Source organism: Coregonus lavaretus, assembly GCF_964263955.1.
Source record: "Coregonus lavaretus genome assembly, contig: SUPER_35_unloc_1, whole genome shotgun sequence".
Taxonomy (NCBI): domain Eukaryota; kingdom Metazoa; phylum Chordata; class Actinopteri; order Salmoniformes; family Salmonidae; genus Coregonus; species Coregonus lavaretus.
Genome location: NW_028167181.1, coordinates 6,406,909 through 6,640,547, shown reverse-complemented (window position 1 = coordinate 6,640,547; position 233,639 = coordinate 6,406,909). Strand labels below are relative to the sequence as shown.

The 233,639-nt window shown below is 44.5% G+C and overlaps 8 protein-coding genes across 14 annotated transcripts in view; 4 read left to right on the top strand and 4 right to left on the bottom strand.

Annotated features, from left to right (window-relative positions):
* Positions 1-469, top strand: part of LOC311109976 (glutathione S-transferase C-terminal domain-containing protein-like) — a gene marked incomplete at its 3' end in the record, with an annotated part of 52,060 nt that extends 51,591 nt beyond the window's left edge. Inside the window, exon 11 of the mRNA XM_084188488.1 lies at positions 428-469. Within this exon, the coding sequence (XP_084044614.1) occupies positions 428-469 (42 nt within the window). The remainder of the gene's footprint in view (positions 1-427) is intronic.
* A 2,395-nt stretch (positions 470-2,864) lies between these two features.
* Positions 2,865-23,139, bottom strand: LOC311109975 (nephronectin-like; the record flags this gene model as incomplete). Its single annotated transcript, XM_084188487.1, has 4 exons — positions 22,906-23,139; positions 15,033-15,133; positions 10,010-10,063; positions 2,865-3,001 (listed from the first exon to the last, which is right to left on the bottom strand). Exons 1-4 carry the CDS (start codon positions 23,112-23,114, stop codon positions 2,865-2,867), a joined length of 501 nt encoding a protein of 166 aa, XP_084044613.1. The 5' UTR covers positions 23,115-23,139.
* A 10,329-nt stretch (positions 23,140-33,468) lies between these two features.
* On the bottom strand, positions 33,469-90,376 carry gstcd (glutathione S-transferase, C-terminal domain containing). 2 transcript variants are annotated; one of them, XM_084188639.1, is made up of 13 exons: positions 90,293-90,376; positions 89,717-89,963; positions 89,328-89,555; positions 88,520-88,987; positions 84,762-85,025; positions 80,813-80,906; positions 51,497-51,612; positions 51,036-51,080; positions 50,352-50,480; positions 41,208-41,341; positions 39,637-39,667; positions 36,979-37,048; positions 33,469-35,795 (listed from the first exon to the last, which is right to left on the bottom strand). In XM_084188639.1, exons 2-13 carry the CDS (start codon positions 89,915-89,917, stop codon positions 35,614-35,616), a joined length of 1,962 nt encoding a protein of 653 aa, XP_084044765.1. In that variant the 5' UTR covers positions 89,918-89,963; positions 90,293-90,376; the 3' UTR covers positions 33,469-35,613. The 2 variants fall into 2 exon arrangements, with proteins under 2 accessions (XP_084044765.1, XP_084044766.1); XM_084188640.1 differs by having other exon boundaries at positions 89,717-89,931; positions 90,293-90,356.
* Positions 90,377-90,571: 195 nt separating this feature from the next.
* Positions 90,572-94,892, top strand: LOC311110082 (integrator complex subunit 12-like). Of its 2 annotated transcripts, none has more exons than XM_084188642.1 (7): positions 90,572-90,729; positions 91,145-91,315; positions 91,788-91,940; positions 92,443-92,639; positions 92,907-93,066; positions 93,431-93,583; positions 93,912-94,892. In XM_084188642.1, exons 2-7 carry the CDS (start codon positions 91,157-91,159, stop codon positions 94,515-94,517), a joined length of 1,428 nt encoding a protein of 475 aa, XP_084044768.1. In that variant the 5' UTR covers positions 90,572-90,729; positions 91,145-91,156; the 3' UTR covers positions 94,518-94,892. The 2 variants fall into 2 exon arrangements, with proteins under 2 accessions (XP_084044768.1, XP_084044769.1); XM_084188643.1 differs by having other exon boundaries at positions 90,575-90,729; positions 93,431-93,577; positions 93,912-94,825.
* Positions 94,893-94,921: 29 nt separating this feature from the next.
* Positions 94,922-115,429, bottom strand: LOC311110078 (rho guanine nucleotide exchange factor 38-like). 3 transcript variants are annotated; one of them, XM_084188636.1, is made up of 18 exons: positions 115,334-115,429; positions 114,917-114,979; positions 114,490-114,591; positions 113,834-114,118; positions 106,788-106,978; positions 106,299-106,416; positions 105,832-105,979; positions 105,694-105,711; positions 104,976-105,175; positions 104,142-104,278; positions 103,433-103,537; positions 102,809-102,931; positions 101,292-101,504; positions 100,787-100,966; positions 100,382-100,516; positions 99,525-99,726; positions 97,436-97,773; positions 94,922-95,767 (listed from the first exon to the last, which is right to left on the bottom strand). In XM_084188636.1, exons 4-18 carry the CDS (start codon positions 114,075-114,077, stop codon positions 95,585-95,587), a joined length of 2,535 nt encoding a protein of 844 aa, XP_084044762.1. In that variant the 5' UTR covers positions 114,078-114,118; positions 114,490-114,591; positions 114,917-114,979; positions 115,334-115,429; the 3' UTR covers positions 94,922-95,584. The 3 variants fall into 3 exon arrangements, with proteins under 3 accessions (XP_084044762.1, XP_084044763.1, XP_084044764.1); XM_084188637.1 differs by having other exon boundaries at positions 114,490-114,585; XM_084188638.1 differs by lacking the exons at positions 114,490-114,591; positions 114,917-114,979; positions 115,334-115,429 and adding an exon at positions 114,266-114,462.
* Positions 115,430-119,668: 4,239 nt separating this feature from the next.
* Positions 119,669-130,256, top strand: ppa2 (inorganic pyrophosphatase 2). 3 transcript variants are annotated; one of them, XM_084188646.1, is made up of 13 exons: positions 119,669-119,924; positions 120,156-120,388; positions 123,995-124,059; positions 124,717-124,761; positions 124,875-124,928; positions 125,515-125,634; positions 126,416-126,502; positions 126,730-126,856; positions 127,371-127,498; positions 127,717-127,802; positions 129,027-129,096; positions 129,237-129,276; positions 129,426-130,256. In XM_084188646.1, the coding sequence occupies exons 5-13, from the start codon at positions 124,887-124,889 to the stop codon at positions 129,452-129,454; spliced, it is 729 nt and encodes a 242-aa protein (XP_084044772.1). In that variant the 5' UTR covers positions 119,669-119,924; positions 120,156-120,388; positions 123,995-124,059; positions 124,717-124,761; positions 124,875-124,886; the 3' UTR covers positions 129,455-130,256. The 3 variants fall into 3 exon arrangements, with proteins under 3 accessions (XP_084044772.1, XP_084044773.1, XP_084044771.1); XM_084188647.1 differs by lacking the exon at positions 119,669-119,924 and having other exon boundaries at positions 120,121-120,388; XM_084188645.1 differs by lacking the exons at positions 119,669-119,924; positions 120,156-120,388 and adding an exon at positions 120,398-120,649.
* A 2,825-nt stretch (positions 130,257-133,081) lies between these two features.
* tet2 (tet methylcytosine dioxygenase 2) lies at positions 133,082-188,469 on the bottom strand. The gene is made up of 10 exons (XM_084188635.1): positions 188,383-188,469; positions 144,601-147,741; positions 144,413-144,503; positions 143,078-143,171; positions 142,258-142,466; positions 138,523-138,673; positions 138,314-138,403; positions 137,657-137,794; positions 137,083-137,440; positions 133,082-136,550 (listed from the first exon to the last, which is right to left on the bottom strand). Exons 2-10 carry the CDS (start codon positions 147,695-147,697, stop codon positions 135,133-135,135), a joined length of 5,646 nt encoding a protein of 1,881 aa, XP_084044761.1. The 5' UTR covers positions 147,698-147,741; positions 188,383-188,469; the 3' UTR covers positions 133,082-135,132.
* Positions 188,470-227,106: 38,637 nt separating this feature from the next.
* Positions 227,107-233,639, top strand: part of cxxc4 (CXXC finger 4) — a gene marked incomplete at both ends in the record, with an annotated part of 104,338 nt that continues 97,805 nt past the window's right edge. The window contains one exon of the mRNA XM_084188650.1: positions 227,107-227,970. Within this exon, the coding sequence (XP_084044776.1) occupies positions 227,107-227,970 (864 nt within the window). The remainder of the gene's footprint in view (positions 227,971-233,639) is intronic.

Genomic DNA, 233,639 nt, shown 5'->3' with positions numbered 1-233,639 from the left:
AGAGAGAGAGCGAGAGAGAGAGAGAGAGAGAGATGTAGTGAGAGGGGGAGGGAGGGGGAGAAAATAAAGGGAAAGGGAGAAATAAATAAAGAGAGAAATGTAGAGAGAAAGAGAGAGACAGAGAGCGAAATAAATGGAGAGAGGAGGTCGCATAATTGTATAAAGAGGCTTGTCAACTCGATTACAGATATATTTCTTTTGATGTTTGAAACTGTTACATGGCGCTCGCTCCCTCACAGGACCTTTTAATAGCATCTAAACAGCAAGAGACAAGGGGTTAATTGAAACCTCCCGTAGAAAATAATAATCTTATTAAAGGGATTTTGATCTGCGGGGAGTGACGGAGCGAGGGGGAGTGTGTGTCTAGCACACCGTCTCAGTGCTAACTGGATTATCTTGGTAATGAGTTTGATTTGGTGTGATACAGCATCAGTACCCATCTGGCCCCGACACCATGGCCCCACCATGACAAGATGTTATTCTGTTAAAGGGGCAATCTGTGATTGATACTTCTGTAGTTTGAACTGCAGATTCCCCTTTAACACAGAAAGTCACGGCGTTCCTCAAAATAAAATCATTGACATTTCAAAACAAGCTGGACGTGATTTGGATCATTAATTGCGATAGAGCAAAACGCTGTTAACATTTGGTGTTATTGCAGGGACGTTTGTTCCATGACACTGAATTAATAGCAATGTACAATTTATAACTTTAATCATAACACTAAGTTGCTGGAATAATTGCTCTCTAATACTAATAGATCATGGGTAGACATTGGTCTTGCCATTACAGTGGTACAGGGAACAATAGCAACACAATGTTATGTTCCTAACCAAGCTAGATTCTAGACAGAGACTTTAAAGTAAGAGAGAGAGAGAATTCTCCTCAACGATCACCTCTATGGTCCCGCTTGTTGCTGCTACTGTGTAGTGGTGTTTTAACACTGTTGTTAATCACAGTGCCTTGAGGGTCATTCATCTGTTCTCACCACTCAGTTACGGCGGAAGAGGAATGCCTAGCCCCGAGCATGCACCGCACTGCACTGTACTGTGTGTGTGTGTGTGTAGCTACTGCTTGTAAACATGTTTCTGTGTTTACAGCCCCACATCACTATTTAAACCATTACAGTTCATGTCACCATCTAAGTGGGTGTCTAACCGAACATGAATTAAACATAAAATAGATCAAACGAGTATCGGCGAAAAGGAAAATTAATATTCACAGTGTGTCAACGACTGACATTAGAATGGCAAATCAACGGTTAAAAGCAAATCACTACTTTGAATGGAGAAAAAAATCCAATCTATAGGTTTTGAATAATTAATTCTGTTTCTACGACGATGTGAGCCAACTTGGAATGATGCCCCTGAAGGTTATCTCTATTAGACATACATTATCTCTAAATGATCGATCGCTTGAAAAAATCCCCAGATTGCCCCTTTAATGAGCTCTTCAGTCAGTGCTTGTCTAAGGCACTTAATTGCCAAATGAGTTCTATGCACACTTAAGCATTTGATATTATTTAAATGATAGTTTGTCAGACAAGTCTAATTATTATTATTGGTAAAAGAGCAACGTCCATCCTCGTCGAAGTAACGAAGTCAGGGAGGTGTTCATTAGAGCACGAAAATGTTTTAAAACATTTTGCAGTTGAAAACGATTTTTTTTGGACCTGTCTAAGTAGTCCCTCCCAGTTTGAGTCTGTTATCTTCCTTTTGGTTACTAATGAGCATGACCCATGTTTGCTTATTTTTCTAGCGACTACGTTTAGCCGTCTAGCCAATCTGCCATGAGCCACCTTAGCCTGAGACATGTAGAATGACTCATTTCTACATTCCAGAAAGGATTTCAACCCCCCCCCCCCTCTCTCTCTCCTTGTTTTTAATTACATGCTATCCTATTCCTGTCTTAAGGCGTGAATTCCACAAGTAGTTTCGAGCCACTCAGATTTACCAGAAACTAACCCTCCCTGACCGAGGGGGTCATTCAATTCAATATTTTCAATCAAGTTTGATCTTTATCTCTGTTTCCCACACACACACACATGCATACATACACGCACACATACACGCACACATACACACACACACACACACACACACACACACACACACACACACACACACACACACACACACACACACACACACACACACACACGAGTAACACACAAAGGCACACACAGACAGAGACAGAGACAGACAGAGGCACATGCACACTCTCTCACTGTATTGTAACTCTCAGTAGGCTACTCATTGCGCTGCATTTTCAGCCTGCTCTCTGAGTTATCTCAGGACAGTAATTGAGATGTTATCTGCAGAGGGAGGTTGCACTCCAGGCATCACTCACTGTGTGTGTGTGTGTGTGTGTGTGTGTGTGTGTGTGGTCCCGGCACACAGCAGGCATTACCATTTGTGCTGATTCAGGCCTTTTCTACCACCCTCCCCTGTGTGATTATAGAATCTAACTACTATGGAGAGAGCTAGCCTGCATCCTGCATCAGCTATGAATCAATGAATAAAACGGCAACATTAATACGCCTGTTCCTGTTACTATGTATATGTGCATTGTAGACAATAAACAATGATTACCATGCCATCGCTCAGGGCTGGTTGAAGTTTGACTTCCATTAGTTTCCTTTGGAAAATGTTAATGTCAGCAGGTCTGGATGGAGGTGGATGAAGGGGCCCTTGAAGCACTGAGTAAAGGCATGCTGGCTCAGATTAGAACGACCACTAACTCACTATGGCGCTCTCTCTCTCTCTCTCTCTCGGAGTATGAAAGGTACCGTATATTTTCACACAGAAGACACCAAATGGTCTATCCAATCTTAGTGTAGGGTGTAATCACAACGTCGTCAAGCGTCACAATGTCACGATCACAACGTCAACCCAGTTACTGGTCTTACCTTGATTGCAGGTCTTCCCAGTGAAGCCGGGGTGACACTTGCACTTGCTGGGTCCGACGCAGTCTCCATGCTTACACCCGTGCTGGCACAGAGCTGTTTGGGGAGGATTCCCATAGATAGGAAAGAGGCAAGTGAGAAGAGCAATTTCCCGGCACACACTCAGAGCCTGTTTTCATAAAGCATCTCAGAGTAGGAGTGATGATCTAGGATCAGGTGCCCCGTGTCTATGCAATCTTATTCATTATGATCTAAAAGGCAAAACTGATCGTAGATCAGCACTCTCAGACACTTTATGAATACAGGCCCTGGTCTCAGATCAGATATGAGAAAGCGTTTAATCCTGTCTGACTTGTTCAGTTCCTTGGTGTGTATTACTGTTGATCTACTTAAGTTTATTAGATTTTTTATCAAATAATTTAGCAAATATTTTCTTACTTACTTAAAAAAAATGCATTGTTGGTTAAGGGCTTGTAAGTAAGCATTTCACTGTAAGGTATACACCTGTTATATTCAGCGCATGTGACAAATAACATTTTATTTAATTTGATTTGTTGATCTACCAAGTAGCACAATGCAAGCACAATGTGTGTCATACTTGTTGGGATTAGGAGCGATAGGAATCGTAGTTCAACAATGTCCAGAGATAACATTTTAATGTGAAACCATGTTTTCATATAACTTATAAACGGTATTACTGTACAGCACTGGCTCATTGGGAGGGAGAAACCCTTTTCCTTGTTGATTTTTATCCATTTCAAACCGTACAAGCCATAAGCTTGAACTTGGTGAGAGCACTGAAGTCTTGATTTTGGAAAATGGCCAACACAGCTAAACGATACGAATAGCCTAATACCTCACTATTAGCACGGCGTTAAAGCACACAAAAGCAAACGCTTGCCTTGAACATTATGTTCAGTATCAGGCAGTAGAAACAACATAAAACAGTGAATATTTTCTGGCTGCTGGTTGTCCATTGTGTGAAGTGTTGTTTAGGGCAGCTGAAGGCTTTAAGACTTGAGGGAATAGTAAAGCTTTACAGTATCTCTGTGTGTTCTGGTGTTGGAGACGGTTGCGTTCCAAATGCCACCCTATTCTCTACATAATGCACTACTTTTAACCAGAGCTCTATTGTACCCCCTTCCAAAGTAGTGCACTACATAGGGAATAGGGTGCCATTTGGGATGCAGAAACAGAGCTGGTGGCTTGCCCTGCTCTGCTTTCTGTTCTGTCTAACTGTGCTGCTCACTGTGTTCACTGCAGCATACTAACCGTGGCTGATATACAGGGGCCTCAGCCAACTGGTACTAATTTCCATTAAAAGCTTCATTAAGTCTGTCATAATAGGGACCAATCAGGCTCGTTAATTATTCCTACGGTGGGAGTTGGAGACGGGGGTGGGAGGTTATATGTGTTTGTGGCGGGCGGCGGGGTGAGTGTGCGTGTGCGCATCATGATTGGACACGTCTGGGTGAGCTCACTTATCTTGTCACAAGTTTGTTGTGCGCCTGATACCGTCATTATGTGGCTCCAGGTCATCTATAAATCACTGCTAGGCAAATCCCCGCCTTATCTTAGCTCATTGGTCACCATAGCAACACCCAGCCGTAGTATGCACTCCAGCAGGTATATCTCACTGGTCATCCCCAAAGCCAACACCTCCTTTGGCCGCCATTCCTTCCAGTTCTCTGCTGCCAATGACTGGAACAAACTGCAAAAATCTCTGAAGCTGGAGACTCTTATCTCCCTCACTAACTTTAAGCATCAGTTGTCAGAGCAGCTTACCGATCACTGCACCTATACACAGCCCATCTGTAATTAGCCCACCCAACTACCTCATCCCCATATTGTTATTTATTTTGCTCATTTGCACCCCAGTATTTCTATTTGCACATCATCTTCTGCACATCTATCACTCCAGTGTTAATACTAAATTGTAATTATTTTGCACTATGGCCTATTTATTACCTTACCTCCATAACATACTACATTTGCACACACTGTATATAGATTTTCTATTGTGTTATTGACTGTACGTTTTGTTTATTCCATATGTAACTCTGTGTTGTTGTTGTTTTTATCACACTGCTTTGCTTTATCTTGGCCAGGTCGCAGTTGTAAATGAGAACTTGTTCTCAACTGGCCTACCTGGTTAAATAAAGTAAAAAAAATTAATGTGAAGTACAATGTAGAGGTGCAGTGGGAAACAGTGATATGGAGACTCAATATCATGACTGATGCTTAGTGGCAATAGACAATGGAACTGTACAGAGGGCTATGAGCATTACTTAACTATAAAGATATAAGCAAGCATGAAGAGTTTAATTTTGGCACTGAAAGTACACCCTACAGATGTAGGATCTTAATTTGAAAACTCTTTTTTTGCTGAGAATTTCCCTGCACAGCAGGAAATGTAAACTTGTAGTGTATTCAAGGTTTAAAAAGTATTCTAAAGTTAGTAATTTCCACTTTACATCTACATTTACATGTTAGTCATTTAGCAGACGGTGTTATCAAGAGCGACTTACAAGAGCAATTAGGCCTAGCTCAAGGGCACATCGACAGTTTTCACCTTTTACATTTCAGACTTGATTTTCCTTAATAGAAAATGTATCAACCCCTACAAAAAATGTATGTTCATCATAATCCACATCATAATTCACATTTCCTGTTGCTGAAGGATAACTTTCCTGCTGTAGCAAACTGCCTCAAATTAAGATCCTACATCTGTATATAGGTTACACAAAATGCCCATTCACAAAATGTCAATTGAAATCGAATTAGGTAGCTATATGAAGCGTATCATTGCGGCGGTTAAACCTTTGAGCATGGGGCATTGGAGTTGATAGAGGGATAGTGTTCATATTTCGGCTTGGAACATTGTTCATATTGAATTCACAAGCATTAGTGGGGAATCCTTCACCTGGAGGAGATAGCATCGTCTAGTCTCATTCTACTTTATTAGAATGTGTAATCTAATAGAAAAGACAGCGTTAGCCCACTTTCCAAACCTGGGATACACAGTATGAGGTAGGGTGTTAACGCGAGGATGCCGGTGAGCTGTGAAACCGCTAGATTACACCGCTGATTAAAAACAAAAAAGGTGTTGAGTTAATTTGGCGGGGGGAGCTGACTCGGGGAAACGTGTAAAACTTAGTCCGTGGGACATTTGTTAGGTCAAGTACAAGTCCTTATCTGGTCAGCGATTCAGGCCGATTAAAGTCGATGAAATCATTTATTAATACAGCCGACACGGTCACTGTCACGAGCTGTGAGGGGTTTTATTTTACATTTTTCCACAGAGGTATGAGGACAAGCATGCTCAGAAGTAACCCATCCCAAGCTGTTGGGTTCAGAGAAAGGTTGGTATTTTTAAATCTGCGGTGCGGCCCAGGGAAATACCCTGTGTTCATTAGACCACATCAAACGACATGAGGAACTAAAAATGGCCACCGCAACCGTAGAGGAGCAACACATGGCCCATTTCAACGCGCTTCTCGTTCCCCGAATACCTACTGATGACACCCCTTCACACCAGTTTGCATCAGGCATTCCTCTGGCCATCCATCCCTAGGGCCCATCTAAGGATCAGGCCACCAGTGTCCGGTCTGGAGCGTGAAGTCACGAGCTCTGCTGGTCAGCTACTGCGTAGCAACCTAGTGGTGCCAAAAGCCCTGGTCTGCCCTAGAAAGCCAAAAAATGTACGGATGTTTTGGCCTCTAATATTAGTTTATTATGATCAAGTTCAATTCTGACGGTCGAACAAATCAAGATATTTAATTAAATAGTGATCCATTCTGACTACTACATTTGTCATCACACAAGACCAGGTGCTGACACAGACCAATCACGGGCCGGCAGGCTACAAGGAGGCTCGCGCTCGGTTGAGTTGACTCCCTCAGGCAGGATGAAAACGACTACATCGACCATGATCCTTTGCTAGTTACGGCCACTTTCACCATGATCCTTAGCGATTTCTTGGTGCCATTCAACCCCTTTCAGCAATATGGCACGCTTCAAATTCAAATACTTCCGGCTTCATGCGCCATTGGGAGTTTTCCATAGGAATACGTGGATGCCGTCAGCGCTACTACTATCTACTGGTGTCTATGCTGAGGATGTTGGTCTACTTTTGGTCTCTGCGGGTCTTATCAGATGTTTGCGGTCTTCATTGGAATGAGGAAGTATGCCCCAGCTAAATTTCGCTAACTACTGTAACTTGACAGTGTTTGGCAAAGACAATTCAAATGTTAAGATACAGTATATGATATTGTCAAAATCGTTGTATTTGGGTAGAAGAAAAGCTGGATATTTTTATACTGTCCCACTTGAAATACAGTATGGAATCATGTATTAACCTGTTGGCTGTTGGACCTGGACCTACCGAGAACCCGATATGTGTACCGAACCCTGCTATCCTCGACCACGCCTGCGGCCTGGGCGGACCATGACAGAGAAACCAACATACAGTACCAGTCAAAAGTTTGGACACACCTACTCATTCAAGGATTTTTCTTTATTTTTACTATTTTCTACATTGTAGAATAATAGTGAAGACAACACAACTATGAAATAACACATATGGAATCATGTAGTAACCCAAAAAGTGTTAAACGAATCAAAATATATTTATATTTGAGATTCTTCAAAGTAGCCACCCTTTGCCTTGATGACAGCTTTGCACACTCTTGGCATTCTCTCAACCAGCTTCATGTGGTAGAGACCTGGAATGCATTTCAATTAACAGTTGTGCCTTGTTAAAAGTTAATTTGTGGAATTTCTTTCCTTCTTAATACGTTTGAGCCAATCAGTTGTGTTGTGACAAGGTAGGGGTGGTATACAGAAGATAGCCCTATTTGGTAAAATACCAAGTCCATATTATGGCAAGAACAGCTCAAATAAGCAAAGAGAAACGACAGTCCATCATTACTTTAAGACATGAAGGTCAGTCAATACGGAACATTTCAAGAACTTTGAACGTTTCTTCAAGTGCAGTCGCAAAAACCATCAAGTGCTATGATTAAACTGGCTCTTATGAGGACCGCCACAGGAAAGGAAGACCCAGAGTTAGCTCTGCTGCAGAGGATAAGTTCATTAGAGTTACCAGCCTCAGAAATTGCAGCCCAAATAAATGCTTCACAGAGTTCAAGAAACAGACACATCTCAACATCAACTGTTCAAAGGAGACTACGTGAATCAGGCCTTCATGGTCAAATTGCTGCAAAGAAACCACTGCTAAAGGACACCAATAATAAGAAGATTATTATTATTATTATAAGAAGAGACTTGCTTGGGCCAAGAAACACAGGCAATGGACATTAGACCGGTGGAAATCTGTCCTTTGGTCTGATGAGTCCAAATTTGAGAATGTTGGTTCTAACTGCCGTGTCTTTGTGAAACGTAGAGTAGGTGAACGGATGATCTCCGCATGTGTGGTTCCCACCATTAAGCATGGAGGAGGAGGTGTGATGGTGTGGGGGTGCTTTGCTGGTGACAGTGATTTATTTAGAATTCAAGGCACACTTAACCAGCATGGCTACCACATCAATCTGCAGCGATACGCCATCCCATCTGGTTTGGACTTAGTGGGACTATCATTAGTTTTTCAACAGGACAATGACCCAACACACCTCCAGGCTGTGTAAGGGCTATTTGACCAAGAAGGAGAGTGATGGAGTGCTGCATCAGATGACCTGGCCTCCACAATCACCCGACCTCAACCCAATTGAGATGGTTTGGGATGAGTTGGACCACAGAGTGAAGGAAAAGCAGCTAACAAGTGCTCAGCATATGTGGAAACTCCTTCAAGACTGTTGGAAAAGCATTCCAGGTGATGCTGGTTGAGAGAATGCCAAGAGTGTGCAAAGCTGTTATCAAGGCAAAGGGTGGCTATTTGAAGAATCAAAAATATAAAATATATTTTGATTTGTTTAACACTTTTTTGATTACTACATGATTCCATATGTGTCATTTCATAGTTTTGATGTATTCACTATTATTCTACAATGTAGAAAATAGTAAAAATAAAGAAAAACCCTGGAACGAGTAGGTGTGTCCAAACTTTTGACTGGTACTGTACATGTAGCCCCCCCACCCCCCACCCCCCACCACATTGCTAGAAAAACATTTTAACATTCCCCATCTTGACAGCAGAGTTCATTTCGTGCAATTCTAAACATTTTGCCATGGGGCAGAGAGGAAAATTAGCTATTTTACAGCTAATTTCCTGTAATTCTACACATTTTGCCACAGGGTGGAGAGAAATTGCATCAATTTTTAATATGATACAGTATCTGAGTGAGACTGAATAAGAAAATCAATGGGGGCCACCTGGCCGGTAATTCGACCATGATTACTAAGTTTAGATAGCTGGCCGCTAGACTAATTTACCAATCTAAAATACTTTAGCTGACATGGCTAATTGAGTGACTGTCAGTGACTGACGCAACAAGAGGAAAACTGCTGATGCACACCCACATTTTGTAATTGCACCTTGTGAATTCTACTATTTTAACGTGCAACAGTAAATTGCCCCCCCCCCCCCCAAAAAAAATAAATAAAACATAAATAATCCTAACAATATATAATCCCTGATGTAGGCGTACCATTTTGAAGATTGGGAAGTAATCTACATTGAACCACAATTACTTTACATAGGCTCTTGGTTGATGAAGTTTTCATGTACTAACTAGACAGCTGTATATAGTTTCTATAAGGATATCAAACTGACAGGAAATGAATAACTAAACATTTAGCCATCTGAGGGCATCACATAGTTCTCAGTCATGCTGCTGGTGTGAACGCCAAACATCTCAGTCATGCTTCTGGTGTGAACGGCAAACATCTCAGTCATGCTGCTGGTGTGAACGCCAAATGGTGGCTGCGGCACCAGAGAGTGCAAAATGTTCACAGAGTTCTCAAGCCAGAAGGGGAGGAGATATGTCTTTGCCAAGAGGATGAGGGAGGGGGGAGGATGGGGGAGAAGGGGGGAGGTGACTATTAATAAGTCAGTGAAGTCAGGATTCAGACGATGTTTTTGCCTCACTGCCTTCAGGACCACATCTTGCCAATAATTATTTTAAAGAAATATGTGGAGCAGCTAACCTTGTGGCGGACACCTTATTCTCCCGACTACTCTGTGGGTTAGAGCGAAGACACCTGCTGCAAAACAAATGTGCAAACACAAAGAAAAGAACATTCCAGCAGGCGTTTTGTTTTGGTTGGATGAGAGAAAAGAAAGATGGCATGAGAGAGCCGGAGAGCCGAGCTCAGGTCGCTTTTTAACGAGTAGAGCATTCCTGAAATGATGCACACAGCATAGCAAACACCTAGGAGTCTCACACATTGCATGGTTACAACCACAGAGAATGGGCGTCGGATGTCACTTCCCCTTCGCAACATGCAATGTAGCTAGTAGCTACATCTTGAATATACTTCCAAATTTAAGTTTAGATCAATCACATTAAATGTAAGCCCAGGGGTGAATCCCAACTTCCACTTAAGTCTAGTAATGCGTTGATGTCAATGGGAAACTAAGTGAAAATTCAACTTAAATGGAAGTTAGGATGAGCCTCATAGAGAAGGAATGCTTCCCATCACGCAATGTTGCTAGTAGCTAATAGCTATGTTTGAAATATGTTTACAAATTGGAGTTTAGATACTTTAATTTGTTCAATTTATGGTCAAATAGTGCCGTCGTGTCCGCAGAGATTATGCATGGCATCATGCTGGCTAATTGCATATTTGTGGAACGTTCACATCACAAGCCGAGAGAAGAAAGCTAAGGTGTTTTCCACGCTTCTAACACACTGACAGGCAGCAGATTCTGTGGTTCAATTCAATTTCCTCCTCCATTCCTTTGATGGATAAAAATACCACCACCGTCACCACATTTAGAAGGAGGCCGCAGCATATTTTTCTGTGTCTGACAAATAATTGCTACAAGTGCTTAGGTATGAACAGATTGATATTTGACAAAGTATTTGATCCTTCCTATCAAAGATCAGACGGTCTACTTTGAATTGAAACACAATCTATTGATTTCTCCCTTTCAGAATCCATGTATTTCTTTATGACCTTCCCTTCCTTGTCTCTTTTACCTCATTATCACTAACAGATCAAACTACATGATTATGTTTCTATTGAATGGATCAGTGTTTTTTTGCATATCCTAACTCCCCCTGAGACCCCCTCAGAGTGTAGGGTCACGACCAGTGTATCGGTTAAACTGTATCAGCTTACTCATTTTGTCACTTACTCATTGGCTTCCATTACCAATTAAAAGTCCTCTCCTAATCTAAGCTACTTTGTACTTCGAGAGGGAAACCGACTAAACAGTCTCGGGGACAACTGCACTGAAGATCGGAATCCTCTTGGATTTCTTTCCGAAATCTGGGATCAAAGCAGTAAGAGAGTTAATTTGGGACTTTCCAGTTCGACAGAGAGAGAGAAAGGAGAACGAGAGAGTGAGAGAGAGAGAGAGAGAGAGAGAGAGAGAGAGAATGAGAGAGAGAGAGAACGAGAGAGAGAGAGAGAGAGAGAGAGAGAGAGAGAGAGAGAGAGAGAGAGAGAGAGATGGAATAGGATGCAATTGAGACTTTGAGATATTTTATATAATTTATTTTTTAAATCACAGTCCGTCTGTGTAATTTGTCTAGTGTTGGTTTGAATCATTGCAGCTCTTTGTCATAATTTGAGTCTAATCCGAGAGCTTGTTATGACTAAACAACTAGGACGCGAGGGCTAAGAGAAACTTGTAGCTTTGCCAGTGATCTATTCTCATCCTGACAGTGAGTTAAACCTGAGGCACATTCGGATGTGTATGCAATCATCGGAGATATACTACAGATGCTTAACAAGGTAAATGCATCTCTGTTTATGGTGGCACTTGGTTAAAGTAAAGTAACGCCGCCTGTGATTTAAACCACCCAATCACATAACATGTCAGTGTAGTACCAATGGAGCTGGCCTATAATAAATCTCCAAGTCTGCTCTCACTTTCTCTCTCTCCCTCTCAGTTCTCGCTCTCTGTCCCTCTCTCTCTCTCTCTCTCTTTCCCTCTTTCTTTCTCTCCACTCTCTCTTTCCCTTTCTCTCACTCTCTCTCTCTCTGACTCTTTCCACTCACTCCCTCTCCCATCTCTCCTCTCTCTCTCTCAGTTCTGGGGACAGGGAGTTTTAAATTCTGGGCAGACCCATTCCAGTTCTCCATTCTTTGTGAGCAGTCACCCAGACCGATCATTGAACTCTTGCAGGGCTGGAGACAGCCAGAACCCAATAGCACCGCCAATCTAATCTCCGGGGCCGGCCCCAAAACTGCAGTGGTGTAATCTGTAATCCATGACGACTGGCCTCCCTCCGTCTCTCGAAGTTTAAATCAGCCCTGTGGCGGCATGATGGAGTTCTGATTGAGGTCTCGAGTGATTGGACTCATGTGGTACGCTTGGTCGGGGGCATTTGAAGGTGTTAGCGAACACTCTGGTTTTCCTCCTATGGCATTGATTTATCACAACGGCTGAGACGGATGGCTGGTGGAAAACGATATGGTTTCCTTCAAAAACAGTTGGTGGGTAAAAGTAGCTTTTGCCGAGATGGGGGACAACTCTCCGAGGTGAAGTCGACGTTTTCTCGAACTTGACATGGAATGTGTGAGACTCCTGATGGGTATTTTGAAACAGTGTTAGAGAACACCGCCAGATAACACACTGCTGTTTAATGAACAGAAACAAGGTCCTGTCAAAGGTATCTACTCACCCAAAGGACTTTAACATGTCAATCAAACATCAAGCGTAAACAAGGCTTACTCCACTAATCCTTGTCACTGTAGATCTTGTCTATTTCTCAATTGTCTAGTAACTCTGTCCACTCCTCGCCTCGCCTCCTGTCTTCTCCTTCATTGCACTGATCTGAAATAACTGACCAGGTGAAAGACAGCCTTATGATTGGCTTGATTCCACCATATTGTTTTCACCTGTCAATTAATTTCCAATCAATGCAGAGGATGGCGCTAAACCCAAACAGAATAAAAAATATATTTTGTCTGATCAATGATGTCATTTTCTATCTACTCTAGAAACTGAGCTAACTTCCTCTTCCTGTTTGATCCAACATGGACAGCTGGGAGGACCTGAGCCAAGCCCAAAATGACCAGGAAGCAACACTTATTGAGTACAGTGATTCCTGCCAACACGACAGCAGAGCTCTTAGCTATCTAGCCTAGCGACATGTTGGGGCCTTGGCTGTCGCAAATAATAGCAACCGCAAATGCTTCCCATTCTGCTACTTTGTCTTGAGCCTCGTCTCTTGAGGTCCCTCCAAGCACAGTCTTGGTCTGGCTCTCAGTCTGAGTAGCTATGTCATTACCATAACTTGTTTTTCTCAAGCTAGGGTATATGTGAGAATGCAATTACCATATTCTGTTTTTCTTTTCACCTCAAATGAGGAGCGAGGGATAAAGAGGAGAGTCAGCTGGCGGCGAGGCAGAATGTTCATCTGACACGATAAGTGGACCTACAGGCACTAAGGTTACTCAACTCAACACTAACACGCTCACCTAGTGGAGAAGGAAAGGGCACTAGGTCGACCGCTGTAACAGAGCGTCTGAAAGGAGGGCCTGATGCCAAACCTAAACCAAGTGAAGGTTACTGAGCTCAACACCCTCACCTAGGGGAGAAGGAAAGGGCACTAGGCGGGCCACCATTACAGTAGCCTGGTCCCAGGTCAGTATGTACTGTCTTGCTAGCTTCTCTGGTCATTGTAGGACAACACAAACAGATCTGGGACCAGGCTACCATAACAGGGCCCAGTGCCAAACGGAAACAATAGACCTCGAAGTGAAGTAAATACCTTTGGACAGGGACCAGCAGTGTTCCATTTGAGTTTTTGTCTAAAAAAAAATACAACATGAACAAACACCAAAAAATCTAGCATGATTATAGCATGAGTCATGACAAGTGATTAGCAAAAAAAACAACAACAACAAAACAGCTCAACAAAATACATGAGGTGAAAGGTTATGAAGGTGATATGAAGTATTATAACTATGACATGAAGCATTATACCCCCCCACCCCCAAGGCTTCTAGGTTAGTAGATTGACAGAGGCGGAGCCAACATGCAGCCCAGTCTCTCTCACTCTGTCTACTCTCTACATGTTGTGCGTGAGTAAGCCCGTTGTGTCACCCATCACACTTCCGCAGCCGAAGCAACAGCTGTATCATCATGTGTGCACCAAGCCATGCAGTGTATCTCCCATTTGTCAGGCTGCTCGACACGTTCAGCGCTCCCTATTAATATCATTCACACATCTCTGCAGGATATAATTACACAGTATGGCAGAAGCCAATGCTTCTCTGTTTCCATAAGAGTCAATATTTGTCCATAGGGCTAGATATTTTATGAAGGGTCAATATAATATCAGACGGTGGTATAATGTAATACTGTAGCACAAAATGTGGTAATTCTAGTAAAACAAGGTATATTGAGGCTACAGTAGCCTCGTTATAGTAAAACGAGGTATATTGAGGCTAAAGTAGGCTCATTCTAGTAAAACGATATATATTTACAGTAGGGGCATCCTCTGAATCCATGACTGGGTTTACTCAAAATGTCACCAAATTGATTCCCTACACACCTGCATTTACATATAAATGACATTTACTAAATATACTGTACATTCACGGCAATCATTTACAATTATCTGTTTATATGGCTACAGGCTTATAATGGGAATCTGCTCATTAGAGCCTTATTCTCGGCTAGAATATATTTCCCCCAACACAGAAAACTCAACAGCAGCAGTGAAAATGTCAGTGTGTTTTCCAGAACGCGGTACAGAAAGAATCAATATTTCCCCCAAAGAATGTCCTGCTTTCACACTTTGTGTGTGTATGTCCACGTATGTGCCTATGAACGAGTGTGTGTGCCGTGTACTCGTTGGGAGAGTGTGTTCCAGAGCCCTTAGTTACTATATGTCTTCTACACTGGTGTTTAATCCTCTTTCTACACCCCAATTGTGGTTAGACACCAGCAACTACACCCTGGTAACCCACGGCAACCCCTGTCGGTAACCCTGGTTGCCCCCGGTAACCCTAACCCAGCAGCGGGCACGGTAGAGTTGGCACTACTCACGTTGGCAGTGACCCCAGGAGCGCCGGGTCCATCCCCAGCAGCAGTCGATGCGGGCGCCGTAGCGACACAGCCCATTGGATGAGGCCATCTGCCGAGGCCACCTGTCAGGAGACAGCTCTATCAGTTCACAGCCAATTAAAATGGCCGAAGTTAAAAGCCAGCGGGGTCTGTTGGTTCTTGCCCACTCACCATGCCGAGAGAGAGAGAGAGAGAGAGAGAGAGAGAGAGAGAGAGAGAGAGAGAGAGAGAGAGAGAGAGAGAGAGAGAGAGAGAGAGAGAGAGAGAGAGCGGTCTCATTCAAAACAAAGCCCAAGGCACTGACTGACAGACAGACTGAATATGTGTTTGTTCATTCTTTACCCAGCACATAATTAAATGTTACTTGTTTTCCAAATGCTAAGCTACTCCCATGTCCCTCAGAATGTGTAAGGAAGGCAAACAAACTTATCTGTGAGCGAGCTGGCACAAAAAACACAGGGGGTTTATTTTCCATTGTCATCAACAAAACACATTTCCCAATCAGCATGTTGGCATTTATTGCCCAGGGGAGCCATGTTGGTTGGTGTGATGTCAGAGCTGAAGCCTTACGGGTGAGACTACAGAAGAACAGGATCCAATGTAACTAATATGACAAGCTTCTCTCCACATCAGTGATCACTGACACTTTAATTTGTGGGGCCAGGCAAAGACTCCCATAGCACAGAGTGAAGGGGTGTGTGTGTGTGTGTGTGTCAAGACTGTGTGTGTGTGTGTGCGTGTGTGTAGAGATTAAACTGTGGTGAGTTATCATTGTGACGTTTATAATGTGATCACCCATCTTCAGACTGGGGTGTTTTCAGTGATGTGAAATGTTCTGAACATCGCAGGTAGAAATAGAATGAATAGAGCTGACACGACGGCATGACAGACGGTCATATCTGCTCTGCACGACACAGTTCTATCTGAACGTCACAGTTGAACAAGCCCCTGCTCTGAGCGCCAATACCAAATAACGTAGAAGCGTCATGAGCATGGACTGTCTGTGTTCCAACGCCCAAATGAAACATTATCAGAAGCAGAATGTCAGAGCGTCATATGCAATTAAAGAAAGTGGAGAATGGAAATGCCATCTTTCAGATATAGGAAAGAGAAAAAGAGGCTAGTGCCGTTTTCATCCTGGCAATGGGCTTGGCTGTGTTCTGTGACGTTAGCTAAATGAATCAGAGACAGTAGAAATAGAACGAATTGAGCTGGTATAATTATAAATTCTACATGACACAGAATCCTATCTGTTCTAGACAATTCATTTCTATCTGAACGTTTTGTAACGAGAGAGAGAGGGAGGGAGGGAGGGAGGGAGGGAGGGAGGGAGGGAGGGAGGGAATCAGGAGCCCTGAACACAGTCCGATAGGAGACACATTGGGAATGTTAAGGAGAGAAATTGGGAGAGGAGAGGAGAGGAGAGGAGAGGAGAGGAGAGGAGAGGAGAGGAGAGGAGAGGAGAGGAGAGAATAAGAGAAGGAATTGATTGGCAGACATGATTGTGGACTGTGGGCCGAGTGTTACCGCACACACACAGCAGGCCCACTGACCAGATGGATCCACAGGTCACCCACACACACACACACACACACACACACACACACACACACACACACACACACTGAGCACCTGGTCAGATACAGGGTAGAGTCCCATTGCCACACAGCCTGCACTGAAAACACATAAACCCTCTGCCGATGGCTAATAGCATGCCTCGCTAATAAATATCAATATTGAACGTGGATCAAGGGGTGAAAAACATCATTAAAATGGCTACAGCATGATTAGCATGATGAGCAGGCTAATTAACACACATAATAACGAGGAGGAAGATTTGCAGGTCCATCATGGAGTTACTAATTTAAACATAACTCCTTGGCTGTTATTATTCAGGAACATTTTGATCCACTAATAGGGCCTAAAAGTGATATGATATTGCGGACGTAGACTCATCAACTGAGTGGGAGGATGATAATTGGTGCCTGAAGCGTTTTAGCAACACAAAAAAAAGTGGTAGTGCAGTCGACCCTGTGCGGCGGGCGGGCAGGGCGGCACCGCCAACGAACGGGTGATGATGCAAATGAACTTTGAGCGGCACCTCAAAGAGACGTGTGATGCCATGCCAGTGGAACTGGAGGTGAGGTGGGAGGGAGGGAGACACAGAGAGAGAGAGAGAGAGAGAGAGAGAGAGAGAGAGAGAGAGAGAGAGAGGCAGAGAGAGACAGAGAGAGAGAGAGAGAGAGAGAGAGGCAGAGAGAGACAGAGAGAGAGAGAGAGAGAGAGAGAGAGAGAGAGACAGACAGACTGACAGAGAGAGAGAGAGAGAGAGAGAGAGAGACAGCGAGAGAGAGCAAGAGCAAAAGAGAGAGAAACAGAGAGAGAGAGACAGAGAGCAAGAGCGAGAGACAGAGGGAGAGAGAAAGCTGTCTCTCTCTCTCTCTCTCTCTCCCCCTCCATCTCTACCACTCTCTCCCTCCATCTCTTTCTCTCCCTCCCTCCATCTCTACCACTCTCTCCCTCCATCTCTTTTCTCTTCCTCCGTCCGTCCGTCATTAAACTGAGCGTAGCCCTCGGCTGTTGGAACACGGTGGAATCATGCACACAACTGTGCTGTTATAACACGATTTATCAAAGTAGAACTGAATTATGACTAGGTCAGTTATACACTACGGAACGTTGGAGTGATGTCCCATCAAATTCTTCATGTAAAATTCATATTGTGTTATTACTGTAATCATTCTGAACACCATGTGCTGTAGCATAATTGTGTTGATGGCAGATCAGATAGACATAGATAAAAGGATGAAGACATACATATGTATGACCTTCTGCGTATGAATAATGAATAATAATCCTTAATTATAATAATATAATATGCCATTTAGCAGACGCTTTTATCCAAAGTGACTTACAGTCATGTGTGCATACATTTTTACGTATGGGTGGTCCCGGGGTTCGAACCCACTACCCTGGCGTTACAAGCGCCGTGCTCTACCAATTGAGCTACAGAGGTAAGCGGTAAGCTGTGAAGGAACTGAAGCACATAATGACATTCCTTTGGTGCCTTGTCGGGAACACAAACCATTAGACAGGGTCTTCACAACAGATGCTGGGGGAAAGGAAACATGCTAGTCCATCATCTAGCCCAGTGTGTGTGTATGATAGGCCAATCTCTGCCAATCTCTGCTGTTTGAGAATGAATAGGATGACATGTTGCTCATATAGCAGCACCCGGCCCTTAAGTGGCACTAAGAGACACCATTATATTGCATGATTATAATCAGTGTCTTGACAGTGTCCCTCAGAATGATGAGAGTAATAATTATAATCCATCTATGGCGGCAATGTTGCCTGACAGTGACACACTCTCTCTCTCACACACACACACACACAACCTTTGCATACATATTTAATCTACAGTGGGGAAAAAAAGTATTTAGTCAGCCACCAATTGCGCAAGTTCTCCCACTTAAAAAGATGAGAGAGGCCTGTAATTTTCATCATAGGTACACGTCAACTATGACATACAAATTGAGCAAAAAATTTTTTAATGAATTTATTTGCAAATTATGGTGGAAAATAAGTATTTGGTCACCTACAAACAAGCAAGATTTCTGGCTCTCACAGACCTGTAACTTCTTCTTTAAGAGGCTCCTCTGTCCTCCACACGTTACCTGTATTAATGGCACCTGTTTTAACTTGTTATCAGTATAAAAGACACCTGTCCACAACCTCAAACAGTCACACTCCAAACTCCACTATGGCCAAGACCAAAGAGCTGTCAAAGGACACCAGAAACAAAATTGTAGACCTGCACCAGGCTGGGAAGACTGAATCTGCAATAGGTAAGCAGCTTGGTTTGAAGAAATCAACTGTGGGAGCAATTATTAGGAAATGGAAGACATACAAGACCACTGATAATCTCCCTCGATCTGGGGCTCCACGCAAGATCTCACCCCGTGGGGTCAAAATGATCACAAGAACGGTGAGCAAAAATCCCAGAACCACACGGGGGGGACCTAGTGAATGACCTGCAGAGAGCTGGGACCAAAGTAACAAAGCCTACCATCAGTAACACACTATGCCGCCAGGGACTCAAATCCTGCAGTGCCAGACGTGTCCCCCTGCTTAAGCCAGTACATGTCCAGGCCCGTCTGAAGTTTGCTAGAGTGCATTTGGATGATCCAGAAGAGGATTGGGAGAATGTCATATGGTCAGATGAAACCAAAATATAACTTTTTGGTAAAAACTCAACTCGTCGTGTTTGGAGGACAAAGAATGCTGAGTTGCATCCAAAGAACACCATACCTACTGTGAAGCATGGGGGTGGAAACATCATGCTTTGGGGCTGTTTTTCTGCAAAGGGACTAGGACGACTGATCCATGTAAAGGAAAGAATGAATGGGGCCATGTATCGTGAGAATTTGAGTGAAAACCTCCTTCCATCAGCAAGGGCATTGAAGATGAAACGTGGCTGGGTCTTTCAGCATGACAATGATCCCAAACACACCGCCCGGGCAACAAAGGAGTGGCTTCGTAAGAAGCATTTCAAGGTCCTGGAGTGGCCTAGCCAGTCTCCAGATCTCAACACCATAGAAAATCTTTGGAGGGAGTTGAAAGTCTGTGTTGCCCAGTGACAGCCCCAAAACATCACTGCTCTAGAGGAGATCTGCATGGAGGAATGGGCCAAAATACCAGCAACAGTGTGTGAAAACCTTGTGAAGACTTACAGAAAACGTTTGACCTGTGTCATTGCCAACAAAGGGTATATAACAAAGTACTAAAAAACTTTTGTTATTGACCAAATACTTATTTTCCACCATAATTTGCAAATAAATTCATTAAAAATCCTACAATGTGATTTTCTGGATTTTTTTTCTCATTTTGTCTGTCATAGTTGACGTGTACCTATGATGAAAATTACAGGCCTCTCTCATCTTTTTAAGTGGGAGAACTTGCACAATTGGTGGCTGACTAAATACTTTTTTTCCCCACTGTAAATGCCTGTGGACAAGTAACACACTCATGTTAAAGAGAGCATCGCTTCATAAATGTTCATGAAAGTGGATCGCTTTTATTCTGAAAACTACTAGTTCCACACACTTCTATAAGCACCGGTTGACAAGTAGCCTTGTTCACTAGTCCTGCTGAATTACCTCTATCAATGTCCAGGAAAGTGGCTTGCTTTCTCTGTATAGACTTATTCAAGTATATTAACATCAACCCTGGGGGCTAAAATAAGGTCTGTCTATTTTTGAAGGTCTAATGTTACAATATACTAAGGATGTTTGGAAGGAGAGTGAGGACATGGTTTGGAGCAGTAGCTTGGAGAGAGGAGGATTGGAATGTATTGGCTGGAGCAAAGCAATGTAGTGACATCATCATAGAGGCAATAGCCTCCATGAGTAGTGGCTATTTAAAGAGGGAATCTGTATTTTTTCCTACTAGGATAAGATATCTCATCCTAGCTGTTCAATGGTCTGATTAATGGTCTGACATACAAACTCAGGATTGTGGCTTTAAAAAAAAGTTGACTAGTCCTTTAAAGTTTAGCTGATTGTGTAGTCTTTCATCTAGGGAAAGTGTTGTGACCTTACCTCAGATAGGCCACTTCCTGATTACACTACATAATCACTTATAGACCACATCACAAGAAGATTAGCCTAGCGCCATTTTTCATCCTCGGACTAAACATTACTGACAACAATGGTGATGAGTAATGAAAACCCCTCAACAGGGAATTACAGGTATAGTTGATCTGTAATTAATCAGGCTTGTTTTGAGCCAATTTACCACTAGGACAAAACGACCTTGCTGTGGCTGGCCAGTGAGCGGTGACGCCCCCCTCAGGTGCTAGCTTAGCCCATTAGCGCTCTCCTCCAAACAGCTAGTCCAGATAATAAATGACTTTCCTCCACAGTGTTCTCACGGGACCCTCTCCAAATTAATTTAGATTGAAGTCAGCAGGTCAGGTTTATAACCGGGGAAATAGGCCAATAATGACCCGCGTGACAAGCCACGCTCCATCAGCGGGTGACACTAATTACGTATGCTGCTCGGTTAATGTAAATTATCATTATGGGTTGGGCAGGGAAGGGCATCATGGTGAAATATCAGCACAACTCACCAGACTGGGACCGATGCCCTGTCACAACACACTAACATTACCTAATATTAGTCACTGTGACCAAGAACCTGGAGTAAACATCCACAAACACACACTATCACATCTTCACACACACACATGCCCCAACCCGTGTTTAATGACAGAGAGGTAGGAAAGTTCAGCCCTATCAATCCCTAAGAAATATTCTATTGACTCTGAAACCTTATTTGTGTAAGGTATCAGTGAGGTATGGATTGTTCTTAGGGCTCAGTCTGTCTGACAATGATAAATGGGGGTGAAAAAAACAAATTAAAATGCTTGACTGCGTTCACTATTGGAGTAATATCATGTCTTAGAAATACTCTCCAACTCTATTTGTCTCACTCTATTGCTATTTGTAAGGAGTCCAATCCAATTATAGTATGAGACCTGAAACTCCCTCCTATGGAGATACAGAATAAAGGTTGTCGTCAATGCACCATAGGACCAGCACTCAGATTGAGGATCCAATCCAAAATGCCACCCTATTCCCTATATAGTGCACTACTTTCAACCATGGCCCATTGGGAACTCCACAGGGAATAGGATCCCATATAGGATGCACCCTTAGCCTTCAGTTCCTCACTTGTGTGGCCAGTCTACTGTATCACTCTCCCAAAGGAAACAGTCTTTATGATGATGAATACTGCAAGGCAAGTGCATTGGAGCCAGTCCAGTGAAAGTGAACCTGCCTTATTAATAAACAAGCTTGAAAAGGTATCCTGAAGGAATACATATCTGGAATTCCTAGAGGGCTTACTGTGTATATAGGTAGAAAAAAGTATATAAGTCAAATTATATACAATGACCTAAAATGGAATTTATGAGTATATAATGATGTTTTTATTACTGCTTATTAAGAGCTTTATAACATTCATTTTAAAGAAAACATTTCAGATGCACCAGATAAGGTAGATGTAGATTTCAATCTCAGGAACATTCTTTAGATTGGACACGTTTCTCCTCTTCAAATACTAAACCGGATTCGTGTTTGGACATGAACCACCAGGCAAGGTAGGTGCTGTCAGCATGATATCAGCTCATTGAGAGGGAAATCCAAGCAACTGACTTTGCCAAGAAAGTAGGCTACTGGCTACTCGGGTTTTACAAATGTAGGCCTAAACACCGCAACACTGTGTATTACCAAAGATGGTTAAGAAACTCTGTGGTATTCGGCATACGTACTAAGAGACCTAGTAGATCCGCATAAAGAATGCCAAACAAAAAGCAACAGCAAAAACATTACAAATAGTACTGTTATAAAAACAAAAATCTAAAAAAATCTATAAAAGTACACCATTCATTCAAGATAAACAATTCTGTTAATAATTGTAATGAAAATGAGAAGAAGAAAAACAACGGATTACACTGGTATAGGTCTATTCCTTCCACAGTGCGTCAAGTGCGACTACAGCCCGAATAATTTCAGCACATAAGATACGTTTCAGTCTATGCATTGCAAACTCACATTTTCACTATGTGGAGGTCGCGTTCATATAATTAGGAATGAATAGCATCTCTGTGGTCATATTAACCTCTTTAGAAACTCGCTCAGAGTTTATGAGTGCAACACCTTCTCCACAGTCCACAATCACCAACGCGATTTGAACACTTCTAAAAACAACATCATTGATAGAATGGAAAAACTGTACCAAAAAAATATGCATTGTAGCCTATTGAACAAGATGTGTAGATGTGTGCTCTTACCTGCCGTCATTCTCAGCACTTGCCCCTAAACAGCATCCGTACAACACCATCAACTTTATCCATAATTCCATGGTTAGGGGAATGAGCGCACACCGCGCTTCCTCTCCTAAAATCCAAGTAAAACGTCCGACTAGACACCGCAATGTGCAATCGTTTGAACGAAACGAAACACCAGATTTGTTCCCTACCAACGTTAAACGCACTGGCATGAGAGGAGGTTCGCTGTTGTCCTTGAAACAGATCCTTTAAAATGTTTCCGAGGTGCAGCAAAGGCAGTGTGAGAAACCAGCCCCTTGCTTCCTCGCGAAGTGACCCAGCGCGTGTGGAGCGGGGTGCACTCTACTGGTGTTAAATGGACCCCGCAGCTTTCTTCTCTCACGGTCTCTCTATCTCTCCGCACAAGTTCACTGGGCTGCTACCCAATGAAAACGCATCAGGGCAGTCGGAGCGGCCACTGCTCATCTGCATGACCGTTGTGAATACACTGCTGTTAGTCATTTGTCGTGGTATAGTGCTGTGCCACTTCACGCAGAGGTAGGCTGGAAATCCATTTATAAAACATAAAAATAAAAGCCAATTGACGACGGTCCATTTATTTATTTATTATTATTTGGGAGTCCCATTGAGATCAATATCTCTTTCACAAGGGAGGGAGCCTTTCCATGTGTGATACAGGTTGCACTCATGCACTGGCTGTGAATACTTTGAATGCCTTAATTAATTGCATAACCTGCTGAGACACGCAGTAGCATCGCCCACCCAGTAATAAGGAGTTCTAGCCTACCGCCTATACACCCTGTACAGAATTTACAGTACAAAACATACTTTAGGGGAACATAAAGGTATCATATTTTCCCATAAATGCACAGATTGTGCTTTTGAGGATAAACGTTAAAAAGGTCTCGCATAATAAATCAATGCAAATCCATCCTTCAGTGACATCATCCCTGAACAGAACTCCAAGGCTAGATATCAGGCTCAACATTATAAATATATTTAAAGAGACAGTTCAATTCACTTTTTCGCATAATCAATCATAATTAATCACAGAGGTACATACAGTTGAAGTCGGAAGTTTACATACACTTAGGTTGGAGTCATTAAAACTAGTTTGTTGATGACACAAGTAATGTTTCCAACAATTGTTTACAGACAGATTATTTCACTTATAATTCACTGTATCACAATTCCAGTGGGTCAGAAGTTTACATACATTAAGTTGACTGTGCCTTTAAACAGCTTGGAAAATTCCAGAAAATGATGTCATGGCTTTAGAAGCTTCTGATAGGCTAATTGACATCATTTTAGTCAGTTGGTGGTGTAACTGTGGATGTATTTCAAGGCCTACCTTCAAACTCAGTGCCTCTTTGCTTGACATCATGGGGAAATCCAAAGAAATCAGCCAAAAATTGTAGACCTCCACAAGTCTGGTTCATCCTTGGGAGCAATTTCCAAACGTCTGAAGGTACCACATTTATCTGTACAAACAATAGTACGCAAGTATAAACACCATGGGACCACGCAGCCGTCATACTGCTCAGGAAGGAGACGCGTTCTGTCTCCTAAAGATGAACGTACTTTGGTGCCAAAAGAGCAAATAAATCCCAGAACAACAGCAAAGGACCTTGTGAAGATGCTGGAGGAAACAGGTACAAAGGTATCTATATCCACAGTAAAACGAGTCCTATATCGACATAACCTGAAAAGCCGCTCAGCAAGGAAGAAGCCACTGCTCCAAAACCGCCATAAAAAAGCCAGACTACGGTTTGCAACTGCACATGGGGACAAAGATCGTACTTTTTGGAGAAATGTCCTCTGGTCTGATTAAACAAAAATAGAACTGTTTGGCCATAATGACCATCGTTATGTTTGGAGGAAAAAGGGGGTCGCTTGCAAGCCGAACAACACCATCCCAACCCTGAAGCATGGGGGTGGCAGCATCATGCTGTGGGGGTGCTTTGCTGCAGGAAGGACTGGTGCACTTCACAAAATAGATGGCATCATGAGGAAGGAAAATTATGTGGATATATTGAAGCAACATCTCAAGACATCAGTCAGGAAGTTAAAGCTTGGTCGCAAATGGGTCTTCCAAATGGACAATGACCCCAAGCATACTTCCAAAGTTGTGGCAAAATGGCTTAAGGACAACAAAGTCAAGGTATTGGAGTGGCCATCACAAAGCCCTGACCTCAATCCTATAGAATATTTGTGGGCAGAACTGAAAAAGCGTGTGTGAGCAAGGAGGCCTACAAACCTGACTCAGTTATACCAGCTCTGTCAGGAGGAATGAGCCAAAATTCACCCAATTTATTGTGAGAAGCTTCTGGAAGGCTACCTGAAACATTTGACCCAAGTTAAACAATTTAAAGGCAATGCAACCAAATACTAATTGAGTGTATGTAAACTTCTGACCCACTGGGAATGTGATGAAAGAAATAAAAGCTGAAATAAATAATTCCCTCTACTATTATTATGACATTTCACATTTTAAAAATAAAGTGGTGATCCTAACTGACCTAAGACAGGGAATATTTACTAGGATAAATGTCAGGAATTGTGAAAAACTGAGTTTAAATGTATTTGGCTAAGATGTATGTAAACTTCCGACTTCAACTGTATGGTCATAAAGGATTATATACATACAAATCGGGCAGAGTTAAAACCTAAACTCTTAGAAAAAAAGGTTCTGGATAGAACCAAAAGGGTTATATTGCTTGCTTCATATATGGCACCCCTAAAGGTTCTATGTAGAACCCTTTTGTAGAGTATTTTGATCAGAACTCCATGGGGTTCTTCTTCACTGAAACAAAATTGTTTCAATATAGAACCCTTGTGTTCCATATAGGGTTCTATTAGGAACCAATTTCTGCCTACTGGGCAGCCAGGCCCAGCCAATCAGAATAAGTTTTTACCCACAAAAGGGCATTATTACAGACAGAAATACTCCTCAATTTCATCAGCTGTCCGGGTGGCTGGTCTCAGATGATCCCGCAGGTGAAGAAGCCGGATGTGGAAGTCCTTGGCTGGTGTGGTTACACGTGGCCTGCGGTTGTGAGGCCGGTTGGACGTACTGCCAAATTCTCTAAAACAACGTTGGAGGCAGCTTATGGTAGAGAAATTAACATTAAATTCTCTGGCAACAGCTCTGGTGGACATTCCTGAAGTCAGCATTCCAATTGCGTGACAAAACATTTAAGAGTGGCCTTTTATTGTCTCCAGCGCAAGGTGCACCTGTGTAATGATCATGCTTTTTAATCAGCTTCTTGATATGCCACACCTGTCAGGTGGATCTTGGCAAAGGAGAAATGCTCACTAACAGGGATGTAAACAAAGTTGGGCACAACATTTGAGAGAAATAAGCTTTTTGTGTGTATGGAACATTTCTGGGAACATTTATTTCAGCTCATGAAACATGGGACCAACACTTTACATGTTGCGTTTATATTTTTGTTCAGTATATATAGAACCTTTAGGGGTGCCATATATGAAGCAAGCATAGAACCCTTTTTGGTTCTATCCAGAACTTTTTTTTCTAAGAGTCTAGGCAAGAGTAAAAAAAGATTATGTTGGAAAATTGGACCCACTAATATGACCATTATACACAGGACACGCGGTGGCCGTAGATGCAATTACAGTGACCTATTTCAAAAACAACTTTTATACCTCTAATAATTAGGTATTAATGAGATAGAAAATCTAATATATACAGTGCATTCTGAAATTATTCAGACCCATTGACTTTTCCACATTTTGTTACGTTACAGCCTTTTTCTAAAATTGATTAAATCGTTCCCCCCCCCCCCCCCCTCATCATCAATCTATACACAACACCCCATAATGGCAAAGGAAAAACTGGTTTTCAGAAATCTTTGAAAAATTTATTAAACTAAAAAACCTAAATATTACATTTACATAAGTATTCAGACCCTTTACTCAGTACTTTGTTGAAGAACCTTTGGCAGCGATTACAGCCTCGAGTCTTCTTGGGTATGACGCTACAAGCTTGGCACACCTGTATTTGGGGAGTTTCTCCCATTCTTCTCTGCAGATCCTCTCAAGCTCTGTCAGGTTGGATGGGGAGCGTCGCTGCACAGCTATTTTCTGGTCTCTCTAGAGATGTTCGATCGGGTTCAAGTCCGGGCTCTGGCTGGACCACTCAAGGACATTTAGAGACTTGTCCCGAAGCCACTCCTGCGTTGTCTTGGCTGTGTGCTTAGGGACATTGTCCTGTTGGAAGGTGAACCTTCGTCCCAGTTTGAGGTCCCGAGTGCTCTGGAGCAGGTTTTCATCAAGGATCTCTCTGTGCTTTGCTCCGTTAATCTTTTCCTCGATCCTGACAAGTCTCCCATTCACTGCCACTGAAAACATCCCCACAGTATGATGCAGCCACCACCATGCTTCACCGTAGGGATGGTGCCAGGTTTTCTCCAGACGTGACGCTTGGCATTCAGGCCAAAGAGTTCAATCTTGGTTTCATCAGACCAGAGAATCTTGTTTCTCATGGTCTGAGTCCTTTAGGTGCCTTTTGGCAAACTCCAAGCGTGCTGTCACGTGCCTTTTACTGAGGAGTGGCTGCCGTCTGGCCACTCTATCATAAAGGCCTGATTGGTGGAGTACTACAGAGAAGTTTCTCCCATCTCCACAGAGGAACTCTGGGGCTCTGTCAGAGTGACCATCGGGTTCTTGGTCACCTCCCTGACCAAGGCCCTTCTCTACCGTTTGCTCAGTTTGGCCGGGCGGCCAGCTCTAGGAAGAGTCTTTGTGGTTCCAAACTTCTTCCATTTAAGAATGATGGAGGCCACTGTGTTCTAGGGGACATTCAATGCTGCATAATTGTTTTGTTACCCTTCCCCAGATCTGTGCCTCAACACAATCCTGTCTCGGAGCTCTACAGACAATTCCTTCAACCTCATGGCTTGGTTTTGGCTCTGACATGCACTGTCAACGGTGGGACCTTATATAGACAGGTGTTTGCCTTTCCAAATCATGTCCAATCAATTGAATTTACCACCGGTGGACTCCAATCAAGTTGTAGAAACATCTCCAGGATGATCAATGGAAACAGGATGCACCTGAGCTGAATTTCGAGTCTCATAGCAAAGGGTCTGAATACTTATGTAAATAAGGTATTTCAGTTTTTTATTTTGAATACATTTGCAATAAATTCTAAAAACCTGTTTTTGCTTCGTCATTATGGGGTATTGTGTGTAGATTGATGAGTATTTTTTTTCTTTAATCCATTTTTGAATAAGGCTGTAATGTAACATAATGTGGAAAAAGTCAATGGGTCAGAATACTTTCCGAATGCTCTGTACATAAACTCAGCAAAAAAATAACCATCCTCTCACTGTCAACTGCGTTTATTTTAAGCAAACTTAACATGTGTAAATATTTATATGAACATAACAAGATTCAACAACTGAGACATAAACTGAACAAGTTCCACAGACATGTGACTAACAGAAATTGAATAATGTGTCCCTGAACAAAGGGGGGGGGGGGGGGGGGTTCAAAATCAAAAGTAACAGTCAGTATCTGGTGTGGCCACCAGCTGCATTAAGTACTGCAGTGCATTTCCTCCTCATGGACTGCACCAGATTTGCCAGTTCTTGCTGTGAGATGTTAACCCCCTCTTCCACCAAGGCACTTGCAAGTTCTGGGGGGAATGGCCCTAGCCCTCACCCTCCAATCCAACAGGTCCCAGACGTGCTCAATGGGATTGAGATCCGGGCTCTTCGCTGGCCATGGCAGAACACTGACATTCCTGTCTTGCAGTAAATCACGCACAGAACGAGTAGTATGGCTGGTGGGATTGTCATGCTGGAGGGTCATGTCAGGATGAGCCTGCAGGAAGGGTACCACATGAGGGAGGAGGATTACTTCCCTGTAACGCACAGCGTTGAGATTGCCTGCAATGACAACAAGCTCAGTCTGATGATGCTGTGACACACCGCCCCAGACCATGATGGACCCTCCACCTCCAAATCGATCCCGCTCCAGAGTACAGGCCTCGGTGTAACGCTCATTCCTTCGACGATAAACGCAAATCCGACCATCACCCCTGGTGAGACAAAACCGCGACTCGTCAGTGAGGAGCACTTTTTGCCAGTCCTGTCTGGTCCAGCGACGGTGGGTGTATGCCCATAGGCAACATTGTTGCCGGTGATGTCTGGTGAGGACCTGCCTTACAACAGGCCTACATGCCCTCAGTCCAGCCTCTCTCAGCCTATTGCGGACAGTCTGAGCACTGATGGAGGGATTGTGCGTTCCTGGTGTAACTCGGGCAGTTGTTATTGCCATCCTGTACCTGTCCCGCAGGTGTGATGTTCGGATGTACCGATCCTGTGCAGGTGTTGTTACACGTGGTCTGCCACTGTGAGGACGATCAGCTGTCCGTCCTGTCTCCCTGTAGCACTGTCTTAGGCATCTCACAGTACAGACATTGCAATTTATTGCCCTGGCCACATGTGCAGTCCTCATGCCTCCTTGCAGCATGCCTAAGGCACATTCACGCAGATGAGCAGGGACCCTGGACATATTTCTTTTGGTGTTTTTCAGAGTCAGTAGAAAGGCCTCTTTAATGTCCTAAGTTTTCATATTTGTGACCTTAATTGCCTACCGTCTGTAAGCTGTTAGTGTCTTAACGATCGTTCCACAGGTGCATGTTCATTAATTGTTTATGGTTCATTGAACAAGCATGGGAAACAGTGTTTAAACCCTTTACAATGAAGATCTGTGAAGTTATTTGGATTTTTACAAATTATCTTTGAAAGACAGGGTCCTTTTTTTGATGAGTTTATGTACAAAATGACGAAGTGAATGGCAAGACAAATCAACGAAACATATTAATGTCAGAAATGGTCTGATATCCAACTCGTTGCAGACCTTTAGGAGACATGGTGGACAAAGGGTGAATCCTGCTACAAGCTCTCACAGTCTCACGTCAGAATTAGACGTTCATCCATGTTTCTCAAACATACAATTTCGAAGTTGTTCCAAACCTGAACTTTCAAAGTGTTTAAGGTTAAGTTTAGGCATTAAGTCCGAATTTTTAAGGCAATTCTCTTCTCAGTAACATTCCTGTCCATCGGCTTCCTGTATAGGTCCGTGCTAAAGCCAGCCCCTCCCTCTTTATCAAAATGTCCAGAAAACTTGTTACATGCACATCAAATGTGAGTGTGAATTTCAGATGCTCACTGCTTGTATTGATGGAGTGGAATTGATGAAGTTCCTCTGCTGTGCCCTGGAATAGAAAGAATGTGTCATCAAAGAAGCGTTTCAAGAGCTTGATATGGCGCAAGAATGGACTGTTGGGGCTGAAAATCGAATTCTTCTCAAACAACCCACATACAGATTGGCATAATTCGGTGGCATTTTACTACCCATGGCAGTTCCCTTCTGTTGAATGAACATGTCATTTTCAAACATGAAAAAGTTCTTAGTCAGAACAATCTCAGCAAGTTCAACAATACAGTTAGTGCTAGGGAGTGTCCCAGTGGGTCGTTGACTAAGATAGTGTGCCATGGCTTCTAGGCCTCTCTGGTGGGGGATGTTTGCAAGCCATAACCATCTCCCGATCAATATTGTCCATTGTCTTAATGGTGTTAATCATGTCCATAGAATCGCATACATATGCATCTTTTTCCACCAATCTGCAGTATGTTTCTAGGGAGGGATTTCTTTATCTATTGACCAATCAGCGCTTACAAAAGGTTACCATGGTAGTACAATGAAAAAAATACAATGGTACTATCATGGTTGTGCGTTACCATGGTAGAATGTATAATCCAGGTTAAATCCATGGTATTTTCCATGAGCCATTGTATGAATGATGCAATACCATGTCGGTACCATCATACTTCAAGGATAAAACCATGGTACATTTCCATGATTCAGATCTATACCATGGTATTAATGAAAGTACAATTGTTGTACCATGGTACATTTTTGTATCTAGATTAGAGCTTTTGACAATAATTGGGCAAAAGATCAGAATTGGGCTGCCTGTTTAAACGAAGTCTATGCATCCCACTACGTAATTTGTAGTCACAGATGTTTCTCCACTGTTTTTCATATCATCATGGTTGCTTGTTAGTTTAATTATAGCCTAGGCAGCTGTTTTAAGTTATTTAATTATTTAGAGAATAGTTCTGAGGGGAACATGTTTTACCAAGCAATTCTATTTGACATAGCCCATCATCTGGTCCATTATCAATATTGTCGTGATCCTTGCTAAATGAGCCACATTACAATTCCCACAAAGTTGATTATCCCTATTGGTGCAATGCGTAGGGTGTTTGCCTTTCACACCAGCGACTCAGGTTCCCTTCCCCGACGTCCAATATCAATATTGTAGTGATCCTCGCTATATGAGCCATGTTACCATTCCCACCAAGTGGGTTAACCTTATTGGCTTCCCTGCCCCACCATTTGGGACATTGGTGTCAGAAGTGGAATGGCGGCCGTGAGGCCATCAGAACACACGGCCCGGATGTGTGAGGTGGCTGAGTATTTCGAAGCAAGGGACGTGCCTTCCCATTTGGAGGGGGGCATTGTAATCTTCACTTTATGAGACACGTTACAATTCCCACAAAGTGGGTTAAACCTATTGGCACAAGCGTAGGGTGACTCCCTTTCACGCCAGTGACTTGGGTTCGCTTCCATGCCCTGCCGTGTGCTACAATATAATTACAGAACATCTCTTGATTATGACCCAGATAGAAAGTACCGTCAGCTGTTGTAATACCTTGATCTGTTATTCACTGAAACATTGTTGAACATGTAACCAAAACAAATGGTTGAATGTGTCTGGCTGTTCATGTCATTCAAACCCAGAGAGTCTGTGTGGATGGTTCAACCATAGGATCCAATTAATGGATATTATGGCCCAATTTCAAAACAACCACTAGAGTCTAGACCAGGGGAACTCAACTCTCTCCAACAATGTCCGGAGCCTGCTGGTTTTCTGTTCTAACTGATAATTAATTGCACCCACCTGGTGTCCCAGGTCTAAATCAGTCCCTGATTAGAGGGGAACAATGAAAAAATGCAGTGGAACAGGCTTGGAGGTCCAGAGTGTAGTTTCAGGGGTATAGACCATATCTTTTGGAGCTCTGAGAGGTTTTGACAGGTGTATGCAATATATAGACATGATGCACTCTGCTTGCTATCTCCACAATGATTACCAGTCCTCCACTCTCTCCCACATTCACTTGTGACAAGTTATTTTTATATGTCCGCAAAGTGTGCTTCCCTCTGCATTTCGCTGTTCAGTTGAGGGAGTGGTTTGGCTTTTAAATCAGTTCTGCTGCCGTTCTTTGAGAGAACACTCATCCGTCGGTTTCTCATTGAAGAGTTGTCTCGTCTTCTGAGTTGTGATGCAGTAGTAGTACTAGTAGTACTAGTAGCATCTGTTTTTCAGAAGGCATATCAATAAATTCAATGTTACAACGAGAAAATAACCTCGTACTGATAGTAGAAAGGGTGCAGCTACATTCAGCATGAGATCACTAACACATATCACGGTCTCCAAGACTACCTCAGAACTTATTTGTAGCTATTTTTGATACATGGTAGAATTCACCCTCTACTGACCCTGTCCCTGAGTTGGTCATGAATATTCTGCCTTGCTCGAGCATACAGGAAGAAATTGAGGCACTAGGCCTCCTTGAATAAACTCCACAAAAAAACTAGTACGGTGTAGTCTGGTTACATTAAACCCAGTTGGTTCCTTTTAATTAAGCAATCACTAAAATTGCAGAATGTTTTTGATTGTATTAAAAAAATCAACACTCCCACATAGATAGGTTAATTACTGGTGCTGGCCTCCATTCCATAGAATAAAATATATGGACTTGTTACTTTTGAGTTTCATCCTCTAAGATAAAAGCCTCTAAAAATAACTGCAGCTGTATGAAATGGTCAAGGTTGGATTGTAACTACTTTCATGCCCATTTTAAGGGGAGCTTGTATATCAGTGCCTGTCTCTTCTGCGGTCTCTATACGCCTGCCAGCCCAGCAGGGCCAAATAATATAATCAAGGACATCGTAAATAAAGACCTGGTATTTGTCATAGGGGGGAATTCATATCAACAGACCAAATACGGAGCCATAAACTGTTGCCCTCTCTAACATAAACAATGTAGGGTGCAATGAAATAGGGGAACGTTTATAAATCGAAACTAACGGCTTCCATGCGGGGTGAATCATTTTAATTAAAATAATCAGTGGTTAATAAAACAAACAGCTACAACACAGTTTAGTTCTAACTTCTAATCTAAACAGAGCGTTTTCGCAACCAATTACTCAACCTTGTCAGTTATGGTGAACGGTGTGGAATGTTTTTAAACGCCTACAGGACTTTGATGATCCTGAACGAACCCCTGGGTGGCAGGACCTCTGCTGTATTAGAACACATTGATATATGATGATAAATCTACATCCCTCCTGCACCAAGCAGAGAGAGGGCCACAAACAAATAGATTGGAAACGGGAACAAAATCCACCCTGCAGGCTCATTAACTGCGAAATAAGCTCAGGCTTCGCTGTTACCTTTATACACACACACCAGCCAAACCACTCTCTCTGAGCAAACACACGCACGTACACACAGCCATCAGCCAACACTCCCCATTCCCCTATGAGCGTAGTAGTGTATGGCCGGTTGCCTCTACCTGCTCGGCACTTCAATATCCCTCCCTAATGCACGCTTTGCTGGGCCATTCCCCCCAACTCTCTCTTGCTGCCTATATGCATTTCTGTCATGCACACTTGGGCAGAGCTGCAGGCGCTGAAGGTCGGGAAGCAGTTAGGGGAAGGAGCCGTTTCCCTTTGAAATAATCCCATCCCCCTGGATGAGAGCAGTGTCTCTAGCCATTCACCCCGGGATAGATTGGCTCTGCTTGCGGAATTCAGATGAGCTGAAGATTGGAAGCCTTGGAAGTGTCAGAACCCTTAGTGGAACAATGAGGCTGGGTGAGATTCCATTCTAGTCCTTCCATGTTCTCATCTCAAGCCCTTCCAAGGAATTCTGTAATGTATCGCCATGGTGATAAGGCCTCGGCCCAGGTAGCAACGAATGAGGTGCAAGGACCAGAGGAGGATGGTGGGATGAGCTATAGGAAGACGGACTCATTGTAATGGCTGGAATGGAATAAATTGACCGTTTTCAAACATCTGGAAACCACGTTTGACTCCGTTCCATTCATTCCATTCCAGTCATTACAATGAGCCCGTCCTTCTACAGCTCCTCCCACCAGCCTCCTCTGGCATGGACATCACATATAAACTACCAACTGCGAGACTAAACAGCTTTAGGGAGTGTATATATAATATATCATTACAAATAATGGTTTTTGAGGTAGTGTGTATTTTGTGGTCTCTCCCTCTACTAGTTTCTAGAAGCAACACAGTGTACTCCATCGAGCACACTGACCTTTCCAACAGCCAAGCCTTCATAAAATATTCATAGATGCTATCGATGTATTAGGATATGCAAAATACGGCCTTTTTTCACTGGCACTCAGCACAAGGCAAAACAATCCTTGAGGAATCATGGTAAATGCTGCATGAGCCCCATTTGAGAGTTCCGCTTGCTTTGATAAAATTTGGTTTGATAAAATTCGGAACCTTTATATAAACACTAGAATAGAAATAGAAAAGCATTGAATGTCTCACATGGACCGCCTCCAGATTAGAATGAATCATTTAAAAACTAAGCAGGGCAGATAGATTTTTTTGAGCAGGTTTTCTTTTGTTTTTCTTCTTGTAATACCTGATTACTGATTATGGGTTAGGAGAGGAGAGACAGGAGACCGCTGAGCGCTATTACATAATCGCTATTCATACGATTAGCAAAAAACAGCATGTGGAAACATGATCCATTTATTTTCCCGTTTGGGGTAGGAACATTAATTTTACTTAATGTGAATCCTGTTTGAGCAGACAAGAATGGCCGCCACACAACCTTGGCCAAAAATAGAAGAAATTGTAGGTTTTAAGAGTTAAGACACTTTTTCACATCGCAGCCAGCCCTGATATGGCTAAATAATAGAGCAAAGTAAATGGTTAAAAAAAAAGACAAATAAACATTTTCCAAGACTTTTGGAATATACTCAAGTTCCAGTGTGTGTATTAATTCAATATCCACATAATTGCCTCGCTCATTAAAACTCATTTTAGGATAAAATAAAAACATTGCTCAGTTCCAATTCCAATAAAATAATTCCAAGAGAACTAAACACTTGGACACCTGCCTCAGATCATCATTAGGGAGAAGGGTGTAAAGGGCTTTCTCTTGATTGTAGGTCAAATATCATCATCATCAATTCAACCAGGGTGATTCATTCTTCTCTGATCTCAAGACAAATCCCTCAACTCCTCCGAAATGATTGATTTGACTTAGTATCTTGGTCCAGCGACTGATGCTTTTTTTCCCCCTTACAGTACTGTATTCTCAGTTTGGCACTGACTGTATGTTGGGTCCTACTCTATGTTCTTCTTTTTGGACAAGTCCCTCCCTCCCTGATTCACTTGGTTTCAATACATTTTCTCCCGACTGAACACAACCCTGGGTCTTGTTCATTAGGGCAAACCGTAGCAAAACATTTTGCAACAACAAACGGAAATCTTTCTTCTTATTGTACAAGTCCAGGTAGTCCCTTTTGTTTTTCGACCTTCCTTTGGGTGCCAACTGAACATGCCCCTGGTTTACTGTGTGGCGTAGTTGTCACCTCCAGCCCCTCCTCCAGCCCCGCCTCCAGCAACACCCACCAGCATGTTGTTCTTGGGGGAGCAGCTGTCTGGCTCCATGGTCATCACCCTGACAGAGTACCCATGAGTCTCTGCTGCCCAGGAGCGGTCCAGATCCACCAGGCCCATGCACTGTTTACCTGGAGGAGAGGGGTCAAAGAGCACAGTGATGATGTCACTGATACAACAATAATTACGTTTATTTATATTCCACACACTGGCAGCTAAGAGGTGAATTGCATAACCTAAATAAATACAACTGATAGAATGTTCCCCTGTCTCACCGTATAATTAGCTTTGTTCTAATCATTCTTAGAATTTGCATATTAATATGGATATACAAAGTGAGTGCTGCATCCTTTGTGGATAGCACCCTTAGGCCTCTTCTGTACTGTAAAAGTCTTTAAATCAGTGTATTGAGGCGAAATAAGAGATGAAGACGTTCCTCCAGGATCTGTTCATCTTCCATATATGACCCTCATTCTCAACATTCTGCTGCAGACACTTCCTAGAACGGTCTCTTCCTTTCTATTAACACTTTGGGATCACTTCCACTGCCACTCTCCTATCAAAGCTTGCTTTAAAGGCAAAAGCCCACTGTAAATGCATTACGCTGCTCAGTGGCTCTGAAGCAGACCCAGAAAGACAACGAACGCATCTCTACAGCACTCAAGAGTCTCAGACGGACCGACGCTCAGATCTGACAGGCTCAGGGAATAAGCAATAAGATCAAAGACGGTAAGTGTGAGTTGAGGAGAGGTTGAGGAAGGGGTGTCATGGCAGCGGCAGCGCCCCGTTAGTGGAATCTTCTATGACAGGAAGTGTCAGGTATGGAACGTACGAGGGCGGTTCAAAGTGAAAACACAACAGGGAGTACCTTCACTAATTATTCACAAGTATTGAATGTGCTGGTATAGGATACGTTTTGCCTTTAAAATCATGATTAATAAGATCCTATGGACAGGGGGCCCTGATCCTAGATCAGCAAGCCTACTCTGAGACCCTTTTAAAATATTGACCCAGGTACTGAAGGGGTATCAGTTTGATGGAGATAGAGAGGGGTGCATTGTGGATGTGCCTGCAGCGATTACAGGTGCCTTTGCACGGTTCATGATCATGATTGGTGGACCGTGCCTTTGCACGGTCCACCAATCAGTGAGGTTATGATTAGACCATTAGAAGTCCTGCATTCAATATACTGGATATAATCATTCCTCCTTTGACTTTGCGTTCAGCATTATGGAAAAATGACAGTGGCCACTTGTAAGGGATCTGTTTGTGTTAAAAGGTGGTAATTTCACAATGTGTGTGTGTGTGTGTTACCTATTAAGCGTCGTTCTGGAGGCAGCTGGACCGCTGTCTGGTCTGCGAAGCGGCAGAGGATCATGTGCTCCTAAATGGAGGAAGAACAGAGAGAAAGACTGTTAACTCAAACCACACACAGCTACAGCTAAAACTCATCAGCTAACTAATCACTAATGGATGCACGTATGACTGTAAATTGCTTTGGATTAAAGCGTCTGCTAAATGGCATATTTATTAAATGTTTTATTTACACAGACTTCAACCAACCCCAGCAGCAGAATGTTCATTCCAGGCTTTCCTGAAAGTCTCTGTATGAAGCCATATTGTACATCATTAGAGTCACATCTCTGACCTCTGGGAGGATGAGTCTCCTTCCTGCTGTTAAAACTTCCTCCTATTCTTCCCCAGAAGGTAAAAACACCAAAACCCAGGGGACAGTAGCTATCTTCTTATGTCTTTCTTTTTTCACCATCTAGTCATCTTCTACACCCCTTTTCCTATCTACAACCCCACGGTAAAAACACCAACCCCAGGAGGACCCTAGTTAACCTCTAGCTCTAACTGATTCTAACATACACAAAAAAAAAAAATGTATGCACGCATGACTGTAAGTCGCTTTGGATAAAAGCGTCTGCTAAATGGCATATTATATATTATTATATTATTCCATTCGTCACTGTGGAAGGATCAGGAGAGTACCGTCCTAGCCAGGGTTCAACCACTATGACTCGGCACCAAGCACAACACCTCACATCATTAGCGTTCTATTACAGCCATCTGTCATGGAGCTCCGCTGTCAGTCTGTTCAACTAGCTCAGGGGGGGAAAGAGTGCACTGTGATTGGTTGGTTCACTGTGTTACAGTAGCAGTGAAATGCAATATTGGTTTCTGTTCGGTCAGTGGCTGTTGTGGTGAGGTGAAGAGGAAATTCAGCCACTCTGAGGACAATGGAAGTTGATCAACATTGTTCTTCATTTCGGCCTTTAGCCTTCATCAGGGTTTTAGAGTGGAAATAACATAGTCTCAGTAATACAGCCTCTCTCCACTAAGACGAGGAGCAACACCCTAAAGGAATTGCTACAAAATGAAAGAGAACAGAATCGTTAAAATCATATCGCGATGATTCGCCACAGAGGGAGGTTCAGAGAGAGAGAATTTGTATGTTAATTGCCGGAAAATGAATCCGGTTGCTTAAATGGAATATTGATTTCTCTTGTCACATGGTGCAAAGTGTTTGTGTGCATATTTCCAGACTGCCATTACGCAATCAACTATGTGGCTAAGTTTCTTTGTCAAAGTTTCTATCAAACTAGAAAAACACAGAGATAGAAAAAACACAGAGATAGATGGCACACACAACTTTCCACCACCAAATACCCTAAATTCAGTGCAAAATACACAAGCAGTATTTTTCTTTAATCTGTTAATCCAAATCTGTTAAGACATTTATTGTAGAGAATAGACCATTACCAAAATATACTAGTAGTAGTCAGAGAATAGACCATTACCAAAATATACTAGTAGTAGTCAGAGAATAGACCATTACCAAAATATACTAGTAGTAGTCAGAGAATAGACCATTACCAAAATATACTAGTAGTAGTCAGAGAATAGACCATTACCAAAATATACTAGTAGTAGTCAGAGAATAGACCATTACCAAAATATACTAGTAGTAGTCAGTTTTCGGACCCATCAACTGTCATGTTCCAGTTGTCATGGCGAGGCCCTATAGCAGGCCTCAGCTGATTAGAGTAGTGAGTGACTGAGGCCATACATCATTAAGAGATTATGATGTCATCAACTCCTCCCAGTTCAGTGCACTGTCAGTGTCAAGCGATAAGACTTGGGCCCTTTTCTGATACTCTGAAAATGCATTCTGCCTTCCTTTAAGTAATCACTGATCTGACATAGAGCCTTGCGTTCACCTACCCAAAATTGATGACTCCAAGGAACGGAGTGAAGTAAGGATGCATTTGTCCTCCTGTGTGGCTCAGGACAAATACGTCTGCTAAGTGACTAAAATGTACATTTGGAATAGTATTTGAACCTCCGCTGACCTCAATCAAGCCATGAACTTTCTTAACATTCAGTCTCTTGACCGTCGATCTACTCATGATTAATGTTGTTTTGAAAGTGCACGTTTTTTTGTTGCTGTTGCTTTCTTTATGTAATGAATAGCGCTATAAACGTTGAATAAATTATTATTGGAAGAGAGCCTTGGTAGAAGTGGTGTGAGGCTGTAACAATGTGATTCCTGGAAAAGCTGGCTTTAGTTACCAGGATAAATCAACAGGAGAGCTATTTCTGTCTCTCTCTCTCTCTCCCTCTCTCCCCCTCTCTCTCTCTCTCTCTCTCTCTCTCTCTCTCAGAGTCAGAGAAAATGACTTGGACTCCACTTGAAATTAAACAATGCATGTGTTTTGTATAACCTCTTGTAATTCGTGGCAAGGGAGCAACTGCTTTCAGCACGACTGTAAATGATGATGCTTTATAACTGAGGGGTCAAAACTGTTGTAGCCTGTGTAGGAGAACACTGTTCGCAATTACCATAAATAAATAAGACTTTAATTAAATCTGACTTAGTTCAATATTCGCTGCTGATATGATATACATCCAAACAAACAATACATTCAGTGGGGAATCTAACACTCATTTTAAATTAATTAAACCTACCTTGTAACTCAGTGTCTCCAGAAACCTTTTGCTGCAAAAAGAGAGAATGTGAAAGAAGTGAGATATTTTTGGAATAATGCTCAGAGAAAAGACAATTAAATGTGAAAACATTTCAGTAAATCTGCACATTATGCTTTTCTGTGGGAAAACTATTTGTATTGCATTGTATACACTGATATTCACATACTGAGTCAAGTATCCATCTTCTTTTGTCTTGATAAGTCATGATATAACAAACTATCTTCTTATGATAAACTCGATACATGACAAAAACCCTAACAATGCTCATTTTGAGCAAAGTCTTTATCCAATGTTCTGGGAAACTGGCAGTTTGTTTGTGGTGTTAAAGAGTAGTGAGAAAGAGCGCAAAGCTAACTAATAATCACCATGGCACTGAAGACGTCAAAGGTCATGTCACGGGCAGTCAGACCACTGAGGATGAACTAGTCAAGGCTGTGGTGTAGTGTGGAGTAACATGAATACTGACACTGCTACAGGGTTAGCTTGGGCCCACCTCATATCTAGTAATAGCCTTTAGCTATACCACAACCTTCAGTACATTCTCTCTTTAGAAGACCATGTTTTGTGGTCATTGAGGCCTTTGTGTTGTCAACATGTCACGTATCCTTCCTCCTAGTTCTCATACCTGCCACGTCACACACCAGTCAGTCAACAGAGTGCTGTCATGGCAACAGGAACAACAGCACTAAAAAAAACGAGGTCCCACATTTTTCTCCCTCGTTCAAGCCCTCAAGCACAATTCCGACTATTCGGATCTTACCTCAGCCCAGGAAAATATCAAGACATCAAATTCATTAGTTGTTTCGGCTCGGCCCCAGAATGAAATGAGCAAAAGTACTTTTCGGAGTGAGCAGTGATTCATCTTAGCCAACTTATTTGGTTATGGGGTAGGTTTTTACTCTGTCATTTTGTGACAGCAGCCCTGTACTGAAAGATCTGATTGAATGGACTGCGACTGAATGAGAGAGCAGGGTGACACAGAAGTCCTAGACGCTGTGGAAGAGAACATAAGCCAGAGACCAATGCAGATAGAGAAGGAGGCAGAGAGGTACAAGAGCAAGAGAGAGAGAGGCAGAAATGGTGGGAGATACAGTCGATAAAGATAACAGAAGAAGACCGGTAAGGAGACACAAGATACAGACAGTGACAGACAGTGACAGGCAGACAGACAGTGACAGACAGACAGAGACAAACAGTGACAGACAGTGACAGGCAGACAGTGACAAACAGTGACAGGCAGACAGACAGTGACAGACAGACAGACAGTGACAGGCAGACAGTGACAAACAGTGACAGGCAGACAGACAGTGACAGACAGACCGTGACAGGCAGACAGTGACAGGCAGACAGACAGTGACAGACAGACAGTGACAGGCAGACAGTGACAGGCAGACCGTGACAGGCAGAAAGTGACAGGCAGACAGAAAGTGACAGACAGTGACAAAGAGACAGATAGGCAGACAGAGAGACAGAGAGACAGGCAGGCAGGCAGAAAGACAGGCATACATTGAGACAGACAGACAGGCAGACAGACAGACAGACAGACAGACCTCCTGGGGAAGGTGAACTTCAGTGTGTTCTGGACAAAGCCGTAGCAGCAGGGGCTGACCACGAAGGCCGCTCCCGCCTGGACACACTGCTCCACCACCATGTCTGTCGCCACGCCACACGCATGGAGGGCCACCTGCAGACACACACACACACACATTAAAACACAGGCACACACATTCACAGGCGCGTGCGCAGACACACACACATGCGCACACATATTTTAAAAAAATGACCCAATCAGAACACCCTCTTTCTCTGCATCCATCACATTACATCATCACGATATGATACACCTCATTGGAAAACATCTCGGATAGCAAACCAAACCCTGAGTCAATAGGGAAAACAAACTGAACCGTTTGAAATAAACTCATTGATTAACTAGTTAAAGAAGCCTCTTGATGCTGAACGTGTGGAGTAAACAAACTTTGAGTCGTTTAGCAGTGGAGGCACGGAGGAACCGGATTTCCCATTGAGCAGGTAAACCGTGCCTGACGCTCTGCATCTCAACAGACATTACTAGAGGAGTGGTTAGAGGTTGCTGGGTGGAGGGAGGGAGAGAGGGAGGGAGGGAGAGAGGAGACTCTGGGACTCTACTGTAGCAGACTGTTTCCTAATATCCTGGTCCTGGGGACCCACTGTGCATACTGGATCTACTTCAGGTCGATATCCATGAGTACAGTGTTTGTTGATCAGTTGACAAATTCATTCCGGTGTGCTAGTACTGTCTGAAATACATCAGATAAGTGGCATGGTTTGGGGTACTCAAGGAGATGTTTGGTAAACACTGGAGTAGTAGATGTTGATAATTCTGATGCTCTTCGACTGAGAGCTAAGACATTTCCATCAAAATACCAAACATCTATGGTAGCTGGACTACAGCACCTGGAACCACATTTTGTTGGGAGTAAGTTGGACCAGAGCCATGCATTTAGAAAGATGGGCCAATGCGGTTTCTGCATTATGATGCATTTACATGACACTTCAACATTCTATGGCAGTCATGTTAGCTCCCCATTAACATTACATGGGGAATATTTAAACAATGCTATGTAACTAACTGAATGTCTAGAATTGGAACAAAATATATCACATTCTAAAAGTTGTCCTAACTCTCTAAACAGTATGGCTCTGGGGTAGTACTTATCAGCAAACTATTACTACTGGCTATTCTCAATCAGCACTCTAGCACTGGGGCCCAGTCAGAAACACTAGCTAGCTAACGTCATCAGCTTCGAATGGAAGATCCAAAATGAGGTGTTGGGAGAACTTCAAAAGATCCACAAAGACAATGTTAGAGATAAGTCCATGTCCAACGGATTCTGTTCAACGTGTGAGACAGCCTCTTCCAAGATTTAAGATTAGAATCCTAGCAAATCCCCTGCTAAAGAGCTCCCATTCTTTTGGGATGAACGTCCCCTAAAGTTACTTTAAGTCCACATCAAATGCATCATGGCAGGCTGACTACTGTAATCCATCACAGCCCTAATATATACCACCTGCTCCTTCACATCCATATCAGAGCTTGGCTCTTCTCTGTGGATTATGACATTTCTGTAACTATAAAACCGCAGCCAAGTTTTTGTATACACTCCTCTCTCATTCTGTGGTTGCGGCAGAAGGCTTTAGAATAGCTCAGCCAGGCATTTCCAGGGAGATTTGGACGGGCTCCTGAGAAATATACTGCAGCCTAGAGATTTAAGGAACCTTAATTCGACTGTTGTTTGGCCCCCCCCACCACCCCCAGACCACACTGGAGCCCTGCAGTGCCTTGGCCTGGGTTGGCCCGTCTTTGGCATGACTATCTGGAGGCATCATTCCAGTCACGGAGAGGGACTAGAAGACAGGTCCTTATAGGAACAGAGTGCTGGAATGTTAGATGCAACTCTTTAAGCCAGGGTTCTTTCGTCTTTTGTCCTGGGGAAATACTGTAGTTTCAGGTTTTCATTCCAACAACAAACCAACATCTCATTAAACATATTACACCAGTGAAGGCAAATCCCTGTAAAATGGTTTATTGAGGTCAGTATAGGGAAAGTATCAGAAGTAGAATGGCCGACAACAGCAATACTACCAAGACCACCAGCAACTTCAGCACGAGCAGCGCCAGCGGAAAAGAAAAGATTACAAATAGACGGTACTAGCCACATATTGGTAACACATTCCGAGGCCTCCTTTGTCTTTTTATCGTCGGCCATCTTGGAAGCTAGTAATAATGTGTAGTAATGTGATAAAGATGGAGGTCCTTCCTGCCAACCAGACCAAAGGAATGTTGTTAGCTGTTTTGCATTGCTGAGGAGGAAGCTCTGCATTAAAATTCCAAAATGTATTCTTTGTTCTTGAAACACAGAGTGTACTACGTTGTGTTCTAGTATCGGTTACTTAATAAAGAGGGAACGTTGCAAAGGAAAACACAGACAGACCACGTGATAAAACAAGACTAAAGAAACAATTGCAAAACTAGACTAAAGAAAGGGACTGTCCACGTGGGGAGAGCCTGTTTCCATTAAGCCAGAGGCTTCTGTGGAGGCCGGTATAAATTATGGATTAATGCAAACCGATAAAGGATTGAGGAGTGTTCAGAAAAAGCACTCTTTATTAGTCTCATCTGTCTTTTGGGGGGAAGGTGGGAGTAGATCTTATTGAAGATTCTGGTCCATAATGGTTTTTCCCCCTCTCACCTTTGCACAAGTACAACTTTACATCATAATGAATAAGAACAGGCGGTGGGCTGAAATATGAGCTCTGAAACTCTTTATTCACGGCTAATACACCCTGGTCCACACACACACACACACAGAGACACACAGTCTCAGCATGAAAAACACTTCACGGCTAACCACGGCAATACACCCTGGTCCACACACACACACAGAGACACACAGTCTCAGCATGAAAAACACTTCACGGCTAACCACGGCAATACACCCTGGTCCACACACACACACAGAGACACACAGTCTCAGCATGAAAAACACTTCACGGCTAACCACGGCAATACACCCTGGTCCACACACACACACAGAGACACACAGTCTCAGCATGAAAAACACTTCACGGCTAACCACGGCAATACATCACATCCCGTGTGCATCGGTGCTTATTACCTCTGGTACTGAATTAACATTTTTCCCCGGTATTACTTTTAACACTCTATAGTGCAATATGGGAGGCTCTGTCAGTGATGAGGAGAGACAACCTACCTACCTACCTACCGCACAGAGCAGCTTTACTTTGACTCCCACTGTTCTAGTCTACTCAGACCCTAAAGCTCATCTACCCCTGCTGGTTGGAGCGGGCTAGGGAGGGAGAGTGAGTGGGAAGAGAGAGAGAGAGAGAGAGAGAGAGGTGGGGGTGATAGCGAGAGAGAGCGGGAGAAAGCAGAGAGAGTGAAAGAGGAGAGAGAATGAAGGGTGAAAGAGAAATAGATACTGCGATAGAGAGAGGAAGAGAGAGAGAGAGAAAAGAGAAGAGAGAGAGAGAGAAGAGAGAGAGAGAAAAGAGAAGAGAGAGAGAGAGTGAGTGAGTGAGAGAGAGAGAAAAGAGAAAGAGAGAGAGAGAGAGAGAGAGCAAAGATAAAGGGACCACACTGAAGACTCAGATCTTCTCAGCAGTATTCAGATGTTACGCTCCACTACTCTCTGTTCCTCAGAGGACCTGGCTCTCCCCAAGGAGGGGGGGGGGGGGGGTGCAGGCCTCAGCCATCACTCTAATACTAAGAGAGGAGAGATACACTGGTGGATATTCTATGAGAGGAGATCTATGGGGGATAAACTCTCTGACACCAAGCTGATACACACCTGGCCTGGCACACGCGTTGTTCTTCCAACATGAGAGAGCAAGCCTCCATAGCTAAGAATAGGGAACAACCTAATTAGCCTGAGTAAATGACTATCTAGGGCTAGAAATGGAGCCATGTATCATACATACTGCCATTATTCAGCATGATAGGCTGCACCTGGGGGTGAGGGAGTGGGCACTAACTGGCTGCACTAAATAATATGCTGTGCATTCACACCACGGACACCTGGGGGTAAGGGAGTGGACTATTAAAAAACTGGCCTATTAAAAAAGTTTAAACTCCTCTGCACAAAACGAAGGGAATTGTTTCTCAATACATCTTTCTCCTTAATGCATAAACACTTGCTGAAGGTCTCTCCACCTGTGTGTGTGTGTGTGTGGTGTGTGTGTGTGTGTGGTGTGTGTGTGTGTGTGTGTGTGTGTGTGCAGAAAAACATTCCCTGACTACAGTAGATACCAAACACACTCCCCAACCCACACAGTACTGTGGAGAGTACATTGCTGTTATGTTTGTTTTTGGCCAAGTGGAGCGGGTCTCCATGAAGTGGCTGGTCTGCAACAGTAGTCAGGCACTAGCTCTAATAACAGCAGGTATGGTGGAGGAAGCTTTTAGCACAATGTCTAGTCTGAAACTCACTACGGTGACTCACTCTGTCTGAACACATCGTAACATAACGTACCTGGGACAATAGATGGACATAGTATACGTTTTACATGTTGTTTTTTAAAGGTAGCACCGCAGATACTGAGACGAGCGAGATGCAAGACTTCGCTCTCACACAGTATCTGTGCACAGGTTTGCTTCACGCTGTCACAGAGTGGTAGCCAGGGGACCAAAACAGTGGAGAAGTTGAGCTTCGCGCTTCAACGCTCTTAGCTGTCACAGAGTGGTAGCCGGGGGGGGGGGGGGGGGGGTAGAAGGATTACTTTATCCTATCCCAGGTATTCCTTAAAGAGGTGGGGTTTCAAATGTCTCCGGAAGGTGGTGAGTGACTCCGCTGTCCTGGCGTCGTGAGGGAGCTTGTTCCACCATTGGGGTGCCAGAGCAGCGAACAGTTTTGACTGGGCTGAGCAGGAACTATGCTTCCGCAGAGGTAGGGGAGCCAGCAGGCCAGAGGTGGATGAACGCAGTGCCCTCGTTTGGGTGTAGGGACTGATCAGAGCCTGAAGGTACGGAGGTGCCGTTCCCCTCACAGCTCCGTAGGCAAGCACCATGGTCTTGTAGCAGATGCAAGCTTCAACTGGAAGCCAGTGGAGTGTGCGGAGGAGCGGGGTGACGTGAGAGAACTTGGGAAGGTTGAACACCAGACGGGCTGCGGCATTCTGGATGAGTTGTAGGGGTTTAATGGCACAGGCAGGGAGCCCAGCCAACAGCGAGTTGCAGTAATCCAGACGGGAGATGACAAGTGCCTGGATTAGGACCTGTGCCGCTTCCTGTGTAAGGCAGGGTCGTACTCTCCGAATGTTGTAGAGCATGAACCTACAGGATCGGGTCACCGCCTTGATGTTAGCGGAGAACGACAGGGTGTTGTCCAGGGTCACGCCAAGGCTCTTCGCACTCTGGGAGGAGGACACAACGGAGTTGTCAACTGTGATGGCGAGATCATGGAACGGGCAGTCCTTCCCCGGGAGGAAGAGCAGCTCCGTCTTGCCGAGGTTCAGCTTGAGGTGGTGATCCGTCATCCATACTGATATGTCTGCCAGACATGCAGAGATGCGATTCGCCACCCGGTTATCAGAAGGGGGAAAGGAGAAGATTAGTTGTGTGTCGTCAGCGTAGCAATGATAGGAGAGGCCATGTGAGGATATGACAGAGCCAAGTGACTTGGTGTATAGCGAGAATAGGAGAGGGCCTAGAACTGAGCCCTGGGGGACACCAGTGGTGAGAGCACGTGGTGCGGAGACAGCTTCTTGCCACGCCACTTGGTAGGAGCGACCGGTCAGGTAGGACGCAATCCAAGAGTGAGCCGCGCCGGAGATGCCCAGCTCGGAGAGGGTGGAGAGGAGGATCTGATGGTTCACAGTATCAAAGGCAGCAGACAGGTCTAGAAGGACAAGAGCAGAGGAGAGAGAGTTAGCTTTAGCAGTGCGGAGAGCCTCTGTGACACAGAGAAGAGCAGTCTCAGTTGAATGACCAGTCTTGAAACCTGACTGGTTTGGATCAAGAAGGTCATTCTGAGAGAGATAGCAAGAGAGTTGGCTAAAGACGGCACGCTCAATAGTTTTGGAGAGAAAAGAAAGAAGGGATACTGGTCTGTAGTTGTTGACATCAGAGGGATCGAGTGTTGGTTTTTTGAGAAGGGGTGCAACTCTCGCTCTCTTGAAGACGGAAGGGACATAGCCAGCGGTCAAGGATGAGTTGATCAGCGAGGTGAGGTAAGGGAGAAGGTCACCGGAGATGGTCTGGAGAAGAGAGGAGGGGATAGGGTCAAGCGGGCAGGTTGTTGGGCGGCCTGCCGTCACAAGTCGCAAGATTTTATCTGGAGAGAGAGGGGAGAAAGAAGTCAAAGCGTAGGGTAGGGCAGTGTGAGCAGGACCAGCAGTGTCATTTGACTTAACAAACGAGGATCGGATGTCGTCAACCTTCTTTTCAAAATGGTTGACGAAGTCATCCACAGAGAGGGAGGAGGGAGGGGGGGGGGATTCAGCAGGGAGGAGAATGTGGCAAAGAGCTTCCTAGGGTTAGAGGCGGATGCTTGGAATTTAGAGTGGTAGAAAGTGGCCTTAGCAGCAGAAACAGATGAAGAAAATGTAGAGAGGAGGGAGTGAAAAGATGCCAGGTCTGCAGGGAGTCTAGTTTTCTTCCATTTCCGCTCAGCTGCCTGGAGCTCTGTTCTGTGAGCTCGCAATGAGTCATCAAGCCACGGAGCTGGAGGGGAGGACCGAGCTGGCCGGGAGGATAGGGGACATAGAGAGTCAAAGGATGCAGAAAGGGAGGAGAGGAGGGTTGAGGAGGCAGAATCAGGAGATTGGAGGGAGAATGATTGAGCAGAGGGAAGAGATGATAGGATGGAAGAGGAGAGAGTAGCGGGAGAAAGAGAGCGAAGGTTGTGACGGCGCATTACCATCTGTGTAGGGGCAGAGTGAGTAGTGTTGGAGGAGAGGGAGAGAGAAAAGGATACAAAGTAGTGGTCGGAGACTTGGAGGGGAGTTGCAGTGAGATTAGTAGAAGAACAGCATCTAGTAAAGATGAGGTCAAGCGTATTGCCTGCCTTGTGAGTAGGGGGGGACGGTGAGAGGGTGAGGTCAAAAGAGGAGAGGAGTGGAAAGAAGGAGGCAGAGAGAAATGAGTCAAATGTAGACGTAGGGAGGTTGAAATCCCCCAGAACTGTGAGGGGTGAGCCATCCTCAGGAAAGGAACTTATCAAGGTGTCAAGCTCATTGATGAACTGGTGGACTACCATACACCTGCTGGACCTCAGGCTGGGGGAAGCAGGGAGGAGCAGCAAGCCTGAAGTAAAGTCCAGATTCTAGTCTGAATCTCAGCTATGATGACTCACTCTGTCTGAACAGGAGAGATGGGCATAACCTACATGTTTTACATTTAGATTTGAACATTATGTTTGACATATTTTAGAGACGGATGCATGATATACTGTAATATAATATAATATAATATAATATATATTTAGTTGTCCATTAAGTCCAATCAATTATTTATTATTATTATTATCTGACACTTGATAGTTAAACGTGAATGTTTTCATTGTTCCTATCAAATAAATATATTATTAACACCAACACTTGGCATCTAGGTTTAGTACACATACAGGCTTTAGAGTTCATTTGTGGCGTGGGAGATGACTTCCTAGCCTGGTTAACCCCGACTGAACTCCTCACTCACCATGATAAGTGAAGTGACACAATGGTGAAGTTAGCATCCAGACTGGTTTAACCAAGCTAATGAATTCCTAAATCAAACAAGCACCTGTTCTGTGGCCAACAACCAACACAAGCAGATCAAAATAGACGTGACGATACTGTAATTAACGACAACTCTTTTAATTTGGGACTAATTAGGCAGTTCAGGTCGTTAGAGGGCCGCTGATGAACGTGGGCGTTTATTCCATTCTGTCAGGAGAGGAGAGGAATTGAAATACACTGCGGGAGACGCGCACACACACACACACACACAGTGTAAGTGGTAGGTTCTCATCTCATCTGGCCCACAGACTCTGTGTGGAGGAGAGAGAGGAGAGCGCTAGTGAAGTAACTTATAACTGCGGTAGGAGCGGCTCGCTGAGTGAAATAAACCACAATTATCTAGCACAGCAAGTGAGACCTGTGTGTGTTTTTTGTGGCTCGTTCACACACAGGTCTCACGCTGGCTGATACAGATGCAAATGAGTCAACTAGCGGAGTCAGATGATTCATGTGGTCAAAATGAGAGGTCAACGTAATAAACGCTGCAAATAGCTGGGGAGTTGAAACGTTTTGCCTTCATAATAAACACTTACTCTTCCAAACGGTTATTCCTTCTAACCTCTGCCTGAATAGAATATATTGCTCCTACATCTTTTGGCAGGGTGTTTGTTTTCGCTCCACTTCAGTGCTCTGCAAAGTAAGCAATTAAAAGGAAAATGTGTTTTCTTTTCAAAGTATTGGAGGAGGAGGAGGAGGAGGAGGAGGAGGCTTTTTGATTACCCACAATGCTCAGAGAAGGGAAAGGACAAGGTCCCTGTTATAATCAGTTGAGGGTGCAACTGGAGAGCAGAAGTTACCTAAATAAACTGTCAAAAGTTTTCCCTAAAGAAATGTAATCTTTGATTCTTCTCAAACATTCAAACATACTTATATGGGCTAAACTTATCCAAAATAAGTTCCAGTTCTGGGAAATCATTCTAAATCCATAACTGAACAAAAAAGGAATCCTGCATGCTGTTCTACTCTGTGACAACGTAGATAAGACACTTTGAGAGCAGCAAGTCTGTGGACGATTCCTTTCTTGTGCAAACTGAGTCTTCCCTCAAGTGTCACATTGACAACTTGAGAAGATGAGCCATCTAGAAGTACTGGTGAAATCAAACCGTTTGTTAAGCTCTCTTTGACAGTAGTAGCTCTCATGGTGTACAGTAAGCACGACAAGTAAAAGAGATGGAATGAGTTTCTATATTCATGTCTGTGTAGTGAATATGACTGTCTCAGCGGGTTAGACTAGCATGGTTCTGGCAACACCTTATTGTGGGTTGGATTTCCTTATAGGCCACATAAACTGCATGTACGTGCCACTGTCAATGTCAACAGTCCTGTAAGTTCCTTTTGACAAAAGCATCTGCTAAATGACCATATTACATTACATTATATAAAAAATAAGCTATAATATAGTATTCATCTGTACTCACCCCTATGTGGAAGGGTCCAGTGAAGTAGTCCAGGTTGGCCTGGATGAAGCCTATGTTGGTCAGGCCCAGTTCAGCACTCCTCACCTTCCCCCTAACCAGAGACTCCTCCTTGTTCTCTATCAGGATCACCTACAGTTAACCACACAAGATTACCTCTTACTTTTACCGAATCAACTCTGGTCCTCTGTTGCTCAGTTGGTTGAGCATTACTCTTGCAATGCCCCAAGAAAAGTGGGTTTGATTCCCGGGACGGCCCACACGTAAAAAATTTATGCACGCGTGACTGTAATTCACTTTGGATAAAAGCGTCTGCTAAATGGAATATTATTATTTCTATATTATTACCGCTTACACGTAGCTAATCTAACATTACTCTTAGTTGACTCTTACCTCCTAGGTTATGAATAGCTTACTAGACAGCTATAGGCTAAAAGTCTAAGAATTATTTGAAAGAAATACAATTCTACAGTGTAAAATAATTAAATTAATGAAATACTAAGCCTGTTATTTGCAAAGAGAGGAATGCGATACAACATGCTCGAATTTCAAAATTCTCTGGAAAAACACAACACGAATGTGTAACTCAGTATCGAATTATGTCAAGCCACCCTAATGCGAGCTAGCTTCAACTTGGTAGACAAGACAGTTGTATGGAGAAGCACTGAGCTTCAACTTTCAACCTACCTGGCAGTCGGGCAGCATGTGAGCCAGAACGATCCCGACGTGGCCCTGGAAAAACACAACACGGAAAAAGACAAGACATAAATATATACGGAGGAAAAACACGCTTCAAAGCCGAGCCGAGCACATCAAAGGGGCTGTGTGATCAGTAGCGGCCTACCGCTCTGTCTACTCCAATATTGATCCATTATTAGCCACAGTCAGTGCTACTGCTGTGAAGTGTGCACTCCCTTCATGATAGACCACTCACTCTCTTCTCTCTCTCTCCTGTCTGTCTGTGCATGGAATAACAAGAGTTTTCCAAAAGAGAGCGAAAGAAGATAAGAGAAGAAATGTAGCCTTTCATCCTGATTTCTAACAGACAGTCTAATGAGGACAGACAGATAGAGAGTGATTGATGGATGGACAGAGGAGGTGGTGGAAGGATAGAGAGATGGACCGAAGGACTGACGGACGTACTGTACCCCTCCGCTGCAGAAATCCACCACTGTGTCCCCCGGCCGGGCCAGCTCCGTCGCCATGGCGACCAGGTTGTTCAGCTGCTGCCGTTTCCTCGACGCGCGGACGTCAGACATCTTCCCTGCAGACAGAGCTGAAGATTCAGTAAAAAGGAATGTTGTGCTTATGTAATAGAATAATAATATATGCCATTCATCAGATGCTTTTATATTGGTGGCCCCAGCGGGAATCAAACCCACGAACCTGCCGTTGGCTTCACTAACTTATGTAAGTCTTATATAAGGTGAAATAAGAAGGTATTGGATGGAATGGTATGAGCTAACAAATATCAAACATATCTGTACAATACCAGAAGTATCAATGTTTGACTGGAAGATGAATCAACATTATCTAATCACAGTACAGTCAATTCAGATGTAACATATTCTCCTTCAAACACGTTTGAATTGCTTTTTTATTTCTTTAATCCTTTCTGTCTTTTCGTTTCAGGAAGGAACCTTTATAAAAAAGCTTTTGTAACCCAAAAAGATGCTCTCTTTTTTCCATATAAATGCAGAAGTGCCAGACAGCGTTCCTATTTCATGTGTCCCTGTCTTGAAGTGCAGAACATTCTGTCACAGTGTGTTTTACAGGCACAGATCTATGATGATACAGTACATGCTGTAATCCAGCTACAAGGGCCACTCTCATCATCATCATCCCTCACCAACCACACAGTTTCTACCAACCGAGTGCAAAACACCATTCAACAGGGTGAAACAAAACAAAACAAGCGACAGAGCCAAAATGGAGTGGAAACTTTTCTGCTTCAGCAAAGAAACAGAGCCACTTTGGCAGTATGCAGCCGCACAGGGTGTACGTGATTAACTCAATGCACATTTTATCCCCCTCTCCCTCCTCCTCCTGTCTCTCGTTGGCGGCGGCGGTGAGCCATGCGTGGCGTGCGTTTGCGGTACCGTTTCTGGCCCATAAATCCTGAGTGATGAGTGTTTCGTTTACCCCGGTGTCATGCTATGATAACCGCTCGGCTGGAATATCAGAAACACATTATTGGTGCTCTTCCCTTCGCTCCTCAGCTCACTGCCGCCTCCGCAAATTGATATACGGGCGACACACACACAGGCCGGGTGGCGTGCAGAAGAGAAGAGATGACAGTAGCAACGGGGTAGACCAATATTCTCGTCACGCTAATACAAATAAGGAACTTCACAGCCCTCACCATTGTTATTTACCTCACACTGCTTCATATTAAATCAGCTCCCAGAAGTACAAGGAGAGAATGAAAAAAGCAAAGGGAGAAGCACGTCAAAAACAATGGGGTGGTATTGACCAGGTAGCAGCAGCAACTTTTCATTTCGATGGGTTATTCAGATCCACGTCTGTTCTCTCCTAAATAGCCCAGCCTCCTGTGAGGCCTACTATTGAGCGCTTTTATGCCGTCGGATTGGAGGAGCGCTTCGGGGTCTTAATTGACAATTGCCTTGCGCGGTGGGATGACATTCAGCGGCTGACACAAAACGAGCTGAAAGCCGAATGATAAACCTGGGACGTGACGAGTGGTCCAATGCAGAGAGATGAGATGAAGGCAGGGTGAGTGCATGAGATACACGAGGGGCCCAAGCCCAACAATATGGCTGACATGAACGATGCAGTGTTTTATGAGAGACCGAGTACAGAGTAGAGACAACAGAGACGTGGCTCTGGGGCCAGTTCAGGAGGATTCAACACTACATATTCAGATAGAAACGCACTATATAGAAGAGACTTGCCTCTCTGTCATGTAGAACTGGGGAATCACGTCAACTCTACACACGACATTTCTATCGCCACTATTCGGGTAAGGGCCTGTGGGACGGATGAGTGGGATGGTGGGAGAGGTCCTTTCATGGCTCACCAACAACCACTCCACTGTAAGCATGAAAGCCTTGATGAGGGGGCAGCACTAGACTGAAGCAGGGAGGCTATTGTCCAGAGCAGACAGAGAGCTGGACCTGGGTCTCTTATCCTTATTTTATCCCGCTCTCATCTGCAGCAGAGAGGAGTGAGAGTGACCCACACGGCCCTGGCTGAATAGCCGTAATTGTGCACCCAGCAATTTCCCTTCTGCAACACTCAGCAATTTCCACACAGCGAACTGTTCTCACACGAATAGAATGAGAATAGAAATGGAAAAACTTTACAAGTAGGACAAATGTCAAAGGAAATAGCAGTGAGTGTATAATAACATAGTTATAACATAGTTATTATACACTGTAGTTTGGCTTATTAAGTTGCGATTGTGTTTTTGCCTTACTTACTGCTGAATTAGGTAAGGGTCTTGAGGAACCACAGCAAAGTCCAACTCCTAATTGAGAGAGGTAAACACACAGGCTAATCTATTACAGTGTTCTGTGGCTGGTTTCCTACACTGTCAGTATGTATCACCGAGATCATTCACACACACATGCACACAGACAGACAGACACACACGTCATTCAGCAGGAGGAAATTTCCTAACAACTCCTATAAACTTACCCATTAATCTCCCCAATCAAGTGTTAATTAAAAACCTAAAAGGCCATATCCATTTCAAATCCCCAGCTTGTAAGGAAGCACTAATCCTATCATTTTATTCATTAAACTCTCAACTACCGGTACTCCAGTTAGGTTGCATGGTGCACCTGGTAGCCTGAAGTGATTGGCTGAGGACAGAGTGTCTGTCAATCTACACTATTATGTCTATCAGTGCTGGAAAGTTGTGATATCATAACAGCATGATGTCAAGTGCTATCACTCAGCAGCATGTACTCTGTGTTATACCAATGGCATGTCTCCCAGGAACTGTGTGTGTGTGTGTGTGTGTGTGTGTGTGTGTGTGTGTGTGTGTGTGTGTGTGTGCGCTCTCCGTCGTCACCAGCTCAGTTCTAACCCCACAGGGGATTATGCTACTCTGTTACAGGGAGGGGAGACTTCCGATATGGAACACGGAACGCCACAAGATTCCCAGTGCTCCGGATGGAGATTCCGACAACAGGGCAGGGTAAGGCAGGGAAGGGTATGGTAGAGGAAGATCTCCTTAGTTTGTTTTAGGAACAGGAGCGTTGGGAAGGTGGGAAGGGGGTTGTTCCATTTCATTTCAGCAAGCCATGACACCCACCATCTCAGATTGCTCTCAAATGGTTTCTGTAGTTAGAAACAGATAAGACAATTTGATTTATCTTTCAACAAAATAATGTTTCAGGAATGCTAGTCAGAAACAATTTCAGAATAATCTGAGATGGTTGGTGTCGAAATCCTCTTTCTTGTGCTTTTAGAGGTGGAACGACTCAAGGGCAAAGCACACACACACCCTGGGAAGGGCGAAGTGCCAGCCCTATTTATAGCTCTCCAGGACCTCAGGCATTTTTCCTGCTTTCCTTTGTCCCTTTGTTGACAGGGGCTTTGTGGGCATGCGTGAGCACACCTGAAACATTCGGGCTGGAGTTGGAGACTGCAGAGAGAGGGTGTATAATTAACTTTATAAAAGACGGTTGTAACAACATGGCTGCATCCCATTCACGCCCACTGAGAATTTTTAATTGGGAGTTTATATTTTAGGTTTCCGGATTTAATAACCACAAAACAACGGATGCTCACACTAATTGTAGTTGCTTAGATGCCTACTTAAGACTAACAAGTGATAAAATAATAGCCTTATACACCTGTAGTTACAATGCTATTTCTCTTGTAGTTGTGCATCCAAAAAAGTAATTCCTTATCAGTTAATTCACTCACTCTTTGTCTGATATAGCCTACAGTCTTCAGCCATTAATTCAATTAAGTACTGCTTCTAATAAAATAGAAGAAAATATTCCTGGTGCTCTGGTTTAGTGTGCGATAACGGCGTTGTTGTTTTGCTGTCGTTTTCCCAGCAGACAGCAGGTCATGATTAGTGCACATGCTGGACCAGACTGTAGTGCACCCAGCCAGACGTCTCCTTTCCCATGAGATGGGCCAAACCCCATCCCACACACTCCTCCAACTCCCCCCTCTTTCTCATCCCATCATCTCTGAAATTAAAGCTTGACATTTCACTCTGTTTTGTTTTGGCACACACTCAGAGCAAGGTCGGGCCTCTTACGTCTGCTCTGAAAGACGGGGCAGGATTTGGACACCCAGCTTGACTAAAAGCCTCACATAAACTCATTTTCAAAGTCCGGAAAGCTCATAAATAGAAATGGCTGTTTTAAAGGGTGGCCCTGCACCGCATCTCATTAAACCCATCGATTGAGATGATAAATAATATTGGTATAAATCAGCTGTAATAGTAGGCCTCTCTGTCATCTATGACCTGTTTTGTTGCAAAGGATTTACTCATAGCCTGGTCAGAGATTAACATCGCATTGACACAAAATATGACACAATACTAATTACTGCTACTGCCTTGACGGAGAGCTCTGCTAATACTGTGGAAGTATAGGTTTAGTCAGCCAGTACATGTTTAGGGATTTCCCCATGTATAAACCCCCCTAGCAGACAATAGGAATGTATGTAGGCTTTATGTTGACTACAGATACCAGCATGCTGCATAACTATGATGATTCATGCTGCTTAATCTGAATGAGGGCAACCAAAGGTGACGAATACCTGAGGGCTACATCACGTCAGACTATGTTGCCAAATAAGATTGGGTGTGGGTTGCCAGATTGGGTTGACGTTGCCAGGTTGGGTTGGGGTTGCCAGGTTGGGTTTGCCAGGTTGGGTAGGGGTTGCCACGTTGGGTAGGGGTTGCCACGTTGGGTAGGGGTTGGCAGGTTGGGTTGAGGTTGCCAGGTTGGGTTGAGGTTGCCAGGTTGGGTTGAGGTTGCCAGGTTGGGTTGAGGTTGCCAGGTTGGGTTGGGATTGCCAGGTTGGGTTGGGGTTGCCAGGTTGGGTACAGGTTATTAGGTTGAGGGCGACCTCCAAAGTGAAATACTGTATGTCTGGACTGTAAAATACTGTAGTTCTGGATTCCCTGTCTATGCAAATGATCACTTTAATGAAATCTCCACAAGGTGGTTGAGTAGAAGCCCTAATAATATGGTGGATCTTGAAAACAACCGTAGTTTACACAACCATCTTCTATGTAATTCAGAAGGGATGTGGAGTGAAAGGAGGACAATCTACATACTGATTTATGCACTCCCCCCACACTCCCTCCCCATAGCTATATTCCCATTTGGTTTAAAATTCAGAGCCAATTTATAAACCAGTCGCAGTGACAACAGTGAAGTATATCATCAACAGCATGCGACTGTCATCAGGCGAGGGCTCAAAACAAGCCAAAGTCGACACCTGTGTGACAGGTGGGCCACATCCCACAATCCACCACCGTCTTCATCTCTATCATTATCATCCATCTTATGGACAGAAACAAAGACAGCGAAAGAAAAACAGACTTAAGAAGGACACTGCAGTGACGGCGAAAACACAATCTTACGGTCGGAACAGACGTTCTCATTTAGACTCACCGAACAGGCATTTACGGTAGGTACGCCCTTGGGAGAAAAAAAACAAAAAACAACTGCTACCGTTGTAAAACAGAGTGACAGACAGGAGACAGATGATAAAACTAGCATAAGTCAAAGTCGTAGCACAGGAGCTAGCCTATAGCGTAGAGCCATCTGTTGAGCAGAGCATGTTGTGCAGCCAAAACAACTGTGGAGGAGACAAAGAGGACAAGGGCAGCCAACCAGAAGCCACCGCAACATACTACCCATAAACCCCTTCTCCTCTAGTGGAGCAAGATGGAGGTCATCCAACGGAGAGGAGCGCGGTCACAGTCAGTCACGTACGCTCGGAGGCAGCGGAGACGGATGTGTGTGTGGCCACCCACAGAGACAGTGGCCACCCACAGAGATCCACCACTCTTTTTTTATTTGTATTGTTGTTGCTGTATGAAATGCAAAGTAATTCCTCTGTCTTCCTCCCCATTGACTTGACTTGACCCCCTAGACGTCATTCTGCTCACAGAGTGGGTTAGCTAGTATACCTGTTTGGTAAGTCTGATGGGAACTGATGGCTGTTTTCTTTCTGAATGACTTCCCCTGTTGTTTAACCTTACACTGAGTTATGCTATGTGAGCTGACTAGCTGAGCAGTAATAGAGTTGCTGGTGGTGTCTGTGCTGTGTTTGAGAATGAGAATTTTGCCAGTTATCTGTTCTTGGTGGTGATAATGACAACTGGGCAGGCAGCCAGAGAGGACAGCCAGGGTGAGGCCTAGGGCGGTAGGGCCACCCTGCTGGGGTAAGCTAGTCAGGCGAGCCTGGGGATCTATGGGGCCTGCCTCTGGGCTGACACACTGACAGGAGAGCAGGATCCCTGCTGGCTTTTTTCTGGCACAGAGCCTTTATTTCTTCCTTTTCTGATGCCGCAGCGCTGTGACGGGCCTATCAGATGCAGCGGAACTCTGATGGGGCCCTATCAGATTGATCAGAATGTAAACAGTGGGCAGCCTCAGTACAGGGCTCTGTGTTTAGATGACAGGGATCTGGATGAGTGCTCCCACGACTACCGTCAGAGAGAGGAAGATGCTGGTTCAAAGACAAAACAGTGTTGAACACAGACTGAGCTGACATGATAAGTATGCATACATAAATCATCCAAGTAGGCCAGCAATGCATATAGGCTATATTATTCCTTCTACTTAGCCTATTCATATCCATAAGCACTGATCACGTCAATGTAAAAACAGGAAACATGTAGCACAACTATATATAATCGCATAAAAGCAGCATACATCCAAGTAAGCTTTAAATAAACTAAGCATAGGCTATATTCCTTTAATATATTAATTTTCAAGCACTAGGCCTCATGATCAAGTCAGTGTTTGACAGGAAGCACATATTATATCCATGAGTAAAATTACACTTTAAAGTGTAAAGTTGTTCTATCAACTAGGCTAAGTGATATTTCAGGCTTTAGAGAGAGAGGCGTTTAAAAAACGTTCACGCTCATTTATACCCTAGAACATATTTTTCACACCACACAACCACTTAAGTCAAGGCTAACAAGCAAAAGATAGTACTACGCCAACATGAACTGAGGCAAAAAAACTGAAAAGCTCACAGGGGTAGGTTTGAGCGGTATACCGTATATACCGGGGTATTTGGAAAAAGCCACAGGATGTTTTTTCCCAAATAAAAAACTAGTTATTTAAAGTTTTTCAATAGATTTGAATATTTGTAGCTACTTTTCAAGTTATTACCTGTAGTCAACTTGTGCAATACGTTACGAGATAAAGCAGATTGTGTTCTTCATTTCACCCGTCACATTATTTTACATTATGAAGCTTACCGTAGTTCCACAGAACAGTTGAGCCAGTCACGTGTTTGTTTGTACATAGCACAACAGGAGAAAGCAGGAGATGGTGAGTCCATATCTATCAGGGAGTCTCTGCTGTGCGCCGCATATGAGGTGATGAAGTTATACGTGTATGCAATTCACTACTAAATGTTTGCCATCAGATATCTTATAACGGCTTTCTGCCAGAAGTCAAAGAGCTCTGGAGGAGTTCTGTACAGCTGCCATTTCTTCTCTGTGCTTCCTACTAGCGGTTTTTTTCTCCTCCTCCATTCTTCTCCATATACACATGCTGCTCTTCCTTCAGAAAAGGCATGCATCACAACTTTGTTCATTTGCACAATTTCTCTCGTTCACTTTCGCTTGTAAATGTCCACACTCAACGAAAACAACATTTGGTAGCTACTAGCTATGCTTGTATAACTTTATGAGCTGGATTTGCCTGTCTTTGCAATTCGTTTGTTTGTTTTTGCTTGTTTTTGCTCGTTAGCATTTAGCTAACAGCATCTATGTGATTTCACTATTAGTTTGTGCAAATTTTGTTAGCATTCTGGTAAGAGAGGCCTAATGGACTTTTCTTGCGTTTTTAGCGCCCCCTTGTGTGTTATGCTGGTAATACATATGAAAATCTGGATTTCGTCCAAGCCTACACAGGGGTAAAGTGAGGACCGCTTCGTCCAATATAGAGGCTGAAGAATCGCATTGATTTCCTGCCTGTTAGCAACACATGTGCATAGCCATTAAGATGGAGTTTCCATCGCCTTGTAAAAAAGCCACATTCGTAAACACAGTGATGGAAATAACAGTGTAAAAGCTTATAAAAGACGAACAGGAACGGCATGCATGTAATCCAACCATTAAAACGCACCTCAGACTTGCTCCTAGAAGGCATTGGCCAATTTTGGCCTCAGTCCAGCAGAAATATCAGGGTGGATTTTCAGAGTGTTTGTGAGAGACCATTGCGAATTTGTCATGTTAATTGCTGAGAGAAAACCCTGAGAAGGGTGGAGATAATCCATTTAAGAACTGTGGAGTCAAAAGTGAAATAGCCAAGCCATTCACAACTAGTAACTGGACCAATGTCTTTGTGCAACAGGTGTGCTTGTCTACCAAACACTGTGTTGCATGCCCATGCTCAAATCTTGAAGGTTACAGAATAAATTACATCTATTAACATTCGAGAGCTGAAGCAAGCAAAAGCCTCCTTGAAAAAAGCGGAGAAAAAACCTCACAATACAAAGTAGGGCTGCACAATATATCGTTTCAGCATCGACATTGCGATGTATGCATCCGCAATAGTCACATCGCAGAACGTGCGATTTAGTAAGGTAAACATATATCAGTCTACAATATATATATTTTTTAAATGTTAAACTAGCATTATATCTGTCTGATATAACATAATTTACTCAGATGTATGGGTTATTGGATACACAGTTTATTATTGTTATTTTAAACACAGAGTTGGTTGCTGCACGTGGTTGACATGCAGGCTCTGCTTGCGCGTGACGAAATGATGAGCAAGGAACAGGCAAAAAAGACCGAAATTGAGAATTTGGTTGCAAAAAGAAATGCATCGTCAATTATATGGAAATATTTCAGCTACAGACAGGATGATGTTGACCAAAAACAGGTACTTTGTCGAGAGTGCCTTGCAATTGTTGCCACAACACGAGGCAACACGACCAATTTGTTCGATCATTTAAGGCGGCACCACAAATCTTCGTATGACAAGTACAAAGCATCTCAATGCCCTCCAAAGCAAAAATCTTTTTCGGATGCCTTTGCCAGTATTACACCATACGAGAATGGTTCCAAACGGCAGAAAGAAATCACAGATTCAATAACATTTCACGTCGCCAAAGACATGGTACCAATTAACACGGTTACCAAAGAGGGTTTTAAAAATATGATCCGGTCGCTTGACAAGCGGTATGTAATGCCATCACGCAACTATTTTTCTCAAGTTGCCATCCCAGAGTTGTACGAGAAATGCAAGGCACAAGTTGAAACAGAGCTGTCACAAGTGGAATATTATACAGCAACAACGGACTTGTGGTCCAGCCGGACAACGGAGCCCTACATAAGCCTGACCGTACACTTTATTAATGAGGACTTCCACCTGAAAAGTCGCTGTTTGCAAACTGCATTTTCCCCAGAGGATCATACATACATCCTGTATTTTTTCATATCGCAATATATATCGCAGGAAAACAAAATATCGCAATGTCAGTTATTTCCAATATCGTGCAACCCTAATACAAAGCCTGCTGGAGGAAGCTTGTGAATGACCTATGCTACCCAAGGAGCAAAAGCTTTTACGTAACAGTCACAATGATTCTCTGAATTGTGTGGAAAACAAGCTTGAGCACAACTATCGCTGACAGAATAGTCACTGCATGCTTGATTTCTTTAGCCTACACGCTATGACAAAACATTTTCCATAACACCCTGTACCCACACCAGTATAAAGTCAACAAAGTGTAGGCCTAAATACGTAATACGAACTTAAATTACACACCAATTATCTCCATTCATTGTAATGCGAGATTCCCCCCCCCTACATTTCGAAGCAGCCAGCCAAGCATGTTTTCCTTGTTTGTTTAGCTTGGATGGCGATGTCAGCAGAAGCTGCTTGGGCTTGCTGCCTCCGAAATGAGCCACTAGAAATAATAACCGTCGCTGAGGAGAGACAGATTAGGACTTGATAAAGAGAGTTGCACTGTTTTTAAAATACACCTTCAACAACCCCTTTATATGACAAGTCCCTGGCAGACGCCCCATGTTTCTTTTAATGGACGCCACAATATCTAGTTGGCAGCTACTGATTATTACCTTGGCATTCCCACAGAACTCTTCCCTCTCTACTCCTCAGCAGTTTGAGATTTGAAATGGCTTGCTTAGTGAATATTGATGTGTATATTGATGTGTATTGTTGATGTGTTTTTGATGTGTATCCAGGACTCATCTGAGAAAGAGACCTTGGTCTCAGCATGACTGCACGTGGAAATAAAGGTTAAATAAATAAATAAGTTGTGTTGGCACAGTAAAGCGCTATCTACGGGAGCGAAGACGCTCACTTACAACCATATGGTCGTCATTAGGAGAATCTATGAACCAAGAAGAAGAAAAAGAACCACTAACTTGGTCAATCTCGAGGGTGTGTTGATGGCAATCTATAGCGGTGAGGAAGTACGTTTTCACAGCACTCCTCTGGGAAAGTGTGATGTTTTAACCAGAATCACAGACATTCTTAAAGCACTACACTATGAGGGACACCATAATTGGTAGTGGTGATTCAGTCCAGTACATATTGTAGATGTGGAAATCTGACTATGGACAGTCACAAACCCTCAGACCTTAGCACAGCAATCAATCTCACTTTCCTCTGGGAAAGTGAGATGTTTTAACCAGAATCACAGACATAAATTCCCAGAAACCCCTAGTCTGAGGGACACCATAATGGGTGTTGTGGTGATTCAGTACATGCTGTAGATACATGCTGTAGCAATGGGAAGCCCACTATGGGAAGCCACAAACCCACAGACCTTAACTGCACTTGAGCTTCTGAGGCACGTGAAACAGCTCAACGCCAACCAATAAATAACAACGTAAGTATTAGCTATGATTTAGCTAAGGGGTAAAGACCCTGTTGACTGTTGTACTGGTTTCGGGAACCACACATTTACACTCTTAAACATGGATGAGCACAATCAGAGAAAATACAATCATTCCTGCTCGGCAAAGCTAAAACTGTTGACAAGTTGTCATCTGAAAATGTTTGCTTTTGCACATATGCTTTAGTCAGTGAAACCTTTCAGTGTAGTAGGATGAGAAAGTGGTGACAAGAAAACAAAAGGTAAATAAATTAAAAGACCAGGAGAAATAACTTCTCACCACGCATCTCTCAACAGCTTTGGAATGTCTGTCAAAACATACACGGTTTAGTTCAGCTTTAGGCAATGGCACTGTTAAAAATAAACATTTTACAATCTACACATGACACAAATGTAGGAAAACAAATCCTCTGTGTCCCAGACTTTGTAGGTGGCAAAACAATATTTTGGGTATCACAAATGTCTTGCTGATACAGAAAGAAAATGTTAAATCTGTCATATACAATTAAAATATGGAAAAACTTGATTGCACTTTAAAAAATGGATTGATATCACTTCTTCATGAGAAAGATTAAAGGGATAACAAGAATGGATTGAAGTGCGAGTTGAGAAATCGAAGATATGCTCCTGAGATGAGACGTCAAAATAATAAAGAAATAATGAATTTGCACCATCCCATCTGTTCCAAACAACACTCTCACTAACAGCTAATGGTAGCTTTCATCCAAAACTGCAGACGGAAATTAGCTGCTAGCTAAACCTGAACAACGCATAATTTCCTCAAGTTTACTGAGGCTGTTTTTGTTGTACATTGTCCCTGCTCAAATACACTCTATAGATAAACAAAACCCTTCATCCCATCAATGCCCACCCAAACCTGGGAAAGACGTCAGCTTCACTACAGTAACCCCTGTGTGTTTTGTTTGGGGTACATTCATCCTTTATCCCTCTTTGGTTCTGTTCTTCACCGCCCTAGCTGTCAGACAGCGAGTAAGTGGCGCGACGCTGCATTCTTCATAGAGACCATGTCATTGTCTTTTGGCCAGTAACCTTTGGGAAATCCCCGAAAACCCCAGGCAGCCGATGGAGGCTGTGCCCACGGCCCCATTGAGCTAAGCGCTAACCCCAGGATCAGAGAAGGCTGGCTGGGCTCCAGACCCTGTCCTCCTCCCCTCCCTCTGCTGGCTGGCTCTCAGACGGGAAAGGCCACGGCAGGGCTGCTAGATCCAGAGCCCCTCTGCTGGGAGAGATAAAGGGATTCTGCCACCGCCTCCGTGGTCATTAAGCCACCCATCAGGAGAAGACATGGTTGCCCAAAGTCAAAGAGGTTTAGGAAGAAAAAGTTGCCCCGTTCTCTCTTCTTCATCCTGCCTGGCTCTCTCCTCTGTCCCTGAAGTCTGGGGGGGACAGGTCTCTTCTATTTTACCGCTCTCTCTCTCTCTCTCTCCCTCCCTCTCCCTCTCCCTCCCTCTCGCTGCCTGAAATCATTAGTCCTTTAGCACCATCTGCAACACCCACATTTGATATCAGGGAATGAGCCACTTTGTCTGGATATCGACCGATTTCCTTATTAGGAACCTACATTTCCAAATGTCTCGGCGACGTTTGGATATAATTTGTTTTTAAGGCATGCCAGCTGGGGATAATGGCGGATCAGTCACAAATGCTACATGGTGCCCTTTCGATAACTATAGAAGGGGATTTGGATGAATCAGTATTCTATTACAATGTGTACCCAGCGTACAAAAGAGGAGAACATTAAGATGCCATTACTCAGAGATTCTTCTTGCACCTCTTCCATCCATAAATTAGTTGCCATCTTTCTCCATTGGTCCCTGTTGGAAATAAAATGGCCGCCAACATGAATTCCCAGTGGAACAGAAGGAAACCAGCCAACTTCCTAAAAAATGAAGTTCCTTAGTTAGAGAATGTTCTATCCAAACTGAAGCTGTGTAGCCAATCACCTTTCACGCCTGTTGCTGTTATTGAGACAAAGGCTCTAGCAGCTCCATGGAGAACTGACATCTGTTTGTTTTCAGATCCACTGAGCCGCATGCAGACGTAGACCTGTTTCACACTCCTAGACCAAACCAACAGGTATCCGTTCACACACACACACACACACCTTGTGACAACACACCCCTATCGGTGCCTCGTCGGGACAGCAGTGTGGAGACGTGAAGGAAGTTGGGGGGGGGGGGCAAACTCATCAAGGGGAACTGAAGGTCTGAATATAACACACACACATACCTCAGACGTGAATGTTCACACACAGACCATTGTTCTAACCTCTTTCCTGGGCCTAGTATGGGGGCGCCTGCAACCCCTCAACCGCAAAAACACATCTAACCACATTTTTGAAACTGTAAACACCGCCATAGAGCCTTCGCAAGTTAACACCACCGAGGTTTGAACCCAAGACATCCAACACACATCACCTGCTGCATTGTTCTTCTTGCCCATCTATGCGATTCACAATAACAACACTATTAGTTTAACCCTGTTAATTAATGTGAGGAATGCTAGAGACGACACCAGTTTGTGGAGGGGTGACAGATGGAGGGAGGAAGGGAGTGAGAGAACTCGCTCCGACACTGCTGACACCAGTTAGAAGGTGAGAGCAAGCACAGCATCGAGAAAAGGCGGAAAAAGACATGCCGTGGTTGGTGCAGTGTGTCAGAGCAACGTATGTGGGCTGCTAGAGAGAAGGGAAGGAGAGAGAGACAGAGTAAGAGAGTGAGAGAGGGGTAGAGAGAGAGAGAGAGAGAGAGGAGAGAGGTAGAGAGAGAGAGAGGTAGAGAGAGAGAAAGGAGAGAGCGAGAGAGAGAGGAGAGAGGTAGAGAAAGGGGTAGAGAGAGAGAGGAGAGAGAGAGAGGAGAGAGAGAGATTGACAAGAGACAGAAAACATGCTCCCCTCGCTCTTCTTCTCTCTCGCTTTCACACACACACACACACACACCTGCTTTCTTGCTGCAGTCTGCCATACTGTGAACCTGCTGACCTCTCACAAACACCTCCTGCTGGTCTGTGACATAAATACTGTAAGTAACAAAATTAAGGTAAACTGTTGCTACAGTTACCTAGGAATAAGAGTCTTCAACAACAGCATTTCTTGAGTGAATCTGCTTTACCTAAAACAGGCGAAAACTGACAGCTGAAGTAGTGGCAATAGGCCTCTACCAGACATTACGGCCAACTCAAGCTTGCATTGGGATTCCACTAGGAATGGAATCATGACAACTGCCTGGCTTGAGTTGGGCCTTGGCGAAATGTCCACTGACTTGTTGCATTTATTTCCATACACATCTCACAGGTGAGATAGATCAGCATTTTTATGTGTCTGCGTGCAGTTTGAAGGAAGTTGAAGCTAGCTGTTCCAGTAAACGTCTAGTCATTTCGCTAACACTAGTTAGCAATGGCTCACAAAACGTCCTTCAAACTGCACGCAGACATAGAAATTGTATCTTTGAGTTCTGGGTAAGCAAAAAAGGGCGTAATTGGCCATATCTCACACTATCCCTTTAAAGCTATGTGCTGGATGCAAACCACAGCTTGATGTTTTTATTGTCTGGTGGCTGTAAGATACAGAATGAGTTCAGACAGTGTCAATTGTATTCATAACATATAATCAGAGAACTAGAGACAGCAGGAAAAAGTATTTTTGTAAAGTCTTAATAAATGCAGATTTTCGGAATGCGAAACTTTGGTTGGTATGTGTTTTTCAAGACGACGCTGCTTTGCAAATAGGTTTGCAGGGAACTCAACGGTTTCGCTCAAATTGTTTTTTTCTATCATAGTCTAGAGGATAATAAGGATAATCTCACTTCTCCAGACACAGTGGGCCTCGATTGCCGCGACATGTAGGCGGACGGAAATTGGATCCTTGAAAGTATGAATGTGAGCAATGAAATGATTTACTTTTCACTCAAAACTTTTAATGTTATCACAGACAGGCACAATCTCACTGTATTTCTTTTCATTAGTCCACTGTTGATACAGTCCCAAAATGTTTTGCATGTCAGCAGTCAAGTTTTCAAGATACTGGAGTTTCAAGAAGCAAAGTGTCACCAGCTACATCATCATGATGATGCAAAATGCATGATTCATTTGAAATAAATACCAAAAGATAGATATTGAGTGTATTTTCCCTTTAAATAAGAGAACATTTACATTTTAGTCATTTAGCAGACGCTCTTATCCAGAGCGACTTACAGTTAGTGAATACATATTTTTTTATACTGGACTTTATCGATTGTCTGTTTCACATACTACTACTGTACAATGCTATTGATGTCATCATGGAAATGTGTCCAATGAGCTCAAACTATACAAACAGACTCAAAGCCTCTCTTATGTTCATTAGAATCCTCTGTTGGGTGGAGAAGAATTGTCTGCTTTGAAACCATAACAGACAGACGGAAGGAAAGAAAGAGATAAGAAAGTGCTCTCTGTTGGGTTAATGCCTCTGAGACACTCACTCAAGGGTCGCAGTGGATGTCCAGACTACCTTGGAGAATTCTTAATCAAGCAAATCAATGGTTACGTGAGCTAGGAATTACGGGTAGAGCGAGCCGGAGGGCGACCACAAAGGAGATATAGTTATGGAGCTGAGCCACCATGCTCCGCCTCTGCATTACAAAAGGAAGTTGAGTCACTGTGGTGGTACCACTGGCACACCCATTCAAATAGGAGGTTGATTGTCATGGTGAGAACAAGTGACAGGTCTTAAAAAAGGGGAGAGAGAGGTCTTGGTATGAGGAGAGAGAGGAGAGAGAGGTCTTGGTGTGAGGAGAGAGAGGTCTTGGCATGAGGAGAGAGAGGTCTTGGCGTGAGGAGAGAGAGGTCTTGGCGTGAGGAGAGAGAGGTCATGGTGTGAGGAGAGAGAGGTCATGGTGTGAGGAGAGAGAGGTCATGGTGTGAGGAGAGAGAGGTCTTGGCGTGAGGAGAGAGAGGTCTTGGCGTGAGGAGAGAGAGGTCTTGGCGTGAGGAGAGAGAGGAGAGAGAGGTCATGGTGTGAGGAGAGCGAGGCCTTGGCATGAGGAGAGAGAGGTCTTGGCGTGAGGAGAGAGAGGTCTTGGTGTGAGGAGAGAGAGGTCATGGTGTGAGGAGAGAGAGGTCATGGTGTGAGGAGAGAGAGGTCTTGGCGTGAGGAGAGAGAGGTCATGGTGTGAGGAGAGAGAGGTCATGTGTGAGGAGAGAGAGGTCTTGGTGTGAGGAGAGAGAGGTCTTGGCGTGAGGAGAGAGAGGTCTTGGTGTGAGGAGAGAGAGGTCTTGGCGTGAGGAGAGAGAGGTCTTGGCGTGAGGAGAGAGAGGAGAGAGAGGTCATGGTGTGAGGAGAGAGAGGAGAGAGAGGTCTTGGTGTGAGGAGAGAGAGGTCATGGTGTGAGGAGAGAGAGGTCATGGTGTGAGGAGAGAGAGGTCTTGGCGTGAGGAGAGAGAGGTCATGGCGTGAGGAGAGAGAGGAGAGAGAGGTCTTGGTGTGAGGAGAGAGAGGTCATGGTGTGAGGAGAGAGAGGTCATGGTGTGAGGAGAGAGAGGTCTTGGCGTGAGGAGAGAGAGGTCATGGTGTGAGGAGAGAGAGGTCATGTGTGAGGAGAGAGAGGTCTTGGTGTGAGGAGAGAGAGGTCTTGGCGTGAGGAGAGAGAGGTCTTGGCGTGAGGAGAGAGAGGTCATGGTGTGAGGAGAGAGAGGTCTTGGCGTGAGGAGAGAGAGGTCTTGGCGTGAGGAGAGAGAGGTCTTGGCGTGAGGAGAGAGAGGTCTTGGCGTGAGGAGAGAGAGGAGAGAGAGGTCATGGTGTGAGGAGAGCGAGGCCTTGGCATGAGGAGAGAGAGGTCTTGGTGTGAGGAGAGAGAGGTCATGGTGTGAGGAGAGAGAGGTCATGGTGTGAGGAGAGAGAGGTCTTGGTGTGAGGAGAGAGAGGTCATGTGTGAGGAGAGAGAGGTCATGGTGTGAGGAGAGAGAGGTCATGTGTGAGGAGAGAGAGGTCTTGGTGTGAGGAGAGAGAGGTCTTGGCGTGAGGAGAGAGAGGTCTTGGTGTGAGGAGAGAGAGGTCTTGGCGTGAGGAGAGAGAGGTCTTGGCGTGAGGAGAGAGAGGTCTTGGCGTGAGGAGAGAGAGGAGAGAGAGGTCATGGTGTGAGGAGAGCGAGGCCTTGGCATGAGGAGAGAGAGGTCTTGGTGTGAGGAGAGAGAGGTCATGGTGTGAGGAGAGAGAGGTCATGGTGTGAGGAGAGAGAGGTCTTGGTGTGAGGAGAGAGAGGTCATGTGTGAGGAGAGAGAGGTCATGGTGTGAGGAGAGAGAGGTCATGTGTGAGGAGAGAGAGGTCTTGGTGTGAGGAGAGAGAGGTCTTGGCGTGAGGAGAGAGAGGTCTTGGTGTGAGGAGAGAGAGGTCATGGTGTGAGGAGAGAGAGGTCATGGTGTGAGGAGAGAGAGGTCATGGTGTGAGGAGAGAGAGGTCATGGTGTGAGGAGAGAGAGGTCTTGGCGTGAGGAGAGAGAGGTCATGGTGTGAGGAGAGAGAGGTCATGGTGTGAGGAGAGAGAGGTCATGGTGTGAGGAGAGAGAGGTCATGGTGTGAGGAGAGAGAGGTCTTGGTGTGAGGAGAGAGAGGTCTTGGCGTGAGGAGAGAGAGGTCATGGTGTGAGGAGAGAGAGGTCATGGTGTGAGGAGAGAGAGGTCATGGTGTGAGGAGAGAGAGGTCTTGGTGTGAGGAGAGAGAGGTCTTGGCGTGAGGAGAGAGAGGTCATGGTGTGAGGAGAGAGAGGTCATGGTGTGAGGAGAGAGAGGTCATGGTGTGAGGAGAGAGAGGAGAGAGAGGTCTTGGCATGAGGAGAGAGAGGAGAGAGGTCTTGGTATGAGGAGAGGGCAGCACCCTTCTGTGTGACCTTCTGTAATGAGCAGAATGACCGCAGTCTATGAGAGACATACTGTAGTTCTTTCAAAGTGATCTACAATTACATTGCTTATGGCATAAGGCTTATGATGCTTTAGCTTACAGATGACATTTCTAAATCACAAAAAGGAATGAGGCATAACCTGTAACCACTTTTGGGTGCTGACTATTTTGTGAAATAGTTCTTTCAACATTTCGCTCTCTTACAGATACCGTTTCTATAATCCCTTTAAAGACATTAGGCAAAACCACTCTAGGGTGCATATTTCAGCTGGCTTCCTTTCTAGGGGAGAGTAGCTTTGTATACCCCATAGTTCATATTCTCAACAAGTAATTAATTAATCATGAGTCTAGACTAGTGAAAACAGAGTAACCTAAACCCTCCGAAAGCTTAGGGGAGCTCCAGGCGGTTTTCCCCTCCATCACTGCGAAGAACGAGTGATTATTGAGCAAAGCAAAACTGGGAGTCGGAAAGAGGATGAATATTCATGATATGACATTCACGGGGAGCAGCCGATGATTCCAAAAGCACACAACCCGTAGTGCTGCATTCAAATGTAGCCGTCGGCTCAAACCTCAAACGGTTTCAGCAAACAGTGAAATTCGGTTGAAATCCCCCTCAAGGGAACCGGTTGTGTTTGATCTCCAATCACAGAAATAAAGTGCCAATTATCCCCCTAATTGGGCGTAACAAACCTTGAAGCCTGTTTTTGCTAGGGCCTAGTTGTATTGTATTGGGATCTTTAAATAGCCAATTTAAAGGGTTAAAATGAGTTTAATTAATTGAATATGGGTAAGAAAATTTACCTTTTCCCATTTACCCCTGAACCTGGTTTGGCAGGAGACGCCTGGGGATGAGCACCTTTCGACACATTTCTGCCACGCAGGCAGTTCCTCCTCTACCTCCCTCTCTCCGTACCCTTGCCACTCACATCCATAAAGAACCCCCACATCCCATCCGCCACACACCCAAAGACAGACAGAAATATTAATTAGTGCACACCACACACGCACCAATGCACACACACACAAACTCAATACACACACGGGTAGAATGAACAATACACACACACACGGACATGCGAGCAGGCCCACACACCTTCTGACAGGGGAGTCATTCCACATTCCCAACAACACGTCTCCCAGTGAGACAGACTTCACCCCAGGGCCCTCAGACGGACAGCTCTCTGACAGTGATGATCGGACAGACTTCTCTACTCTCAGCCTGGCTGAGCCTTAGAGCAACTGCATAATGGGCAGAAGAGTGTGTGTGTGTGTGTGTGTCTACCCATCGCAAAGATTGGCTGAGACTTTGAACACCAAGGCTCTTGGACAAGTTTTAATGTCTGTGTAAAAACAAGCGATAACATTGTATGTTATCTTACCTTAACAGAAGGGACATACGGTAATCTACAAATAGTATTTTGGTGGTTGCTGCTAACATCTCCTTCAAATTGACAGCATCTCAGCCCATTTTAAATATGGACTTTAAAGAAACGTATTAACTTAATTCTATATCAACTGTCAGATAGTCTTCCTTCAGAGAATTCCCATATGTGACTACCTAGACAGCACTAACTCCTACCTGTTTATGTTATATAAGTTTTATGATCAAAACAGAGATGAATATGATATTGCCTTGGAATATCCATAACAAGCATCCAACTGCAGCAGCAATCAAGAGTTCAGTTCTGGCCGGTCTATCCTTTGATGTTTCTTACTGCAACACGCATAACAGAGGTCCTAATAGCCATACTGTATGACTAGCTTAGTAGCTAATATCACAAGCGTATCGGGTGTGCATCCCAGATGTGAAATTACTCATCGGGTCCTTCACATATTCTCTCAGCATGTATTGGACTGGATGAGAAAGCGTGGGCTAAGACAAGTCTACTGTTCTGTCGCTCAAATTTACATTTTAGTCATTTAGCAGACGCTCTTATCCAAAGCGACTTACAGTTAGTGAGTGTATACATTTTCATACTGCCCCCCCGCGTGGGAAACGAACCCACAACCCTGGCGTTGCAAGCGCCATGCTCTACCAACTGAGCTACAGGGTACTAGACCAAATGACAAAACAGAGGATGTTTTTCTATGTGAGGGTGGAAGGTGATTTCGCTGAGATGACTCAATATTCCACCAAAATGTTTCAAATACTGTCCCATCTCAGGTACAGCTGTTAGAGACTTGGGCCTGTTTATATATAACCTATGTGCTAAAAACAGTACCGATCAGCTCGAGTGCTACGATGAGGGTCGTTCCACACAGGAGTCCCTTTTGGGTAGTGTCACACCTCATTTTAACATTCTGTCATAAAGAGCACATGTTAAACTTCATTAAAAAAACATGTTTTCCTATGTCAAGAGGTTAAATTAAATTACTATATTATGTGCCCATTAGGTGCCAAATAAAGTAACAGGGAATAGTTGTATTTAAAAAGGAGTTCAGTTCACGTAACAGAATTTACCTTAAAATGAGGGACAGTTTTTGTTTAAATTTTTTATGAATCACATGAAACAAACAAGGCAACAGTAAACATGTCGTCCCCAACAACTGATGCAGCTGTGGGGGACAATAACACTCTTCAGAAATGACTGTCAAAGCAACAAAATAGCTACGCTTTACAATGATGGGGAAAACTTGGAGATGTTATGGGGTTAAGTGGGTTCAAATCTTCCTAGAAGTCACAGAGAGGTCACAGAGGGACATGTCAAAATGCTGAATTTTAGCTCTTTAGAAAGTCTTCATTCATATAAAAAATCAGATTGATTGAATTTTCCATGTGGTCTATATTAAAGGGCACTTCATTTAATATAACAGGCTTTTAAAATGCAATATTGGTGCACAATTTCTAATTAAAATATCGGGGAACGACACGTAAATGTTCTCTATAATGTTCTATAAAATGCATAAAATGTTCTATACCATACACGTCTCCTCGCAAATTTTTACAATTATACAACAAATATCATTTTAAACAAGTCACCCGAGGTCACCATGTCAATTTCAAATAGCAAACACGTTCATGCTGTTGTCAAAGGAACCGCACCACATTTAACATCGGTACTTCACCTCCGCTTACACCTTCACTAAGCCAACACCCCCGCCCGACAACACCTTGGCAACAATGATCCACAGTAATGGAAACTCTGTTCGTTAATCTCCTTGTACCAAAACAAGACTAGAGCGCCTAATGAGAATAATGTTATAGGTATGACAGCTATGTATCTCCTTCCTCTATCCCTCTATCCATCTCTCCCCCCCTGCCTCCCTTCCTCTCTCCCTCCATCTATCCATCTCTCCCCCATGCCTCCCTTCCTCTCTCCCTCCATCTATCTCTCCCCCCTGCCTCCCTTCCTCTCTCCCTCCATCTATCTCTCCCCCCTGCCTCCCTCTCTCCCTCCATCTATCTATCTCCCCTGCCTCCCTTCCGCTCTCCCTCCATCCATCTCTCCCCCCTGCCTCCCTCCATCTCTCCCCCCTGCCTTCCTTCCTCTCTCCCTCCATCTCTCCCCCCTGCCTCCCTTCCTCTCTCCATCCATCTCTCCCCCCTGCCTCCCTTCCTCTCTCCATCCATCCATCTCTCCCCCTCTCCCCCCTGCCTCTCTTCCTCCATCTCTCTCCCCCTGTCTCCCCTCATCTCTCCCTCCATCTCTCTCCCCCCTGCCTCCATTCATCTCTCCCCCTGCCTCTCCCCCTCTCCCCCCTGCCTCCCTTCCTCTCTCCCTCCATCTATCTCTCCCCCCTGCCTCCCTTCCTCTCTCCCTCCATCTATCTCTCCCCCTCTCCCCCCTGCCTCCCTTCCTCCATCTATCTCTCCCCCTCTCCCCCCTGCCTCCCTTCCTCATCCATCTCCCCCCCTCTCCCCTGCCTCCTCCTCTCTCCCTCCATCCATCTCTCCCCCCTGCCTCCTCCTCTCTCCCTCCATCCATATCTCCCCCCTCTCCTCCTCTCTCCCTCCATCTATCTCTCCCCCTCTCTCCCCTGCCTCCCTTCCTCTCTCCCTCCATCTATACGTCCCCTGCCTCCTCCTCTGTTCCTCCATCTACAGTGGGGGAAAAAAGTATTTAGTCAGCCACCAATTGTGCAAGTTCTCCCACTTAAAAAGATGAGAGAGGCCTGTAATTTTCATCATAGGTACACGTCAACTATGACAGACAAAATGAGGGGGAAAAAATCCAGAAAATCACATTGTAGGATTTTTTATGAATTTGTTAGAAAATTATGGAGGAAAATAAGTATGTGGTCAATAACAAAAGTTTCTCAATACTTTGTTATATACCCTTTGTTGGCAATGACACAGGTCAAACGTTTTCTGTAAGTCTTCACACACTGTTGCTGGTATTTTGGCCCATTCCTCCATGCAGATCTCCTCTAGAGCAGTGATGTTTTGGGGCTGTCGCTGGGCAACACAGACTTTCAACTCCCTCCAAAGATTTTCTATGGGGTTGAGATCTGGAGACTGGCTAGGCCACTCCAGGACCTTGAAATGCTTCTTACGAAGCCACTCCTTCGTTGCCCGGGCGGTGTGTTTGGGATCATTGTCATGCTGAAAGACCCAGCTACGTTTCATCTTCAATGCCCTTGCTGATGGAAGGAGGTTTTCACTCAAAATCTCACGATACATGGCCCCATTCATTCTTTCCTTTACACGGATCAGTCGTCCTGGTCCCTTTGCAGAAAAACAGCCCCAAAGCATGATGTTTCCACCCCCATGCTTCACAGTAGGTATGGTGTTCTTTGGATGCAACTCAGCATTCTTTGTCCTCCAAACACGACGAGTTGAGTTTTTACCAAAAAGTTCTATTTTGGTTTCATCTGACCATATGACATTCTCCCAATCCTCTTCTGGATCATCCAAATGCACTCTAGCAAACTTCAGACGGGCCTGGACATGTACTGGCTTAAGCAGGGGGACACGTCTGGCACTGCAGGATTTGAGTCCCTGGCGGCATAGTGTGTTACTGATGGTAGGCTTTGTTACTTTGGTCCCAGCTCTCTGCAGGTCATTCACTGGGTCCCCCCGTGTGGTGGGATTTTTGCTCACCGTTCTTGTGATCATTTTGACCCCACAGGGTGAGATCTTGCGTGGAGCCCCAGATCGAGGGAGATTATCAGTGGTCTTGTATGTCTTCCATTTCCTAATAATTGCTCCCACAGTTGATTTCTTCAAACCAAGCTGCTTACCTATTACAGATTCAGTCTTCCCAGCCTGGTGCAGGTCTACAATTTTGTTTCTGGTGTCCTTTGACAGCTCTTTGGTCTTGGCCATAGTGGAGTTTGGAGTGTGACTGTTTGAGGTTGTGGACAGGTGTCTTTTATACTGATAACAAGTTCAAACAGGTGCCATTAATACAGGTAACGAGTGGAGGACAGAGAAGCCTCTTAAAGAAGAAGTTACAGGTCTGTGAGAGCCAGATATCTTGCTTGTTTGTAGGTGACCAAATACTTATTTTCCACCATAATTTGCAAATAAATTCATTTAAAAATCCTACAATGTGATTTTCTGGATTTATTTTCTCTCAATTTGTCTGTCATAGTTGACGTGTACCTATGATGAAAATTACAGGCCTCTCTCATCTTTTTAAGTGGGAGAACTTGCACAATACTTTTTTTTCCCCACTGTATCTCTCCCCCTCTCTCCCCTGCCGCCTCCTCTGTTCCTCCATGCATGGCTGCAGTGATGGCACCTCCTCTGTTCCTCCATGCATGGCTGCAGTGATGGCACCTCCCTGCTCATTTTCCTGGTTTCTCCTTGTACAGCGTGGGTGTGTGGAAGGGGAAGTGTGTGTGTGTGTGTGTGTGTGTGTGTGTGTGTGTGTGTGTGTGTGTGGAGGTGAGGTGCTGAAAGATGTTAAAGGCCCAGTCACTACAGGTCCATGAGAAATTGTCTGTCTCTTGTCTCCACTCTAACTAATTACCCTGACTCAGGAAGACAGAGGGCATTCTACCTACCTACACTACAGCCAGCAGCAGCAGTCACACGGATCTCTTTAGAGACTCTGTTCATCAACTAGAGTACCAACAACATCAAGTTTCTCTATGATTCACCCACTCAGAACAGTCACACTGCCCACACTACTTAGCTCTGTTTAGCAGTGTATAGGAGCATGCATGCACATATATATGAGAGAGAGAGAGAGAGAGAGAGAGAGAGAGAGAGAGAGAGAGAGAGAGAGAGAGAGAGAGAGAGAGAGAGAGAGAGAGATTGAGTGTCAGTTTAGCAAATGTCTGGACTGGAGTGTATATAAAGAGACAGTATGTCGGTGTGATAAGGAATAAATGACTAGAAAGGAAAGGACAAGTGGAATATTGCCAATGTCTGCACATGCAAGGTTGGAGGTAACTACAATAGCGAAATCATCCAGAGCCAGTTGATTTCAAGTTTCTGTGTTAAACTACTTCTGAATGAGAACATGTTTTGTCAGCTGAATTCATTGGAGAGATACCGGAGGACGGGTGTTGGAATACCTCCCGTATCCACCCACTGGCCGGAACCACACAGACACAATGAACTGAATGAAAAAGGAAGGACAATTCTTATAACAGACAACAGTGACCAAAACGACATGTACATTCACTCCCACACAATGTCCTTGTTTGAAATCCAAAATTCAGTTAGACAGAAAGCACAGGAACAAGCTGAGAGAACAATCCTCCCATTTTATCACAGACAACAGTTTGGGGGCATCTCAATAGTTTGAAGTTGCTTCTGTGCCTCCCGTCCTTTAAAGTAAAGGACACTGAAATGAGTTCAGTGTAAGGTGGGATGCATTTCCTCACTCTATTACCCATTGTTGAACTCACTGAACTGAACCCACTGGTGTGTGTGTGTGTGATCTCGCTATCTGTACATACACATTCCTCTATAATGACCTCGATGTACTCCAGCTAGCCTTAAGCGTCACACACATGTGAATGTGCACACACACAAGTAATGGAACTAGGGCTGACCCAGACTAAAAATAATCTTGGTCGACCGAAAATCGTTTGTTCTTTCAACCAATCGATTGCTAGAAATGTTTTAATGTGTATTTCTCCTTATATAGACATATCCAGTAGCGACGCGTCATTCAGGGCAGGTCGGGCAGAACTGACCTGTTTAGCTAAAAAAAGTTGTTGTTGCCTGTTTTGCATGTTATTTTGGCATTAATACGTGTCACATATCAGTTTGAAAACAATGTAAAAAAAGAAGTTAATAAAGCTGCATACAAACATGGTCTCTTTTTTTGCTTTCGTCCGGGTTAGGGGAGGGTTTGGCTGGCCGGGATGTCCTTGTCTCTTTGTGCTCTAGCGACTCCTTGTGGCGGGCCGGGCAACTGCAAGCGGTCTTTGGTCGTCATTTCTACAGTGTTTCCTCCGACACATTGGAGCGGCTGGCTTCTGGGTTAAGCGAGCAGTGTGTCAAGAAGCAGTGCGACCTTCGCCGAGTCCATTGGTGGAGTTGCACCGATGAGACAAGATCGTGACTACCAATTGGATATCACGAAAAAGGGGGTAACGCCAGGGGCCAGAAAAGTTTGAATACATTGGCCATGCTGTCAATCCAACATGACTCCTGCTGCGTTCAAAACAACTGGAAACTCGGTACTGGGAAATCTCAGACTTCAGTGAGTTCAAGACAACTGGGAACTCGGATAAAACTAGCTCCGACTGGGAAAATATGGAAAATAATTTTGAACGGTCATCCAACTATGAATTCCAAGTCGGGATTTCGGACTTCTTTCTACAGCCCACAAAAAGGACCGCCGCGCCACCTTCCTGTTCAAGTGAGCACAGCACAACAAGGTGAGTCCAAAAATGGCTTAATATGCCAGGGAGATATGAACAATGAGAACTGAGTTTTTAGGTGTTGTGACTTCATGTATGTAACTTGTAATATAAATATTGAAGATCAGGCAAAGCTGGATTGTTGCCTAGCAGTTTCTCGGGCCCCGTGTAGCTCAGTTGGTAGAGCATGGCGCTTGCAACGCTAGGGTTGTGGGTTTGTTTCCCGCGGGGGGCCAGTATGAAAAATGTATGCACTCTCTAACTGTAAGTCGCTCTGGATAAGAGCGTCTGCTATATGACTAAAATGTAAAAATGAGATATGTATACTGTAACTAAGAATGTAATACTAAGTGTAAGTAAGCTGTTAGTAGCCCATGTGCCTCACCCTAATCATTTGGTAACTTTTCCCCTCATAATTTATATAATATAATATGCCATTTAGCAGACGCTTTTATCCAAAGTGACTTACAGTCATGCGTGCATAATTTTTTTTTTTGTGTGTATGGGTGGTCCCGGGGATCGAACCCACTACCTTGGCGTTACAAGCGCCGTGCTCTACCAGCTGACTTGGTGGTGCACATGTAGCCTATAGCCTGTTTTAGAGAAATGTAATCATTGAATATTGTAAGATATTTTATTGTCTGCTTATATGCCCCCTTTAATTATCCTACGGTTCTGACTTGGTGTACAGGGAGAATACTGTAAGAACGGCCCATGTTCTGAATTCCTGCAATGTACATTTAAAAAGTGCTGAACAAATTGTTATATTGACTACGTCCGTCCTAGCTCGCTCATTAATGTCTTAATCCAAATTACGGATTGCCTCTTATCCGCTCGTCGTCCCATTATGCCATAGTTTTTACATCTCAAATGTCAGTAGAATCATTTTTACATTTACATTTTAGTCATTTAGCTTACGCTCTTATCCAGAGCGACTTACAGTTAGTTTCATACCGGACCCCCGTGGGAAACGAACCCACAACCCTGGCGTTGCAAGCACCATGCTCTACCACATCTGTTTAAGCAAGTCAGCCATTTCAGCTATGTTTTTCGCTGCCCGACAAAGCTCAGCTGATAGTCAGGTGTAGCAGTGGTAAGGATTCACTACATGGTGCTGAAAAGAAAGCTCTGCTGTTGGGACAGCTTTATGTAGGCCCTAACAGTTTGTGGACACCGTTATAGTGCAAGTAATGTATTGTTTAGTGTTGTGGCATTGCTGGCATGCATTAAAAAAAATAGATTTACACGCTAAAATCGCCACTGGACACACCTTATGTGTTTTAATTAAATATACTATGTGCATTGAGCTTATCTGATGCTTAAGATTACGGTTTAATGCCTCAAGAGGGCGCCAGTGATCTAGATGACCAGAAGAAGAAAAAACTTTACCTGATCCAACTATTCTCCTCCCGCTCCTGCTGGCTTTCGCAGATTCTGCCAGTACTCTCCTGAAGTTGCCGGTAATAGGCTACACGAGGAGTCGGCAACCTTTCTCATGTGGAATGCCAATTTATCTAACCATTTCTACCGATCTGTGTGCCAGTCATGGTTTTCATATGCACCTTTTCGTGAAACAGTTTCATTTCATTTATAATAACGTCTTAATATCTCAAAATCATTGTCATGTGGTTAACCAAAATTCTATCCAAATCTAAATGAAAATGATACAAACCTAAAAAGTTACTTCTATTGCCATTGCCAATTATGTAAAAATAGCCTGCATAAAGCCAACAAATAAAAACATTGCAGCCTGCATCTGGAAAATATCCTGATTAAAAATAAATATCCTATAAACCACATTGGCTACATGTGGCCTGTCTGCAACGAACTTGAAACATTGTATCAACTATTAACTGGGTCCGGCCCAAAGCTTGCACTAGCGAACTTGCAACATTGTATAAAAATATTCTGGGCCCTCAGAGTTTCCTGAGCCAGCGAGCGCGGGACAGACACAGCTGTAGGCTATTTGCGCAAGGGATAAGAAGCAGCGCTTGACTTGGGCAGGAGCTCCCCAGAGCTGAGTATCGGCACCGCAAATGTTCTACTGCTTGAGCTCCTGTTCCTCTTATAGAATATTAGCTCAAAAGTATTGTGGAGCTCCTGCACCTAAATATAAACAGTACCAGCACCCAAAATGAGTACCGGAACCTATTTCAGTCCAAGTCACGCACTGATAAGAAACCTATTTTACGACGTTTCCACTGGATCAGAGCATGACATTTTTCCCTTTCACGTTGAGTGGTTATCGAAAGGGAGAGAGCTGGAAAGATTTTTCAAATACATTGAGGAACTATTGTAATTCTCAATGGATGTAAAAAATAAAGCTCCACAGGTCATTAGTGGTGGTGCGTTAAGCCAATCAGAAATACTATCAGATCCCCAAATGGGCACATTTACATGCATACATTTGCGCGCGGGCCAGGTAGCCTATAGTCCTACTTCGATGCGTGCGCGTCCTTACTCAACATTGACAGGAGTGCTCCAAACAAAAGACAATTACTAAATTGACAGAACTCATCAATGTAATTAAATAAACCAAAACGTGTTTCTCACAAGTGTAGCATAGGTTGTGCACTCTGCAAACAATGTGTCCACTCCGACAATGAGAACAGGAAGACTTGAATAATAATATTGAATGCATTAAAATAAAGACCGTAACCAAAGTAACAAACATTGTAGATGAGAAATTATAGGAATTAACGGTAAACGTACAACTGGTGATATATGTAATGGGGAATTGATATACACTAAATGGGAGGTGCATGGAGATGCGGTACAGAGCTCGATTTGGCCTCTGCATGCCTCTTGAGGCGCCGCAATTGCGTCACACCCTCCTTATGGAGCCCCCTACCACATTTTCGAATCAAGCATAAATTGGCTTTTAGTCTAGGCCTCCGCAATGGATTAGTTCACTGAGATGGGCACAAATATATATATTTGTCACAGCTCAAATAAAACAATGTCGGTCGACCATCAGCCTAATGATCAAACAATCGACCAGTCGACTAATTGGGGTCAGCCCTAAATGGAACTCCTTCACGCTGCGCTAGAATAACACTAGCATCTATCATCCTCATAAAGACGCACACACACACACACACACACACACACACACACGTCTCATTTATTAGGCCTTCTCAGGGTATAATAACACACTAATAAGGAAAGTGCTCGCTCGCCCCCTCCACCTCCAAGGAGAGAGACTCATTTCTCTGCTCGACTCGCGACACCTGGGACTGCAATCAACACTGCTTCCACCGCCCGTCCGTCAGACACGGCTGCCACGGCAACTGTGTTCCCGACGACGGCTCTACGGTCCGAGGAGTGTGTCCCGGTGACAGGCCTGTTTCTCACTTAGCCCCAACCACACTGGGAGAATACATCACAGCAAGGTACCGCTTTAGAATTCATTAGGGTGCGCTCCTTGGAGAACGCATTACGTCTCGAAAGGCTCGGCCGGTCACAGCAGATCAACTGATTGTGTGTTTTGGTTTGAACGGGGGCAACTCGTCGATGAAACTCACCAAGCCAAAGTAGTAGTGATATTTTATGCAAACATTTATGCAGCGCGTACCGGGATGCTCCCGCACATATCAATGGTGTTTGATATGGCTTTCTGGCTCAGTAAGGGTGATTGGATGAAGGGAGGGAAGGAGAGATGGATGAACGAAGGGAGACATGAAAGGAGAGAGGGAAGAAAGGAGAGGGATGGAGGGAGGAGAGGAGAGAGGGATGGAGGTAGTACCTTCAGTGGGGTTGACGGCCTCCGGTAAACAGTCCCAGGGGAGGGTCCAGGAGCGGCGAGGATGAGGGGAGAAGACGGCCTCGATACCACTCTCCTGCGGGGAACACACACACGCGGACACACACACACCATCAAGGTTACCATAGAAACTTCTCTCTCAGAGCCTCCAAGGTCTTTCCGGTCTCAACAAGCAGTAATGAAGCGGTTTACAGAGAGTAGGGACCGCTCCTCCACCCTGACCGCTGTTTCCAATCTGAAGAACCACCTGAGGACAAGACTGCTTTTTCTTTTCAATACTTTGTTCTCTCTCGTTCTCTCCCTGTAGAGAACACACACAGTCTGGTTGGTTGGCCTGGTTACCTGGCTCATAGGGGGATGCAGGTGTTCTCCAGAGGGAAGTAGGAGTCTCCTGTAAGACCACTGAAGAGCTACATATTACAGGTAATGAGCAGTGGATAGGGACAAACATTGCATCTTTGCACACTGTCCTTTTGGATACTGGATAAAAGTGTTATAAAAGCTTACTTCACCAAGAACATTCCTCATCAAAAGCTTGCAAGATATTAGAAGAAGTAGCATTATTAAGAATTACCTTTTATCTTTCATTAGTACAAAACACTGCTCTCTTTCTCCAGGCATAAAAGGGCAGTTGTTTTTCTAAAACGGCATATTAGATCACCAAGGACATTCTTCATCGGAATCAAAAGCTTTGACCTAACCTTCCTTGGCAGTCAATCAGAGGGAACATTTTAAACTATAAACGTGACCTTGAAAAGGCTGCCGTTCTGTGTCGTTGTTGTTGGGTAACAAAAACAAAATGGCCTCTTGAACCAGTTCCAAGCTTGTGCACTCTAGCGTAGGAGACAGTAGGTACATACTGAAGAGATACATTTGGAACCTGTCACTCGTATTTCTCAGTGCACCTGGCAAGAGGCCTTTGGAAGACTGGCAGGCACACAGAGAGCTGGGGGAAACAGGCTTTATGACTGACAGACATCACTGTGTGTGTCAATCTTCTCCCTCACTACAGTGTGTGTGTGTGTGTGTGTGTGAGTGAGAGAAATAGGAAGATAAGGTGAGCCAGCTCTGTATAAAATTATATATTCAGCTTCACAGTAGGAGGGAACTTATAGACATACCTGGATAATGGTGCTGGAGGAGAAGGCTGCCGTTTTACAGCCCCCTAACCAACTGTGCTATTATGTTTTCAAGGGTTTGTAAGTAAGCATTTCACTGTAAGGTCTATACCTGTTGTATTCGGTGCATGTGGACAATAAAATTGGATTTAGATTGTTGGTGTGGTGGACAGATGAGATGTAGTGCTGGCTTTGGTAAGCTGCAGTGAGGGATAGCATGTCACACTGTTGGAGCCTAGCCCTCTGTCTCATTCTGTCTCATTCTCCCTCTCTTGTAGGCCTCTCTCTGTGCCCTGGGCTGGCCTCTATACACACACAGGCCCCTTGGCTCCACCCAGGTCTCTCTCTGTACCCTGGGCTGGCCTCTATACACACACAGGCCCCTTGGCTCCACCCAGGCCTCTCTCTGTGCCCTGGGCTGGCCTCTATACACACACACACAGGCACCTTGGCTCCACCCAGGCCTCTCTCTGTGCCCTGGACTGGCCTCTATACACACACAGGCACCTTGGCTCCACCCAGGCCTCTCTCTGTGCCCTGGGCTGGCCTCTATACACACACACACAGGCACCTTTGCTCCACCAAGGCCTCTCCCTGTGCCCTGGGCTGGCCTCTATACACACACACAGGCACCTTGGCTCCACCAAGGCCTCTCCCTGTGCCCTGGGCTGGCCTCTATACACACACACAGGCCCCTTGGCTCCACCAAGACCCAGACCGTACAACAGCTGCACTCCAGTCCTGCCGGTGACGACCACACAAACACATGTACACACACAAAGCCAACCAGCATCGCAATCCGTCTGGGCAGGCGAGGGACGGCAGTATTTATATGTGTGTGTGTGTGTTCGTATGCCGGTGCTCATATCTCTGTGCTCGTATGTCAGTGAGTGTTCCAACTGTGTGCACCTGTGTCTACTCCATAGTCGACCAGGGTTGAATATCACATTCTAAGAGGGCAACTTGTTATCAACATTTACGATTGGCTGATGCACTTCCTGCCGTTGTTGGATATCATATCTGTGTGGCCAGCAGGAAATCTCTGATTTATACTTGGGACCAGCCGTGCCAGAGAACAGTGAGGGTGTTCAGGGTTAGGAAGGTTTGAGCCAGCTGAGGAATCAGTTTCCTGCCTTGACAGCTGTGTCTGTTTATGTCCCGTTGAAACCACTACTCAATAACGTGTTCCAGGCAGTCATTTGGAGTCCAGCGCTAACCGTGCTAACAGCGCTAGCAATTACATCCTGAAAGGCTGTAGGCTATATTGAGAGTGTGGAGTAATTATGCTAGCGGGTGTGTACTACTGTATTGTTTTTATTCAAATCAAAGTCTGGGGGAAAAGTGAAAGATGTGCACTCTATAAAGTGGTGGCAAATATGAAAGTGGCTTATGGGGTGAAATATTCGACTTCAATTTGATTACCTGTGGTTCTCTCAACACTATAATATATACTGTTTGAAAAAGGATAACATAATTACTTATCCTAAACTGTTCTCCATATTATAATCAATTCAATTAATGAGGAATGCTAGGGAAAGTATTACATTTAAAGTCTATAATTTTTATAAGCATGATTTACATTTCAAAAAGAGCTATGAATATTTAGAACGTACAGATTTTAAAAAAAAGAAAACCAGCAAATAAATTCTGTAATTCATGCATCTGCGACTGTCACAACGTCCGTTGTCGTGGTTACTGGGCTGCTACATCAACAAATCCAAATCCATCTGTGACTAGACCGTGCAGGACTTCTAAAATTCTCCGACAGAATGACCTACTTTTATTTCGTCACACTCACAACCGTAAACTATTTTACCTTGTAAATAATGACGTTGTTGTGGTGGGTTTATTTTCCTGTAACATTGAATAAAAAGTAGCTAAAGTTCAGACGTCGTCAGCTATACTCTGGTCGTTATTTGAACTGGCTAGCCAGCTAGCAATTTAGCAAACAATGAACCAAACTATTGTTTAGAAAGTAGCTTTGAGTTGCCTGGCTTGCTATGTTGACATTTACTCAATTATTTTTAAACGGATGGGTTTATTGGTGTTCAAATATAGCTGCTGATGTCATGCAGAGGCTGTCGTTTTGTATTTATAGTTTTTCATAATGACAAGTTTGATGTTGGGACGAAAATAGAATGTTTATGATGTCACAGCGATAGACCAACTGCAAACCAGCCTTTATGCTTCGAACACAGACAGTGCTTTGCATTTTGGTACACCAGAAGTACATTAATTTCCAATGGAACGTTGCGTTTGCCTTTCTGTGTGGTGCATACGTTGGATTTATCGAACGTATGCGTCAAACTGTATGCATTAACGGGTTGACAGAAATGGTGGCAGAAGGTGAATGTTGACCTTTTGTTGCGCACATAACTAGATGATGCTGCATACTATTTTGCGCAATAACACAGTCGGTGTGTTCAAAGCGTTAAAGTAAGAACGCAACAGCAAGGACGCAATTATCTGTGAGAAAGCGTTAAATTATAGGAAGCAGGCTAATTTGACAACCAATTGGAATGCATAAATCATTTATCGTTGCAGCTCAGGGACACAGTAGGAAGAGTGAGTATAAAGGGACAGTTGTGTGTGTGTGTGCGCATGTGAAGTGCCTAGAGGCATTCAAGAGAGAGAAAGGCGCTGCTGCTAGAGAGCATGTGACAGCTTTACTGAAACGTTCAATGTGCCTCCTCATCTAATCTTCCCAAAAGAGACAGTGGGAATGAATGAGGGAAGAGTTGAGAGAGAGAGAGACAGACAGACAGACAGACAGACAGACGGAGGGGGAGACTGATTCAAAAATATTCAATTACTTTGAGTTTAGTCATTGTGGGCCTGGGGCCTCCAACGAAGTGCACCTCCTTGATCGTCCCCAGGCTTTCCTGATTCGCTTGGCTGGGCTGTTGTGCCTCAGCTGTGGTTGGGGGGCCGGTGGTGGGGGCCTTGGGGGTGGAGAGGGCCATCCCACAGGCCTGGGCTGCCCTGGGGACCCCGGGGACTTCCTGGACCTGGAGGTACCAGCGCAGCAGGAGAGGCAGCTGGGACAGCGCGCTGGCGTTGTGGCTCTGGAGGGAGCTCTGTGGTATAGGAGGAGGAGGAGGAAGGGAAGACAGGGGCCTGAGTCAGTTAAGTGATTCATCAGAAGTGTCATCTCCACTGAACCAAGAGCCCAGGTTCCACCAGGCTGATCCCCTCCACTCATCACCTCTCTGGAGATGGAGGGAGAGGGAGGGAGATAGAAAGACAGGCACTGAGAAAGGCCAGGTTGGGGGAGGGGGAGAGAGAGCAAGAGAGAGAGAGAGATGGACAGCTGTATAGGGGGGTGTGTGTGTGTGGGGGGGGGGGGGGGGGGGGGTTAGTTATTTTATCCTTGTGGGGACCTAAAATCCCCAAAAGTTCCTCTTGGGGACATTTCCCACGTGCCCATGAGGACAAGGGCTATTTTAAGCTTAGGGTTTAGGGTTACAATTAAGGTTAGGGTTAGAATTAGGGTAAGGGGCTAGTGGTTAGGGGTTAGTGTTATGGTAAGGGTTAGGTTTAGGGAAAATAGGATTTTGAATGGAAATTAATTTTAGGTTCCCACGAGGATAGAAGAACATAACGTGTGTGTATGTGTTTCCGAGAGAGAGAGAGAGAGAGAGAGAGAGAGAAACAGACAGAGCGTAGAAAGAGAAAGAGGTGACAGTAGATAAAGCCAAGGGTCTTTTCTCTGGCTCTCTGTCCTGTGGATCTGTGGATAGACAGCGGTGGCGGTGTGGCAGAGGAGAGGAGACATGCTAGGCTGAGTGTGAAACTGGAAACCACTGGAGCTCAGCTGACCCCTAAGAGCCTCATTGTGAGAACTTCACTTCATTCCAATCCCAGGCTACAGCTATGAGAACAGGAGGAGAGAGGGAAGAGAAGAGGAGAGAGACCCTGTCGACCGCTTGGCTCCGAGGCATAATAGATCGATAACTAATACCTCATAAACCCCCAAACCACCAAAACAACACTAAACTAAATATGAGAAATCGATAAGTAAATAGTTCCCAGGAGAATTCAGCGAGGGCAGATGGGTTATAAATCACTGGTGCAGATATGAAGCTGCATCTACTTTCCAAATGAAAATAACTTTCTTTTACAAACTAACTTGATGATAAACTACAATAAGTGATCGGCAGCAAATCTCATCCTTTCAACACCACTCTCGCAGCCTAATTTCTCACAGCCTAATTTCCGATCTGTCTCAGTGACAATTACATTATTTCAAAATCAGCACGTCGAACCACACATGATCCCAAAGCAGGTTCATTGAAATGCATTTCAACCAACTACATTTAAAATGGACCCATTTGTCATTGTGGTGTTATCACCCATAGCCAGGTGGACCACCTTTGAAAATGGAGACTGTGCCAAACACACACACAGTGCCAAGAGACAGTCTTAGGAAGGCACTGTTCTGCCTGGTTTCCACTGTATAAAGCCTCTCTGGGTGTACAGGTACCACCTGACGAGACATTCAATGTAGCAGGGCGTCATGCATCATTCCAGAGGCCTTCATAATGTGGTTGCCACGGCAACAGGTGTAAATACCCAACTGAGGCAGCAGGTGATGACGGGACAATAGGGTAATATGCTACTGTTAAAATAAAATGTGCCACACACTCAGAGCTACCAATTGTCTAAAACTAGCATGGAGACTAGACAGGCCTGGGAAATGGAAGTTGCAGAAAGATTGCAGAAACACAATTACAAGAGAAGTGCTGGTAGTTTACATAATTTATTTAGCGACCAGCAGAAAGGAGGCTCGGTCCATGGAATATAAATCAAGTGCATAATGCAAGAATTCTGTAGCCTAAAGCAAGAATTCTGTAGCCTGAGTCCCAGATCTGTTTGTGCTGTCTTGCCAGTGACAGCAATGAAGTTGGAAAGACAGCACAAACTGATCTAGGACTCAGGCTAAGAGTTCTGGACTATAACTTCCCTTCAAATATACAGTACCAGTCAAAGGTTCGGACACACCTACTCATTCAAGGGTTTTTCTTTATTTGTACTATTTTCTACATTGTAGAATAATAGTGAAGACATCAAAATATGAAATAACACATATGGAATCATGTAGTAACCAAAAAAGTGTTAAACAAATCAAAATATATTATATATTTGAGATTCTTCAAATAGCCACCCTATGACAGCTTTGCACACTCTTGGCATTCTCTCAACCAGGTTCACCTGGAATGCTTTTCCAACAGTCTTGAAGGAGTTCCCACATATGCTGAGCACTTGTTGGCTGCTTTTCCTTCACTCTGCAGTCCAACTCATCCCAAACCATCTCAATTGGGTTAAGGTCGGGGGATTGTGGAGGCTAGGTAATCTGATGCTGCACTCCATCCCTCTCCTTCTTGGTCAAATAGCCCTTACACAGCCTGGAGTTGTGTTGGGTCATTGTTTTGTTGAAAAACAAATGATAGTCCCACTAAGCCCAAACCAGATGGGATGGCGTATCGCTGCAGAATGCTGTAGTAGCCATGCTGGTTAAGTGTGCCTTGAATTCTAAATAAATCACTGACTGTGTCACCAGCAAAGCACCCCCACACCATAACATCTCCTCCTCCATGCTTTACGGTGGGAACTACACCCGCGGAGATCATCCGTTCACCCACACCGTGTTTCACAAAGACACGGCGGTTTGAACCAAAAATCTCCAAGTTGGACTCCAGAACAAAGGACAAATTTCCACCGGTCTAATGTCCATTGCTCGTGTTTCTTGGCCCAAGCAGGTCTCTTCTTCTTATTGGTGTCCTTTACTAGTGTTTTCTTTGCAGCAATTCGACCATGAAGGCCTGATTCACATAGTCCCCTATGAACAGTTGATGTTGAGATGTGTCTGTGGCTTGAACTCCGTGAAGCATTTATTTGGGCTGCAATTTCTGAGGCTGGTAACTAATGAACTTATCCTCAGCAGCAGAGGTAACTCTGGGTCTTCCATTCCTGTGGTGGTCATCATGAGAGTCAGTTTCATCATAGTGCTTGATGGTTTTTGCGACGTTATTGAAATGTTCTGTATTGACTGACCTTCATGTCTTAAAGTAATGATGGACTGTCATTTCTCTTTGCTTATTTGAACTGTTCTTGCCATAATATGGACTTGGTCTTTTACCAAATAGGGCTATCTTCTGTATACCCCCACCCCCTACCTTGTCACAACACAACTGATTGTCTCAAACGCATTAAGAAGGAAAGAAATTCCACAAATTCACTTTAAAGAAGGCACACCTGTTAATTGAAATGGATTCCAGGTGACTACCTCATGAAGCTGGTTGAGAGAATGCCAAGAGTGTGCAAAGCTCTCATCAAGGCAACGGGTGGCTTTTTGAAAAATCTCAAATATAAAATATATTTTGACTTGTTTAACACTTATTTGGTTACTACATGATTCCATATGTGTTATTTCATAGTTTTGATGTCTTCACTATTATTCTACAATGTAGAAAATAGTAAAAATAGAGAAAAACCCTTGAATGAGCAGGTGTGTCCAAACTTTTGACTGGTAGTGTATAACTAACAGATAATCTCCAAGGGACTTCCTTACCAGGTATTGATGGATACACGGCAGCAACACCACATCAGTCAGAGTGAAGTACAGCCCCTCAGCAAACACATGCTCCAGCGGCGGCAGCTCTGTGGTCCTCACTTTCCTGATGTCAGAGCTCTCCCTAGTGGTCGTGGACGGAACTGCACCACTATGCACGGACAGCTTGGCCAGGGCTGCTCGGAGTTCTAGCCTGTCGGTGGACTGCGAATCCTGGGGCTGGGTGACGTCTGTCCCTTGGTCCTCCTGGAGGTCCTGAGAGGTTTTCTTCTGGTTCTTTTTCTTCTGCTGCTGGAGCTTCTGCCGGCGGATCTTGTCGTCGTTGTGCACCTTGACGGGCTCGCCTAGTGTCTTTTCGAGGTTGAGGAGGGCAGAGGGGAGGTGCAGGGATGGGTTGGTGGGCTGCCGGAGGTGGGCCTCCACTGCCGAGGGGATACTGAGCTCACACAGCCTGGTCCACTGGCTCACCTATAAGGGAGAGGAGGAACAGGCATTCATTATGACTAATATTTTTGTCAATGGTGTAGAGTTTTATTTTTATACAGCAGTACTGTGTGTCCAAGACAACTAGCGGACAAATTTATCCCATCTTATTCACTAGCTCATAAAAAATCACTTTGGGAGAATATAAGATTCACTTGGTTTTCCAATGGGAAAGCTCCTATGGAAGTGTGAGAATATAACTATACCAAAAATAAATAAAAAATAAACAAAAACACTCCTGTCATATATACACTAAAACAGAATCATTCATAGTTTTGCTAATGGCACTGCATGCATATGATAATAATTTAGTGTTGCCCCTTACCTCAGCGCAGGCCTTCAGACAGGTCTTCTTGAACCCTAGAAGTGATGCTGCATCCTTCCTACTGGGGTCTGCCTCACAGGTCCTATCTATAATATGCCTGAGCACCACAGCCAGCCCGGCCCTGCAGTACCTCCCAGTCTCATCCAGTACCGCGGGGAGACGGCAGCCCCTCACCAACACAGGCAAGTCCTCGACATGGACCATCGAGACAGCTAAAGACTCTGGTACCTGTCAAAGCAAAATTGTTGTTACACATATTTATGTTGACATGTATTCACCTTCACTATAGTGTGTACTGTTGTTGACTGAAACATACTCAGTAAAGTTTTCCCCAACACCTTTGCCTGTCATGACTGTCAATATGCTTTGCGTTGTAGACAATGACAAACCTGTGACTTCCAGGATTGTGAGCTGTGAGTGTCAGGCTTGGCAGAGACGAGGAAGACTTTCAATGATGTGCACTGGCAGTAGGACAGGAGGAAGAGCGAGATGGAGGTGTGTAGGGGAACAGAGGGCTGCTCGTTTTGGGAGGATAATTCCAGGTAGAGGCACTCTGGTTGCTGCTCCTGATGTGGGTCTGTCTGCGTCATTGTTACAGGAGGTACTGAATAGGTTGAATATAGGTGTCGATCAAACCTGTAAACACGACAAGTGGTATTGTGGCAACTAGCAACAAACTCTGACCAAAGTTAGCTGACTAAACTCAACTCCACGACATGTACATCTCAAGATGTATAGCTATATCGTGAAGTAGAGTATAGTCTGCTAGACTAAAGTAGCTAGCTAAGACAGCCTCATGCTTGCATTTTCAACGTTGATTTAGCTACTGACTGTTAGCTAGCTAGTAGCTGTCTAATTAGGTATGCATTTAGCTTGTGCTCTATATAGACAGTTAGCCCATGCCTCGTTTCTGTTTAGTGTCTGACTACCAAGCAAACAATGATACATTGAAATTAGCTACTTACAGTTCATGTGAAGCTCACTGTGCAAATTTGAAAACCACGTTGTTATGGTGAGAACGTCACTTCCTCAAGTAAGTTTCCACGTGTAACACTCAATACAGACCGACCTGATCAGTGGTAAATACATTCAAATACATACCACAATTAAATGTAAACATTGTATTATAAAAGGATGTATACACTATATAGTTATAGTGGCGTATTTTGAATAGTTTAGATAATCCAAATATGCAACGGGTAATTGTCGAGGTCCGTGGAACAAATTAGCTTGCTTATTTCTTCGGAGTATTTAGTGGGTGGACAAGAATGCCGCTAGAAGGAAATAAAGCTGTTTCAGCTACAGTAGCTCAAATGCCACTTGTCAAGTTACTGTAAATATTTACGTGTCATAATAACCACATGAGTGTGTGAAATACACGTTAAAGATATTTGAGAGTAAGGTAAGGTAATCAAACATGATGAATCTCAACTAACCTTTGCTAGCTTACTAGCTAGCTAGCTACTTTAGCTAGCTAGCAGGTTTCCCAACCAAGGCTAACGTTAGTTACTTGATAATGCTAGATAGCCAACTGGACAGCTTCAGAAGCTGACAGTCACTTACAAGTCAGTATTTCTTACCTAACATTACGTTCATGCAAGTTAGTGTAGAAGCAGTTGACCTTTGTGTCAATAGTAACTAGTTAGTTTTCGGTATTTTCTAGCTTTGCCAGCCACCAATATCACTAACGTTACTCACTAGCTGTCAGATGACCAATTAGCTAGTATTTATCAACTGGATGAGGCCAAAAACAGGGAGGGCCTATAGTCAAAGTGTAAGCCATATTCTACATATCCACATATTCTTTATATCTACAGCTCAGTGTGATCATGGCTGCATCAGTGAGTCTGGAGTTGGACCCTGTCTTCCTAAAGGGACTGGGATACCTGCACTCAAAAAGCAAAGACTCTGTGGATAAACTCAGAGCTCTGCTGGACGAGTCTCTATCTGGCAAAGGGAGTGATTCCTCTTACCGCTCATCACTGAAGGTATGGACTACTGTAGCTTAGTTGGTAGAGCATGGTGCTTGCAACGGCAGGATAGTAGAGTCGATTCCCGGGACCACCCATACGTACAAAACACATGACTAAGTGGCTTAGGATAAAAGGGTCTGCTAAATGGCATATATCATTATAATATTATATGGCATTCATTCACCTCTCTTCAGAACATGATGTTGTCATCATTTTACAGGCTGGTGCTATTATATTCTAATGATGTCATCATATGGGCTTTTGTCAGTAATCCAAAGGAAATCCATAGACGTACATAATAGAGGTGTAACATATGAAACCTTATCTAGGCACCTGTGCTTTACCCGTGTCACTCATTGTCCTTTCAGACATCCCTTCTTCTACTATAGGCTGCCGCTTCTGTCTAGTTCTTTCAGTCACTCCCAACATTTGTTTCCTGGAGAAGTAGCTCTGAAGCCTCGTGTTTCCATGTTGTGTCCATCTACAGGAGGTGGAGGTGACGAAGGTGTCCAAGATGAGCATAAATAAACAGGACTACAAGTCCTCCTCCAGCTCCTCCTCCTCCTCATCTAGCAGCAGCAGCAAGTCCAGCAGCTCAGAGAAGAGCAAGAAGGAGGTGGAGAAGAGGCCTTCAGAAAAGGTAGGAAATGGAATGGATGCTGTGGCTGAGTAGGGGAAAGGGATTCATTCATGATCTAGGCTAGTTTGTTCCAGAACCAAACCAATACTGCAAATCATGGAAAACACAACAACAAAAACGATGTGTAATCGTTTGTCATTCATAATGTTATTACATTGGATTTTGAGACGTTCCATATCCATATTCCAGTAATTCCATTCCTTTTGTTGAGACAATCTAGAACCAAACATGCATACACAATTATCCATTGTACATACATAATGTTATACATTGGATACATAATTGGAGACATTTGTTCAGTGTGACATATCTTCAGTTTTTCGAGTTGACATGGAATGTAAACCGTCACTTAGAGATCATACGTCAACATTTTAATATGAAATCCCTATTATTTGTTGAGGTTGACATAGAACTTTAAACTGTCATACCACCTACATAACAACTTTATAAACCTTCATAACACCTTTATTAACCCTTACAGCACCTTCCCGTTGTCTTCCAGGTGAGGGTAGAGCCAGGTGAAGGACCTGAACCGTCTAAGAAGCCTCGCCTGGAGCCCAAGCAGCATGAGAACCGCTCGTCCCCCGTCACAGTCCAGCCCTTCAAAGACATTCCCCTGCCTGACTTCTCCAACTTCGACGCGGAGACCAACGCTGACGACTTCGCCATGGAGATGGGGCTGGCCTGTGTGGTTTGCAGGTACGTGCCGGACCTTTTTTGAATGTCACCTGGGTTGTGTTCATTAGGGCACGCAAAACATTCAATCATTTCGCAACTGAAAACGAAAAAGTCCAGTTAGTCTCTTCCTGTTTGTCCTTTTTTTTTTTTTCGTTTGGTGCCTAATGAACACTACCTGTAACTCTTTCAGTGATGAATGACTGTATGTACTGTGTGTAATGTACAGTATATGTATATTTTTTACTGACAAATAAAATCAATCAATTAGTCTCATTTTGATGACCTCAGGCAGATGACGGTGACGTCGGGCAACCAGCTGGTGGAGTGCCAGGAGTGCCATAACCTCTACCACCAGGACTGCCACAAGCCCCAGGTGACGGACAAAGACGTCAACGACCCGCGCCTGGTTTGGTACTGCGCCCGCTGCACCCGGCAGATGAAACGCATGGTAAGAGATGGATAATGACCAAGTCATCCTGGCTGAGTCTGAAATGGCACCCTGTTCCCTACATAGTGCACTACTTTTGTCCAGATCCCTATGTGCCCTGGCCAGAAGTAGTGCACTACATAGGGAATAGGGTGCCATTTGGGACGCAAACCATGTGACCAATACTTATAACAAGGGGTGTATTCAGTGAGTTGAAACCTTCTGAACGTTGCAGATAGAAATGTAATGAACAGAGCTGACACGATTCCTTACTGACGGACAATCATATATTTTTCTACACAATACATTTCTATCTGAACGTTCTGAACTCCCAAAATGACCCCAATTGAATGGGTTCTTATGCTGTTGTTGTTGTTCCTGCCAGGCCCAGAAGACCCAGAAGCCTTCACAGAAGCCGGCCCCAGCCGTGGTGTCAGCAGCCCCCGTGGTGAAGGACCCTCTGGTGAAGAAACCGGAACTCAAGGTCAAACCCGACACATCCAGCACCTTTCAGGCCTTCAAACGAACTGAGGTGAAGGTAAGCATTAAGAATTCAGAGCTGCATATTTGAAATACAAGTCATATTTAGGTTAAATTACATATTTCAATAAGATATACCTTGTCTAATGCAACCTGATCATGTAATTCCCAGACAATATACAACATTACATGGCATACAGTGCAATAGCCTTTTCAAAGATGGCAGACATTTAGGTTGAATCGAAAGACAAAATGTATATATTTTGTCATGCAAACGGACCATGTGTGTAATACCTGGACATTATCCTAGGGGGAAAGGATCAGAATCATTTGGAAGTGCTTCGGAGTATTGCATCTCTAACGCTTGTTTCTTTCTCTCCTCCTAGGCTTCTGCAGCAGTATCTGCCAACCCCTCTAGTACCGGCTCCTCCTTGCAGTCGGGCAGCGGCCTCACAGGGTGGGCTGCATTCGGGGCCAAGACCTCCGCTGGCCCCGGCGCCAGCACCAAACCTGGCTCCTCAGGGCCAATCGGAAGTAGCAAGACCTCCTCCACATCTACCCCCGCTGGCCAGAAACCTGCCGGACTCTCCGGGCTGACCAGCTCTAAGTCGGGCGGAGGACTGGGCGGCTCCAAGATGGCGACCGGAGGAGGGAATGGAAATAACGCTGATGGTGGAAACGGTTCGGTGAAGCCCCCTCCACCTCTGGCCCTGGGGAAGCAGACCCTGAACCGGTCCTCCAGTGGGGAGAACCAGGGGAGGGGGACAAGTCCTGGGTCCTCCCCCAGTGGGTCTCAGCCCAGCCTGGGAGGGAACGGCGGAGGGTCTGGGGGCAACGGAGGAGGGAATGGGAACGGTAACGGGTCGAAGGCGGCGGCGGCTGAAGCGCCAGCGGGTGGCAAGGCGCCCACGTCCCAGGAGTCTCAGCTCAACGCCATGAAACGGCTGCAGATGGTGAAGAAAAAAGCGGCGCAGAAGAAGCTGAAGAAATGAATGGAATGAGAGGAGTAGTGAGGGAAGAAGGAAAGAGAAGTGTGTGTAAGTAAGATGTTCGAGGTGTAAGTTATGAATGGGAGGGCGTGCCAGAGCATTGTATTAACTGTAACGTGGATATAACCGAATCCAATTGAATACTTGAATTTCATTATGATGTATGAAATGCTGCTGGAGATGTTGTTAGTGGCTATAATATGCCTCTACGTTCTGTCCAAACTCCGCCACATCACAGAAAATTAAATTAACATTATTTTTTTGGGGGGGGGGGGGGCAAAACTTAATTAAATGTATTATTTTTATGACATAGTAGAATTGTCTTGTTTTTGTGAGGAGACTCCTGAAATCACGAAAGTGTGAAAACGACATGAGATCATCAGCAAGCGGTCATCAGATGAACAGGATCGTGCACCACTGATAGACTCTTTATTCATCACTGATAAGTTATATAAAATATACACATTACATGGAGGAACTGTATAACTCTAAAACGCATGATCTCAAAATATATTTGCTTGACATATATTAGATATTAGAATAAATCATTATTTTCATTGGGACAACACACATTCACAATATAAATTCATCAACACTGCAGGTGGCAATACTAAGTGCTCAGCACAATGATAGCTTCATTATTAGTGCATTATTAATGTGGCTTTCTCAATTGCAAATATGCAATAATCTTAACAACCATGATCTTTTGATAATTACATTTTCTGGTCAATATAATTTTTTTAATAGACACAGACAGTTACATTTAAGCCCTATCCCAAATCGACCCTACGCCTGTGGAGATTTGAGAGGAGATGGTAATAAATCTACCTTACCCTGATATGCTAGGGGGAATTTTCACCATGTTGCTACGGTACACCTATAAAATCCTCTCAAATCTCCACAAGGGCATAGGGCCGGTTTCCTGAACAGAGATTTGTCCTAGTCCTTGGGAGTCTCCATTAAAATTGTGTTTTAGTCCAAGACTAGGCTTTAATCTGTGTCTGGGAAACCTTCCTGTAGGGGCTAGGAGTCCATTTTGGATTGGGCCTTCTTAATCCCAATCTACTCCTTTATGCGTATGACATTTTGCTGAGGTAGTTGGCTGGGACGTAGCCCTTCTGTCCATTGGCCTCGGCCAACCACCAGTCCTTGTTGCCTCCCAGGTCGCTGAACTTGAGGATCCTCACGTGCTGGTACTCCTGCAAGGTCAGCTCCTGGTCACAGCGCGCCTTGAATGCGTACACCGCATAAAACTGGAGAAACAGACAGAACATTCAAGATAGAGCAGTTATTGTACCATCCATACAGTATACGGAGCAAATGGAATGGCATCAAACACCTGGAAACCATGTGTTGGTGTATTTGATACCATTCCACTAATTCCGCTCCAGTCATTAGAATGAGCCTGTTCTCCTCAATTAAGGTGCCACCAGCCTCCGGTGATACAGTAAGTAGTGTGGTGTAGTGGAGAAAATGTTGGGTTCATGTTCCTCAGAATCAGACACCAAACTAAAAGTGTGGCAAAAGTTTTTCAAAGTGCCCCGACATACAGTTATTTACTCAAATTAATTTGCAATGCAATCTGTTGAAACTTTAAAATCCACAACGTATCAAGGTATTGGTTAATTGCGATTGCAAAGCGTATTCCAGTGGAAAAATGTGCTGTACACTCTCGACTGAATTCAGTGTGGTATTTCCATAATTCACCAGTCGGTGGCACTGTTAATCCATACAAAAGAAGAAACCGATCCCATCACAACTCACTGTAGTCCCAAACCCACCATCACCAATATCCATTTACAATCTCTATTAACCGCCTCATATTCTGATGGAGGTCAAAAGCGTCCTCCCAGGTCGCAGCAAACCAATACATAGTAAGAACAGATCCTGCCCTGCGGCTGCTAAAGGGGCTAATGTTGAGTTACAGCGCTAGTGTCGTATAGATGTTATTCACTCCATATAATCTCTATGGGAGATGGAAGTGTGACCCTAAACCTATCAGAGACAGACACACACAAACACACACACACACACACCGCCCCAAGGCTTCCACCAGGCCTAACAGAGTGGGTTTTCGAATCATCTGCACTATAAACCAGCACACTTCACTTTTTACTGCTCTCCATGCAATAACCACGCTCATATGTCATACCATGGCTCTGAGGAGGCCTTTACAGGCATTTCTATAAGCTAGTAAAGATACATTGCTTGCTTAGTCAATTCCTTTTTGTAGATTATTAGATTAGCTTGTCATCTATGTATTTCCTGTGCTTTGCTTTCAATGTGATATTTATTGTTTGTAAATTTCAATGTAGCCTGTATATCAAATAGTCCATTTTGAGGTGTTGTTCAGCGAATGGAGTTTGCCATTCATTCTATTGAGATAGTTGACATAATGTAAAGCCTACTGAAAGGCACACCTAAGCCCTCTGCTTACTGTGAGCCCTGACAACTGAACAAGGATCAGTCCTTCCATTTCATAATGCACCTGTCACGTAGACACATATTATAGAAGTTTATAAATTGCCTGGCTGTGCTGATGAGACAGTGGATTGCGTAGTCAGATGGAACAGAGTAAATAGGCATTTTAACGTCATAGATTTAGCCGGTGATAACTTGTGAAATAGACACCTGCTAGAATGCTGTTTTAACCAATCAGCATTCAGAATTAGAAGATTATGCTACATCAGGGTTCTTCAATTCCGGTCCTGGAGGGCCGAAACACTTCTGTTTTTTATTTCTACCTGGTAGTTAATTGCACTCACCTGGTGTCCCAGGTCTGAATTAGCCCCTGATTAGAAGGAGAGGATGAAAAACAGAGGTGTTTTGGCCCTCCAGGACCGGAATTGAAGAACCCTGTGCTACATAGTGCACTCCATAAGGGTTCAAATCGACCCTTCTTTAACCCAGCGTTACCCCACCTGCTGGTCGTCTGTCTCTGTGTCCACATCCTGGCGGACGTCTGGCTCTGTGTCCCCCTGTAGGCTGGATGGGGTGGAGCAGCTGTCAAGCGAGGTACTGGAGGTGTTGTAGAGGCTGAAGTTAGGTATGCTGCCCATGCTCCGTATGCTGCTTCGGCTTCGTATGCTGTTGTTCCTCCCGCTGCCCGACACAAACAGGCTGAGGTTGTCGAAGTCCTCGTCCAGCACCACGATGGACTGCTGGGGCTCTGTGGTCCCTGTACCCTGACCTGGTCGACCCTGATCCCTGTTGGGGTTGTACTGCTTCAGGAAGGATGAGTAGACGTAGCCCTGGGTACCTGGGAGAGAAGGAGAACAGAGGGATGTTTGTGTCTGTCAGACATATCTGGGTTCAAATAGTAGGTGCTTCCAGGTGCTGTGATTAGTGTGTGCTTCAGCCTGCCTGGACTGCCAGATGGGCGTTGTTTTCACTTTAGGGACTATTCCATTGATTCAGATAAAGTATTTGAAATAAAATAATATAGGCTACTATTCAAATCAAATCAAATTGTATTTGTCACATGCTTCGTAGACAACGGGTGTAGACCAACAGTGAAATGCTTACTTACCGGTCCTTTTCCAACAATGCAGAGTTAAAGATAAGAGACGAAAAATAAGTCTGTGAGAGAGCTAGGTGCAGGGAGGCTCAACAAATGCACAGGTGGTTGGGTTGGATGTGAATAGGGTTCTTTGTGAGACTGGCTGTACTGTGGGTAAGTCACAGGGAGATCGGTGTCACTGTCAACGAATAAGGGGATGAAAGAATGAATTGTCTGATTGCACGGTCTATAAACTGCCTATAAAAGGAAGGTTTCTTTAAACCAGGAGTATTGTTGCAATGGGAAATGGTAATTTTGTTTACTGCGTTGGCAGCATTAATATCGACCATATAATAAACAGCTTCTTATGAAGACTAGTAGTCCCAGTGGATGAAATAAATATGTGAAGTAGTTTCAACATGCACACGCACGCAAACCTTTCTACAACTCCTCGCAAAAACTTGGCTGATTTGAGCCTTGTTATTCTGCAGTACAGAGAAGCGCGGCAGGCATCTTCTTTCTCCTCCTCAGCCTGTGTTTCTCAATGCCCCCAGGGAGAGGCTTTGTACTCTAAGTAACTCTGCTTACAGCGAAAGGCGGCTCGCCGCAAACAACTGGCAGGCACTCAGCGCTAGACGACGCGCGGCGTGGAAAATACATGGTAACAAACTCTTTTGAGTTGGCCTTGTTGTGAGGCAGCAACTCTCTAGAGAGAGAGAGAGACACAGAGAGTGTCGGTGAGGTTAGTTTGTTCTAGGTATCACTGTGACATCACAGTCAGAGGCCTCTGGGAATTTCCCCACCAGGCTGGCTGACTTGTCAGCTGTGGTAGGTTAGTAACCAGGAAGTGAGATGTGTATCTACGGTATCTACAAAACACACCACAGGACAGAAGAGCTAGGAGTTTAGTTCCACAGTAGTGAGGGGGGATGTTTGTCTAGAGTTAGGTCATGTAGATCAGACCTGTAGGATGGTGTACTACAGTAGCCATTTTGCACAAGACACACCTGTACAACGGACATAAACAGAGCATTATGTCTACATGACATAGACCTTAACGGTTGAAGTAGTGGATGAAACATCCTCTATTTGGGCGGTCTATCACCGCTAGTTTATAGAAAAGTGCAAATAAAATGTTCTCATACAGAACAGACATTAGGGCTGTGATGATACCAGTATCACTATATTAGTTTCATGGCAAAAATGAAAACAGGAAGCAGATCAAGCTCTTTGGTTCTTTAAAACCTGCTGTATGTAAAATAAATAAATGTGACTGTTGATGACAACATTATGATGTTTGTTTCCAACATTAGGGTGGGTTTTCCTTAAGAAGTTAAATCCGCTTTGTGTTTTGTTTCCTTGCCACAACACTGACGAGTATCGCGATACTGGTATCGTCCGGCCCTAACAAAAAATGGTACACATCCAATAACTAAGCCCCTATTGCAACATGAGACAGGAAGATCCAACAGTGCCACGTCACATAATCCAACCTATGACAATGAACTTACTGCCAGTGTCAACCAGCCAGCGGCCCCGGCTCCCCAGGGGGTCTGTGTCCTTCAGCAGGCCCACCAGCTCCCCCTCCAGCAGGCTGACATCCTGCTCCTGACACCCGTTACAGTTCCTCTTCAGCTGGTACAGCCTGTCAGCTGGATACTCCTCCAGCAGCCTGGCCCTGTTGCTCTCTGTCTGACGCTGGATCTCTGGGACCTGTGGAGGGGGAGTGGGGGAGAAGGGAGTTAGGGTGATATGATCCGAGTCATCAGTGTCCCAAAGGGGGAGTGGGGGAATGATCGCTAACGAGCCCCCTTGGGTTGGTGGGGGTGGGGATGGGGATGGGTCTCAAGAAGGGAAGGTGGTTCGAAACCGATCCAAAGGAGTCTTGCGCTGATCAAACACACACACACACAGTGTCTTGTCTTTGGGGAGTAATACCTGGAGTAGCGCTGGGGTTGCCAAGCGCTCTATTTAATCACAACCCAGAGAGCTCGGCAGAGTCTGTTGGCTCCGATAATATCCCCAACATTGTTCTTTAATTGACTTTTAATTGGTTCAATTAAAAACCTACGGGAGCCAATCCTGGAATAGGTGGTGGGGCTGTGGGGTAATGCTGGGGTCTACTGGCATTCCTACAGATAGCTGGTTCAGTGAGGATGCTCCCAGATGTGTTTGTGCTGTCTTACCAACTCTTATGGTCATTGGCATGACAACGACAATAAGAGTTTGGCTATATAGCATAAACAGATCTGCGACCAGGCTAGCGTTTAATTACCTTAGCTTATCACATACTGTAGTAACAATGGGGGATACGTTGAGGCAAGTCCTTCCAGCTTTCAACCGTGTATTTTTTTCTTCCCAAACTTACAGCTAAAATTTTCTTCGTTTTCTCGAAGCTGACTTTGCGTTCTATTAGAGTCTGTGCGTTGTCCTTGACGACAGTCAGGTTGTTGAGCTCTTCCATGATGCTGCTTTGGACTTCACTGATGTTGGACAAAGGAGCCTTGACAAACAGACAACACAAGTTTCAAATAAAACGTTTTATCATACTTCAATGTATGGTATTTAGCGTCAACTCACAACACACTATGTCCACCACAAACCCTTTCCCTTTCACACTACAAAATATCTTGCTGTTCAAATAAAGTAAGCCCTCTATTTCACCACACAAATCTCCACATGAACCCCTTATCACCCAGATACACCTCTGCTGTCCCACTCTCTCTCCCTCCCTCCATCTCCCTTCCACCCTCCCTCCCCCTCCCTTCCTCACCGGTAGTTGCTGTATGGAGGGTGCGTGGTGGCAGGCCGTGTCCATCAGGCCTTTGAGCAGAGTCACCAGGCAGAGGACACAGTTGGACAAGATAGTATGGGCGGCCATGTTGAATCTCTGCAGCTCCTCCACCAGCTGAGCATTGAGGGCTACGTAGTCCCGCCGCGCCGCCACCTGGCCCTGTAGTAACAGATTTTTCTTTTAGCAAAGACATTTATAGCATTCTGAAATTGTCTTATTTATTCAACATTTATGTTTTATTTATTGGGACAGCAACATATTTCAGTTTTTAATGAGAACAGCTATAATGCTGAAAGACCACTAAACTAAACTCTCAATAGCAAAATAATTTTCTGTTTTAATACTGTCGTTAAAATGCTATAATCCCTTCAAAATGAGCTATTTGAAGCTTCAATATAACATTTAGGAATGTTCATTCAAATCGTATAACGGAATTGTTGCTAGGTAACATGATCGCGACAAACCGAAGCCTTGTTGACCTCACCTGGTCCTCTGATACAGGCGATGGAGAGGAGGAAGAGGCAGAGGCTGAAGACGTGGAGGAGGAGGAGGAGGAGGAGGAGGAGGGAGAGCGCTCCAGGCGGCTGCAATAGTCCAGTAGTTTGTCGTAGCGTTTCTGGATGAGTTTCTGCGGGGCAGCAAACATGCCTTGGAGGGAGGCGAGGGGTGCCAGGACCAGATGCGTCATCCTCTCTTTCTGGAGGGGTCATATAGGGAAGCAGTGATGGAGAATGAGGGTTTTTCAATTCATTACATTAATCTTGCCCTGGAGACAGCTCTGCAGTATGGTCACTAGCTGACACATCCACAAAGACATAAAATCTGATTTGAAACCTAACCTTAACCCTAACCTTAACCACACTGCTAACCATAATGCCTAACCCTAACCTTAAATTAAGACCAAAAAGCTATTTATTTTTTTCATACATTTTTATGATATAGCCAATTTTGACTTTGCAGCTGGCCCATCTAGCGGAAATGGCTCAGTTCTGCCTCCAGGGCAAGATTCATGACAATAAACGTCAACCTGCTTTTTTGGTGTGAGATCACACAAACATACAGGGAATCGACATACTGTAGGGCATTTATTTTAGCATAGATTACAAAATAGACACTCTTGTCTCATTATATATGGTTGTGGCTGTAGGAATCAATCAAATGAGGCACAAAATGGCCTACAAATTGGTCTGACACAAATAGTTCTGCCATCTGCACTTTAGTTTTTATAATCTCCTCTGAAAACGTCTTGCCTTGCCCATTTCAAATAATGATGTGTCTATTTCGAATAGTAACAAAAGGCATCGTAATGAAACTCGTTGATACAAAAGAGCCCCCTTTTTCTCCACCCAGAGGGCAGGTGCGTTGCAGTTTCAGAGGCTAGTTACTGTGTGAGCTGTGCTGAGCTTTTAGCGCTGTTAGCGCTGTTAGCTATTAGCGCTCATTATAGTCTCTGTGGGGCCTCGAGTGGCTCCTCATCCTTCACTGAGAGCACCAAGCAACACAAAGAACTCTATTCAAAAGGCTCGTTATCTCAGGAATGAGCAACAGATCTATCCCCACAGAAAGGAGGGCAGATGGCAGAAGAGAGAGAGGGGGGGAGAGACAGAGGAGGGTGAAGAGAGTGCAGCTTTATAGGGATAGAGGGAGAGATTAAATGTGTCACCAGGCAGTAGTGGAAGCCGAAAGGTTGACTGACAGATCACTCACTCACTCTGACGGAGGAGTGGAGAGAGAGAGGGAGCCGTGTAAGCGCAGGAGGGCACAGCTAGGGCAAGCAGGCCCCACAAGTGAACAGCGTCCACGGAAAAAAGGATAGACAGGCTGACAAGCAGGAGAGAGAAGAGAGGAGAAGAGCCGGCGGCCTGAGAGAGATGGAAGACGGAAGATGGAAGAAAGGAAAAAATAGTTACGTTGTCAAAAATAACATTCACAGCTCCTCAACAGGAAATAGTTTGTATTTACTGTGAGAATGGGGTATCCCAAGTGTAGAGTCAAACTTACAAAGTGCTTGTATGGGTCATTGCCGTTCTTCAGGTGCTGAGTACCGTTGGTGTCTATTTTGTCTGGATCCTTCATGATGTCCTCCAGGTCTGCAGCATTCTGGACCGCGACACCTACCATCTCCTACACAACGTGTAAAAGACACAGTCGCTATTGCTTTCCATGGGTATTACTCCCGTATTTAAATATTATTCACTGGAACATTGAGATTGTCTACACCACCTTATTTGTTCTGAATATTAGGATATTTTCAATCCATCCATCCATCCATCCAACAATCCATCAATTTATCCATCCATCCATCAATTCATCCATCAATTCATCCATCCATCCATCAATTCATCCATCCATCCATCCATCCATCCAACAATCCATCAATCCATCAATTTATCCATCCATCCATCAATTCATCCATCCATCCATTCATCCATCCATCCATCCATCCAACAATCCATCAATCCATCAATTTATCCATCCATCCATCAATTCATCCATCCATCCATCCATCCATCAATTCATCCATCCATCCATCCATCCATCCATCCATCCATCCATCAATCAATTCATCCATCCATCCATCCATCCATCCATCCATCAATCAATCAATGGCTGGTACAATATTACCTGTATGTGTATCAGGTAACAGTGAACGTTCTTGACTAGTTGTCTCACTGCTTTCTCCAGACTCCTGAACAGCTTCTCCTCCTTGTCAAATATCTCATCTCTCACCTAGAGAAGAGGGAGGAGAGAGACAGAGTGACAGAGAGAGAGACAGAGAGAGAGAGAGAGAGAGAGGGGGGGGAGAGAGAGAGAGAGAGAGAGAGAGAGAGAGAGAGAGAGAGAGAGAGAGAGAGGGGGGGAGGAGAGAGAGAGAGAGAGAGAGAGAGAGAGAGAGAGAGAGAGAGAGAGAGAGAGAGAGAGCGAGAGAGAGAGAGAGAGAGAGAGAGAGAGAGAGAGAGAGAGAGAGCGAGAGAGCGAGAGAGCGAGAGAGCGAGAGCGAGAGCGAGAGCGGAGCGAGAGCGAGAGAGAGAGAGAGAGAGAGAGAGAGAGAGAGAGAGAGAGAGAGAGAGGGGGAGAGGGAGAGGGAAGGAGTTACCATTTAACCACTCACTTGGCTTACTCAGTGGTTCAGATAATATTGACCTTTCCAGCTCCTTAGACTAGTTTGACTTTTTAATAAAGGCAGGTTATTCTATTGATAACCTCAGGACAAAAATAATTATTACACAAATGTTCCCAAGTTGTGGTTATGTCATTGACACATTGTATTTACTCACATTCATATTATATGACTTAGTGTAGAGTGGGAGAGGTGTAGCAGGTAGTTAGTTACCTGTGGCTCCACACCGGTGAGGATCTTGAGGTGTCCTGTGAGCCTGTCAGACTTCTTCCTGATAGAGTGGATGCTGAACTTGTTCAGTTTACCCATCAGTGTCCCCCCATCCTCCTCTGTCCTCTTGTACTTCATCACTACAGTATGACAGAGAATCATAGGTTAAGGACAAGAACAAGTTGGAGCCACACTGTACAATTAGGAATTAGAATACTAATGTTATAAATAAATAAATCACATTGTATTTGCCACATGCGCCGAATACAACAGGTGTAGACATTACAGTGACATGCTTACTTACAGCCCTTAACCAACAATGCAGTTTAATACTTCTTTTTTTTAAACAATAATTAAAGAGCAGCAGTAAAATAAAATAACAGTAGGGAGGTTATATACAGGGGGTACCGGTACAGAGTCAATGTGCTGGGGCACCGGTAAGTCGAGGTAATTGAGGTAATATGTACATGTGGGTAGAGTTAAAGTGACTATGCAGAAATAATAAACAGAGTATCTTGGCGCTCCGGTAATGTTCAATATAATTTAATAGGATCTCTATGGTTGAAGCACTAAAGGGGTCATGACATTTAGTAATGGGATGTATAGCATGGTAATAACTGCCATACAGTATAATACTTTAATTGCTTCCAATCTTAACCACAATTTTCTGTGTTCTTTAAAATGTTTGATGTATCAATTACATTGAACCACCACCATATCACGTAGAGATTTATGTCAGTCCTGCACATTTCTCAGACAGTGTATTTAGAACGTGTGCAGGTGATATGTACGTCACACATTTCTTCATCTCAGACTATAGCATATTTAGAGCTGTACCGATGTCCTTCCTCCTCTTGAACTCGTTGATGTTGACGTTGATGATCTTGGCGGCGGTCAGGGCCTCCTGGAGGGGCCTGTTGTCAGGGTGGTCGCTGGGCGTGGCCTGCCATAGCTCCCCCAGCAGCAGAGGGTACTTCATGACCCGCTGGACCGGTTTGATGAGCAGAGAACCCATGTCCAGCAGGTTGGGTTTACCTCTGAAGACCGCCACAAAGCATAATGTTAATAGTAATGTTACTACACTAGAGGCAAAAAAAAAAGCTTTCAGCGGAATTCCGCCGGTTTCCAGCAGAGATTGCCGCAGAAAATATCAATAATCCCAGCAGGTTAGTTTGGGTTACACATTATTACACAGTTATTAACACATGCTAGTACAGTTAACATGTTAGAGCATGGCGCTTGCAACGTCAGGATTGTGAGTTCGATTCCCGGGGGCCACCCATTCATTAAATGTATGCACCCATGACTAAGTCGCTTTCGATAAAAGCATCTGCTAAATGGCATATATTATTATTATGATTAATATTATTATGATACAGCTAGTTACACATAATTAGTCTGTCAATTACATTATACATTTAATAACAATGTTATACTTAATACTCATTTAAACCACTGAAAATCAATATGGATAGGATGTACATTTTTATATTATAGTGTAAATTATTCCAAAATATTGTTACAGGAACGATGATAAAAAATCTGGTATACTTACTCTTGGTCGTATATCTGCCTGCAACGAGACACAAAGTCATTGCTTTAATAAAAGTTATTATTGCCAGCAGTATAAATGCCTCTTTGGGAGGAAATGCTTAGTTGATGAATGAGGGGGAAGTATCTAGCAGCGACTCACTTCAGTGATAACACACAGGTGATGAAATGTTGCTTTATTCCTTCCTCTTTCTCATAGGACTTGAGTAAAGAGTTAGCGTCGTCGTGGTGATAGCAGTAGATTTTATAGACGTCCTCCAGCGCTGCTTTGGCCTGAATGAACACTTCCCCTATGGTGGGAAAACAAAACGTGATACATTTTAATTAACCAGTATTAAATCAGTCAACCTGAGTGGCTTATTTAGACATGTGGCATATTATAATGACAGTATGGTCAAGATATGGGTCATGTCCATTAGGTCACGCAATGGAAAACGTTTTAAAAAGTTTTGCAAAGGAAAATGAAAATGAAAATGTGTTATTGGACCAGGTAAATCCAGGTAGTCCCAAACCTGTTTTAATCAATTTTCTTACATAAGTTTCCCTAATGAACCAGACTCAGGTGACTGAGGTTAAACAGAGGTCAGAGGTCAACGTGAGGTCACCTACCTATGACTAGTGCTTCAGGGTCGGGCTCAGCTGTGGCCTCCTGCAGCCGGTGGAGCAGCGCGGCCGACACCTCACACACTGTCTCCATGTTAGTAAACAGACGATCCACGTCCACCACCTGGAGACACACAGAGAGAGATACCTTTAGACACATAGCCAGTCATATGTATACTTCAATGTTCTGTTACAACCATATAGCCTATGTTAGCCTGGCATGATCTCCCCCAAGTGTAGATATCCCTATTGGGGCAGTGGCTAGCCTGGGAAGAGCACACCCCTGATATTCGCTACACTGGTGTCAGAAGTGGGATGTGTGCAGTTCAACCACCATGCATCATCTTTTGAAAATAACTTATTAGACTAACACTGCCTGAATAATGAACAATACAACATTCACTACCAAGCAAGGTAGCACAAGGTAACCACCCCTCTGTATCTCTGTAAACAGATGATATCACCCACTGAGTACTCTGTCTACTTCCTCATTACCTGTCTGTCTCTGAGGGGCTTGACCACCTCTCTGATGCAGAGCTCCAGGTCGGTGAGGAAGTCCCTCTCTGTTTGCACCAGCTCCTGGATGACCTTTGACCTGCGGCTCATTTTCCTCAGGCGGACCTCCTCTGGCTCGAGGGCCGGGGAGGCCAGGATCGACGACAGGGGGGACAGGGGAGCCATTTTCTCTTAAGAAGGGGACAGGGATACGTTTAGGATGTGTGTTGGATGGCAAGGTTTTCTTCTATGTAGAATATACCCAGTGGGCATAGATGTCAATTCAATGTCTATTCCATGTTGGTTCAACGACGTGGAAACAACGTTTATTCAACCAATGTGTGCCTATTGGATAGTCTCTGTCTGAACAGATAATATATAAATATGACATAACACAATAACATGGTGAGATATGACATGATCATTGACACAATTAACGTGTTAACTACACATCATATTTCTACACATCAATTAAAATGTGAGATCTGTTTCAAAAGGGGCCATATCAAATGATCTATTCATGCATTCACTGGCAAAGTAAAGAGAGAGCACACGTGTACAAGAGCCCTCTGCATGAAGTTGTATTTAAATACATGGGTACGGTATGCGATGCATGCACGCGTGAGAAAACATACATCTCTCCCAACACCGTCACCTGACTTCATCCCTCCCAACCCTCTGCCAGTGTTTCACGCTGATCTAATTGTTTTGACTGAGCGCCAACCAGCCCCCATTAGCATGCCTGTCAGGTTCCTCTCCTCTTTTCTCATCCTTTCTTTTTTCCCTCTTTTTATTATCGCCCTGCTCCCCCTAGTCAGTCCCTAGCTGGCGGTGCTTTGCATGGCGGGTGAGGAGAGAGACTGTGTGTGTGTGTGTGTGTGTGTGACGAGGAGGGAAGTGTGTGTTCAGGGAAGGGAGATGTTTGCTTTCCGCGTCTGCCGCCTAATCGACCTCAACACATCACTTCCCCCTCTCCGGGAGAGAGATTGAGAGAGTGAAGAGGGAAGAGAAAAAGAGGGGCGAGAGAGAGAGAGAGGAAGAGAGAGAGAGGGTGTGGGGGGAAGAGAGAGAAGAGAGATGGAGAGAAAGAGGGAGAGAGAGAGAGAGAGAAAGAGACAGAGAGTGGAAGGAGGAAGAGAGTGCTGTGTCAGGTTACTGAACTAAATGCGTGCAGGCATTCCATCTGCTCCAGCTGGGGGATGCACCTGACACATACACATACACATACACATACACACACACACACACACACACACACACACGCCATCCCGCTACACAACCCAACCTCAACCCCACCCCCAGCACACATCAAGACAGTCAACAAAAATCTGACGCACAAACACCCACACACCACACCACACCACACCACACTCATACATGCATAATGCGTACACATTCCACACCCACCGCCCGTCCTATCACCTCACAACCCACCCCTTCCCCCTCTTCCCCACCTCTCAGTCTCACACTCCTACCAGTGCATTCATGTCAACACGCCCCTGGCATTCACTTGTATACATGAGGTATTAAAAACGTAACATTCAAAAGCTTTGACTTTGGAGAGCTATTTGACCATTTTTCACAGAGAGGTGGAATGAGGACATGATGGTGAAGAGTAGGAGAAAATAATAACATGTCAAGCCCTCTAAAGCTGCAAAAAGCTAAATGGACACCTTCACCCCTCCTGGCTATCAGGTTTCAATGGCCTGCACATTTCAGTCCCCTTGTCAAAAATATAATATTTTACAATTCTCCCTAAAAGAATAGTGGTCAATTACTATATTGTTGTAGCAATTAAAATGGCTTGACACAACGTAAAAGTGAACCATGTTCATTCATTAAAATAAAGCGTTCAAATTTAAATAAATGTGAATGAAACGTGTGTCGCATTACAACATAACATCTGACATACAGTATAATGGCTATTCAAGAGACTATGCTGCAAGTGAAAACCTCTACCCGTGAGAAAACTGGCATAAAGTGCAGATTCAGCAGCAGGGCTGAGTACCTTCTAGCCAAGCTCCCTGCCTGGGTAAAACCTGTGACCTTCTAGCCAAGCTCCCTGCCTGGGTAAAACCTGTGACCTTCTAGCCAAGCTCCCTGCCTGGGTAAGACCTGTGACCTTCTAGCCAAGCTCCCTGCCTGGGTAAGACCTGTGACCTTCTAGCCAAGCTCCCTGCCTGGGTAAAACCTGTGACCTTCTAGCCAAGCTCCCTGCCTGGGTAAAACCTGTGACCTTCTAGCCAAGCTCCCTGCCTGGGTAAAACCTGTGACCTTCTAGCCAAGCTCCCTGCCTGGGTAAAACCTGTGACCTTCTAGCCAAGCTCCCTGCCTGGGTAAAACCTGTGACCTTCTAGCCAAGCTCCCTGCCTGGGTAAAACCTGTGACCTTCTAGCCAAGCTCCCTGCCTGGGTAAAACCTGTGACCTTCTAGCCAAGCTCCCTGCCTGGGTAAAACCTGTGACCTTCTAGCCAAGCTCCCTGCCTGGGTAAAACCTGAGTTATTGAAATAAAACAGCTCCACAAAAGAGGACCAGCATATTGTTAAATGAAGCACTTCTATCACAACATAGTCATATCACAGGTCAGTGTTTGATAGAGCCATAATGTAATGGTCTAAGTCCTCCCATTGGCCCCCATTATGCTGCTGTATTATACTGGTTTGGTTGCAGGCGCAGGAGTTCCCATGAAAGCGGATACGCCAGCCCTTTCACTAGGCTTGGCCATTGAAAACGATCTAACGTACGGAAGGCCTTGGAAAACAAGGACCCTGACGGATCACGTATCGCCACGAGGAAAAACGACACGTTAGACCCCCCCGGTCACCACCCTGCAGAATACAATAGGGTTGAGAATGCCATTGAGGAAAGGACTGAGTTCAAGTACATTAGGGGAATAGAGGTGGTGCCTCTTAGGAAGGACGAGAGGGCCAACGCTAACGGCTGAAGCAGTTATTAAACGACTGGCTTTGGGGTTAGCTGGGGTTTGTATAGGATACCACACTGAGTGGTGTTTGGCTCCAGTCATCACAGTACTGTCCTACTGTACTGTACTCTAGTGTACTGTACTGTACTGTAGTGTACTGTACTGTAGTGTAGTGTAGTGTAGTGTACTGTACTGTAGTGTAGTGTACTGTACTGTAGTGTAGTGTACTGTACTGTACTGTACTGTAGTGTACTGTACTGTACTGTACTGTACTGTACTGTAGTGTAGTGTACTGTACTGTAGTGTAGTGTACTGTACTGTAGTGCAATGTACTGTAGTGTAGTGTAGTGTAGTGTACTGTAGTGTAGTGTAGTGTAGTGTAATGTACTGTACTGTACTGTACTGTACTGTACTGTAGTGTAGTGTAGTGTACTGTACTGTACTGTAGTGTAGTGTAGTGTAGTGTAGTGTAGTGTACTGTACTGTACTGTACTGTAGGGTACTGTACTGTAGTGTAGTGTAGTGTACTGTAGTGTAGTGTACTGTACTGTAGTGTAGTGTAGTGTATTGTACTGTACTGTACTGTACTGTAGTGTACTGTACTGTAGTGCAATGTACTGTAGTGTAGTGTAGTGTACTGTAGTGTAGTGTAGTGTACTGTACTGTACTGTACTGTACTGTACTGTACTGTACTGTAATGTACTGTACTGTACTGTACTGTACTGTACTGTAGTGTACTGTACTGTACTGTACTGTAGTGTACTGTAGTGTAGTGTAGTGTAGTGTAGTGTAGTGTACTGTAGGGTACTGTACTGTACTGTAGTGTAGTGTAGTGTAGTGTAGTGTACTGTAGTGTAGTGTAGTGTACTGTACTGTAGTGCAATGTACTGTAGTGTAGTGTAGTGTACTGTAATGTACTGTACTGTACTGTACTGTAGTGTACTGTAGTGTAGTGTACTGTACTGTACTGTAGTGTACTGTACTGTACTGTACTGTACTGTAGTGTAGTGTAGTGTAGTGTACTGTACTGTACTGTACTGTACTGTACTGTACTGTAGTGTACTGTACTGTACTGTACTGTACTGTACTGTACTGTAGTGTAGTGTACTGTACTGTACTGTACTGTAGGGTACTGTACTGTACTGTAGTGTAGTGTAGTGTACTGTACTGTACTGTACTGTACTGTAGTGTAGTGTACTGTACTGTAGTGCAATGTACTGTAGTGTAGTGTACTGTACTGTACTGTACTGTAGTGTACTGTACTGTACTGTACTGTACTGTACTGTACTGTAGTGTAGTGTAGTGTACTGTACTGTAGTGTACTGTACTGTTCTGTACTGTACTGTACTGTACTGTACTGTACTGTACTGTACTGTACTGTACTGTAGTGTACTGTACTGTACTGTACTGTAGGGTACTGTACTGTAGTGTACTGTAGTGTACTGTACTGTAGTGTATTGTGGTGTATTGTACTGTAGTGTAGTGTATTGTGGTGTAAGTAGCTGGTGCCTCCTATTCCCTCCTAATGGCCCATAGGTGAGAGCTTGGCCTGAGGACAGTAGCTTGGTTGATAGGGGCTCTGTGTCCCCCGTAGTACGGACACACTATCTGATCCAATAACAAGACACAAAAGGCCATTGTTGAGGCAATTCACACACACACACACACACACACACACACACGCAGGTACGCACGCACACACAACACGCACACACACACACACAAAGACACACGCACAGGTCATGCATACCAATTGACCAGTTTGTCTTATGAATGTTTGGGTTGTGGATGACTGTTCACAGATTTCAATAACTCACTATAAACTGAGGAGGTGAATTACTGTATGACACTAGCCAGTGTGCAATGTCATATCAGGGTGGTAACGCTTTGTGACTGACCATAACTTCTGGTTGCTATGGACCTTGAGGCCAGGCTTGATCAACCTGTTTCACAGCAGACAGACTGCTAGACTAGAACTCAGTGTACAGGAACAACTCACACACTTCCCCATTTAGATGGTGAAGCCATCATTATGTCAATATTTGCAATGTCCCTGTACACTTATACTCAAGGCAGCTCCTTTAGCGTGAGGGAGAAATCCTTTAAAGTGGGCGGTGGCGGTGGCAATCAGTTTACTGAAAACAATCAGCTGTTTGACAACTGAGTTGTGACGCTGGTCCTTGGGCACAAGTCAAGAAAATAGAAAGTGATGATAGGCAATGAGTGCCTGTGTTTCAGGTAAACAGAGGACGTGCTGACAGGACAAGGAGTGTCCTACATCCACACCCTATTCACTACATTTGACCAGATACCCATGGGCCCTGGTCAAAAGTAGTGCACTATATAGGGAATAGGGTGTCTCAGTGTTTCAGGTCAACAGTAGGTGTGCTGATAGGGCAAGTGTGTCCTATTCAGCATGTCATTATAATACAAAAATAGTTTAAATGGCTCTTTTGATTGGTTAGATGGGAGATTGACGGCATTGTTTAACTGTCTAAACTAATGCCCCTAATTGACATTAGCAGAAGTGTGGGTGTCCATTGTTCCCTTGTAGAGGAAACTTACAGAACTAGTGGCACAAGAATCTCTACATAGTTAACCTCTTATTTTCTGTAAGGCTGCCAGTGACTACTTGGCTGGTTGGCATTTATTGGGATGACTCATGTACTGGAAGCAGCTCTGCAGGGTGGTCACTAGCTGGCACAGCCACAAAGTCATAAAATCTTATTTTAAATCTAACCCTAACCACACTGCTAACCTTATGCTTAACCCTAACCTTAAATTAGAGTTTTTTTTAAATGTCATGAATTTTTACATTATATAGTCAATTTTGCAGTCCTGCCTCCAGGACAAGATTCATCCCAATAAATGTAAACCTGCGCCTGAAGGTCTACATTCCAAGTGCGTGACAACATCTAATGTAATGCAGTGGAGGAAGGACAGGTGAGGTGAGTTTTCCTGAACTGCTGATGAGAGGCTGACTGTCTGGGGAAAGTGGGAGAGGCTAAAAGGACACTGCGTACCCTGACCTTAACCCTGACCTTAACCCTGACCTTAACCCTGACCGTAACCCTGACCGTAACCCTGACCTTAACCCTGACCTTAACCCTGACCGTAACCCTGACCTTAACCCTGACCTTAACCCTGACCGTAACCCTGACCTTAACCCTGACCTTAACCCTGACCTTAACCCTGACCTTAACCCTGACCTTAACCCTGACCGTAACCCTGACCTTAACCCTGACCTTAACCCTGACCGTAACCCTGACCGTAACCCTGACCTTAACCCTGACCGTAACCCTGACCGTAACCTAATTTTAACCAATTCTGAAATTAAATATTGGTTTGCAGGTCAGGAGTCTCCATATAGCCTTTATTATGATGACCAGTAACAATACTTTTGTTCAATTTTGAACCCAGATTGTGTTAAAATAAAAACTGTTATGATAATTGTATACGAATTTGACTTTAGTGAATGTGAAGGCTGACCATGTGGTGACAGCCACCTAGACATAGTTTAGGCTATAGTAGCACGGTAGTAACACTGGTGATGACACGTGTTCATATTTCTGTATGTTCACACTTCCCCTTTAAAGTCTCAGAGACCACACACTGGTTTAATAATTAAATGCTTCAATCAGTGATAGAAGCCCCATTGTAGTTCACTCATAATAGGTTTCCTTATCTTGTTTAATACCAGGCCTGTAGCTATAGCCCCTCCTCTGTGCTGTCAGGCTGCTGTGGCTCGGTTGGAGCACGGTTTGCATATGTGACCTCATCCCTGCGGGAATAGCTTGGTGCTCCCTCTGTCACATAACAACACAACAGGTGCTGGGCAGAAACATCCATAGCTACAGTGCCCTTCGTCTATCTGGCTTTCTCCCTCGAGTCACACGTGTTCCTCTGGAATCTATGACACACTACCGTTGATTTGCTGAACGTCTATAAATGCTTCCCTGTTGAAAGTCAACAGACATGCTGATCCAAGTAAAGTGTCACCTTTTCTTTTACAAAGAACAGGAGCAGAACTTACTATCGTTCAAGCCAACAGGAAGCTTTGAGATATAGCTAACCTGTAGAGTTACTAGTTGCCATAGTTATGACCTCAGGGGATCCAATTACCTTTAAGTTTGGCACTGTACTCTGTCTTGTCCGACTGACTCCTCCGCACCAGGGTCCCCAGATTGATGTCCCCTTTAATGTTGGCGGCAGTGTCATCGTTGGCCACCACGATGGTGTCCGTCTTCCTCCTCTCCAAGTGCATGTACCGCAGAAAGTTAGGCCTGGTTCTCCTCTTGATGACTTTGTCTTTTTCCTTCTCCTTCTCTTTCTCACTGCCGTTGTTGGCCTCCTTGTTGGGATCCATGGCGACCAAGAGGCCCTCTTCTTCTTCTCCCCCGGTGCTCTCTGTCCAGCCAGGGAGAAAGAGAGAGGGAGAGAGGGAGGGAGAAAGAGAGAGCCTGAGAAGTGCAACAGGTGTACTGTAGTGCACTACTGCCAATGCCACACAGGTACTGTGGCCCCTCCTTCTCCCAGGCTCCTGCCCTGACGTACCTGTCACAGGAGAGCTCTGTGGCCCCTCCCCCTCACAGGCTCCTGCCCTGCCGCACCTGTCACAGGAGAGCTATGTGGCCTCCCTCCCTCCCAGGTTCCTGCAATGCCATACCTGTCACAGGAGAGCTCTGTGGCCCCTCCCCCTCACAGGCTCCTGCCCTGACGTACCTGTCACAGGAGAGCTCTGTGGCCCCTCCCCCTCCCAGGCTACTGCCCTGCCATACCTGTCACAGGAGAGCTCTGTGGTCATGCCCCCTCCACTGCTGTACTCATGGCCCTGCACCCTCCACTGCTGTGCATTGCAACCTCCCCGGGAACACCTGTATCTAGAGAGAGATAGAGGGATGAGAAGGGAGGAGTGGAGGATAGTGGGACTATGACCACTAACAAATGTATTATTTTGGTTTTACTAAAGAGAAGGGTCTCGAGGGACAACATGCAAAGCAAAACACTGCATGGAAAATATAGATATTACATCGGCTACAGTATGCGTCAAGACAATGAGACAGCGTTTGTAAATTTTATTTGTAATGTAAATGATGGTTATTGTTTTTCTTCCATTTGAAGAACCTGGGGTCTATATCTAAAGGTGTTTACCATTCAGAACACACATAAAACAAAAATACATCAAATATATAACCAATAGATGACCTTTATTGCTGAGAGCTCAAGGAATCCCTCATCCATGTTCATGAGATCGTTATTTTCCACCAACTGTAAAATTAGATGCATGAATTCAACAAGTGGGTTGCTGTGAAAAGAAATCTATTCAAATGTCCATTAAGTGATTCATTGCAACAGATGCTGCACTTTAGGCAGATAAGTATTGAAGGATAAAAACAGAATGCACAGAATCCACTTATAAAGACGATAAAATGTTCACCAATATACAGTATATTCTTCATAATACAGACATTTTGAAGATACCGCTTAAAGTGGGTCCAGGAGGGCTATAAGCTATAACTAGGGCCCAGAGTTTTTCCTGGTGAGGTCACAAAGAAACCTGGTCCTAACCATACTGTATATTAACAATGATGAAAAGGTGGTTGAAAAAAGTGACTTGCTTACCTTTATAGGTCAACGCTCTTCTAAACTACAGCGAAGCAAATAGGGGATTAAAAGGAGAGTACAAAACAACAGGTCAAAGTGCACAGTGAGGAAGGAGGAGGGTTTTAAAGTCTGTATACTCACCTGCGTACCGCATTGGACCTGTGTTGACCATTCCTAATCGGCTGGGCTAGCCGATACGTCAGCTTATGTAGTTAAGACAAGCTACAGAAAACATTGAAAGCAACAGTCATGAAGCACTGACTGCCCTTGAGAGAAAGAGAGAGGGGCATAATAGTGTAGCTTAAACATAATTTACTCTATACACTATGTCTAGTAAATGAATGAGCCAAACTGAAAAACAAATGTTATTTTAACCTACAAAATGATATGATCACAGGAACACAATAATACACAAGGTTCTCACTCTGCTGATAAAACTGCCATACATTAGTTTCAAGTTTCAAGTTTTAATGTCACATGCACAAGTACAGTGAAATGCCTTTCTTGCGAACTCAAAAATACCACAACGCAACAATGCAACAACCCAACAACCCAACAATGCATTCTCTTTCATACTTCAGCCAGATCTGGTTCAACAGGTATATCACATACAACAATAAACTACTACAATGATTTCTAGACAGAAAGTGCATTCCATAGTGAGAAGACAATGAATGGAGGCATCATTTCCCTCCCCACTGAAGCACAGGGCAATAAAGGCTCATATTGTGTTTCCACCTCACCGTGTAGTGTGATGTAGGACACCCGTTAGTCCTCCATTAGACTGTGTTTCTCCCTCTAAAAAGTCTTATCGACTCCAACTCCATCTTCTTTACAATTTAGAGACAGTGTAGAGACTGTTTGTACCTCTGAATTACATTTGCCTCATACGTCTGTATCCCCCAAAAAAGAATAAATGCAGCTTTTACAAAACAATGTTAAGAGAAATGTGAAAACATACAGAACTGAAAGAAACAAAGGCATATGCATGATAAATAATCACTTGACTTTGATTTATTTATCAAGATCAACAAAGTGACATACAATAAAGTAACATCGACTCAGAGTATTAAAATAAACATAGTTAACATTACACATCAGGTTGAATGACGTCATCCTGATTTTTTTATTTATTCCAGAATAATTATTTCCCCTTGTGTGCCAAGCCTGTTCAGTCTGCTGAAGTTCATATGCCCTGAGGGAGCTTGTGGAAGTTAGGTAACCAAGGGTGTGGACTGAGGTTCCGGCTTGGCAAGGGGCTGCTATGCTGCTCAAAGAGAGACTGGCTACAATGACTTCACACATGAGAGAAAGGGATTGTCAAGAAAAGTGAATCACGTCCATATACGAACAAACTCAAGATAAAACACACAATAGATGCAGTAAAGAGGTCAATGGAACTCGACCAGAACAATGGAAATGCAATGGAAACGCGTGGGGGAAAGATGCCGTGGGGGAAAGATTCCCACATCTCCTCATTGCCCCCCAGCAAAATTACCCTACCTTTAGGCTATTGTTTACATGTGTATTTCACACTATGTTGAGGTAAAAATTAGAGTATAATGCTTGTACGGATGTCAACCCCAATACATGTTCATGTCATCGTCCCAATCAACTGCATTACAGTTAAAAATGGCTTTGACTACCACCACCAATTTCTCTATGCTAGCTATGCTACCAGCTTATACGAACAGGAGTTAGCATTTAGCAGTCACTTCTTCTAAACCTGAAAAGGGACTACTTCTAAATGTTCAACGTGGTCTCAGAGTATTTTGTATTATTCTGTACGTAAGTCCGAGACACTCCATTTAGCATGAAATGTTAAGTTTCATATGGTATGTTACGAATTGTAATTTGTACAATATGTTACAAATTTGCAATATGTTATTTTACATTTTAGTCATTTAGCAGACGCTCTTATCCAGAGCGACTTACAGTTAGTGAGTGCATATTTTATATACTGGTCCCCCGTGGGAATCGAACCCACAACCATGGCATTGCAAACGCCATGCTCTACCAACTGAGCTACATCCCTGCCGGCCATTCCCTCCCCTACACGACGCTGGGCCAATTGTGCGCCGCCCCATGGGTCGCCCGGTCACGGCCGGCTACGTCAGAGCCTGGATTCGAACCAGGATCTCTAGTGGCACAGCTAGCACTGCGATGCAGTACCTTAGACCACTGCGCCACTCAGGAGTTATGAATTTGCAAAACGTACGTTAGCTAGGTGGCTAGCCCTAACAATAGCTAGCTCTAGGGATTAGGAGTTAAGGTTAAGGTTAGGGGAAGGGTTAGCTAAAAGGGTTAGGGTTGGGGGAAGGGTTAGCTAACATGCTAAGTAGTTGCAAAGTAGCTAAAAAGTAGTAAGTAGTTGCTAATTAGCTAAAGTTGTCCGTGATGAGATTCGAACATCTTTACCGCATCTCTGTCTCATGTGACTCCCTCCAACAGGTTACTGAAGACCTCTATATGGGTCAAAGTCAATCAATTAATCTGTGTTTGTTGTGATTAAAGTACAGTGCCTTCAGAAAGTATTAACACCCCTTGACTTTTTCCACATTTTGTTGTGTTATAGCCTGAAATTAAAATTGATTAAATGTAGACTTTTTTGTCACTGGCCTATAAACAATAACCCATAATGTCAAAGTGGAATTGTGTTTGTAGAATTTTGTACAAATTAATTACAAATTAAAAGCTGAAATGTCTTGAGTCAATAAGTATTCAACCCCTTTGTTATGGCAAGCCTAAATACGTTCAGGAGTAAAAATGTGCTTAACAAGTCACATAATAAGTTGCATGGACTCACTCTGTGTGCAATAATAGTGTGATTTTTTGAATGACTACCTCAATTATCTGTAAGGTCCCTCAGTCGAGCAGTGAATTTCAAACACAGATTCAACCAAAAAGACCAGGGAGGTTTTCCAATGCCTCGCAGAGAAGGGCACCTATTGGTAGATTGGTCAAAATAAAAAAGCAGACATTGAATATCCCTTTGAGCCTAAAGACTTATAAAAAAATTAAAAATGTGGAACTCAGTCCGGCTTCCAACTTACTCTTGAAAATGTTAATAGTAGAATGCACTAGTAGAATCCTCTTGTCATGTCAGTCATTGCATACCTTAGAGAGCTGTTTATAACTTGTCAGAAATGTAAAATGATCAACTAGCCCATGTCAGCTAACATGTTTTAGCAAGGTTTTTTTATCCCATAGATTTTGTTGTAATCTTTGAGTCACTCAAATATCACATGAGTACACATTAGACATGGCAAAATGTATAGAATTGCAAGAAAATTAGCTTTAATACTGCAAAATGTTCTCTGCACCTCATGACAAAATGTGTAGAATTGCAGGAAATAAGCTTTAAAACCTGCAAAAAATGTCAATAGCCTATTTATGAACATGGATACACTTTGAGATGTCAAACCAAGGACGGGTGCAGCTTAGCCTACCACCTTCTTGTGTTTATAGCATTGATGTGTGCATCTTTTGTTTGAACAACCTGCGAGGCAATAAATATGACAATAAAAGAAGACTGAGGGGAGGGAGAAACGCTGAAATGGCTGGTGTGGGTGTTTGTTTATCGAAGAGCGCTAGCTGGGCACAAAAACAGCAGATAAGGACTTTGGTCTCTGTGGCTTCGCCAGCTTAATTACTAGCTTCCAGAAGCATTACACCATTCAGGATGTGCTAGAGATGAGAAACACAAAAGCTAGGGGGCTACAAAGCCAGATAGGGCCGTTACTATGGTGACCATAAGGAGGGCCCCGTCGCTTGAAGGAGGTTCAGAAACTAGTAGGCAGATTAGACAGCTAGAAGATTGGACGCTGGGGATTTGAAGGACTAGAGTAGTCAGTGTCACAGCTTTAAGGAACACCTGACATTAGCCGAAAATATAGCCTAAGAAATTACCATTGTGAAATGAAATGGTATGAATGTGTTATTTAAGCAATAAGGCACGAGGGGGTGTGGTATATGGCCAATATACCACGGCTAAGGGCTGTTGTTACACACGATGCAACGCAGAGTGCCTGGATACAGCCCTTAGCCGTGGTATATTGGCCATATCCCACAAACCCCCGAGGTGCCTTATTGCTATTGTGAACTGGTTACAAACGCAATTAGAACAGTAAAAATACATACCCGTGGTATACGGTCTGATGTACCACGACTTTCAGCGAATCAGCATTCAGGGCTCGAACCACCAAGTTTATAATGTGTAATTAGTAGCCTAATTATGAAAAAACTAAATGTTTTGCAACAGACTAATTGTTTTGCAACAGAATCGGCATAATGAATAGACCCCATGCCTGTAATTGTATTTTTTATTGTACTTTTATGTTTTTTCAACACTTTATGTAAAACAAAATTACAAATGATTTCCACCTCTCCTACACTGGAGGGTGGGTGGACATATTTTTTTAATCGATATCCCCTGTCTGTGACCTTTTCCAAGATGGCGGTGAACGGGGCCAACCTGCATAATGTTTTCATGCTGCTGACGCTGGAACCCCTCCTGGCGCGGAACCCCTTCCTGGTGCTCCACGTACGCAGGGACAACTTAGTGAGCGACGTGCTGAGGGAGATCATCTACTCTGACGTCGACCTCAAGGTCAGAGTTCAGCACCTCTCAGGGTCACAATGGTTAAGTAGTGTGTCGTAAATAGTCCCTTTTTTTTTTTAAGAGTGATCTTTGTACTCAAAGAGAAATAAGATAATACCACCAATCATCAATTGTTTGTCAATTGCTGCACATATCATTTGAGGATGAGAAAGTGATTGATAGAGTATTTGGGCCCAGTTAGTGGCCATGTCTGTAACTTTACAATGTTTTATTGAACAGGGGTTGTCTTGGCTGCATTGTATTCACTACTACAAACACAAATGTGATTCAACACATCAACAGACAGAGCCACGTCGACCAACACAGTCATTAACACTGACACAAGACAAGTCTACATTCTCCCATTGATGGATGTCAGCCATTTTCTTTTGGCAAAGGTCTCCTGCGTCTTCCATGTTCTCCTTCCCCTGAGGAATGACCTTGGCTGCAGATAGGGGGCGGTAAAAGATAAGGTAGGAACACATTCAAGAGCAACGCAGCACCGACGTGGGGAAATACTCAACCGGAAGCAGGACCTAAATGAAAACAAGCCGCTATAATGCGTTTGCTTCTGCGCTCTTCGCTACGGTACACATCGGCATTTCTTGGTTCGCATACTGCCTTTAAAAGCGAGCTTGTCACACAAGCAATTACCTCCTATCTGATCAAAACGATGCATTATCAAACCGAAGAGCGAGGACGACCGAACTCCTCTGACTACAGGATATATTTTAGTAAGTTATTAGCCTACCACCTACCTACCTAGCTCCTGAGTGGCGCAGTGGTCTAAGGCACTGCATCGCAGTGCAAACTGTGCCACTAGAGATCCTGGTTCGAATCCAGGCTCTGTCGCAGCCGGCCGCGACCGGGAGACCCATGGGGCGGCGCACAATTGGCCCAGCGTCGTACAGGGTAGGGGAGGGAATGGCCGGCAGGGATGTAGCTCAGTTGATAGAGCATGGCGTTTGTAACGCCAGGGTTGTGGGTTCGATTCCCACGGGGGGGGGCAAGGATTAAAAAAAATATATGTATTCACAAAACTGTAAGTCGCTCTGGATAAGAGCGTCTACTAAATGACTAAAATGTAATGTAAATGTACCACCATGCAAGACACGGTAGGTCACTCATTCACCGATTACCAAAACGTGTTAGGTGAAATGTTACGGTATTAGCTAAAAAGGATACATCTTTCACAGCAGGTTTGGTAACTTCCAATTATGGCCGCGTGGCATGTTGCATTCGACACATTTCAAGTGTGACCCGTGTTTTGACTGAAAAACGTCCATAGTAATAGGTCTAACATGTTGTGTTGGATAAAAAAACGCTACATTTAACTATTGTTAGTTGCAACACTTTCAATTTACAGAGCTCTTGAATTCTGAAAGGACCTGTTTTTGGTGGCTACAATGTTGCCGTTCCCTTTAACCCCTGTCACGTGTTCTGTCTTCTCTTTCTGTCATTGGTGAAGACTTGTTACAAGTCGCCACAAAGTAATCCGTTTTCACTTTTTATACAATCTGGTTGGTAGGCTACCATATTACAAGGACAGGACTGATACATAATAATTAAGTCGAGTATGAAATACTATTATTGTTGTAATCTTTCTATGGGTATATATGGGCTGTTAATCTGTGCTCCAGTGTGACATTAACAATGGCAGGTTTAAAGACCGGTCCCCATTGAATGTTTTCATTGTTTGCAGAAGACATTGATGGGGTCTTCAGTTTTAAATCTGCTTTGTGGACCTCGGTCCATATAGGTCAGTGTCACCCCTCTGACAGTTAAAACCATTGAGGGGGTAGGGCACATTGTCTTTAGTGTGAACTCCTTCACCCCTGTACTATGGGATGATAAGAAATGCACTTAGAGAGGGAGAGTCTGGTCACACCTATTTGTTTAAAATGCTTAGATTATTGTTATATCTGGATGATGTAGAAAATTGGGGCAAGTCAGGCAAATTTCCAGATCAATGCCCTTTGCCCGAGGGATTTAACCCAATAGATTGTGATTTAATGGCACCTATGCATTTTGCTTGTGTTAGAAAACATTGCCCAAATCCAGGTCAATGGTTTGGGGTTAACCTGTGTTTTGATATGTGCCAGATTAGTTACTTAAAGCGTGTTTTCTATGATCTGTGCTTAAAAAGATAAGGTCCTAAATAAAAATGCTTCTCTGTGACATCACAGGGTAGGATTTAAAAGTAAAAAAGTGATTTTTCCAATAGAGGATATTTTGCTCCCTACGTCAGCGAGAATCTCATAGTGTTTGAAAATGTTAATTTTTGATCAGGTCATTGGGTAGAACTTTAACTTTATATTATTTTCTACAAAACGTAGAAATGCTCAGTTTTCACATGTTGACACTGGCATTGTGCTGGAGATAATGAAAATGTGGTTGAAAAGGGGTGGAGTTGCCCTTTTTAAGCGCTAAAGTGGAACACTATTGCTTGTGACTCAAATGCTCAATTTTTCTATGTTAGGGGCCTTCCATTTTCTGTACCTACCAGTGGAGGCTCCTCAGAGGAGGAAGGGGAGGACCAAAAAAATAGTGAAACATTAAAAAAGTTATCCTTTTTAGATTAAACTATACTAAATATATTCAGATGTCACCAAATAGTAGATTAAAACACAGTTTTGCAATGGAGGTCTACAGTAGCCTCTGCAGCACTCTGTAGGTTAGCACCATGGTGTAGCCGGAGGACAGCTAGCTTCCGTCCTCTTGGTACATTGACTTCAATACAAAACCTAGGAGGCTCATGGTTCTCACCCCCTTCCATAGACTTACACAGTAATTATGACAACTTCCAGAGGACGTCTTCCAACCTATCAGAGCTGTTGCAGCATGAACTGACATGTTGTCCACCCAATCAAAATATCAGAGAATGAATCTAGTACTGAAAGCGTAAGCTACAGCTAGCTAGCACTGCAGTGCATAACACGTGGTGAGTAGTTGACTCAGCAAGAAAGACAATAGTAGAACAGTTTTGAACAGAGAGGAGAGGGAGCGAGCTAGCTATATTTGGTTGTATTAAAAAAAAAAAAAGAAATGTTAACTTACCTAGAGAATGCAGCTAGCTAGTTTAGCCTACTCAAACACCCAGCTCAAACAGAGAGGGATGCTATGTTAGCTAGCTGGCTATGGCTAGCCAACACAAGAAGTCTTCCAAGTCAAGGTAGGCTTTTGGTTTGATTAATTTATTGCCACCGGGGCCCACCGGTGTAACTGCTTTCTGACTGTACACTGTGCTGTATGATTGTAGCTAGCAGGTTTACTAACACATTAGTTCTAGTAGCGATGTTGACTATGACATGACAAGGATGTAGGCTGTGTGTAGCGGTCATGATGTGAAGGTTTGGCTTGGAAAGATTTAATTTGCCTGGTCACAGACCACTGATGTGTTGTGCACTGAATGAAGTCCACAAGCGAAGGGAAAAGGTGAGAGGAGGAGAGTGCATAGATAGTTGCGAGAAGGAATTATATATAAAACAGCAAAGTGATCATGCTGTTTTTATGTGGGTGCTATGAAAGTCAACTGTTCGCATCTGATCAGGGGTGTATTCATTACGCCAATTCTGTTGAAAAACTTTTCTTAAACGTAAACAAATGAAATTGGGATAAACACCTGAAATTGTCCAATAGAAACTCTCGTTTACAAACTGTTGAACTAATGATTTCTCCCTAGATCAGCTAGATGCAGGCAAGAGTGTTCAAGGCGGTATTGAATGTGTCACTGTCTGTCACCTTGATTACTCAAAATTATCTCGGATGTAGCAACCTCATGATGGGTACAGGGAAAAATCGAGAATCATGTATAGCCTAAACCTATTGATGTTACATTGAGCTGGGTGAATGGAATATGAATGACAGTCATCCAATATGCTGTAATAGAAATAAGGCCCATAAAAATAAAAATAAATAATCTTAAACGGCACCGACCGCCACTGGCACCTAGTAACAATATAAATGTTGCATCAAGCACTTGCGGTATACCAACAGTTACAGAACATTTTGAGAATGTATACATTACTAATACAGTACATCAGTCAATTTACTTTGCATGTGTTTCTGTTTTGTTCTAGAAACCTCTGACGGGAAATACATCTCTCCCTTTCATGATATTCCACTTCTCGCCGATGGAGATCAGGTAAACATTTTGTTCCATCTGGATCTATTCTTACTTGGTTGTTGTAGCTTTTATGAAACCGGTCTATGTGACGCAAGGAACGAGTCAATGTTTCCATATTTCCTTTTTGCATGTGGAAATGATAATGGGTGTGAGTATGGAACCTTTTAGGCAGGCATTTTGGAACAGAAGCCACATACATTGTCATTGAAGTGCTAAGACCACGTGTCAAACTCATTCCACGGAGGGCTGAGTGTCTGCGGGTTTTCGCTCCTCCCTTGTCATTGATTGAAGAATTAAGGTCACTGATTAGTAAGGAACTCCCCTCACCTGGTTGTCTAGGTCTTAACTGAAAGGAAAAACCAAAAACCAGCAGACACTCGGCCCTCCAGGGAATGAGTTTGACACCCCTGGATGTAAAATCTTTGAAAAAGCATGATTTTATCTGACAAGGAAATATGTTTATTGAACATGTAAAGGTTATGCATACTTCTCAGCGGGTTCGTCAATAGTCAGGTGACATGCAAATGTCTAGGGATTTTGTAGAGCTTCACTTGCTGGGTATTTTTCTGACAGTCTACTATTAGTGTCTGAAACCTCGTACGTGATGATGTCAGATATTGTGTAGGTCTACCAAATATGTATTTTATTATTAATGCAATATGTGTCTTACCGAAGGAAAATGATGTGCCATCTAAAAAACTGAAGAAGAATGAGAATGAGGTATTTTCCCATGCTGAATTGCTACTACAGAGAAAACAATTGAATCTCTTTTTAATTAATGCTGAACACCTTGATTATATTATCTTTGATATAGTTCATATTTTATTTTACAGGTTCTGTATAACATGGTTGTGGAGGTACCTCGATGGTCCAATGCAAAAATGGAGGCAAGTATTGTTTTGGGAACCTGTCAGTTAAGTATTAATCTAACACTATGGTGTGTCCATATACAAGAGCGTTTGAGACAACCACCGACATAAAGAAAGGCGGTCGACTTTTGTCCTAAGTGGTTTGTAGTCCCTCATTGGCCGAGCTCTATTTTGACTGATCCAAACATCATTGAGAGCTTTTTGACATGTTAACACGCTGGTCTTTGACTAGAAACAGCCAGACAATAGATGAATAATGAATCTGTCAAAGTGGAAAGGTCCTATAAATATCTTCTTCCCTTAATATATAATGATGTCCTTGCACCAGGCAACTTGTTAATGATATTTAAGCACTTCAGGGAGAGGGAGAGGGAGAGGGAGAGAGAACTCTGAAAGTTGATTTAAAGGTCATCTCAGTCTCCAGCAGTGGCAGTTGAAGGAATAATAGAGGTGATTGAGAGTGCAAACTGGGTTTATGGATACTATTTATTTGATGAGGATTTGAAAATGGATGCCCTTCTAATGTCACTGTCTCTCTTAAGATAGTAAACTGCTGACCCAAGTTTAGACTGTCATCTGTGTTAATTATGCATCTTTCTTTTAGATTGCAACCAAGGAACCACTGAACCCGATCAAGCAGGATGTGAAGAAGGGCAAACTCCGATATGTGGCCAACGTGTTTCCTTATAAAGGTTACATCTGGAACTACGGGGCGCTCCCACAGGTGAGACCTCTGTCACCTCTGTTATGTTACGGAGTTGATCATCCTGCTGTTGCATTATATTGTTACGGAGTTGATCATCCTTCTGTTGAATTACGGAGTTATGTTGTTACGGAGTTGATCATCTTTCTGTTTCGTTATGGGATTATATTGTTACGGAGTTGATCATCTTTCTGTTGCGTTACGGAGTTATATTGTTACGGAGTTGATCATCTTTCTGTTTCGTTATGGAGTTATATTGTTACGGAGTTGATCATCTTTCTGTTTCGTTATGGATTTCACCATCCCTCTGTTTTCTTACAGAGTTGAACAACATCAACAACTGGAGAGATTCTAAATGGACCTCTATCCCATTATTAACCCTATTCGCTAGTCTTTCAGCGGAAAACACTAGAACATAATCTCGGTCGAAACTCAGCTGCCAGTAATGCATTTCTTCTTTCATCCTCCGGCAGTATTGATTTGGCCAAAGTGAATGACTAATACAGGCGGATACATGGAAAACACTTCACGATTCATTAAAATGGGTCTTGTTGGTGAAATCCACAGCGTGTGGCCCTGAGTGTTTCATATACAAGCGCATTAAGCAGACTGCCACGCAGACATCATTGATTTGCCCATAACTTATTATTGTCTGCTGCCCTCCCCACTGGCTGAAAAAAATGCACTGTGGTCGGCTCGACAAATTTGACAGTTCATCTCACAATGTTTGAAATGACGGTATACAAACAAAGTGTTGACAGGGATAATGTTGTTACTGCTGTCTCTTCTATTGTTGAAACAGACATGGGAAGACCCGAACCATATGGACAAGGACTCCAAGTGCTGCGGAGACAACGACCCCATAGACGTCTGCGAAATCGGCACGATGGTGAGACTGTCTAGACTTTGGCTAAATCATATCCAAGAATAATATTACTTGTATGTATAATATGTATGAAGGTTAATTTACAAACAATATGTCTAGACATATTATAATATGTATATAAAGTAACTCACAGAACGTGATAATATATCATATAACTTATCTGTATAACATGTCATGTATAATGTACTTTTACCTGAGGAGTTGTCTGTCTGCTTACCTGTGTCCTGCAGGTGTGTTCCCCAGGTCAGGTGATCCAGGTGAAAGTGCTAGGGGTCCTGGCCATGATCGACGAGGGAGAGACGGACTGGAAGCTGATAGCCATCAACGCTGATGACCCAGAGGCCCCCAGCCTCAACAGTCAGTCTTAGAAACTTACAGTATTTCAAAATGTCACTGTAGTAGTAGACATTTTCAACACGTCATACACATATTAGGCTGCGTTTACACAGGCACCCAAATTCTGATCTTTTTTATCACTAATTGGTCTTTTGACTAATCAGATTTGAAAATGATCTGATGTGAAAAGATTGGATGTGATTGGCCAAAAGACCAATTAGTGAAAATAAGTTCAGAATTGGGCTGCTTGTGTAAACGCAGCCTTGGACACAATATCCGTAGCACAGTAACCATTAACATAGTGTGTTTGATCTCAATATTTTACATTTACATTTTAGTAATTTAGCAGATGCTCTTATCTAGAGTGACTTACGGTAGTGAGTGCATACATTTTTCATAAATGTTTTCTATACTGGTCCCCCGTGGGAATCGAACCCACAACCCTGATGTTGCAAGCACCATGCTCTACCAACTGAGCCACACAAGCCCAGTATATGTTTCAAAATCACAATGTGCTCTCTTGTTTTCTCCTCAGGTATCGAAGATGTCCGCAAGAGCAGACCCGGTCATTTGGAGGCCACGGTCGACTGGTTTAGAAAATACAAGGTTCCAGACGGCAAGCCCGAAAACCAGTTTGCGTTCAATGGACAGTTCAAAGACAAGGTACATAGAGTTTCTCCATTAGGGCCACATACTATTGGTATATTAAAGCATAATAGCTGGTATATATCGTACTGTTTTCCTGAATGTGTTCCAGTCCAGTGCCATGGTAGTTACTTTAATAGGAGGGACTCTGATGGTGTGTTCCCTTCCCCAGGGATCGCAAAGGGTTCACTTCTTTCTATTGTCCTTTGTCTGCCTCCATTCCTCCTCCTCTTTAGGACTTTGCTGTGGAGGTCGTTAAGTCCACTCACGAGCACTGGAGGGCACTGGTGCAGAAGCAGACTAATGGTGGCCAGATAGATTGGTGAGGAGCGCGTGTGTGTTAGCCCTCCAGGGTGTGTGTTATGCCCTCCAGGGTGTGTGTTATGCCCTCCAGGGTGTGTGTTATGCCCTCCAGGGTGTGTGTTATGCCCTCCAGGGTGTGTGTTATGCCCTCCAGGGTGTGTGTTATGCCCTCCAGGGTGTGTGTTATGCCCTCCAGGGTGTGTGTTATGCCCTCCAGGGTGTGTGTTATGCCCTCCAGGGTGTGTGTTATGCCCTCCAGGGTGTGTGTTATGCCCTCCAGGGTGTGTGTTATGCCCTCCAGGGTGTGTGTTATGCCCTCCAGGGTGTGTGTTATGCCCTCCAGGGTGTGTGTTATGCCCTCCAGGGTGTGTGTTATGCCCTCCAGGGTGTGTGTTATGGCCTCCAGGGTGTGTGTTATGGCCTCCAGGGTGTGTGTTAGACCTCCAGGGTGTGTGTGTGTGTTAGCCCTCCAGGGTGTGTGTGTGTGTTAGACCTTCAGGGTGTGTGTGTGTGTTAGCCCTCCAGGGTGTGTGTGTGTTAGCCCTCCAGGGTGTGTGTGTGTGTGTGTGTTAGCCCTCCAGGGTGTGTGTGTGTGTGTTAGCCCTCCAGGGTGTGTGTTAGCCCTCCAGGGTGTGTGTTATGGCCTCCAGGGTGTGTGTTATGCCCTCCAGGGTGTGTGTTATGCCCTCCAGGGTGTGTGTTATGCCCTCCAGGGTGTGTGTTATGGCCTCCAGGGTGTGTGTTAGACCTCCAGGGTGTGTGTTAGACCTCCAGGGTGTGTGTGTGTGTGTTAGCCCTCCAGGGTGTGTGTTAGCCTTCCAGGGTGTGTGTTAGCCCTCCAGGGTGTGTGTGTGTGTGTGTTAGCCCTCCAGGGTGTGTGTGTGTGTTAGACCTTCAGGGTGTGTGTGTGTGTTAGCCCTTCAGGGTGTGTGTGTGTGTTAGCCCTCCAGGGTGTGTGTGTGTTAGCCCTCCAGGGTGTGTGTGTGTTAGCCCTCCAGGGTGTGTGTGTGTGTGTTAGCCCTCCAGGGTGTGTGTGTGTTATACCTCCAGGGTGTGTGTGTGTTAGCCCTCCAGGGTGTGTGTGTGTTTGTTTCATCCTACGTTACACATAATCCCTGCTCATGTGGTCGGTCAGCTAATAGCCCTCCAGCAGCCCATATGAAATTGCAATAAGCCTGCGTTATAATGTTGTTGGTTTTTCTGCATTGATAGATAATGACCTAAGTTTCTTCTCTGACAACAGTAAAAACGTCTCTGTCTCCGAGAGCCCTTTCAAATGCAGTGGCGAGGACGCCTGCAATGTGGTCAGATCGGTGAGAACATCAATTCAGCTCTGTGTGTGTTGTAACTATAACTAAGCTTTGTGTGTTTAAGTTATGTTGTAAGGAACATTCTCAGTATCGTGGTTGGATCTGATAGTCTTGTGACATCATATCCTGTGCTTCCTGCTTAGGCTCCTGCTGGTGGTGAGGCACTTCCTGTATCTCCAGAAGGTATGTATCAAGTGACTGACTTGCTTGACAATGAGACCCATTTTAGCCATTGAATTGATAAGAAATACATATTCATATTATATGTGTGTAAATATTACAAATTCCCTTTTTTAATGTCACATATTGATATCCATGATCATCTGTTACAGTGGACAAGTGGCATTTCCTTTCCAAGTGATTCTGGACTGAAGTCCTGCAATGTGAAAAGCTAAAGATACTTTTGTCCAATATTCAAATGAAGCACTTCAAGTACTGTATTTTTTCTATTGTTTAGTTACTGCAAATATTTTTGTATTCAGCTGATTTTATTTCAAATGGGGGATTTAAGTGTCAATTCTGTATGAATAGTTGTTTTGGTTATGTCTCCCGAGTGGCGCAGTGGTCTAAGGCACTGCATCGCAGTGCTAGCTGTGCCACTAGAGATCCTGGTTCGTATCCAGGCTCTGTCGTAGCCGGTCGCGACCGGGAGACCCATGGGGCGGCGCACAATTGGCCCAGCGTCGTCCAGGGTAGGGGAGGGAATGGCCGGCAGGGATGTAGCTCAGTTGGTAGAGCATGACGTTTGCAACGCCAGGGTTGTGGGTTCGAAAATAATGTATGCACTCACTAACTGTAAGTCGCTCTGGATAAGAGCGTCTGCTAAATGACTAAAATGTAATGTAAAATGTTACAAGCTACATACAGTTACTGTTTGAAATTACTGATACAACAAATAATTTGGTTATTCCCATCTAAATTTGTAAATGTTTTTTATTGCATTATGTTTGAGACTGACGTTCTTGTACAGACAGCCCTGTTGTATTTTATTTAAAAGTGCCAAAATGCATTTCAGTAATGGGTTGTATGCTATTGAAATAAGAACGCATTCTTTGATATTCATCATTTCTCAATTCGAAAACTAAATTTGCACAAAAAATAACGTTTTCTTAATGGTTGGATCCACCTTCTTTTGATAAATAAAAGCATCCAGGTGTAAGATGCATGGTGTGCCTTCGATTGACATCAACGTTTCCACACACAAACATGCAGACAAAATAAATGTTTTAACCACTCAAATTCAAATAACTAGATGTGAAACTTAAAATGTGCTTTAAATAAATATAAATTTTATTAAAAACACCCACATCTCAGCAATATCAGGAATGATATCATAAACAGCTTTCAAATAAACTGCATTCAGTACATTACAATACTTACAGCATTATAACATTCTTAATTCCATTTTTTAGCATACCAAACTTAAAGGGGAACAAGGGAAGCAGTAAAAAAAAATAAAGACAGGCAGAAAATAACAAAACGTTTTTAAACCTTTAGTGTCTAACTGCAAAATACCAACGTGTACATTAAACTGCTAGCTTAACATAAGAGCTGTGCACTCTGGTGCGTTAGTCAAGCTCAAAGTTGTTCAAGTAATGTTGAATCACACTCCAACACTCTGAAGCTTTTCAAGTATGGCTATGCTCGTCACCCGCTATGTCTCAGACACTCCTTTTCACAACCTGCTACTGTCGCTGGGTCCTGGACACTGAAATTCAACATTTTAATTTAATATTATTTATTTTTTTACAAAAACTGCAATCCTTTACAAAAACGAATACTTTCTAAGTGACTTTAGCGAACAGGAACCTTATAGCTGTAAACATTGCTGTTTTGTTGACAGTGAGTGTGGCATCCTGTGAACCTGGAAAAGACTAGAAGATTGCTGATAGAAACATGGGCCGTGGGTACATTTGACAAAATTACAAGAAACCTACACCTTTTAACATATTACAATAGTAGGTTGTTATTAAAAATCAACAATTGTATTTCCGTAATACAAACGCATGGTATGTACAATGTGGCATAATTTATTTTAAACACATTTACAATAATCTACTGATTTCTTATCTTAAATAAAACGTTTTGTAATATTTTATTACATTTTTTTTTCAGAAGAAAGAAAGGAAGTGCTTTTGAAAAACGATAGTATTAATGTTAGTGGGGGGGGGGGGGGGTGTCACTCAGAAATAACCGTTGACTCGTATATCACATTAAAATCTAATGGCGAGAAGGGAGAGAGATAATCGTAATATAATTGTTTAGTGGTTATAAATACATTTCACTTTTAAACTATACACAGGCACACACATGTGCATCATCCTCATCATCTAGCATCATAACTGCCCTGGTCTTACCTCTCAGTAAAAGCGAACGCGTCGCTCTTTCCCTTGTCAATGCCATACTTTCCCTTTAGTCAACTCAGTGCATATTATATGTTCAAATTTACTTCAAAAGTATACCACCAATCTACTAGCTAAAGCATAAGTACAAAAAAAATGCAGATCGTCATTTCCATCTTTTTGCTGATAAAGTTTAGTTTTAGTTGTGTGTGTGTGTGTGTGTGTATGTATGTATGTATGTATGTGTGTGTATATATATATATATATACAGTGCCCTCCACTATTATTGGCACCCCTGTTTAAGATGTGGTCGAGGACTTCCAAAAATTCTCCTTTTTTTTTTAAACAACATAGAACCCAAATACAAAAAAAGAGAAACATCCAACCTTTTATTTAAGTACATTACTTTGGTGGTAAAAAAAAAAATCACACATTTAGAAAAAAAAAAACTTGAAATCATGTGTCCCACAATTATTGGCACCCCTAACAATTCCGCGGAACATTTTAATTGATTTTTTTTTAAATATATTTTTCTGTAGTTGCTAAAGTTGGTCAGGGTATCTAGGAACTTTTAATTAGTAATTCATGACTTCCTGTTTCCCTGGGGTATAAATATGACGTGACACAGAGGCCTAATTCTCTTACCCATTTGTCAACATGGCAAAGACAAGAGAACACACCATTCAAGTAAGGCAGATTTGTGTCGACCTTCATAAGTCAGGCAATGGCTACAAGAAAATAGCCACTCGCCATAACTTGCCCGTATCTACAGTCAGAGGAATCATTAAGAAGTTTAAAACAACTGGAACAGTGACAAACAAGGCTGGAAGAGGTCCCAAGTTTATCTTGCCACAACGCACAGTGAGGAGGATGGTAAGAGAAGTAAAAAAAAGTCCTAAGCTCACTGTCACAGAATTGCATCAAAGAGTGGCATCTTGGGGTCACAAAGTCTCCAAAACAACCATCAGACGCTCTCTACATGCCAACAAGCTGTTTGGGAGGCATGCAAGGAAAAAGCCTTTTCTCACTAACACTCACAAACGTAAACGTCTGGAGTTTGCTAAGCGGCACTGGGACTTCAACTGGGATCGTGTGCTTTGGTCAGATGAGACTAAGATTGAGCTTTTTGGCAACAAACACTCTAAGTGGGTCTGGCGTAAAACAAAAGATGAGTATGCCGAAAAGCACCTCATGCCCACCGTGAAGTATGGTGGAGGATCTGTGATGCTGTGGGCCTGTTTCTCTTCCAAAGGCCCTGGGAACCTTGTCAGGGTGCATGGCATTATGAATGCTTTGAACTACCAGGACATTTTAAATAAAAACCTGATGGCCTCTGCCAGAAAGCTAAAGATGGGTCGTCATTGGGTCTTTCAGCAGGATAATGATCCAGAACATGTGGCAAAATCTACACAAAAATGGTTCAGCAGTCACAAACTCAAGGTCCTCCCATGGCCATCTCAGTCCCCAGACCTCAACCCAATCGAAAACCTGTGGGGCGAGCTAAAGAGGAGAGTGCATAAGAGAGGACCCAGGACACTGGATGATCTAGAAAGATTGTGCAAAGAAGAATGGTCAAAGATCCCTCTCTCTGTGTTCTCCAATCTTGTGAAATGTTATAGGAGGAGATTAAGTGCTGTCTTGTTGGCAAAAGGGGGTTGTACAAAGTATTAACATCAGGGGTGCCAATAATTGTGGGACACATGATTTAAAGTTTTATTTTTTCTAAATGTGTGATTTTTTTTTTTACACCAAAGTAATGTACTTAAATAAAAGGTTGGATTTTTCTCTTTTTTTGCATTTGGGTTCTATGTTGTTTAAAAAAAAAAGGAGAATTTTTGGAAGTCCTCGACCACATCTTAAACAGGGGTGCCAATAATTGTGGAGGGCACTGTATATATATACATACATACAAATAATTCATTGGGATTCAAATCCGTGAATGAGAGGAAAACTAGATGAACACAAGCAATGTATGCACGCACAGAAATTAGTTGAAATATCCCTGATTTTGCTATTATATCAAAGCTTAAAGTTCAAGTAATTATTCCTAGTAGATCGAGCATGAAGAAAGCAGTAAGCAATGAACTCAGCCTTGGTGGTGGCCTGAAGTCTGTTATTGTAGTTAACTTTTTTTGAAAGTGACAACAAAGGAAGGAGAAAAATGCCTTGCATCATGCTCCTTATAGTATTGCCAAACTAGTTCTGAGGTATATGGCAAGTAGGTACTTTAACTGTAGGTCATTCATTGGCCTTCTCAACGCCCCTAGGGTCTTACATTATATGTTCGCATAGCAGGTTGAGTAGCACCATATGTAATAAAAATCAGTTCAAACCCAAAGAAATATAACTTTTCTTTACAACACTAAAATCGTAAAGCGTAAAATTACAAAAAAAGAGAATAATTAATTTACTGTACAAATCTCATCTTTTTTCTTTTATCATACAACTACATTACAAGTATTTAAGGACCCCCACAGCAAGCCAGCTGCCTTTGAAACCATGATACTGACATTGAGCTAACCCTGTTTCGTGTCCTACACCAAAGGAAGGTAAGGAGCATGTTCACAAAACACAACAGTCGCATGACAACACGTAATATATCCACAATTCAGGTTTGTTCTGTGAACCTGTGGTCAAGAACTCTGAAACAGTTGCTGACAACAAAGTAAATAACCCTTGAGAGAATGTGAGAATCACATTTAAAAAAAAGATCTTTGAAATATTAGTCTAAAAATGCACCTTTTTTAGAATGGCTCGATTTACAATATGAAGGACATAACAATTGTGAAACTGAGAGAAGCACCAGAAAGTAAAAAGTGTAAAAATTCAATTTGCATGATATTCTGTTTTACAGATAGGCTACAGTAATTCAGATCAAGTTTTGTCTGTCTATTATCAATTTCATGTCTAGAAAATAATTTGTTTGTTGTAACTGTAGACGTTTTTGCACCAATCATCTGATCTGAAGATCTTATCAATATTTCACCTTCAATATCAAAAGTACTTTAGAAACACTGATTTTCTTAGGAACCATTTTGCTGATGATATTTTGTCTGTACAGTATTTTCAGTTTCATCCTTTTTCACACATTTGGAAAAACGCGTTTATCTATACAAACTGATTTGGTTCAAACATGAAGGCATTTGAACAACACTGTATAATAAAGACAAGCTCCACTTTTAGCACCGTTATTGTGGTGTATCCACAAAGTTCAGTGTTTTTTTTTACAGAATGTCAAGATTATATCTCAATAAAAAAAGAAGCTTAATTAGAAAAAGAAAGCCACCTAAATGAAACTTTGTTTCCAGTAAATATAGAAGTCCTGATGGATTGGACCTGCAAAGCACCCAGAAATGTTAAGTGTGTACCTAGTAAAAGTAACCAAATAATAAATACTTCCTTAGTAGAGGGGGGTCAACCAACCAATCAGTAAAGTCTGATCTTTCAAGAGGTGACAGACCTGATGTACTGTATAACGTGGTACGACTTCCAATTGATCGAGTTCCTTCTCCACCGACGCTGTGCGTTTCTTCTGACACTGTCGCTTGCCATTCGGGAGAGAGAGGATGCGCTGTGTTGTGAGGCTAGTGGTGCTTGAGGTTCTTCGTATAGCACCATCAGTATAGCACCGTGCGTTTTCATTCTCAGTGTTATTCCTCATGGGTCAACCCTACAGTACAGTATGAATGTCTCTTGTCTAGATGAAGTGGCTGTACGGCCCTGTGACCTTGGTAAAAGCGTAGGGCGACGTGTTGACGTAGGTGTTGGTGGTGCGCGACATGGACCTCTCCATGAGGGTCTGGATGAAGCGCTTGTACGGAGGCTCCCCTTGCTGCTCCGACAGCTCCGGGTGCTCCCTCTTCGCCCCCTTCTTAGTGCTCTTGCTGGGCGTCACCGTGCCGCCCTCGGCCCCGTTCCTCTCGGCGTCCTCCTCCTTCTCCCGTTGCTTCTCGGCCATCTTGGCCTCCCACAGCGCCAGGCCGTGCTTCGCCTCGTTCATGTTCTTGTGCTGGTAAAACACCAGGGAGATGCGAGCAGGGTGGTTGCGTTTGGGGTTCTTTAGCGGCGTGGTGGCGTGCATCTCCCGCTTGGCACACTCAATGAGGATGGAGCCGTGGCTGGGCGCCACAGCCACCCCGCCGATCTCTGGATCCAGGAAGTTGTGCTCGTTGTCAGACCACATGGCCGGCTTCTCCTTGGGTGCGGTGGGCGTTGGCGAACCCAACCCGGGCTCCTGCTTGATCATGGGGGAACCCCCGTGGTGGTTCTCATTGGGGAGCCCTGGAAACCCTTGTTGCGTGGGTGTCATGCACGTGCTTTGGAGACCCATCTCGGTCTTGACTTGCATACGGAAGGGGTCCTGGGGGCCGCCCGGGGGGAACATTTGGGCGCTCTGGGAGAGGTAGGGGTTGGGGTACCCACCAAACTGATTGCCTTTGCTCACTGCTGCTGCATAGTCCAGCCCCGGGTGGTGGGCTGAGGGCGGCCTGGAGAGGGCATCCAGGTATTGGGCGTCGGGGGAACCGCTGGGACCATACGAGAGGGGACCGTAGGGGCTCATGGGGTGTATGCCGGGCCTCATGCTGCTACAGTTGCTGTAACCATTGATCTGTAAACCGGGCTCGCCATACCGCGGAGGGTAGCTGACCCCATAGCGTTGGTGCGCGTCATACTGCTGCTGCATGTCGGGGTAAAGCGCTCCTGGCCTCTGTTGCCGGTACATGTCCAGGTGCTTTGGGTTCGAGGTGTAGTAAGGGTGGTAGTTGTCCAAGGGCGTACCTCCGTTACACTGGTAACCCAGGTAGGGGCTACCCGGCGTCATGGGACTGGGGTAAGGGCTCGCTGGATTCGACCCATTCATGTAAGAGGTGGGTACGTGCAAAGGGGAGGGGTAAGGGCTTGCTGAGGCTGGTGGCTGGGTGTACATGCTACCTGGCTTGGAAGTGCTTGGAAAGGGGCCGGGATGGTTGGGGAAGCGGGGGTAGGGGCTGGCTGGATGGGAGGAGCCAGTGAAGGCGTGAAGGGTGTTCTGTTGCTGGAGGTGGGCCCCAAGAGGGTGACCTGGCGGCTGACCTGGTGGCTGGGGGGTCGTTCCCATGGCGCCTGGATTTGGACCTGGGAGAAGAGAGCGATGGAAACACGTCTTAGAAACAGGCAGTATAACTAGGGGCCACTGTTTTGGGAGATCATGTCACATGACCTAAATTTGTACCTTTATTTATTTTAAGTATTTTCCAGAAATTAGAATTATACTGAAAATGCAAGCAATTGTCTGAGGAGGGTGCTGGACTATCTGACATAAAAAGAAAAAGGGACAGTTTGATGAAAAAGCTTTAAATAAAAGGTTAATATCCAGGTCATGTGACATGATTGTCCAAAACACAGGGCCTGAAGCATAACATATAAAATGCAAACAAATACTGTAGACTGACTGTGTACGATATCACCAGTCATTACACAAGATGATGCCAAGGATGCATGTTGATCGATCTATAAAGATCCCATCTATTAGAGGCTGATGGAACGCTAGAAAGTGCCGGAGGAGAACAACAGTATCGTCTGTGTCCTCTATTCTAAAATATCACCAGTCCTCCTACATCAGCGTCTTGTGTCTGGACCCTACTACACTGTGTAAATCTCCACCCACCTGTCCCAGGAGTGCTCTGAGCTATGCTCTCATAAGTGCTACTAGATTTCAGCTTGGCCTGTAGGGCTTTCTCCGCCTTCAACGGCGTGTCCGGTCCCCCGGCGTTCTTGTTTGCGGCAGCCCGCTTGGCGTCCAGCTTCTTCTGCCGACAGGACTTGGCTGGCTCGGAGAGCATGCGGATCTGGCGGCGGAAGGCGTTGAGCACCTGGATGGCGCCCGTCTTGACCTTCTCCTGCTGCCCCTCTTCGCTGCCAAATTCGTCTGTTGACGAGGCCTTGTAGAGGGGCAGCACGTGGAGCTGCTCTTCCTCCGGAATCTTCCCGATCTGGCGGTTGTCCTCCCTGGTTAGCGTGCACACCTGGGGGGGGGGGACAAGCTTGAGTGCTCTGTTTGCTTTCGACAATTATTTTGACTAGTGTTAATTTTTTAAATATTTGAATGTCCACTGGGAAGAGAGGCATCTTCTGTTTATTGCAGTATTTATTTCTTAACTTTTTTCTCCCAGCAGATTCAATCATTTGATACAATAATGTATTGGCATTTTACTCTATGCCATGATTAGGTATTGGCTTACCACAGTGCTGCCCCCCTGCATGTTGTGGAGGTCTCTGTGAGCGTGGGCGCAGAAGTCCATACAGGCGGTGACCCCGGAGAAAGGTCGCCCCTCCTTCTTTCCCAGACGGCAGTCCGGCGCCCTTTGCTCATGTTCCACCTGTGGACGAACAATATGGGCGTTAGTCACTGTCTGCAGACAGGTGGCGTCATTCCCTAGCCGAGTCACAGCACTAGTGTAGATAAGAGTTGTTCTATCTGGCGTGAAGAGAATCTGGGTTACTGGGTTAAGTACCAGTATGTCACAGAAATACCAGGGTTGTGTTCAGTAGAAAATGTTTTGAAAAATGGAGGAGGTACTGCCTGAACTTGTCCAATGAACACACAGAATTTCGTCTGCGGTTGCAAAACTACGGTGTGCCCCACTGAACACGACCCTCAGTGCAAAGAGAAGACATGGATGCCCATATGGTATACGTTACGAGCATAAAAATTAGTCTCACTAAATCAATCTTATCACTGTTCAAGCTAATAAATCATTTCATTTATAGGCTCTTTAAATGAATCATGGCTAGGGTTTTTTTAAAGCTAGTGTTCAGTTGTTAATGTTGATTAATGCTATACATCTCAAATGTCTTGCAGTGCTGTACATGGAGGCTGTATGCCCAGAAATCCTTACCTGGTTTTGATAGGCATCTGGTGCCAGGGTTTTGTATGTGGGGGCCATTAGGGTTGCCAGATTCTGAAGGTTCTGCTCCAGCCTTTCTTCCTGATAGAGAAGCAAAACACATTATTTCAGCGTAGGTATTTTTTTATGGCTGGCAACGCATAATTAGAGTAACACTAAATAAATATGTTTATGAATACAGTATGTACTGTATGTTTCACCTCTTTCGGGTCATCCCCAGTTAGCCTGAATTTGCGTGGGATTTTGCTCCTGGCAAACTTGCAGCCGTTGTAGTACATGCTCCAGGAACAGCCGAAGGAGAAGGAAGCTCCACAGGCCTCTGGGTCCAGCCCCTGGCATGCACACGTCCTCCTAAACAGCAAGGATGAGAGGAATAACTCCATTATATAATAATCATTATACAGAACAAAAATATAAAAGCAACATGCAACAATTTAAACGATTTTACTGAGTGACAGTTCATATAAAGATATCAATCAATTTAAATACATTCATTAGGCCCTAATCTATGGATTTCACATGACTGGGCAGGGGCACAGCCATGGGTGGGCCTGGGAGGGCAAAGGCCCACACACTTGGGAGCCAGGCCCAGCCAATCAGAATGGGTTTTTCCCTACAAAAGGGCTTTATTACAGACAGAAATACTCCTCAGTTTCATCAGCTGTTCGGGTGGCTGGCCTCAGATGATACTGCAGGTGAAGAAGCCGGAGGTGGAGGTCCTGGGCTGGCATGGTTGGACGTACTGCCAAATTCTCTAAATGACGTTAGAGGCAGCTTATGGTAGAGAAGTCAACATTCAATTCTCTGGCAACAGCTCTAGTGGACATTCCTGCAGTCAGCATGCCAATTGCACGCTCCCGCAAAACTTCAGAGACATCTGTGGCATTGTGTTGTGTGACAAAACTGCACATTTTAGAGTGGCCTTTTATTGTCCCCAGCATGAGGTGCACCTGTGTAAAGATCATGCTGTTTAATCAGCGTCTTGATATGCCACACCTGTCAGGTGGCTGAATTATCTTCGCAAAGGAGAAATGCTCACTAACAGGGATGTAAACAAATACACTTTTTGTGCGCATGGAACATTTCTGGGATCTTTTATTTCAGCTCATGAAATCAACACTTTACATGATGTGTTTACATTTTTGTTCAGTATATTTGGTGGGTGCTTATATTTGTCCTATTTCACACATATAAGTGTATATTGGAAATGTGTTTTTTGCATATCCCAATTCTCCCTGAGACTGAGCAAGGTCTGCTATTATCAACGACGAGCTTAGAGCAATTAGCTTGCTCAAGGGCACATCAACAGATTTTCTCCTTGTCGACTTGGGGATTAAATCTAGCGACCTTGCAGTTATTGGCCCAATGCTCTAACCAATAGGCTACCTGCCACGCTATTATACAAAAATATAAACGCAACATGTAAAGTGTTGGTCCCATGTTTCATGAGCTGAAATAAAAGATCCCAGAAATGTTCCATACGAACAAAAAGCTTATTTCTCTCATGTTGTTTCCTATTTATTACATCTCTGTTAGTGAGTATTTCTCCTTTGCGAAGATAATTAATCCACCTGACAGGTGTAGCATATCAAGAAGCTGATTAAACAGCATGATCATTACACAGGTGCACCTTGTACTGGGGACAATAAAAGGCCAATCTAAAATGTGCAGTTTTGTCACACAACACAATGCCACAGATGTCTCTGAAGTTTTTAGGGAGCGTGCAATTGGCATGCTGACTGCAGGAATGTCCACTCGAGTTGTTGCCAGAGAATTGAATGTTAATTTCTCTACCATAAGCCGCGTCCAACGTCGTTTTAGAGAGTTTGGCAGTACGTCCAACTGGCTTCACAACCGCAAAACACGTGTAACCACGCCAGCCCAGGACCTCCACATCGGGCTTCTTCACCTGCGGGATCATCTGAGGAGGGAGGGAGGAGGAGGAGGGGGGCGGGGGGATTATTTCTGTCTGGCTGGGCCTGACTCCCAAGTGGGTGGGCCTATGCCCTCCCAGGCCCACCCATGGTTGTGCCCATTGCCCAGTCATGTGAAATCCATAGATTAGGGCCTAATTAATTTTTTTCAATTGAGCGATTTCCTTCTATGAACTGTAACTCCGTAAAATCTTTGAAATTGTTGCATGTTGCGTTTATATCCCTGGCACGCACACGTCCTCCTTAACAACAAGGACGAGAGGAACAACTCATTGAATGCTATTCATAAAACTCCATGCTAGATTTACCAAGTGCTCCCTCCTAGAAGTAAATTTGTCAAAACCCTAAATCAACAGCTACTATTTATTGTCAAAGGCTTGGTTTAAATCCTTTGTATAAATATTTAATCAAACACATTGCTGTGAATTTATACATTTCCAAATACCAGGTGGTACGGTTACCATTCCAATAAAGGTTTATTACGTATACTCCCAACTATCTTAAATCAAATGTAATTGTAATTGCAAATACGTAAGCATGGGTAATTGAGATTTATATAGGAGCTAAGCATCCCTTCCCAGTGGGAAACGGTGGTTTTGAACACACAAAGCAACGCCTATACCTTTTACTTATGAGTCAGCCTAGCAGTGGAAAAAGAATATCGGAAACCTGCAGTTAAGCCTGTCCGTTCTATGTCTCATGCCTATGTAAATAACATAGAAAATGGAAAATAACACGTTGATTTTGGCTAGCAGGGTGTGCCTTCATATTACACTATAGGCAGTTGTTTCATTGTGAATGACATTACATCACGCTGAAACAGCACGCTACACCATAACACATGCGCTCCTGTAGAGTGCCGACATTACACATCCTGTTTGAGCGGGGTTGAGGCAGCTGCTGCCAGTAGAATAGTTAATGCAGTCATTGTGTGCATTGAAGAGAACAAGCCGTTCTACCTGACAGTGTAGCCATGTACACAGCGCTTTGGACAACTCAATTAGTTAGCTGTGTTAGACATGGAATAGCTTGGTCCCAGATATGTTTGTGCTGTCTTGGCAACTCCTGTTAAATGGTCATTGTCATGCCAACAAATGACCATAGGAGTTGGCAAGACAGCACAAACAGATCGGAGACCAGGCTAGACACAGAGGGATAAAGCATTAGAATGTCTAACTGACTGACTGTAGGATGATTCTGAAGGACCAGCTTTGGGCAAGCATCGCTATGACATGGTAAGTATGGTCGCTTCCTCTCATCACGGGTTGGGTTGAATAGCCTTCAACTATCAATAATTCACCACCAGGTAACTCATCCCAGATAGGGTTTAGGGTTTTGTAAAGTAAAGCTCCCCAGGAGACAACGGATGGGAGTGCGTGAATGAGCTGTTCTGTTCATTGGTACCATGACCAGGAGAAGCTGGCCTTTGATATTATGGTGTATCATCTGACCTAATGCCCAGCTTGTGTGTGTCATGCCTGGTCGTCAGTTAAACAGTTGTTGTTATCATGTATCCCCCATCTACTGCCTTAGAGTTTGTTTTCAGGTATTATATTCAATTTGAACTTGTTGTACACTGAACAAAAATATAAACGCAACATGCAGCAATTTCTAAGAGTTACAGTTCATATAAGGTAATCAGTAAATTGAAATAAATAAATTAGGCCTTAAACTATGGATTTCATATCACTGGGAATACAGATATGCATCTGTTGGTCACAGATAGGCCTACCTTAATTTTGCACATGTTGTACATTTGAACTATCTACTTATATTCCCCTGAGGCATCTTTCCTGTTTTGAGTGTACTATATTGCAGTGTATTGTATTTACATAGCAATGAGTGGCACAATGTGGTTGCAGTCCCCCTCAGTAATGTCTTGGATTATTGCACTTTTGTCGGTGTCAAAGAAAATGTGTGCGCTTGGTTCAGCTGTCTAAACACATTTTATGGCATGATTAGAAATTACGATTTTGGAGGCAAGGACAGAAAGGCCCTTACTCCTCGTTGATGGCACATCGTCGCTGGGTGAGGGCTCCGTGTCTCGTCAGGGTGTCGCTGAGCTCCATGTAGAGCTGGTCGGCCATGGTGGTGGGGATGCCTTCCCAGATCAGGATGATCACCACGATGCACGCCGTCTCGCACTTGTGGCGCTCCCGCTCACGCACCAGAACCAGGAGTTTCTCGTCCACGCTGCCGCGCCGGATCACCTGGAACACACCAATGTTTTAATGTATTTTATTTCTCTGTATATCCAGGTAAATCTAATTGATATTAAGTGCCTTTTTCCCAGAGGGATCTGGTCTAAGATCGCAGCGGATACAGTAACGTTTCCCTTAAAATTACAATATTGTACATTTTCACAATTGTCAATTTTGCTCTATATACCAATCCTCTATTCTAATTTCGGTTATCCCAACTGGGCGGCAGGTAGCCTGGGTGTTAGATCGTTGGACCAGTAACCGAAAGGTTGCTGGTTCGAATACGCAAGGTGAAAAATATGTCACTGTGCCCTTAATGAAGGAAAGGAAGCGTTTTAATAAAATGCCACCACCACCCATGACTTCGACTCTATTCTTAAACCAATACTGTCTGATCAGTGATAACCAAAGTATGGAAGGTACATATTACAGCAGGCCCACTTCAGAGTAATTCCTCTATTTATATAGTCTTTAGATTTTAGTACCCTAATTTGCTCCAGAGGCGCCGTACTACTATGGCTGACCCTGTAAAACAACACATTTCCCTGCACCTATCCGTTGTATGTGACAATAATAAAAAACACATTTCGGAGATATTGTCATTCTTCATTGACACTTACCCATTTAGCTATGGGGCATCCCTGTGTACTCTTCCCCTCCTTGCCTGTGTACACCACTTTTTCAATCCTGATGGCACTGCCAGTTAGCCCAGACCTTCAAATGCAAGAATGATAGTTACAGTAGATGCATGTGATATAGTAACATAAGAGTGTATGGCAATAAAATGAGGCTATGAACAACGTGTGTTAAGTGTGGGTGTAAATCTGGGGTCTGTTCAGGAGTGTACAACGTTACAGAGCGTTCTGATTGAAACGTCTCCACATTAAAGGTGATAAGAGCGTCTGCTAAATGACATAAATGTAAATGTAAATATATATGATATATGCAATGATCTATATATACACTAGATGATCGACAGGGGGCGCTGTGTTGAAGCAACTGTGCCTCCATCTTGGCACTCCCCCACCGTTGTAAAAAATATTTTGGAAGCTATAGAAATGCATTCATTAATGTCTACATTCGTTTTTGCCACATGTATTATATTACAGACACCTTAATGCATACCTTTAAATGATATTATGTGAGCTAAACATACAAATAAAAAAAAAATATATTTTTTTTTCCTTGAAATATAATTTTTTTGAGATTACTAATGTTACGGTCCCCACAACAACAACAAAAATACATGTAATTTTGTCCTTGAGACATTGAAGAATTCCATTCATTACAAGGACTGCTACTTCTGGGGAGTGCCAATATGCCCAAACAATGGCTTCAAAGCCTCAGCAATCCAGAGTGTATATACATCATTAGATATATGTCATTTAACAGGCACTTTTATCCAAAGCAGCAAACATTCATGTGTGCATACATTTTACGTACAGGTGGTCCCAGGAATCGAACCCAATACCTGGCGTTGCAAGCACCATGCTCTACCAACTGAGCTACAGAGGACCACAGTCACACTGAGCTACAGAGGATTACAAATGTAAAATGAAAGGAACAAATACAAACTTGACGCATGTATTCCCAGGTTAAATACTAATGGAATGTCTACATGTGTAAGATCCATGCCATGATTTATATGCCATTATTTATATGGCACCATGTTTAATTCTGGTGAGTGGTAAAATCAGGAACCTGTCACTCTAAGTATGGAGGTCATGTGACCAGAAAGTGAGACCAAAATGGCTGTGACGTGAGAAAGCTTGAGTTAAAATGTTTGTTTGAAATCTTGAAAAGTTCAGTAATTGTTCCTATGGTTTATTTGCGTGTGAGAAAGCAACCGTTAAAATGTTTGTTTGAAACATTGAAAAGTTATACATTCAGTAACTGTGCGTAGAAAAACCTTTTCCTTTGTATTACGTGGGATGAAGCGGGATAAAACAACCCACCTTGTCTCCATGATGTCACGGATGGCCTTGATATTTGGAGCGGAGCCCAGGTGGGTGTAATACGGCCCTTCGTCCTTCTCACTGATTGACTCTGTTTCAAAACAAAGAAAGGGACAAACCCCATACCCAAATTAGACATCAACTGACAAATAATCTGTGTGTAAAGACAGACATGAAATGTGACTCACCCACGCAGTGGCAGGAAGGGATATCATACTGGGTCTTGATAGGAGTATCCAATAGGTTTTTAATGGGAGTATCCAGGAGTTTCATGGGGGAATTCATAAAACTCTGGAGCAGGGGTTCCTGCTTGGGGGTGAAGTCTAGGTGGGGTCTTTTCAGCGCATTGGAGCCAGGACGCCCCATCCCCATGTCCTCCATCCCAACCATCCCACCGTCCATGTCCGCGTGGGTCGAGAGCACCGTCACAGCGCCAGACTGCTCCACCTTGACCTTGTTGGGCGACCTGATGACGAGGGACTTCCTGTCGAAGACTGGTGAAAGCTGATACTGTCTGAGAGTCTGCTCCATGGTGGCTAGGATGCTCCGCTGGGAGCTGCTCTGGCTCCGCTCACCGCCGCACGACATCTGGGGCTGTGGGTTGTACTCCTGCTTGACCTGGATGCCCCCCATTACCATACCCATCTCCCGGCCCTGCTGTTGATGCTGCATCAATGGCGGCGGTCCAGTCCCTGGGTGGTGAGGGTGTTCGAACCGCGGCCCATTCTCCATCTTGATGGGCCGGAGGCCGTGCTTGAAGTCTACAGGGCTCTGTGGATGAGGGGGACCCAGAGATCCCCGCTCAGACTGCCTCTGTAGAAGATGCATCCGCAGGGCCGCGTGCCTCTGGAAGTCCCCCTGGGGGCCCCCGTGTCCCAGCGGTGGAGGCCTCCCCCTCTGGAACTGGGCGCAAGACTCCTGCTGATTCTGCTCCATTTTAGGATACATCTGCTGTTGCTGTGCAGACAACTGCTGGTTTAAAGCACTGTGTGGTAAGTGAGGTAGTGGTTGTGGGGGGGTCTGGGTAACTGGGAAGTCCATGTGGTTGAGGTGTGGTTGTCGGAAGTGGGGCGGCGGCTGCTGCTGGTGGGAGTATTGCTTGGGCCCGGGGCTTGGAGTGTACTGCCTCTGCTGTTGTTGTTGGTGCTGCTGTTGTTGTTGCTGCTTCATCTCCAGCTCCATCTCCATCTCCATGGTATTACTGCTGCTGTGTCGCCATGACGCCTGCTGGGACTGCTGTGCATCGTTGGGCTGAGAGGGGTCTGCAGGATTGAACCCAGGGTTGTTTCTCATCATAGACTGGATCTGCTGCTGGTGCCCAGGCTGGGGTTGACCACCCTGACCTCTGTAGCCTCCTCCAGGGGATTTTAGATCCTTTTCTAGCCTGATGTAGTCCTCCAGCTTGAGTTTGTTCAGCAGCTGTTGACCGTCCATCTTGCCCTGGTTGGGGTCCTGCGACTGGGGTGCGTTGACCGACTGCTGTCCGTCGTACTGAGATGGATGGGACAGCGGGCGCTGCTGCTGTTGATGTTGTGGACGTTGTGGCGGCTGCAAAAAGCTAGGTGAAAGTATTTCCTCTAGATCTGGGTCGCCTTCGCATAAGTGCTCTGGCTGCATGGGGGCTCGAAAACAATTCTCCCCTTGCTGCTGCTGTTGAGGAGGAAGATTACACTGCTGCTGGGGCATGTGTTGTGTATGTGGCTGCTGTTGTTGGTGCATGTGAGAAGGGCCTTTAGAGTCGGCCTGCTGCTGCCACTCTGGGGCAGTGTTGTGCTTGGCAGGAGGCACTTGGTGAGGCGACTGGGCCGGCCGCGGCTGCTGTTGCTGGTAGGCCCCTCCGGTGGGTCCTACGTCAAAGCTTTGTCCCCCCGTCTGGAACCTCCGTGCTGAGTCGGGCTCCAGCATCTGGCCCTGGCCCTGGGAGTTCAGATCTATCCAGCCCATCTGGGAATTAGGGCAGCCGGGATCTGCTCCTCCTCTCTGCTGCTGCTGCGTCGTGTCTTCCATCATCCCATTTTGATGGGAGCGTTGGGGTCCAGGCTCGCTGCCACCGGGCAGGGGAGCTGGGCCCATGGAGCCCTGGGGGCCCGTAGAGTCAGCTCCACAGGGGTTCCCCGTCTGCTGTTGCTGCTGCTGCATCCCATACTGTTGCTGCTGGCGCCTCTCCTCATTCTGCCCCATGCCTGGGCTGGGGAAAGGGCCGGGACTGAACCCAATGGCCTCCTCTGTCTGCAGCGGAGTGCTCTGCTCTAGAGGGGGCAGGAAAGAGTTCTGATGGTTAAACTCCTGGTTAGGTTTCCTGTAAATGCCCTCTGTGTTGTTCTGATGTTGTTGGGAGCCGTTAGCGAGCTGCTGTTGCTGGTGCTCTCCTCTGTAACTGTTAGAATATCCATTCACCATATACGGGGCGGCTGAGTTGTTATATCCATTGCTGCCTTGTCCTTTGCGGGCTGCTACCCCAGTCTGCTGCTGTTGCTCCAAGACAGGCCTCTGGGATGAAATGGGAGGGAACCCTGAGGTAAGAGAGGTAGGTGACTGCGTCGTGGCTTGTTCGGGCAGTTCAGGGAGTTCATTGGTGAGTGAGCTAATGTCGTCGACCAACCCCACCTCCGGTTGAGACTCCGGCGCGCCTGTCTGTGGTGCGATGGACACTTGTTCTGGGTAATACTGAGACAGAGTTTTCTCTAGAAGGTCGCCAGGTGTGCCTTCAATGGAATTGGGGCTCACTGTAGCACCATTAGCCATTTGCTTGTTCCTCGATAGTGAGAAAATATCCCCTCCATTTGAGAAAGTATTACAGTTTCTCTTATCCAGTCTTGTCTCATCGCAGTCAAACTCCCCAGGCTTTGTCAACTCAGGGAAATCGTCCATGATGTCACCACCATCCTTTTTGTCCCACATCTCCTCTCCATCCACTCTGTTAATCTCCAAATCCGCTCTGAGTTTCTTGGCCTGGTGAATGCCCAGTAAGGACTGGTCACTGAGCGCATGCTTCAGATCCCCGCCATTGATCATGTTATAAGAGCCTTGGTCGAACAGTCCCTGCACTCCGGCAGGGCTGCTGCTGTTCTCCCTGTGTCTCTTCATTGGGTTGATGACCCCTTCCACGGCCTTGTTGTAAAGGTTCCAGTTTCCGTCCCCGTTGATCTGCTGATGGGCTCCTTCTGGCGACTGGGTGCCATTTTGGAGCTTGGCGGTGATCAAGTTGTCTGGATGAGTGGCGGCGTTGAGTTGTGCTAGTATCAGACTTTCTTCCGTCTCCTGGCTGGCCTTTTCTGTTTCCATCTGGCCTGCTCTGAGTCCATCCACAGGGCTGCCCTCTGTGCGTCCTGCAGGGGAGACGGAGGGAGAGAGAGAGAGGTATTACTAACCGTGGAATACAGAAACAACAGACAGTGATAAGGTTTACACTTTACAAGATTACACTTTTAAACAATAATGTGAATGGTGCACATAGCCCTGATCTTGAATTAATGTGGAAATTGGTATTATATGATCCTAGGATGGTTTGTCTGTGATTCCTCAAATGTCATCACAAGTTTCCACTTTCCCATAACATCACATTTGTTTGAAACGGATGAAGGAGAAATAACACACATTCCCTCCAAAATTGAACGGAATTGGAATTATTTATAAACACTGAGGACAAAAAACATGTGGGCGGTGAAGCTTTGCATTAAGGGGTGGGAAACGGTAAATGAGTCTGTGCTCATTGCCAGCCCGGGTCACAGAGTTGGGTGAGGGGGTCAGGGGAGTAATACGTTTACGCTTGGCTCTAAGTGGATATCAGTTGGTGATATGAAGGAAGAGTCACAGAATTAGATTCACCTCAACTGGGTGGCAAACAGGGAGAGAAATAAGAATGCAGGGGGGAGGTTATCCCAGGACAGCGTGCTGGCGTCGGCATGGAGTGTCTGTCACACACAAACACACACACAGTGTGGGAACCAGCACGGTTGAAAAGGAGGTCCAATATACAGTAAATCAGCATCAGTTTTTATGCAATACTGTCCTGTGAGTTTCCGCTTTAACGAAATCAGAGATGGTGAAATACAATAATCTCCATTTCCCTTAGAAATGCGTTAAGTCAACCGAGCTGAATGTAAAAATACCACGAGGTCAGATGCATAATATTCCCAGTCTACATCCATCATTCTGAACCTGATGGGAGAAACGCCAGTGAAGTTGAGGAATATATCTTCTGAATGTGCTGCTCTTTGTAGACATGGGTGAACCCATTGGCACTCAGATTCTCACGAATCCATTGGCAGCTAGAGCAGTATGACTGCTTCTCTGAGACAGACTCACCCAGGCAAAACATTATTGGGTAGACAAAACATGACCAAATTATGCACATCCACCCTCCCCCCTCTCCTAACCCCCACTCCCCCTTTTCTCCCCCCCCCCCCCCCCCCCCCCCACCCCCCCACCCTCCCACGCAACGAGGCATTAGCAACTGTCTCGATATAGAGAGACAGCTCCAGGAAGGAGGGGGTTCTCAATAAAGAAAGAAAAGCCAGAGGCAGCATTCTTTGCGTGCGCAGCATATTCACAACACAACACAGCTCCGAACCTGAGCAGCTGTCTTTGGGGCTCAGCTTGGTGAGTGAAGCTTCACTCCACAGCTAGAGGTAGCAGAGCATGTTTACAGAAGAGGAGAGAGAGAGAGAGAGAGAGAGAGAGAGAGAGAGAGAGAGAGAGAGAGAGAGAGAGAGAGAGAGAGAGAGAGAGAGAGAGAGAGAGAGAGAGAGAGAGAGAGAGAGAGAGAGAGAGAGAGAGAGAGAGAGAGAGAGAGAGAGAGAGAGAGAGAGAGAGAGAGAGAGAGAGAGAGAGAGAGAGAGAGAGAGAAGAGAGAGAGAGAGAGAGAGAGAGAGAGAGAGAGAGAGAGAGAGAGAGAGAGAGAGAGAGAGAGAGAGAGAGAGAGAGAGAGAGAGAGAGAGAGAGAGAGAGAGAGAGAGAGAGAGAGAGAGAGAGAGAGAGAGAGAGAGAGAGAGAGAGAGAGAGAGAGAGAGAGAGAGAGAGAGAGAGAGAGAGAGAGAGAGAGAGAGAGAGAGAGAGAGAGAGAGAGAGAGAGAGAGAGAGAGAGAGAGAGAGAGAGAGAGAGAGAGAGAGAGACTTGGCTTTGGTCAACACGCATACCAACGGCTCCTCAACTCCTCCACCATGCCTCTTTCTTCTCAGGCAGATGCTGCTTGTATCAAACAAAGGGGTGCATGTGTCTGAATCACATGGCTAGACACTGACCTCATTCCATTAACTGCTACACGCTTGGAGTTTATGCTATAGAATGACTTGTAATACGGGCTGGAGGATAAGATGACGCTGCCCTTTTCTTGAAGGAGAGGGTGGGGAATAGGTTTTGTTAAATTTTTTGCTGGGTACTGGTACCTTTTTTCATACAATATGGACGAAAAAAAAAATATTTGTTAAATGAGATTGAACGGGATCTTAAGCACTTACAGTTGAAGTCGGAAGTTTACATACATCTTAGCCAAATACATTTAAAATCAGTTTTTCACAATTCCTGACATTTAATCCTTGTACAAATTCCCTGTCTTAGGTCAGTTAGGATCAACACTTTATTTTAAGAATGTGAAATGTCAGAATTATAGTAGAGAGCATGATTTATTTCAGGTTTTATTTCTTTCATCACATTCCCAGTGGGTCAGAAGTTTACATACACTCAATTAGTATTTGGTAGCATTGCCTTTAAATTGTTTAACTTGGGTCAAACATTTCGGGTAGCCTTCAACAAGCTTCCCACAATAAGTTGGGTGAATTTTGGCCCATTCCTCCTGACAGAGCTGGTGTAACTGAGTCAGGTTTGTAGGCCTCCTTGCTCGCACATGCTTTTTCCGTTCTGCCCACAAATGTTATATAGGATTGAGGTCAGGGCTGTGTGATGGCCACTCCAATACCTTGACTTTGTTGTCCTTAAGCCATTTTGCCACAACTTTGGAAGTATGCTTGGGGTCATTGTCCATTATGTAGACGCATTTCCGACCATGCTTTAACTTCCCGACTGATGTCTTGAGATGTTGCTACAATATATCCACATAATTGTCCTTCCTCATGATGCCATCTGTTTTGTGAAGTGCACCAGTCCCTCCTGCAGCAAAGCACCCCCACAGTATGATGCTGCCACCCCTGTGCTTCACGGTTGGGATGGTGTTCTTCGGCTTGCAAGCCTTCCACTTTTTCCTCCAAACATAACGATGGTCATTATGGCCAAACAGCTCTATTTTTGTATAATCAGACCAGAGGACATTTCTCAAAAAAGTACGATCTTTGTCCCAAAGTGCAGTTGCAAACCGTAGTCTGGCTTTTTATGGCGGTTTTGGAGCAGTGGCTTCTTCCTTGCTGAGCGGCCATTCAGGGTATGTCGATATAGGACTTGTTTTACTGTAGATATAGATACTTTTGTACCTGTTTTCACCAGCATCTTCACAAGGTCCTTTGCTGTTGTTCTGGGATTGATTTGCACTTTTGGCACCAAAGTACGTTAATCTCTAGGAGACAGAACGCGTCTCCTACCTGAGCAGTATGACGGCTGCGTGGTCCCATGGTGTTTATATTTGCATACTTTTGTTTGTACAGATGAACGTGGTACCTTCAGACATTTGGAAATTGCTCCCAAGGCTGAACCAGACTTGTGGAGGTCTACAATTTGGTTTCTGAGGTCTTGGCTGATTTCTTTTGATTTTCCCATGATGTCAAGCAAAGGGGCACTGAGTTTGAAGGTAGGCCTTTAAATACATCCACAGATACATCTCCAATTGACTCAAATGATGTCAATTAGCCTATCAGAAGCTTCTAAAGCCATGACATCATTTTCTGGAATTTTCCAAGCTGTTTAAAGGCACAGGCAACTTAGTGTATGTAAACTTCTGACCCACTGGAATTGTGATACAGTGAATTATAAGTGAAATAATCTGTCTGTAAACAATTGTTGGAAAAATTACTTGTGTCATGCACAAAGTAGATGTCCTAACCGACTTGCCAAAACAATAGTTTTGTCGCTCTGTATAAGAGCGTCTGCTAAATGACTAAAATGTAAATGTAAATGTTAACAAGAAATTTGTGGAGTGGTTGAAAAACGAGTTTTAATGACTCCAACTTAAATGTATGTAAACTTCCGACTTCAACTGTACAAATTCGTAACGTATTGTACGAATTGGAATTCGTAACATATCATGCAAAATGATTGACGTTGTGCACAATTCTCGGGGACTGGTTTTGGCTCGTGAGCGCTAATTTCAAAACTACTGGCTGAAATTATACAAAACCTTTGTATCATCACTTTAAAGGTATATTAAGTATATTTTCTACAGGTATAGTAAATATGTATATACACTGAACAAAAATATAAACACAACATGTAAAGTGTTGGTCCCATCTTTCATGAGCTGATATAAAAGATCCCAGAAATGTTCCATATGCACAAAAAGCTTATTTCTCTAAAATGTTGTGCACAAAAATGTTTACATCCCTGTTAGGAGAATTTGTCCTTTGCCAAGATAATCCATCCACCTGACAGGTGTGGCATATCACGAAGCTGATTAAACAACATTATTATTACACAGGTGCACCTTGTGCTGGGGACAATAAAAGGCCACTCTAAAATGTGCAGTTCTGTCCCACAACACAATGCCACATGCACAATTGGCATGCTGACTGCAGGAATGTCCACCAGAGCTGTTGCCAGATAATTTAATGTTGATTTCTCTATCATAAGCCGCCTCCAACGTTGTTTTAGAGAATTTGACAGTACGTCCAACCGGCCTCACAAACGCAGACCACGTGTATGGCAGTTTTCTGATGTCTATGTTGTGAACAGAGTTCCCCATGGTGGTGGTGGGGTTATGGTATGGGCAGGCATGAGCTATGGACAACAAACATAATTGCATTTTATCGATAGCAATTTGAATTCACAGAACTACCGTAACGAGATCCCGAGGCCCATTGAGGCCAATATTTTTAAGGTATCTGTGACCAACAGATGCATATCTGTATTCCCAGTCGTTAAATCCATAGATTAGGGCATAATGAATTTATTTCAATTGACTGGTTTCCTCATATGAACTATAACTCAGTAAAATCTTTGAAATCCATAGATTAGGGCATAATGAATTTATTTCAATTGACTGGTTTCCTCATATGAACTATAACTCAGTAAAATCTTTGAAATAGTTGCACGTTGCGCTTATATTTTTGTTCAGTATATATTTATTACATCAACACTGAGTTCCACCTTTTTCTAACTGTTGAAACACGACTGAGGCTGCATCATTTGACAACGATATTCTCCTCCTGTAATGTTGACGTTTGAGACAGGCGGGGAAAGGAGGCTGGTAATATTACAGATGGTAGATGGGAAACGAGCTTGCTATGCGTCTGCTGTTTAGTACTGCTATTCCTCACCCTCTGCCCCATTGTAATGTACATGTAACTGCCAAAATAAAGGAAACTCTTGAGTAAATGAGCCGCATTAAGACACTTTATGTTGGTGTTTCCTTTATTTTGGCAGTAACCTGTATGAGGGGTGGATGAGGCCAACTATCTTATAGGAAACTTGGCTTTATCCCCCCCCCTTCCCACCCATATTGTCATGTCAGTAATGCCATACTGTGGATAATATAACCCTGGTTCCACAGAGGTGTGAGTCCCTGTTAGCCAAGACAGACACAGTCTACTCTGTCCTATACTGTAGTTATGAACTTTATCATATTGGATTAGAGGTATAGAGTTACTTAATGCAAAACTCCTAGAGGACACCTAGAGGGACGATTGGGCAGTCGCAGATATTGACTGACATTATGGATTCGATTGAGTTTTATGCTTATCATATCCGTGACCTTTGGTTTGGATTCACACTCTGGGCTGTCTATTGTTCACAAGGTCAAGCAATGACATCACAGTGGAGTCACGATCGGATAACACTGGACAGGCAGGAAATAAGATGCCTGATTCTTGTATTGTGTAATATGAGTCTGGCCCTGCAGTGTACACACACCACTTCTTGCCCCCTTTGAGTCATTCTGGTTCGTTGTGACTTAACAGCAACACTTGTACTTCCAATGCACCGCAATATCACCATCTTAGTAAACATCAACACGGCCAAGTCTTTGTAGAATCTTCAGCAGGCAAATTATGCCGATGTAGCATAATTACAGTATGTCCTTGTGTGGAGATATTTCAGAGAAGGGTTGCAGAGCTGTTGCACACTGACTGGCCTATTGTAGCTAGGTGAGAAGCACGTTAAAGGCTGTTAAGGGTTGTGTTGCAGTGTGATGCAGGGAGGCATCTCTCTCCAAGAAAAGAGAGTGAAAGAGAAATACTGTGAAAAATACTGTGAATTCCCCCCACCCCCCGGGAAGCAAATATAGATTCCAGCGATGGTATTGATTTCTGTCTGCCACATGCAATTATTAATGCATGTCACATCTGCGAAACTATTACAGCACACCAGGGCCAGAATCCAGCCACAGTCTAATACATCATAATTATGAGCAACTCCTCTGCAGATGTCTCGAGGGGGAGCCGGCCGCGGCTCAAAAAGGAAGGGACGGATTGAAAGAGAGAGAGAGCTTCGGTGGCTAGTTTGACGCGGTGGGCTGCTAATGTTTGTCGACAGCGCCATTAAGCCAGGAGAGTGTTGTCATCCCAACGTTAAGATTTATGCTGTGTCGCATTAGTGGAAACCAAGACTGTTCTCAGGACAGGTCTGCTGCTTTTGACTAGCAGAAGTTACTTTTCATAGCAGGTTAGGAGAATTAACGTGGCAGGTTAGGAAAATGAGGTTAAGGTTAGGAAAAGGGTTAGGGCAACTAAGACTGTTGTCAGGGCAGGTCTGCTGTTTTTGACTAGAATGTTGTCATCCCGCCGCTAAGAGTTATGGGCCGTGGAAGACAAGGGGGGGTCGTGCATGGTGTGGTGGCACCGGGCCGTATCTCAATAGTATAACATGGCTTCCTTTTCTCTTTATTTCCGCATCTCCTTTACCTTCATCATTGATGATTGGAGGCCCGGGCCGTGCCTCAATAGTCTAACATTGAGACTAGCATTGAGACAGAAAATTGAAATGGCAACTTCCTCAGATCTCTGTTCTCTTAGGGACCACACACACCGCACCGAATGATGATCTGCTGTTTGTCTGCAGTTCGTTCGGCGCGGCGTTTTACTTTTTTTGCTATTCTACATGTAGAATCAGTTTGCAAATTACGGCTGGCACTATGTTCAGAGGTGCTAAGTACTCTTGGCTGGCAAACGCTACCGGTGTGTCCGTGCCTTTTAAAGTTCTCAAAACTCATGTAAGCAGAAATGTGTGTTTGTGGGCCACTAAATCATGAACATTCGTGTGTGGAGCTCAGCGCGGGGGCCTCTAGGACGAAACCACCAAGCGACCATGGTCCGATAACAAAAACATGGTCCCCAACCTTCGAAAAACATAATTGGATCCAGCTTTAGATTCCCATGAAAACTCTCTCCCTTCCTTAAAGCGGGTTCAGCTCTATACAAAAGCCGAAGACTGGTGTAAAAAAAAGAGGGAGATTTAATAATAAATAGTAGTGGCCGCGTGGTATGTTTCATTTGGCACGATGTGTGTGTGTGCGCGTGTACGCTCAGTCAGTGGGGCTGATGATCACATCTGGAGGCCATTACAGTTGCTTATGATCATGCAAGAGAAGCTGTCACCTTCAAACTGCACACTCAGACACACACACACTTCTTTCTCTCACTCTCACTCTCACTCACTCACCTTCCAAGCCTGAACTCCATTAAGGCAAGAGAAGACTAAAAACAATGGTGAGAGAATAACAACAAAATATTCCAGTGCACATATTGATGCATGGATAGCTAACTATTTATCCGTCTAAAATAAAGGGTTGACTGATAGTATACGGTGTGCTGGCTACAGCTCAGTATAGACTAGGTTGAGGTTGGGTGGAGAAAGGGGATGTAGAAAAATCTAATATGTAACCGATTCAGCTCCACATGTGATGTATTCCATGTGTCTGTGCAGGGCAGGGAGTGCATGGGGTACAGTTCAGTTTGTATGAGTTTCTGAGGGGGAAGAATGTAAATGGAACACCTGCTGGGGCAGACTGACAGGAAAAACGTAATTCGTCATACCCAAAGTCTAGATGGAAAGTTATTTTGACTTCTATGTCGAGGGTCATAAGGTTCACACTGTAGTGTACCTCCAGCACTCCAACTGTTTACCCTTTTGAGAGGGAAAATATGTTTTATTATCACATACATCAGATAGGTGCAGTGAAATGTTGCTTTACAGGGTCGGTCATAGTAGTGTGGCACTGGAGGAAATTATGGTTAAGTGCCTTGCTCAGGGCACATTTTTCACCTTGTCGGCTCGGGGATTTGAACCAGCGACCTTTAGTTTAACTGGCCCAATGCTCTAAACACTAGGCTTCCTGCCACCCTCTACTCCTACAGTTTCTGTTAGTCACAATACAGAGACATTTCTTTACAGAAAAAGTTACTCGTCCACTAACTTGAGGCGATCAGATCAAGCCATTGTGGCTCATGTTTGCCCCCTCCAGCTATGCAGTTGCATTGTCTGTTGGGAAACAACAATAAACCCAGAGGAAACTGGTGAGGCCAAACTCAGGGCAGGCTGGCTGGGCATTAACGATGTCCCCCCTGAGACTGTGTCATCCCTCCAGGACATTAACCACCTCAGCACCAGACCCCCGGTGTTAGAGTGATAAATCTCACACTAACGAGCCAGCCTGCCAGGCCAAAACGGGGAGCTGCTCTCCCTGTCACTCTCCTTGTCACAACAGAGGTGACAGACCAGCTGGAGAAGGAGTGAGAGGTAGGGTAATGGGAATTCTCAAGTTAACATCCAATTCACTCTGGTGGTGTCTCTCGTGACGTGAACATGTCCCCAAGTTCTGATGTTGGGTCCGTCTCACGTGACGTGAAAATGCTCCACTCAGACTGAGGGGCTATTGGGACCCTTGAAGATGACCGGTCTTCCAGCAAGCTGCTGATGTGTGTGTGTGTGTGTGTGTGTGTGTGTGTGTGTGTGTGTGTGTGTGTGTGTGTGTGTGTGTGTGTGTGTGCGTGCGTGCGCGTGTGCGCGTGCGCGAGTACATATTGCTGAGCTAATCCCTTTCAGACACAGCTGGATGTACCATGCCATGGGGGTCCCCTCTCACCCTCCGCCATCATAATCAGAAGTGACAACATCCCTTTGTCCAACATAGGGGAACCCTCTTTGTTAGATAGCTTCACATATGGGCTCCAAAATACTTTAACATACCCAGACTGAGAATAAATGAATGCCTAATAGACATTGTCTTTTCACAAATACCTGAGATTCCACTCAAAAGGCAAGACTTAGACTTATAACTTGTACAGAAAACATGACAAAAAAAATGCTCCGCTTGACAAAAAAAAAGATATGGCCCCAATATAAACTACTGTCCTATATTACTTTGTTTTGTTTAGTCTTCCTCTCCCACTCCCTCTATGGAGTTTGTGTGTAAATCAGTAACTAAGTCAGAGGTAAAGCCCTATCAGCGATCTGCTCCCAGCCCCTGGCGTCCAGCCTCCCACTAGGTCAGTGTGCGGCTCCGCTCCGGATCCTCAGGGACTCCACTCCAAAGTTTTGTGTTTGCCGAGCGGAGCTGAGCAGCTTGTCACAGTTGGATACACCCACACCGACAACACAAAAAAGCTCTCTCTGAGAACACAGATAATGAAGCCAGAGATCCCAGCTGAGTGCTGTACAAGCGCACATACACACACACACACACACACACACACACACACACTGAGAAAAATGTCCGATGTTGACTGCGCCTGGTTCCAAAACAATAGGGACAGATTGCATTCTGGGTACTGCTAATTAAAAGGAATGATTCACAGTCTTCCTATTTTAGCTCGGGATTCTTCTGCATAAGATGAGAAACCAGTGACCACAACAAACATATGTTTCTATTGGGATCCATTGTGTTACAGGGCTTCACTGAAGATGCCTGATAGAACTTGACATGACTTATGCATTTGATGTGTTTTATCTATTTTAAGTTTCCTCGTCCAGTTCCTAATGCCCACCAGGGAAAAGCTAGGTTTGTTATTCATTAAATGACTTCCTTGCTTTAAAGGTAGACTCAGCAATATGATGTAGATGCAGAAAGCAAACAGCGTAGTGGGTCAATTTCCGCAACATCTAAGAGCGTTAAAGCGCGAGGTTCAACTTCTCCACTGTTTTGGTCCCGTGGCTACCACGTAGAAACGGCATGAAGCGAATCCGTGCACATGCACAGATACTGTGTGTGACTGTGTGAGAACGAAGTGATGCATCTCGCTCATCTCAATATCTGCGGTGCTGGTCGTGGCAACATCATTTAGCTGAGTCTACCTTTAAAATGGAATTCAAATTGAGCTAGGTCCCTTTTTATAATAATAATAATAATATGCCATTTAGCAGACGCTTTTATCCAAAGCGACTTACAGTCATGTGTGCATACATTTTTACGTATGGGTGGTCCCAGGGATCGAACCCAATACCCTGGCGTTACAAGCGCCATGCTCTACCAATTGAGCTACAGAGGACCACTCCAATGGTGTGTGCCCTTTGTTTTAATAATGTTGTTTGTGTGCTGGGTTTTCTGTGTCCCTCCCTTTTCACAAAGCTGGAAGTTTGCAGGGACAGTATCATATGCTAGCGTACCTGTAGGCTTCTAGTCATTGCGCTTACGCTAGTTAGCATTGGCTCGCAAAACTACCAGAATCTTGCCAGAATTGCCAGAATCTCGCAGTATCCCTTTAAGCCTGAGGGTAAGGGGGTTTGATTCTGGCAACAGTCGGTTATTTCTGTTAGACAATGTAGATAGTGTGCACCATTGTCACTTAGGGACACAGGCAAAGGGAAGAGCGTGCAACTCGCATGAACAAAACATTTTAAGCACTGAATGTAAGGATTGCGTGGCTTTTTCCACCAGGTGAAGATTACAGATGTACTATTCATGTATGAGCCACGCATTGACACGTGGAGTCCAAAACGGAAGGTTTAAAAAATGCTGACGTAGTTTTCAAGGTAAGGGCTACTGTAATAGGCCTACTGACAGTATTTTGTCATGGTCAACATATGACTTAAACAATAACAAAACAATAACAAAGCAACTCCCCGCCCCTGTTTTGGTAAAATGCTGAAGGATGGGGCTGGAGAAATGTAACCACTCTCAAATTCTTAGACAGAGCTATGTATGCAAGGACTGACCATCCATGATATCAAAATGATAGTTAGCGCAATATAGTGTTTGTTTATGTTTATTTAGTTTACAAACATTGGAGTAAAACAAGCTTATATTTTGGGTTCTGATGGGGTAAGACAGTTGAACTAAGCTTATGAGGCATTTCTAAGAGGCATTTCTGGGTACATACAATGAATTTATATATCCAAAAATGTAGCAACTGCAGTTTCCCCCTTTAACAGAAGGTGTCGGTTTCCCTTAATAGCCTATTCAATATACAGAGTGATTCATTTTGTCATGAACTGACACAAAAACTCTCCAAAATACGCTTGACAGACATTCATCTCGACCCTAATGCCCTTTCGTGATGTCATAATCTCACCATTTCTCTCCAAGAAATAATCAATTTATCTTTCAACTAGAGTTAAGTGCAGCAAAGTGCATTGCAGTGGACCCACACTGTGTTTTTGTTGTACGAGAGAGAGAGCAGCAGAAATAGGAGAGGTGCGTTAGTAGACAGGGTCTATTGGCAGCCGACTTGGCAGCCGTACGTGACATTCACGGATAATGACAGCCACTAGAAGGACCATGTCTCAGTTGGTCTCAGGTTCAGACTTGGGCAATAGTGGGGGTCAGAGACGGACTGACCATAGGGAAATTCTGGCAAATGCCAGATGGGCTGGTCCATCTTTAGCCCAGTGGGCCTATCTAAAGTGGGATTTTAGAGCGGAAATATCATTATTTTATAATAATGAGGACCTTCAGGAAAAAATGGGCCGGTGTGGGGGCCTTGAGGGAAAGAAATGGGCCGGTGTGTTAGAAATGTCCAGGCCGATTTCTGGTCCCAGTCCGCCCCTGGTGGGGTATAAGGACAGGCTCTGGGTCTGTATACATAGTGTCTCAGAGTGCTGATCCAAGATCAGTTTAACCATAATTCATATTATTATATGGACAGAGGCGACCTGATCCCAGATCAGCACTCCTTCTCTGAAAGGCATTGTGAATACAGGCCCAGAGCTGGAGATATTCAAGAAGGACTCGTAAATCAGATGCACACCCCGGCTTTCAAGCACTTTTTTCTTTGTCCCAGAATGGTCCCAAAAATAAGCCATTATCTCGAGTGTATGTTTCCCCTCTTCGCCCAATAGCTGCTTAACTATGTTCCTGTTTGACGATATGAATGGGCAGCACGCTTCCACAGAGGCTGTACATTTTGGGGAAACATTTGAGTCACTCCCAACCTTGTTAAACTGGATTACAAATCCAGCACTTCCAAAGTAACTTTTCTTAGTGTTTTATTGTCTTGTGTTTTTACTATTTCCACTTGGTTTCCTCGTTTTAAATGAGCCAAACGCCTACATAGTGAAATGTTATTCCAGGCCATGTGATTAAAGACACATTGGGGTGAACAAATGTGGTGTGTTTGTCTGTCTGCCCAGTTTTTGATTTTCTGTTGTCAAATTTTCCTTCAGTCAATATAGTGATTGAGGTTTAAGAAGACACATTTGTTGTACAGTATCAGTTGAGGTGGACATTTAAAAAGACTAGAGAATTAACACATGCCATTTTGGACCATAGATGTTGTGTTTGTAACCCAGATGTTTCAAGCGTTCAAGTTTCTGCATGCATGGTCTCTCTCTCTTTATTTCTCTCTCTCTCTCTCTCTCTCTCTCTCTCTCTCTCTCTCTCTCTCTCTCTCTCTCTCTCTCTCTCTCTCTTTCTTTCTCTCTTTCTCTTTCTTTCGTTCTCCCCCCCCCCCCCCCCAATAATGATAAAGCATTAGGGTGAAGTCACAAGATAGGCAACTGACCAGCCCAGGGCACTTTTGAAACAGCCTGCCAACAACTCAGTCACTATAGGACCTTTGTTAATTTATTAGTATAGTACCCCGTCTTGTTCAAACTACACTGGACCGTAAGTTTATCAAGCACTTTAGCTATTTCACATATTTACATGAAGTGTTTATTTGAACAACATGGTCTCTATGCACCATTACCACAATGGAGTCCAATTAGACATTGTCTCAATGTTTAGAGTGGGACTAACCTCTCACCTCTTACTGAACCGAAGCAACACACACATGCAAACATGCACATGCACACGCACACGCACGCACACACATACACAAACTTTTCACAATTTACTGTATATCTGACAGTTGAAACATAGTCTTTGTCAAATGCAAATGTTTCATCTTTCACAAAGAGATGTTCTGTTATTTCACCAATACACCACTGTGAATAACAGCCTGACTCTACTGTATCGGTCTTCCCTCTGGTCTAGCCAGGCAGCGCTGGATTGGTTTCAAGCTGCACACTAGCTGTAGGACTTGAGTGGCACCTCATCATTGGCTTCCCATCCGAGCTGTAATTGGGTCAGATGACTGGCGTGCTACAGGGGTTTAAATCCCTCACATAAATATAGAGCTGGAAGACTCGCTTGCTGTGCCGTGCTCCCCGCATGACTCCTGCCCCACTTTCTCGCTACATTACTCCAGACTCCAACTAGCTCTTCCTCATGTAAACAACCAAGTGGGCAGTCAAGAGTCCTCGTACGTTGATTACTTTACATTAAGTTGCTTAAATGTAAAGTACCACTTTACAATACGTTGCTGAAGTGTAAAGTAACACTTTACAATAAGTTGCTGTACCGTAAAGTCACACTTTACAATACGTTGATGTCATGTTAACAATATTATTGTTGTACTGTAAAATAACACTTTACAAAATGGTTTAATGTAAATTAAAACTTTACAAAGCATTGTAATCTACAGTAACACTTTACAAAAGTGTTTAGTGTAAAGTATCACTTTACAATATGTTGCTGTAATGTAAAGTACAACTTTACAATAACTTGCTGTAATACAAAGTAACACTTTACAATAAGTTGATGTAATGTAAACAATAGCGCCAAATATTATTGTTGTACTGTAAAGTAACACTTTACACAATGGTTTAATATAAAGTAACACTTTACAATAAGATCTTATAGCTCTGTAGTAACACTGTAGTTGCTATAGTAACAGCATAGTTATTTTTTGTGTTACAACTACTACAAGTATTATAAACATTATAACACAGTGTTTTGGTAATGAGAGAACTCATGTTTCATCATCCTACAGAGCTCAACTATGCCTTTAAAATGTGTTCATTCGTTCAGTATTGTTGCCACCGGAGTCAATATAATGTGTGTATTCCTGGCGGCCGTAAAAGAGTCCCAGTAAACAATGTAATGGTTCATATTTCACGACAAAGAATATAGTACTTCAGAGCCATGCTGGTGTTATTTAGCAACTTAGACGTAAGAATAAAACGTGCAAAGAAAGTAGCAAGTTTTTGCGGTAATCGTCCAGGTCCTGTATTTATAAAGTGTCTCAGAGTGCTGATCTAAATCAAATCAACACAATGTTTATTCATCAGGATACAACGTAAACGGTGCAATGAAATGCTTACTTGCAAGCTTCCTCAAGTGCAATGTCATTTTCTATTTTAAATGCAATACTAGAGCAATAAGGGCAATATTATGTAAAAGTCACGAATACAAAATGCAAGTGAACACAAATACTATGTAAAAAGGAAGTAATAGAACACTTTGTATATTGAGAAAAACTATAGAATATGCTATGTCAGGTAACGGTATACAGCGTCTTGAGAAGGTTTTCACACATCTTGACTTTTTCCACATTTTGTTGTTACAGCCTGATTTGAAAATGGATTAAATTGCGATTTATTTTTTTGTCACTGGCCTACGAAATATTTCAAATTAATTAAAAATGAAAAGCTGAAATGTCTTGAGTATTCAGCCCCTTTGTTATGGCAAGCCTAAATACAATGCCTTCAGAAAGTATTCACACCCCTTTACGTTTTCCACATTAATCCAAAAGGAAAATTAAGCTGAAATGTCTTGAGTCAATAAGTATTATGGCAAGCCTAAATATGTTCAGGAGTAAAAATGTGCTTAACAAATCGCATAATAAATTGCACGGACTCATTCCAAGTTCAATAATAGTGGTTAACATGATTTTTGAATGACTACCCCGTCTCTGTAACCCACACATACAATTATCTGTAAGGTTCCTCAATTGAGTAGTGAATTTCAAGAACAGATTCAACTACAAAGACTAGGGAGATTTTTCAAAGACGCTGAATATCCTTTTGAGCATGGTGAAGTTATTAAATACACTTTGGATGGTGTATTAATACACCCAGTCACTTCAAAGATAAAGGTGTCCTTCCCAACTCAGTTGCCGGAGAGGAAGGAAACTGCTCAGGGATTTCACCATGAGGCCAATGGTCATTTTAAATCAGTATAATGGTTGTGATATGAGAACTGTGGATGGACCAACAACATTGTAGTTACTCTACAATACTAACCTAAATGACAGAGTGAAAAGAAGGAAATATTCCAAAACATGCATTCTGTTTGCAACAAGGCACTAATGTAATACTGCAAAAAAGTTTGGCAAAGAAATTAACTTTTTGTCCTGAATATAAAGCGATATGTTTGGGGTAAACACAACACGTCATTGAGTACCACTCTTCATATTTTCAAGCATGGTGGTGGCTGCATCATGTTATGGGTGTGCTTGTCATTGGCAAGGACTAGGGAGTTTTTTTAGAATAAAAATAAACGGAATACAGCTATAAGCACAGGCAAAATCCAATATTGAATGTTCCTGAGTGGCCTAGTTACAGTTTTGACTTAAATCAGCTTGAAAATATATGTGACACTCTGGCTCCGGGACTTTTGTATTTGAGCCAGGGTGTATTTTGTTATGTTGGGTTTGGGTGTATTTTCTAGGTTTGCCTTTCTGTTGGCTTCATTTCTAGGTTTGGTCTATGACTCCCAATCGGAGGTAACGAGTGTCAGCTGTCGGCTCGTTATCTCTGATTGGGAGCCATATTTAATCTGAATGTTTTCCTGTGGGATTTGTGGGTTTTTGTTCCGTTTCGGTCAGTGTACCGTGGACTTCATTTGAGTCGTCTTTTGTTTTGTAGTTCTATAACGTTTATTTAATAAAGTCATATTTCTTGGACACGCTGCGCCTTGGTCATACTTAGACGACATAGACGACCGTGACAGAAAAACCCACCATAAAAGGACCAAGCAGCGTGTCAAGCGGCAACAGGACCCAGCTCCAAAGGATTCATGGACATGGGAGGAGATACTGGCTGGAAAGGGTCCTTGGGCACAACCGGGAGAATATCGCCGCCCTCGTGAAGAGCTGGAGGCAGCTAAAGCCGAGAGGAGGTGGTATGAGGAGGCAGCACGGAGTCGAGGCTGGAAGCCCGTGGGTACTACCCAAAAATTTCTTGGGGGGGGGCTTAAAGGGAGTGTGGCGAAGTCAGGTAGGAGACCTGCGCCTACTCCCTGGACTTACCGTGGAGAGCGAGAGTACGGGCAGACACCGTGTTACGCAGTAGAGCACATGGTGTCTCCTGTACGCAGGCATAGCCCGGTTCGGTACATTCCAGCTCCACGTATCGGCCGGGCTAGATTGAGCGTTGAGCCGGATGTCATGAAGCCGGTCCAACGCATCAGGCCACCAGTGCGTCTCCTCGGGCCGGCTTACATGGCACCAGCCTTACGCATGTTGTCCCCGGTTCGCCTACATAGCCCGGTGCGGGTTATTCCTCCTTCCCGTACTGGTCGGGCGACGGGGAGCATACAACCAGGTAAGGTTGGGCAGGCTCAGTGCTCAAGGGAGCCAGTAAGCCTGCACGGTCCGGTATTTCCGGCGCCACCTCCCCGCTCCAGCCCAGTACCACCAGTGCCTACACCACGCACCAAGCCTCCTGTGTGTCCCCAGAGTCCTGTGCGCCCTGTTGCTGCTCCCCGCACTAGCCCTGAGATGCGTGTCCTCAGCCCGGGACCACCAGTTCCGGCACCACGCACCAGGCCTATAGTGCGTCTCGGCCGGCCAGAGTCTGCCGTCTGCCCAACGGCGCCTGAACTGCCCGTCTGCCCAACGGCGCCTGAACTGCCCGTCTGCCCAACGGCGCTTGAACTGCCCGTCTGCCCAACGGCGCCTGAACTGCCTGTCTGCCCAACGCCGTCTGAACTGTCCGTCTGCCAAGCGCTGCATGAACTGCCCGTCTGTACTGAGCCTGCAAAGCCGCCCGTCTTCCATGAGCCTTCAGAGCCGTCCGCCAGACCGGAGCCGCTAAAGCCTTCCGCCAGACAGGAGCCGCTAGAGCCTTCCGCCAGACAGGATCAGCCAGAGCCTTCCGCCAGACAGGATCAGCCAGAGCCTTCCGCCAGACAGGATCAGCCAGAGCCTTCCGCCAGACAGGATCAGCCAGAGCCTTCCGCCAGACAGGATCAGCCAGAGCCTTCCGCCAGACAGGATCAGCCAGAGCCTTCGGCCAGACAGGATCAGCCAGATCCGTCAGCCTGCCATGAGCAGCCAGATCCGTCAGCCAGCCATGAGCAGCCAGATCCGTCAGCCAGCCATGAGCAGCCAGATCCGTCAGCCAGCCATGAGCAGCCAGATCCGTCAGCCAGCCATGAGCAGCCAGATCCGTCGGCCAGCCATGAGCAGCCAGATCCGTCGGCCAGCCATGTGCAGCCAGATCCGTCAGCCAGCCATGAGCAGCCAGATCCGTCAGCCAGCCATGAGCAGCCAGATCCGTCAGCCAGCCATGAGCAGCCAGATCCGTCGGCCAGCCATGAGCAGCCAGATCCGTCGGCCAGCCATGAGCAGCCAGATCCGTCAGCCAGCCATGAGCAGCCAGATCCGTCAGCCAGCCATGAGCAGCCAGATCCTTCAGCCAGCCATGAGCCGTCCAGCCAGGATCCGCCAGAGCCAGCCAGCCAGGATCCGCCATTGAGTCCGGTGTTGTCCCTTAGCCCGGTGCTGCCCCTTATCCTGGTGCTGCCCCTTAGTCCGGTACTGCCCCTTAGGCCGGTGCTGCCCCTTCGTCCGGTGCTGCCCTTTAGTCCGGTGCCGCCCCTTAATCCAGTGGGGTTTAGTGGGGGGGTGGTCATGTGGAGGAGGCTACGGAAGCAGATAGTGACTAAGGTGGGGTGGGGACCACGACCAGGGCCAGAACCGCCACCGGGGACAGACGCCCACCCAGACCCTCCCCTAGACTGTATGCTGGTGCGCCCGGAGTTCGCACCTTTAGGGGGGGGTACTGTGACACTCTGGCTCCGGGACTTTTGTATTTGAGCCAGGGTGTATTTTGTTATGTTGGGTTTGGGTGTATTTTCTAGGTTTGCCTTTCTGTTGGCTTCATTTCTAGGTTTGGTCTATGACTCCCAATCGGAGGTAACGAGTGTCAGCTGTCGGCTCGTTATCTCTGATTGGGAGCCATATTTAATCTGAATGTTTTCCTGTGGGATTTGTGGGTTTTTGTTCCGTTTCGGTCAGTGTACCGTGGACTTCATTTGAGTCGTCTTTTGTTTTGTAGTTCTATAACGTTTATTTAATAAAGTCATGTTTCTTGGACACGCTGCGCCTTGGTCATACTTAGACGACATAGACGACCGTGACAATATATGGCAAGACTTGAAAATGTCTGACTAGCAATGATCAACAATAAACTTGACAGAGCTTGATGAATTTAAAAAATAATAATGGGAAAATATTATACAATCCAGGTGTGCACAGCGCTTAGATTTACCCAAAATGACTCAGAGTTGTAATCGCTGCCAAAAGTGCTTCTACAAAATATTGACTCAGGGGTGTGAATACTTATGTAAATGTGATATTTCTGTATTTAATTCTCAATAGATTTGCAAAAATGTCTAAAAACATGTTTTCACTTTGTCATTATAGGGTATTGTGTGTAAATGGGTGAAAAAACAACACACAATTAATCCAATTTGAGTTCAGGCTGTAACATCAAAATGTGGAATAAGTAAAGAGGAATGAATACCTTCTGAAGACACTGTAATCAAGTAAAAAGTGAATAGTGACCTGCTGAGCAGCAAGGTAGAGTAGTAAAAATAAATGGTATTACATCATAGCAGCAGTGGTCTGTGTGTGTGTGTGTGTGTGTGTGTGTGTGTGTGTGTGTGTGTGTGTGTGTGTGTGTGTTGAAGTGGGTGTGCAGAGAGTCAATGCAAGTAGACTTAAGGTGCAGGTGGTTGGCAGGTATGTGGGAAGCCAGGGATTAGTTGTTCAACAGTCTTATGGCCTAGAGGCAGACACTGTCTCTGAACCTGTTGGTCTGAGCTGTGATGCTCTGATACCGCCTGCCAGGATCAGTTTGACCTTTTAGATCATAATGACAAAAATAACATGGACAGGGGGACCGATCCGAGATCAGCACTACAGCGACTCTTTATGAATATGGTCCCAGCGTGCAGGAGGTTTTGGGGAACAGATGTTCATTTACACATGGCCATCTCACTGTCTGACCAATAAACCACTTCACACTTGTGATTTGTGTCACATGTGCTCACCGTAGATCCCATAATGCACCTCAGATGGTCAGCCATGCCTCCTCTCTCTCTCAACATGTGACGCTCTCAACGTAACTCTGGCTGGCTCAACATAACTCTGGCTGGATCAATGTAACGCTGGCTGGCTCAAAGTAACTGGCTGGCTCAACGTAACTCTGGCTGGCTCAACTTAACTCTGGCTGGATCAATGTAACTCTGGCTGGCTCAATGTAACTCTGGCTGGATCAACGTAACTCTGGCTGGATCAATGTAACTCTGGCTGGCTCAACGTAACTCTGGCAGGCTCAACGTAACTCTGGCAGGCTCAACGTAACTCTGGCAGGCTCAACATAACTCTGGCTGGATCAATGTAACTCTGGCTGGCTCAACGTAACTCTGGCTGGATCAATGTAACTCTGGCTGGCTCAATGTAGCTCTGGCAGGCTCAATGTAACTCTGGCTGGATCAATGTAACTCTGGCTGGATCAATGTAACTCTGGCTGGCTCAACGTAACTCTGGCAGGCTCAACGTAACTCTGGCAGGCTCAATGTAACTCTGGCTGGCTCAACGTAACTCTGGCAGGCTCAATGTAGCTCTGGCAGGCTCAATGTAACTCTGGCTGGATCAATGTAACTCTGGCTGGATCAACGTAACTCTGGCAGGCTCAACGTAACTCTGGCAGGCTCAACGTAACTCTGGCAGGCTCAATGTAACTCTGGCTGGCTCAACGTAACTCTGGCTGGATCAACGTAACTATGGCTGGATCAACGTAACTCTGGCAGGCTCAACGTAACTCTGGCAGGCTCAACGTAACTCTGGCTGGCTCAATGTAACTCTGGCAGGCTCAACGTAACTCTGGCAGGCTCAACGTAACTCTGGCAGGCTCAACGTAACTATGGCTGGATCAATGTAACTCTGGCAGGCTCAACGTAACTCTGGCAGGCTCAACGTAACTCTGGCTGGATCAATGTAACTCTGGCAGGCTCAACGTAACTCTGGCTGGATCAATGTAACTCTGGCTGGCTCAACGTAACTCTGGCTGGATCAATGTAACTCTGGCTGGCTCAACGTAACTCTGGCTGGCTCTTCCAACAAAAGGCTTCTGAGTCTGCAGCATTCTGCAGTTGGAAAGCAGTTAGTCTGCCTTCTCCCCCTCCCCAAAACATTTGCATGCTGCATGGAATAAAATGCCTGCAACTCATTGAATCTGAAATGAAAAAGGTTAGGCAGTGTTTCAGGGCTTTTACTGGAAGATCTGTAAGTACAGTATATAAGTAAAAGTCTCTCTCTCTCTCTCTCTCTCTCTCTCTCTCTCTCTCTCTCTCTCTCTCTCTCTCTCTCTCTCTCTCTCTCTCTCTCTCTCTCGCTCTCTCTCTCTTTGTTGAAGCAGAATCATGCAGGCTCACTGCTGGTATAGCAGTCCTATCTGTTGGAGGCTCCCACTGTGTCCTCAGTGTTTGGGATCGGTGCCTGGATGATACAGTATACTAGCAATACTCCATCCTTCTGTATGAATGAAATGAGAATGGAGCGCCAGCGAGAGCTTTCTGCAGGGGGAAGTTACAGCGGAGGATGTTGACACAAATTACATCAGCGACTTCAAATCAGATCAAAGCAGCCAGTTTGGCTGGTTTAGATGAAATCAGACCACACATTGCTTAGAGCAGTCAAGCGGTATACAAGCACAAACTTCATGCTCAGGACACTGCTTCTTCCTAACTATAGAATGCTAAAAAAGCTCAACTTACTTACTTGAAGTAGGCAGCATATTCCCCTCACCGCCACTATAACATGATCATGTTCATGCTAAGGATCTGTTGCCTGGCGACTTCTCCTGAATTGAATTCTGCTGCTCTATCGATCGCTCCATACATTCAGTATGAAACTGCCATCCTAGAAGTCTCTAACCAATCAGATTATCAAAGCCAATGACGTGATTCATGATCTGTGTAGGCAGGCTCTGGCCCAACCCATCAGTTTCTGGGACCAATGAGAATGTTCAGAATGTGTTTGCATTCTACAAGACGTCGGGGAGGAAAGCAAATCCAGACTCATTGTGGAAAGGAAATGGTAGTGGACGTGGCGTTTGGATGGAGCCACGTGGCTGGCTAGTCAGGCTAAAGGATCTTTAATATGCAAAAATATAAAAGATGAATTCTTGGTATACATTTTCCACAACACCCCTAAAAATCTAACAAAAAAACTATGGAATGGATTGTCCATTCAAGAACTGCATTTCCACTCTCTCTGACTGCATTTTCCCTTCAATTCACAACCATTTCACTTGGCACGTTTACAAGGAGCAACTCCTCCAACACATTTGGATATGAATTTAAATACATTTGAATACATTCCCAAGGAAAACCCTAACGGGACAACAGTTTCCCCCCCTAAACTGCTGTGTCTGTGTCGTTACCCTCCTGTCGCCTGTCTTTAGATTCGGTGGTCCAGTGACCAGAGGCCACAGCTGATTCCTATCTATTGTTGCTCTGGGTAGTTGTTTCTGCTCTCTGCCTCTCAACGTCTCACCTTTTCTGATATTACAGAGGGGTACATCAGCATATGAATAGAGGAGAAAGGGAAAGTTCCTCACTGGAACTACTTGGTGTTTGTCTCAAATCGCCATGTGGGCCATGCATGGGGGCTATCAAGCGAGCCTGTCTCCTTTCTCGAACCTGGAGAAATTATAATGTTGTAAAATTATATCATATAAAATGTTTGCAACACATATGCATTACTTAGTTGCTATTAAAAAAGGAATGTCCATGTGGGCATCTAGCTCCTTCCTCAAACCTGCAGAAATAAAACTATCAAACTACACTACATATACAAAAGTATGTGGACAGCCCTTCAAATTAGTGGATTCAGCTATTTACATTTACATTTTAGTCATTTAGCAGACGCTCTTATCCAGAGCGACTTACAGTTAGTGAATGTATACTTTTTAAAAAAAAATTCATACTGGCCCCCCGTGGGAAACGAACCCACATCCCTGCTGGCCAAACCCTCCCCTACCTTGGACGATGCTGGAACAATTGTGCGCCGCCCATGGGTCTCCCGGTCGCGGCCGGCTGTGACAGAGCCTGGACTCGAACCAGGATCTCTAGTGGCACAGCTAGCACTGCGATGCAGTGCCTTAGACCACTGTGCCACTCGGGAGCCACACCCGTTGCTGACAGGTGTATAAAATCGAGCACACCGCCATGCAATCTCCATAGACAAACATTGGCAGTAGAATGGCCTTACTGAAGAGCTCAGTGACTTTCAATGTGCCACCGTCATAGGATGCCACCTTTCCAACAAGTCAGTTCGTCAAATTTCTGCCCAGCTAGAGCTGCCCTGGTCAACTGTAAGTGCTGTTATTTTGAAGTGGAAACATCTAGGAGCAACAACGGCTCAGCCACGAAGTGGTAGGCCCCACAAGCTCACAGAACGGGACCGACGAGTGCTGAAGTGCTAAAAATCGTCTGTGCTCGGTCGCAACACTCACTACGAGTTCCAAACTGCCTCTGGAAGCAACGTCAGCACAATAACTGTTTGTCGGGAGCTTCATGAAATGGGTTTCCATGGCCGAGCAGCCGCAAACAAGTCTAAGATCACCAAGCGCAATGCCAAGCGTCGGCTGGAGTGGTGTAAAGCTTACCGCCATTGGACTCTGGAGCAGTGGAAACTCTCTGGATTGATGAATCACGCTTCACCATCTGTCAGACGGACTAATCTGGGTTTGGCAGATGCCAGGAGAACGCAACCTGCTCGAATGCATAGTGCCAACTATAAAGTTTGGTGGAGGAGGAATAATGGTCTGTGGCTGTTTTTCATGGTTCGGGCTAGGCCCCTTAGTTCCAGTGAAGGGAAATCTTAATGCTACAGCATACAATGACATTCTAGACAATTCTGTGCGTCCAACTTTGTGGCAACAGTTTGGGGAAGGCCCTTTCCTGTTTCAGCGTGACAATGCCCCCGTGCACAAAGCGAGGTCCATACAGAAATGGTTTGTCGAGATCGGTGTGGAAGAACTTGACTGGCCTGCACAAAGCCCTGACCTCAACCCCATCAAACACCTTTGGGATGAATTGGAACGCCAACTGCTAGCCAGGCCTAATTGCCCAACATCAGTGCCCGACCTCACTAATGCTCTTGTGGCTGAATGGAAGCAAGTCCCTGCAGCAATGTTCCAACATCTGGTGGAAAGCCTTCCCAGAAGAGTGGAGGCTGTTATAGCAGCAAAGGGGGGACCAACTCCATCTTAATGCCCTTGATTTTGGAATGAGATGTTCGACGAGCACGTGTCCACATACTTTTGGTCATGTAGTGTATATCCTGCTAAATTCTGCAACACGTATGTATTAGTTGCCTTACACTAAAAAGGAATGGCGTTAAAAGCCCTCAAACTCAACTCTGGACCTTGAAGCCAGTTCCACTGCATTTTTTCATTGTTCCCCTCTAATCAGGGACTGATTTAGACCTGGACACCAGGTGGGTGCAATTAATTATCAGTTAGAACAGAAAACCAGAAGGCTCCGGACCTCGTCGGGTCAGAGTTGAATACCCCTGATATAAAGCATGCGTCTTCCCTGGACCAGTTTAATGAGTCGGTTGAGTACAGATGTAGGATCTTAATTAGACCTGTATTGTCACAGCAAAATAATCCTGCAACAACATAATGTTTCTTGATCGTTGGTTTGGCTATTTTGTTAGTCCAAAAGTAGGCTACATGAAAAGTGCAATACTATTAATAAATCAAATCAAATTGTATTTGTCACATGCTTAGTAAACAACAGGTGAAATGCTTACTTAAGGGCCCTTTACCAACAATTCAGCTAAAGATAAAAATAAAACATGAAATAGTGACACAAGGAATAAATACACAGTGAATAACGAATAACAACTTGTGTTAATGTGTTAGTGTGGTTTTTCAGTGAATTTATGTCAATCACAAAGCTAATCTGAATTTTCTACGGTAATTAAAGCATGTATCAGCAGTTTAAACAATAACAAAAAGTTTTCCCCGCCCGTTTCGGTAAAACGTTGAGGGATGGGGCTGGAGAAATTTAACCACTCTCAAATTCATAGACTGAGCTATGGATGCATGTACTGACCATCCATGATATCAAAATGATAGTTTTAACCATGTTTTCAGGCTATTTAGTGTTTGTTTACATTTCAAATCAAATCAAATCAAATTTTATTGGTCACATGCGCCAAATACAACAGGTGCAGACATTACAGTGAAATGCTTACTTACAGCCCTTAACCAACAGTGCATTTATTTTTTACAAAAAAATGTAAAAATAAAACAACAACAAAAAAAGTGTTGAGAAAAAAAAGAGCAGAAGTAAAATAGAATAACAGTAGGGAGGCTATATATACAGGGGGGTACCGTTGCAGAGTCAATGTGCGGGGGCACCGGCTAGTTGAGGTAGTTGAGGTAATATGTACATGTGGGTAGAGTTAAAGTGACTATGCATAAATAATTAACAGAGTAGCAGCAGCGTAAAAAGGATGGTGTGGGGGGGGCAGTGCAAATAGTCCGGGTAGCCATGATTAGCTGTTCAGGAGTCTTATGGCTTGGGGGTAGAAGCTGTTGAGAAGTCTTTTGGACCTAGACTTGGCACTCCGGTACCGCTTGCCGTGCGGTAGCAGAGAGAACAGTCTATGACTAGGGTGGCTGGAGTCTTTGACAATTTTGAGGGCCTTCCTCTTTGTTTACAATTTTGAGGGCCTTTAACTTTGTTTACAAACATTGGAGTAAACTAAGCTTATATTTTGAATTCTGATCGGGTACGACAGTTAACCTAAAGCTCATGAAGCATTTATCAGTTATATTCTTCAAGAATCAATGGGTACATATCATTAATGTATAAGTCCAAAAATGTAGCAACTGCAGTTTCCCCCTTTAACAGAAGGTGCCGGTTTCCCTTAGTAGCCTATTCAATATACAGAGTGATTCATTTTGGCAATGTATAAGTCCAAATGGATGTAGCATCTGCTGATTGCCCCTTTAAGATCCAACATCTGTAGCTAGCTATCCACATGGCCGACTCTTTCCATTGTGAGATGGATATCATTTACATTATACACAAAGTATGGATATTACATTAATAGATCAAATCGTTTTTCAGTGGAGAAGTTAGATGTTTAAAGTTTGCTTGCAAAGTTATCAAATTTATTTGGATAAATAACAGTGTGGTATTTTATATAATGAGCATAATATTTTATATTATTTTATGGAAACGGAATATCTAGAAACTTAAGCAGTTCTCTCTAGCTTTCTCTCTTGTGTCTCTGGTATGAGATGGGTTAGTTTTGACATTCTCCTCTATAACAGTGCAGTTTCCCTGTCTGAAGTGAAAGAGTCTAGAAACGTAATAATGAGAAGCTCAAACGTGTACAATGCAAAGACCATCAATGATACATTGTAGTGTACAGTCTAGCTCGTCAGCTCTAGCTCCTGCCTCTGGTATAAGGTGGGTTCGTTTTAACATTCTCCTCTGTTACAGAACAGCTTCCTGTTGGTGCCTGCAGTCCAGGCCTAATCACCAGATTGTGACACGATGAAGGCAGGGTGCGTCACATGACTTGCCTGGAGCCCTACAGCACTCCCTCTCTCTGTGTCTCTCCCTCTCTCCGTTGTCACTCAGCGAACAACTGGCTGTGGAATCCATTTCTGTTTCTGCAGACTGGGCAATCTCATCTAGTGGATGCATTTCCCTATGCAAATAAGTATACAAACTATGCACATTTTCATGCACCTTTTAAAATTCCTGAGACATTTTAGGAGTTTGTTATACATACTGTAATATTCAGCAGAATTAAAGGGACACTTCATGACATCTTATAATATAATAAATAATAATATGTCATTTAGCATACATTTTTGTGTATGGGTGGTCCCGGGGATCGAACCCACTACCTTGGCGTTACAAGCGCCGTGCTCTACCAGCTGAGCTACAGAGGACCACATATCTTCAAACTAGGCTAAACTGTAACCTAGTTTAAAGGCAGCCTGTTTGTACCATTGCATTTACTGCAACATACACGGTAATACCCTTCCTAAAATGTCTATATTAATATATGACCTCAAACCCACCTCATCCACTCCTGTTTGTAATTTCATCCCAGGAGAGACCCCCAACCTCCTAAAAGAGGGGCCCTAGCCTGGTCCTGCTCTGCACCATACACCCCCAACCCCCTAAAATAGGGGCCGAGCCTGGTCCTGCCTCTGCACAATACACCCCCTACCCCCTAAAAGAGGGGCCCGAGCCTGGTCCTGCCTCCGCACAATCCACATAGTCTGATTGAAGGCAGATGTGGCACTCTGTTTCTCTGTAGTACTGATTCACATTGAAGTATTTGTGCTCCTCTCTCTCTGTAGTGTACAGTGGGAGTTAGTGGACACCGTGCTTTGACATCTATTCACCAGACTTTCCCGCCATGACTTCAGTGATGCCTATAGTTAATTCATGGCAATAATTTGAATATCTGTAGATACAACAAGACATCTGAAGTCCTACTTTGCCAGCCTTGGTAAGTCCGACTTTTTAAGTCAGTATTGCTGAGCGATTAGTGCTTTTTGAGGTCGGTTCAGTTTCAGTTTGATTATAAAAAATTATCATTGTTTCGTTTTTTTGGGTTGAATGCTGTAACAACACAGAATAAAACAATTAATAAAAGTCCCATGATGGTAGTGACTGCCCATTACTGCTTATCACTTTACTAACTTATTCACATTACTTTACTTTAATAAAATATTTCAGTTGTGTATATTACATTTGTTTTATTTAATGACTTTATTTCATTCCAAGTCATCTCATCTCTATAGAGCTGCTGCCTATGCTGTCTGACAAAATCACTATTTTAGTAGTACTTCAAAGTAAATATGGCATAATTTTATGACAGCTGAATACAAACTATCAATCTCTTTGATCATGCTTTTTCAGGTAGAGATACCTCACAAAGCAACAGTTGCTCTCTATATCCCCTCACGATCGTGTACTCTTGTCTCTTCTGCAGCAGGTGTAAAATAAACACAGACCGGACAAGTAGATGCACAATGGATTATGGTCACTGTAGTTAATTACCACGTTTTATGTGCTAAACTATGTAGAATATTGGCCTGTTGGAAACTACAACTCCCTACTATATCGCACAGTTCAGGCTGGATCTGATTTATCTCGAGAGAAACTGTGCAATGTGCGCATTGAGCTCACAGAAAAATTCGAATAATTGAACCGATATTGGTCAATTAGTTGTTTAAAAAATGAAAAATAACCGAAATTGCGGTTAATCGCTCAGCACTATACAGTGAGGGAAAAAAGTATTTGATCCCCTGCTGATTTTGTACGTTTGCCCACTGACAAAGACATGATCAGTCTATAATTTTAATGGTAGGTTTATTTGAACAGTGAGAGACAGAATAACAACAACAAAAATCCAGAAAAACGCATGTCAAAAATGTTATAAATTGATTTGCATTTTAATGAGGGAAATAAGTATTTGACCCCTCTGCAAAACATGACTTAGTACTTGGTGGCAAAACCCTTGTTGGCAATCACAGAGGTCAGACGTTTCTTGTAGTTGGCCACCAGGTTTGCACACATCTCAGGAGGGATTTTGTTCCACTCCTCTTTGCAGATCTTCTCCAAGTCATTAAGGTTTCGAGGCTGACGTTTGGCAACTCGAACCTTCAGCTCCCTCCACAGATTTTCTATGGGATTAAGGTCTGGAGACTGGCTAGGCCACTCCAGGACCTTAATGTGCTTCTTCTTGAGCCACTCCTTTGTTGCCTTGGCCGTGTGTTTTGGGTAATTGTCATGCTGGAATACCCATCCACGACCCATTTTCAATGCCCTGGCTGAGGGAAGGAGGTTCTCACCCTAGATTTGACGGTACATGGCCCTGTCCATCGTCCCTTTGATGTGGTGAAGTTGTCCTGTCCCCTTAGCAGAAAAACACCCCCAAAGCATAATGTTTCCACCTCCATGTTTGACGGTGGGGATGGTGTTCTTGGGGTCATAGGCAGCATTTCTCCTCCTCCAAACACAGCGAGTTGAGTTGATGCCAAAGAGCTCCATTTTGGTCTCATCTGACCACAACACTTTCACCCAGTTCTCCTCTGAATCATTCAGATGTTCATTAGCAAACTTCAGACGGCCCTGTATATGTGCTTTCTTGAGCAGGGGGACCTTGCGGGCACTGCAGGATTTCAGTCCTTCACGGCGTAGTGTGTTACCAATTGTTTTCTTGGTGACTATGGTCCCAGCTGCCTTGAGATCATTGACAAGATCCTCCCGTGTAGTTCTGGGCTGATTCCTCACCGTTCTCATGATCATTGCAACTCCACGAGGTGAGATCTTGCATGGAGCCCCAGGCCGAGGGAGATTGACAGTTATTTTGTGTTTCTTCCATTTGCGAATAATCGCACCAACTGTTGTCACCTTCTCACCAAGCTGCTTGGCGATGGTCCCATTCCAGCCTTGTGTAGGTCTACAATCTTGTCCCTGACATACTTGGAGAGCTCTTTGGTCTTGGCCATGGTGGAGAGTTTGGAATCTGATTGATTGATTGCTTCTGTGGACAGGTGTCTCTTATACAGGTAACAAGCTGAGATTAGGAGCACTCCCTTTAAGAGTGTGCTCCTAATCTCAGCTCGTTACCTGTATAAAAGACACCTGGGAGCCAGAAATCTTTCTGATTGAGAGGGGGTCAAATACTTATTTCCCTCATTAAAATGCTAATCAATTTATAACATTTTTGACATGCGTTTTTCTGGATTTTTTTGTTGTTATTCTGTCTCTCACTGTTCAAATAAACCTACTATTAAAATTATAGACTGATCATTTCTTTGTCAGTGGGCAAACGTACAAAATCAGCAGGGGATCAAATATTTTTTTTCCCTCACTGTAAGTCAGACTGTTGATCCCGGGGGTAGGAAAAAGGCCTATACTGATACTTCAAATTCAGATTGAAATATGAGCGTCACTCCGGTGATTCTGTGATGAATGTGAGAAGTCGCTACAGCTCCTTTTTCATCAAATACCTGGTTATACTGGTTGCATCCCAAATTGGGGATGCAACCATGGGGCACTACATAGGGAATAGGGTTCCATTTGGGACGCAACCACTAAGACCTGTCTGACTGGCTTTTTCTCTTGTGTGGGTTGGGTCCATCCTTTCCCTCCCTCTTCTGCCATGATCTCACACAACTCGCTCAGCAGGAAGTGTGGCTGGGTCATTTGCAAGCACTGCACATACAAACTGCCACAAGTCATTATACAACAACCATACGATTAGCTGTGTGGTGTGCTTTCAGTTAGATCTGCTCCGCTAGCATTAGCTTTGTTTATTTTGTAGCAATATAGGCCTACCTTTTGAGATAATCCAAACGGTCAATACCCAACTACGCTATCTTGCCTTGTACCGTTGTCTTCATATCAGGGAAAAGTGGTGCATTTCATTTGGATTGACTCTTGCTGAGTTGCTTATGTAATACTTTCTTATTGCTGAAGCCAGCAACAAAACCCAAGCCTTAGATTTTATCCGCAAACACAGTTAGCATTTTCTGTTAATACTACAACCAATGTTAGTGGTACCATCTCTGTGCTATTTTCAATGGCGTCAATATGCATTGACTGCATGGCCCTGTCCTCCCATATCCAGATCTACAGAGGTCAGTGCTGATAGGAGGGGGTTGATCATTAGCCCAGACTGGACTGTAAATGTGTAAGCTTGGGGTTTACCCCTCTGAACCAACTGACCCCGGATCAGGGGAGACTCAGTCAGCCTGGACTGGCCCTGGCCCTGCACGGCTTAGACACTGTAACATGAATTTTTGACCTGTGCACACCAAGCTGCTATACAGATAAAGCCCTGTGTGTGTGTGTGTGTGTGTGTGTGTGTGTGTGTGTGTGTGTGTGTGTGTGTGTGTGTGTGTGTGTGTGTGTGTGCGTGCGTGCGTGTCGAGGTCGTGTCACACAGAGGGTCTAATTAAGAAGTGGTCTCCGAGTGCACAAAACCAAACGCACAACAACCCAAACACACGCAACCGTTCAAACCGGCAACCTGCTTCACAACCCACCTAACCACCCTCACACCCAACCACCCTCACACAACACACAACACACTCTCCAACCCCTCTGCCTCCCTCTACACCAACCCACCACCATTCCCTTTGTCTCTGAGCCCCAGTCAATATATCTGACTAAACTTGATGAACTGTTGTGCGCCGCAAAGTTAATTTCTTTCAGAGTGCACGGTAGCCATGGCGACCACCTTATTAGTGCGCTGAAGCCATCTGCTCTAAACATTAACCGGAGCGCGGCTGAGTGGAGAAAAGCTGCACTGGCAGGGAGTACATATGCTTTACGCATTGATCCTACTCAGAGGGGATCGATAGAAAGCCACATTTGTGGTTGTTGCTGCTGTGGTAGTGTTCGGCCATTTTGATTTTCTGTTTGCTCAAAACTAGACGTGTGGCATTCTTTGAGGTTCTTTTTTGGCTTGCAGGACCTTGGAGCTGCTTGAAAACTAATTTGATGACTGTAGTTTGTTTCATGTCCAAAAGACTGAGGCTTTGTAAGACCAGATATACTATATTTCAAAAGCTGTTTGTTTTCTCCCAGAGCTGCAGTGAAACTCCATCCTGTAGCATTTTTGGTGCCGCTTTTATGAGCAAATTGCTGTTAATGATTTAAATATACAGTATATATATATTTGTATTTATTTATTGATTAGGGTTGAATTGAATACCTTATATGCTTGGTCTGTTACACTTGACTGAAAGCATCTTTTCACACTGATCCAAGACTCGTCTATCATGAAGTGGAAAATGTATGTCATTTTCAAGCCAACTGATGAGGGTTCCCAATGTTTCCATTCTGCAAGCCCCCAGATCTTGCAGTGTACTTAGCTCACCTCACTGGAACATTTATTTAGCAAATGCTTTGTTTCTGTTTGCATGATCCAAATCCAACCCAGGGTGCCTTTAAACAGGAAGAGGATGAGCCTTTAAACTGGAAGGGGAAGTGCGTTTAAACAGGAAGGGGAGGTGCCTTTAAACAGGAAGGTGAGGTGCCTTTAAACAGGAAGGGGAAGTGAACAGTAAACAGGGCGCAGGGAAACATATGAAAAGGAAATCATAACATTAGACACACATGGCAGCGGAGGAATCCAAAACCCAAAATCATCATGAAATAGAATAGGGCTGACCTGTACGAAAGATGGAGGAGAACTGGGGGCCTGTCTAAAATATGTAGTAGTTGCACAAAATACAACAACAACAACAACAAATAGGCCAGTCATTTTGCAGCTCTTCCCTTGGTAACACTTTAAGTTACTCTTGTGTAGTAACAACAACGTGTTACACAATATTTTAGTAATATAATTTTAATTATAGGCATTCTGTTAGGTAACGTCCCAAGCATGAATGCAGTGCGTGCCCCTGGACATCAGTATATATATAATATATAATATTAGTAATGTTCTCCACTGTCTGATCTCAGCTGGCAAAATAATGTATTGATATCCTTCCACCGCATTGGTTTCCAAGCAGCCTGACCTAAGCGACTGTTGCTATGGTCCCTCTTTTCCCTCCACTCAACTGACATGAGGCACGTGACTCCCTCTCCTTATATGGAAGCAGCAGGATCACAAATATCTCTGAATGAGGGATGCGTTTTATGAATTAAGGCTCCCAGAGAAGGATATTGAGTCACCCCTAATCAAGTGGCAGATTCATTTATTTTATTTCTCTTACACCTGTTTTGAATATAGTTTTTTTTATGTTGCACTCATTCATTTAAATGACTCATAGAACTATATGAATCATCAATCATGTTGCAATACTATCAGGTAGTTTGGTAGGTTACTGTGCATAAAGACTATTATTCCTTTCACTGTGTATGTCTTTCCTGGCATGTAGGCCTTATAGTCAAACACATCTGAAAGACTAAGCAAAGGACTGTGGTGTGGTGTAGATCAGGGTAGATTATTCAGTCGGTAGAGCAGGGGAGGGGAGGACTGAAAACCTGTCAGGACACCACAATTCACTCCACTGAGGGAATCCATAAACAAAGATGGCCGTCGCTGCTAAAAACCTCCAAAACCTGTTCAACCAGACATTTTCACGCAATTCGCAATGTAAACACGTACGTCTGCACGAAAAAAACAAACAGCCTTGACATTGAGGGGGGAACGGATTGAAAGGAGAAGCACCAGCTGCCACACCGGTCACATTCCACTGAGGAAACCTCATATCTGAGGCCGAGCTAGGCTGCTAGCTATGAGCCTTCAGAAGTAGTTTGTGATGTCATTCAATGCAAAGTATGGCCTTGGGTAGGGAGTTATTATGCTCTTGAAGGACATTCAGGACCAGCTGTCTTTGTGTGCTCTGTGCTGCTCCCTGTGTAGACAACAGGGGAGCTAGTTGGAGCCCTAGTGACCTTTTCAATGACAGCTCCTGGAGTTGGAGGGAGAAGCCACTTTACCTGACAGCCATTTTAGTACGGCTGGGAATTGCCAGGGACCTCACGATATGATATTATCACGATACTTAGGTGCCGATACGATATGTATCGCGATTCTCATGATGGTATATGTATTGCGATTTCGATACTGTGATTTGATGTTCCAAACATATTGCTCAGTATACTGTATGTCTGCTGCAGAGAGACAAGAGAGAGCATGAGAAAATGAGTTTTTTGATCAGTCAGGGAAATAAAAGTGCTAAAAACTATTTAAAAAGAAGATGGAGAACAAGTTATAGGATGGAAAAATACCAGCGTTGTACCACATGTACAGACGACTACCGCTAGCTTACGCTATGTACAGTAGCATTTTATGCATTTTTTACATTGATTCTTAGTCAAATATAATAATCATTATTATTATAATTTATATTAATATTCAGTCTCAGAAGAAGTAGTTGTTTATATGTGGTCTCTGTGTGGATTCCTTAATCATGGGGGAGGTTTGGGTTTCTCTTCAGATCATGTGACTCACTAATGAAGGCATTAGTTATGGAGATTAATTTTCAGATCTTAACCTCATTTACAGATACAAAAATTTTTATCAAAGATCTGGATGCGGATTGTGCAGTTTGGCTCGGTGGTTTTACAGTAAAATGCTTTCATCCTTCTCTGTTGGCCTTAAAAGGAACACTTCAATTATCCAATTACACCCCTACTTTCTGGGTTCAGATCTCTAGACATCTGGTTCTCTGTCCCTTATAGTATACTTTTGGAGTTACTGGCATTGATTGACCTCCTTCACACTTTGGATGGGTTTTGATTCATAACCCTTGGCTTCTCACCCTAACTCTGCTGGTTTGTGGTTGGGCCGTTCCCAGGGTAACTACTAGCCAAGCATCTTGATGAAGTGTGTGTGTGTGTGTGAGTACTGCCGCTCTCCACACACTCACATCCACGTGTTACAAACCACAGTTAGTAGTCAACCATACTGTATCAGACAGCTAGCAGTCAACCAAACTGTATCAGACAGCTAGCAGTCAACCATACTGTATCAGACAGCTAGCAGTCAACCATGCTGTATCACACAGCTAGTAGTCAACCATACTGTATCAGACAGCTAGCAGTCAACCATACTGCATCAGACAGCTAGCAGTCAACCATACTGTATCAGACAGCTAGCAGTCAACCATACTGTATCAGACAGCTAGCAGTCAACCATACTGCATCAGACAGCTAGCAGTCAACCATACTGTATCAGACAGCTAGCAGTCAACCATACTGTATCAGACAGCTAGCAGTCAACCATACTGTATCAGACAGCTAGTAGTCAACCATACTGTATCAGACAGCTAGCAGTCAACCATACTGTATCAGACAGCTAGCAGTCAACCATACTGTATCAGACAGCTAGTAGTCAACCATACTGTATCATACAGCTAGTAGTCAACCATACTGTATCAGACAGCTAGTAGTCAACCATATTGTATCAGACAGCTAGCAGTCAACCATACTGCATCAGACAGCTAGCAGTCAACCATACTGTATCAGACAGCTAGCAGTCAACCATACTGTATCAGACAGCTAGTAGTCAACCATACTGTATCAGACAGCTAGCAGTCAACCATACTGTATCAGACAGCTAGTAGTCAACCATACTGCATCAGACAGCTAGCAGTCAACCATACTGCATCAGACAGCTAGCAGTCAACCATACTGTATCAGACAGCTAGAAGTCAACCATACTGTATCAGACAGCTAGCAGTCAACCATACTGCATCAGACAGCTAGTAGTCCACCATACTGTATCAGACAGCTAGCAGTCAACCATACTGTATCAGACAGCTAGTAGTCAACCATACTGTATCATACAGCTAGTAGTCAACCATACTGTATCAGACAGCTAGTAGTCAACCATATTGTATCAGACAGCTAGCAGTCAACCATACTGCATCAGACAGCTAGCAGTCAACCATACTGTATCAGACAGCTAGCAGTCAACCATACTGTATCAGACAGCTAGTAGTCAACCATACTGTATCAGACAGCTAGCAGTCAACCATACTGTATCAGACAGCTAGTAGTCAACCATACTGCATCAGACAGCTAGCAGTCAACCATACTGCATCAGACAGCTAGCAGTCAACCATACTGTATCAGACAGCTAGAAGTCAACCATACTGTATCAGACAGCTAGCAGTCAACCATACTGCATCAGACAGCTAGTAGTCCACCATACTGTATCAGACAGCTAGCAGTCAACCATACTGTATCACCACCACAAAACCCCTGCCAACTTACACTGGATCGATCTTACACACACACACATGCACACGTACACACAGATGCATACACACACACACACACACATACCATATTAACATGTTTGATCTGGGTTTCAAGTGTTTTAACTCATGAGAATTACATTCTAAAATCTGGTCTTTGATGAGAAACAAATTCCCCTGCCACTGTTTTATATCTGTATTGGATTCAGACACTGTTGTGTAGTGTTCAGTTGTTTTATCTGACCCTGAACTTTGCTAACCCGACCTACTCAGAACTCTCCCCAGCTTGGCTATATTTGTAGTTGTAAGGCTAGGGCAAGTCCACTCACTCAGTCACGTGGTGGTTTTGACTTACTCTACATTCTTGACAAAGGGAAAATTAACTTGTTTGGCATTTGCACAGCTGGTAACAGTAAAGATCCCACCAGATTTTAGAAAACCACATTTGCCAATGAGTTGACACCTCTTCAAATAGTCTGCCTCATCAAAAGGCAACATTGAGGAAACCAACACGAAAGATTCTCGGAAGGGGAGATATTAAAGTGTAACAAATCTAAACACCTTCAGAGGTGTGTGTTTGATACACTAATATCCAGCTTTTTGGGGTTTCATTTCTGCCATTGCTTCAGCCACAGTGAACTTCTTAACTTTCCTTTATTCATTTGAGAAAGGCACAACCAGTAAAAGTTACAACCAGTGAGTAACTACAAGAAAAGCACCTAGTCATTCCATGCGCTGGGCAAACATTCCATGCCCGTTTCTCATGAGTTTTGTTTGATCTTTGGACTGAATATTGCAACACGGTATGAAAACAGAAAGCATGCTTCTAGTTCAATTACTAGCTTGGAGCCAGCCGTAGTGTGTAGCCTTATTTAGGAGTTCACGTGATCTGGAGTCTCTGCTGTCAGCGTGGCGGGAGTTCGGAGAGACGCTGACACTGTCTTTAGCGTTGCCATGTTCTGCTTTCCAGACACTACCTTGGCCAGCGTCGATCTTCGTCTCTCGCTCACTTGCTTCACCTCTCCGCCTCCCCCCTTCCTTTCGCTTGTGGTGGTGTCGGGGACCGACGGCAGCGTTGAAATATCTTGAGAGCGGAGAGGAGCGGCCGAGTGGCGGGAACGGGGAAGAGATGCTGCTCGCTTTCGGAGCTGTTATGTAACGAGGTCTACTCTGGAATGCCGGGATGGTGTTTGTAAACAGTGGCGGCCATGTGGTCGCACTCACGTGGAGTCCGGAAAGGAAGTTCAGTCCCAGTCGTGTCCTCACCGGCAGGTCTCCTCGCGCCTGAGGTAAACCCCAACCTGCTGACATCGATACACACTCCGAGGGCCAAAAGAACACTCCCTCCGGTTGGCCATGCCACTTAGTCTCACGAGACAGCCTTATCACTCCGAGCCGTAGCCATAATTAAAACACAGACAGACAAATGGAAGGGCCAAGGCCTCTTCCACACACAGAGAGAGAGAGAGAGAGAGAGAGAGAGGTGTTCTGTAGTGGGTAACTTTAAACTTGTAGTAATTATTGGTAGATATAAGGTGTTGCTTAATCGCAGGAAGAAGATATTTGTGTAATACTAGCAATGAGTAACAACCAGGGCAGGGCCAAAAAGAACAACTGTGGTTTCTATACCAACAGTCAAATGCCAAACAAGAACAGAAATGCTGCGTGATCTTTTGGGAAATGAAACTCTTTCACAATATTGTTTAGACACCCACCATAGAAGCTGAAAAGCTAGAAGTGACTCATTTGAACACAACCTAAAAGGCTTGTGATGAGCCTAATGTAAATCAGAAAGTAGACTATCTGGACAACATGCACGTCGAAAGTAAAGGCCATGCACATTGAATGACCTTCTAAACAAATAGCATCCAATACACTCATGTAATAAGGCAGTAATAACCGATTGCAAGTTTTACCACGGCTCTTCAACTATCGAGGCTGGGAGCAGCAGAGAGCTAAATCAATATCTCCAGAGGTCAATATGAGACTTAGTATGTCGCCATTTTGTCTGAGGAGGAGGAACGTGATCAACAGAGCCAGGTTGGTAGCTACACAGAGCCAATGCATTTAAAAATTTCTCTTAACCTGTTCCACTGTGTCATCTCTGCAGCAGGGTTACCGTGGCCTCTGGGGTCGAAATGTGATGTGTGGCCTGCGGTTGGAGGTCAGAGGTCAAACCCAGCCCATTGTGAATGGACAGCATTGTTGCAGAAACCATGGAGACTGAAACCACTGGATATACTTACCCCCAAAGCTTGATATTGTATTTTCTCCCTTAGATAACATAAAAGGGGACTTGGGTCCAGTGGCGAAGAAGCAAGAGGGGTAGTCCAACAGTCCACAGCTTTATCAGTGGGTGTGGATTGATGAGAACAGCCATGTCCATTCTTGTGATTGATCTTTCTGACTGGACTCCCCCCCTGCAGCCACCATGTGTTGACCTTCTCCCTACTAGGATCTATGGTGCAGATATGGTGCCTTTTCCCAATGCTGCTGTAACAGCACATGTGGTGCTACTGAAAACAGCACAAAGGGAAAATGGAGGTTGTGTGTTCAAGACAATATCTTGGCTTGCCAAGTGACTCCTGTCTTGTGTAAATAGCTCCTTCTGTGCTAAAAATACACAATCTAGTCCTTGCTTGGGGCACAATATTATACCCATAAATTAAGTATCAATTCTGACTTTTTATATCTGTACTTTTGATAGCACACTCTTATCTCTTGATAGAAGTTGAGAAACAAACTATTGTATAGCAGTCTTGCTGTCTGATACCATCTAATATAATCCATTTAAATAAAAACGTCTTCCTCGACTAACATTCTGCAGTGTCAATGATGTAAGCAGTGCAATGTGCATTGCATTCAGTCTACTTACTGAGGAATGCAGTCAACAACTCAAGGAAGACCCACTTAACTCAAAGACAAAGTCCATGCATCCTCCAATATTGGCTTACAGCTGTTTGATCCAGTACAAAAGAAAGCTAGTCTTATCCTTTAGCTTAGGATAACCATACAGCTACAGTATGAATCAATTATAATATTTTTCAATCAAGGCCTATTTCTCTACATTATCTAATCTGGGGGAAATGAGTCCCAAATGGCACAATTAAATTCACAACATAAAAGAAACGGTATACTACCTCATCCAGTCAAAACAAACTTTACAAGAAATATGGAGTACTACGGTGCACTCCCCTAGTTACGTTACGAGATACGTTGATGTTGCGCAGTCAATGACCATGCTTACCAAATCAAAACAGAGCCGGTGCCACGCTGCCATTGTTGCATCGAAGGCTCTTGACAGCTAGTTTTGAAAATCCCCCAGCCTCTTCGAAATATAATTAAACTGTAAATATTTATATATTGCTATCTGTTCTCTGATATCACGGAGGAGCATTTTAGTTTGTCGATAGTTCTGTGGTAAAGATATATTTTAAAAAAATATGTCTCTGTTTACTTTATATGATGGAGCCATTGAGTAAAATGCAGATGAAGAATTGCCTTCTTAATCAATTGTTTAAATAGCTGAATTAGCTTTGACGGTTGTCCTCGAGGCCCCTTTGACAAGCAACTGACAATTTTGCTTAACATAACTGCAGTTCTCTCCAATACGTTTCACCCCGTTAGACTAGCTTTAGCCTAATACAATTAACCTAGCATTCCAAGCTATCACAGGTGATATTAGTTTGTAGCACTTGGCTGAGATTCCTTCATTGTTCTAGCATTAGCATCTGTTAGCCTCTGCACCGTGCACCTCCCCTTGGCTGTGGTGTTTATTTACAACCGCTCATTAGTAGCCACTTGTTGTGCTGTGCTCCCCCTGGGCAGGCATGCCTTACTTTGCATTTCACACAAACTACTACTGCTAGCTGCTATTGTGGGTTGACCCCCGATTGAAAGTGCATGCAGGGGCCAGCGGAATACACAAGCCCAAATACACAAATGAGGGCAAAAGATAGCGGACCTTTATCTGTGTAATATTCTAGTAGGTCATTATGATGCTAATCCTAAATGTGGCCTGTTAGCAAATTCAGCAAAGATAATAGAAAAACAACAGGCTCCATTAGCAACTAATTTGTTCAAGGGAAGAGAGGTGTTGGGCTAATAAAACCAGTCATCTTGGTTAGTGTAGGTTGGATGTGTGTAGGAATCATTATTATTTGCTAGTACTGTATCTAACAACTAGCATAGCATAGCTATTTATTGATGTCTAGCTAGCGAATGATGCTGTGCCTTGCTTTGTTTTCTTTCAATTAAAGTAAATTAATTTAAAATAAATTGTGACAAAAAAACAAATGTCAACAACACCGAATCCTTTCTATTCATCAGTAAAACGTAAATGCAAATTGAGATAGAGTAACCGCTAGAAACACCTCCATTACTGCCTTTGTGTTGACAATCATCTGTTTATTAAAGGTGCTGTCTGCTGCATTTTTGCGTGGCAGTGCATATGGTTTGTCCAGACACATTATCTCAGATTCTCACAAAAGACACCAAATATTATTTTATGTGTTAAATGATTAATAAAACCGTAGAAAACTGTTTGCAAAATGCAAAGCTAACATGTCCTAATATGTTATATTATAGTTGTTGTTGTTGTTAAATTGCTGGATTCTTGAACATTTTCATGGTAACTTCTGGGAGACATATTTGTTGGCGTCTAGTTGGAAACAATCTATTTCAGCCTTCGGAAAATACCTGCTTCCAGGATTTCCATTCTTGTTTCGTTCAGCTAATGGTGTGGTCGGATTGAGTTTCAATGTCCTTTAAAGCTTCTGACCTCATCATCCCTCTGCTATCCACCACAATTCTCTTGTCTTTTTTCCTCTCCTTGGACTGCGCTGGCCTGCCTTTGTGTCTGCTTGTAATTCACCGGTGAATGCACAAAGCCAGAAGCTAGCTACACTCTCCCCCACTCCCAGCTATCTTTCCCATGCACTATAGTCTTAGTGATGGACTGGAAGCATACTGCTGTTCTAAATTAGACCCAATCCATCTTTTTGCTTGAACAGAGCAGAAAATAATCAACACAAGAACACAACCGTGAGACTACAAAGAAAAAAGGAGAGAAACTGACTGCATGAATGATTTCTGGTTAAAGAGTCCTTCTCTATGATATATTTACAGGAGAAAATTATACATGTTTTCCCTATAAACCAAGCACTCAAATAAAAATAAAGATAAGGACAATGGTCATTTTAGAGATTAGATATATTTTTCAACTGGGAGCTAGCTTCTTCTCTGTTGCACTGAACATCAGAGGGATTTTCCTTGTTCATAATGCCTCAAGAAAAGTACTGAACAAGGTCTCCATTTTCTACACTAGACACATTCCTAAGGCTACTTGAGTGTCCACTGACCAACATTGGAGGCAAAACCAGAGATATCTCTCTTTCAACTAGCAAAAAAAGAAAAAGAAAATGGTCAGCCATGTTGGAAGGAGAAGCTTTATCTAATATCCCCCACCTTATTAATTTAGCTAGCTCATGCTTTTGCTGAGGGGACATTAGCATGCCTTGTACTAAGCCACAGAGCCACCGAAAAGACCAACAAAAGGTCAAAAGGAGAAGGACGACGAGTGCAAAAAATAAACAGAGTGACGTCTCACCTCTTTTTACGTCCCTCCACTTTGTAGAAATTCCAACAAACCGTCTGGATCTCCTCTTTAACAAATCCTAAAGGGCCGCCATCTTGCTTCCTTCTGTTCTTCTATGAAACGGACTATCCTCCAACATCAATATTCATGGGGCCAGTCTCTGACGTCAATTTCGACTCTTATCATCAGGAGGAGAAGCCCGGTCGGTCGGTGGTGTGTCCCTGTTGGCCACTCTGAGTGCCACACATATGTAACTTGCAGAGAAGCAGCCAGCCAGCACGCCGGGTGGACAAGTTGTGTGTGTGTGTGTGTGTGTGTGTTCGGTGTGTGTGTGTGTGTGTTCGGTGTGTGTGTGTGTGTCAGGGGGAGAGTCTTGCCTTGCCTTGCTGGCAAAGCTGAAGTAATGAGAAAACCTCTCTCCTGGTGAGTCCCTCCACCACACAAAGGGTCTGGGCTTTCTTTCCCCCCTTTTTTCTCCCTTCTTCTCCTTCAGCCGCACACAATAGTGCACACTATGACTACGGCTGGCCCCAAGCACCGGAATGGATTTGCACAGACAGGACATGGGTCCGCTCCGCCGTTCAATGTGCCGCCCACTCCCTTTAAACTGACTACGAGCTCTCTGGGCTTATCGGTCTGTCTGAGAAACAGAGGATTGGAGAGGAGGAGGGAGGCCCATTCCCCCCTTCCTTTAGTCAGACAGGAAGAGTGTGTGTGTGTGACTGAAGGAAACTCATGCCGAGCTCTAGGGGGATTTTTCCCCCACCCTTTTCCCCTCTCTCCGTCTTCACTTCCCGGTTCTTCTTTCGGTTTCGTCAGTTTCTCTCAAGCTGTCATAGGTTGCAGGAGTTCCCCCATAGCCTCGTGGCTTCTTTACAACTCCTTGTAGACTTGCTTCTTCTACTCAGTCTCTCAAGACAGTTAGCTTCGTCTTCAGACCACGCGAGTCGAGCCCTGCCCTCATTTCCGATCCTTCTTCTGGGTCTTATTTTGGCACGCCTTGGCTGTCAGGCAGGCTAATTTTTAGAGCAGGCGTAAGACAACACTAACATTTGAAAGGATCCATACAGGCAGCAGCATACTTTTCTTTATGTGTCTGCCAAGACCCCCACCTCCTGTTGACATTGGCCACGTGGGCTAGTAGAGAGGGAGAGGGAGAGGGAGACGGAGGGAGATGGAGACAGAGGGAGAGGGAGAGGGACGGAAACAGAGAGAGAGGGAGGGAAAGAGAGAGAGAGGAACGGAAAGATAGAGAGGGACGGAAAGAGAGAGAGGGACGGAAATAGAGAGAGAGGAACGAAAAGAGAGAGAGAGGAACGGCGAAAGAGAGAGAGGAATGGAAAGAGAGAGAGGAACGGAAAGAGAGAGTGAGGGACGGCGAGAGAGAGAGAGGAACGGAGAGAGAGACGAACGGAAAGAGAGAGCGGGACAGAAAGAGAGAGTGAGGGACAGAAAGAGAGAGAGAGGAACGGAAAGAGAGAGAGAGGAACGGAAAGAGAGAGAGAGGGACGTAGAGACAGAGAGAGAGAGGAACGAAAAGAGAAAGAGAGGAACAGCGAAAGAGAGAGAGGAATGGAAAGAGAGATACGAACGGAAAGAGAGAGCGGGACAGAAAGAGAGAGAGAGGGACAGAAAGAGAGAGAGAGGAACGGAAAGAGAGAGAGGAACGGAAAGAGAGAGAGAGGGACGTAGAGACAGAGAGAGAGACAGAGAGAGGGAAGGAGAGAGGGAAAGAGCGAGAAAGAGAGAGGGAGAGAAAGAGAAAGATAGAGAGAGAGAGAGCGATAGAGAAAGAGCGGTAATGTTTAAAAATACAAATTCAGCACTGTGAGGTATTTGAGAAAGGAGGACAGACATAGCTAGCATGGCTGTCGGGACTTTTAATGGGCTGTTACTGTTTAAAACACAGCCGGGCGCTGACGTTGTTTCCATGAGCTACTACGCCTACCCTCTGTCAGCATAATAACTACGCCTACCCTCTGTCAGCATAATAACTACGCCTACCCTCTGTCAGCATAATAACTACGCCTACCCTCTGTCAGCATAATAACTATGCCTACCCTCTGTCAGCATAATAACTACGCCTACCCTCTGTCAGCATAATAACTATGCCTACCCTCTGTCAGCATAATAACTACGCCTACCCTCTGTCAGCATAATAACCACGCCTACCCTCTGTTAGCATAATAACTATACCTACCCTCTGTCAGCATAATAACTACGACTACCCTCTGTCAGCATAATAACTACCCCTACCCTCTGTCAGCATAAAAACTACGCCTACCCTCTGTCAGCATAATAACTACACCTACCCTCTGTCAGCATAATAACTACCCCTACCCTCTGTCAGCATAATAACTACGTCTACCCTCTTTCAGCATAATAACTACGCCTACCCTCTGTCAGCTGTATAACTATGCCTACCCTCTTTCAGCATAATAGCTACGCCTACCCTCTGTCAGCATAATAACTACGCCTACCCTCTGTCAGCATAATAACTACGCCTACCCTCTGTCAGCATAATAACTACGCCTACCTTCTGTCAGCATAATAACTACGCCTACCCTCTGTCAGCATAATAACTACCCCTACCCTCTATTTGCGTCATTGTTTTGCAAGAAGAAAAGGCAATGTCACTACATAAGATCAAGACTAGCCTATTTAGTGCATGACTATGTATGCTGATGATTCAACACTGTACACGTCAGTTACCACAGCAAGCGAAATCAATGCAACACTTACAAAAGAGCTGCAGTCAGTTTCAGAATGGGCAGTAAGAAATAAGCTGGTCCTAATTATTTCAAAAACTAAAAGCATTGTAATTGGGACAAGTCATTCGCTAAACCCTAAACCTCAACTAAATATTGTAATGAATCTTGTGGAAACTGAGCAAGTTGAGGAGACTAAACTGCTTGGACTAACCCTGGATTGTACACTGTCATGGTCAAAACATATTGATGCAACGGTAGCTAAGATGGGGAGAAGTCTGTCCATAATAAAGCGCTACTCTGCTTTCTTACATTTACATTTTAGTCATTTAGCAGACGCTCTTACCCAGAGCGACTTACAGTTAGTGAGTGCATACATTATTTTTTATTATTTTATTTTTTCATACTGGCCCCCCGTGGGAATCGAACCCACAACCCTGGCGTTGCAAACGTCATGCTCTACCAACTGAACTACATCCCTGCCGGCCATTCCCTCCCCTACCCTGGACGACACTAGGCCAATTGTGCGCCGCCCCATGGGTCTCCCGGTCGCGGCCGGCTACGACAGAGCCTGGATTCGAACCAGGATCTCTAGACCACTGCGCCACTCGGGAGACACGACATCTCTTGACATCTCTATCAACAAAACAAGTCATACACACCCTAGTTTTGTCACACCTGGACTACTGTCCAGTCATATGGTCAAGTGCCACAAAGAGAGACAAATTAAAATTGGCCCAGAACAAAGCAGCAGGACTGGCCCTTAGATGTACACGGAGATCCAGCATTGATCGTATGCATGTCAATCAGTGGAGGCTCAGAGAATTTCAGAAAAATTAAAATAGTGAAACATAAAAAAAGTTATACTTTTTAGATAAAACAATACTAAATATATTCACATGTCACCAAATAATTGATTAAAACACACTGTTTTGCAATGAAGGTCTACAATAGCCTCAACAGCACTCTGTGTGGTAGCACCATGGTGTAGCCGGAGGACAGCTAGTTTCCGTCCTCCTCTGGGTACATTGACTTCAATAAAAAACCTAGGAGGCTTGTGGTTCTCATCCCCTTCCATAGACTTATACAGTAATTATGACAACTTCCGGAGGACGTCCTCCAACCTATCAGAGCTCTTGCAGCACGAACTGACATGTTGTCCACCCAATCAAAGGATCAGAGAATGAATCTCGTTCTCAAAGCATAAGCTACAGCTAGCTAGCACTGCAGTGCATAAAATGTGGTGAGTAGTTGACTCAAGGAGAGAGAAAGACAATAGCTGAACAGTTTTTAACAAATTAATTTCTCATGGAGAGAGAGAGAGAGGGAGAGGGAGATATAGCTAGCTATAATTAGTTGTATTTTCTTTTACTTTCACTTAGCTAGTAAATGCAGCTAGCTAGTTTAACCGACTCAAACATCTGGTTTAAACAGAGAGGGATGCTATGTTAGCTAACTGCTTTCTGATGACTGTCCACTGTACTGCATGATTGTAGTGGGTTTACTAACACGTTGGTTCTAGTAGCTATGTTGACTATGACGTTAATATGGTGACAATGATGTAGGCTGTGTGCAACACATAGTGGTTATGATATGAAGGTTTGGCTTGGAAGGTGTTTTTTTTCGCCTGGTCACAGACGGCTGATGGGTTGTGCACTGAAGTCCACAAGTGAAGGGAAAAGGTGAGAGGTGAGATTGTAGATGCGAGAAGGAATTATACAACGATCAAAGGGATCATGCTGTTTGTATGTGGCTGCTATGAAAGTGAACTGTGTTAGCGTGTGATAACAGGTGTATTCGAAATAGAAACACTAAATTCTCGTTTGCAACTGTTGGACTAATGATTACACCCTAAATCAGCTAGATGAAGGCAAGAGTGTGCAAGGCGGGATTGAATGTGTCAATGTCTGTCACCTTGATTACTCAAATTTCTCTCGACCTGTGCACCTACGTTGTAAACTTTTATTCATAGGCTAGGTTGTAGCAACCTCATGATGGGTATAGGGAACGTTAGAGTATCATGTAGTAGCCTAAGCCTATCGATGTTACATTGAGCTGGGTGAATGGAATATGAATGACAGTAATCCAATATGCTGTAATAGAAATAAGGCCATGCTCATTAAAAACAATAGTCCTCCCTCATCTTAAAGGCACCGACCACCACAGAAGTCAATCTCTCCTGGCTCAGGGTGGAGGGGAGATTGACTGCATCATTACTTGTCTTTGTGAGAGGTATTGACATGTTGAAATCACGAACTGTCTATTTAAGTGACTAGCGCACTGCTCAGACACACATACATACTCCACAAGACATGCCACCATGGGTCTCTTCACAGTCCCCAAGTCCAGAACAGACTATGGGAAATGCACAGTACTACATAGAGCCATGACTACACGGAACTCTATTCCACATCATGTAACTCAGTCAAGCAGTAAAATCAGATTTAAAAAACAGATAAACCTATACCTTATGGAACAGCACGGACTGTGAAGAGACGCACACACACAGCATTCACAAATACATGCTAACACACGCACTCTACACACACATACATTTTAATATTGTTATTTTGCTGTATTATTGATTTTGTATTGTAGATATGTTATGGTAGAGTAGTGTGTAATAATGTGTTGTGCTATGTATTGTTTTATTGTATGTAATTGTTATTGGACCCCAGGAAGAGTAGCTGCTGCCTAATGGCGATCCTTAATAAATATTTTTTTTTTTTTTTTAAGTACAATAGAAAACCGAATCATAACAAAATTTGGCACCTTGATTACATTACACAGGAATAGTACACCATGGAAAAAATACTACAAATCCATACAATTTCATTCCCATATGAATAAATTTTTTGGTGGTTATTGTCTGCAAATAATCTGCCTTTGGCTCCAATCCAGGTTTATTAAAGAGAGAGACTCCATCCCTTCTCCCATCGGCCCACACTGCCTGCCTGCCTGTCTGCCTTGCAGTCTCTAGCTGACATTTGTTGACTCAATAGTTTCAGGGCTTGGAGCAGGAAAGGAGATTTGTTTTTACACAGCGTGGGGGAGGGGAATGGGGCAGGGGCAAGGGTCGGGAGGAGGGAGGGAGGGAGGGAGGGAGGGAGAGGGGAGTCACCATAGCTGCAGCTCAGATATGTTAGGGCTAGGAGTGAGACTGGGACTGGGGCTTTGCTTGCAGCCTGAGCTGCCTTGCTGAAAGACGATTCTACATACCTCAACTGGTTCAGTGTGGAGGTGGTGGTGGAATGTGTATCTAGACAACCTACTTTTCCTCTAGTGTTGTCATGATAGGATTCAGTTGCTTCACATGATTTCATTTAAGAGTAGGCTAGTCCAATCTGCACCTTTCCGCTTTTTTTTTTCCAGAGAGAGCAACTGTTGATCAAATATAGATGACATTGTAATAAAATAAATTGTAAGTAGTTATTCCTTTTAATCTTACCAGGAATCCAGCATTGACGCGTGCTTTATTTTGGTAGTGAGGGAATATTGAATAGATGCTGTATATTGAGTAGTCTGATGGATGCTGCAGTGGGAGGGGGAGAAGGAGTGGGATGTTTTGTGCCTGTCTTTGTTGTTTGTCCTTCTTTGCAGAGACTGAGGTCATCTTACTGAGACAATCCTATTATCCTGCGTCAAGCATTAAATGCCTTTAATATTGTTCTCCTTAGTCAGGTATTTCCATATTTATATAGGCAAAGGGTTTTTGTTTTTTTGTTGATTTTGGCCTGAATCCTTGATGCTTTTTCAAACCTGCCTAATAGACGGGTGGGTTGACAACGTCACGAAAAGGATGCGCGAGGTAAAAGGCTGCGTAGTGTTATCATTCTGAACGGTCAGATGGCTAGCAACAATGACAACAAGCTGCCATGTGGGGAATCGTAGGTGGCTCGTTTCAGCTAGTTGTATCTTCTTCTTGATACCATGTCTTGTTTTGAGGTGTTTTGACTTACACTCTATTTACAAAAGTATGTGGACACCCCTTCAAATTAGGGGATTCGGCTATTTCAGCCACCCATTGGTGACAGGTGTATAAAACCGAGCACACAACCATGCAATCTCCATAGACAAACATTGGCAGTAGAATGGCCTTACTGAAGAGCTCAGTGACTTTCAACGTGGCACTGTCATAGGATACCACCTTCCCAACAAGTCAGTTCGTCAAATTTCTGCCCTGCTAGAGGATCACCGGTCAACTGTAAGTGCTGATTGTATTTGTATTTATTAAGGATCCCCATTAGCTGGTGCCAAGGCAGCAGCTAGTCTTCCTGGGGTCCTGCAACATTAAGGCAGTTATATACAATTTAAAATATTACATGACATTATATTTCATAACACTTTACCCAATACATTTAGTGTGTTCCCTCAGGCCACTACTCCATTATCACAAATTTACAACATCCATGTGTACGTGTGTGTAGAGTGAATGTCTATATGTATGTGTGTATATGTCTGTGTGTGTGTCTCTTCACAGTCCCCGCTGTTCCACAAGGTGTATTTTTACCTGTTTTTTAAAATCAGATTCTACTGCTTGCATCAGTTACCTGATGTGGAATAGAGTTCCATGTAGTCAAGGCTCTATGTAGTACTGTGCGCCTCCCATAGTCCGTTCTGGATTTGGGGACTGTGAAGAGACCTCTGGTGGCATGTCTTGTGGGGTATGCATGGGTGTCCGAGCTGTGTGCCAGTAAGATGATGTTATTGTGAAGTTGAAACGTCTAGGAGCAACAACGGCTTAGCCGCGAAGTGGTAGGCCACACAAGCTCACAGAACGGGACCGCCGAGTGCTGAAGCGTGTAAAAATCGTCTGTCCTCGGTTGCAACACTCACTACTGAGTTCCAAACTGCCTCTGGAAGCAACATCAGCACAAGAACTGTTCGTCGGGAGCTTCATGAAATGGGTTTCATGATCACCATGGGCAATGCCAAGCGTCGGCTGGAGTGGTGTAAAGCTTGCTGCCATTGGACTCTGGAGCAGTGGAAACGCGTTCTCTGGAGTGATGAATCACGCTTCTCCATCTGGCAGTCCGACGGACGAATCTGGGTTTGACATTCTAGACGATTCTTTGCGTCCAACTTTGTGGCAACAGTTTGGGGAAGGCCCTTTCCTGTTTCAGCGTGACAATTCAGCGTGCACAAAGTGAGGTCCATACAGAAATGGTTTGCGAGATCGGTGTGGAAGAACTTGACTGGCCTGCACAGAGCCCTGACCTCAACCCTATCGAACACCTTTGGGATGAATTGGAACGCCGACTGCGAGCCAGGCCTAATCGCCCAACATCAGTGCTCAGCCTCACTAATGCTCTTGTGGCTGAATGGAAGCAAGTCCCCGCAGCAATGTTCCAACATCTAGTGGAAAGCCTTCCCAGAACAGTGGAGGCTGTTACAGCAGCAAAGGAGGGACCAACTCCATGATAATGCCTATGATTTTGGAATGAGCTGTTCGACGAGAAGATGTCCACATACGTTTGGTCATGTAGTGTATGTTCTATGCTAATATGGCAAAAATTTGCTAGCTAGCGAACCAACAACTGTAACTGAAAGGGAGCGACTCTCTGTTTGGGCTGATCTGTGACCTGCTAGCACCTCCCCCGGTCATAGTTACACACAAGGACACTTTATTGCCATAGGGCACTTTAAAGTGAAAAATCGGAGTTGCAGCGTCATTCTGTCACCGTGGAATTGCCCCATACACACGCACAACAGAAAGAGAAAATAGATGTGGAAAGGTTTTGGTTCTGTAATACAGGAGGTAAACAGTAATGTATAGGCTCTACACAATTAGCATAGCATGAGCAAGAATCCAGTGCAATAGCATAGCAAGAGCAATGATACCATTTGTAAGGATGGTAGAAATATAAATGACTGTATTAAGACTGTATAGATCAAGGCTAGATAAGCTAACAATTATCAGTAACTACTACCAACAGTAAATTGTAAACACACACAAGTTACAATAACAATATTAACTCACTTATGCACACACTCATCCCACAAGTCCACTCAGAGGAGAAGTGAGGAGACAGTGGCCTGCACAGTCAGAGGAGCTGTCAGGTGTCCTGCCCCCTAACAACGTGCCTAGCAACCAATCAGTGGCAGGTGACAAAGGTCAGAGAAAGTTTGAGTGGCCGGTTCATGGTACCACCTAGAACCCTCAAATTGTGGACCTCAAAGCCAGTTCCACTGCTTTTTCCCCCCATTATTTTTCTCTAATCAGGAACTGATTTAGACCTGGGACACCTGGTGGGTGTAATTAATTATCAGATAGAACAGAAACCGGCAGGCTCCGGACCTCGTATGGTAAGATTTGAATACCCTGACCTAGACTCAGGTTCTGGGGAAAGGTGAGTGGAGAATGTTTTTGAGAGACAAGTGCTTATTGTGCAAATGTATTTATACTGAACAAAAATATGAACGCAACATGCAACAATTTGAAAGATTGTACTGAGTTACAGTTCATATAAGGACATCAGTCAAATGAAATAAATTCATTATGCCCTAATCTATGGATTTCACATGACTGGAAATACAGATATGCATCTGTTGGTCACAGATACCTTAAAAAAGGTAGGGGTGTGGATCAGAAAACCAGTCAGTATCTGGTGTGACCACCATTTGCCACATGCAGAGCGACACATAGTTGCACAGAGTTGATCAGGCTGTTGATTGTGGCCTTTGGAATGTTGTCCCAGTCCCCTTCAATGGCTGTGCGAAGTTGCTGGTTATTTTGTCGGGAACTGGAACACGCTGTCGTACACATCGATTCAGACCATCCCAAACATGCTCAATGGGTGCCATGTCTGGTGAGTATGCAGGCCATGGAAGAACTGGGACGTTTTCAGCTTCCAGGAATTGTGTACAGATCCTTGCGACATGGGCTCTGCATTATCATGCTGAAACATGAGGTGATGGCAGCGGTTGAATGGCACGACAATGGGCCTCAGGATCTTGTCACAGTATCTCTGTGCATTCAAATTGCCATCGATAAAATGCAACTGTGTTCGTTGTCCGTAGCTTATGCCTGTCCATACCATAACCCCACCGCCACCATGGGGCACTCTGTTCACAACGTTGACATCAGAAAACCGCTCGCCCACACGACGCCATACAGGTGGTCTGCGGTTGTGAGGCCGGTTGGACGTACTGGCATATTCTCTATAACGACGTTGAAGGTGGCTTATGGTAGGGAAATAAACATTCAATTCTTTGGCAACAGCTCTGGTGGACATTCCTGCAGTCAGCATGCCAATTGCACGCTATCTCAAAACTTGAGACATCTGTGGCATTGTGTTGTGGGACAAAACTGCACATTTTAGAGTGGCCTTTTATTGTCCCCAGCTCAAGATGCACCTGTGTAATGATCATGCTGTTTAATCAGCTTCTTGATATGCCACACCTGTCAGGTGGATGGATCATCTTGGCAAAGGAGAAATGCTCACTAACAGGCAAGTAAACAAATTTGTGCACAAAATTTGTGAGAAATAAGCTTTTTGTGCGTATGAAAGATTTCTGGGATCTTTTATTTCAGCTCATGAAACATGGGACCAACACTTTACATGTTGCATTTATATTTTTGTTCGGTGTATGTTTTCAAGAAACATTTGGAGAGGAAATACATTAAGCCAACACTGTCTGTTTTGCCCCAAAGTTGTTCATGCCATGCATTGGTTTTGTTGCTAAAAAACCCACCCGTCTATATTTACATTTACATTTTATTCATTTAGCAGACGCTCTTATCCAGAGCGACTTACAGGAGCAATTAGGGTTAAGTGCCTTGCTCAAGGGCACATCGACAGATTTTTCACCTAGTCGGCTCGGGGATTAGAACCAGCGACCTTTCGGTTACTGGCACAACGCTCTTAACCACTAAGCTATAACCAAGTATATATATGTAGGCCTACTGTTTGAGACTGAGGCTTGTTGTGAGTTGTCATCGCTGAGGCCAGAAAGAGCTAGCTGCATGTTGTGCTCATTCCCTCAACTACTACAGTAAACATCAGATTGTCCTACTGCTACAGTAAATGCATCGTAAACATCAGATTATCCTTTTGCCAATCCCCCTTTCCCTCCCTCTCTCCTCCTTTTTGGAAGTGGTGAAACCTCTCACCTCATCCCCTCATCCGTAAACAGGGAGGAGTGGAGTGAGTGACCCCGTGCCGCCGGGGGGCAATCAGGATATGGACACACTTGTCTATTTGAGAGAATTCACACCTCAATTTGACTGTGTGGGTATTAGGGGGAGATTTGGCGAGTGGGATTAGAACTAAAAAAAATCTAAAGTGGAAGGGGTCGAAGGGGTTGGACGAGGTGGAAGGGGGTGGACGGGGTGGAGGGGTTGGAGGAGGTGGACGGGGTGGAGGGGTTGGAGGAGGTGGAAGGGGGTGGACGGGGTGGAGGGTTTGGAGGAGGTGGAAGGGGGTGGACGGGGTGGAGGGGTTGGAGGGGTGGAGGGGTTGGAGGAGGTGGAAGGGGGTGGACGGGGTGGAGGGGTTGGAGGAGGTGGAAGGGGGTGGACGGGGTGGAGGGGTTGGAGGAGGTGGAAGGGGGTGGACGGGGTGGAGGGGTTGGAGGGGTGGAGGGGTTGGAGGAGGTGGAAGGGGGTGGACGGGGTGGAGGGGTTGGAGGAGGTGGAAGGGGGTGGACGGGGTGGAGGGGTTGGAGGAGGTGGAAGGGGGTGGACGGGGTGGAGGGGTTGAAGGGGTGGAGGGGTGGAAGGGGTCAGCACGCGGAGCTCAGCGGTCCTGCTGATTTTATACAGCCGCTTAGCAAAACAAAGGCACACACACACACACACACACACACACACACACACAGGCCCTCTACAGAGGGGACTGGAGCTGCTGGATACTGGGGTTAGAGGCAGTTAGAGACCTGTGTCACTATGATGTCACGCGATCCGGTGACGTATGACATAATACCCTGAATGGAGTCAGGAGTCTTTGTGGCTTTGATGTTGTTGAATTGGGTTTATTATGTTGATTATTTGGTTGTTGTGGTTGTGTGTAAAGAAAGGCTAAGGTTAGTTAAATGCTCACACTTAACGAAACCTCATCCGTTGATGTTGGTTAGTATGAAGTTATTCTCACGGTCTACCTCTCTGTTGTGTGTGGAACGTGGGAATTGAACCATGTTTGTAAATAGCTGGAAATCCACAATGACTAAGACGTCCTCCAGGGATTTTTGAACTTTTCCTGTTGAAAAGCGATATCACAAGTATAAATACATTAAAGGACACACAAGTTAGGGTAAAACAAAAATACATTTTGAACAAAATAGTGTTTTTTAGACAACTGCAAACGTCAAGGAGGCCATTACAAGGAGTTGATCTGTGATGGACAATTCCTTGAGCCAGCGAAGCATGGGGTGAGGGTGTCTCTAGAGGTGCTACTTGGCCTCAGAGGTGCTGTCATTGCCCCCCCGAGCTGACAGATCTCAGAGGCCATCAGTGGAAGTTCACACAATCACCTGGAGTGTTTACACACACACACACACACACTTCCCCAAAGTCAGGCTCCCCCTGAGCCAATACACAACTGACCGATCGCTGCATCCCCTCTAACAACATGTCACCTACTGTCCCTTCCTCCCCCTCTCTCTTCCCTCCCTCCCTCCAGTTATCTTAAAAGACCAGGGAGTCGTTAGTGTGTATCTCGCATGACCTAATTGCTTAATTCACAGTAGGGGGTGCAAGGAGCTAGGGGTGGTTAGGTTAGGATTAAAAAGAGGAGGGGGTGGGGACTTTAAATAGCCTAAGGAACTGCTGGTCAGCAGGATTATCTAGCATTCTGAGCACTGTAGAGATTAATCTTATTGAGCTATTCTGGAGCTATATTTCTGATCTTTCCCTAGCACTGTTGATCAAATGAACATGGGCCACTTTTCCATTTTGAGTATGTTTTTCATCACGATATCGGCTAGTGGCCTTTCTTGTTTTGTTGTTGTTGTTTTTCTGCGTTTTGTCCTCGTCTATCTGGGATGAGGCCGATCAGGAATGAGCGTTGTTCCCGTGGCAACCTGCTGCTTCCAAGTAGAGTTTTAGAGCCGGTTCCCGCATTGATGCCTCCATACATCCCACTCAAACACCCTCACAGCAGCCCCAAGCCAAATTCTCCAGAAGCTGGCTGTTTTGTAGGGTTTAGGAGCCCCACATTCAGGCAGCGGTTGAGCAAGCCCCCTATGGTTCCGTGTAGCTCAGTTGGTAGAGCATGGTGCCAGGGTTGTGGGTTCGATTCCCACGGGGGACCAGTACGAAAAAAGTATTAAAATGTATGCACTCACTACTGTAAGTCGTTCTGGATAAGAGCGTCTGATAAATTACTAAAATGTAAAATGTAACTGGCTGTAGGTTACTGAAGTCAGTCGTTCTCCTCATACCTGGGGCTTGGAGGGAGTGTTGGTTGTAGGCTGGTTGCCTGGTTGTGTGGACCTCTTCTGGGATTCATTACAGATGGGCATGAGGGGATCCATTCCTTAGCTTCTAGCGCCGATCCCATCCAAGTGCACCTGCAAGCCGGATCGAGGGAGAGGGGTTTAGTCAGTCAGTGCTGGTTTTATGTGGGTCCCTAGTGGGCACCTGTATTCAGTTAACTCATTAGTCCAGCCACACTGTTTCTACTCTTAATATGTCTGAAATGACAGTGTGAGGGGCACTTCCAGGTCCCACAGCCCAGATACCACACTACTGGTATGTTGATTATAATGTAATGTTATTTGTCTTTGTTTGGCCAGTCACTGTATTAATCAATCAACGTGCATTCCACTTTTGTTGGTCTACTCTACTCTAGATCATCAGGGAAGCTAGCTAGGAATACATGTAGCCAATCAACTTAGGCTTGGACAGTTCTGCCCTGAAGAGAAACCTGAGGCTGTCTTTCTTTTTTCAAAAGACTGCAGATAATTCCCAGAATGCTCTTCGGGATAGCTTGTTACCATGGGAATTTCCAAGGGTCCCAGGAGTTAATGAGGACCATATGTTGACATGTCATGTCAAACAGCACTATGGGAACGGTATCCATGCCAATCACTGGGGACAAGATGGTCATGTGAAATGGAGGGATGGACGCCCCCTACTGGCTGAACAAGATAATGAAAGCCTTCAGTCCACCAAGGTAAAAGGTAAAAGGTTTCCTAGCGTAATATTTATGAAATGAAGCAATCCACTATCCAATATGTTCCTTCCCAATATGCATGTTAACACAGTTGACTTGTGATCCTATTAAACATAGTAATATTCACCAATAATAATTTTAAAAAATCAATCTTTACGGTTTTTTTTCGACTCAGACCTACTGTTTCCAGTAAACCAGATTATCACATATAACAATGACCTGACAAATGTTAGTGTGTTCGAGGTCGATTAAGGGTTATGTTATCTTACTGCCAGGTCGCAGTTGTAAATGAGAACTTGTTCTCAACTGGCTTACCTGGTTAAATAAAGGTGAAATAAAATAAAATGTTTAGTTTTTGAGAGGATTTCCCGGAAAAACAGTTAATTTTGAAACAGTTAATCTTGTCCAATTTTACACAGGAAATATAAAAATAGAAATTTCCCAGAGGCTGTCGGAAAAATTTCCCATTTAGATCCCCGTTCTAAATCTGTCCCTCAAATACAACTTTATTGTTTGATGTGAATCGAAAAATCTTATTTTTGCAGTCTAATGGTATTACCAACCCTCCTGACACCTCACATGCACATGAGAGAGAGTAGGGGTTCAGCCAAATAGACTAAAAACAGACAGATTTAGTCATGGTCAGGGTATTGCTCCAATGTTAAATATGTATTGTATATAATAACAATAATAATAATAATTAGGGGTCTTATTGTCACGGTTTCGGCCGAGGCTGCTCCTCCTCCTGGTTCGGGCAGGCTTCGGCGGTCGTCGTCCCCGGAGTACTAGCTGCCACCGATCTATGTTGTACACCTGTGTCTTGTTAGTCCTCGTTAGTGTCCTATTTAGTTCTCGTTGTGTGTGTTTGTCTTTGTGTGTGATTGCTCTTCTGTTTTATGTTGGAGCTACGTACTTCCCTCCAGTGTTTTGGAGAGGTTTTTCGCACATGTTAGTGCGCCGTTTGTTTGACGCCTGTGTGCGCCGTTATTTCGCCTTCGGGCTTATTGTGCTTATTTTCTACGTGAATATTGCACTAAAGTCTTTTGGACTGAGGTTCTGCGTCCTGCGCTTGATTCATGCACCACACCCACCTTCAGCACCCCTTGACAGAATCACACACCAAAATGGAATCAGCAGGATCTGCAGTTACGCCTGAGTCGCTCGAGGAGCATGTTCGCGGCCAAGATGACCAGATACGACAACTGGGGACCGCTCTACAGGACGTCATCAACACCCTGCACCGATGGGAGGCCAGCGGGGTACCCACACCTCCACCTACCCTGCCAACCCCATCAGCCGGTCCACCAGTCCCAGGTCCGGAACCCGGGGGGATTCAGCTCTCGCTCCCGAGGGCGTATGACGGAACAGCTGCCGGGTGTCAGGGGTTCCTCCTGCAGGTGGAGCTCTACCTGGCCACTGTACACCCGGTGCCCTCAGGACACGAGAGCGTTTCCGCCCTCATCTCCTGTCTCACGGGCAAGGCGTTGGAGTGGGCTAACGCCGAATGGAGGAAGATGGACGCCAACACCATCTCCTACGCCGAGTTCTCCCGCCGCTTCAAGGCCGTGTTCGACCATTCACCTGAGGGCAAAGCGGCGGGGGAGCGTCTAGTCCACCTAAGACAGGGGAGGAGGAGCGCACAGGCGTTTGCTCTAGAGTTCCGGACTCTAGCGGCGGACGCAGGGTGGAATGAACGGGCCCTCATTGACCATTTTCGATGTAGCCTACGGGAGGACGTTCAACGTGAGTTGGCCTGCAGGGATACCCATCTCACCTTCGACCAGTTGGTCGATATGTCCATCCGTCTGGACACCCTGCTGGCCACCCGTGGACGTCCCGAGGGGGGTCCGTCCATTCCGCCCTCCGGCACCTCCGAGCTGAGCCCTATGGAGCTCGGGGGTGCCGGCGCTAGAGAAAGGAGGAGGAGCCCGAGGGGGCCTGTCTCCTGCACCAAGTGCGGTCGTGGAGGGCACACTGCGGCCAGGTGCTGGGGAGGGTTCTCCGGGGGAGAAGACAACAGGCCACGCACTGGGGGGGCCTCCCAGGTGAGTAGACGTCCCACTTACCCAGAGCTTTCTGTTGCACACTTTTGTATACCTGTGTGTTTTCCACAGGTTGCACCTCATTCCCAGCATAAGGCACTAGTAGATTCAGGCGCAGCTGGGAATTTTGTTGATCGGAAGTTTTGTTTAGATTTAGGGATCCCTCTCCTACCTGTTGACAAACCTTTTCCCGTTCATGCCTTAGATAGCCGCCCGTTGGGGTCGGGGTTGATTAGGGAGATCACAGCACCACTTAGGATGTGTGCGCAGGGGGGTCATGAAGAGACTATACAGCTGTATCTGATCGACTCTCCTGCGTACCCAGTGGTGCTGGGAATTCCCTGGTTAAGCACCCATAACCCTGCTATTTCGTGGCAACAGAGGGCTCTCGATGGGTGGTCTGCTCAGTGCGAGGGGCGATGTCTGGTTGTTTCCGTGGGGGCGACTTCGGTGGAAAGTCCAAACCAAGTGCCCGCACTGCACATTCCGCCTGAATATGGGGATTTAGCTCTCGTGTTTAGTAAAACTAGGGCGACGCAGTTGCCTCCTCATAGACAGGGGGATTGTGCGATTGATCTCCAGGCAGGAGCAGCGCTCCCACGGAGCCACGTGTATCCTTTGTCTCAAGAGGAGAGAAAAGCTATGGAGACTTACATAGCCGAATCTTTGAGACAGGGATACATTCGGCCCTCCACTTCTCCCGCCTCCTCGAGTTTCTTTTTTGTGAAGAAGAAAGATGGAGGGTTGCGCCCGTGCATTGATTACCGTGGTCTCAATCAGATTACTGTGAAATACAGTTATCCACTCCCTCTGATTGCGACCATGACAGAGTCATTGCATGGAGCGCGGTTTTTCACAAAATTGGATCTCAGGAGCGCGTATAACTTGGTGCGCATTAGGGAGGGCGACGAATGGAAGACAGCGTTTAGTACCACGTCAGGTCATTTCGAATATCTCGTCATGCCATATGGGTTGATGAATGCTCCATCAGTCTTCCAATCCTTCGTAGATTACATTTTCCGGGATATGCAGGGACAAGGGGTGGTCGTGTACATTGATGACATTCTGGTGTACTCGTCTACCCGAGCCGAGCATATAACCCTGGTGCGTCGTGTATTGAGGAGGCTGTTGGAGCACGACCTATATGTCAAGGCAGTGAAATGTCTGTTTTTCCAGGAGTCGGTCTCCTTTTTGGGTTATCGGTTGTCCGCGTCAGGGGTGAGAATGGAGGTGGATCGTGTGTCCGCTGTGCGTAATTTGGCAAACTCCAACCACTGTAAAAGAGGTGCAGCAGTTCTTGGGCTTTGCGAATTACTACCAGAGGTTTATCCGGGGTTTTGGACAGGTGGCAGCTCCCATCACGTCCCTTCTGAAAGGGGGTCCGGTGCGCCTGCAGTGGTCAGCTGATGCGGACAGGGCCTTTAGGAAACTGAAGGACCTGTTTACGTCGGCTCCGGTGCTGGCGCATCCGGATCCCGCATTACCCTTTCAGGTTGAGGTAGACGCGTCTGAGGCTGGTATAGGGGCCGTTCTCTCTCAACGGTCCGGCACGCCACCTAAACTCCGCCCCTGTGCTTTTTACTCAAAAAAGCTCAGCCCGGCGGAGCATAACTATGACGTTGGGGACAGGGAGCTGTTAGCTGTAGTTCAAGCCCTTAAGGTGTGGAGGCATTGGCTTGAGGGGGCTCAACACCCTTTCCTCATTTTGACTGACCATCGGAACCTGGAGTACATCCGGGCAGCGAGGAGACTGAACCCTCGCCAGGCTCGATGGAGTATGTTTCTCACCAGGTTCGTATTTAAAATCACGTACATCCCTGGGTCCCAGAATGGTAAGGCAGATGCGCTGTCCCGGCGGTATGACACGGAGGAGAGGTCCGTTGAGCCTACTCCCATACTACCGGAGTCTTGCCTTGTGGCACCGGTGGTGTGGGAGGTCGATGCCGAAATCGAGCGAGCGTTGCGTACCGACCCCAGCCCTTCACAGTGACCTGAGGGTCGGAAGTACGTTCCGCTCGAGATTCGGGATCGACTCATTTACTGGGCTCACACTTCACCCTCCTCTGGACATCCGGGTATTGGCCGGACAGTGCATTGCCTTAGCACTAAATACTGGTGGCCCACTTTGGCTAGGGATGTGAGGGTTTATGTCTCCTCCTGCTCGGTGTGCGCCCAGTGTAAGGCGCCCCGACATCTGCCCAGGGGTAAGTTACAACCCCTGCCCGTTCCACAACGACCATGGTCCCACCTCTCGGTGGATTTTGTGACAGACCTTCCCCTCTCTCAGGGGAATACCACCATCCTGGTCGTTGTGGACCAGTTCTCTAAGGCCTGTCGTCTTCTCCCTATGTCGGGTCTTCCTACTGCCCTACAGACCGCTGAGGCCCTATTTACCCACGTCTTCCGGCATTACGGGGTACCCAAGGATATAGTGTCTGATCGAGGCCCCCAGTTTACCTCCCGTGTTTGGAGAGCGTTCATGGAGCGTTTGGGGGTCTCGGTTAGCCTTACCTCAGGGTACCACCCGGAGAGTAACGGGCAGGTAGAACGTGTCAACCAGGATGTGGGTAGGTTTCTGAGGTCGTATTGCCAGGGCCGGCCGGAGGAGTGGGCACGGTACATTCCCTGGGCCGAGATGGCCCAGAACTCTCTCCGCCACTCCTCTACCAACCTAACCCCCTTCCAATGTGTGTTAGGTTACCAGCCGGTTCTGGCACCTTGGCAGCAGCGCCAGATCGAGGCCCCTGCGGTGGATGATTGGATGAGGCGCTCGGAAGAGACGTGGAACGCTGCCCACGTCCACCTGCAGCGGGCCGTCCTTTGTCACAAGGCGAGCGCCGATCTCCACCGCAGTGAGGGGCCGGTGTACGCACCCGGAGATCGAGTCTGGCTCTCTACCAGAAACCTACCCCTCCGCCTGCCCTGCCGGAAGCTGGGTCGGCGGTTTGTGGGGCCCTTTAAAGTCCTGAGAAGATTGAACGAGGTGTGTTATAGGTTACATCTACCTGTTGAGTATAAGAATATTAACCCCTCGTTCCATGTGTCTCTTCTCAGGCCGGTGGTAGCTGGTCCACTCCAGGACAATGAGATAGGGGAGACTCCTCCGCCCCCACTGGACATCGAGGGGGCTCCGGCGTACACCGTTCGGTCCATTTTGGACTCAAGACGCCGGATGGGGGGTCTCCAGTATCTCGTGGAGTGGGAGGGGTACGGCCCGGAGGAGCGGTGCTGGGTGCCGCGGAGGGACATCCTAGACCCATCTCTCCTGTCGGAGTTCCACCGGGACCATCCCGCGCGCCCTGCTCCGCATCCTCCTGGTCGTCCCCGAGGCCGGGGTCGGCGCACGGCTGGAGCCGCGCGTCAAGGGGGGGGTACTGTCACGGTTTCGGCCGAGACTGCTCCTCCTCCTGGTTCGGGCAGGCTTCGGCGGTCGTCGTCCCCGGAGTACTAGCTGCCACCGATCTATGTTTCATGTTCGTTTGGTTTTGTCTTGATGTTGTACACCTGTGTCTTGTTAGTCCTCGTTAGTGTCCTATTTAGTTCTCGTTGTGTGTGTTTGTCTTTGTGTGTGATTGCTCTTCTGTTTTATGTTGGAGCTACGTACTTCCCTCCAGTGTTTTGGAGAGGTTTTTCGCACATGTTAGTGCGCCGTTTGTTTGACGCCTGTGTGCGCCGTTATTTCGCCTTCGGGCTTATTGTGCTTATTTTCTACGTGAATATTGCACTAAAGTCTTTTGGACTGAGGTTCTGCGTCCTGCGCTTGATTCATGCACCACACCCACCTTCAGCACCCCTTGACACTTATATAGTCCTGTTTCACTGTATGTACAAGTGGGTAACCTGTACAGGTGTGAGGTGTGAAATGGAAATGTGTTTTTGCATATCCAACTCCCCCTGAGATACCCTCGGAGAGTGGGATCACGGCCAGATGATCAGCCACTAATGACGGTGACCCTGGAGAAATTAGGGTTAAGTGCCTTGCTCAAGGGCCAAACGACAGATTTGTTGAGTCAGGTATCATCAACTAGATTCAGCCAGGGGCCGATTTTTTTCATGAACGGATGGTCAGGGGGCCGGAACATAATTACAAAAAAATGTGTAGACTACAAATTGACCTTGAAGCCCAAACAGATATAATATTTGACTAAAACATAATCATTTCAAACCTTGCTTACATTTGCATACGATCACATATATTTGGTATATTTTGGTATTTTATTAGGATCCCCATTAGCTGTTGTGAAAGCAGCAGCTACTCTTCCTGGGGTCCACACAAAACATGAAACATGACATAATACAGAGCATTAATAGACAAGAACAGCTCAATGACAGAACTACATACATTTAAAATGTCACACATACAGTACATACACATAGAATATATAGGGTCAAATATCTCTCTATTATGGGTGGGAATACTTTGAAACAATTTTACAAAATTAAAATCACTTAGAGCTGCTTTGCTGGTGTTTTTACAGTCTTTTATATTCAACAATGAAATAATAACTTTGGAGGGCCAAATAAAATCCACTGCGGGCAACCCTGCTCGACAGTATCTGCGAGTGTAAATCTCAACCGACGAGAGAGAGAGAGAGAGAGGGAAACAGTGTGTCCCTGTGCTGCAGTAGTCAGACAGCTGGCCCAGGACATCTGTCTGTGCCCCAACATTAATCCAACATCTCCTCACGGCAGCCCTGTGTAGTCTACATGGACCCCATACCAACCAAACAACAACCTAATTCAACATTCCCAGCCAGGTGATCAGGGGAGGGAGGCTGCACACACACACACACACACACACACACACACACACACACACACACACACACCAACAACTGTCCCTACAGCAGGCAGTTCTAAACCCACCACTGTCACACGTCTGTAACCCCATCACTGGGTCTCTTCATAGGTAGGCTAGACCATAGAAATGTAAGTCCTAGAAAGAACATTCCTATTCATCTAATTGTATTTCTATGAGCCTAGAAAATAGGAATTATATTTTATTGAATTCTATTATGAAACATTTACTGTTCAATACCTAGTGATGATGACTCTGATATGTGGAACTCTGCTCTTTTGATTAACCTTAAACTATTGAGAAACCTTTCCAATGTTCCCAGGCCAGACAGAGACACAATAGAGTCCCTCTCTGTGTGAGTGATAACAGTGAGTGGTCTAGTGTTGCTCAACACGCTGGTCCGTCTGGAATGTCTGCTGCAACAGCCTGTTGAGCTGAGCTGCTGGCCGGTTACGGCAGATGTCTGCTTATAGCTTATGTGTGTGTGTGTGTGTGTGTGTGTGTGTGTGTGTGTGTGTGTGTGTGTGTGTGTATGTGTCAATGTCAATGTGTGTGTGTGTGTGTGTGTGTGTGTGTGTGTGTGTGTGTGTGTGTCAATGTTGGTGTGTGCGTGTGCGTGTGTGTGTGTGTGTCGGGTTGTGTGTGTGTATGTATGTGTGTGTGTGTGTGTGTGTGTGTGTCGGGTTGTGTGTATGTGTGTGTCAATGTCAGTGTGTGTGTATGAAAACTGGATTTTTTTGTTGTTATTCTGTCTCTCACTGTTCAAATAAACCTACCATTAAAATTATAGACTGATCATGTCTTTGTCAGTGGGCAAACGTACAAATTCAGCAGGGGATCAAATACTTTTTTCCCTCACTGTATGCACTCACTAACTGTAAGTCGCTCTGGATAAGAGCGTCTGCTAAATGACTAAAATGGAAAATGTGTGTGTGTCGGGTTGTGTGTGTGTTTGTGTCGGGTTGTGTGTGTTGGTATGTGTGTAAGTGTGTGTTTGGGTGTGTCGTGTGTGTCAGTGTCAGTGTCTGTGTGCGAGCGTGTGTATGACAGCTGAGGCAGTCTTTCCAGATAGCACTGACATGAAATCATCCCATCACCTGCTACAGGCCTGGCCCAGCAAGACACACACCCACACGACAAGACACGACACACGCTCCAGGGCATGTTGTTTTCACCAGTCCCCCCCCCCCCCCCAGCCCGAACTGACTGCTGAACCAACATGGGCCACGGCACTTAACCCCGTCAGGCAGAAGCAAGCAGGGCACAACTGGAGGGTGTGTTTGTGTGTGTGTCTGTCTGTGTGTGTGTCTGTGTGTGTGTTTGTGTGTGTGTGTGTCTGTGTGTGTGTCTGTGTGTGTGTTTGTGTGTGTGTTTGTGTGTGTGTGCACTGCAGGGGAGAATGGTGCGTGGTTAGGCATACACACACTCACTCATGTGACCTCCCCCTCCCCTCCCCTCCCCTCCTTCATCCGCAAACACACAAATTATCATTTGCATCAATTATGATTATTTGTATTCGCAGAAATTCATGGTATGGCAATGCCTAATACACTGACTTTAACCCCACCACATGAATATGTGACATGAGAAGTCTCAAATTTGAGAAAAAATATTACAATTATAAAATAATACAAGAACATACAGTATGTTGATTGTTTACTTCCTGACTCAGTGAATGCATGCCATGCCATAATCTATCATTCTACAAAAAATGTGCATGCTTGCTTTGGTTCAGCACCAAATTGAAGCCTCTTCCAGTACATATAACATCTGACAGCTCGGAACGAGAATGTGGGCAAAGAGGGAACGTTTTAGCCTAATGCCTTTATGCCGAGGTGGGCAAAGACAAGGGCACGTGACGTGAACGCTACCACCGCCTGGCTTAACAAACAGATTACACATCTAATGTTGGGCATTTTTACGAGAGAGAGAGAGAGAGAGAGAGAGAGAAAGAGAGAGACCGGAAAGCGAGACCAACCGAGAGAGATCTCCAACATAAGGATATTTTATTCAGTGAGACATGGCCTAAGTGATTTCATGTGCAAATGCAATGGGCCTGGCCCTGCCTCCCTCCGCCGGGGACTAGCAGCACCAGTCTCATTAGAAGCTCTAATTGGCTTGTCTTGAGAAAGGAAAAGCCCTGAATGGGGCCATTAAACCCACCATCAAAGAGGTGTGGCTCTCATCCCTTCTTTTCTCTCCTCCTTTTCTCTTCTTTTTGGTTTTGTTTTAACGCTCAACGAAATGTACCTGGGGTTCGTATTAAGAAGACGGAAATAATATGAAATATAAAAAAGCTGAATGGAATTATCATTTTTTGGGGGTGTAATGATCAACCAAATGTACCGGGGTTTGTAGAAAAAAAAATCTGATATGAAATAAAGTGTTATTATTTTAGGAATTCCATTTTAGTCGCCATATGTCTGTGTGTCCTGTCTTTGCTGAGTCATGTGTTATTGGGTTTGCGGTAGCAGATAGGTCCCAATTAAAATTTTAATTGCATTTGTTGCTAACAACAGCAGGTGCGTTGGTTGGACATGGAACAAACTTTCAATTTCTAATGGCAACCTTTCTACTTTCGCCAAATGTCCTCCTGAATTGAGTTTGTGTTTATACTGTGTGAAACACTATGTCCCCTGTATTAAATGAATTACTGTGGGACGTTCATTATGCTCCTGTACAGTGTGAAGCAGGGCTGCCCAACACTCTTCCTGGAGATCTACTGTCCTGTAGGTTTTCAGTCCAACCCTCTTCCTGGAGATCTACGGTCCTGTAGGTTTTCAGTCCAACCCTCTTCCTGGAGATCTACTGTCCTGTAGGTTTTCAGTCCAACCCTCTTCCTGGAGATCTACTGTCCTGTAGGTTTTCAGTCCAACCCTAATTGAGCGAATCTGATTCAGCTAGTTAAGGTCTTGTTGAGCAGCTAATAAGTAGAATCAGGTGTGTTAAATGAGGGTTGGACTGAAAACCCACAGGACGGTAGATCTCCAGGAAGAGGGTTGGACTGAAAACCCACAGGACCGTAGATCTCCAGGAAGAGGGTTGGACTGAAAACCCACAGGACCGTAGATCTCCAGGAAGAGGGTTGGACTGAAAACCTACAGGACCGTAGGTCTCCAGGAAGAGGGTTGGACTGAAAACCTACAGGACAGTAGATCTCCAGGAAGAGGGTTGGACTGAAAACCTACAGCACAGTAGATCTCCAGGAAGAGGGTTGGCCTGAAAACCCACAGGACAGTAGATCTCCAGGAAGAGGGTTGGACTGAAAACCCACAGGACCGTAGATCTCCAGGAAGAGGGTTGGACTGAAAACCCACAGGACAGTAGATCTCCAGGAAGAGGGTTGGACAGCCCTAGTGTAAGGCTTATATCATTTATATTGTTAAATGTCATATTATTAATTTGCCATAATACTTGACATACTGCATAAGTCACCACCTGGCATGTATCACATTCAAGTTTACCCTCTATTTTCTATCTAGAGAATCAGTACCACTTTACATGAAGTTGATCTCATACTTGTAAGTAGTAACACTGCTATTACACTAGTAACAACATGCTGTATGTAGTAACACTGCTATTACACTAGTAACAACATGCCACATTTAGTAACACTGCTATTACACTAGTAACAACATGCTGCATGTAGTAACACTGCTACTACACTAGTAACAACATGCTGCATTGTACATTAGTCAATTGCATTTCCATCGCATGGCAATAGTAGATTGTTTTTTGCCATTACACAAGGAATAGGGACTGCTCTGTATTCCTGTTGTGTAGGTAATAGTAATGTGTCAAAACGCCACCAGAGGGCAATGTGTCCAATGTATTTAACCTGATGTCACGTACTGAGAGGTTTTTTAAGAGTCGTCCATCAAACTCAACCGCACAAGAAAAATGTGTGCGTGTGCATGTGTGTGGTCCTTAATAGCGTATTAACATCTCCATCATCCGCAAAACAATTAATTAAAACATTATAATATTGTTACTGTAGTAATTACAGTGTTCAAATCCAATATCCAGCCTCATATCCATCTTCATCTAATAGTCTGTTCCTTTAGTTTCATAAGCAGCCCAGAACCACTAAAACAGGACCACCAGGACCTTCTCTCCATGTCCAAAGGAGAGTATAGAGACAGGGAGTCCTAATGCCTGGTACTGTAGCCCCAGTGTGGTATAACTGCTATCTCCATTTCATCATTGAAAAAGGATAGCGTTAATTTCCCCTCACATAGAGGAGAGAGCTTACCTCCTCATCTCGCTCTCTCTGTCTACACTGAACAAAAAATATAAACGCAACATGTATTGGTCCCATGTTTCATGAGCTGAAATAAAAGATCTCAGAAATGTTCTGTATGCACAAAAAGCTTATCACTCTCAAATGATGTGCACAAATTTGTTTACATCCCTGTTAGTGAGCATTTCTCCTTTCCCAAGGTAATCCATCCACCTGACAGGTGTGGCATATCAAGAAGCTGACTGAACAGCACGATCATTACAAAGGTGCACCTTGTGCTGGGGACAATAAAAGGCCACTCTAAAATGTGCAGTTTGTCACTCAACACAATGCCACAGATGTCTCAAGTTTTGAGGGAGAGTGCAATTGGCATGCTGACTGCATGAATGTCCACCAGAGCTGTCGCCAGAGAATTTAATGCTAATTTCTCTACCATAAGCTGCCTCCAATGTCGTTTTAGAGAATTTGGCAGTACGTCCAAACGGCCTCACAACCGAAGACCACGTGTAACAACACCAGCCCAAGACCCCCACATCCGGCTTCTTCACCTGGGGGACCCTCTGAAACCAGCCACCCTGACAGCTGATGAAACTGTGGATTTGCACAACTGAAGAATTTCTACACAAGCTGTCAGAAACTGTCTCAGGGAATCTCATCTGCATTTTTGTTGTCCTCACCAGGGTCTTGACCTGACTGCAGTTCCGCGTCGTAACTGACTTCAGTGGGCAAATGCTCACCTTCGACAGCCACTGGCACGCTGGAGAAGTGTGCTGTTCACAGATGAATCCCGGTTTCAACTGTACTGGGCAGATGGCAGACAGCGTGTGTGGCATCCTGTGGGCGAGTGGTTTGCTGATGTCAACGTTGTGAACAGAGTGCCCCATGGTTGTGGTGGGGTTATGGTATGGACAGGCATAAGCTATGGACAACAAACATAATTGCATCTTATCGATGGTAATTTGAATGCACAGAGATACTGTGACGAGATCTTGAGGCCCATTGTTATGCAATTCATCCGCCGCATCACCTCATGTTTCAGCATGGTAATGCATGGCCTCATGTCGCAAGGATCTGTACACAAATCCTGGAAGCTGAAAATGTCCCAGTTCTTCCATGGCCTACATACTCACCAAACATGTCACCCATTGAGCATGTTTGGGATGCTCTGGATCGACGTGTACGACAGCGTGTTCCAGTTCCCGCCAAAATAACCAGCAACTTCGCACAGCCATTGAAGAGGAGTGGGACAACATTCCACAGGCCTACCTTTTTTAAAGTATTTGTGACCAACAGATGCATATCTGTATTCCCAGTCATGTGAAATCCATAGATTAGGGCCTAATGAATTTATTTCAATTGACTGATCTTCTTATATGAGCTGTAACACAGTCAAATCTTTGAAATTGTTGCATGTTGCATTTATATTTTTGTTCAGTATATCTCTCTCTCTTTCCCTTCCTCCCCCCTTCTCTCTCTCTCTCTCTCTCTCTCTCTCTCTCTCTATCCTATCCCTCCTGTAGGATCATGGGAATTGTGCGAGGTAGCGTGGTGTTCCCCGCTCTGCCCGTGGCGTGTGGTAATGATCTGCTCCTCGCTTGCCATCATCGCCCCTCACAATTAATTCCCGCTTCGCCTCGCGCCTCGCCCGGCGCTCTCCAAAGAGGGGAGAGGGAGGTCTTCTCATTAGAGCACTGTGATGTGCGGCGGTGAGCGTGAGCAGCAAGTGAGTCTCTCCTTCATTTTGCCCATGTTTGTTTTATGGTCTGGGCTGCTTCAGAGATGCTTCATCCATCTATGATTTTGAGGGGAGAAGTGTGTATGTGTGTGTGTGTGTGTATGTGCTATGACAGGGTGGTGTGTGTGGATCATCTACTCTCACCAATGCAGACTGACTGACTGACACCTCAGAGCCAGAGGTGCAGTTTCCACCCAGCTGGCCTAGTTGAGATGTTTGTGTTTTTGAACTTTTGGATGCGTGGAGATGATTACTTATTTACTGTTGATAGCTACCTGTTTGATGTTGTTCTTTAATGCTAGTCCCAGGCCAAAACCCCCAACACACACACACACACACACACACACACACACAGGTGATATGTAAGTTGCAGCAATAATGAAATATAAGCACAATTTGAATGTAATGTTTTCGCAATTAGTTGATTAGTTTATGACTGACAACAAGGTCTCAAAGGCTTCTACACTTTTGCTACAAACTCAATCCAACAAATAGAGTGACACTTTTTTAGAAATTGTTATCTTTTAAATCATTTCAACAATGTCCTCTCTAATTCTAGATGGGATTCTCCATCAACCACGAACCATGAGTAAATGATGACTGGCAGTCCTCTAGCGTGTAGGCCTAGTTGCATTCACTTCCTACGTAAAAAATGGGACGATATCACAATAAAGTCCCCAACCTCAAACTCCCAGATGCATCTGAATCCACAGAAAACAGTGAATAAAATTACATCACTACCTCGGAAGCTGACAACGTGCAGAGATGAACTGCATCTCAGAGAACACTGCTGCTCAGACATGCTATGCAGGTTACAGCAGTGGCAGTAAATTGCGTCTCTCGGATGCCCACTCATGGTAGTGGCGGTGCCGTTAGACTGTTTTCCTCTATTACGTTGATTCTTTTTTTTTTTTCTCTCACCATTATGCTCGGTACCGATTATACTGAGTCTGCCATTGTCGACTTTGTCAAAGAGCCGAGGATGCTCGTCTGTCTGAGTCTTCGATGCAGGGATCCAGTCAGATAAATAGAAGCTAGTTATGGTTGAAAGTTCTGACGGGGAGGAATCAAAAGTTGTATTCATGTTGCTTGATGTTGATGTAAGATGATGATTCAGTGTGTGTGCAGGTGTGCGTGTGTAAAAGTGTGTGTGTGCTAAATTTTTTGACTGATCCAGAATATTTGGGTCTCGGCTCCTGCAGCCTGTAGAGCACTCATATCGTTTTATGTGTACATTTCCAACCCTCTCTTTGAACCTCTTCCTGATCTATTTGGCAGGCTTTTTATGATGATCTGTTTTCTCCATTTTATGGAAGACACCGTTGACCCGACGTCTGGTTGGACAGCATGATGGAATATTGCTAGCCTGTCCATCTTTATGACATAACATGATGGACAGACACAGATGGACATCAAATGTTTTGACAGTACTCTATTGTTACCTAAGTGTAAAACATTGTCAATTTTTGCACAGCATGAGATGAACTGCTCTTCTCACCAAAATATTTCTTTCCATGCACTTTACAAATAGGCCAGTGTTCAGGTAGTGCCTTTCCTGTCTTAAACTACCTGCAGCAGAACTTCAGGTTAAATCATCAGACATCACACTACACCACAGCCTCTCTATCCCTCCACATCTCTGACAGAGCACAGAAAGACACTTCTGTACAGATGTGAAACATAACATAGTGGTGGATAGTAAGAAAACACTGTGTGTAAATACTTCCTGAGAGCAGAAGGTGTGTAACATATATACATGTTTGAAGCTTTGTCCTGAGCCACATTCTGAATGTGACTGGTTGGCTTAGCAGTGCGTCTCCAAAGTCCTTGTATTTGCCCAGGCTGCTTTCCTACCTGCTTCCTCAAATGAGCATGATGCCTCTGTGTTTGCTGATATTGGCACAGAAGCAAAGCGAGAGCACTCTCTCATTCTCATGCGGTGTGTTCACTAGGAACCAAACAGAACCAAATGGAACGAAACAGGGAGGGATCTAGCTGAATTTGTCAAATAGAAACTCTAATTTCCGTTGCAAAATGTTTCGGACTAATGATTACGCCCCTGTTCTACTGCAAAGAGGGACACTTTAGGCCTTTCAGTCACTTTCAGTGCCTTCGGAAAGTATTCAGACTCTGTCACGCCCTGGCTCTGGGGACTCTTATATGTTGAGCCAGGGTGTTAGTTTCTATGTTTAGTGTTCTATGTTATTGTTCTAGTTCATGTGTTTCTATGTTGGCCGGGGTGGTTCCCAATCAGAGGCAGCTGTGGCTTGTTGTCTCTGATTGGGAACCATACTTAGGCAGCCTGTTTGGCACTTGTCATTTGTGGGATCTTGTTCTGTATAGGTTTGTGTTGGTGAACCTTTTGACTTATAATAATAATATGCCATTTAGCAGACGCTTTTATCCAAAGCGACTTACAGTCATGCGTGCATAATTTTTTATTTTTTTTGTGTATGGGTGGTCCCGGGGATCGAACCCACTACCTTGGCGTTACAAGCGCCGTGCTCTACCAGCTGAGCTACAGAGGACCACTTCACGTATCGTTTTGTTGTTTTGTTGTATTGAAATAAGTACTCATTAAAAGATGTACGCCTATCACTCTGCGCCTTGGTCCGCTCATTACGACGATCGTGACAGACTCCTTGACTTTTTCCACATTTTCTTTTTTACATAACAGCCTTATTCTAAAATGGATTAAATATTTGTTTGCAAATTTATAAAAAATTAAAAACAGAAATACCTTATTTACATAAGTATTCAGACCCTTTGCTATGAGACTCGAAATTGAGGTCAGGTACATCCTGTTTCCATTGATTATCCTTGAGATGTTCGTACAATTTGATTGGAGTCCGCCTTTGGTAAATTAAATTGATTGGGCATGATTTGGAAAGGCACACACCTGTCTATATAAGGTCCCACAGTTGACAGTGTATGTCAGAGCAAAAACCAAGCCATGAGGTCGAAGGAATTGTCCGTAGAGCTCCGAGACAGGACTGTGTCGAGGCACAGATCTGGGGAAGGGTACCAAAATATTTATGCAGCATTGAAGGTCCCCAAGAACACAGTGGCCTCCAACATTCTTAAATGGAAGAAGTTTGGAACCACCAAGACTCTTCCTAGAGCTGGCCGCCCGGCCAAACTGAGCAATCGGGGGAGAAGGGCCTTGGTCAGGGAGGTGACCAAGAACCTGATGGTCACTCTGACAGAGCTCTAGAGTTCCTCTGTGGAGATGGGAGAACCTTCCAGAAGGACAACCATCTCTAAAGCACTCCACCAAAGCACTCCACCAATATTTGGAGAAACTCCCCAAATACAGGTGTGCCAAGCTTGTAACGTCATACCCAAGAAGACTCGGTGCTGTAATCACTGCCTAAGGTGCTTCAACAAAGTACTGAGTAAAGGGTCTGAATACTTATGTAAATGTCATATTTCTTTTTTTCTTTTTTAATAAATTAGCAAAATTTTCTAAAAACCTGTTTTTGCTTTGTCATTATGGGGTATTGTGTGTAGATGAATGAGGGGGGGGAAACAATTTTATCAATTTTAGAATAAGGCTGTAACGTAACAGAATGTGGAAAAAGTCAAGGGGTCTGAATACTTTCCAAAGGTACTGTAGTTAATGGTCCGTGCTAGTTGGGATCCTTGGGACGTCCCTACCCCATTGAAGTTGAAATGTAAAATGGTATGGGTTAGGTAAGTGTTATGTTTAGAGTAGGGACGTCCCAAGGAACCTGGATAGCACTGACCCTTGTTCAATGAAGTCAGACGTTGTTGTTTGAGAGAGGGTCTTGGTTTGAGGTGGATGTCTATACAATGCCAAATGCCAACAGCTGGCACTTGTAAGAAAAGGATTGGGTAAAGTGATAGCACAACTCCTAGCGTGAGGATATTTCAATACACTGATGTTAGTAAAGGATAGACAGGTAAACTGTTGCATAATACTAGTTTAGTGACATTTGGATCAGATGACAGTAAGCATGTAACAGATATTGTCCAAATATCTCATCTACACAGAGGGAGCACCTACTCACTCACAAGGATGATGTCTTTTGAGGCAGTATAAATAGCAATTTTTTAAGTCCCATTTCCAAGGTATCTTAAAATGCTGCCTCTGGATTGAGACACAGCCCACGTGCCAGGAGTCATAGTTGGTCTGGTCACGGTGTCACTGTCAGCAAAGCTGCATGCTCTGTACACTCCAATTAACCAGCAATGGTAGAGCTGTGTGTGTGTGTGTGTGTGTGTGTGTGTGTGTGTGTGTGTGTGTGTGTGTGTGTGTGTGCACGCGTGCTTGTGTGCCCCAGTATATCAGAGAGAGATAGCCAGGGTGAATACAGCTGATCTGCATCATGTTGCCACAGATGGAGGGCTAATGTGCGTGAGGTGAGACAGCGCTATACATTACCTCAGAGAGGAGGAGGACGGGAGGAGGGGGAGGAAATGAGGCAGGTTTCTAAATAAACACCAGCCAAGGTCGCTGGCGTGCTGAGGAGGCGCATCACTGCCGACGCCACTGCCGTGCCATAATCTCCTCACACTGTTTATTCCCTTCCCTGCCTGCAGTCAGTCGCTCTCTCTCTCTCTCTCTCTCTCACATTCTCTCTCTCGCTCTCACATTCTCTCTCTCTCTCTCACACATTCTCTCTCTCTCCCTCACATTCTCTCTCGCTCACATTCTCTCTCTCTCACATTCTCTCTCTCTATCTTTTTACTCTACACTTTCTCTGTCTCATCCCTCTCTCTCTCCCCCCTCTTTCTATCTCCCCCCTCTCTCTCTCCTCATGCTCTAGGGGGCTCAGAGGGATGCTAGTGTCCATAACAGGCAAACTGGATGAGCTCATCAGCTCCAATGAGAAGACTGTGCCATTCTATTTCTATATAATTAATTTTCCAATATTATGAACAAATATCCTGTATAACTGATATTGGGAATAATTTCACATGTATTGTTTAACCTGGAGTGTAATTTATGTCCATAGTTTGATGATTTTGTTTAATTGCCATTAAGATAAATGTTTGTAACAGTTAAAGGGGCTCTGACAACAGTTAAAGGGACTCTGACAACAGTTAAAGGGGCTGTGACAACAGATATGAGGACTTGGAGAACAAGAAAGATGATGCTTTCTCTCTTTCTCTCTCATACACACACACTCCCAGATCAGGTGGAGGAGACAAGGAGAGCAAGTAGACGATCAATGGATACACACCACTGCACCTCCACACCCCCAGCCCACATGGCCCAGCCGCCCGCCTTGTCTCACCTCCACACCCCCAGCCCCGTGGCCCAGCCGCCCGTGTCTCACCTCCACACACCCAGCCCCCTGGCCCAGCCACTCATGTCTCACCTTCACACCCCCAGCCCCCTGGCCCAGCCACCCATGTCTCACCTTCACACCCCCAGCCCCCTGGCCCAGCCGCCCGTGTCTCACATACCATGACCTTACTCCTCCTGGATCCTATTCCCATCGACTAAACGCTGGCTACACTTAAATCTGGCATCGCCGTTATTAATTACTCCTTGGAGTTCACTTAAAACCCTGGAGGAGGAGGAGGAGGGTGTGTGTGTGTGTGGGGGTGGATTCTGGGGCACACGGCCAGGAACAAAGGCCTGCCACATGGGGCCCATTCCTCCCACAACTAGCCTAGAGACCCAGCCGCCCCAGTCGGGACCCTGCTTCCTAATGCCCTGTGTGGCTTAGCAAGACAGAGGTTAGGACCACCTAGGCAGATTTCCCCAGGGGGATGTGGACGCTCGTAAGATGAAATGATTTTCAGTCGGTGATGGTTAGGCTACGTAGACACAGATGTGATGTGCAAATGTGCAGTGGCTGATACTGATAGTATACAAGTAATAGAACGGTTTACCAAGAAATGCTTCCAAAAGGACTAAGGGCTCTATTCAATCCATAACACTGAAGATCCGCTTTATAGCGTGATTGACAATTAATGGCAATGTTCCCGCAGTCTCGGAGAATGCATTCAATCACGGTAAACACTGCATATGCCGGCTCAATCAGAAATTACCTTTTAATTGTACCGCTTATCTTCCACGATACTTCGGCAATATGGATTGAATCCAGCCCTAATTCGAGGCAGAAATAAGAGTATACAGGTAATGTTGAGGAGTTATAGCTAACCACCACATGGTTTCACTGTCTCTAATGACAACGACTGCTGTGGTTTCTGTTAGTAATAGTTCATGGGGGGGGGGGGGGAGATCTCTTCGAAATGTAAGCTCATAGTAGGATGCATGACTTGGCAACGTTAATATATGTATCATCTAAAGATTATTTTGAGAATAGGTTGCATGGTTTTCTGTATAGGCTAAAGGCAACGGCTATGCCATCAATACAATGTTGTCAGTTTAGTGTAATTACAGCATTAGCCTACTACACAAATATAAATCAACTTAATGTAAAGTGTTACCTGAGATATTATTAGTCTATTTCTAAATCAAACTACAAACTGAGAGATAGGTCTTGTTAAATGAAATGCCAATTTGGCTTGTCCCTTACACTGGCGAGTGCCAACACTATAAATTAAATAATGGCAAACCATTAGTACCTGTCACCTTTTATAGAAGAGGCCACACTGGCATCCCACCGGCTCAGCAGACAACATATTCAGGAGTGATGATCTAGGATCAGATCCACCCTGTCCATACAATCGTATTCATTATGATCTAAAAGGAAAAACTGATCTTAGATTAGCACTCCTCCTCTGAGACGCTTCATTAACATGGGCCAATGTATTTTTTGACAGTTTTTTGGTACACAACATAACCAAAAGTATGTGGACACATGCTCGTTGAACATCTCATTTCAAAATCATGGGCATTAATATGGAGTTGGTACCCCCTTTGCTATAACAGCCTCCACTCTTCTGGGAAGATATTCTAGATGTTCGAACATTGCAGCTGCGACTTGCTTCCATTCAGCCACAAGATCATTAGTGAGGTCGGGCACTGATGTTGGGCAATTAGGCCTGGCTCGCAGTCGGCTTTCCAATTCATCCCAAAGGTGTTCGATGGGGTTGAGGTCAGGGCTCTGCAGGCCAGTCAACTTCTTCAACACCAATCTCGACAAACAATTTCTGTATGGACCTCGCTTTGTGCATGGGGGCACTGTCATGATGAAACAGGAAAGAGCCTTCCCCAAACTGTTGCAACAAAGTTGGAAGCACAGAATTGTCTAGAATGTCATTGTATGCTTTAGCGTTAAGGTTTCCCTTCACTGGAACTAAGGGGCCTAGCCCAAACCATAAAAAAACAGCCACAGACCATTATTCCTCTTCCACCAAACTTTACAGTTGGCACTATGCATTGGGGCAGGTAGCGTTCTCCTGGCATCCGCCAAACCCAGATTTGTCCGTCGGACTGCCAGATGGTGAAGCATGATTCATCACTCCAGAGAACACGTTTCCACTGCTCCAGAGTCCAATGGCGGTGAGCTTTACAGCACTCCAGCCGACGCTTGGCATTGCACATGGTGATCTTAGGCTTGCGTGTGGCTGCTCAGCCATGGAAACCCATTTCATGAAGCTCCCGACTAACAGTTCTTGTGCTGATGTTGTTCCAGAGGCAGTTTGGAACTCGGTGTTGAGTGTTGCAACCGAGGACAGACGAGCTATGCGCTTCAGCACTCGGCGGTCCCGTTCTCTGAGCTTGTGTAGCCTACCACTTCGCGGCTGAGCCGTTGATGCTCCTAGAAGTTTACACTTCACAATAATAGCACTTACAGTTGACCGGGCAGCTCTAGCAGGGTAGAAATATGAGGAACTGGTGTGGCTGAAATAGCCGAATCCACTCATTTCAAGGGGTGTCCACATACTTTTGTATATATAGCATATAACTGTGAAGGGGAGTCCTTTTCAATGGAATCAATTAATATTTTTAAAGAGTATTTAATTTGTTTGACTTTTTAAAACTATAGATCATTATGAAGCATGTGTATACAATTATGTACGTAATTTACCCATTCAATCATTCTCCATAATCAGTGCTTACTATTGCCACATTCAAAACAACTGGGAACTCAGAAATCTCCGACATCCCAGCGTTCAAAACAACTGGGAACTCTGGAAAAAATTAGCTCTGACTGGGAGAAATCGATTTGAATGGTCATCCAACTCAAAATTCCAAATCGGGAACACGGGAACTCGGGCCTCTTTCTAGAGCGACTTTCCGACCTGAAGATCACTGACATCATGATTTGACCTCGTATTCTTCGAGTTCCTAGTTGTTTTGAACGTGCCAGATAGCTCCAGGCGTTCTGTTAATTGAGCCGCTCACTGTCTTGGCTGATTGGCGGGAGTGGCTAATTGCCACACAGGTGCCTGTCATTTGTAATCAGGGGTGTGTGTGTTGCTGTCGGTTTGGGAGCCATTGTTTTAATAATAATAATAATATGCCACTTAGCAGACGCTTTTATCCAAAGCGACTTACAGTCATGCGTGCAAACATTTTTGTGTATGGGTGGTCCTGGGGATCGAACCCACTACCCTGGCGTTACAAGCGCCGTGCTCTACCAGCTGAGCTACAGAGGACCACCAGCCATTTTTACTTTAAAGTTTGCCGTTTTAAAATAGGCTACTTATTTCAGTTTTTTCCCCCAAGACATTTTAAATTAACAAGTTATCTGCCAGCTTTGTCACTAATTATAACTAAAGGTACATTTCGGTCAAATTGGGATGAACTTCTTCTATTTGGGCAAATAGCCCAGATCTATTGAAATCGCATTGTGTTGACACTTTTCATGAATAGTGTATTCATGAACTGTATTATCTTATCCCTTGAGTTTAAGAGCGATGTTTAATAATTTTTGGCTATTCTACATCACCAATTGCAAATCTATAGGCCTAATCTGTGTTGGTTGAATGATTGGCTCGGTAATTGATTGGCGCCATAATTTCATTACATGACCATATTTCACGTGCATTAGCCAGAAATTATATTCCATAACATTGTGAATGGAGTGCATCCCACATGGGCACATAGAATAAATGTGCCGTGCATCCATGTGTTTCTACCCCGCGCGGGAGCCACGCATTTGTGGCCATCGGGAAGGATTTATAGCCTAATCGTGATGAATCCCCGCCGTGGCACGCGCAGGTCTTCGTAATTATGGCGGTCGTTCTAATGGAGGGGGGGAGAGAGGAAAAAAAACACCCTGGGTAGGAGGCATTTTATCTTCATCACTGGACCGCTCAATTCCAATTAATTTGACAAGATTTCCCTCACGCGAAGCGCAAATCCCTATTAAAAGACGCATACTGTAAATGACAACCCTCTAAACGCCTCGCGTGTCCGAATGAAATAGAAGAGGAGAGAATGGGAACGACAAAAGGTTAAGACGCAGCTTCCCAGAGTTATTTCCCGGCAGAGCGCCCTAAGCCACAGTCATTGGCCCTAAACCAGCCCCTCCCGAGTGCTCCTCGTGTTTCTATAGTAATTTCTAACCAATGATCAGTAGGTGTCCACATCCTAGCTTCCTCACCTCAGCACCAATCAGCCACACACAGAGACAGGACCGAGCTAACACTAGGCAGCCACACACGATACACCTCGGACCAAGCAGAGGAAACACCTAAAACGCACCGTTTTTTCCCTCCTACGGCGCCATGGTTTTATAATAATAAACCGTTGGTTTTTTTTCCACTAAAAGCTCGATAGGCTATCACTTGGAGTTTGCCATTTTTTCTACTTTTCTCAAGCCAGGAAAATAAGTCTGTAAAAATGCTCCTTTTAATTTGAGCGCAGTTTTTCAGTGTGTGCCTGTGCTCTTCCCACATCCTCGCGTTATTTTTTTCTCCATCGCGCCTTGCCGTAATGTGCCGCTCTGTGTTGGCAGCAGACTGCTAGGCGTCTGGAATCTCTTCTCGCCAGGAACCTGGTAGGTAGGTGATGCTCTTCCATTTTCCTCAGTCCAGGCAGCGTCATGATATTTTGCATGCTTTTCTCCCAGACTGCCCCCCGATTTACGTCGGCTAAAGCTGGCGGTAAAGTGATCCAGGCGCTGTCGGATTAATTGTTATGGTTTATTTGCACTGTCCAGACCCCTCTACGGATTGTCTCTGCATGACCTTTGGTCTCCGAGTGTCTCGGACAGACCAGACTAGCGATAATTAATGGCAGCCACAGCAGGCAGGCAGCCACACAATAGCTCGTCAGTCGTCATCGGACGTACAGTACTGTGGTCCTCTTTCTCTTTCTCACTCTCTCTCTCTCTCTCTCTCTCTCTCTCTCTCTCTCTCTCTCTCTCTAAGTATCGAACATTTCTGTCTCTAAAGTTTGTTTACAGGTTGAGAATCGATAGCTGTGACTTGATTGCCTTTGGGCTGCGTATTTTGCTCCTGGGGTGAATTGATTAAGTAATAATGACTACGAGCAGGGCCGATCATTGAGGCATGGACGGTTTTGTTTACTGGTGGTGGTGGGGTGCTTTTGGGATGGCACACCAGGATTTTTTTTGTTTCCACCTACCATATATATAATGCATTTGTATGGATAATATTGGCTTCAAATGATCAGGTAGGCTATGTCATTGTATTCAAACAGTTACTATTCATATTTGTTTAATATATATATATTTTTTATTATTATAAAAAGGATCTAAATTAGTGCTTTGTCCTCAAGTTGAATATTAATAAAACAAAAAGGGTTAATCCATTATTTGGCATGGATTTCATAATTCAGCAATTTCATTTCATTTTGTGGTAGAGCAGATATAAGCAAAAATACTACTTTCTGGGTAATTGTATTGAGATTGGGCATGTGATTTACTATTCTGGCTGTGCTGTAAGGCCACCCAATATGTTCTCTCTCTGTGGCTCCACCGTTCCAGTGTGGATATGTATCATTCATTTTGGGAGCTAGCTGTTGGGTTGTACCATGGAAATGACTGGAAATGCTTTAGTGTTTCCCCGCAATGGATCGGCTTTGGCAATTAAACAGAGAAAGAAAGAGCCTGAAAAAGTTAATGGAGGGAGGGAGAGAGAGAGATGTGTCTAATGGGGCTTTTATCAGTGGAAACCAATTCCAGGCAGACTGAGGGGGAGGAGAGAGGGAGGGAGGGGAGAGAGGAAATGGAGTCTCCCCCCTAAGGCAGTTGACACTATGGTTGTCAGTGGAGGTCTGTCTGTGGCTTCATGGGTTGGATTGAAATTCACCAGTGGTGGTCTCTCTCTGCTGTCATTGAGTTAATGTAATAGAACCTGGGATCCATGAATGAATACCAGTTGCTATTAAGAGACCGAACGGCAGTGGGTTTACATGGAAGAGACTGTATAGCATTAGAATAACATCAGTGGTGGTGAAAAGAATGTAAAACGTTGTCTGTCGTGAGGTGTACTATGTGCATAATGTTTTGGGGACTGTATAGCATCAGGATAACATCAGGGATTTGGAAAATAGGTTTGTTTTCTGTTGATGTTCCAGAGGAGTTTGCTATATCAGTGAGCATGGATGAGACTTTTTGGCTGAATATTGTGCTTATATTATTTGAGTGACTGGTCTCATTTATATATATATATAGATATAGATATAGATAGATATATTTGTTTATCCATTGCCAGAATATACCATCAAATACATAATTGATAAGACTTATTTCAAAATATCCAGGAATCCTTTGACAACCGCATTAAACATCTCTTGAAAGTCTCTCTGACACGGAGCTAGCTCTGTCTTCTCCAGCATGCTAATTCCTGTATTCCATTATGACATGTTGGTGTGTCACAGCTATCATGTTATTGTCAACAGATATGGATGTGCTCGGAATAGTTTGAGATACGTTTCATTATAATATAGTCTGAAAGAAGAAAATTAACGACATGCCAGCTGATTCGTCAGACGTCTTTTATCAACTTTCATCTCAGGCAAAAACTTGAGGAGAGAGGGAATGGAAATTGATTAGGCTGAGGATGTTGTTTTCCTGTTGTATCTGTAATTGTTTGTTCTTTGTGTTCTAGTACTGGAGGAGACAGAAGCAGGATGGTAACATATTGTTGGTGGTAACCAGCAGCTTCTAGTTTGACGAAGGCCACCGTTGACGGCGACCCCAGACTCTTCCCCAGTGAACCCTGCTCAACCGTCCTCCAGCCATGTCTAATATAAACAATGCTCTCTGCATTGAGAACGGACAGAACGCAGACTTGTCCCTCTTACAAAAGGATAACCTTCAGAACCTTCAGAACCTGCAGAACTTGCAGAACCTCCAGGATGGTGGATTAAGCCAGCTTTTGGATTATAACGCCGAGATGGAACGGTACCGCTCTTTTGCAAACTTTTACAAAACCAACGGCGCGTTCGGCCAGACGGCCAAGATCGCCCGCATCACGACGCCCATTTTCCCCAGCGCCCGGATCGGCATGTCCCCGTGGAACTGCGATAACGCCATGCTCTGGGGGAGGAAATCGGCGACAATAAACCCTAATAGGACCAGCATGCACAGGAATGACTCCCAGAGGCCGGGGAAGCATGGCGCGCCGCCAGAAACGCTACAGCAAATGGCAAATAATAATTTCCTCTCTAGCTTATCCCCCGAACACTGCAGACCTTTAGCAGGAGAATGCATGAACAAGCTGAAATGCGGCGCCGGCGAAGCAGAGATAATGAATCTCCAGGAACGTGTCGGAACTTTTTCCGCCATTCCAGCTTTAGGGGGCATCTCATTACCTCCCGGGGTCATCGTCATGACAGCCCTTCACTCCCCCGCAGCCTCGGCAGCCGTTACAGACAGTGCGTTTCAAATTGCCAATCTGGCAGACTGCCCACAGAATAATTCCTCGGCATCCGGCGGGAACCCTGCGAAGAAGAAAAGGAAACGGTGTGGGGTGTGCGCGCCCTGCAGGCGGCTAATCAACTGCGGCGTGTGCAGCAGTTGTCGGAACCGTAAGACGGGCCACCAGATCTGCAAGTTCAGGAAATGTGAGGAGCTGAAAAAGAAACCCGGCTCGTCGCTGGAGGTGAGAAAATAGAACCAGGCTTTCACCCCCCCCCCCTTTCCTTTCTTTTGTTAGTATCCCTCTATCCTTCTCTCCCCTCCCCTCCTTCCACCTTCCTCCCTCCCCGCACTCCAAAGTATTAACCTTTTCATCCAGTCACGTTTTCTAAGCTCTTGAAAATTGTTTCCATGCCCACCCATGCCTGAACATCCCCCCGGCTTCTCCAATCTGACTACCCGCCTAGCCTAATTGGCAGTAATTAGGGGTGTTTGTGCGGAGCAGCAAGCTGAGCTTGGCTCAGACACCCCGTAATTGCTGCCAGTCAGGCTAGGGCTGGAACGCAGCCGAACAACCCCGGGCTTGGCTCTGCTCCAAGCCAGAGCTGGGAAATGGTTTTCAGCAGAGAGAGCGAGAGGGGGTGAGAGAGTCATCCCCTCTCTGCACCCCGGTCATTTTAACCAATTACGGAGACCGTCTCTGGATGGCGAGGATCGATTACCCACAAAGCACCAGGGCCGACAGGGCCGACCACCGTGAGGGTGATGGCAGGGCCCGCTGATGGCGTCCGTCTCATAACACTCCTCTAGTTTAATACGGAGGGAGGGGTGTAATGAAATAAGAACCACCCAGACACATTCTGTTCGCCTGATCCTATAGGAATTGATTGAGGATAGCGGGTTTTTGAGGTGAAATCATTTTCTATTCTATTTGAGGCCATTATAACCGAATGTGGATCGATCTTTTAGGGGGTGATACTTTGCACATACTTGCCTTCGGTAATGGTGGGCACTAGAAAACAATTGTGATGCAAAGATGTCTGGACGTTTTTTAGGCAATGCACTTACAGTAATGGGATGGTGCTGTAAAAACTAGTGTGGATGTGTGTTTGGTTTTTAGACCAAGGAAGTAAAGGAAGAAAATGGACAAACATAATTGACAGCTAGCGAGATACTTTGTTTCAGGGCCCTCTACATTGAGAGGGCAGGGGTGTTTTTTAAATTGCTATATTTACATTGATTTATTTGGCACCTGACATATAGTTTAGAAAGGACTGTGGTGGAATACAGATAGTTGTAAAATGTTTCTGGTTCTGACTTCCTCTGACACAACACAGGCTTATATTGTGGTAGACCACCACAACACACTATGGTGCAATAGGCCAGTATGGACCAGTGATTGGTTCAATAGTTAAGTGGTAGGTAGAGCTGAGTTTAAGGGGTCCTAATATAATAGCACTTGGTTTAATGGTGAATAACTTTGTGTACAGTACTTCTCCCTTCAGAGTTTATTAGTCTTGGTCTACTTTTTTTTCCCAGTAAATTGTTCTGAACTTGGTCGTATCTATGAATGTGTTGAAAGCTTGTTGTTCCTTTGGAGATACAGACACACACTGAGTGTACAAAACATTAGGAACACCTGCTCTTTCCATGACATAGGCTGACCAGGTGAAAGCTATGATCACTTGTTAAATCCACTTCAATCAGTGTAGATGAAGGGGAGGAGACAGGTTAAAGAAGGACTTTTAAAGCCTTGAGACAATGGTGTTGAAGTGTGTTGTTAGACTGGAGATCCATTTTCAGCTTAGGGTTTTCTTATTGCCGAATTGCTGGACTTGATGCTTCTTTCTACCTTATAGAAAACAATGGAAACATTGATTCATAACTCCTAAATAATGCACAGGATCTGAGTGAATACGCAGATGGATGCATGTTGTGGATCTAGTGAAGGCATGGCCCAGCACATATTTGTATTATTGATTCATCATACGACCAATTTGTTCAGGATTTTGTTTGGTTCCAACAGACCGTATATAAGAAAGTGAGAATATTTGATGGTTCCATGCTTCAGACTGAATATTATCATGGAATTAGCCATGATATTGTCCTGAACTGACTTCTAGGTCCGTCTAAAGGGTTGTGGTTTAATGGTTTCTATGTTAAAGGTACACTATGGAAGTTTTTAGTTTGTTTTTGTTTACCTACAATTTTGGATTCAGTTTTGACTGTATGGTACACGCATACACTCCTCGACATATTTATTTGGACAGTGAAGCTAAACATTTGAATTTGGCTCTGTACTCCAGTATTTTGGATTTGAGATCAAATATTTTATGAGGGAACAGTACATAATGTCACCTTTTATTTGCGGGTATTTTCATATCTGTTTTACCATTTTAGAAATGAAAGCACTTTATGTATCTAGTCCCCCCATTTGAAGGTGTCATATTTTGATTAATTTATAGTGTATTCAATTTAGTCAAAGGTTAAGTGTTTTTTCCCATATTTCTAGAGTGCAATGACTTCATCAAGCTTAGATTCAGTGTTGACTGTATGGTGCATGTGATAAAATATTGATCACTTTCCTACCTCATTAAACCACACAATCCTTGTTACCCGTGTTACAGGTAGGTCCGTGTTTTCCTAGACTGGTCCCTGATCTGTTGACAAAGACCTTAGGCGTTGGCTATACAGCCTGGGACCAGGTTAGTGTTATTGATACTTGGCTTGATTACCAGTACATCAACATCAGCTTTACGTCATATAACTCCTTTAACCACAAGAGACACATTCTCTCTGTAGCGCCCTCTGAAACCTGGCTGTTGTGGCTTTTAAAGTCCTACTCCAGTCTCCTTTTCACCTCATTTAACACCCGTTTCACTTAACAAACGGCACATCTCAATAGGTGGTCCTGGGGGGGGGTGGGGGGGGGCTCTCCTTTTTTGTTCTCTATTGTTCCTCAAGCAAGGGGGAGGCTGATGACATCACAGTCACCATCAGACCAACTCTTTGAATTCCCTACTCCTTGAAGTTTACAGTTGTCTAAAAAACACTATTTCGCTTTTCAAAAGGAAAAGTTAAAAAATGACTGCAGGACGTCGTTAAATGCTGGGGGTTACAGGTGAACCATAGAGGCTCATTTGATGTTGACTCCACATCCCAGGTCCTAACAGGTGTTCTCAAACAGGTGTTCAGGAAGAAGGCCTTTCATGCCTAATGGCTGGTTTGACTGGGTTCGAGCAAAACATCAATTTGCCAACTAAGACGTTGGAATTACCATGGACGGAAGGGAGGGTGTGAAGAAAAACAAAAACGAATCCAAACTTGCTTTTGAAAGAGAAATAGGTATTTGAGTTGTGAGTTCTGTCATTCAGATTATGGGGTTCCTCTTCTACTGGTAACGGTAATGATTATTTTAGTCTCGGTACCTGTAATTATAGAATCAGGTTGTACCGAGGAGGCTGTGTGTGTGTTGGGTTCAAAGGCATCGTAGAAGGTGTGAAGTTAGTTCCATACACACTTGATTTGGATACATTTTTGATATGTTCAGATTCAGTCATTTTCACCACATTATCTCGTGTGCTGTGAACAATCGTGCGTGGTTCCATGTTGAGACTCAAACGTGTGGGAAAATGAGCGGCACTCGAGCGAGCTTGCATAGACTTTTCAGCCCACACACACAGTCACGCACGCACGCACAGTCACACACGCATGCACGCACAGTCACACACGCACGCACAGTCACAAGCACGCACGCACACACACACACAGTCACACACAGACACACACACACACAGTCACATACACACACAGTCACTCACACACACACACAGTCACATACACACAGTCACTCACACACACAGTCACACATTGTCACATACACACAAAAGCACACTCACAGTCCCCCACCCCCTCCCCCCACACACACACACACACATAAACATTAGCAGCTTGTACCTCTCACCTAAGAAGGGAGGAAGCGACGATAAGCTAGCAGCAGAAGCCAGTTAGATTTGGTTGTCAGTGTTTTCCACATGGGAATCACCCTGAACTAATTATATCTTAAGTAGCGGTGGATAAATGCAAATCAGAATTTTACTCACACCCCTGAAATCGGAGAGCCAATTTAATCTAATACCCCCTTTAATTTAGCGCACTAATGCAAGACCCTGGAGGATTGCCCCGTGTCACTGCTGTGCTGTTCTGTTCTGCAGCAGTCTGTCTGCTTTTCTCTCTCTTTCTAAATCAATCTCTCATTCTCAATCTGTCTCTCTCTCTCTCTCTCTCTCTCTCTCTCTCTCTCTCTCTCTCTCTCTCTCTCTCTGTGTGCTTCTCTCTGTCTCTCTCTCTCTCTCTCTCTATTTCTCTGTCTCTCTCTCTCTCTCTGTGTCTCTCTCTCTCTCTCTCTCTCTCTCTCTCTCTCTCTCTCTGTGTCTCTCTCTCTCTCTCTGTGTCTCTCTCTCTCTCTCTGTGTGTCTCTCTCTCTGTGTGTGTCTCTCTCTGTCTCTCTCTCTCTCTATTTCTCTGTCTCTCTCTCTCTGTGTCTCTCTCTCTCTCTCTCTCTCTCTCTCTCTCTCTCTCTCTCTCTCTCTCTCTCTCTCTCTCTCTCTCTCTCTCTCTCTCTCTCTATTTCTCTGTCTCTGTCTCCCTCTCTCTCTGTGTCTCTCTGTCTCTGTCTCTCTGACCCCATAATGGATTAGTGTGGCGTAGAGGAGGCATCTCATCCAACCTAACATTTCCCCAGCAGCTAACTGCCTGGTGTGGACCCCGTGGCTCCAGGGTTCAAGCTGTAGTCTGAGAAACCTACACGCCTCTTTATTTCAACAGGGAGTCCCATTGAGACCAAGGCCTCTTTCGCAAGGGAGCCCTGCATCTTACAATTACACACAATGTTATTGTTGCACTGGCACTGCAGGCCAGGTCTCACCGGGGTTGTGAATCATACCGTTAATGAGTGTGTCCGAAATGCTTATGTCCTGCTTCTGAACACATACAGTACTGGTTCTGAATGTGTTATGAAGTCTTTATGAGGGTACCTTTCAAGTGAAGTGTCATTTCTTTCTTGCTTTTACTTCAGTTTTACTACTTAATTTGTAGAGCGCTATCATACGGTTACAGTATAGTTGATTTAGGGAAGGACTCAGAGACCAGGAGTAATGTGGATCCATTTCTCTACCAGCCCAATTCGGAGGAGGTTGTATTCATAAACAGTTTAAAAGTGTGAGAGAGATGCAGCTTAAATGCACCATGAATTATTGAAACATCGCTAGGGGCTGTCAGAGGGAATGAGTTTCTCTATTACCCCACGTGCTAAAGCTACTATTCCTCATTGAGCGATCTTTACAAATTCATACAAATACATGACTTAAGACAACGATAAACTGTAATTATGGATGGTTGGATTGATCGTTTTAAAGATGGCTGCTGTGTTGTGCACTGAGAAGTAAGCCATTGTGCATGACTCTTTCCCCCCCGAATGAGTTGGTGTATCAAAGTGCTTTGTGATGTCATAGACCAGAGAAATGTTCAACAGCATCTTTATATTCAATACAGGGTGAGGCACTAAGACACCATTTAGATTGTAGTTCTTGATACAGACCTATAGCATGTCCTTTTACGTCAAACAAATTTGGAGGCCGACTGTCTGCTACATTGTCCTTTATTCACAGTTTCTCTGCTAGTTCTTCACTTTACTTGACAAATGTGTAATCTATCGTACACTCTTAGCTCCTCTTTACTATCTTGCCAACAAATAAATATTATCCCATTAGATTGATTCAATACATCTGAGACGTGTACACAAGATGTTATAAGGCTCACGTTTACTGCAAGATATCAACAACCAGAGCATGTCTTCCTAGCCTGCTTGAGAGACAAGGGGACAATTCCTCAGACATTTCAAGTAATATCTTA

Excerpts from the sequence above, each read along its gene's own strand:
- gstcd (XM_084188640.1), bottom strand. Across the intron at positions 88,988-89,327 it reads GTCTGAAGGCCTGCGCTGAG|GTGAGCCAGTGGACCAGGCT; the intron begins GTAAGGGGCAAC and ends TCTCCCTTATAG. Across the intron at positions 51,081-51,496 it reads TGGATTTCTGCAGCGGAGGG|GGCCACGTCGGGATCGTTCT; the intron begins GTACAGTACGTC and ends GTGTTTTTCCAG.
- LOC311110082 (XM_084188642.1), top strand. The coding sequence starts at position 91,157 with ATGGCTGCATCAGTGAGTCTGGAGTTGGACCCTGTCTTCCTAAAGGGA. Across the intron at positions 93,067-93,430 it reads CCCGGCAGATGAAACGCATG|GCCCAGAAGACCCAGAAGCC; the intron begins GTAAGAGATGGA and ends TGTTCCTGCCAG. Across the intron at positions 93,584-93,911 it reads TCAAACGAACTGAGGTGAAG|GCTTCTGCAGCAGTATCTGC; the intron begins GTAAGCATTAAG and ends CTCTCCTCCTAG.
- LOC311110078 (XM_084188636.1), bottom strand. The coding sequence starts at position 114,077 with ATGGATCCCAACAAGGAGGCCAACAACGGCAGTGAGAAAGAGAAGGAG. Across the intron at positions 106,417-106,787 it reads AGCCCCTCAGAGACAGACAG|GTGGTGGACGTGGATCGTCT; the intron begins GTAATGAGGAAG and ends GTGTGTCTCCAG. Across the intron at positions 99,727-100,381 it reads AAACGAAGAAAATTTTAGCT|GTCCCAGAGATCCAGCGTCA; the intron begins GTAAGTTTGGGA and ends CCCCCTCCACAG.
- ppa2 (XM_084188645.1), top strand. The coding sequence starts at position 120,475 with ATGCGTTTGCTTCTGCGCTCTTCGCTACGGTACACATCGGCATTTCTT. Across the intron at positions 124,762-124,874 it reads TGAAGAAGAATGAGAATGAG|GTTCTGTATAACATGGTTGT; the intron begins GTATTTTCCCAT and ends TTTATTTTACAG. Across the intron at positions 126,503-126,729 it reads TCTGCGAAATCGGCACGATG|GTGTGTTCCCCAGGTCAGGT; the intron begins GTGAGACTGTCT and ends TGTGTCCTGCAG.
- tet2 (XM_084188635.1), bottom strand. The coding sequence starts at position 147,697 with ATGGAAACAGAAAAGGCCAGCCAGGAGACGGAAGAAAGTCTGATACTA. Across the intron at positions 138,674-142,257 it reads CGATGTGCCATCAACGAGGA|GAGGACGTGTGCATGCCAGG; the intron begins GTAAGGGCCTTT and ends CTTGCTGTTTAG. Across the intron at positions 137,441-137,656 it reads TGCAGGGGGGCAGCACTGTG|GTGTGCACGCTAACCAGGGA; the intron begins GTAAGCCAATAC and ends CCCCCCCCCCAG.